Source organism: Geotrypetes seraphini, chromosome 13 (genome assembly GCF_902459505.1).
Source record: "Geotrypetes seraphini chromosome 13, aGeoSer1.1, whole genome shotgun sequence".
Classification (NCBI taxonomy): Eukaryota; Metazoa; Chordata; class Amphibia; order Gymnophiona; family Dermophiidae; genus Geotrypetes; species Geotrypetes seraphini.
This window is the reverse complement of record NC_047096.1, coordinates 1,978,621-2,246,557: the sequence shown is the minus strand read 5'-3', so window position 1 is coordinate 2,246,557 and position 267,937 is coordinate 1,978,621. Positions and strand designations below refer to the sequence as shown.

The 267,937-nt window shown below is 44.3% G+C and overlaps 3 protein-coding genes and 1 long non-coding RNA gene across 10 annotated transcripts; all 4 read right to left on the bottom strand.

Annotated features, from left to right (window-relative positions):
- Positions 1-38,391: 38,391 nt before the first annotated feature.
- On the bottom strand, positions 38,392-39,904 carry LOC117347183. The gene is made up of 2 exons (XR_004536739.1): positions 39,735-39,904; positions 38,392-38,756 (listed from the first exon to the last, which is right to left on the bottom strand). It is a non-coding gene; the product is annotated as an uncharacterized LOC117347183 (long non-coding RNA).
- Positions 39,905-52,487: 12,583 nt separating this feature from the next.
- Positions 52,488-60,637, bottom strand: SNRPE (small nuclear ribonucleoprotein polypeptide E). The gene is made up of 5 exons (XM_033919233.1): positions 60,506-60,637; positions 58,857-58,883; positions 54,645-54,707; positions 53,195-53,273; positions 52,488-52,769 (listed from the first exon to the last, which is right to left on the bottom strand). Exons 1-5 carry the CDS (start codon positions 60,557-60,559, stop codon positions 52,714-52,716), a joined length of 279 nt encoding a protein of 92 aa, XP_033775124.1. The 5' UTR covers positions 60,560-60,637; the 3' UTR covers positions 52,488-52,713.
- Positions 60,638-68,082: 7,445 nt separating this feature from the next.
- ZC3H11A (zinc finger CCCH-type containing 11A) lies at positions 68,083-98,248 on the bottom strand. 2 transcript variants are annotated; one of them, XM_033918183.1, is made up of 18 exons: positions 98,093-98,248; positions 97,155-97,465; positions 96,648-96,823; positions 95,906-96,025; positions 95,599-95,722; positions 92,572-92,757; positions 89,733-89,846; positions 89,476-89,556; positions 87,953-88,042; positions 86,955-87,032; positions 82,214-82,312; positions 81,990-82,055; positions 74,994-75,476; positions 73,449-73,525; positions 72,128-72,455; positions 71,883-72,040; positions 69,921-70,003; positions 68,083-68,769 (listed from the first exon to the last, which is right to left on the bottom strand). In XM_033918183.1, exons 3-18 carry the CDS (start codon positions 96,699-96,701, stop codon positions 68,511-68,513), a joined length of 2,400 nt encoding a protein of 799 aa, XP_033774074.1. In that variant the 5' UTR covers positions 96,702-96,823; positions 97,155-97,465; positions 98,093-98,248; the 3' UTR covers positions 68,083-68,510. The 2 variants fall into 2 exon arrangements, with proteins under 2 accessions (XP_033774074.1, XP_033774076.1); XM_033918185.1 differs by having other exon boundaries at positions 97,155-97,214; positions 98,093-98,242.
- A 6,865-nt stretch (positions 98,249-105,113) lies between these two features.
- ATP2B4 (ATPase plasma membrane Ca2+ transporting 4) lies at positions 105,114-231,111 on the bottom strand. Of its 6 annotated transcripts, none has more exons than XM_033919418.1 (22): positions 230,935-231,111; positions 170,730-171,256; positions 162,208-162,405; positions 154,759-155,016; positions 146,114-146,239; positions 145,731-145,856; positions 142,292-142,327; positions 140,826-140,987; positions 139,872-140,086; positions 134,775-135,017; positions 133,880-134,121; positions 133,559-133,793; positions 133,246-133,425; positions 133,008-133,095; positions 132,655-132,761; positions 132,195-132,386; positions 131,894-132,107; positions 130,813-131,024; positions 120,539-120,646; positions 120,242-120,424; positions 113,658-113,777; positions 105,114-110,798 (listed from the first exon to the last, which is right to left on the bottom strand). In XM_033919418.1, the coding sequence occupies exons 2-22, from the start codon at positions 170,923-170,925 to the stop codon at positions 110,493-110,495; spliced, it is 3,747 nt and encodes a 1,248-aa protein (XP_033775309.1). In that variant the 5' UTR covers positions 170,926-171,256; positions 230,935-231,111; the 3' UTR covers positions 105,114-110,492. The 6 variants fall into 6 exon arrangements, with proteins under 6 accessions (XP_033775309.1, XP_033775307.1, XP_033775304.1 ...); XM_033919417.1 differs by having other exon boundaries at positions 110,625-110,798; positions 113,588-113,777; XM_033919413.1 differs by lacking the exon at positions 113,658-113,777 and having other exon boundaries at positions 110,493-110,798.
- Between the last annotated feature and the right edge of the window lie 36,826 nt (positions 231,112-267,937).

The following is a 267,937-nucleotide window of genomic DNA, read 5'->3' as shown; positions in this document are numbered from 1 at the left end:
TTAGTCAATCTTACACCTGAAGAGGACAAGTAGATGTTGATTAGCAGTGGAGGGAGAGGCGAACCCTGGGGAACTCCACATACAGGACAAGAGCTCTCCAGATTTCACCTGATAACTTCATGAATAACATTTCTAGAAAATCCAAAGAAGTCTAAATAAAAAAAGGAGTATGTCAAGATCAAATGCACTACTTAAGTCAAGTTGCAAGACCAAAACCCCTAGTCCTCTGCTAAATAAGCCATGTATGTAATCCAAGAGAGATGCCAATACTATCTCTGTACTGTAGAAAGCTCTAAAGCCTGATTGACAATCATGTAAAAGGTCGTATTGCTCCAGATAATCTAACAATTGGAAATGAATCAATCCTAACAGCTTTACAAAGTATTGAATTCAATCTATAGGCCTAAAGTTGGATACCTGAGTAGTAGATTCTTTGTTAGTTAGGTGTCATCAACTCATGTTTGATTCCTAGCGACTAGATGAATTACAGATCTGAAAAAGAAATCGGGTTTGTGCTAGTCCCGAAAGGTCCTCCAGTATCATCGCTATGGTTGGTTTCAACTTGTCCAGCCGTCCGATTGCAGGTCGCCCTCTTTGCCTGGTTTCTTCGATCTTCCCAAACATGAGGTACTTCTCCAATGATCTTTCTCTTCTGATGGTCTGATCAAAATAAGACCCTCGTAACTTCATCTTTATGATTTTTAATAATTGGGGTTACTATAATATGACCCTTCTTTACAGGAAAGTTCCCTTGTTCCAACATTATGGAAACCCACTCGAAAAGATCTGTTTGAAATTTCAGCAAAGCTATCCACATTAATGCAAATGAACAAGAATCTAAGAGACAGTAAGAATTCACATACTTAGTAAAGAGCTCCTTAAATAACAACCAATCCGGGTTCCTAAAATAATTCCAAGTCATATTGTCTGGACAGGAATTCTCTGTTTTCACCAGTAAATTGTCCCTACACTCTGTTAACACATGAAGTTCTCAAATTCCGCACCTCAGAACTAAAATAAAGTGTCAAGGAATGAGGAGATGGAGGACTTTTCCTGAGACAACCGCGTACAACTAATCACATCAGTCAAATTGGAAACCAGCTTAAATAATTGCTCAGAATCTATTACATTGGGCCGAATAATAAGTCCATACCATACCACATAGTTTCATCAACAAGGAATCATTGTGTTTCTCCTTCAGCTCATGCATCGTGTCTCTCCAATGCTTCTGAACATCATCCTGCTCGTGTTTATGCCAGACACACTCCAATAGTCTCACAGAACGCTTCAAAGCAAGAAGTTCCCCATCAAACTATTTGTCTGACTTGTGTGGGAATTTCATACGTAATCGCTTTGGGGCTATATCATAAAGCCTCCCGATAGGAATAAAAATCGTAGAAGGGACCGAACAAGAGTTGGAATCGCAGCGTGCCCAAAAAGTACCTCCATCTAAGGGATTATTTGCATAAACTCGATCAGCTGGTAAGCAGTCAACAGTTTTCCTCTGCTGACAATTTAAATGAAATCTATGCATAAAATGATTCAACTAAAGGGTACATCCCATCTGATAGACAAATAGTTGGAAATAAAACATCTATAGCAGATGATGTTAAAACCAAATGGTGGCCTTTCTGATCCGTTGAACAAAAAATGGGAATGACATAATCCAACATGTGGAGAAAGACCAACAAGTCCCTTACCATGGCTTCATCACTCCTCTCCAGGTGTGGGCTAATGTCATGGTGGGTAGGACCAGAGGTCCATTAAGCCCAGCATCTTGGCTCGGACAGCGGCTATTCCAAGAGATAGATGCACTAAAGTCTCTGATTGTCTAACTATTGTTGCTAAACCAATCGAATTTGCTGAACCTATGCACAAAAATGGCTTCCTGAGTGGTTTTCCATGCAGTCGTACATTCTCCAATTCTGGCATGCAAATTAGATCATTAATGTTAAAGTCAGCTATCCGATCAATGGCCTAACCTTGCGTGCCAGAATCGGATTGGTATTAGCGACCTGGAAACCCCGACTGTATTATTGACAGAACTGCCTGGTTTTTTTCTATGATCACAGATGTCAAGCCAATCAAGGCCTTAGGTTCCTCCCTCTGTATCCTGGGATACAGAAGGAGGAGCCTAAGGCTCTGATTGGCTCAGATGCCTAAAGCTCCTCTCCTGGGGGGTCTTTGCAGGGAGGTCATCAGTGCAGAGGGTTTCGCAGCAGCAGGAGGGAGTGGGCATCCCTCCTGATAATTTTTGGGAAAGTGGGGAAGGGGAGGAGTCAGTTCAGGGGTCCTTGCTAGGTGGAGGGGGAGTGATCAGTGCGAGGGGGTTCATGGTGGTAAAAGGGAGTGGGCATCCCTCCTGCCGATTTTTTTATTCCGGTGGTTGTCAGGTGGGGCGGCTCACGTTTTGGGGGTTTTTTGTAATGGGGCAGATATTGTGCAAGTGTAACACAAGTACAATAGCCGTGCCATTAAAAAGAAAAAAAGCTCCATCAGCTGAGTGGCAGGAGGCTGCTTTGGGGCTTCGCCAAACTGGCTCTGCGCATGTGTCAAAGTTGCTCTCACAGAGACCGATCAGACAGGATTACAGCGAACCTCTGTGCAAATCATTTGCTTGCAAACTTGGAACATCGATCGCTGTTCCAGAATCGGCCAACAGCAACTAACCAATTTCTCACAAGAACGACTCAACTACATTACAAACATTCTCAACCAGATCGAACTCTGGATGTTATCTTTTAGACTGAAACTCAATCCCGACAAATCAAAATTCTTCCTAGCCACCCCCAAGGACAAAATCAAGGACACTTCAATTCAACTAAAAGGACAAACTTTCCCCCTCGAGCCCACGCTAAAGATACTGGGAGTCACTCTGGACAAAAATCTATCCTTAGAAAACCACACCGATCTCATGGTCAGGAAAAGCTTCTCCGTACTGTGGAAACTCCGCACCATAAAAAAATACTTTGACGACACCTCTTTTCGCCTACTTGTACAATCCTCCATCCTCAGCATCCTTGACTACTGCAACATCATATACCTCAACGCCACAAAGAAAACCACCATGAGACTAAAAATAATCCAAAATACCGCAGTGCGTCTCATCTTCGGCCTTAAGAAATGGGAACACATCACCCCCTTCTACCACCAACTTCACTGGCTGCCATTTGAATCTAGAGTCCTCTTTAAATTCGCATGCTTTTGCTACAAATCGATAAATGGTTCAGCACCAAGTTACATCAATTCTCACTTTAGCCTCTACAACACAAACAAGAAATCCCGTAGAATTCAGTTGTTTGCCTTCCCGTCTCTAAAACTCTGCCACCTTAAAAGATTCCTAGACAAAACCTTCGCCTTCCAAGCAGCAAAGCTCAACCCATGGCTTGCACAAATGATACTCGAGGCCCCCACTTACCTAGGCTTCAGAAAATCACTCAAAACCTACCTATTCGGCAAACAAGACCCCTAACAACCCCCCCCCCCCCGCTTACATTACTACACGCCCCCCCCACCCACCCCCGCTCTTCTCCTCCCCTTAATTGCTCCCCTCTCCCCTAGCTCCCCTCCGCCAGTCATCCTCTGTTAAGTTCGATTAACACTGCTTATATCCGATAAACTATTTATATCGGATAAATTATCTTTACATGATAAAATGCTGTAAACCCCGCTTTAACATTTGTTTCTATCTGATAAATTGTGTATTGCTGATAAATTGTTTAAAATTGTTCAAACTGTTTGTAAATCTGCGTGTTAACGCAGATACTACTGTAACTGATGTAAACCGCCTAGAACTCTCCGGGTATGGCGGTATATAAGAATAAAATTATTATTATTATTATTATTATTAATGACGTTGCTAAGAAGGTTATGCTGTAATATATCAACTCAGAGCTGGACCCTGTGGCATCATTAGGTTCTTGTCACATAATTGCCATGGGAGACAATGGGTTGAGCAACAGCAGCACCTCTTACCTTTCGGAGCTAATGGGAATAGGAGGGGAATGTTGAGTGGGAAATTGAGAGAGATGGAGGGAGACAATAAGCAGGAAGCTATTTTATATAGGGATGCATGTGTGAATATCAGGTTTGGGGTGTAAGAATAAGGTGATCAGAGGGAGATGTAGTGTGCGAGAGCCAGGGACGTTAGAGCTGAAATCCCACCACCGCTCCTTGTGACTTCAACCCACCATTGCTTCAAACACAAACTTACATTGCGAGCCTTATGGGGTTGGACAGGACATAGACTATTAATCACCTGCTTGGCCATAGGACAGTTGGTCATCATAAGGTCTTGGTCACAGTGGATTTTGGTCGTATGCAGAATGGACACGTCTTCTATTGGTCGTTTGGTTACCTGGAGATTGGTCAAAAGGATTTATTGTCATGCAGAACTTGGGTTTTAAAGATTTATTATTGTTACATAGACTTCAAAGGCTATTTCTTTGGGCTTATTCCAAGTAAATCTCCTTTGTACAAGTTCTTGTTTATAGTAATTGGGTCCATATTTTAAATGTCTTTCAAGTCTTTCAGGAGTGCTGATAAGCCAGACATTGTTGCTTACAATTCTCTATAATTTAACAGGACACAGCTAGTGTGATTTAGCATTTGTGCTTGATGATACGTTAGAAAATGTAATTATAATATCAGATCAAATTATTAATTTATGATTGAATACAAACTTTGTTAAAAGACTACAATTCAGAGTCAAGGAAGAGTCTGGTATTTTGCAAAAAAAGGCAAAACAATGTTCATCTGCAAAAGGTACGAATGCCGCAAACGTTGAAGGCAACATTGCCAAAGCGTGTGCCAAAAAGCCATTGGAGAAGCAAGTGGACCAAAAGAAGCTAAAGGCAGAGTTTCGGAGACTCTCTCACCACATGCCCTTCGTTGGCACAGACAGAATTTTAAAGGATCCGTTTATTTCAGGGACTTTGTGTTATTCAACTCGGGATCTGGAGCTGATCATATACTCATCTTGGGATGAAATGAATTTGATGGGCTGACTTGGTCAACACAATGGATTGGAGATGGAACATTCAAGGTCGTACCCATGTTGTGCCCATTTCTAGAAGAGGAAGTTCAATTAAGTGAAACCCATGACGTATCAATTAGAGAATGACATGGGGACAAGTTTTTCCCCATCCCCGTGGGAACTCATTTTCACGTCCCGTCCCCATGATTTATTTTCCTGTCTCTGCCCCATTCCTGCAAGCTCCGTCCTCATCTGCACAAGCCTCAAATGCTTTAAAACCCTAAGTGGCAACATTCTAGAGCTCAGATTGTGATGTCATAATGCCTCATTCCACCAATGCCTAAGCTCCGTCCTCATCTGCACAAGCCTCAAACTCTTTAAAATCATAAGTATTAGAGGTTTGTGCAGTTAAGACAGAGCCTAAGGAATGGGGCAGGGATGGGGACAAATTTGTCCCCATGTCATTCTCTAGTATCAATCTTATCCTTAAAATATAGAGCTCACTCTGTAGCTGAAGGTGAGTTAGAAGTGGATACTGGATCTGGAGTTATGGTGACAGATCAACTTAATTCAGAATAGTAGGATCTCTTGGTGGCTTGAAACGTCAGTTTCTAGGTGGCTGCCTTTACTTTATACAGCTTTATACAGCTGATGTAATTGTGTTTTAAGAAGGTGGAGATTTGGAGTCGATCATAGGTCACCTCTCCTTCTAAGAGAGGAGAATTTCTGGTCTTTATCTGCCATATTTTCTCTGGGTTTGGATTTCTTCTCAATATTAAGTCAGATATGAAGAGATTTCCTCATGGTGTCAGTTCCAGGCACAAGGTCAACAGGCTGGGTGGAATCTCAGGTGATTGAGATACACAATGTTAATGTGGTTCCAGTTAAAGTAAGAAACCATGTTCATTAAATGTTGTTGGAAAATCAAAGTAGAAGCAACATCTTAGGTTCTTGAACTTCTCAAATCACTTTTCCTGTCTTTGCTGGGTATGGGGTGGGATAATCTGCCGCCTATGTCAAGACCTGTACATCTAGCCCAGAGGAGATTCTGGTGAAGCTGGTAACCAAGGAGGATCTCAGGCACACTCTTGGAATCTTACGGACGACACCAAACTATTTAGTGGAGCTCGGACTAAAGAGGACTGCGAAGAATTGCAAAGGGATTTGAACAAACTAGGGGAATGGGCAACGAGATGGCAGATGAAGTTCAACGTTGAGAAATGTAAAGTATTGCACCTGGGAAGCAGAAACCCGAGCTACAACTATACAATAGAAGGGATTTTAGTGAATGAGAGTACCCAAGAAAGAGACTTGGGGGTAATGGTGGACATGACAATGAAGCCAACGGCACAGTGCGCAGCGGCCACTAAGAAAGCGAATAGAATGCTAGGTATAATCAAGAAGGATATTACAACCAGAACAAAAGAAGTTATCTTGCCATTGTATAGGGCGATGGTGCGCCCGCATCTGGAATACTGCGTCCAATATTGGTCGCCATACCTCAAGAAGGATATGGTATTACTCGAGAGGGTTCAGAGGAGAGCGACACGTCTGATAAAAGGGATGGAAAACTTTTCATACGCTAAGAGATTGGAGAAACTGAGTCTCTTTTCCCTGGAGAAGAGGAGACATAGAGGGGATATGATAGAGACTTATAAGATCATGAGGGGCATAGAGAGAGTAGAGAGGGACAGATTTTTTAAACTTTCAAAAAATAAAAGAACAAGAGGGCATTCGGAAAAGCTGAAAGGGGACAGATTCAAAACAAATGCTAGGAAGTTCTTCTTTACCCAGCGTGTGGTGGACACCTGGAATGCGCTTCCAGAGGACGTAATAGGGCAGAGTACGGTATTGGGGTTTAAGAAAGGATTGGACAATTTCCTGCTGGAAAGGGGGATAGAAGGGTATAAATAGAGGATCACTGCACAGGTCCTGGATCTGTTGGGCCGCCGCGTGAGCGGGCTGCTGGGCACATGGACCTCAGGTCTGACCCAGCAGAGGCATTGCTTATGTTCTTATGTTATGTTCTCTGGAGCCAGGTGAAGAAGATCTCTTCTCTTGGGTACTGTGCTTAAGCCAGACAGTAATCATGTCTTGAGACTTTACTTCAGACAAATTTAGAAGCGTGTGGCGCAGTGACTAAAGCTACAACCTCAGCACCCTAAGGTGGTGGGTTCAAACCCACATGTGACTCTGGGCAAGTCACTTAATCCCCCCATTGCCCTAGGTAGATTGTGACCCTTGCGAGAGCAGTATAGAAAATTGAATAAATATAATACTGTTTCCTGATTTGTCTTGTATGACCCAAGCCTGCTGATGAGATTTCTTGGCTCTAGAATTCATTGCCAGTGAAATCACTTAGCTTAGTAGGGTTTAAAAAAGGTTTGGGTAATTTCCTAAAAGACAAATCCATAGGCCATTATTGAGATGGACTTGAGGAAATCCACTGCTTATTGCTAGGATAATCAGCATAAAATCTGTTTTACTCCTTGGGATCTTGTCAGGTATTTGGGAACTGGGTTGGCCACTATTGGAAACAGAATACTGGGTCCGTCCCAGTATGGCAGCTCTTATGTTCTTATAGGACAATGAAGCCATTGTGACATCACTGCTGAGGTTGGCTCTTAAGGCATTGGTGGAATGAGGCATTATGACATCACAATCTCAGCTCTGGAATGTTGCTACTCTTTGGGTTTCTGTCTGGTACTTGGGACCTGGGTTGGCCACAGTTGGAAACAGGATACTGGGCTTGATGGACCTTCGGTCTTTCCCAGTATGGAAGCTCTTATGTTAGCCAAGTATAGGACTATGAAGCCATTGTGACATCACTGATGAGGTTGGCTCTTAGGCATTGGTGGAATGAGGCATTATGACATCACAATCTCAGCTCTGGAATGTTGCTACTCTTTGGGTTTCTGTCTGGTACTTGGGACCTGGGTTGGCCACTGTTGGAAACAGGATTCTGGGCTTGATGGACCTTCAGTCTGTTCCACTATGGCAAGTCTTATGTGTTCTAATAATGTTGAAATTTCCTTATTGTTTATGATGGCAAATTTTTATTTTCTTTGATCTGAAACCATGACACAGAATGTCTGAAAATTTGCAGGTAGAGATAAACACGGTTTAATCCAGATGCTCCTACGTAGTTAATTATATGCTTGACATTCACAATTAGTAAAGTTGTAAATAAAATGCCTTTTTTTCCTATATCTACTCTCAATAACTATATATTATAAATGAATAATGTGTTGTGCTCAGTCACCTCCACCCATAAGAATAGCCGCTGCTGGGTCAGACCAGTGGTCCATCGTGCCCAGCAGTCCACTCACACGGCGGCCCTCTGGTCAAAGACCAGCGCCCTGACTGAGTCCAGTCTTACCTGCGTACTTTCTGGGTCAGCAGGAACTTGTCTAACTTTGTCTTGAATCCCTGGAGGGTGTTTTCCCCTATGACAGACTCCGGAAGAGCGTTCCGGTTTTCTACCACTCTCTGGGTGATGACCTGTTTTGCCAACAAGGCTGCCTCAGGGGCATTTAACTAGCTGCAATAAGAAAACAGCTTCCACAAGCAATCCTAGTCAGCTAATATGCAAAAAAAAGCTCCCTCAACTGGGTTCATTGTCACTGGCAAGCAGGAAACAAGGCACACAGCCCCAAATGCTTGAAGTAGGAAGTATTCATTCCCAACGTACAGTGACGCCGAGATGGAAGGTCAGGGCAAAATCACAAATCCACCTCATGCAGTCCTTCCGGAATTGGCCTGACACCAGAGGTGTAAAAATGAATCGGGACACATGTCAAAGGTCTTATAGGCCTTGGTAAGGCTCCTTTGGTGGGGGGAGGACTGAAGAGACAGATGGACCAATGCAGAAAGGTTTGTGGTAACACCGAGCATGAATGTGTGAATTCCTGGCTTACCAAAAGCATAATACTGTGCCATATAGAAGGTTAAATGTATTATAATTTTATGCACAGAGAAGCTGCAGCTAATGGGGGAGGGGAGCGTGCTGGAAGCATGTGCAGAAGGATTTGGCGGTAAGTGTGGGTTCTTCTGCCTATGTCCACAAAAAACACAAGTGCTAGCATGCCTCGGCCCTTGTTCTTCTGCACCTAAACACGGGCCTTGCAGAAATGTATGCACAAGCAATTTTTGAAGGGCTATGGTTTTGCTCAGACACACACACGTCTGTAACCTCCTGTCTGCTCTTGAACCTCACAGGAGACAAAACCAGCAGTTAAACTCATAAACTGGCATGAGATCCTCTCTGTGAGCCCTTGTACACAGCCCTGGACCTGGTGAAAAAATTCTCACAGTAAAAGTGTATCAGAATCACCTCTATACCTTTGGGCTTTGCCGTGGAATAGTGCTGCCCGATTCGCGATTCGAATCAATTCACCGATTCACTTCGGGTGAATCGATTCGAATCGATTTGATTTAGTAAAAAATCGAACTCACCGATTCATCTGCTCCCTTGCTAGAGACCCATTTGAGCTTTCCCTCTGCCACCAGAATCCTTCCATCTAATGTAACTTCCAGTTTTGCGAAACCGGAAGTCACACCAGAAGCAAGGACTCCAGTGGCAGAGGGAAAGCCGAGTGGACCTCTGGGAGCAGAATGGCGCCAACAACGTGATTTTTAATTGGATGGCTAGAAGCAGATGCCCGCGCCTCATCTTCCCGCATGCACGCTCATGCTTCCCCCCGGAGCCCGGCAAACGCCCCCAATCCGCCACCTGCATGCATTGTTCTTGCTGCTGCTGCTGCTGCTCAGTGGCATGCGTCTGCTCTTCTGGGTCCTGCCAGCGGCTGGCCTTTCATCGGCCACATGACGGCCAGAGCCCCGCGCACCTGTGAGCACCAAGTGATGTGGTGCCGCACAGGGGTTCCCGAGGAGCGGTGTGAGCGCATTGGGAAGTGCTGCAGTGCGGAGACGCTTCTCACGCGGCTTTTGCAAGGCCCGCATCTTCTGCAGCTCACAGGAAAAGTGTATGACCGCTGTGTGAAGCGCCCAGAGCTCTTGGTAGGTGCCACAATACACGAGTGTTGCCCTCTGCCATCCAAATACTGGGCTTCTGTGTTGGGAGTGAGAGCTGGGGGGAGAGGGGATATGGACTTGGAGTTGGTGGATTGGAGAAGGAGAGATGGGGAGAAGATGGAGGAGGAAAAATGGATGGACTTGGGGGAGGGAGAGAGGAAGTTGGGGGAGAGGGGAGTTAGGGGAGGGAGAGGGGAAATGGAGGGAGGGATAGAAGAAATAATGGATCTAAAAATAGAAGAGGGAGAGAGATGGTGGATAATGGGATTTAGGGAGGGAAGGAACAGAAAGGGAGAGAAGTTGTACACAGGGGGGGGGAGTAGAGATACTGGATAGGAGGGCAGTTGGGAAGAGAAAGGCAGAGCTGGTGGAACCTGGGGTGGTAGGGAAGGAGGGAGATATGCTAGATGAAAGGGTAGTTGAGAAAAGGTGGATCTGGAGATGGAGATGAAAAAAAGGAAAGATGCCAGTCCTCTGGGAGAGGGAAGGGAAACAGAAGGGGAGGTCAGAGATAGAAGATAGCCTGGCAAGTGAGTTATCAGAAGACAACCAGAGCCTGGGACCAACAAGATCTGAATAATGACCAGACAACAAAAGGTAGAAAAATAATTTTATTTTCTATTTTGTGGTTACAATATGTCAGATTTGAAATGTGTATCCTGCCAGAGGTGGTGTTAGATCACGAACGTGAGCTAGGATTTAACAGAGAGGAAAAGTCTTTTTTGTTTATTTTGTTTCCACCACAGCACCAGTGTGGGTAGGAGAGGTGCAAAGGGGGTGAAGAGGCTATAAAATAAACCCACCAGGATGTTTGAAAAAAATACCCATTTGGGCAGGAAAATTGAATCGAATCGAAAAATCGATTCAATAGGCTGAATCGAATCTAAATATTTTTTCCTGAATCGGGCAGCACTACCATGGAATACTCAAAGGTCACACTAGCTTTCTTTTCATGCAATGTCTGGCCAGTTAATATATCCCTCTCTTCATTGCTCGGCATGTAAACCCACTTACAAGGGTCAGTAACTGCATGGTTAGGCTCAGGGTAGCTTTCTGCCCAGCTCCAGAGTGCAATGGATCCACAGCAGGAGTCAGGGCTTGCATGAATTGTCCTTGTAAGGTCCTAGTGCAGGCGTCTCACCCCAGTCCTCAGCATGCCCCCAGCCAGTCAGGTTCTCAGGATATCCACAGTTCATTGGCATGGAAAAACTTGGATGCAATGCCTCCAGTGTGTACAAATCTATCTCATGAAATGCATTGTGGCTGGGTGGCTGCATCCCCAGGACTGTGTTGTGAAAACGCTGGGTCTCCCAGCATTCTCAGTTACAATCTCAGGCTCTTCCGGAACCTATGTGACTTGTCAGCAATACATTAGTGTGCTGGCTGTGTCCAGAGTGTAAGCAAAGGATTCTGGGATATGATATTAAACAAATCTGACCCTAGGGAATGTCTGCAGATAGACTGAATGGCCCGTGCCCACATGTTGCTAACAAAAGACCTTTTACTTAGAATGCCACTAAAAGACTCGTACTTAAGATTAACAAAAAACCTTTTGCATAGTACTGGGGAGTATCCTGCAAAGCCCTGGACTTTCAAAAGATGTGGTAAGGACAGGTGCTAAGTATAACAAAGGAATTCACTCAGAATGGCTCCAGCCACCAGTTCTTCAAGGGTCCCTCCTCCTGTCAATTAAGAGCCATTGTTCCAAACAGATACCAAATAGTGACAGAGAAAGATACTGAAAGATACTATTTTTAGAACAAACTCAAGTCTGTAAAGACAGACTTCAAACCCCCCCCTTCAGCCATTATCAGGACAGTCATATTTTCTCATATACTCACACAGAAGCACCTCTATATCTACTTTATTCCTATAAAAGGTACTGGCTCTTGTCTCATCATCTTACTTCCCACTGCCTCAGGAGCCAAAATAAAACAGAGACTCAGCAGGAGAAAGCACCGAATCCAGTACCAGCACCAGTACCAGTCTTAGGATGGGCAGCTTCTTCAGGCCATCAGTCTGCATTGCACATCTTTTTTTTTCGGAGGGGGGGGTGACTGTTCCTCCTTTTTTCTAGCGCACTAAGAACCAGTGTTGAGATCCTGCAACCAGGAACCTTCATTCAATGATTCAATATTTAAAGAAAATAAATTCCTACCTTATGTTTTTACCCAACCTTCTTTTAATTATATTTTGTAGTTCTTATCCCTTTTTTCCCTATACTCATGTCATGTCATGTTTTTTGTCTCTTTTACATTTATTTTTACGATTATGTATAATTAATGTTTTAATTTTTGTTTTTAAGATTGTAATATTAACTAATTCTATTTATATATATGTATGTTCATCGCTTTGAAAAAAGACAAAGCGATTAATCAAAAAATTTTAATAAACTTGAAACTTAAACTTCATATAACTCTCAGCAATTCTATCCAGGTTATTGGTGTATTTGTATTTCATTGTTTGGAAAAATCCTCCCTCCCGGTGCTCCTCGTCTGGTCTGGGAGGCACCCATCAAGACGTCTTCCAGAACAATCTGTCACGGGCTCAAAATTCAGGTTGCAGAACTTTCTGCTTTGAGGATACAGAAGATCTGAGTGAGGCTGAACCCCCCTTCCCTCCATTTCTGGGATTTGATATAGGATTATACAAGACTACATATAAAAGTATTCGCAAAACAGGAGTCCTTAACTCTCTGCAGCCATTTGTCCATTCCCAGATGTCATTCACTGCTACAAAGGGCTGTCAGGGTGGGATACAGAACATAAAAATCTCTTCTGGGAGTTTCCCACTCCCAGTCTAGTTGCTGAAAAGTACTTTATTCATCTTGTCTGGGATGTATGTTCTTTATAACATGCTAAGAAAAATTCATCTCATTTTTAAGAAGGAATTAATCTGGATGTGTACCATGTGACACAAACGTACCTGAGCCAAGAAAACATTCTGCTAAACCCCACCTCTACAACCAAACCTCAAAATATTCTCAGAGTCCAATCAGGTCAGCATTTGGATGGGGAACTTCTGACCCAGTACTGCCCAATGTCCTAGTATGGAGTTAAGGGCACTCTTCCCTCTGACGACATTGCATGCGGAAGTGTGATGTCATGTGTGTAAGCTTGGAGGCCCTCCATAAGAACATAAGAATAGCCTTCCCTGGTCAGACCAATGGTCCATCAAGCCCACTAGCCTGTTCTCACGGGCCAATCCAGATCACTAGTACCTGGCCAAAACCCAAGGAGTAGCAACATTCCACATAGAATCTCAAAGAGTAGCAAGATTCCGGAACCCTAAATAGTAGAAACATTCCATGCGGATATGGAATCCCCCAAAGAGTAGCAACATTCCATGCTACCAATACAGGGCAAGCAGTGGCTTCCCCCGTGTCTGTCTCAATAACAAGACTATGAACTTTTCTTCCAGGAACTTGTCCAAACCTTTCTTAAAACCAGCTACACTATCCACTCTTACCACATCCTCTGGCAACGCATTCCACAGCTTAACTATTCGTTGAGTGAAAAATTATTTCCTCCTGTTTGTTTTAAAGGTATTTCCCTGTAACTTCATCGAGTGTCCCCTAGTCTTTGTAATATTTGACGGAGTGAAAATTCGATCCATTTGTACCCGTTCTACTCCACTCAGGATTTTGTAGATTTCAATCCTATCTCCCCTCATCTGTCTCTTTTCCAAGCTGAAGAGCCCTAACCATTTTAGTCTTTCCTCATACGAGGAGTTCCATCACTTTTATCGTCTTGGTCGTTCTTCTTTGAACCTTTTCTAGTGTCGCTATATCTTTCTTCAGATAAGGAGACCAGAATTGAATGCAATACTCCAGGTGAGCGAATTAGGTACGGCCCCAAGCTTGAAGCTTTCCAAAATCTGGATAAACTGCTGGGTTTTGGAAATCTGTCAGGCTACCCGGACAGTCCTCTAAAAAGAGAACATGTCCGGGTTTTCTTGGGTATCTGGTAACCCTACTAAACCCTGTCCGTGGCGAGGAGACGAATGTGTGCGAATTGGAGCAAACTCAAAACTGAAAGCACGTTGGCGTCTGTTTCCAATATAAGCTTTCCAATAAAAACAAACAAAAAATAAATTGGAAAGCACAGAAGGCAGGCACCAATGTGTGCTTCACTTTCGGGTTTGCCTGGCACAAGCACTGAGCTTACTGCACAGCTCTAGTGCGTGGGCGCCACGCACGTCGTTCCTCCTTATCTTCCCAATGCTCAGTGCTAATTTTCAGGCTCTTAGTGTTAAGCGTTGGGAGTTATTTTGCTCTGCCGTTCCTGTGATATTTCATGATGCTGCTCCATTAAGCGCTGGCCCGTCAGTGCTCAGAACAACCCTCTTCCATCCGAGTCAGAACCAACCTTGGTATCAGCTACTACCCTTGTTTCTCTCTGTTTTGGTCTGCTATTCAGAAGGGATTCAACCCGGGGAATTGCTCTGGGCCTTAGGTCACGGAGCTCCCACACCTACACCCAAGCTGCTTTAGAGCCCCCTCCAGGACTTTTGACCATGTGGAATGAATTCTCCAAAATCTACCTTACCCCATTTACTATCCAGGGTTGTAACAGTCATGTTATGTCTGCAAAGGCTGCATGAGTAATAGGGTTTGTGTCATTGGTGGGGTGGGCTCAGGGGATTAGCCATTGTCCATCGTGCTCAAAATGTTGATGGTCAAATGTGTCTGTAGAAAGGCCGGTTGTCGGTAAAAAAAAAAAAAAAAATCCCTGGTGCAGCTTCTAAATGTGTCTTTGTGCTGCACTAAATCTGTATCAGAGAAGCGTCTGGCTTCGGTCACTGAATAGCATAAGGTTTGATGAGACAGGAAGCAAGTGAGGTTCCTGGAGCAGCTGCTTGTGTGTTTGGGGGGGAAAGTAGAGACGAGGGCAGAGCTAGTTTGAAAGGAGCACTTTCCTGACCACTATGTTTCCATTGCACCAGAGTTTCTATGTTGCACAATTTGGAACTGCTCCCATAGCCTAAGAGCATAAGAATAGTCTTACTGGGTCACTCCACTAGTCCATTTAGCCCATTAGCCTGTCCTCACGGTGGCCAGTCTAGGTCACAAGTACTTGGCAAAAACCCAAAGAGCAGCAACATTCTAAACAGAATCTCAAAGAGTAGCAAGATTCCAGAATCCCCAGAGTAGCAACATTCCATGAGCAAACAGACTATGGACTTTTTCTCCAGGAACTTGTCCAAACCTTTTTTAAAACCAGCTACATTAACTGGTCTTAGCAATGCATTAGGTCACTTTTTGGGAGCATGCAAATGATCAGACCCATTTCCACAAGGATTTTTACATTTTAGTCCTGTTCCATAAAATATTTTGCCATCAGACATACAGGCAGACTAGCAACTAACTCACTAGTCTTAAGAACATAAGAGTGGTCATACTGGGACAGACTGCAGGTCTATTAAGCCCAGGATCCTGTTTCTAACAGTGGCCAACCCAGGTCACAAGTACCTGGCAAGATTCCAAACAGTAAAACAGATTTTATGCTGCTTATCCTAGGAAAAAGCAGAGGATTTTCCCATGTCCTTCTTAATAATGGCATATGCACTTCTCTTTTGGGAAGTTATTCAAGCATTTTTTAAATCCTGCAAAGCTAACTGCTTTCATCACATTCTCTGGCAATGAATTCCAGAGTTGAATTGTTTTAAATCTTGTACTTAGTCCCCCTAGTCCTAGCACTTTTGGAAAGAGTAAATAAATGATTTGCATCTACCCTTTCCACTCCACTCATATCACCCCTGAGCAGTAGCCGCTTTAGCCTTTCCTCATAGGGAAGTCGTCCCATCCCTTTTATCATTTTCGTTGCCCTTCTCTGTACCTTTTCTAATTCCGCTATATCTTTTTTGAGATATGGTAACCAGAACTGCACATAGTATTTGAGGTGTGGCCATACCATAGAGCGATACAAGGGCATTATAAGATTTTCATCTTTGTTTTCCATTCCTATCCTAATCATTCCTACATTCTATTTGCTTTCTTAACTGCTGCCATACACTGAGCTGAGGATTTTAACGTATCCTCAACCATGCCACCTAGATCCTTTTCCTGGGCAGTGACTCCTAACGTGGAACTCTGCGTCGGTTCCTCTTCCCCACATGCTTCACTTTGCACTTGCTCACATTAAACATCATCTGCCCAGTCTCTCAAGGTCCCCTTGCAATTTTTCACAATCCTCTTGTGATTTCACAGTCAAGGACGGTCTTACTCTTCCCTGTCCCATAACAATAAAACCAGTTTCAATTCAGGTAGTCATCACTATTAAACTTCTTGGTGTTACTTTCGACGGAAAACTCTCGTTCCATGAATAAATAAGCTCTGTAGTTAAGAAATGTTTCTATCGCCTTCGAATGATCAGATCTCTTGTCACCTTATTAGATCAATCTTCATTAAATATTCTTATTCATTCGCTCGTTATTTCATGCTTGGGTTATAGTAATGCACTATACAAAGGAATCACTAAGAAAGAAATAAAACGTCTTCAAATTATTCAAAATACTGCTATTAAAATTATTTCAAAAGAACGAAAATACCATCATAGAAACATAGAGTATAACGGCAGAAAAGGGCCATCGGCCCAACAAGTCTGCCCACTCAAAGAACCCTCTTTTGATCAATGCCCGTCGAATTTCCTATAAAATAATGTTACTGACATACAAGACCATAACTTCCGGCCAACCTCATTTTATTAACAGGCTATTTATCCCCCATCCCCCCATCGTACATTGCGTTCATCCCTTCTTTAAGATACATTAACACTTTTCAGTCACGGCCCCCACCATCGGGAATTCAGCACCAAATTATATAAGAGAAATTACATCCCTTGATAAATTTAAAAGTAACTTGAAGGCCTTTTTTTTTTAAAGACGCATTCGGTGTATGATAGTCCTTCTAAGGACGGTAATGGAAACCTGATCCATGCCATTTTTTAATCATTTTAGCCTATTTTACAACATTCTAGACTCTTGATTTTATTGTTCCCCTTCCTTTTGTTCTGCTCCTTCTCCCCCGCTTTCTCTGCCCTTTTCCATTCTGTATCGATAAGTCAATGTTTGTCAGTGCGTTTGATTGTAGCATTATTTGTCATTTGTTTTTAACGTACGCTCTTTTTATACTTTGTTTTTATATTATGTAAAACCGCTTTGAAATTTGATAAGGCGGTATATCAAATTTTTAAATAAACTCTGATGTTATTCTAAAGTTATGTAGGATTTGCCTTTATAACCACTATGTCTGTATTGTCAAATTTTTATGCATGTTTTTTTTTTTTCTCAAGCCATTGAGGACTTCTCAACTGTGCAGAGTTTTGCCCAGAGTCATTTTTAATATTTAAGATTTTTATTAAGTTTTCAAGATAACAACCGCATAACAATTGCACCCTACTACAAACAGAGCAATACGTATCTCCATAGTAAGAGAGAAAAAGAGCGAAACATACCAGCCTCCAGACAAATTGAACAAAATCCTCAATCTAGCCCACTATTCAGCAAGCTTCCGTCCGTCCGTCCGTCCGTCTCCCCATCCCCCAAAGAACTCCTAGCCAATCACAGCCCCATTCCCTCCTAAAGCAATGTACAGCAAAGAAAATACATTCACCCCACTTGCAAAGTCATCAGTTTTTCAGAAATTAAAGCCCAGGTTCCCATAGAAAGAACAAAATGTCCCCTGCGTTGAGCCACCATCGCCTCCATATGCCCCAACTGTTGTAATCTCAAACACCAGGTCTTCCAAGAACCAGCGATCAAACATTTAGCCACCACTAGGCCCCATCGCAGTATTTTACTTTGCCATTTAACATTGTATAAACCCAATAAACAGCCCAATGAAGTGTTCTCCACCGGAGCTCCCAGCAAGCGAGACAATTCCCCTACCACTAATCTCCAAAACACCAAATCTAGAAAACCCAGCTGGCAACACCAGCACCTGTCCGAAACTACAGGATACATGGTATGTAACCGCTCAGGCGTGTAATACCATTTTCCTGCACCAAGGCAGAGGTGGATGCCCTGGGAGTAAACCAGAGTCATTCTTAGCCTCTGATCCACGAGTTTCTGTATCAGGACCTTCAGGGACCCCTGAGGAAGACAGTTTGGTCAAAATACGGACCGTGTTGGCTCCACAGTCTGCAACGTTTTGGGTCCTAGCTATTTCTTTTTCTGGATTATTGAACTTTTAATAAAGCCTTGAACATCTTCTCCAGTGTTTTTTGTTTTTTATGTGAACTGCTTAGGCTATATATAGTATATAAACTTTTTTTAAAAATAACATAAATGTAATGATCTGATTAGTTATTCTCATCTCTAGATCATTGATAAATATGTTCAAAAGTGGTTCAACCGGCTGCAGGACTTGCTTATCCACTCCTCCTCTTCCTGAGATGGCATTCTCTCATCTTTTCCTTGGTTTGATCTCATTCCGGTTTATCTTATCTGTCACTCACACCCTGTGCAATATTCTCTGTTGTTTGAATGTGTTTCTTGCTTATGTTTGACTTGGTTTTGTTGTAGACCTTTTGGTGGAATTTCTTCAGATAATAAATGCATTCACGACCACTTAAGTACAAAATCTTTCCAACATCCATTAGGTTGGAAGTAATAATAATATAGCAAGTGAATTAATTGACAAATATACAGTCACACTGATGAAACTGCCAAATTTAGCAACAGGATACACATTATGATCAGGGACAGAGATACTGTTTTATGATGCAAAAAGCCCTATAAAGCCACAGAAGGGATCAAGATAAAGGAAGCCAAGCTCATTTCTCAGCAACAGCATCTGAGTCACAACTAATACACCTTTACTATCACCATCATTTCGCCAACAGGAGACTGGTGAGATGGCTTATGTTTACCAGAGCACCTCAGTCCTGCCATATCCTTACAGATGCACTGGATCAAACCAAGGTCCAACAAACCTAGCATCTTGTCTCTGAGTGTGGCCACTCCAGGTCACAAGAGTGGTCTGTTTCTTCCAGGATAACAATTTCTCATAGGCTTTTCTTCCAGAAACCCCTATTGAATCCTGTTATATTAGTTACCCTGACTACATTCTTTAGTAACAGATTCCACTGCTAACAACCCTCCCCAACATTTCTACAATTGTTTTCAGTCTGTTGGGCACCAGATTCCCAGAATGTTCTATTGGTTTCGTTATGTTAAATCTTATGTCCTGCCGAATCCGCGCAGGCGAGTTACAAGCAGCATATCACTACATGGAATCATACATGCTACATAGAATTATACATGTAATGTAAGATAAGGCATCTAAAACCTGGAACAGCCTCCCAATGGCAATCAAAACGGAACCCAGCTATCTCAAATTTCGGAAAAAAACTGAAGACTATTCTCTTCGGAGCAACCCGTTCCATGACAATCAGTAACCTGCACGGACTGAGATTTCAATTTCCGCTAATTTCTCCTCTCTACCTCATTTTTAGAAGACCTTCTACCCTCCCTCTCCTGTCTCCCCTCTCAAATCTGCATTACTCAAATTGAACGTGGCCTTGAACCTACTTAGGCATAGAGCGACTCACAACTTGTAGATTAGATAAAATGGTAAATAACCACTAACGTAGTCATTCCATCGAGTAAACATTGATTACAAAGTCTGAGCCTCCTTAGGCTCTTAACAGGGACTTACTAAAGTGGACATTATCACAGTCTGTGCAGCTTCCAGGCAGTGTTCCTTTAACTCTCTATTAATTTCCTCTCTCGGGGTTTGTTGTTTCTGAACACATAATTACTTTCTTCATACAGGTAGTAGAGCACAACATCCCTATAGGATGTCCCTATGGTCAGAGAGACCCTTCTTGGTCTCTTCATAGGCCGGTTCATACCCCGGAAAGTAGAGGCACTCACAGTCCCTGGTTTTACAGATCCCACTGCTCCCCATTATGGGAAGAGTCCATTTTTGGGTTCCAATGCTTTTCTGTTTTAAGGGATTACAATGTTTGCATTCTATGTTCTTGATTTGCAACTGTCCAGAAGCTCAGTTTATACACAGCATAGGGTGGATTCAAGAAAGAGTGCCAACATTTCAGTGCCAAATTCTATGTCGTCAGTTCCATACAGAATTGCCATTATCGACTACTAGTGTAAGTGCATAGTTCATGCCTATTTTAGGGGTGAACGCCTACGTCATGTCAAAGGCTGGTGTTTGCAGTTAGGCACGGAACTCCATCTCCTTGGCCTGTCCCTGCCCCCAACCCCACCCCCATGTCCATGCCCTCAAGAACTGACGTCAGTTAACACCAATTTAAGAAAATAATTGGCTGCAAATTCCAATTAAGAGCCAATTATTAAGTTGTGCATGAACTGCCCTTATCCTGTAACTTGCAAGTTCCTAGAATCTGCGGCCGCATGTACACATTTGCGAGATGCATCTGTGCAGTTGCCGGGGAATCAAGGTTATGCTGTGGTTAGAGTCCCATCATCACTGCCCAGTCATCCAACACACAGCCATAGCAAAGATGGTTTTTGACATCCAGAGCACGATTAGCCACAAAACAAGAAATACAGCTCACTGTTGCACTAGATCTTTGAACGTCCCGCATCTGGATAAGGCTTGCCAGGGCCTGCAGCATCGCAGCCCCTAATCCAGGGATTTGAACCTATAACCAATCAGAGAACAAGTTCCCTTCACAGCATAAGCAGCACTATTAGCTTGGAGTATTCCCAGTAACTTGAAACCGTGTCATAACTGAAACAAATCAGACGATTGTGCTGCTTCTAAAAATGAAGTTTTAACTCTTCAAGACATCTGCAGCTTTCAGTTCTCATTCACAAGTTGTGAAATTCAGGAAGACTTTGCACCGAGTCCACAGGTGTGCATGGTGATTCTCACCTAGAGCACCCCCAATATTTGAACACACTCATTGACTGTGTCCAAGAAGGACCACCTTGTCTGTGAAATTCACTCCCCGCCATTCAGGCCTAGACACTCCACCATCTCCCACTCACGTCCCTTGTGCAATCATTTTGAACGTAATTCTGGATCTTCCACGTGCTCCAACAGTCTTTCACTCTATTTACAGAACTACACAGTTTGTTCCCAAAGGGCCTCCATTGTGTCTCTAGGCATTGGTGAAATGAGGCATTAAGACATGACAATATCAGCTCTGGGCCAGAGACTGAAACTCTTCATGCTAAGAGGGGAAGTTATCAACATGAGCTGCTATTACAATGAATTAGCTTAACACTAACTCAGTGAGCTCAAACTCCAACCCTTTGCAGGGCCACATTTTGGATTTGTCGGTACTTGGAGGGCCTCAGAAAAAATATTGAATGTCTTATTAAAGAAATGACAGTTTTGCATGAGGTAAAATTCTTTATACTTTATAAATCTTTCCTTTTGGCTAACTCTTAAAATTAATATTGTAATTTATAGCTAAAGAGACATATGATCAAGAAACTGTTTTATTTTGCTTTTGTGATTATGATAAACATACCAAGGGCCTCAAAATAGTACCTGGTGGGCCGCATGTGGCCCCGGGCTGTGAGTTTGAGCCCACTGCACTAACTGGTAACCTAGTTACTAATAACTGGAGTTAACAATAAAATAATGTCTTAAAAGTAGTCCACATTGATAATTTCCCCCTTAAATGAAGAAATGTCTGTAGAAATGGAAATCACTGTTCTATGTAATAAAAGTGAGCCAAGTACAGGACAATCAAACCATTGTGATGTCACTGATAAGGCTGACTCTTATTGGTGGAATGAGGCATTGTGACATAAGAACATAAGAAGTTGTCTCCGCTGAGGCAGACCAGAGGTCCATCTCGCCCAGCGGTCCGCTCCCGCGCCGGCCCATCAGGCCTATTGCCTGAGCAGTGGTCCTGACTATTTCTATAACCTACCTCTACTCCTATCTGTACCCCTCAATCCCTTTGTCCTCTAGGAACCTATCCAAACATCACAACATCAGCTCTGGTTATCAACGTGGGCTACTGTTACCCTGGGTTATTTGACCACAAACAGGTCCCATTTTATGCAAGACCTAGTTACTAATAACTGGGATTAACAGCAAAATAACACATTGAATAGTAGCCCACATTAATATAACATAACATAACTTTATTCTTCTGTACCGCCAACAATCAAACGACTTCTAGGCGGTTTACCCAGAAGAGAAAAACCGGACAATCAGTGAAGTACAAAGTATTGAGAGTAAAAGTACAACATATTACCTAAAGTATAGACAGATTAAGATTTTTGTTCTGAATAAAACTTCAATTAAGAAATGAATTGATCAAATAGGACAGTCTTAATCCCATGTCGAAATGCGCTGTAAGATTGCATAGTTCCGCTAATATAATTGCCCAACCAGGACTGTTGTTTACTTGCTTGAAATGCTAGCATCCGATCCAAAAAAGACCTGTATCTACAGCCAGTGATCCTAGGATAGGTAAATAAATTACAATTCCTGGTTATCCTTGTAGGGTTGTATAGCACGAAATGAGATAAAAGATAGGTAGGGGCCAATCCCCAAACCAGATTAAAACAAATTCAAGAGAACTTCAATATTACTCGTGCTTCTACTGGCAGCATTCGATAGTAAGGACTGACAGACGGCCGTATTCTGCACTATTCTCAGTTTTCTCAATATTTTCTTTGGTACTTCCCTCTAAATAATTTTGTGTTATCCACAAATGTAATCACCTCACTTGTCACTCCTATCTCCCGGTCATATATAGGCAAGACCAGCTGAGCGAAGGGCGGCCTTTGACTGCGACGGAAGAAGTCCAGCGGCGGAGAGGAAACATAGCTACATAGAAACATGATGGCAGATAAAGGCCAAATGGCCCATCCGCAGCATCCACCGTCTCCTCCTCTCCCTATTGGCTAAGGCTCTTAACATTTGCATCTCCTCTTCCTATTGGCTAAGGCTCTTTACACCTGCATTGTGAGGTCATAGAGCTTTATAGTTATAGAAACATGATGGCAGATAAAGGCCAAATGGTCCATCAGCAGCATCTCCTCTCCCTGTTGGCTAGTGGCCAAATGATCCATCTGCAGCATCTCCTCTCCCTATTGGCTAAACCTCTTAACATTTGCATCTCCTCTTCCTAAAGGCTACGGTTCTTTACACCTGCATTGTGAGGTCATAGAGCTTTATGATTATAGATGGCAGATAAAGGCCAAACCATCCACAGTAACCATTATCTCTTCCTCTCTCTCAGAGATCCCAGAAGGGCCCAAAAGTGGTCCTCAACCAGGGCAGCAGTTGACCGTTGGGCCATGCGGCTGTTCTTTTACCGGCTTGTTGGTGCTACGGCTCAATAGTGATGCTTTGGATGCTGAGGATTGCTCCAAGTAGTTGGCAATCTTGATGTCACTGGCTGGACGTCACCTCATCTGTCTTGCTTTGGGACTTTGCGTTTTGTTGTTTTACTTTAATTTGATTTATTTTCTTATAGTTTTTTCTTATCTTTATATTTAATAATTGTTAGACAGGTACTTTAGCTAGATTGTGAGCCTTCAGGACAGATAGGGAAGTTCGAAGTATCTAATTTTATTTTATTGTAACCCGTTCTGGGTTCCTGGGGAGGACGGGCTATAAAAATGAAGAAACCAATATGTTAAAGATAACAGGACACTCCACTGCTGACCCTTTTCAATGTCCCACTATGTCTTTTAGTCAGTTTTACAATCCACAATAGGCCTCTGTCTCGTGTCTCTCATTTCCGGAGTCTTCTCATGAAGCACTTTGTCACACACCTTCTTAAAATTGAAATACACTACATCGATTGGCTACCAATTGATGTTAAAACAAATGTAATAAGTTGGGAAACCCAGGCTTGCTTTTGATGAATCCATGCTGACTTGTTCCCATTGCAACTGGGGGGGGGGGGGGGGGAGGGGAGTCAATATTCAAAGCAATTTAACCTTCCAGAAATGATTCCTGGTTGGTTTTACCATCTGTTTCAGGGCTAACCAGTCCTTTTCAGCAGTACTTAACTGGTTAGCACCACAGGAAATGACTGGTTAACATTTACAATTGAAACCATTTTTTCTTGATGAAAGAGAACAGAGAGATAACAGCAATAACACAATGAAATAAAGTTCCACAAAGGAATCCGCAAACTCCATCATCAACATTTTCAAATACTAAATAATGAACCAATAACCAAGAACCCCAGGGCCCATACCATCCCTCCCAGCAGCAAACCACCTATAACCAATCATCTCAACCAATATCCAAGACCTTGCGTTCTTAAAGGCCCTGGAGAAGAGTCAGGACAATCCCCATCTATACCAGCGCCCTCCCCACTAAACAGAGAAAAGAAGAAAAAGGGGGGGGGGGAATCCCTACATGCCCCTGACCCCTCCCCCATCCAACCATTCAGGATGCGGTGTACAAAAATGTCCCTGATTCGGATTAGCCCGTGGCACCCAAATAGACCAAAACTTCTTCCGCCTTTTATAAGTAAAGGAGGCTTCCCATAGCAGTAGCTTTTCCATTGCCAAAATGACGGGGGGTAGGATGAACCCATTGCTGTATTTCTTTCCTACTATACTGTACATTGGCCACTCAATAACAATGATTTTTAAAGCAGAACCGGCTACTAAAAACCCTAGTGTGGCTTTGTAAAAGGGGATGGACTTTTGACCTTGGAGTAGTTGTTTCTAATTTCCTCATGTTATCATAGTCTCCCCTTTTCAAAGCTTTGCTATTTATAAAGACTTCAATGATAAACGAAGTTCAGAGTGGACTGAAGTTCCTGATATCTTCTTTCTGGCTGGGACACGCAAGCAAAGCCAGACAGTGGCAGTCTCTTGTCCTCTCACATGAATTCATAGCAAGAAACAGAGGTGAGTATCTATGGTGGTAGATGCTGCCAAACTGGTTTGTCTCTTGTGCTTTCCATGCCATAGCTGGAAGTGGACAGTGAAGGATGAGAGAAGGGAGGTCACAGCTGCCACCAGCAGTTGGCAAGGTCGCACTCATGGTGTAAACCCAGATAATAAAGGCTGCTGGAGCAGAGTCTGTTGTAAGTTTTTTGGGTTCAAAATTGTAAAACTCAGAAGACAGCTTAGACCATCCACTGCAGAGGCCACTGAAATGATACAGTGAGTAGGTTTTGAATTCAGAAATCTTGCTCTGGGGAAACGGGGAAAGGTAGAAAAGTTGTTTCGTATGAAAAGAGTGGATTATAACAAGATGCTACTGCACACTTGGTGAGGGAGGAGGGGGCCTGGATTTTGCACTGACCTCCACTACCTAGTGTGTAAAGTAGCCACGGAAAGGGGGGGGAGATGAGGATTTCACAGGGCAGTTCTTTCTGATCAGCAGGACTCCTAAGTTCTCTTGCAGCAAATAAATAAAAAGGCGAAAGCAAGGCTCTGGTCTTTCTGTGCAGCAAACAAAGGCAGATGCTGGAAATAGAAACCTGAAGCTGGTGCTGCCTGGAGCCAGTGAGATAACGTCTGTGGGGAACACAAGACCCATTGTGTGGCTGTCACTAGCCCCATTGTTGGGTGGCAGCAGCCCAGGGGCTATTGTCCTCTGCCTTTGTCCTCCCAGGCTCCCCTTTGTTTGACTTTCCATGCTATCTCATTCCTGCTCCTTTGTCCTCCACCTTCTCTTTTGTCTGCTCCTTTCTTGCTAATTGTTTCTGGGCTCGGCTTTCTGCTTCCCAGCAGAGCTGCGGTTTGAGCCTCCTTCATGGGTTCAGGTCTAAATATTCCTGCTAGGTGAGAACAGCTCTGGCTTTGACCAGCAGTTTTGCATTTCTTACTGTCATGGATTTGTTTTTTCCAGTACAAATGCTTTATGACATTTGCATATTCAAATATGTTCTGTAGTGGACTGGTGGTTGCACTCACTGAGTGCTAGGGCCAGATGATCCCAAACCAGCCTCACATCTAGAATACCACATCACCCAGGTAACTCAAAAGGTCGGTCCAGTCCTGGTTTTGCCCCATTGCATGCAGGAAGTTGTAGTTCTGATCTTCTTGAGAAATTCAGGACTATCATTCCCTGCATGCAATGGGACAAAACCAGGACTTGTGAGGTGGCCTGCTCCCACTCATAGACAACAGAGAAAAGGGCGGTCGCAAGACAAAAGGCACTCAGAGGAAGGGCTATTTTGACAGCTCCTCTCTCTTGAGTTGATGTGCTGATACTCAAGACTGATTCAAAGTGTTGTGCAGTGCCCTTCCACAAGGTGGCCTCCCATTTTGCCCATCCCTTGAACAGGGATTCCTGAATTAAACCTAAACTAGTGTTTGTAATGATATAACATAACATAAATTTGTATTTATATATTGCATAAGCCTCGCATTTTTACGCGGTTTACAAAAGAGGAAAAGCTGACCAGTGTCAGTGAGCTACAATAAGACGCAGGAAGGAGATTAGCAGTAGAGTTACGAAGGAGGTTGACAGAATATATTTACATAGTGGTAGAAAGATTAATGACAAGGGGCTGCCATATAACTTAGCAACAGCGGTCAACTGTAAGGTTCAGAGGTTGGCCATTGAGCTTATAAAGGAGGCTGTGTCATAAGTGACAAGCTAGGTTAGCATTTGAGGTAGCTTCCAAGAGTATCTACCGTGTTTCCCTGAAAATAAGACCTACCCCGGTATGCTGTGCATATCCTCTTCTGTAAATACAGATGCAAAAAATGTGTTCAGTTTGTCGGCGATTGCTTTGTCCTTTAGCACTCCCTTTATTCCATGGTCATCCAATGGTCCCACCGCTTGAAGTTTTTCGCCTCCTTGGCTATTTTTCCTCATAGTCTCTTTTGGCCCCTTTTACCACCTTATGGTACCTGCATTCATGTTGTTTGTGCTTATTCCAGTTTTCGTCCGTTCTTGACCTTTTCCATTCCTTAAATGAAGTTTTCTTGTCTCTGATCGCTTCCTTCACCTCTACAGTGAGCCATGCTGCTTCCATGTTCTTTTTCCTCTTGGATCCCTTGTTGATACGCAGTATATATAGATTTTGCGCCTCGGTGACTGTGTCCTTAAAAGGGACCAAGCTTGCTCTAGCGTTTTTACAGTGCTTATCCTCTCTGGTCTGGGGGCCACCACATGAGCGGACTGCTGGGCACGATGGACCACTGGTCTGACCCAGCAACAGCAATTTTTATGTTCTTAAGCCCTACCCCCAAAATAAACCCTAGTCCCAGGATTCGCCGGCAATTTCTCTTCCCTCCCTCCCATCCCTTGTGCAGCAGAACCCTTGAGCGAGCACCCTTCCCCCCCCATGAGCACCCACCACACGGCGGAATCACCATCCTTCCCTCCCTCCCATCGAAATCCCGCCATGAACCCTACATACCTCTCTAAGCAGCTTCGGGCCGGCAGCACTCTAAACAGGCTGCTTCGGCCTTGTCCACCCATGAATTCACTCTGTCTTCTATTGTCCGGTCGTATGGCCTTTGTAATCTGTTTATGGTTTGGATAATGTAAAGCACCTTGATACTTTGTTAATGGTGGTTTAGGAAATTCCCCAATAACCTAAACATAAAGTTCTGTTTATTAGAAGAATCTGATCTACCACTTTTACTAGCCAACAGGTCAAAGTGATTTATACAGTAATAAAATACTGACAAAATGTCAGAAAAGGAACGCCATTACCTAAAGGAAAGAACCAGGGAAAGGGGAAAAAGTACTAATGAAGATATTTGCAGGGCAGCGACCGATGCCCAGAGAGATGCAATCAAAGATGGCTAAATGTTAGCTCACAATCATTTTTCAGAAGAGCAAAGGCTAAGGGAAGGTCGTTTCACAACCAAGGTGCAAGGTAGAAGAAAGGAAAATGCCTCATCGTGTCCTGGGGTGAATTGAGGGACCCCAGAACCCTGGAGGGAGGATAAGTAGCTTGGGGAATTTGTGCAGAAGGTCTTCTGGGTTAAGCAAAAAAGGTTGAATTAGTGTAAACAAATAAAGAGAGGAGTGATTAGATCGGAGCATTTAGAGACAGATAAGGCGTGCAGCTGTATTTTGAAGTGTTTGGAAGACTGGCATAGATAACAAATTAGGAAGGTGTGTAAAGGGTATGAAGTCCAGAAAAGGGATGAAAAGAAAAGGCAGAGTCAAGAGAGCAAAAGGATGTTACAAGTGTGATTCAGTCCGAAGAACAAAAGGGAAAAGATCACCAGTAATCCATCCTTTGAACTGCTATTTTAATGCCTTCTGCTCTCCTGTTTTTCAAAATCTGCTACTTTTTTTTGTTAACTCTGAATCTGTTTTGTTAACTCAACTTCAATGCCAAAAAATGCAAAGTTATGCACCTGGGCAGCCAGAATCCATGCAAGTCTTATACCCTTAATGGCGAGATCCTAGCAAAAACGGTAGCAGAATGAGACTTGGGGGTAATCGTCAGTGAGGACATGAAGTCTGCCAATCAAGTGGAGCAGGCTTCGTCCAAGGCAAGACAAATCATGGGCTGCATACGAAGGGGTTTCGTCAGTCGTAAGGCGGAAGTCATTATGCCATTGTATAGATCCATGGTGAGGCCCCACCTGGAATACTGTGTGCAATTCTGGAGGCCGCATTATCGCAAGGATGTGCTGAGACTGGAGTCGGTGCAAAGAATGGCCACCCGGATGGTCTCGGGACTCAAGGATCTACCATACGAAAAACGGCTTGACAAATTACAGCTATACTCGCTCGAGGAGCGCAGAGAGAGGGGGGACATGATCGAGACGTTCAAGTATCTTACGGGCCGCATCGAGGCGGAGGAAGATATCTTCTTTTTCAAGGGTCCCACGACAACAAGAGGGCATCCGTTGAAAATCAGGGGCGGGAAACTACGAGGTGACACCAGGAAATTCTTTTTCACTGAAAGAGTGGTTGATCGCTGGAATAGTCTTCCACTACAGGTGATTGAGGCCAGCAGCGTGCCTGATTTTAAGGCCAAATGGGATCGGCACATGGGATCTCTTCACAGGGCAAAGGTAGGGGAGGGACATTAGGTGGGCAGACTGGATGGGCCTTGGGCCCTTATCTGCCGTCTATTTCTATGTTTCTATGATCGCTTTACTTGTTGCCTGTTTTTGCAGATCATTAAATGTTATGGTAAAAAACAGTGATCCCAGCACAGATCCCTAAGACACTACCTGCCCCTTTCCAGGGTGAGTTTTGGGCATCTGGCCCTTAAGTCCCCTTTTATCAGGCTCTAGCTTTAACCACTGCATCACACTCTCCTCCAAACAGGTGATATTATAAGCCTTTGTATCAGTGGGACAAATTCAGCTTAAGGACCCTCAATCAAACCAACAGAAAGAACCCCATAAGAACTGCCACTGCTGGGTCAGACCAGTGGTCCATCCTGCCCAGCAGTCCGCTCACATGGAGGCCCGTAGGTCAAGACCAGTGCTCCAAATGAGTCCAGTCTCACCAGTTTAGCATGAACTTGTCTAACTTTGTCTTGAATCCCTGGAGGGTGTTTTCCCTTATAACAGCCTCCAGAAGAACGTTCCAGTTTTCCATCCCTCTCTGGGTGAAGAAGAACTTCCTTATGTTTGTACAGAATCTATCCCCTTTTAACTTTAGAAAGTGGCCTCTCATTCTCCCTACCGTGGAAAGAGTGAACAACCTGTCTTTCTCTACTAAGTCAGTATTTTGAACGTTTCAATCAAGTCCCCTCTCAATCTCCTCTTTTCAAGGGAGGAGAAGCCCAGTTTCTCTAATCTCTCACTGTACGGCAACTCCTCCAGCCCCTTAACCATTTTAGTTGCTCTTCTCTGGACCCTTTCGAGTAGTACTGTGCCCTTCTTCAGTACTCCAGATGAGGGCACACCATGACCCAGTACGGCGGCATGATAACCTTCTCCGATCTGTTCGTGATCCCCTTCTTTATCATTCCCAGAACGGGGAGATCCGCCTTAGAAGCAGTTATAAATGGACTCCCAGCACTGAAGGGGCTGTTTGAGTGGAATTTATGCTACCGCTCCCTATCAATTGATGACACAGTTCTTTCTGGTCACTCTGTCCCCCCAAAAGCTATAAAAGGATGGCAAAAAAACACTGCACTGATGACTCTTTTCAGAAGAGGGAATGTGAGAAATGTTTATCAAATGACGAGTGATAATGAAGGGGTTGGGGTAAGGAGAGATTAGATGCAGTCTGAGAATGTGTTGCTATTTGTATATTTGCAATGGATGAATTAAAAAAATGTGGAACAGATAATTACTTACTCTTTCATATTAGTACCATATAAATAGGATGGAGTCAGTCCAGAGGAAGGCTACTAAAAGAATCACTGGTCTTTGTCATAAGGCGTATGGGGACGGAGATTTCAATTTGTATACTTTGAACAAAAGGCAGCATAGGGGAGACATGATAGAGATGTTTAAATACCTACATGGCATATATGTGTACGAGGCAAATCTCTTTCAACTGAAAGGAAACTCTGGAACGAGAAGGACATAGGATGAAGGTGAAAGGGGATAGTGAATTTGTGAAACGGTCTCCCAGTGGAGGTGGTGGCGATGATAACTGTATCTGAATTCAAGAAAAGTTTGGGACAAGTACACGGGATCGCTAAGGGGGAGGAAGGGAAAGTCGATGGCATCTGCCTTCATTTTTCTGTTTTCTATGTACCAGGACTAAAGGACACTCCATGGAATTAACAGATTTACAACGCGGAATAAGTTTGGGGTTTTTTTTTCACTCGGTGAACAATTAAGTTCTGGAATTTATTACTGGAGAATGTGGACAAGGGCATCTAGCACAGCTGAGTTTAAAGGGGTTTGAACAAGTCCTAGAGTTAAAACCCGGAAATAATTATTAGCCAGGGAAAGGTGCCTCTTATCCCTGGCAACGAGTTTCAGGGAATGGAGTGAGTGTGTAAAGGACTTTTCTGTTTAAGGCCTTCTTTTATTACGCCATGATAAGAGGTTTCTACCGTGGTCCGGGGCGCTAAATGTTCCGATGGTGCTCCAACGCACAAAAGGAATTCTGTAAGCGCCAGAGTAATGTCGGAGCATTTAGCGCTCTGGTAGATAATGAAGGGAATAGACTTAGTAGATAAAGACAGGCTGGTCACCCTCTCCAAGGTAGGGAGAACAAGAGGGCACTCTATACAGTTGAAAGGGGATAAATTCCATACAAACGTAAGGAAGTTCTTCATCACCCAGAGTGTGGTAGAAAACTGGAACGCTGTTCCGGAGTCTGTTGTAGGGGAAAACACTCTCAAGGGATTCAAGACAAAGTTAGACAAGTTCCTGCTGAACTGGAACGTACGCAGGTAGGGCTAATCTCAGTTGGGGCGCTGGTCTTTGACCTAAGGGCCGCCGCGAGAGCAGACTGCTGGCCACGATGGACCAGTGGTCTGACCCAGCAGCGGCAATTCTTATGTTCTTAAGTCAGGTATAGAACAATCAAGCTATTGTGACATCACTGATGAGGTTGGTTCTTATTGGTGGAAAGAGGCATTATGACATCACAATCTGAGCTCCGGAATGTTGTTACAAGGGGGTGCTGCAAAGTTCTCAGCCCAACCAAGAAGAGAATAACTTAGTAGATAAAGACAGGTTGTTCACCCTCTCCAAGGTGAAGAGAATGAGAGGGCACTCTCTAAAGTTAGAAGGGAAAAGATTCTGTACAAATGTAGGGAAGTTCTTCTTCACCCAGAGGGTGGTAGAAATCTGGAACGCTCTTCTGGAGGCTATTATAGGGGAAAACACCCTCCAGGAATTCAAGACAAGGTTGGATAAGTTCCTACTGGAACAGAACATATGCAAGTAAAGCTAGACTCAAATAAGGCACTGGTCTTTGACCTAAGGGCCGCCGCGTGAGCAAACTGGCGGGCACGATGGACCGCTGGTCTGACCCAGCAGAGGCAAATCTTATGTTTTTATGGGGGGGCGGGTTAAATTTGGAGTTCTGATGTTATTTTTTATTTATGTATATATATACACATATACATACACATTGTAAACTGCTTGAAATTGTGATAACTGGTGCAGTATATTACTTTTCGGGAGCTGATGGTTTCTTCCAGAGATGGGGCAGTGGCCTTGATGTGAATCCTTATGGCACTTTCTCACCTTCACTGGAAAAGTAAGGTCTCCTCATAACAGAACACAGTCAATTTACCTTCCCCCTGCCAACAAAAAAACATACTGCAGGAGATTCAAGAGTTACACTGCTTTCATTAACAGAGAACCATTTGAAACAGAATTGGCGAGTACAGCATCCTTAAGTTTCAGGTTTATTAAAAGCTTGATAGACCCCTCACAACTAAAAACTTTCTAAGTGCTTCACAATAGAATAAAAATAGATCTCATAAAAGGAGTGTGGAGAAGGAATGAAAAGAACTCAGTTTAAAATAGGAAAGAAGACATGTCACCTCCTTTCAACCTGCTGTATCTATTACTGCTGTCTGCTCAGTAAGGTTTTCTTTGTCTCTTTAAAAATAGCTCCCGATCCCATTCCACGCTTCCCAGGAGAAAGTGAAGAAATCTCCCAGGATTCTGGGAGACCAGGTCATGCTTCAAAGCATGAAATGTAGATAGTAGAGATAATCCACAAAGACCTTAAAGCAGACAAAAGAAACCCAGAGACAATAGCGCCATTGTCTTCTAGAGCAAAGACCATATTGGGAGGGACTTTCCATCCGTTCTGTACACACCCACCATTCAGTATAGAAGGAAAGAAAAGAGGCCACCCATTTCCCTGCAGTGAAAGAGCAAAGTCGACCTCAACGCCCTCCAATTGTCTCTTGTTCAGTGAAACAGTGGAGCATTGTTCTGGTTTGAGGAGCTATTGTGTCCTTCAGAATTCCGTACTTCATCTGGAAAAACAAAGGAAAACCAAGGACAAGAGGGGAGTTCTGCTTACTGCAAGTTAAAGGGGTCTAATTTTCTGCAAGACTTAAAAAAAAAAGAAAAGAAATGGATTCTCTGTAGTCCTTCATCAAGTTTCAAGTTTATTCAAAATTTGATTTGACTGCTTATCAAACTTTCCAAGCGATGTACAATTAAAAAGGGAGAAACGAGCAATTTGTTAAACGGACATAGACATAAACAAGGACAGTGCAATGACAGACTCACAAAACAAAAGGAAAGGGGGATGTGGTAAGAGCTGATAGCGTAGATGGTTTTAAGAAAGATTTGGACAAGTTTCTGGAGGAAAAGTCCATAGTCTGTTATTGAGATAAACATGGGAGAAGCCACTGCTTGCCCTGGATCGGTAGCATGGAATATTGCTACTCCTTGGGTTTTGGCCAGGTACTGGTGAGCTGGATTGGCCACCATGAGAACAGGCTACTGGACTTGATGGACCACTGGTCTGATCCAGTAAGGCTATTCTTATGTTCTTATGAACTACAATAATTATATTGCAGCTTAAATCACAGCTTTGGGAGGTTAGTTTTCATGGGCTCTGCTCTTCATTTTACCACTTAAGTACCACAGAGGTAGGAGAGGCAGATTTCTAGAACCGGTCCCACTGGTAAGGCACTGACTTACCTTTCCTCTGTAAAGCTGCCTGAAAGAAGCAGAGAAAATGGTAAAACCAGAGGACATAATTTGAGGTTGAGGAGTGGTAGATTCAGGGGCAATGTTAGGAAATTCTACTTTACGGAGAGGGTGGTGGATGCCTGGAATGCGCTCCCGAGAGAGGTGGTGGAGAGTAAAACTGTGACTGAGTTCAAAGAAGCGTGGGATGAACACAAAGGATCTAGAATCAGAAAATAAGATTAAATATTGAACTAGGCCAGTTACTGGGCAGACTTGTACGGTCTGTGTCTGTGTATGGCCGTTTGGTGGAGGATGGGCAGGGGAGGGCTTCAATGGCTGGGAGGGTGTAGATGGGCTGGAGTAAGTCTTAACAGAGATTTCGGCAGTTGGAACCCAAGCACAGTACCGGGTAAAGCTTTGGATTCTCGCCCAGAAATAGCTAAGAAGAAAAAAATAAAAAAAATTTAAATTGAATCAGGTTGGGCAGACTGGATGGACCATTCGGGGTCTTTATCTGCCATCATCTACTATGTTACTATGTAACGTAAAAGGAAGGATCCAAGAGTAACTGATGGCCCAGGTGAAGTGCCAACTCTGTGCCACCCTGACCCCTAACCCCACCCCAGCTCAATGCAAGGAATGAGAAAAGGCAAAAGGGAGAGTCCCCTCTGGTTATCATCAAACTCAGAACACTGGCCAGGTGGTTGCCCCAAGAAGAAAAAAACATTCCAGCAGTTAAAGGCGAAATTAGGTTCTTACCTGCTAATTTTCTTTCTTTTAGACTCTCCAGACCGGCACAGTTCACTGATGGGTAATAGCTCATCATGACCAGCAGGTGGAGACTGAGACAAAACTTTTGACTGCAATACAAGTAGCTGTGCTTCCTCCTAATATAACCAGTCTGCCGAATAGCCAAGCAGAACTAAGAAATATTAACTATAACAGGTACAACCCTCCTAACAAGAATAACAACTACCATAGAGCAATACTGTTGGAAATTGCATAGAAAAAGCCCCTTCACAAACATCCCCACAGCTCTCCAGCTGAGCCAAAGCCGCTGTTCTTTTAATGTCCCCAAACCTATAAAAATACTAGAACCTGCAGAAAAAAAAATCACACTCTTCACGCGAATCCCGCAAGAACAACAGACAGACAGGGTAAGGACTGTGCCGGTCTGGAGAGTCTAAGAAAGAAAATTAGCAGGTAAGAACCTAATTTTTCCTTCTTTAGCACCTCTCCAGACCGGCACAGTTCACTGATGGGATGTACCAAAGCAGGACCCATCATGCGTGGGACCCCGGAGGGCCGTCACCAGAACATGCTCACCGAACACCACATCCCGACGCACCTGAACATCTACACTATAGTGTTGCACAAAGGAATGCAGAGAAGACCAAACCGCAGCTTTACAGATGTCCACTGGAGGCACAAGAGAAGGCTCAACCCCAGAAGCTGCCTGACCCCGAGTGGAATGAGCCTTGAGAAATTCCGGAACAGGTTTCTTCTGAAGAAGGTATACGGAAGCGATAGTCTCCTTGATCCAGCGTGCAATAATAGCCTTTGACGCGCTGTCCCCATTACGAGGACTCGCTAAGAGGACTAAAAGATGATCTGACTTCCGGAACTCCTGGGTCCGCTGAACATAAGAGCGAAGAACCCAACAGACATCCAACTTGTGCTACTGCCTCTGCTCCGAAGAGCCCTCCCGACTACCCAAGACCGGGAGGACGACGGATTGATTGACATGAAGAGGCAAGACCACCTTCGGCAGAAAGGAAGAATCAGGCCACAGCACGATATGCTCTCTAGAAAACTCCAGGAGAAAGCCTTAGAGGGAACAAGAGAAAGCCTACAACTCAGAAACATGTCTCACAGAAGTAATGGGCACCAGAAAAACGCCTTGAGAGTAAGGTCCTTCAACAAGCAGGAACCCAGGGGCTCAAAGGGAGGGTGCACAAACACAGACAGGACCAAATTGAGATCCCAGGCCAGAACCAAAGGCTGCACTGGATGCCGAAGCAATTTGGCCATCCTCAAAAAGCGAAATGCAGACAAAGCTCTGGGATGGGATACAGGTGAGCCATAGAGTGCGCAAAACGAAAGGGTGACTCCAGCACTTTCCACTGCAGAAGCACAATTTAAAGAATATCCAGATGCACAGGAAAAGAGAGGCTGAGCGGATCCCCCGAAGGGGGTCCACCACACGCAGAGTGGGGGGGGGGGAGAGAATCCTTTGCATCTTCCTCGAAGCGCAATACCAAGGAAACCTGAAGATAAGCTCCTGGAGTTCTTCTCGCTGAAAGATGTGGTCCGTCAAGCTCAATAGTCCATTCTCATGGTGGCCAATCCAGATCACTAATACCTGGCTAAAAACCAAGAAGTAGCAATATTCCATGCTACTGATTTAGGGCAAGCAGTGGCTTCCCCCATGTCTTTCTCAATAACAGACTATGAACTTTTCCTCCAGGAACTTGTACAAACCTTTCTTAAAACCAGTTATGCTATCCGCTCTTACCACAACCTCTGGCAACGTGTTCCAGAGCTTAACTATTCTCCGAGTGAAAAAAAATTTTCTCCTATTGGTTTTAAAAGTATTTCCCTATAACTTCATCGAGTGTCCTCTAGTCTTTGTAATTTTTGACAGAGTGAAAAATCAATCCACTTGTACCCGTTCTACTCCACTCAGGATTTTGTAGACCCTCATCAAGTCCAAAATAAATTACCACAAACTAAAAATTAAACCGAAACAGCGTGAATCCATGCAGGGCAATATCAGAGGAATATAAACAGAAAAGCACTTCTCTTATATTCTGTCAAATACAAAATAGCAGACATAAATTTAAAAAAAACCCAAAACAATGATACACTTCAGTCTCTAAGGGGCCTGTAATAGGCTGAGTGGATTTTGGGGTGAAGCTCCAAACACAGGTTGCAACAGTCTTTCTCTAATCAGGTATCACGGTCTGGTCCCTGCTAGACCCTAGAACAAAGTCCACATATATAGGCTTTCTTACAGCCCTCTGCTTCTCCTCAAACCACAGCCAGGAATTATCCAGCTTCACACACAGGCTGACTTCAGCCTCACACTTAACATCAAGTCTTTAAATAAATAACAGACCTCTCACCTTGCCAGTCTCTCTCACAGACACTTGAGGGACACTGTTTCCCTGGGATCCTCCTCAGCCCACAGCTAGGGAAGATCTCTCCTTCTAGAGACCTTTGGTCTCAGGGTGTCCTGAATGACTCCACTCTAGGTCTTATGAACTCCTTGCTGCCTGAGTCCCATCCCCATGACACAGCAGGGTTGTCCCACCTACACTAAGGTGGCTTATTCTTCCACTCTGTGAGCTAGCACCCCCTACTGTACAGTGGTATAATTGCCTGAATCGGTACATGGAATATTGCTACTCCTTGGGTTTTGGTCAGGCATTAGTGACCTGGATTGGCCACCATGAGAACGGGCTACCGGGCTTGATGGACCGTTGCTCTAACCCAGTAAGGCTCTTCTTATGTTCTTTTACTAGTGTATGCTAAGTGCCCCATTGACTATAGGTATAAAATGGGTCCCTAAATTAACTAGACTATCGTTCCAATCATCTCATATCTGGTTTTCCCTTTCTTCTGCTTCTCTTTTCCCAGTGTTTCTTGTCCAAGTGCCACTTTCTTTTCTCTCCTTCTGTTCTTCTTATGGTTAGAACAGCTGTGAACAAGAAAAAGCAGGCTCAAATCCCTCTGCCTCTCCTGTGATTTCGGGAAGTCGTGAGCTCTCCTGGGCCAGGAAAATATCTGCTATACCTAAATGTAGCTCATCTTCTCTTCTCTGACTGACTTTTACTTTCCGCTTTCATTTTTACATTATATAGATTGGGAATACAAATTGCATTCTTTTTTTATTGGGGAACCACCTGGCCAGCCTTCTGAAGGGCACTCACTTCCTCCCTCCCTAACCACAGCTGAAGTGGGGAGGGGGGGGAGAGGGGCCACTATCTTATCTCTTTCCTCAGCAAACTGGGAGTGGAGGGGAGGAAACAGACAGCTGAAGGTTACCTAGGCTGCCAGATAAGCTTGGGCTGGGCCCAGCCCTCCTTCAGCCCAAAATATAAGGCAGGACGTGATACATATAGAGAGAGAAGATATGGATTAGCTTTCATTGAGAACATGCACTGCAAAATATTAATGAAGAAATAGAATGAGAAATTTAAGGAAGCACTAACCTCCCTTTGTTTAAGCTACAGGACAATTATATTTATGGCTTATTTTCTGTTCAATATCCCACCAATTCAAAAGCAGATCAGGGTAGTTTACAAACAAAAGTAACTATAATAAAAACAGAAAAAAAAGCAATATCAGACATTACAAATATCCAACAACAAAAAGCAGACAGACAAACCGTACAATAAAACCAGGAAAGCACAATAACATGGGTAGCTGTCCCCTACACCAGCCCTCCTAACCCCCACTCTGAAAAAACTGCACAGTTATGGCTGATGTAGGATAATTGGGGGCTTGTGATGCATTTGATGGGATTTAATTTGTATTGTATATAAATTGTATTTATTGTGTAATGGAATAATGATTGTTAGAATTGTAATCTGCTCCAACATCTTGGTTTTCAGCACCCGTATATCACGTATTAAAATTAAATCAATGATTCCGCATTCACAAAGGCATCTCAAGATCAAAATGTTTGTCCCCCACACAATAGGCAGAGCTGGTAACCTTTTTCAATCCATCTGCAGTAAGGCAGCCCTCGGGGCACACCCAGTCCAAGAGCTTTTCAGGATAGTCACAATGAATATGCATAAGATAGATTTGCATACCAATGAGGCTGTGCATGGAAATCTCGCTCCTGCATATCCATTGTAGATATCCGGAAAATCTGGCTGGCTGGATGTGTAGAAAGAAGAATGTCAGCTACAGACATGATGTACCTCTTCAGGGATATTTGCAAGTCATTTTAATCACAATTTTATTTTGCACATAACCTGCCATTTCAGTCCCTGCTGATATATGCAAATGAGGCCCCAAAAATGAGACTCTCTGAACATGGCCCTGCATTGCTCACTGACAACCTCCTTTCACACTCAATCCATGAGCTCACATGTTTTGGAAGCAAGCCTACCATGGCTCAGAGTCTTATCTTTTGATGCCAATGTGCTGTATTTCTCTAGCATTCCTGGAAATGCTTCTGTCACAGTTTCCTTTTTTTCGGGCCTGCAGAGGGAAAGCTAGTGCTGGCTCTTGTTGCTCCAGAGCAGTGGTCTCCAACTCAAACCCTTTGCAGGGCCACATTTTAGATTTGTAGGTACTTGGAGGGCTGCAGAAAAAAAGAGTTAATGTCTTATTAAAGAAATGACAATTTTGCATGAGGTAAAAACTTTTGGCTAAGCCTTAATAATAATATTGTCATTTATAGCTAAACAGACATGGTTTTATTTTACATTTGTGATCATGACAAACACACTGAGGGCCTCAAAATAGTACCTGGTGGGCCGCGACTTTGACACCACTGCTCTAGAGTGAGGGCTTTCTTGGTTGCAGAGAGGAAGAGGGAGTAGTTTTGTCTTTTTTTTTCTTCAAAATGAAGAACCAGAGAGCACAAATAAAACAATGTTGGAAAAAGTAGTCACGACTTGCTCAGCTGGTCATATATTTCTTTGCAGACCAGGTGCCGAGATCAGTAGTGCTTGACTTTAGTTATTACCTAAGATAAGGCACTGCCCAGTACTTGAGGGCTATTGTCTGAGAATCTCAGCCTAGGTAACACTGAGGCCCTTTGTTCTCTGTAAATACAAAGAGAAGCTGAAACACCCAAGTCTTTTTGTCACAGGCTTTTGAAATGATTGTTCTTTTGTTATCTGTAAGGCCTCCTCACAATCCCTTAATTAACTTGATAAATGCCATTTCCTGCCATGATCTTTCAGATGACCTTGAACCATTTCTGCTGACATCTAGAGCATGTTATATGCTTCAATTATGTGCAATTAATAATTCACTATGAAATTGTTCTGGAATCCTGCATGTACTGTCTCTCTTATTGTGGACATCCTGAAAAGAAGATTCGCTAGGGGCCACATCAGCAAGTCTCAGCTCAGTCAAGACACATCCAGTCATTCAGATTTGCATAAGCAATGGAGGCAGTGTATGTAAATCTCTCTCATCCATATACGTTGTGGTGACCTTAAAAAGCAGACTAGTTGGTACAGTGGTGTAGCGAAAGTGGGAGGTGCCCGAGGCAGTGGCGTTCCCCCGCTCCTTCCCCGCCATGCAAACACACCCTTCCCTTCCCCCATACCTCTAACTTCCCGGAATCTCCAACTTGCTGCCCGTGCCGGTCTCGACTCGTCCTCTGACGTCATGTCCAGCTCCCGCAGTGCGTACAAACATCGCTCATGACTATTCATTGTGGATATCCTGAGAATCTGACTGGCTGGTTTGCCTATTGGAAGATGTTTTACTGTCTGTGTTGGAAAGAAAAAAACCCCCCATGTGATTAGGCCAGCCTTAAAAAAAATTTGTAGCAACCCATCTCGCATATAATACTTTCAGGAAAAAATTGTGAGGTCTATACAGTTTAAACTAGGGATTACTTATATCCTGCTTAATCGGGACATGGAACCAACATAGAAACATGATGGCAGATAAAAGCCAAATGGCCCATCCAGTCTGCCCATTCGCAGTAACCATTATCCCTTCCTCTCTCTAAGAGATCCCAAGCCTTCTTGAATTCAGACACAGTCTCTGTCTCCACCACCTCTTCCGGGAGACTGTTCCATGCATCTACCACCCTTTCTGTAAAAAAGTATTTCCTTAGATTACTCCAGAGACTATCACCTCTTAACTTCATCCTATGCCCTCCCATTCCAGAGCTTCCTTTCAAATGAAAGAGACTTGACTCTTGTGCATTTACGCCACGTAGGTATTTAAAAGTATCTCAAGAATCCAAATCGCAATAGCAAAAATATAAATACAATATACAAAAATTTGTTATTAGCCTAGTGGTGGAGATACCCCATGAAAGTACATTTATAATAGGTGGAGAAAAAACCTCAACTTATCAACAATGTACGGACGGCAACCCAATGAGTTCTTAAGCCAGTCCTGTTCTGTATCTTAGGCAAAAAACTCCACACGTTTCAAAATGTAATTTTTCACAACGGGACCACGGCCACCACTGTACTTTCATGGGGTATCTCCACCACTAGGATAATAACAATTTTTCGTATATTGTATATACTCTTCTCCCCCTGCAATCCGCTAAGAAGATCGACTGTCGGCTCCGGGCGGCTTTCCCGCAGAGGAGAGAATCCTGCATTCACCGTGGACCTCATCTGGGGCAGCCTCCTTGGAGCGGCTGGGGCACGGGCAGTGTGTCTGGGAGGGAATGCATGGATGGGAGAACATCTCAGGGGAGGAGACATAAGCATCCTGGGACTGTCGGCCAAGTCTCTTCCCTGAAGAAGCCCTTTCTGGAAACGTCAATCGCTCCTCCTAAACTTACTTGCTCCACTTCATCATGCTTCTATTCCTTTCTCTCCTCTCTTCTACCTTCCAAAGTATTTAGATCAATGCTGTCTTGTTAAAATGTTTATTTTATTTTTATTTTTCCTCTAACTCTACTTTTCACTTCTCTATTACCCTCCAGGTACTTTAGTTAGATTGTGAGCCTTCGGGACAGTAAGGGAATTTTTCAAGTACCTTTCTTATTTCTAATCTTAATGTATATTTTCTGTAAACCGCTTAGAACCTAACGGATGTAGCGGTATATAAGAAATAAATTACATTACATTACATTACATTACATATTGTATTTAAAATTCTTTATCATATCTCCCCGCTCCTGCATTTCCTCCACAGTATACATATTGAGATCTTTAAATCTGTTCACACAAGTACAAAATCAGGTGTTCAAAATGTATCAGCAAAATCAAAAAACACCCAAAGAATTAGCACACAAAAGTACTAACTTTTAACAAAGGAGATGGGCCTCGGAGACCTATGTTCAGGCAGTTGACTGCTGATATTTGTTGCAGGACAATATCTCAATCATCGGCCCAAACTCCCGATAATAATCAATTTAAATATTTGTAAAAAAAAAAATTATAAATAATTTTGATATTTTTGTATTTTTAACATTTTTTAAAAATCTTCATAAATATCCTATTAAATCTGCATAAACATATAATATCTTTGCACAATGCTTATTATTGTAGTCAAAAGATAGCGCCCATGATTCAGAAAGCACTTATCTTTGTAAACGCCGATATATGTAGAGAAACCCAATGGGGCCTCCATTTCACCCTACTAGGCTTCGTCAAGCAGTACCTTAATAATAGAAAGAAAGCAGCAATTTAATGTATAATTGAATATCTTTTTCATTTTGAATTTTAAGCTTAGTGCTAAATAAAGTTACAGAAACTTACGGAACACAACTTTATGCATGATTGAAAATCTTCAAAATGGCGCCACTAACTAAGGACGCCAAGCATATAAATAACCAATGAAATTGGACTACATCATACTTCTTAGTTTGAAAAATAAGGAAGGCAGAACTTTTCCTCAATAGAAAGCAGACCATTCGGGGCCAATTAAAAATCCAATGACATTCCCTGCGTCTCAAAGCTAAGCAACGATCACCTCCTCTTTCATTCTTTGTGACATCTATAACATAGCCTTTTAGGTTGTTAAACGTATGGGAAACATCTAACCAGTGCTGAACTAAAGGCTTTGACAATTGCTCTTTTTATATTGTATTAGATTTATGTTTGGCCAGACGATTCTTCAACGGTCTCGTTGTCATGCCTACGTAAATTTGTGGCATGGGAAAATGATTACATAAACTACACGATCTGTTTTGCAAGTGCTAAAATTATTTAACTTGTAGATCTTTTTCGTGGTAGGATTAGTAAATTCTTGAATCTGCATGGAGAAATCACAAAAAGAGCAGTAGCCACATTTGAAGAACATAAGAATAGCTGCTGCTGGATCAGACCAGTGGTCCATCGTGCCCAGCAGTCCGCTCACACAGCGGCCCCCAGGTCAAAGACCAGTGCCCTAACTGAAACCAGCCCTATCAGTATACGTTCTTGTTCACCAGGAACATGTCTAACTTTGTTTTGAATCCCTGGAGTGTGTTTTCCCCTATAACAGCCTCCGGAAGTGTTCCAGTTGTCTACCACTCTCTGGATGAAGAACTTCCTTACATTTGTACAGAATCTATCCCCTTTCAACTTTAGAGAGTGCCCTCTCATTCTCCCTACCTTGGAGAGGGTGAACAATCTGCCTTTATCTACTAAGTCTATTCCCTTCATTATCTTGAATATTTTGATCATGTCTCCTCCTTTCAAGGGAGAAGAGGCCCAGTTTCTCTAATCTCTCACTGTACAGCAACTCCTCCAGCCCCTTAACCATTTTAGCCGTTCTTCTCTGGCTTTTTTCCAATTGCCTGTTGGCTTAAGAATTCCTTAAGATCTTTTCCCCTGGAGAAGACAAATCTTAAGTTTGTGTGTTGAAAAGAAGGAAGGGATTGCATTATATCCCATCGATTTCTAATAATTCTTGTGATAGCAGCACTTGCAGCCTCTTTTACAAAGCCGCACTAACGGCTCCGAAGCTCATAGAGATTTAAATGATTTGATGATTGAGATATTGACCTGCAACAAATATCAACAGTCAACTGCCTGAACATAGGTCTCTGAAGCTCATCTCCTTTGTTAAAAGTACGAAGCCAAGAATCAGGATCTTAAGAGATTTTTAGGCCCTGCATTATCTTCTGAGTTTCATCTTGCATCTAATTCTAGCCTGCTTCTATGCACTGCAACAGCTACAATTATGATCAATTTTGGATACTTCTGATTTAGTTTGGTCCTTGCATGAATGACAATTTCTAAAATGCTGTTTTACAAGGTTTGCCCAAATAAATACTTCATAGATTGGAGCCAATACAAAAACCAAGACTGATCACAGCAAAAACACTGATACCGTTTAATTGATTTTTTACATGAGCTACAATTATTGGTACCATTTGGCAAAGAATTTAAGATTTGACTGGCTTTAAACTCCTGAGAAAAGCTAAACCTTCTCAACTGGCTGAATTGTTACTATTTTATATCAAACCAAATCTTATGTTCTTCACATAATCCCAGCTAAATATTCCCGATTCCACTAGAAAAAGGTTCAAAAATCTGTCCTGTGCTCCTGAGCTACATTTTTGTGACAGAGAGTACTGATCAATGAAGATCATTCTGAGGAAAGGGATGTTACCAGTGGGTGCCTCAAAGTTCTGTTCTTGGGCCTGTTCTTTTTAACATTTTTATAAACGATAATAAGTCGTCAGTAAGATTTGCCCCTTTGCAGATGATACCAAAATCTGCACTAGAGTAGACACCTAGAATGGTGTGAATAACATGAAGAAAGACCTGGCAAAGCTTGAAGAATGGTCTGAAATTTGGCAGCTAAAATTTAATGCTAAGAAATGCAAGGTCATGCATTTGGGCTGCAAAAATCCAAGGGAACAGTACAGTTTAGGGGATGAAAAACTTATGTGTATAACAGAGGAGCAGGACTTGGGTGTGATTGTATGTGATGATCTTAAGGTGGTCATACAGGTTGAAAAGGTGACGGCGAAAGCTAGAAGGATGCTAGGTTGCAAAGGGAGAGGTATGGCCAGTAAGAAAAAGGAGGTATTGATGACCCTGTATAAGACTCTGGTGAGACCTCATTTAGAATATTGTGTACAATTCTGGAGGTCGCACCTTCAAAAAGATATAAAAAGGACGGAGTCAGTCCAGAAGAAGGCTGCTAAAATGGTTTGTGGTCTTCGTCATAAGGCGTATGGAGACAGACTTAAAGATCTCAATCTGTATACTTTGGAGGAAAGGCGGGAGAGGGGAGATATGATAGAGACGTTTAAATATCTACGTAATATAAATGCGCATGAGTCGAGTCTCTTTCATTTGAATGGAAGCTCAAGAATGAGAGGGCATAGGATAAAGTTAAGAGGTGATAGGCTCAGGAGTAATCTAAGGAAATACTTTTTACAGAAAGGGTGGTAGATGCATGGAACAGTCTCTCAGAAGAGGTGGTGGAGACAGAGACTGTGTCTGAGTTCAAAAGGGCCTGGGATAGGCACATGGGATCTCTCGGAGAGAGAAAGAGATAATGGTTACTGCGGATGGACAGACAGGATGGCTCATTTGGCTTTTATCTAAACTAAACTAAACCTTGGGTTTATATACCGCATCTTCTCCACAACGTGGAGCTCGGCACGGTTTACAGGAATTGGGAAAGAACGGAACTCCAATGAAATTATAGAAATAAGTATGAAGCGAGGTTTAGAGGGCTTAGTGTACCAGAGAGGGAAAGAAAAGTTACATTTTAGAGAATAGCCAAGTTTTCAGATGCTTACGGAATAGTTGAAGGGAGCTCAAGTTACGAAGTGGGGAGGTAAGATTATTCCAGAGCTCCGTGATTCTGAAGGGGAGGGAAGACCCTAGTTTACCAACATGGGATATGCCTTTTAAAGAGGGGAATTTTAGTTTATGGGCGGATCTAGTGGAATTTGGATTTGAGGAATTCCAGGATAATGGAATAAAAGGAGGGAGGATGCCGTGTAGGATCTTGAAGGTTAAGCAGGCACATTTAAAGTGGACCCTGGAGATTACAGGAAGCCAGTGGAGCTTGGACAGGAGTGGTGAGACATGGTCAAATTTACTTTTTGAGAAGATAAGCTTAGCAGCGGTATTCTGGATTAGTTGGAGTCTATGGAGGCTTTTCTTTGTTAAGCTTAAGTAGAAAGACTTGCAATAGTCCAATCTGGAAAGGATGGTAGATTGGACGAGGACGGCGAAGTGGTTTTGATGGAAGCAGGACCTTACTTTCCTCAGCATGTGAAGGCTGAAAAAGCATTTTTTTTAATCAAGGAGTTGAGGTGGTCGTTGAAGGATAGTGAAGAATCAATGGTGATGCCCAGAACTTTGCTACAGAACTCCAACTGTAGTGAAGAGCCTGAGGACAGTGGGATGGAGGTGGGTAGTTGGTCTAATTTAGTGCCGAGCCAAAGTAGTTTCGTTTTGGACTCCTTCAGTTTCATTTGAACAGTGAGGGCCCATATTTCTGTATCATTTGAGCTAACTTCTTAAGGTAAGTGCTAAGATATTAAATAAGTTACTAAAAATACTATTTTTATTAGAATTGTGACTTAATGAAGAGTATGGAGTTGAGCCTTTTGGGTACACAATTAAGTTTCATTTGAAACATTATGCTTCTGAAAGTCATGAAGACATAAATGTGTGTATTGAGACATACCTGGCAGGCATATCTTTTTTTATATGTGTGAATCATTTTTGACTATACCTGTTATCTGTTGTGTTGTGCCTGATATAACTTTTTAATTAATGTTCTAATGTATGAGGCTCTGAAGAAAATTATGTTCCCTCTTAATTCATAAATAAAGTTTATTGAAGCCCATACCTGCTATAGCTAAACATTTGTATAAATATTATGGTTGTGTCTTTTCGGTTTCTGCAAGGGAGCTGATGGGGAAAGAGGGTGAAGTTCCAGCCTTTCTGCTTGTCAAAGCATCTGTGGTATGAGCAGTTCCTGTCATGATGCCCCTGCGTTCCACACAAGGTTGAAGTGAAATTATCTCACTTCCTAAGTGGGGCTATTAATGCCAAGCTACAGATCTCTGATACAGGGGTGGGGGAGCAGAGAGAGAGAGAACACAGATGCTATCAGGAAACTTGTCATGAAGAGTCACTATGACAATTTACCACCTCTACTGAACTGGTATTTCCGCCTGACCCAGGCCAAGAGACTTACCCACCACTGTCTTCTCATTTACTGATTCCAAGTAAAGCTCTTTGAACTGGACTGACAACATGCATATCAGGAGTCAGAGGCTCACTCAGGGCAGAATTCTCTAAAGTCACGATGCATTTAATGATAGCGTGACTAAACCATCGTTAAATGCATGTATTTTACTGCTCGATTTATCAGAACGGCTCACCGTGGTCTTTTCCTTTTTTTCCAGCAGCCTTTGATTGTACGATGCAAAGGTAATATTAGATAATTAATATTAAAATGTAGTATAATGAAGTCATTAATATAAATGAACTCTCTGAGCGATTCTCCAAAAGTAATGCCCCTCTATTTACGTGGAATCGGGGCCAATATTTATCAGCAGGGTCTGAGCTGTCGTAGATTTGCTTTACTGTAAGTGCCCGAGCCCTGTTTCACTAGGGCACTGATAGGAAAACAAAGCAGCTCATCAGACCCACCACCATGAATGGCCCAGATTCCTCATAAATGGAGCCCCCCAAAAAGTCTGGGTCTAGTGCCCCCTTGCCACTGCCCCTCTGCTGATGCCCCCCCCTCAACCCCAAGCAGATCAGCAGGCGGGATGTCCTTTCTCCTTCCACAGGGTTGGGGAGCCTCCCCTAACAGCAAGCTCTCCCCCCCTCGACAACCCACCACCACACCAAGCCTGGTGGTCTAGTGGGCCATCCTCCCCCCCGGTACCTTTTTTAGAAGACCAGTAGAAGGGATGCTCACTCCCTCCTGCTGGCAGGCCTTCCTGTTCCCAGTGTATCCTAGGATGCAGTGGAAGGGGCATACAACCACTAGGGGTATGAGTCTTAGGCTCCTGGGCCAGTCGGAGTTTTAGGCCCCTCCCAGTGCATCCCAGGATGCACCAGGAAGGGGAAGGCCTGCCATTTTGAAGAGGTGAGTTTGCCAGCGGGAGTGAATGAGCATCCCTCCTGCCCGTCTTCTAAAAAAGGTACTGGGGGGGATGGTTCACTAGGCTTGGTGTGATTGGGGAGGGGGGTTGTCGGGGGGAAGCTTGCTGTCAGGGAGATCTCCAGGCATAGAATGGGGGGGGGGTCCCTGACCCTGCAGCAAGAGGGAGTTGGCATCCGTCTTACTAATCTTCCAACCCCCCCCCCCCCAAAAAAAAAAAAAAAAAATCCTGATATCAGGGATGTGGGAACTTCCAGCACTGGGGAAGGGGGCATTTTTTTCCCCAAATAGGCTCAGCTCTTGTGGGTGTGTTGTGCATGCCCAAGAGCTGTGCCCATGAAAAAAGCAGCCCCTGCTCTCTCTGCTTGCTGACTCAAGCAGGGAGATCACAGGCTGCTTTTTTATTTTCTGCAGGCAGGCAGGAGCTGTGCTAATGTTTTGTCCTGGGATGAGTTTCCGAGTGCCTGAAGCCCAGGTAGATAGCTCTCCGCTCCAACTAGTTGATCATCTACTTCTACAAGGAGGACCAAAGTCGCTGCACTGGACACCCCTCACAATGTGCACCCCAAGCGTGTAGGCTGGCATCCTTCATCAGAATCACCCATGTGGAGATGCAAAGCAGCACTTCCCACGATAGAGTCTGCGGCTCTAGCTACTATTGCCCAAGGTAGAGGAATCTTGCAGGGACCAACGGGATAAAGGCACATCCAAGAGAGGGCATAAACGTGCCCTCATCCAGGGGATCATAGACCCCAGCACATGTGTTCTTGTTTTCGTCTGTTTATGAGTCTGTTTTTTACCTTTTACTTAATATTATTTGTATGTTTTTTAAAATGCTTATATATCTTATTGTAAATCGCTTAGTAAATTATGGATAGGCGATTCATCAAATTAATAAAATAATAATAATAAGTAATGCCAAGCTGTTGGTGCTAGCCTGTTCTGAAACTCTATGATCCGACGCATGAGCTTCACTAGACAGAGCACGTATCAGCCAATTGTCCAGGTATGGATGCACTTGTATCCCCTCCTTGCAGAGGTGCGCTGCTACAAAGATCATCACCTTGGTGAAGATGCATGGCACCACGGCCAGCCCAAACAGAAGGGTCAAGAACTGGAAGTGCTGCTCCAGAATGACTAACTTGCTTGACAGGTGAGGAAATGAGTAAAGTCTTTCTGAGCGACCATGGAGAAATTCTATACCCTCTCCTCCCATTCAAGCGATGCAACAGAAGGGATATATGGTAAGGCTAGATGAGTAACTTTCAGCTAAGAAATCACTTTGATCGCTTGTTCAAATCTTCCATTTCACTGTGAAACTCTTTGCTAAAATCAAAAAATATAGTGAATGCTGCTGCTGAGCGTCATCCAACAGAAAGGCATGGATCTTCAATATAGGAAGCGGTTTGTCGAACCTTAGTAACAGTGTGTGACAAATTTCACCTTGTTCGGTGCAGTCAGGCAGTTGTGAGCTACAGCTGAGAGAAGGTGTGTTGTAAATCATGGATCACAACGCATTAACATGAAATTTTGTTTCAAACTGCAAAAAAAATGCTAAAGAAACAAATGAAATGTTGAAGTTATTTATGGTGATGGTGCAGGGACATCATTTGAACCACTTGTAAACCATCTTCATGGACCCTGCACCATCACCATAATAAATAACTAACATTTCATTAGCACTTTTTTTGCAGTTTGAAACAAAATTTGGTTGTGAATTGGTTGAAGACGAGGAGAGATCGGGATTTCCATCAACATCAAAAATCCAAGAGAATGTGAAAGAGTAAGCAAAATGATTCTTGAAGCTTGAAGAATGGTTTGAAATTTGGAAGTTAAAATTTAATGCTAAGAAATGCAAGGTCATGCATTTGGGCTGCAAAAACCCAAGGGAACGGTACAGATTAGGGGGTGAAGAACTTGTGTGCACGACAGAGAAGAGGGACTTGGGTGTGACTCTATATGATGATCTTAAGGTGGCCATACAGGTTGAAAAGGTGACAGACAGTGAAAGCTAGAAGGATGCTAGAGCGTACAGGGAGAGGTATGGCCAGTAGGAAAAAGGAGGTATTGATGCCCCTGTATAAGACTCTAGTGAGACCTCATTTAGAATATTGTGTACAATTCTGGAGGCCGTACCTTCAAAAGGATGGAGTCGGTCCAGAAGGCGGCATATAGGGGGTGATGGTGGACAGGACAATGAAGCTGTCGGCACAGTGCGCAGCGGCCTCTAAGAAGGCAAATAGAATGCTAGGAATTATCAAGAAAGGTATTACAACCAGAACGAAAGAAGTTATCCTGCCGTTGTATCGGGCGATGGTGCGCCCGCATCTGGAGTACTGCGTCCAGTATTGGTCGCCGTACCTTAAGAAGGATATGGCGATACTTGAGAGGGTTCAGAAAAGAGTGACGCGATTAATAAAAGGTATGGAAAACCTCTCATATGCTGAAAGATTAGAGAAACTAGGGCTCTTTTCCCTGGAAAAGAGGAGGCTTAGAATGGATATGATAGAGACTACAAGATCATGAAGGGCATAGAGAAAGTGGAGAGGGACAGATTCTTCAAACTTTCGAAAACTACAAGAACGAGAGGGCATTCAGAAAAATTAAGAAGGGACAGATTCAGAACCAATGATAAGAAGTTCTTCTTCACCCAAAGGGTGGTGGACACCTGGAATGCGCTTCCAGAGGGTGTGATAAGACAGAATACGGTATTGGGGTTTAAGAAGGGATTAGATGATTTCCTGAAGAAAAAGGGGATAGAAGGGTATAGATAGAGGATTACTATACAGGTCCTGGACCTGATGGGCTGCCGCGTGAGCGGACTATTGGGCATGATGGACCTCTGGTCTGACCCAGCAGAGGCACTGCTTATGTTATCTCAATCTGTATACTTTGGAGGAAAGGCGGGAGAGGGGAGATATGATAGAGACATTTAAATATCTACGTGATATAAATGTGCATGAGTTGAGTCTCATTTGAAAGGAAACTCTGCAATGAGAGGGCATAGGATGAAGTTAAGAGGCTCCGGCATAATCTGAGGAAATACTTTTTTACAGAAAAGGTGGTAGATGCATGGAAGTCTCCTGGAAGAAGTGGTGACAGAGACTGTTTGAATTCAAGAAGGCATGGGATAGGCATGCGAGATCTCTTAGAGCAGGGGTCTCAAAGTCCCTCCTTGAGGGCCGCAATCCAGTCGGGTCTTCAGGATTTCCCCAATGAATATGCATGAGATGTTTCAAGTTTCAAGTTTCAAGTTTATTGGGTAGCTTGATTAACCGCCTTAGACAAGGTTTCTAAGCGGTGAACATTTAAAAAAATTACATAGATTAGGTAACAAAACAGTCCATACAATTAATAAATAAACTTAAAAAACTAAAAATTAACAATGTTAACACAAGGTAAGGAGGGATGAAATACAATTTGTAAAGTAAAGAAGAAACATCAAAGGGGAGTACAAAAGGGTAATAAGACATTAAAGGGGAATTAAAATAAGCAAAGTAATAAAATTAAAAATTAGCTTGCAAATGCATCTCTAAAAAGGAAAGTTTTTAATTCGTTTTTAAATTTTAGAAACTCTTTCTCCTCCCGTAAAAACATAGGGAGGGCGTTCCATGTCTGCGGTGCCGTACAGGAGAAGATATATTGTCTATTTGCATGCACTGCTTTCAATGCATATTCATTGGGGAAATCCTGAAAACCTGACTGGATTGCGGCCCTCAAGGAGGGACTTTGAGATCCCTGTCTTAGAGAGGGATAATGGTTACTGCGGATGGGCAGACTGGATGGGCCCATTTGGCTTTATCTGCCATCATATTTCTATGTTTAATCAAACAGGCAATTGAGTATTAGGGAAATTTCTGAGGATTTGTACATCTCTTATAAGGGCTTATTAGAGCATTTAAGAAATGACGTGCGTAAAAAAGCAACCTGAGAAATGGGCAGTTTCATCCTTCATCATGAGAATGCTTTGTACCACACATCACTTCTGATGGATCTGGCACCTTGTGACTTTTGTCTCTTCCCCAAAGTCAAAATGACCATGAAAGGTAAACGTCTTGAATCGATTCAGGACATTGAAGTCACATCAACGTAACTAAACTAAACTTTAGGTTTGTATACCGCACCATCTCCACAAGTGTAGAGCTCGGCACGGTTTACAGGGTTAGGTTGAAAAGGAGCTACAATGAAGGGTTATAGGAAAGGAGCTAGGAAGATAAAGAGGGACAGGGTACCAAAGAGCGGGAGGTAACTAAAGATACTCACGAAAGAGGACTTCCAGAACTGCTTCAGAAAGTGGCAAGAACGATGGGATAAGTGTGTTGGAAGCAAGAAGTATTTTGAGGGGGGATTAAAGGCAATATGTCTTTTACTGTAATCATTTTTTTTATATTTAAACATTCAGCTCTCTCTTTTTTATTTTCAATACAAAGCTCCTTTTATTTCTTGTGTCTTATTTTTTCTTTTATTTCTTCTCACAGCCAACCAGCTGTATCAAGAGAAAGCAGATCCCACAGGCACTCTAAACAGTAGTTGTAGCTGGTACTGGAGGCAAGGCGTACAGTTGAGACTCCTTTAGATTCAGAAAAACCTGGGGAGGGAGGGACTCAACCCTTCTGAGAACAACACCCCCGAGAGGGTCTAAGGACAGGAAAGTTTCACTAAACTGATCCAACAGGCTCAAAACAAATCTCAGCACAGACTGCACAAACAGACCACTCCACCTGCTGGAGACTGAGAAAAGACTGATTGTAAGAGGGACTGCACACCCCACTTGTACTGATGTAAAAAGTCAGTGTCTCAGTCTCCACCTGCTGGCAGAGAAGTGTAAACCCATCCGTTTTTGTGCTGGTCTGGAGGGACAATAAAGAAATTAGGATTTTTCCACATTTCAGTCTTTTGGAAATCTCACTTTCTCAACCCCCTTCTTCCAGTTTATTAGTACCTTGCAGCCAGAAATACTGTTCTTTCTGCACCTGGAGACTACGTGGGAACATCTGCTCCCAAGAGAACAGGTCAACCACTAAAGAAAATCAGGTGCGATAGAGCATATCTGCCAGATCAGCTACTATATATCTCTTCTGTATTCAGCATCAGAAGAACAGCAAGTGATACTTACTCGGAACACTGAACACAAATGATATTCAAAAACAGCCCTGGTGCACACACAAGCCTTCAAACACACCACCTTACATCAAAATTTCATCCCACTTCTCAGGAAAACCTAAGCTGAGATTCAGCGACAATTCACCACATGCCTTACCTGGAGGGGAGTGGGAAATGAAGAGAAGAATGTATTTCAACATACAGGCATGTTTAACAACAAAAAAATTTATTATCAAAAGGGAACATATCAAAAACAGGGTCAAGGTTTTCATGGGTCTATGAGGGAACCAAACAGAAGAATAATTCCAGATTCATTGCTTATTAAATGTCCCACATCGCCATCATCCTTCACTCTCAGCTGGAACCTGCATTCACTGCCATGAATATGAGACACAGGAATGAAAATTCACCACACATCAACAATGATGAGCCTAATAAGAAACACTCTGTAGTAAGGTGATGTTATCTCCTTTCAACATGATCCGGCCTGCAAGAGATGACAGTGAAACCATTAAAAATACAGATGTGCATTGGGCATCTTCACTCCACCTTTACTGATTACATCTGAGGCAGCCCATCGGCCAATCACAACAGCACATGGGCACAGCTGAGCTAATCATACACTGGCTCTGGAGGATCTAAGCCAATCCCACTCAGCCAGCATATTCTTTCATTTGTAAAGGCTTCTGGGTGCACTCATTCTCCCTTTTAAAAGTAGACAGGGCCATACAATTAACCTGTATTCACAATTCTTTTCCATGAGCCACCAGACCACCACAGATAGTTCTTAGGTTCTGGAAGGTGGTGTTCTCATCAAGCCTCTGAGCAGACAGGCCACTGAACCATAGCCAAGTAAGATGCCGAAGCCACGCAGCACACAACCTATAAAACCATTTATTTTAATGGACTTACCCAGCTGCTTCCGATATCTGGTCTTTAGGTGAACTTCCTCTGCGTCATCCAACACCAAATTCATATACTCATCAAATCCCTGAAGAAAATAAAACCACATACAACACATGTAATATAGGAAGCTTTAACTGAGGATTGTTTTATCTGAAATCTGCAGACAGAACTCTGGAATTTTAGCTCGTTGTAAGAGCTAGACTTGGCCACCAACAGTCACTTAGCAAAATACCCCAGAGGGATGATTGCCCTCTCTCAGGACCCCAATCTTTTGTAGCTTCCTTTACATATTCAAAGTCTCCAATATAGCCTCATAACATGGCTGCAGGACTGTTAAGAGCATGAAGGTCACCTCTGGAATCCCACCTATCTCAAGGTTCCACAACCCTGGGGGAGTAGCCTAGTGACTAAGGAATCCCAGTTCAAATCCCACTGCTGCCCCTGCAGTGCCTCTTGTAAAAACTTAGGTGTGAGCTACATCCAAAACAAGTCTAGGCTCTTCCCTCATTTCTGATTGCTTTGCTGGACATTCAAGGTATTTTAGAAGTCACGCCACTACTGTTTTTCCCCGAAAATAAGCCCTAATCATAGGCAGTCACGCTTCCCCCCGCCCCGCTCACCCTCCATCCTTCCCTCCCAAGAGAACCCCACCGACCGCAACCATAAATACCTTCCAGCAGAGTAGCGTTGGGCCAGCAGCACTCTAAACAGGCTGCTTCTCGGCCTTCTTGCTGGGGCCTTCTGTGTGCCGCATTACTGATGACACCATCAGTGACGTGGCAGAAGGAATTCCTCGAGAAGGCCACGAAGTAGCCCGTGAGTGCTGCTGGCCCAACGCTCCTCTGCCAGAAGGTATTTATGGTCGCGTTCAGCGAGGTTCACTTGGGAGGGAAGGATGGAGGGCCAACGGGGATTCGGCTGCATGTCGGGGGTGGCGGTGGGTGCTCAAGGGTTCTGCTGCACAAGGGATGGGAGAGAGGGGAATCTGGGCAAGGGTCCTGCTGCACGAGGGATAGGAAAGAGGGAAGGATGGAAGCTGGGCAAGAGTTATGCTGCATGAGAGATAGGAAGGATGGAAGCTGGGCAAGGATTCTGCTTCACAGGGGGATGGGAGGGATGGAAGGATAGAAAGATGCTGCAGAGGGAAGGCACAAGAGGATGGGTGAGAGGAGAGGAAAGATGTTGCACATGTGGGGGAGAGAAAGGAAAGAGGAGAATTGGGGTGAAGGGGAGATCATGTACATGAAAAAAATAAGCCCTACCCGAAAATAAGACCCAGTGCCTTTTTTGGGCCCCCAAATGAATATAAGACACTGTCTTATTTGGGGGGAAACACAGTACAAAGAGTGGCTGCAGGATGTTATATTAAGGAAAGTAAGGAGAACAGAAAAATAACATAGCAAATATTCAGAAAATGAATCACTAACTATGTTTGAGCCTGTCCAAGAATACTTACGATAATGCAGCCTTCTATCCGCATGTTCACCTGCTCATAGAGCCACACCTGAATCCGGGACCTCTGCAAAAGAGAAGTATGCAGGAGATTCACCATCCACAGCGACTCTACTAGATTCTCAGCTGGCTATGTCATATTTATATGCTGCATGTTTTCTATTGTACAAATAATTTAACATTCAAAACAGGTGGTGGTCACTAGTGACAATGTATTATTCTGCATCTGATTCTTTGCTATATCTTTTATTAATATTTAAAAATAATTCTTCTACAAGATCTTTTGAGATTAGATAGCCGTCTCCTTCAGATTCAGTCAAATGATGGAAGGAATTAGAGTGCTATGGCTGAATGGCATATCTGTGAGGCCTTTTGGGGATTACCTCACTGCAGCTTTTCACATCAGGCCACCAAAGGTCAAACAATGTTTTCTATACTGTCCTGTGGACTGCAAACTGGCAAACAGACAGGAAAAAGAGCATTGGGCAAAATTCTGTATAGGACGCTGTCGCAGCAGCCACCTAAGAAACAGCCGAGAATCGCACACTGGCATCCTATGCAGAATTACATTTGCCCTAATGGACAAATGCCCACCCCTTCCCTGATCCTCTAACTGGCGCCAGGCACCAGTTAGATAATTGCGCCTGATCCCTTGCCATCAGCTGATCATGGCAAGGGAATCAACTGCCACAATCAGCTGAGCAGCTACAGCAGGGAAACTCCCCTCTGCAACATCAGCCAGCAGGAGGGATGCCCACTCCTTCCTCCCCCATGGGAGGGACCTTAGGTATCTGGCCAATCGGAGTCTTAGGCCACTGCATCCCAGGATGCACTAGGAAGGAAGCCTAAGACTCTGATAGGCTTAGGTGCTTAAGGACCCTCCTATGGGAGGGGCTTTAGGAATTGGAGCCAATCAGGGCCTTAGGCCCATCAGTGCATCCCAGAATGCACCAGGAAGGGAAAAGGCCCACCATTTTGGAGCGGCTGGCCTAGTGGTCAGAGAGTGCATGTATCCCTCCGGTTGGTGTCTTTGGGAAAGGTATGGGGGATGCTGTTTGTTGTTTTCTTTAGGGGGGTCTACAGATGTGGGGGAAGTCTGGAGAGGCGTTGGGAAGTTCAATGGGGGTGGTGGCAGGAGAGAGCAGGCATCCCTCCTGCTGGCTGACATTGCAGGAGATGGGGGGTGTCTCTGCTGCGGCTCAGCTGATCACGACAGGGAGCTTTCCTTGCCATGATCAGCTCAGCGGCTGCTTCTATTTGAAATGTATGGCATCTGTTATGGCCCTAGGGAAGCACCTAGAACTGCTTAAACTCGCTCAAGCCCGATCCAGGCGAACTTAAGTGTCCCAACGTGTCCCCCTTTCAGTGTAGGAACCTGCCTTGGGTTTTTTTCTTTTTAAAGAAAACATGTGTCCCGATTGGCAGGATGCTGTTTACAGAATCTGCCCCTTAATGGTCAATTGTTCACTAGTGAAGCGTCCCAAGGGTCTATTCCTAGACCTGTGTGTTTAACATAATTCAGGTAATCAATTTATGGACGACACAAAATTACTCACAACTATTAAAATGGTTGAGAACTGTAAGGATTGAAGAAGGATCTTGTGAAACTATTAGGACCCACATATAATTAATTTAAACTGCTTCAATTGTCCTTAACATGCCCTTGATAGAAACACAGAAAGCCTCAACTGTGTACACCTTGACACCGATACTGGCAATGACTACAGTTTAGAGAGTCCCTTTTTTAAAATTTATTTATTCAATTTTCTATACCAAAATCTACAATAGAGTAGACATGCCAGATGGTGTGAATAACATGAAGAAAGACCTAGCGAAGCTTGAAGAATGGTCTGAAATTTGGCAGCTGAAATGTAATGCTAAGAAATGCAAGGTCATGAATTTGGTCTGCAAAAACCCAAAGGAACAGTACAGCTTAGGGGGTGCAGAACTTTTGTGCATGACAGAAGAGCAGGACTTGGGTGCGACTGAATATGATGATCTTAAATGGCCAAACAGGTTGAAAAGGTGACGGTGAAAGCTAGAAGGATGCTAGGGTGCATAGAAAGAGACATGGCCAATAGGAAAAATGAGGTATTGATGCCCCTGTAAAAGACCTCATTTAGAATATTGTGTACAATTCTTGAGACCACACCTTCAAAAAGATATGAAAAGGATAGAATTGGTCCAGATAAAGGCTACTAAAATAGTGCATGGTCTTCATCATAAGACATATAAAGACAGACTTAAAAGATCTCAATATATATACTTTTTACAGGAAAAGCGGGAGAGGGGAGATATGATTGAGACATTTAAATACCAATGTGGCGTAAATGCACACGAGTCAAGTCTCTTTCAGTTGAAAGGAAGCTCTGGAATGAGATGGCATAGGATGAAGTTAAGAGGTGATAGGCTCCGAAGTAATCTAAGGAAATACTTTTTTTACAGAAAGGGTGGTAGATGCGTGGAACTGTCTCCAGGAAGAAGTGGTGTAAACAGAGACTGTGTCTGAATTCAAGAAGGCGTGGGATCTCTCAGAAAGAAAGAGATAATGGTTACTACGGAGAGGCAGACTTTATCTTCAATCATGTTTCTATGTTAATACTTCTGGTGACACAAGCAGCAAAACTTAACCACTCCATCTCCAACCTGTTGACGGCAACGGGCGACTTCAAAACTTTTCGAAAAGAAATCAAAACCCTACTTTTCAAAAAATGTATCTAGATATCTTAACCCAACCCTTCCCCCTCCTCCTAGATAAATTCTCCCCCAAAACCTCCACTTAAATAATCTCTTCCTCCCCAAAACACCAACCAAGTATTCTGATCCCTGAAATGTAACGTAATCTTATTTGTACTCTAACTGTAATCTATTTGTTATATCACACAGTAACGTACAGTCAATTTAATATCCAATTTGCAAGTTCTTCGGGAATTAATCCAGCTACCTCTCCTCCCTTGTAACCAAAAAAAACCCAAAACTGTTGTAACTTCACTGGAAATGTTCCGTAAGCTCTTTTGTAATCCGCCTTGAACTGCAAGGTATAGGCAGAATAGAAGTCCCTAATGTAATGTACTATACCCCACACCATAAACTCTGTATTAACTTGATATTAATACTGAAATATAATATAAACAAAGAAGTCCCCCTATCCTAAGGCTTGAAATTCCTTTCTGTCTTTTTCTTCTCAAGTTCTAGTCTCTTCCATTCTCTCTTCCACTCCAACTGCAATTTTGTCTCCCTTCCCACCTCTCCTTCATGGTTTGAGTCACTCTGTTTGCCTCTCTATCAACCCCCCCACCCCCACTTGTAGGTCCAGCACCGGATCCTTCCTTCCCACCCTCCTTTCTGGTCCAAATCCATCCCCCCTCCTATGCCCTTCACCCTGCAGGTCCAGCATCCATGTCTCTTCCTCTCTCCCTCAAGTCTGCTTTCCCTCTCTTAGCACAGGTCTAGCCCCCTTTACTTGCCTGCAGCTCTCCCAAAGCATCAGTGGCAGACACAAACCTCCCTCCCTCCAGCCCCTGCAACAGCAGTGGCAGCCGGTCCTGACATCACCCATCCCTCCCCTCCCGCCTCCAAAGCAGCAGCTGGTCCTGCCCCTCCACCCCCCAATAGTACAGCTACAGAGACAGTGCTATAAAGAGGCGGCTTCCAACCAGCCCCTGCAGGGCCTTTCCTCTGCCTTGATGGAAGTGATGCGGCAGAGAAAAGGCCCTGCTGTGGCTGGCTAGAAGCAGCCTCTGCTCACTGGCTGCTCCTACTGCTTCGAGTGAGGGAGGGTTGTCAGGACTGGCTCTGCTGCTTCGGGGGCTGGAAGTGAGGGAGTGTTGTCAACACTGGCTGTCACTGCTGCTTTGGGGGCCAAAGGGAGAAAAGGAGATTTGTGGTTGCTGTTGCTGCTTCGGGGGCTGGAGGGAGGGGTTGTTGGGTCAGGAGCACATTAATTTGGAGGTTGTCGGGTGAGGAGCACAGAACACAATTTTTTTTTTTTTGCTATTTTGTTGAGAGCTTGCTGGTTAGTTGAACACCGGTTAACTGGGGTTCCACCGTATGTCACAGCAATCAAGCTAAGAATGCGTAAGGAAATGACCGAAGCAGAATTCCCAGTGGCTACTAAGTGACTGGGTTTGGCTGTACTTTAGTACCCTTACGCAATGCCCTAACTTCAAACACATTATGCACCAACTTGTAAAAGTCCTTGAAAAAGTTAACTTACATTCTGTAGATATCTGAAGATGAGGTTCTGTGGAGAAGGAGTTAAAGAAAACAAAGCAGGCAGCAAGAGCGATACATTACATACGGCGCCATTTATCATAAATATTCATAACAGGGAACAAATAGGGTATCTAGGCTTCAAAACCAAATTCAAGAACTGGAATAGGTACAACAATTACACTTTGCTGCTTTTCCTCACTCCCTCCACCTGGATTTCCCACTTGCAATCTAGTAGCCAGAGCAATGTAGCGCCAGCAAAAAGTTATCTAATGCCCCAGGTCATGCTTTGTGCCATGTAGTCACTCTCCACAGTCCAGCATCTCTTCTTCCCTCTGCCCTCTTGTGCAGGGTGCCCATCATCTCTCTTGCTTTCACCCTTCCTCTACCCTGGTGTTCAGTACCCCATGGGCTAAACCCTTCCCTTGGGTGAAAGCAAGGGCTGATGCCCCCAATGAGATTCAGTGTAGCCAGCGCCAGACCCCGAGCCCCACTAAAGTTTTCTGTTGCAGAAGGGACAGGGTGCGGAGGTTCTGCGCAACTGAGCGTAGCTGCTACTCTTTGGGTTTTTGCCAGGTACTTGTGACTTGAATTGGCCTCCGTGAAGACGGGCTACTGGGCTGGATGGACCATTGGTTTGACCAAGCGAGTCTGCTTTTATGCTTTTCCCATTGCCTGCACCATTGCTGCTGCCCCTCAATCCAGAACCCTACTCCCCAGCCAACTGATTAACCGTTCCACTTAACTGTATCCATGACATCAGAACATAAGAATAGCCTTACTGGGTCAGACCAATGGTCCATCAAGCCCAGTAGCCCATTCTCACGGTGGCCAATCCAGGTCCCTAGTACCTGGTCAAAACCTAAGGAGTAGCAACATTCCATACAGAATCCCAAAGAATAGCAAGATTCCATGCAGAATCCCCAAGGAGTAGCAACAATCCATGCGGAATCCCCAAGGAGTAGCAACACTCCATGCGGAATCCCCAGAGTACCAACATTCCATGCGGAATCCCCAAGGAGTAGCAACATTCCATGCGGAATCCCCAAGGAGTAGCAACACTCCATGCGGAATCCCCAGAGTACCAACATTCCATGCGGAATCCCCAAGGAGTAGCAACATTCCATGCGGAATCCCCAGAGTACCAACATTCCATGCGGAATCCCCAAGGAGTAGCAACATTCCATGCGGAATCCCCAAGGAGTAGCAACATTCCATGAGGAATCCCCAGAGTACCAACATTCCATGCGGAATCCCCAAGGAGTAGCAACATTCCATGCGGAATCCCCAGAGTAGCAACATTCCATGCGGAATCCCGAAGGAGTAGCAACATTCCATGCTACTGATCCAGGGCAAGCAGCGGCCTCCCCCATGTCCCTCTCAATAACAGACTAAGAACTTTTCCTCCAGGAACTTGTCCAAACCTTTCTTAAAACCAGCTACGCTATCAGGTCTTATCAACTCTTCTCCGAGTGAAAACAAGCTTTCCTGCTATTGTAAGCTCTTTGGAGCAGGGACTCTCTCCCTGCTGACTCTGGCGGGCCTATAGAAAGCAGCAGAGGCCTAGTGGTTGGGCCGGGCCTGGAGCCCGAGGCCCAAGTGAAACGCGGACCCCTCGCAACGGAACCGCCTCCGCCGAGGCGCAAAGGATACGATGGGCTGCACCATCACCTTCTGCACCTTCTGCCCCTGACCGCGGTACGCCATGTTCGCCCGACGAGAGAAGAAGAGAAGCGGAAAGGCCGCGCGGCGCGCACCGGAAGCAGTAGGGCGGGGGCGCCTGCGCTCTGCGACCGCCGGGCGGGGCTCCACTGCGCAGGCGCGCCAGGCCCTCGGCTGGGCTCTGCGACCGAAGCGGAAGTGAACGCGGAACAGCGCCCCCAGCGACGACAAAGTTAGGCACAAGAGGCTGGAGCTCGCTCTCCCCCTCCCCCACTGTTCCTGCCAAGAAATGCCACGAAACAAGCAAAGGGTACAAGAGCAGCCCAGATTGCCATGTAGGCAGCTGCCTGGGTCACCGCCCCTTCAGAAATCGAGTGCTGCACATGAGTACACTTTTCCCCAACTGAGTGTCTGCTAAGACATGAGCATTCGAGCCCAGGATGCCATTTGGGCTCCCAAAAGCTAGTCTAGGCAAAGTCCCTCCTGGAGGGCTGCAATCCAGTCGGGTTTTCAGGATTTCCCCAATGAATATGCATGAGATCTCTTGGTATGCTAATAGATCTCATGCATATTCATTGCAGCCCTCCAGGAAGGACTTTGACACCCCTGGTCTAGACTGTGTTGTTACTCCAATTCAAATCTCATCTTGTGTGTGGTGGTGATTTTCTTTATTTAATAGTGCTGTAGTGGTTCAAACCCTGGGCAAGTCTTAGGGCTAGATTCACTAAGCTCACCGATTGTGTCCCGAGCAGTTTGCGAGCGTTCCCAACCCCATTCACTAACCGATCCAATCCGCCCATACAATCGAGGGGAAATGGCATGGAAGTAGGAACATTGATTGGGCTTGCCGATGCAAAATGAAGCGACTGCTGAGGACCAATCGCTGCCAACTGCCCCGAAATCCCAGGATCAAAATAAAACATTTTTGGAATGTCTTAAAACACATCTCCCTTGTGGTTTTAACCCGCAGGTTTAAAGCAGGGCTGCGCAAAAAATTGAAATGATTCCTGAAGTCCACCCGTGGGGCCAGTAAGTACAGCCACCCCTCCCTCCCCCTTTTGACCTCAAGCTTGTGCGGAGAGGAAGCGCATGCGCGGATCGCATCTACAGGCAAAGAGGATGGTTTGCGCATGGATCAGATCACACAATTTACATGACGACTCAGTAGTGAATCGGTCGCCCAACAAGACTCGGCCACAAATCACCCAACAACAATGAGTTTAGTGAATCTAGGCCTTAATCCTCCACTGTCCCAAGTACATTAGATTGTGAGGCCACCAGAACAGGTAGGCAAAACGCTTCAAGTAGCTGAGTGTAAACCACTTAGGCTATAGATTTTAGGGAATGAAAATCTGGACCCATGGTCCCGCCCTCCCTCAACTTGTTCGCTTATCAGGAGGGCATCCACACATGCGCTGGTGTGCCACAATGACATGCACATGGGAGTGACATCACCACATTGCATCCATGCTGTACTGTATACTTAGTTGCCATTGACTTGTGTTCGAGTCCTATCAACTTGATAAATTACAGATCTAAAAAGGTAATATGAAGAAACAAAACAAAAACATAAAGGAAAAAACATTATACCTTTTTATTGGACTAACAATGTTACATCTAAAAAGAAATTGGTTTTGTGCTTGTCCAGTAAGGTCCTCCAGCAAACAGGATGCTGGGAATTATTTAAAAAAAGGATGGTTAACAAGACTAAGAATGTTATAATGCCCCTTTATCGCTCCATGGTGTGACCTCATCTGGAGTATTGCGTTCAATTCTGGTCTCCTTATCTCAAGAAAGATATAGCGGTGGTAGAAAAGGTTCAAAGAAGAGCAGCCAAGATGGTAAAGGGGATGGAACTCCTCTCGTAAGAGGAAAAACTAAAAAGGTTAGGGCTCTTCAGCTTGGAAAAGAGACGGCCGAGGGGAGATATGACTGAAGTCTACAAAATCCTGAGCGGAGTAGAACAGGTACAAGTGGATCGATTTTTCGCTCCGTCAAAAATTATAAAGACTAGGGGACACTCGATGAAGTTATAGGAAAATGCCTTTAGAACCAATTGGAGGAAATTTTTTTTTCACTCAGAGAATAATTGAGCTATGGAACGCGTTGCCATAGGATATGGTTTTGGGAAGGCTTGGACAAGTTCCTGGAGGAAAAGTCCATGGTCTGTTGTTGAGAAAAACACAGGGCCTGTAACAGTGGCATGGAATGTTGCTACACCTTGGGTTTTGGCTGAAGCTGGTGACCTGGATTGGCCACCGTGGGAGCGGGCATTGGTCTGATCCAGTGAGGCTATTCTTATGTTCTTACCTGAATAAACTCATATAAACCATTCTGAGCGCTCCTGGAAGAACGGTATAAAAAAACTGAACAAATCAATTTTTTTTTTTAAAAAGGGCTCTCTAAAGTGTAGTCAGTGGCAGGGTATACACAGTTGAGGCTCCTCTAAACATAGAAAATTTGGGGAGGTGGGGGAAATGGGGGAAAGGACTCTACTCTTTTGAGCATAGTACCCCCTGCGGTTAGTAGGATCCCCAAGAGGGTCCCTCCATGCTCTATCCGGACAGCAAAAGGAAGCAGAAAAATTCCCTAATCAGATCCAACAGGCCCAAACAAACCTCAGCATGGACTGCCCAATCTTACCACTCCACCTGCTGGAGACTGAGAACCACTTGTACTGTAGCTAAAAGTCAGTGTCTCAGTCTTCACCTGCTGGCAGAGGAGTGTAAACCCATCCATTTCTGTTCCAGTCTGGAGGAACGCTAAAGAAAGAGGAAAATTGTTGGGCAGAGAGAGAGGAATGAGGTAGATATACATGGAGAAGAATGAGGGAGAAATATTGGATATGGTGGTGGAGAAGGAACAGAGGGACAGATTGAAGGGGATGCAAGGGGAAGGAATGTTGGACATAGTGATAGAGGAAGAGGTGTGGCATGGTGCTGGAGAGGGGTAAAAGGAGAAATGTGGGGCTGGTGGGCAATGGTGAAAAATGCTGCACATAATCCAGGGGATGAGAGGAGAAATGTTGGATGTGGGACTGATGAATCCTGGATCTCTTTCCCCACTCTCTATACACAGGGGGAGGTGATCATAGATTGGTGAGATGATGAACATAAGAATAGCCCAGTAGCCCGTTCTCATGGTGGCCAATCCAGGTCACCAGTACCTGGCCAAAACCCAAGCAGTAGCAACATTCCATGCTACTGATTCAGGGCAAGCAGTGGCTTCCCCCATGTCTTTCTCAATAACAGACTATGGACTTTTCCTCCAGGAACTTGTCCAAACCTTTCTTAAAACCTAGCTACGCTATCCGCTCTTATCACATCTTCTGTCAACGCGTTCCAGAACTTAACTATTCTGAGTGAAAAATTTCCTCCTATTGGTTTTAAAAGTATTTCCCTGTAACTTCATCGAATGTCCCCCCTAGTCTTTGTAATTTTTGACTGAGTGAAAAATGTATCCACTTGTACCCGTTCTACTCCACTCAGGATTTTGTAGACTCTAATCATATCTCCCCTCAACCATCTCTTTTCCAAGCTGAAGAGCCCTAATTGTTTTAATCTTTCCTCATACCGGAGGAGTCCGAGGGAGATAGGCACAGGGGAAATACTAGAAAGGAGACATAAGAGAAGGGAGATGCTGAACATGGGGAAGATGGATGGTGAGCATGGAGCAAGAAATGTCAAATGGTCAGGAGGCCCTGGCAAGTGAGTAAAGAGAAGACATAACACAGAACCACTATGGCAGATAAAGGTCAAATGGCCCATCTAGTCTGCCCACCTGCAGTAATCATTATCTCTTTCTCTCTCTGAGAGATCCCACGTACCTATCCCAGGCTCTTTTGAATTCAGACACAGTCTCTCTGTGTCCACCACCTCTTCTGGGAGACTGTCCCATGCATCTACCACCAGAAAACAGACCAGTGCCTGAGACCAACATGATTTGAAAAATAAAATGATGAGACAACAAAAGGTAGAAAAAAGTAATTTTATTTTCTATTTTGTGATTAGAATATACAGTATCAGACTTGAAATATGTATCCTGCTAGAGCTGGTGTGAGACATACCGTATTTTCGCTCCATAAGATGCACTTTTTCCAAAAAGGGGGTGGAAAAGAGGCGCATCTTATGGAGTGAATACACCTGCCCCGGTACCTTTTTTTTAACTTGCAGTGGTCTAGCGTGGTCTCCTGCTGGATGACTGCCTTTCTTGTTGCGCCGCTCTGCAATGAGAAAGGCAGCCGTCCAGCAGGAGACCCCACTGGACCACCACCAGTTTAAAAAAGGTACCGGGGGGGGGGGGGGGGAGCTGCGGGCTGCTTTGGGCTTCCCAGCAGCAGACCACCAGACGCACCTACATGTAGAGGAGGAAAAACCAAGAAAAAATCATTCTGAACCAAATTATTTTTTCTTGGTTTTTCCTCCTCTACACGTAGATGTGTCTTATAGACCGAAAAATATGGTAACTGGGGACTGCAAAGCTCAGGCTGTGCTTCTTTAGTTTCAAGCTGGTTTAGAGCTCTCTCTGACCAGGGAGCAGTTGCCCTAGTTGCACTCCCCTAATACTATTCCTATTATGTGTGACTGCGGTATTGTTAGCATGACCATTCTGTAATAATTTGGTTTATTCAGTTTTCTCAATAGTAGACGGGATATTTGTGAAGGGGAGGGAGAAAGGTGGATCCTTGCTCTATATTATTTGTTTATAAAATGACAATTATACAGAATATTGTTTCTTTTTCTACTTTTAATAAAATAAGTTCAATATAAAATCACAACTATTTGATGCTTCTGTGGATATCATACTGTTTGCGGGGACCAAGCTCATGGGGATGGGGCGAGACGGGGAAGGGACCGAACTCACAGGAATAGGGCAAAATTTTTTCCCCGTGTCATTCTCTGAGAGAGCATCCCTCGTGCCAGTCTTCTAAAAAAGGTACCGGAGGGGGGATGGAACAGCCCACTAGACCACCAACCTCAGTGCGATGGGGAGCTTGCTACCGGTGTGTGCCGGGGGAGGGGAGGTCAGAGTGTGGGTAGCCCACTAGACTACCAGGCTAGTGTGGCGGGGAGCTGTTGAGGGGGGGGTGTCTTTATTTTATTTTTTTAATAAACACAGCTCGTGTGTGTGCGCAGTGCATACACAACAGAAGAGCCCATAAAAAAAGAAAAGCAGCCTCTGCTCCCTGGTTCAAGCAGGGAGAACAAGGGATGCTTTTTTTTTTTTTTTGACAGGCAGGCAGGAAGAACTGTGCTAACGATTTTTCTTCTGAGCACAGCTCCTCCTCCCCCTTTACCAGTGATTTTCCGCACATATAGCATGCTATTATGTTGAGAATCACCAGTAAAACAAAAATTGCTCCCACCATATTTTTTTACTATGGTGTTGGAGCTCAGAGCATCTGGCCCTGAGAACAGACTGATCAGCTTACTTATACCACCAATACAATTCAGTTTGTTCTCTGTCTCCACCTGCTGGCAGAGGAACGTAAACCCCTCCGTCTATACCAGTCTGGAGGGACGCTAAAGAATTGTCTATTGCTTATGTTTGACTTATTCTTGTTGTACACCACCATGAGTGAACGCCTTCAAAAAGGTAGTAAATAAATCCTAATAAATCAAACTGATCCCGTGCCTTTTGAGTAGAAAGTAGCTCCCATTATTTGATTAATCTTGATTAACCTAGTCAATAATGGCATGAAAGGACCTAATGCATTCTTCAGCTTACAATACCCAGGTCCCAAACATTTTTTTGTCAGCTGCCTCTTGTGTACTTTACCCCCAGCCTTTCTGTCACCCTAGACCTCTTCATGTCATCACCAATAATCAAACAATTGCCATCTGAAAATGCAGCCTTCCAGGTCCATTACCTTCTGGATAGCTTCCTGCTGCCAACTCTACGAGTCCATCATAGCAGCCCACAACACAGCTCCATCGTGACTGCCTTTCTGCTATAGCTTGTAGATACTACTATTTTTTTAAAGTTTACCTGATAGACCCAGCTGGAATAAGTGAGGAGTCAATCTGAAACCTTAAGACACACTTCAATAATTATGTTCTGCAGCATCATCCCACTTTTAAAACGAGAGGAGGAAATATTTTTTTTCACTCGGAGAATAGTTAAGCTCCGGAATGCGATGCCGGAGGATGTGGTTAAGAGCAGTTAACATTGCTGGGTTTAAAGAATGTTTGGACAAGTTCCTGGAGGAAAAATCCATAGTCTGCTATTGCGACAAGACATGGGGAAAGCAACTGCTTGCATGGTATTTTGCTATTGCCAGGTTCTTGTGACCTGGATTGGCCACCGTGAAGATGGGATACTGGGTTAGATGGAACAATCTAATTTTAAATGTTTCAAAAAAAGACCTATTTATTTCAAGAATTTGTTACTAATAGTTTTTAATTTGTATCACCATAATTACTTATTTGAACCGCTGTGAACTTCATGGAGGTATTGGCAGTATACAAATAAAAATTGTATTGGTCTAACCCTCAATGGCTATTCTTATGATTTAGTTGTAGATATGTTCTTGTAAGCAAATAAGCTAAAGCAGAAGTCATATTAAAAATCCAAGTATCTTTTCTATACAAGCTTTATTTAAAACAAATAGGTTCTTCATTTTAATGTCAAATAGGTCAAACGATTTTTAACATGTATAGTTCAGACAGTGTTTTCATAAAGCAATGCTTTAAATACAAACAAAACTTGAGAGGAAAGAAATTAAAAGCTATTTACAAACACAAGTTGTGGATGTAGTAACTCACAACCAATGGAACAGTTACATAAACATGGCAAAGACAGAGAACATCTTCCCCAAAATATTTCATAAAGTGGATTCAGGGGCTCTAAATAGTCATAATCCGGAGAGTTTCAAGACCACCAGGGTTAATTTCAATAAAAAAAAGTCTCCAATCTGAATTATATTAACCAGTCCTAGCCTGACAGAGCAGTGGCTAGCAGGTCTCCCGGCCTTTTCATGTTTCTAGAACTAATTATCTTGATTATAGAATGTGTTTTCCTACCCCAGAACCAGGGTCTTCTAAAAGGGGTAATGTCACAAGCACTGTATTTCTCAAAAATATTCTCAATGCATTGTGAGGGAAGTAAAAAAAAGTGGCAAATAAGAGACATCTTGAAATACATTCTGGGAATGCCCTTCCACACAGGCCCAAGTCAGCCTCAGTGGTCAAACTCTGGGAGGGCCAGGGGAATGGTTACCTGCCCCTTCCTCAGCTCCCAGCTGGCACTGCAAACTTCACTTTGGTTCTTCATGGTGCTCCTCCAACTGCTCTGGATAATAATTTTAAACTGCAAGCGAGAAGGAAATCTTTCTACCAAGCTCCTGAGTGAGACAAATCATCAAAAAGAAGGGGGCCAACACTCAGAAATGGACATATGCTAAGGACTTAGGACTATGAGCTGCATAAGATGGAAAGGGTCTCTCTCTAGGTTCAGGTACTGGAGGCGCTCTCTTCACTGTTCTCTCACCGTAGGTTTATGTCCCCAAAATCCAGAGGAGACAATCTGTCAACTAGCAGCAGCAAGTACTTTGGTCCAAGATTTGCCTGTCCTTTAAGACTTTTTTTTTTTTTTTGCAAATGATACCTAGACAAGAGAGCATCACGAAACCCAAGAACCCCATTTATTAAAATGTCTAGCCCAAACAAAACACCATTTAAACTGGATGTTGACATCATGGCAGAGAATCCTGGTATGTCCGGGCAAGATTTTTTTTTTTTTTTTTTTGTAAGGATCTTGGTATAAATGGCTGCAATTGTTGAGGATTCTGCACTAAGGCGGTTTTTCTCTTCTGTTCTAAGTAAGCAGAAATGCTTTCCCTAGAGGTGCCGACAATGAATCAGAACATCAGCAGCATTCTCTGGTCCAGTAGGGAGACTGAAAATAAATCCTGCTGTCAAAACAACCAACAATTGGCTGAATTTTCTCTAATAAAATGCATTCTCCTTGGTTATATCTGAGAAGAACAGTCTACTGTCTAGCTATCAATCATTTCTGAGAGCTCCAGCAGAAGGTCATCTTCATCTTTGCCTGGGTCCAGATCAATCTCTGCTTCTAGTTTTCCCCCCGAGATTTCCCACATAAGTTTCTCAAAGTCATCCTCCACAGATAAGGGTGTTTTACTGCCAGAAGCAGAGCTGAGCCTGCGCGTTTTTATTGACGATTGCATCAACGTTGGATTATCCATCTCTGTTCGTGGTGTGGAAGCAGCCAGGCTTGACATGGTTGACTCAGAGCTGCAAAAGAAAAGGAATCACCTTGGACAATGCATGGCTTATCTTGCTTTAAAAAGGAGGCAATCAAGTGCTCGACCAATAAAACAATATTCAGACTCTGATAGGTTAGAAAGTGGGCAACAGCATGGAAACCAAAGGAAGCAGGAAAACTGAAGGGATGGAGTCTGCAAACACCTCTCCCTCGTAGCTACAGACCTGTAAAAGTGAGTTTAAAAGAAGCAATATCGAGATTTTCAAGAACTCTATTTTTGGAGCCCTAAATTGAAAAGTCAATGAAATAGGATTTCACCCATTTCCTTGGTCCCCCTTCCCATCCTCTGTACCCTTTAAGTGCTTCTCTCTCTCCCTCCAATCCTCTTTCCCCACAGGTACTTCTCTCTCTCCTTCCAACCTGTTCTTCTGCTGTTTCTGTCTCTCCCCTCCCATCCAGCACTACCCTACTTCCATGCTCTTTTCTACAGCACTCAGCTTTCCATTATGCTTCTCCCTCCCTCCGATGCTGCTTCCCCTCACAATCTCTTTAGCTCCCAACTCCCCCACCTACCTCCTTCCCTGGCTGCGGTAATTCAATCTTCGGGCAGCTGGCAGCAGCATAGAGGTGAGCCTGCAACTGCTGGCCTGTCCTGGAAGTCACCGCTCTGCAGCCGCTTCCTGTTCCTGCATAGGTGGGACCTGCAGAAAGGTGGCAGCAGGCTCACCACCTTTGCTGCTGCTGTCGGCTACCCATAGATTCAATGCTGCAGCCAGGCCTGGGAAGGAGGGAGAGTCAGGAGAGCTGGCTAAACCCAGACAGACTCCCCCATTTAAAAAAAAACCCCACACATCCAGTCAGTCTTCTAACAAAAAGGACATGTTTGGACATATGTAACCTTCCAGAAATCAAACAGAGTCAGGCAGGAGAGAAAACCTTAAAGGCAGACATTGGTATGCAATACAGATGTCCTTTGCACAGAAAATACAAAAGCATGGAATTACTACCAATACACAGGACTTAAGAGCTGGCCCTACATGTCACATGCTTCAAAACAGATCCCTAACACTCTGAAACAGAGGAGACAATGTATCATTTACTGTTTCCCAATATCCGCAGCTGGCATTCTCGATGGTAAAGATTGCAAGTATCAAGAATGATTTTTCAGTTTAGACATTACCTTTCTTTTGACATCTCCGATACAGGTACAGCAAGTGGTCTTTCCTCTACCAAAGCAGTGATTGATCTTTCCTCGACTGCAGCCTGGCAAAGAAAAGCAGCATCAGGGCAGGAGTCCAGTACAGTGCCAATTCAGAAAATGGGATTATTGGGAATGTCTGGAAGTGGTTTAAAGGCTTTTTGCAAAATAGGTCATATCAGTCTATTTTATTGGGAAATATTCATCCATCAGGATTGCCGCAGGGATCTCCATTATCGCCCACCCTCTTTAACATAGATCTGATCTCTCTGGCCAATTTATTGCAAGACTTGAAAGTCACATTTTTTATCTATGCGGATGATATCACTATAGTTTTGCCAACGTTAGCCTTTTCAGATGGCTTAAAAGATCAGATGGCTGCTCTCTTGGCGAGGTAGAACAATCTAAACTTAAGCTTAATTCAGAAAAACTACATTTTTCCTTGCAAGTCCAAACGATAGCATTACAGACAAAAAACTTCAAATTAACAATCAGAATTTTGATTTAGCCCCTCAATTAAGATCTTAGGGGTGACATTAGATCGCTATTTAACGTTAGAAGATCATACCGATCGGATGATAAAAAAGTGCTTTGCAATCCTCTGGAAACTTTGAACTATAAAAAAGTATTTTGACTTTGTTTCCTTTAGATTATTAGTTCAATCTCTAATTCTATCTGCTCTTGACTATAGTAACATCATCTATTTAGCCTCTTATAAGAAAACTTTAAATCGCATTCAAGTAATACAGAACACGGCTGTGCGCCTGATCTTTGATTTGAGGTTTTTTTTAACACCAACTACATTGGTTGCCATTCGAAGCACAAATTCTCTTTAAATTTGGCTGTACTTGCTTTAAAGCTCTTTTTGGTCTGGCTCCAAGATACCTATCCTCCCAATTCAAAATATATAAGTCAAATAAAAATACTCGTAACGTAAAAGTTTGTCGTTACATAAGATTTTTAGATAAGACCTTCACTTTCCAGTTAGGAAAGATGAATATCTGGTTAAGTTCTTTGATTCCTCAAACTCAATCGTATCATGCCTTTAGAAAGTTGTTGAAAACCTATTTGTCTGATAAGTTTGTATCATGTTTATTTTCTTAACCTGTTTACATGTATGCTTCACTGATTGTACAGTTCTTCTTGATTGTTAACTGCCCGGAACTAATGGTTTGGCGGAATACAAGAATACAATTTATTCTTCTTCTTATTCATCTTAAGGAGTGAGTGTGTTTCAGTATTAAGCTTGTAGTTCCAACCAAACTCAATATAGCTCAAAGACTCCATAAACCCACAATCCGCATGGTTTCTGTGCTCTCAGGAGCTCAGTGGTACTATCACTTTGTCTGACCATAAAAGAATATTACCCATTCAGCAAGCAGTTTTAGAAGGATGAAACATAAAGGGTCATGGTTTTGATATACGAAAGCAGTTTACATATATTATATGCAGGTACTTTGTCCCGAGTGAGCTCATATCTACGTTTTTGTATATGGGACTGGCCCAGGGTCATAAGGAGCCACAGCGGGAATCATTAGACCACTCCTTCACCTAAGTGAATTCAGCTGGAACATAAGTAAAAAGGAATGATTTGGGGGAGGGAGGGAGGAAGGAAAGAACATGTATACTTTTCCTTCTAAGATCGCTGCTTAAGCTTTCAACCTGTGGCTTCCAAAGCAGGTGTAAACATGCATGTTATGACCGCTGAGCAAAACCAAAGTTCATAGAGTTGAAAATTCTGCATAACGCATTTCCCCCTTCTATTCCTTTTAAGGCTCCTTTCTGAAGAAAACCTCTGAGATCACTACAGGGATTTTTCTTACTGAAGTGGTATGAATCAAAAAGAAGGTTCTATTAGTTGTTTGGGAAATTTTCTCGTTTTTAATTTCAAACTGAAACGTAGAACTTAAAGAGCTGAGGAAGATTCTGTTTCACTTTCCTTACCAAGGCGACCTTTTTCGCTGGACATTCAAGCTGGACAGCTCCGAGGTCAGAACTCAGTGGCTTCACTGTAGCCACAGCAGAGGGCTGACTTTTCGGTGCCTTGCGTTTGGATGGTCCTTTTGCAGAAGAGCTGGGCTTCACATTTCCTTTGGGCTTTCCTGGAAGAAAGATGAGTCACTTCCATAACTTCCCCGATACACATTCACCAGGATAGCTCCCATTTCAGAGCAGAACTTGACCCTCACCTTTTCCTTTCCTTTCTGATGGCTGAACTGCAGTCGCTGCAGCTAGTGTGCAATCCCTAGCTTTGGCTGCTGGCAATGATCTTGTAGGCACTGCTTCATCTGGTTTCTCTGCTGTTGTTTCGGCAGACTGCTTTTTCACCGTGACAATCATATTCTCTTCTGCTGCTTCCTTCTCTGGGGCTGGCAATAACGGTGGTGACACAATCACACTTTCCTTCTGCAGCCAATCCCCTTCCAGCTGTTTTCGCTGTCGCTTTTCTCGCATGATCTCCTCAAAGCTCTTCACCTGCACATCAGGATTTGAGGACGTCATGCTCACATCTAAATGCTAGTGAATAAAAACACAAGCACCTTAATTAATTTGATACATCCACAGAACAAAACTTCCTCCTTCCTTAAAGATTTTCAACCCAACTAAGTCTTACTACATCGGCATGAATAAAAGCAAAAAAAAAAAAAATGACCAGATTGATGGGGGCAGCAAAGCCAAGACTCAGGGCAAGGATGGGTCTTGCTCTGCAAGAGGTTAACAGAGTGGGTACACTAAGTCTCATGAGTTGTGTGTGTATTGGGGTAGAGAGAGATAACTGGCAAGCACAATTTCACCATCAACACAGTACTGTCCCTGCAGCTACCACAGGAAACCTTCCCCATGTCATTCTTTAAGGAGAGAGGGAAGAATCAGAGTCTAAGTGGGCCCAGCCACTGACCCTGAAGCCTTGCATTGAAGATGCTGGTGTAGAAGGACTGAGGTTGAGACAGACACTAAAGAATGACACAGGATGGTTTCCAGTGGAGACGGGGATGGTGACACTATAGAGTGACAGTGACAGAATTTGTCACCGTCCCTGCAGCTACCATTGGAAACCATCCCCATGTCATTCTTTAAGTCAGAATCTAAGTGGGCCCAGCCACTGATCCTCAAGCCTTGCATTGAAGATGCTGGTGTAGAAGGACTGAGGTTGAGACAGACACTAAAGAATGACACGGGATGGTTTCCGTGGTTATGCACAGAGACAGGGGTGGTGACCAATTCTGTCAACGTGTCATTTACTACGGATCCATAGAGGTTTCTGGACAGTCTGGCCACTGTACACCCCTCATCCCCTTCTACTACTACTTTTAATAATTTCTGTAGCATTGAAAAGCATATTCAATGCTGTACGTGTAAGACAGTCCCTGCTCCAAAGAGCTTACAATCGAATTTGAACAGAGAATGTCTAACTGATAAATCACTGACTATTCAAAAGGGACTTTCCTAAGAATCCAAGAGAAGTCCAAAGTGCTGCTTGAGGGCTCGATTCCCCTACTCTGAACTCACCTCTGTGCTATTATCTCCAATGGAAGGCTGGAAAATGCATGTATCCTCAGCAACTGGCTGCTTCTCTTCATTTACAACTACAAGTCAAACACACCACATTTACTTGACCACAGCATGGGAGGAATCATGAAACAGACTTTGGCAGTCTGGTTCAACAGAGAAGGAAATAACATCAATTGATCATACATAATTGGGCCCACTGGAGGCAGTGCCACATTTTTCTGTCTTTTTACTTCACATGTATTACATAGCTCCCATTTCCCATTCCTTATGGAGGTCAGAGCTCTGGAAGCCATTTCAAACATAACAGCAGCAATACTGGGTCAGACCAATGGTTTACTGCAGCCTAGCATTGTTTCCACACTGACCAATCCAGGTCACAAGTACCTGGCAAAAACCCAAATGGTAGAAACATTCCATGCTACTGATTTTGGGGAAAGCAGTGGCTTCCCACTCATGTCTCAACAGCAGACTATGGACTTTTCCTCCAGAAATTTGTTCAAACCTTTTTCAAACGAAGATGTGGATCCTAAAAAGGTTCTTTAAAAACAGACAGAAAGAATCTTGGGCTTTAAGATCCAGATATTCCCCGATGTTTCTCGGGATATGCAAAAGCGAATACGTCAGTTTTTGCTTCTGAAACTAGGAGTTAATCTTATTGGTGGAACTTTTTATTTACGATATCCATGCAAATGTATAGTGAGATATCAATCATTTAAATAACACTTCTTCCTCAGGGGCCCAAGATGTTCAAATCTGGTGTACCAAGAACCATATGGAGTGTAACGATAGCACATAAAAATCGTAGAAAACAGGCAGCAGAGGCTCTTGTAGTTAACACTTCACAGTTTCAAACACTCCATATGGTTCTTGGTACACCGGATTTGAACATCTTGGACTCCCGAGGAAGAAGTGTTATTCGAAACACGGACTGTATCGGGTGTCGGTTTCTAACCAGTGTGAACCATTCTTGGGGAAGCAATATTTCACTGTCTTCAATAAAAGTTCCTGAATCTCTGCAATCCATCTTGGCCAAGGGATATAAACCAGGCCTCATTCTGAAGCCCTGAAAACATGGGCTATGAATCTGGGATATTCAAGAACCTGCAATTTCTGGTCTCCTCCCCACATTTGGCTACACCAACTAAACCAGTGGTCTTCATTAATTTTAAGCTGGGGCCACTTTGGTCAGCAGTGTCATGGCTCTCCTTCCGCTAATTAGAAGCCAATGACATCCATCCCCAAAGCCCACCTTCAGACTTCATTGGGATGTCCCTCAATGGTTGTGAGCATGTCCAAATGCACTCTTTTTTGTCTGTTGAGAAATGCTTTGTCCTTCAAGCATGCACCCCTCCCCATCTACTTCTCCCTTTCTGTCCTGAGCCTGGGTGGAAAGGCAGAGAAGCAGGAACCCCCCCCCTCCAAAGACAAAGAGAGTCCCCAAAGAGGTCTCTGGGCCTTGAAGAACACTGAACTAACTACCTTGTGTGTAACAGTAAAACATCATGGTCTGGGCACGTATAGTCTTGTATAGCATTTACGTACATGCTGGCTTTGAAACGCGAAGTAACCTTTTCCAGCCTGTGGAAGCTGGGTCCTCTTGTGATGCGTCATTGCTGGAACTCTCTTGGCTCTGTTGAAGCCGCAGAGCTTTATCTCGCTTTATCTCTTCCAGGGTCTTCACCCACACTCCCTTCATGGCCTCAGCTTTCCCAGCTGCGTTCTCTGGTTGGACTTTACAGGCACCTGCCTTCCTGACCATCACTTTGGCCACCGATTTTGAGGACTTCTCACTCCTTGCATTCCGCTGCTCTTCCTCCAGCTGCCTTTGCTTCTTTTCTGCCAAAACTTCGGAAAAAGTTTTAATGCGAACAGAAGGGGGTTTAGTGGCCACATTAGACTCCTCTGCTTGCACAGCTGCCTCATTCATAGGCTGGCCTTCTTGCTCTCGCTTCTGGCCAGCTTTCTCCAAACGAATCTCTTCCAGAGTCTTGATATGAATTTTTTCTGCTAGCTTCGTGGTTTTGTCTGTCAGCACAAAGAGGGGAGAACTGGCTTTACAAGACATCATTCAGACAAACTTTATGTTTTCTAAACAGTTTGGCAGAAAGAGGAAGAACAAACTTAATCCCAGCTCTATCCCAAATGTTTTAAAAACAAAGAATCACATTAACTCGGGGATAAATTTATATTGATTTGGAAAGCCTTAATAAATAATTCTTCTATTTCAGGAAAATTACTTCTATAGCACTACCAGATGCACATAGCGCTGTACCCGCTCAAACTCAGGGGAGGGAAGTTTCGTGGAGACGCCAGGAAATACTTCTTCACGGAAAGAGTGATTGAGCATTGGAACAAGCTTCCAGTGCAGGTGATTGAGGCACGCAGCATCTCAGACTTCAAGAAAAAATGGGATACCTATGTGGGATCCCTACGAGGGTCATGCCAAGGGATAGGGTCACTAGGGTATAGACTTGAAAGAGCGGGTCAGTAGAGTGGAAGTATAATTACAATCATACTCAAGGGGGTCATTAGACTTAATAGGGAGGGTCAATAGGGTGGGCAGACTCGATGGGCTGTAGCCCTTATCTGCCGTCATCTTTCTATGTTCCTACATCAGTTTCCCTTTTTTAAATATTTATAATTCACTTTAAAACATTTTAGAAAAGGGGAACTAACTTGTATATGCACTACAATATATTCTGACCAATGAAGATTACAGCAGACTATGCAAAGTATATTGATGCCTATGTCAACAGCTGCTTCTGATGGTCAAAAAACATTTTTTCTGAAAAAATTCTTATCTAGAACTTATGTGCATTAATAAATTATAAGGAGTTTGTGTTTAATAGAAAATGACACGGGGAAAAAATTTGTCCCCATCACCGCCCCATCCCTGTGACCACCGCCCCCGTGACTACTGTCCCCATAGCACCCATACAAGCCTCAGTACTGCAATATTTAGCTTATTCCTTCCTTATAAATCAAAGTTCTGGCTGTTGAACTACAGAAAAAGATGTTCAGCTGGCAGGGCTTTGTTTATAAATTTTTATCAACAACTAATATACTACTTTATCCTAAAGCAAAAAAATAAATAAATAAATATAATTTTTTTCTACCTTTGTTGTCTGGTTTCTGCTTTCCTCATTCATTTCCCTCCATCTACTGTCTGCCTTCTCTGTCTCTTCCATATGCTCTGTTACTGTGCCTCTCCCTTCCTTCTCTCCCTTCACCCCCAATTGATCTGGCACCCATCTTCTTCCCTCTGCTCCCCCCATAGTCTGGAATCTCTCTCTTCCCCATTTCTCTTCAGCTTCAGTAACTCCGCACCCCACCTTCCCCAGCTCCCTTCAACGTCTGTTCCTCTCTACCCCACCTTCCCCAGTTCCCTTCAGCATCTGTTCCTTTCCACCCCACCTTTCCCAGTTCCCTTAAGCGTCTGTTCCTTTCCACCCCACCTTCCCCAGTTCCCTTCAGCGTCTGTTCCTCTCCACCCCACATTCCCCAGTTCCCTTCAGCGTCTGTTCCTCTCCACCCCACATTCCTCAGTTCCCTTCAGCGTCTGTTCCTCTCCACCCCACCTTCCCCAGTTCCCTTCAGCGTCTGTTCCTCTCCACCCCACCTTCCCCAGTTCCCTTCAGCGTCTGTTCCTCTCCAACCCACCTTCCCCAGTTTCCTTCAGCTTCTGTTCCTCTCCACCCCACCTTCCCCAGTTCCCTTCAGCATCTGTTCCTCTCCTCCCCATCTTCCCCAGTTCCCTTCAGCGTCTGTTCCTCTCTACCCCACCTTCCCCAGTTCCCTTCAGCGTCTGTTCCTCTCTACCCCACCTTCCCCAGTTCCCTTCAGCGTCTGTTCCTCTCTACCCCACCTTCCCCAGTTCCCTTCAGCGTCTGTTCCTTCTACCCCACCTTTCTCAGTTCCCTTCAGCGTCTGTTCCTCTCCAACCCACTTTCCCCAGTTCCCTTCAGCATCTGTTCCTCTCCACCCCACCTTCCCCAGTTCCCTTCAGCGTCTGTTACTTTCCACCCCACCTTCCTCAGTTCCCTTCAGCGTCTGTTCCTCTCCTCCCCATCTTCCCCAGTTCCATTCAGCTTCTGTTCCTCTCCACCCCACCTTCCCCAGTTCCCTTCAGCGTCTGTTCCTTTCCATCCCACCTTCCTCAGTTCCCTTCAGCGTCTGTTCCTTTCCACCCCACCTTCCCCAGTTCCGTTCAGCGTCTGTTCTTCTCTACTCCAACTTCCCCAGTTTCCTTCAGTGTCTGTTCTTCTACACCCCACCTTTCCTCCCTTTCTCCCTCCCTGCCCCTTACCATTGTGGCAGGCAATTTCTAAATGTGTTTCCTACCAGCAGCCGGAGTGTTGAAATCGCATGTGGTTGCAGGAAAGGTCGTCACTGATGCAACTTCCAGTTGTGTCAGAGATGACTTATGGCAGCCACACGTCTGTCTATCCTTATTTTGTATGTCCCCCTTATTTGAAAATGATTTATTGTACATCGCTTTGTAATCTTTGAAAAAAGCGATTTTATCAAATATGAAATAAACTTGAAACTTGAAGAACTATATACACTAACATTTAGGCTCTGATTTTGCAAAACTAAGTAGAGCATATGAAAAATCACAGCTTTAGGTTTCTTGCTAAAAAGCTACCCTTTTTTCTGACTAAACAGTGTTCCAATCAGCTCATTACTAAAAGAAAAGAAAACACATTAAAAAAATATATAGATTGCATACATAACTTTATTTGCAAAAGCTTAAAAACTGAAAAAAAAAACCCCAGATACAGACTTTAGCATGGCTTCTACTTCATTGCAAATGGAGGTGTGCAGCTGCACAATGCTGACCTCATTGTGAGATCATCAAGGTGCACCTGCAAGGTAGAATGCCACAATTAAAATATGTGCTGTGATTTGAACCCATGACCTCTGGAAAATGAGCACAGGGCTTTTACCCGGTGAGCCACAGCTGTCATGGGGTGCCTTTCTGTCATGGGGTGCCTATCATGAGAGCTTAGTGATCATAGCCATGTGAAGGTAAAAATAGCTGACAAGATCATTGCTTAGCAGATCACTAAGCTATCATATCAGATGGGAGGAAGAAAGACATTAGTGGAAGCTGCTGTGGCTCAATGGGTAAAAGCCCTGTTTCTATTTTCCAGAGGTCATAGGTTCAAATCCCAGCACATATTTTAATTGTGGCATTCTACCTTGCAGGTGCACCTTGATGATCTCACAATGAAGTCAGCATTGTGCAGCTGCACACCTTCATTTGCAATGAAGTAGAAGCCATGCTAAAGTCTGTATCTGGGGTTTTTTTTCAGTTTTTAAGCTTTTGCAAATGAAGTTATGTATGCAATCTGTATATTTTTTTTCTTTTAGTAATGAGCTGATTGGAACACTGTTTAGTCAGAAAAAAGGGTAGCTTTATAGCTTTAGGTTTCTTGCTATAAAGCACTGTTTAGTCAGAAACAAAGTGTAGCTTTATAGCAAGAAACCTAAAGCTGTGATTTTTTTTCATATGCTCTGCTTCAGTTAATGGATATTTTCCTCCAATTAGCAAATAATATTGCTGTTTTGTCCACAAAAATAGAAGGTTTTGCAAGCAATATATCTGTTTTGAAGTGCCCTGTTTATATGGTGCCTTAGTAAATGTATTTTGAACTTAATCAAGCAAAACTAAAAACCCAGAGAGCTATTTAGCAGATCGCATTAAGGACGTCCAAACTGTGCCTAAGTTCCATCCATAGAACTCAGGTCTATCTGAAGCCCAAACTATGCTCAAAAGTACATCTGGTTTGCACTCATCTACAATGTAGGCATGAGATGGACGCCCTAGGTTGCTCAGCGTTTTGCAAATGAATTGAAGGGTGCCCATATTTAAGCCTCGCCCAAACCACGCCTATTCCATTAAGCGTTTTTCCAATGGGCGTACATGAAATTGTGAAGGCGCCTACAAAGTGACGTTAACATCCTTTGGATGGCATGTGCCAATTATCGCTTGTTAAGACCCTTAAATGGCTCATTAACCACTTAGTTTGGACACCTAAGTCCCGCTTAGCGCTAGGTGGAACTTAAGCGCCCTTTATAGAATCAGGGCCTTAGTGTCTGGCTTTACACAAATATTTTGTACTAACATGGGACAACATACTGCATGCAAGTGCACAAGGCTCTGCCCTAGTGGCAGAGCACAAAACGCTGTAATGACACCTTTAATAATTGCATTGACTATGGTAGTATTTTATGTTTCATGATTTTATTATCATTTTTTGGGTTCTGTGCTATTTTATGTTTGTATGTTGAATTTATTATGTATGTTTTTTTTGTACTCCGCTTTGGAAAAAGCAGATTCTAAGCAAATGAACAAAAATGGTTGTGGTAGTGAGTGGGATAAGGGGTTCATTTACTATAAAAGGTTAGTGCAGCTATGGCTCGTTCTCCAGGAGGATGCCCTCTTAGCGCATCTACCCAGTTCCCCTTTTGGGGAGTGTTGCACCACTTGTGAACAGCTGAGAGGACGCACTTTTGTATTATGTGAGCACTGCATCTGCTAATATTTCATTTCTGCTCCCTGGTGGTTGATTCCTTCTGTTATCCTTCCTGGACAGTTTGTTCTGTTATTGCCTATTCTTTGTGATGTGGATTCTGTTTTCCTGTTTTGATGTTGGTTGCATTATCAATAAAAATTATTTTTAAAAAACCCCCAAACTAAACTTTGTTGCCCAATGTAAAATGCTTTGATTGAGTAAACAACACAGAAAAAGCGGTATTATCAAGTCCCACACCTCCCTCTCAATTCTTTCATACCCCCCACCAGAAAAAAAGGTTGTGGGTTCTTAGATGCTGGCACTAGAGACAAATAGACATGAAATGCCTACTACAGCTGACTACGGGGGAGGTGCTGAAAAGTTCTCAACCCAACCAATTTCCTAAATTCTGAGTGTTATTTTGCAAAGTGCCAATTTGCAGAATCGTAATGCTATGTTTTTTGACATTGTTTCAGATCATTGATTGAACCACGTCAATGAAAAGTGTGGAGCTCCGAGCTATCATGAAGTTCCTATTCCTGCAGAAGAAAACTTCAAAGGAAATCCAAGAATGTAGGATGCAAATATTGAGTGACAAATGCCCATCATACTCCACAGTGAAAATGTGGTGTGCAAACTTTCAGCGTGGAGATTTTGAGACTGAAGATGCAAGAAGGTCTGGGAGGCCTCAGATGGTGTCAGCTCCTGAAATTGTTGACCATGTCCATAACCTGATTTCGGTAGATCAGCAAATATCAGCTAGAACAAGTGCTGAGACACTACAGATATCCAGGAAAAGTGTTGGGTGTATAATCCATGAGCAGCTGGGTATGCAGAAGCTGTCAGCCAAGTGGTGCGCAAATGTTTGAATGCTGACAAGAAACGATATCAAGTAGACAAATTGATTTTGTAGCATTTTCAACGAGCTGGTGCCAACGTTTTGGAATGACTAATTACTGTTGATGAAACACAGTTACATCACTATGATTCTGAGACAGTCCATGCAATGGCAGCACTCAGGTTATCAAGGCCAATAAACTTGAAGACCCAAAAGTCAGCAGGAAAGGCCATGACCACAGTGTTTTGGGATCGGAAAGGTGTTAAAATGACTATCCTCCAAGGGGCCAAACAGTTAATGCAGAATACTGCTGTAACTTGCTGTGCCAATTAAAGAGGGAATCTGCGGAGAGGAGTTCTCTTTTTCCATGACAACGCACCTGCTCACAAGGCTGCCAAGACGATGGATGGTCTCCAGTTTCCTCAATTCCTCATTTTGTGTTGCATAGACCATCCAGAGAAACTAGAAACTTCTACTTATTTGCTTAACCAAAAATTAGACCTTCTTAGATAGGACCCTAGCTTTCAAGCTGGTAGGCAACAATCTTTAGGTAAATGTATTCAGCAAGCTAGGTTATCTTATTGCAGTTTTCAGAAATTAATTAAGATCACTTTGTTCGATAAGTTTATTACTTAGTGAGAACATAAGAACATAAGAACTGCCATCTCCGGATCAGACCTTTTATTATTGAAATTCTATTTTATAAATATTTGTATTTTTACTGTATTATTGATTTTCGCTGATTGTCCAGCTCTTTTTAGTGTAAATCGCCTAGAACTTTTGGTTATGGTGGTATAAAAGAATAAAGTTATTATTATCCTACTCACCAGATCTTGCTCCATCTGACTATTTTCTGTTTTCAAACTTTAAAAAGAGTTTGAAAGAGCAACGATTTGAGTGACTGCAGCAATGGAACATTATTTCAGTGACCAGACATCAGACATTTTTGGAAGGGTTGCAGAAACTTCAGACCCAATGTGCCTTGTGTGTTAAACTTATGGGTGAATATGTGGAACAACATACAAGTTTCATGGCTGAGAACTTTTCATACTGATGCAATTGAGCAGCTAATATCCAAAAAGGGAGCGGAATTTTAGGCATTCTAGGGTGGTAGACAGAGTTAGATCTGTGTGTCTGTTGCTTTTTTTCTAGTGAAATGGGAGTCTGAACAGATGCACTTACCCATCTCATCGCTGCACTGCTCTGCTGGCAGTTCCAGCCTCTCTTTTACAGACTTGGAAACGTGAACTGCAAAAAAGGAATACAAACTATGAAAGGGAAAATGCTTATATCCAGGGACACTGAGTACTAGTGACTACTGGCTGAGTTACGCAGAGCTGGCAATGCCACACTGAAAGTTAGAGCCCTAGCTAAGAAAAGAGACTACCTAGACAGGTATCCTGTACCTGGCTTTGGGAATCTGCTGCCCTGTTTCTCCGGGGACTCCATCTTCCTGCCCAGCCGCTCAGCCAGGCTTCGCTTCAGAACAGGACCAAACCTGCCACCTGTGGGGTAGAGAAATGGTACAAGACAATTTAATTTAAAAAGGCATTTCTATCCCACTTTCCACAAATAAATTCAATGCCGGTTACAATAAAGTAAGGCCAAATTGCCAAAGGAGGTCTCGCTTCTGCTATTTTTTTTTTTAATGCGTAAATAAACATGAGTCGGTTGATGCGGTGTATCTAGATTGTCAGAATGCTTTTGACTAAGCCCCTCATGAGAGGCTCCTGTAGAAATTAAGAAGCCACAGGAAGCCACAAGCAGCAAAATACAATTTTAAATTCTGCTTGTGTTTTTAATGTTACTATGTTTATTACATATTTTATATGATGTAGTTTTAGGTGGACTATAAGTTTTTTAAATGAATGAATGAATGTTCTGTGGTGGCCTGGAAACTGGTTAAAAAGACAAAAAGCAGAAAGTAAATTAAATTACCAAGTTTCTCAATGAAGAAAGGTGAATAGTGGGATCGGTGCTTTATTAACAAATTTATAAAATGATCTGGAAATGGGAGTAAGTGATCAAATTTGCAGATGAGACAAAATTATTCAATGATGGAAAATCATGCAGATTGTGAGAAACTGCAGCATCTGGGCAGATGAAATTTAATGCGGAGAAGTGCAAAATGATATAACTATATTTTGGGTTATTCTTCCCTAGTTGCATTATGCTAGGTTTCTCATCAGATGTTACCACACAGAAAAATGGTGTCTGTCTCACTAAACAATACATTGAATTCTTCTGCTCAATGTGTGAAGTGACCATAAAATGAAATTACAAAAGAGACAGAAAATAAGACAATATGTGATTCACTGAGCTAAAAAGTACCAAGATGGTCACTGCTAGCGTTTTGGCGCCAAAAAACAGGTAAAAGTCTTGGGGGACTTCCAAAATGCCGACAGCCTCCCTCCAATTTGTGGAAGTGCAGCCACCAACTTGGTGTCATTGGGACTTTTTGGAGGGTGGGTTGACGCAAGACTCTGAGGGCTGCTGGTGTCTAGGGTTGTTAAACCGCTTTCTGTAACCTTGGAAGGATCACTGGGTGGAGGAACTCGGGTTGTACTGGTGAGAACGGCGAGAGGGACCAAAAATTACCTCTACTCCCTCCTGGGGATCGGCACGGCCTGTTCTCTGGCAGAGACAAGGCGGCGATCCATCACACTGGCCATGAGATCATCTAGGCCCTTATCAAAAACCATCTGCCCCTTAAAGGGCAGTCTGCTTAATGTTGCCTTAAATGCCGAGTTGCCCGCCCACTGCCTGATCCAGAGCATTCTGCAAGCAGAGACCACATACTCCAATACCTTGCTAATGACCCCGTAAAGGTTATATAAAGGTGTCTGGCAGTAATTCACCCCTTCTAACATCAGCTGGGGGCAGATGTCCTCCTTCACAGAGGGTTCTGTCTTGATCTAGTGCGACAGGCCCATGCAGCAAATGAAGCAGGTACCACCACTTTAATTCCCAGAGCTAGAGTTTCAAATTGTCTTTTCAAAACCATGTCTACCTTGCAATCTTGCACATCTTTCAGCATTAACTCCTCTCTCACTTGGGAGAGCCATGCGTTTGGTGACCTGAGCCATTGCAGAGTCTACCTTTGGCTGATTAAACAGCTACTAGAACTCTTGTACCATCAGGTAGAGTCTGGACATGGCTTTTGCAATCCTTAAGGAGCCTTCTGGGGTCTCCCACCGTTCCATAGCTAGGGATATAATGTACGGATTCGCTGGAAAAAAGGAGGTCTGAGCACTGGAGCTGCTCATTACTGTACAATGGGAAGTGGAGGGCTGAACCTCCAGCTTCAGCTTTATAAAAGCATCCACTATAAAATAGTGGACAGAGAGACTTGAATAGCCAGTGGATCAAATGGTCATGCCCCTGGTCAAGTGCCAGAGCAGCATCTTGGCTACTGGACCCAAACAGGGAACTGGATTCTTCCAGGACTGTCTCCGAGACCCAAGATAAAAGGGGCATGGCATCTGATTATAGAATGACACGGGGAAAAAAATTTGTCCCTGTCACCGACCCCACCCTGTCCCTGCGACCACATTCCCTGCAGCATCCATACAAGCCTCAGTACTGCAATATTTAGCTTATTCCTTCCTTATAAATCAAAGTTCTGGCTGCTGAACCAGAGAAAGATGTTCAGCTGGCAGGGCTTTGTTTATAAATTTTTATCAACACAACTAATATACTACTTTATCCTAAAGGAAAAGAAAATAAATATAAATCTTTTTTTCTACTTTTGTTGTCTGGTTTCTGCTTTCCTCATCTTCTCATTCAATTCCTTCCATCCACTGTCTGTCTTCTCTCTGTGTCTTCCATTTGCTCCAATACTGTGCCTCTCCCTTCACCCCCTCCCCAATTGGTCTGGCACCCATCTTCTCCCCACTCTCTGTTTCCCATTTCCCTTCAACGTCTTTTCCCCACTCTCTGTTCCCCATTTCCCTTCAGCGTCTTCTCCCTACTCTCTCTCTCCCATTTCCCTTCAGCATCTTCTCCCCACTCTCTGTTCCTCATTTCCCTTCAGTGTCTGTTCCTCTCCACCTCCCTTAAGCATCTGCTCCTTTCCATCACCACCCTTCCCTCTCGCCACCTCATCACCCGTCGGCACCCCTCGCACGGTCCGAGCATCACCCTCCCTCCCCCTTACCTTCGCAGCACGTTTTAAGTTTAGAGTAACTTGTTCAAGCTGCCAGAGCCTGCGTGCAGTCATGTGTGTCTATGGGCAGATGCTTCTCCTCTGATGCAACTTCCGGTTGCGTCAGAAGAGAAGCTTCCGCCCATAGATGTACGCAGGCTCCGGCAGCTTGAATAAGGTACTCTAAACTTAAAACGTGCCGTGAAGGTAAGGGGGAGGGAGAGAGATAGATAGATTCAGCCGGTAGGTAGGAAGGAGGGAGGTGACTGCGCGCGTTCCCTCCCTTAACTGCGGGAAAAAGGCCATTCACTACTCCATGGGGCAGTGGATGGCCTTTTCTCCATACCCACAGTGAACATTTCACCCCTCCCACCTTTTCGGCGGGTTACCCGTGGGTTAACAGCCACCATGTCATTCTCTACATCTGATCTTCAATTCTGCCAATCTGGCTCCAAGTGGTTGCTGGAGTTGGGGGCTGGCTTGCTTATCTAAGAAGAAATCACAGGAAACGAAGGCGCTCCCTGGACTAATGGCAATGCACTTGCAGGCTGCGCCGCATGTCCTGGCCCCGATATTAATGCTCTCCACCTGAGATTTACAAATTCTGGGGAGAAGCCTTGTGCAGGGGAGATAAACTAATCCTGCAGAACCTCTGACTGGGTATTTGTGGGTTTCACGGACTCCAACATGTCTGCACTTTGTGTCTTTGTGAAATTTAGGCTACAGCCCGAACTTTCTACCCCTTTCCCAGACTCACAGCAGTTCCTCAGCCCTGGAGGACATGGATGGGCCTAAGCCCGAGGTTCCCGCCCCTCCTTTGAAAATGCTGCAGCACTCAGTACATGGATGCTCCTCCACCGGACATCCAGCGCAAACTTCACATGAAATGGTGTTAACACACCCTGAAGAGTCCATCCTCTAAATGTCATAAAAATCAAAAAAGGCCAGAAAAATGGTGCCATATTAAAAATGCTGAAATAGAGGTTTTGAAGGTGAAGGACTTGAAGCCTGACCTCAGAAACCCTCAAAGTACCTGCCTGTCAGCTTTCCCTGCAGCTGGAAGAGATGAAAAGGACTTTCTGCCTCAGAAACGTCAAATGATGACTCCAAACCAGGAAATCTTCAGGCTGCCAGTTGGACTAACTCTGTCCGAGACCTCTACCCCCAAGGAACCTCGAAGCACAACTGGAGGGGGGAAGAGGAGGCAAAATACACAGCTGGCTTTGGAGCCCACACCTTGCATTCAAACCACTGAAAAATTCAGAAGGTGAACTAGCCCCGAGCCCTAAAGTAGCATACAGCAGGCTTGCTCCACAGGTCCACCCGAAGGTTTGCCCTGCGAGCTGCAGTCTGGCTCTGTGGAACCTGCATCCTTTACCAGGAGAATCCCCAAATATGGGGCCTCAGAAAAAAACAAAGTTATGAAAATAAGAAAAACTATGCAGAGCAGATCAGAAACTCCTCTGCACAGTTCACCTGCAGAAGGAAAAACGGGACACTCCACTGGCAACGTGGGCAGTGCTGAAAGTTGTGAGTAACACGTCTGCAAAACCTCGATTGCAGGAACGGACTCTTGAGAAGATGTAACAGAATTTTGTTTTAGGAAATTATCCTAAAACATCTTGACTTGGGTGTGTCGATGTTCCAACATTTTTGTTTGTTTAAAGATTTAAACTTCCTGCTCGCAGTAGACTTTTGAATCTTTAAGATTTTATTCCCACTCTCAGCTGTTGGACTGGCCATGGATTCTTGGGGAGGGGGGGGGGGGATTTGAGGGGAACTGATTATATTGTTGAAAATGTTATTTCCTGAATGGCACTACTGTTTGTATTTGCTTATTGTGATTAGTTATCAAACTTTCAGATGCTATTTAAAAACGTGGCTTTTTCTGAAGTATCTGGACACAAGTCTGTCTATACATTTTAAATTTATGATTGCTGTGTTTTCCATATTATCCCTCTTAAGTTATTTCAATAAATTAGGCCAAGTGAGAAATATTTTACCAGAAGGATTCTCCACGCTGGGAGCTCTGCGTTGTCCAAGCCTTTCTGCCAGACTCAGACCAATATAGGGCTCATCTCCTTGAGAAGCAAAGGGAGTACAAAGACAAAACACAATGAGAGAATAGATAATCCACCAGAAAATCAAAGAAATCCATCTCCTTTGAATATCTTGCCATTCTAGTGCACCACAGACAGCTTCAGTTACTGGCTTCCCTCAGAAGTTCTAAGAACCCAGCGTTTATCTCAAGAACCTTTCCAAACAAATCATCTAGCTTCCTTCTGTAGGAAAGCTTTCCTACTGCTTCAACCAGAGATGAAATGAAAGCACTTGCAGAAACTCCCCACCCATCCCTTTGCTTCAGCTGAAACCTTAGTGCTCAAAGAGCAGCAGTTCAGGGAGAGAAGAAATGTTCACTCTTGATTCTAAAGACTTGAACTAGGCCCTAGTGCAGGGGTCAGCAACCTGCAGCTCTTCTGCCATATGGTTGTGGCTGTCCAGGTCTCAACCCTTTAATCTCCCTCCCAAACCCACAATTCGTACCCCCAGGCCTACCGAGGTACCTGGTGGTCCAGCGGGGATCTTCATGGCAGGAGCACAGCCCTCTCGCTCCTGCTTCCTCATGGCTGCCTTCTAAAATGGCTGCTGTGACCTCTCATGGCAGCTCAAGGTACTACAGGAAATGCTGTGAGCAGCAGCCAATTTAGAAGGCAGCCGTGTGGAGGCAGGAGAGAGAGTGTAGCCCTTCTGTCACGAAGACCCCCACTGGGCCACCAGGTACCTCGGGGGGTGGGGGGAAGTTGGAGGGAAGAAAGAGGGGAGAAGCTAGACCTTAGGGAGGGAAGAGAGAGTAAGAGACCTGGAATATCTCAAACTCCCTTGTGGCTCTTTGCTTTAAAATGGTTGCCGACACCTGTCTAGTGCATTCCATTATCAGTTCTATAGAGCACCACACTTATCTGACTGTACAGACACTTCTGACACACTCACAGAGGGTTACCTGTCTTTGTACATAATGTAACTGTCCTGATCACGGTCCGAAGGTTCTCTTTCTCTGTTCCTGGATGGCTCTGCACTGGGACTGAATAAGCTGAGTTACCACCATGACACAGAGAAAACAGAAAAGAACGCATTAGCTACAAAGACAAAACAGGCTTGCTCGATTTATTTATTTTTCGATAGTGCATCTAAGTATGAGCCCAGAACGGGTTTCAGTTTTAAATACACAATAATTGGCATACATATAAGACTTAGCAGTTACAAGTTTACATATTTCGAAGGGTTAACAGTTTGACAATTGTTCTGCAACATCTCTCATTATTAGTAAATTCTTGTGAATACAATATCATGGTTGAGAGTTTCTTGTGGACAACATTGTTTTGTGAACTATTTGTTAGCAGGCAGGTTCTGGCGGTTCCCGCAATGAATGGCGTACGGTTCACAGGGCAGGACATATGGAGTGCCTGGTTCACTTTGGTCTATGGCAGTGGTGCCCAAATGGTTGATCGCGATCGACAAGTAGATCGCAAAAGGCAACACGAGTCGATCATGTTGCCTTTGCGATCTTTTTCTCCCTGCTGCTTCTCCAAATCAGGCCTGGCATGTACAAGCGCCGGACTTACAAAACTTAACCTCCGATGTCAATTCTGACATTGGAGAGGAAGTTCTGGGCCAGCCAATCGCTGCCTGGATGGCCTGGAACTTCCTCCCCGATGTTAGAATTGATGTCGGAAATGAAGTCTTGTGGGCCAGGCCTGGCTTGGGGAAGCAGCAGGGAGAAATCGCGTAGGTGGCTTGGGGGTGGGGGTAGGGAAAGAATCGGGGAAGTGGAGAAATAAAGAGGGGGCCAACGGGAGAGAGAAAGGCAGGCAGAAAGAAAGTGGGGGGGCCCAGGGGGAGAGAGAAAGAAAGGGGGGGCAGGGGGAGAGAGAAAGAAAGAAATATTGGCTTTACAGAAGAAGGAAGTGCACCCAGAGACTCATGAAATCACCAGACAAAAAGGTAGGAGAAATGATTTTATTTTCAATTTAGTGATCAAAATGTGTCCGTTTTAAGAATTGATATTTTCTGTCGATATTTTGCACTATGGCCCCCTTTTACTAAACCGCAATAGTGGGTTTTAGCGCAGGGAGCCTATGAGCATCGAGAGCAGCGTAGGGCATTCAGCACAGCTTCCTGTGCTAAAAACTGCTATCGCGGTTTAGTAAAAAGGGAGGGGGTATATTTGTCTATTTTTGTGTAGTTGTTACTGAGGTGACATTGCATATTTTAAAGTCATCTGCCCTGACCTCTGATAAAACCCCCAAATATAAATGATAATTAACATTTTCTCTGCATACAGTATGCTTTGTGTTTTTAAAAATTTTACTGTTGGTCGATCATTTTGTCTTGGTCATTTTAAAAGTAGTTCACAAGCCAAAAAAGTGTGGGCACCCCTGGTCTATGGGATTTTTCAGGGGCTGGGAGAAGATACTTTGCTTAGTACTATTTAGGAGGTAAAAATAAACCTGAATAAGAACTCACCACTTTGCCTACTTCCTCTCTCCTTCAACTTCTTTGATTTAATTTCTTCAAGGGTTTTTATTCCAAAATTCAGACCTTCACCTGAAAGGTAGGAGATGAACTAGTACAGTACATGCGTATTATCACTGCCTAGATCTTGCTAGTGACAGACGAGGATCAATTTCTGCTCCTGAGGTCTGAGGCTATTCTCCTGTATCACAAAGAGCCAGGATTTTCTCGGTTGCCTACTGAAACAGATGGAGAGAACTTAGCATTACCTTTCTTTGGTGTGGTGGTCTTCCTCGTGGAAATTATACGCAGGCCATTGTGAGTGTCTGAGGACAATTGCTGAACGGTCAGTTTTGATTCATCCCCTTCCTCAGAATACTGATCTGCAAAGGAAAAGCAAATGAACTCATTCAAGAGCTGGGCTGCCTGAACCACCTCTTACCAGAACAGAAAAAACCACAAGGCCTGATCTTTTGCTTTAAATATCAGCATTTTTATTCCATTTAACACCATAACAAGTTTAAAACAGAAAACAATTTAAGAGAAAAAAATACCATCATTAATAATACTATACCTAGAAAAAAAAGAAGCCATTAATAGAGAGACTGAATAAAAAAAACTTCAGGTACATAAACTCATGTATCTGAACCTAACCAACCTTGAGCTTGGTTTTGCCAGAGACAAATAATAAAGTTAATAAAATTAATCTAAATACATTCTAAATTGCCATATTTGACAACTTTCTTACTTTTGAACAACACCTTCTTCTAAGTTTCCACAAATATTTAGATTTAGAATCTGAATTAATCCAATTGTTCAAGCAATGATTTTGTTGCATATTGACTACTGTAAGGTGAAATTAGACTTATCTGCTAATTTTCTATCTTAGCACTCTAGACCGGCACAGACAAATGGGTTGTGCATCTTCCTGACTTAATAGGTTGTGCCAAGCAGAAATCAGTATCAAACCAGTAAAAAGAAACCTCTCTGTGTTCCCGGTCCACTTCCCACGCTCCTGCCCTGTACAGATTGTTCACAGGAAATGGCTCGAGAAACTACGGGAGCTCAGGGCAGCCATTTCCTGTGAGCGATCTGCACGGGGCAGGAGCGTGGGAAGAGCGCTCCTGCCTGAAAACTTGCTAGACCACCAGGTAAGGTTTAAGGGGGTCTTTCAGGGCTTAAAATAGCCAGGGGAAGCAGGAGTTAGGGGCAGAACATAAGCAGTGCCTCAGCCGGGTCAGACCATAGGTCCATCCTGCCCGGCAGTCCGCTCCCGCGGCGGCCCAAACAGGTCACGACCTGTCTGAATCACCAGAAGGGGCTCCCTTGCCATCTTGGTTTCTCATTGAAGTCCTATCTTCCCATCGTAGTCCTAACCCTCCGGTCTTGCACATGCACGACCTGTTGGGTTTCTATACTTATTACCTGGTTAGCTTTCTATACTTGTGTTACATCCCAGCTCCTCCCTCAGTATCCCACGATCCCTTTATCCCTCAGGAATCCGTCCAATCCCTGTACCGTACTCTGCCTGATCACTTCCTCCGGTAGCGCATTTCAAGTGTCCACGACCCTTTGGGTGAAAAAAAACTTCCTTGCATTTGTTTTGAACATATCTCCCTTCAGTTTCTCCGAATGCCCCCTCGTACTTGTTGTCCCCTTCAGTCTGAAGAATCTGTCCCTATCCACCCTCTCTATGCCCCTCATGATCTTGAAGGTCTCTATCATATCTCCCCTGAGCCTCCTTTTTTCCAGAGAGAAGAGCCCCAGCCTATCCAACCTCTCGGCGTATGGGCAGTGTTCCAGCCCTTTTACCAGTTTCGTTGCTCTCCTTTGGACTCTCTCAAGTACCGCCATGTCCTTCTTGAGGTGTGGCGACCAATACTGAACGCAGTATTCCAGATGTGGACGCACCATCGCTCGATACAATGGCATGATGACTTCCCGCGTCCTGGTTGTTATGCCCCTCTTTATGATGCCCAGCATCCTGTTGGCTTTTTTCGAGGCTGCTGCGCACTGTGCAGATGGCTTCAGTGACGCATCCACCAGCACACCCAAGTCTCTCTCAAGTCTGCTGTCTCCCAACAATGCCCCCCCCCCCCCAATTTGTAGTTGAACAACGGGTTCTTTTTCCCTATATGCATGACCTTGCATTTTTCCACGTTAAAGCGCATTTGCCATTTGTTTGCCCAGTCTTCCAGCTTGTCCAGGTCCCTTTGCAGGTCCTCACACTCCTCCCTGGACCTAACTCTACCGCACAGTTTGGTATCGTCTGCAAATTTTATAACCTCGCACTTTGCCTCCTTTTCCAGGTCATTGATAAATATGTTGAAGAGTAATGGCCCCAGCACCGATCCCTGTGGCACACCGCTCGTGACTCCCCGCCAGTCAGAATATTGGCCCTTCACTCCGACCCTCTGCAGTCTACCCGACAACCAGTGCTTGATCCATCTGTGCACATCCCCTCCCACCCCGTGGTTCCACAGCTTCCTAAGCAGCCTTTCATGTGGCACCTTGTCGAAAGCCTTTTGAAAATCGAGGTAAATGATGTCTATGGGTTCCCCATTGTCCACCCGACTGCTTATTCCCTCAAAGAAGTACAGAAGGTTCGTTAGGCACGACCTTCCCTTACAGAATCCGTGCTGGCTTGTTCTCAGTAGGCCATACCTCTCGATGTGCTCGCAAATGCCGTCCTTGATCATAGCTTCCACCGTTTTTTTAATATTCGCTGGCCGGCTCTGCCCCTAACCCACGTGAATATGGAGGGGGAAGTGTATAATGGATTGTATTAAAGAGGCCAGTGTGGCCATGGGTGCAAGGAGAGATCCTTGAGGAATTCCACATCAGACAGGGCAGAGCACAATTCTGGGTTTTTCTTTCTCTACCTATCAGCTGATGGGTGAAACACCTGCAAGTTCTGGACTGATCCGATGACAATAAGGAACTTAAATTTTCATGTAAAATGTAATAAATGAGACCTATAATCACATGGTATCAATGTCACCATCACATGTAATGAAATCACTCCAAAACTAACCACAGTTCTATACTTTGAACTCTAGGCATCCATGATAAAATAATTGTCTCTTAAGAGCCAATAAAGTAGCTTACCATCATCATCCTCATCATCATCAGCTGCATTGATTACCACAGGAGGGTGCGTGGGGCTTGGGACATTCTCGGAGCTTTCCACCTTTATCACCCCACGCAGCTGTGGTGAGGAACTGACCGGTACTGCCAATTTATTCTGGGTTGCTTTCACTTCCTCTTCTACTGGCTCCGACCTGAGGATCACAGCTGCAGGACCATTCACAACACGTTAGAACCCACACAGGAAAACGTTCCCTAATTAACAGTGCCAAAACTACAAGTTTGGGATATGATTCATGGAGAACTGAGAAGGGACACAAATCAAACCACTGCAAGGACAAATCAATAGCACAAATATAACATATACATAAAATGAGGCAGACATAAAAATCCTTTTTTAAAAAATATATACTGGACCCCAACACGGTCTGTGTTACGGCTAAAATAGACTTCTTCAGGGATGTATGAAAGAAGCCCAGTAGATGGCTCCGGATTACAACTAATCAAATCAAAAGGATTACTCTTGATATTCTGCACTTTGCAGCGTTTTCTTCAACTTTGATACAGCGGTTTTTTTAGATAGCGTGTCAGGCAGCAGGCTTCATACTATATACAACGAGAGTACACTTCTACCTCCTAATCCGCAGTTTCAGCATCTGCGGATTCAGTTATTTGCGATTTTTTTTAGATCCATTTTCATTTTTCGGGCTATTTTTAAGCTCTCTTACACCCCCCCCTTAAGCCTTACCTGGTGGTCTAGCGGGTTTTTTGGGCAGGAGCGATCTTCCTACGCTCCTGCCCCGTGCAGATCACTCATAGTAAATGGCTGCCGTGAGCTCCCGTAGTCTCTCGAGATGATGGGAGCTCACGGCGTAGGAATATCACTCCTGCCCCGAAAACCCGCTAGACCACCAGGTAAGGTTTAAGGGATGCCGGGAGGTGGGTCAGAGCCGGCCCGCATATTATTTGTGGTTTTATAATATTCACGGCCCAGCTCTGCCCCTAACCCCCGTGGATATGGAGGGAGAAGTGTAATCTTTTTGGTTCGATTAGTTGTAATCCGGCGCCATCTACTGGGCTTCTTTCATACACCCCTGAAAAAGGCTATTTTAGCTGAAACACTGTTGATTTATGATGTTTCAATAAATTGATTGTCCTTACAGTGTTTTGTGTCCCTTCTGCAATCCCCTTTTTTGGCTCTATATTTTGCACATGGAGTTGTGATATTTTCCTTTGTATTGTGTGATATACAATTCATGGAGAACATTTTAAGGACCATGCCAACATGATTTTGACATATGCATTATAGCCCTTCAGTAATGGTTTTGATTTTTTGAGTCATTTTAACAATAATTTAAATTTTTTAAAGTTATTTTTGGAATCCCTTTGCATTTTTCTCTTTTGTAGTAAGATTTTAGGTCCTTGTTCTTGTGAGAACGACAATTTACGGCCTCTTTTACAAAGCCGTGCTAGCGGCTGCGCTAACGGCTCCGAAGCCCATAGAAATTTAAAGGGCTGTTGCTGTGCGGCTTTGTAAAAGCGGCCGTTAAGTCTCGACTAGTCTTTTAGACAGAGGATATGTGTTTTTCTGTTCATCATATTTACTACTTTGATATGTTTTTTAAATTTAGCAAGACATAAATATGCAAATAAGGTATGTTTTTATTTTATTCCAGCCTTTATTTCTTGTTTTCATATCCAGTACATGCTTCCACCATTCTTTCCTCTAATTCACTCTTTGTTCCGCATGATACTCGAGAGGGTTCAGAGGAGAGTGACACAACTGATAAAGGGTATGGAAAACCTTTCATAGGCCAAAAGATTAGAGAAACTGGGGCTCTTTTCCCTGGAGAAGCGGAGGCTTAGAGGGGACATGACAGAAACTTACAAGATCATGAAGGGCATAGAGAAAATGGAGAGGGACAGATTTTTTAAAGTTTCGAAAACTACAAAAACGAGAGGGCATTCGGAAAAATTAAGAGGGGACAAATTCAGAACCAATGCTAGGAAGTTCTTGTTCACCCAAAAGGTGGTGGACACCGGGAATGCGCTTCCAGAGGGTGTGATACGACAGAATACTCTACTGGGTTTCAAGAAGGGATTGGATGATTTTCTTAAGGAAAAGGGGATTGAAGGGTATAGATAGAGGATTGGATGATTTCCTGAAGGAGAAGGGGATTGAAGGGTACAGATAGATGATTACTACGCAGGTCCTGGACCTGATGGGCCGCCGCGTGAGCGGACTGCTGGGCGTGATGGGCCTCTGGTCTAACCCAGCAGAGGCACTGCTTATGTTCTTATACACATGCTTCCACCACTTTCCTCTAATTCACTCTTTGTTCCGCATGATACACATGCTTCCACCATTTTTTTCCACTCCGTGAAGATCATATCCACAATGCACTTTTTTTTTTTTAACCTCTGCAGGCTACTTTCTCACATTATTCAGAGCAACGTATTATGCACTATTACATTATATCATTACAATCCATATTGTATACTTTCTCACTTCTCCTGGTCTCTTTCTCACATTGTGTAATGTTAATACACCCACGTATATTTTCATCTCACCTCTTTGACCTAAATATTACTACAATATACTTTATTGTAAAACACAACCTATTGTATTTGACTTTTTAAGAACTCCTAATGAAGGCAAAAGCTGCTGAAACACAGACAGTGTTGGATCCTGGTTTTATCTACCAACATCTGGATTTTTATTTTTTGAATCTAATAAATATTTTATTGTGGATCCCTGGTCTCATCTGGATACTTTGTGGCTGTCTCCACTTTTCGTGCTTTTGGTTGTATTTTTTTATGGTTTGCCATCCCTGTATCCTTTTGCTTAGGGAGAGGAGATAGTGGATGCTGTGGATGGGTAAACTGGATGGGCCATTTGGCCTTTATCTGCCATCATTTCTAAAGTCAGTAAGAAAGGTGAGATGTCAAGTGTACAAAAAACAAAAACCAAAGAGAGGGCACTGAGGGTTACTGAGGAAACTGAATGAATTCTTTGTAGGCTCCCTCTTGAATAAAAAGAAGTCTCACATTTGCTAGGTGGTAGGAAGACTCCATCAACATAACGTCCCCTGGTGTGGTGGAAGGCACAGTTTGCCTTCTGACATCCAGAGAGCTGGTTTTCCCAGTAGCACGGAATCTCGCTGCGTTTTTTCTGTAAATAGTAAAATACAGAAGATGTGAATCTACATATTCATCACATATCAAGTTCAATACCATGGCTAAAAACAGGCAGAATAGCACAGACTTATGCTCTGAGACCTGCAGAGCTTCGGCAGTAACCGTCTGCTCCAGCTAGTGCCATAAACACAGCACATTCAAGAACACCTCCACGTACATCAATCTTCATGTGCCGGAACTTGCAGACCTGCCGGAAACAGCGCCCTTCTTCCCATAGACTACAAACTGTTTCATTTCCCAAGGCTGCTTCACAGTGACGGAATGGGCAGCTGTCACCCTACAACAGAAAGAATCAAAAGTAGAACACAAGTGCACTTCTCCCTCCATATTCGCGGTTTCAGCATTCATGGTTTCAATTATTTGCGGTTTTTAGCTTGCTGGCTCCTCCCCCCTCAAATTATGTCAGCTTGCATAGAAAAATTGCCCATTCCAAGCGTTTACAGAGAAAATTGCCGATTCCCAGCACTTTCTTCACCGTGTTTTGCCTCTCCTTCAGGAATAGGCCAGGTCTCCCACCATGTTATTTGCGGTTTCGCTATATTCACAATGGTTTTTAATAGAAAACAGCGAACAACATGAAAAAGTTATTTGCGTTTTTTCTGTATTTGCGGTTCTGTTAATCCCCTATCACAGTGAATACGAAGGGAGAAGTGTGTTTGTTTAGCACTCAGATCCCATATTCTTTTCTCTCAGGCAAAAAATACACAGCCATTTTCCAACTGTGTCACCTCCTCTTCCACAATGTAACCAGAGCCTAGAAACGGCTGCTCTTTCTGTCTCAGTTGGTGGTTATGTTGCTTTCCCTTCCTCCAGAGCCCAAATTCCTTCTATTTTTATAGCTACTGAAACATTTGGAAGCCTAGAAGTTCCATAAGAGGAGCAGCAGAAGCTTCACACACCTTCGTGCAGGTGGAGTAAAAATAGAAATAGCAGTCATCTCCTTGGTTGGACATATTGGCTGGACCCGTATTAGGCTGCTCTCTTCTAAGCTGAGACGCCGGCTCCTCTTCACTGAAAAGACCCAGATCACACACTCTTCAAGAGTTAGGTGGAGCTAGATCTTTTCTGCTGTAATCTTCAAGGGAAACAAGAAGGATAAAGAATCAGGAGTTAAAATGAAGAAGGCAGCTCTCTAACTCAATGAGCAGTGCATGATTGCCCTTTTCCATTAGGCTTCATCTGTCAATCATTTTGCAAAACTTGAAAATGAAACATTCAGAAGGTGACCACTTACTTCTTAGAACCAAGATATGTCTGATGGAAGACTACCACAAAGCCTGCAAACCTTACTCGGAAAACTGCTTCTCTCATCTTGGAAATACATTGTTCTAGCTATGACTGAAAAATAATAAAAGACAACGCTGTAGTGCAGAATGGTATAGCAGTGTCTCTCTGGATTCGCTTACCTTTAGGGTCTGTATAGAAAAGCCAGTCTTCAATCTGTTTCAGTCCATTTCTCCTGTAGACTGAAGGAACCATCAATTCCTGAGTTAATAACCAAGGGGGTTCCTTGCAGAAAACATCTCACCACCACATGCCCTTCTAAAATGAACGAAGGTGTGGATGTGCTCGGAAGCTGAATTAGTCAGTTCTCCAGTTCATTTCTGGATAACCATGAAGCTGCATAAAATAAGTTCCATCTTCCAGAGACAGACTAACTTTTTTTTTTTTGTTAAATATGCAAGATTCCAATTTCTGGTCTTCGAGATTTCTTCACCTATTAAGATAAAAACAAAAGCTCCCCCTTTCTTTATTATTGGCACAAAGTACAGAACCGTTATGCATGGCGAAAGGCACATAGTAATTTGTTTTGGATGCCGTCCTCCCCATAAAGCCATAGAAAGAAGAAAGGCAAGTTTGCCAGTTTTCATTCAAATTATGACTATTTCTAAGCCATGTCCCTCAATCAAAAGGCTTTCTGTCTTTATCTGTTTTGAAGCCCTTTATTCTAATTTGTCTTAGCTCACCTTGTTGTGACCCGCCTAGAACTTTTGGGGGATGGGGGTCTATAAGAATAAAATTATTATAATAAGAGTGGAGGAGAGGAAAAAGCCCCCTGAAGGAAGTGGGCAAGTGCCAATTGCAGGCTGGGCCTGGACTAAATGAGCCCCTTCCCTTCTTTAAAACCCACCTTCCTCTCATCGCTTTCGATTGTAAGCTCTCTGGAGCAGGGACTCTTTTCTTACTCTATAGAAAGGGAGGAGTTATGGGGGGGAGGGGAGGGGAGGGGAGGGGGCGGCAGAGCTCGACATGTCAGAGCGCTGCGAGACAGGCCGAGGCCTAGACCTAGACCGACCTCCCCTCCCCCCCTCTCCTCCCGGGGCTCCGGGGACGTCCGACCTACCTTCGCAACGGATGGCTCGGCTCTGCCGGGACCGGCCCCGCATTCGCCGCTCCCCGGGCTTCCGCCGCCTCAGACGCACCGTCCCTCGCTCGGCTTCTGGCCGCCCTACCGGAAGCAGGAAGTCGCGTCACCGGAAGTTGCGTCCGAGGCGGCGCGACGCCGGAAGAAGAAGGCCGAAACCAAAGCAGCCGGACCGGAGGAGAATTGTCGTCAACGGCACCAGCCCCGCCATTGAGTCGTTCTTTTCCTCGTGGTTGATGACCCGCTCTATAACACAAACGGCTCCTTGTACGAAGGCGCGTTAGGCCCTTAAGGCGTGGACTAGCGCGCGCGCCCTGGCCGCTTCCGGTAGTTTTTGAGCTAGCGCACCTTCGTAAAAGGAGCCCTAAGTTTTAGTTTTCTTTATAAAACCTTTTATGATCTATTCAATGGAACTAAAGCACTGTTTCTTTTTTTGTTTGTTTTATAACTGATGCTCGTAAAAAGCTTCAAAAGTGGGCCGAAAAAATTCAGTTTAGCCTTCGGTGGCTCATGTAATAACGAAGCTCTCCTTGTAAAAGTTTGTCTTTTATTTTGTGACATGACTTTGTTCTCAAATACAGTGGTACCTTGGATTACGAGCATAATCCGTTCCAGGAGCATGCTCGTAATCCAAAATGCTGGTTTATCAAAGCGAGTTTCCCCATAGGAAATAATGGAAACTCACTTTGATACGTTCCCCCCTTCTCCCCTCCCCGAGAACTGGCATTGCTCCCCTCAAAGGCCCCCCCCCCCCCCCCGCTTCTTACCCTCATCTGGGCACCCCGAAAATCAGCCTCCTCGTCTGCTGGGCCTTGAGCATCTGAGCATGCTCAAGGCCCAGCAGACAAGGAGGCCGATCTTCAGGGTGCCCAGATGAGGGTAAGAAGCGGCAGGGGGGTGCTGGATCGTGGCGGGGAGGAGGGTGCCGGATTGCTGGGAGGGGGGTGGGGCGCTCATAAATCAAGCCATGCTCAGTTTCAGAGGCACTGATTTTGCAAATGTTTTGCTCGTCTTGCAAAACATTCGCAAACCGGTGCACTCGTAAACCGAGGTACCACTGTATACGATTTCAACTTATAAGATAATCTCATTACTTTATTTTGAAAAAAAAAAAACAACAACTTTAAATTGAAATTATGTCAAAAATTGAGTATTTTTAGCCAGCTTTAAAAAAAAAAAAAAAAGAATATTCTGGAAACATTTTCAAACTAACTCTGTTAGAAAGAGCATGTTTCAGACCCTCTGAAAAAGTTGCTTTGTTTTTCAACGCAAGCCATGGTCATGGATTGGTATCATAGAACTATAGTATGGGTCTCATAATCAAAACTTAAACATGTCTAAAAATCCACTCAAGTTGGCAGTTGGACAACCTAAAGAACAGATCGTCCAAGTGCCGATAAACCAATTTTTTGGAAGTGTTGCGGGACTTTCTAGGCCTCTGAACCCCCCCGCTATGCGCCCAAAGCTAAAATGGGTGTATCTGGAGGAGTTGTGTGGGTGGGAAGGGGGCCAACCTAGACTTAGTCATCCTGCAGGGATAATCAAATGTTTTACTAGACATCCTGAACAAAACTTAAACGTTGTGAGTTAGATGATGTAAAAACAGGTATAAGTGTCAAAAAGTTATTCAAACTACCGCAGAGACAAAATAAAGACCCCCATACACTCCCCCAGTTTTCACCAACTCCCTCATACCCCCTTCAAAGATCAGAATAAAAACATACATACCTGTCTCCAGAACATCAGCACCTGGTATAGGAAAGCCTAATAGAGCTGCACAGAGGTGTCTTAAATAGCCTGGAGGATGGGTTAGTGAACCATAGAGAGGAGGATCCAGGCCCATAACCCACTCTAATCACTACATTTATGGTGGAACATGTGCACCCCCCAACCCTACTCTGCCATATAGGTGCCACCTGCAGCCATAAGGGCTATTGGCATTGTATAGTGGGTATGGGGGGGGCTCACCATAACCTATAAGGGAGTTCTGGTGAGATGTTATCTGGCACCCTTTTTGTGAAGTTCACAACAGTGCCCTCTAAGGTGCCCCACTGTTCTTTTGCCATGTCTGGGTGGCCAATCTGTTACAAGATTGGCCCCTCCCAAAAACGCACCTACCGGAACCGGGGAAGGACCCTCAAAGGGGTCATTGGGCCAACCGGGCAGAGGAGGGTCCATCGGAGGAGTCACAACCTCCCCAACAGGCACCCCGAAAGGACTGCATGCGATGAAAGAAGTGCTCCCTGGCAGGGAAGGAGGCTACTTAAGATGCAGTTATTTGTAGATGCCTTTCTCTAGCCAATAATTTTCCTCTCTGGCAGAGTTGATGAATTATTCATGATCTTTACTATGCAAACTAAAGTATCATTTTTTAGACACGATTTCTGAAGATTGTATGTTTATTTTATCATGTTTTTGTTTAAAAATGATGTATGTAAATTATGTAAACCGTTTAGTTTTAAACGGTATAGAAATTTTTAAAATAAATTATGTCTCAGTCTCCACCTGCTAGCAGAGGAGCGTAAATGCATTCTTTCTGTGCCAATTTGGAGGCCCTTATAACTTATAAGAACATAAGAATAGCCATATTGGGTAAAACCAGTGATCTAGCACAGTATCCTGTTTCCACAGTGGCTAATCCATGTCACAAGTATCTGGCAGAAACCCAAAGAGTAGCAACAGTCTATGCTACCGATCTCAGGGTACCAACTAGACAACAGGGTTTTTTGGGGGGATAACAATCTTCTTTTAGCGCATGTTTGAATTTTGTTAAAGGACTTATAGATTAGTCTGTTTATATTAAACATATGAATCATTACCTGATTCAACAAATAACACTCATCCCTATAATTAATACTGAGGTAGAAGTATCATAGATATGCATAATTCTCAGTAAAGAGACTTCTTATAACCTAGATGTTATTTCAAGTCTTCATTCTGAATGCATGTGATGTAATCATCTACTTCAAACCTCCTTCCTACCCTAAAGTCTTTATTATTAATTTTAATTTTATTAATTTGTTAGTTAAAATGAAATAGGAGAAAATGAAAAATATATATAACTAGCTAAGGGAGTACAATTTTTCATTAATTATGTGTAATTCTAAAATTATTTAGTAGAAAAGCAAAAACACTTATCTTGATGGCTTCTCAGCCTAAGCCAACATTGGGGGACCATGAACTACCCCATGAACTGTCTGTTTAATATAAACATACTATTCTATAAGTCCTTTAACAAAATTCAAGCATGCGCTAAAAGAAGATTGTTGAATAAGTATCCCCCAAAAAACCCATGTTGTCTAGTTGGTATACATTTAAATGTGGGTTGGATATTCTATAAATTGATCCGTGTATGTAAACCGATCTCAGGGTAAGCATTGACTTCCTGTATGTCTGTCTCAATAACAGACTATGAACTTTTCCTCCAGGAACTTGTTCAAGCTTTTTAAAAACCAGCTACGTTAACTGCTAGTAACATCCTCTGGTAATACATTCCAGAGTTTAACTACCATGTTTCTCTGAAAATAAGACCCACCCCGAAAAAAAGCCCTAGCATGATTTTTGTGGTAGGTCCTACTATAAGCCCTACCCAAAAAATATGCTCTAGTTGGATCGACTCCCGAAGCCCCTCCCAAATGTCCCTGACACTCCCTGATTCGCTGGCGGCAGCACTTTCTCCCCCCCCCCCACATGCAGCATCTTTCTTCCCCTCTCACCCATCCCTTTGTGCAACATCTTTCCATCCCGCACAGAACCCCGCCAACCCTCCCATGTGGCCGACATACCTCCGTTCCAAATAGCAGCGGTGGCAGCACTGAACAGGCTGCGTTGCGGCCTTCTCCACCGGGGCCTTCCTTGTGCTGTTGAATCACTGAACAGGGGGGATGGGAGAAAGAGATGGAAAGATGCTGCACAGGAGGATGGGCTGGTAGGGTCGTCAGGGTTCTGCTGTGCGAGGGGATGGGAGGGAGAGATGGAAAGCAGTGCTGCCTGGTAAGATTTGCCTCTTTGTGAATGATACCAAAATTTGCAATAGGATAGACACCCCTGATGGTGTGGAGAACATGAGGAAGGTCCTAGCAAAGCTTGAGGAATGGTCTAGAATTTGGCAGCTAAGATTTAATGCTAAAAAATGCAAGGTCATGCATTTGGGCTGCAAAAACCCGAGGGAATGGTACAGTTTAGGGTAAAGAATTTTTGCGCATAAAAGAGGAGCAGGACTTGGGTGCGATCATATGTGATGACCTTAAGGTAACCAAACAGGTAAAAAAAGGTGACTCAAAAAGCTACAGTGAATAGAGAGAGGAATGGCCAGTAGGGAAAAGGAAGTCCTGATGCCCCTGTATGACTATAGCGAGACCAGTGGCTTAGTAAGGGGGGGGGGGGGAGGCGGTCTACCCCAGGAACCCGCACCTATTCTCCTCTCTGTCCCAACCCCTCCACTGCGCATGTACCACCAGCAGTATCACAACCCTGCTGCCCACCATTGGTGTTGGCTCTCTTTGCCATCACTTCTGGGTCCTGCAACTAGGAAGTGACATAAGAGGGAGAGCCAAATCAACTGACTAAGGAAAATTGAGAGATGCCTAATGGGTCAATTCAAAAATACAAAGTAGTTGAGGACAAAACTAATATCAAGTGAATTGTTTAATGCCAGACCTAAAACACCCAAAGCATTACTTTTTAAGTGTTTTCATACCCTTGCTGGGGTGGTGTTTTCATCATTGGTCTTGGCAAAATGACAAATGCAAAAAGATTTTTAAAAATATGCTCTACATAAATTATAAAGTGCTGTAAAGGAAAGGCACGTTTGTGAAGCTGCTCGCAGTGGCAGGGGAGGGGCGTCACTCACCCTCATTTAGAATATTTTGTACAATTCTGGAGACCACACTTTCAAAATGATATAAACAGGATGGAGACAGTCCAGAGGAAGGCTACGAAAATGGTGCGTGCTCTTCGTCAGAAGGTGTAAGGGGACAGATTTAAAGGTGGGAGTGGGGAAATAGGACATTTATGGATGGGTAACTAAATGGCCTTTATCTGCCTCCATTTTGCTCTGCAAGATCAATTGCCAGCATCTGAATTGCATGAATGCTACAGTGTGGTCCATGTGTCTTTGATAAGTGGAGGCTTTGTGAACAATTCCAGGCCTTCAAACTGATGTTCCTGATATCAGATGATAAAAAAAAGAATTGGTGAGGCTACAGCTGCTTTATGGGATGGTGAACCTTCCCGGCTGGGAATCTGTTACTCAGAGGCCAGTAGCGTTTTCAGTCACCAGGCAACTGTCTTCCCACATGAATGTCCTTAAGGGAAACCATCTCTTCCTCATCACTGGAGAGTTCTGGTGACATCCCACCACCATGGGGGGAGGGGGCAGGTGGTAGATAAGCATAACAGGGTCTGATAACTACATCTGTAGGTTTTGATATTAAGCTGCAAGCTAGCTTTAGTTAAAGCATAGAGAATGACATGGGGACAAATTTTCCCCCATCCCCGCGGGAACTCATATTCTCGTCCCATTCCTGTGAGCTCTACCTTAACCGCACAAGCCTCGGACATTTCAAGTTTAATAAAATTTTGATTAATTGCTTAATCTTGATTCTAAGCATTGTACATAATAAAAATACAGTGTTGGGGAAACAAAACAATGTATGACAAAAACAAAGTCCTACGGGACTATTAACAAACTTGACAAAACTAAAAGCAGAAGGAAAAAGGAAAAGAACTACAAGTTATTTGACAGAAAGCGAGACATTTAGGGAAAAAACAGGGGGGGGGGGGGTAAAGTTAAAAAGCTACAATAAAATAATAGATTAAAATTGACTGGATAACTAATTTTCAAATGCGTCTTTAAAAAGAAAACTCTTCAATTTACTTTTGAATTTTTCCAAATTATGTTCTTCCCTCAAGTAAATAGGAAGAGAATTCCAGGCTTGAGGAGCCGTAACAGAAAAAATAAATTGTCGCCTTGTATTAATAATTTTGAGAGGGAATTGTTAGCAAATGCTGTTCATTGGATCTCAAAATTCTATTGGAAGTATATGGAATTAATAATTTATAGATGAAAGCAGGAGTTTTATAGAGTAATGATTTGAATGATCATGGAAGGTTAATTTATGATCGAAAATAATCCCTAGGATCTTAATATTACTTGCTAGCTGTAAGGGAGAACCCTTAATAGAGATGGGAAAGTTAAGTTAAGTTTTATGATTTTAAAGTGTTTGAGGCTTATGCAGGTGAGGACAGAGCTTGCAGGAATGGGGCAGGGACAGGAAAATAACTCACCGGGATTTGTCCCCAAGTCATTCTCTAATAAAGCACTGAAGAAATAGGGAGGGTTTGGTTTGGGAAGCACTGCTCAGCTCAGCCAAACAAAGGGTCAACAAACAAGGAAGTTCTTTATTCTTATTCTCTTCTCCAGAATTTCCTACTCACAGATATTCTTGTAATGGTACAAAACCAGCAATGCACTCCCTCTCTCTCGATCCCCTGCTGTCACTTCAGGGCTCACTCAAACCACTGCTTCTCATCACAGCTGCTGCTCTTGGACCTTCAGTTTTTATGACCCTGGTCACAGGAACATTTGATGATCTAGGCAAGGCCTCTTTCCTTGAGCAGTTGCGACATTTAGATGAAAAGGGTTACTTTATAGCTTACACTTCATACCCTGTATGTTTCCTAAGTAAGTGTGTGTTAAAAAAATATTAGGACCTTCATGTTTTGTTATGGTTTTGGTTTTGTTTTTTTTAAAACATCCATGATGACCTGATGAAATGGGAATAGGTACCGTAATTGGATGTGGGAGCAGGTATAAGACGGCACCATTGGGTTTTGACTTGCACAGTCTGGGCCATTGGTGCATTTCTTTCACCACTCAGACCACCCAGGAGGAACATACTAACACCCCAGCAGTTGGTTCCTGAGGCCCCCAGAACTCCTTAAGATAATTGACGACCAGAAATGTCCACATAAACACACCAAAGACATCACAGTTACAAAGTGGGCAGGTTGTCTTTTTATTATTTTCCCAATGCACACTGTGCACGGTTCTGTTTACCAGAAAAAAAAACTCCAAAAAAAAAACCTATTACCAGTTAAAAACATTCTTGGTTTGTTTAAAAAAAATTAAGAGGAATCTTGTCTTGGATTTTCCAGCTTTTGGATCAGAGCTTAATGTATGTTTTGAGTTTCAAATTTTCCAAAGAAGCTAGATATAGACAATTCACTCCAATTCTTGTTCTGCTCAACTGTTTCTAAGAACCGTAAAAAGTACATGCAACACATCGTACAGGGACTAAAGAATCTGGAAAAGCCAAGCTACACATCAGCTATATTGAAAGCCAGACAAGAGGAGAGGCAAACACGCTGGGGTTACAGAGCGCTGCGGAAGCGCCAGCTTTAAATATCATGCATACCATAGAATTAATAGTCTTTTATACAAAAATACCAGTGCTTATTGTACTAATTACTGAAAAAAAGGAAACTCAAAAGTCATACCACCTCCGCCCGCTCTTCTAGATAGGGTAAATTTATACATACGTACATATAGATGTATAAATTTAAGGGAAAAAAATGAAAACTAAAAACTGTTTTAATCATGGGCTTGCTAAGATGCCAGTCATGTCAGTTTTGCAGGGTCAAAAGCCTCCATATCTTACCATGCTATTTTGGTCCAGGCCTAGCCCTGCATCACTGTGGCTCATTCCCCAGGAAAATGCACAGGGGCTACCACCATATTCTAATCCTGCGGAAGGAAAGTTAAATCCCCTGTCCTCCCAGTCTCTCTGCCAGAATGGAAGAATTATAGGCCAAGGTAAACACCACAACAGGATGTGCTTTGGAGGTAGGGAGGACAGAGGATAAAAATTAACCCAGGATGCTTTCATGGCATGGATCACTCCACTGTCTTTTTGGAACCTGATCAAAAGCATTGCTCCTGAATAATGTCAGAAGACAAATCATTTTCTCTATTAGACTTGGTGCCAGAGTCTACGCTCCCCCTCCCCAACAGCTACCAGCACCCCATGTTCCTCATTGGCCAAATATGTCAAGGCTTAGCACTGGTGTATTGTAGACTCTCTGTGCACACTGGTGTCTAAAGCCCAGGGATTTGGATTTCATAACTCCATCTGTCCTAACTACAAGGCTGAAGCCCACAGCCAACAGCATGAATTACAACTGCTGCCTAGCTCTAGGGCACTGCAAGTCAGTACAGATACCATTTGATATCATAACTGCTGTTTTGTGCAAGTTCAAATGCTTTTCTTCCCACCCCCAGGCCAGTTGAGACTTACAGTATAATTTATTTTACTGCTGTTCCAGACAAATTATCCCATTCTACTATAACCACACCCTCGTCAGTAAGGGAAACTGGTGTTTATCCCAGACCCTTTCTGAATTCCATTTTCTATGTCTGAGCTACTTCCTCCAACCATCTTTCTGTTTTGTTCCAGCCAAAGAGTGGTAGATGCAGTGAATGGACTCAAAGGAAACTGGTGGAGAGAAACACAGTAGTGAAATTCAGAACCAGCATGGGATACCACGAGCCCTTAATAGCGATAGGATGGAAACAAAAGCATTGGGATCCCACATATAGAACAGTTGTTCAGCCCAAAGCAACAGTAAATGATTAGATAATGTGCTTCCAAAGAGACACTGGGGGAGAGGGATAACCTGAACTGTACAGCTATTACAAGCCATTCCACTCTTTATCTGCTATTATCCACTATAATACTGTAATGTTTCCTGAACTAACCCACTCCTGGACATGCTGACACAAGTCACTACAACAAATTCTGGATGGGTACATGGTAACCATCCATCAGGGCTCCAATCCTGAATGTCTTGCATGGTGTAAGCCATTCAGTGGGTCTGAACCCAAGTAATTTAAGCAGGATAACAGCTAAAAAAAATATGGCTTGGCAGATTTGATTGGCAGCTGGTCAAGGTAGGTGGGCATTTTAGGAATTCTCTTTATATGGCTGTAAGTGACAAAGCTCTTCTATTTTGTGATGTATTCTGCTAATTTATTTTGGATCACTCTTCTATCCATTAGCCTCCAAAGTTTAGCTGATTCACAGCTAATCATCTAAATGAACGTATCTGAGGGGAAAACCAAATCCCTCGGCAAGAGTAATTAATGCAGAATGAATGGAACCTTCTCATCAGTTTCCCTACTGACAAATGTAGTGTTCACCTCTCATGATAACAGAATAATTCTGTGTTTGTTTTAACAAGCCACAAAGCCTGGGAATTGTACATATAGTATTTTTCTTATATGCTACCTCTCCTACAGCCTCCTCTCCAGGAAAAGTTATGCCCATGAATAAAATTCAGTTTAGTTTTTTATCATTAAAATGATTTTTCTGAAAATTATTGCAATTTTTTTTTTTTTTTAATATGAAATCCCAGTGCAAAAACACCAAAATCATCAGATAGGCAGACCCCCACTACACACAGGAAGTGTGATGCAATGTCTTTGGTACCAGTGGACACAGGAAATGATGCAGTCTTTGGTACCAATCTGCCAATTTCTTAAAAAATAAAATACAAACCTAAAAAATCCAAACAAAATTGTACTGTTAAGAACTGGATTTTAAGAGATTTTTTTTGAATGTTTAAAAAAAATCTTGACATTCCAAGGCAAGTTAATGCACATCACATATGACTCAAGTTCCTGGCTGGCATGGCAAGTTTTCCATTCAATTAACAGTATAGTTTTCCCCTACTAAAGGCATAGTAGAGCGAAAACCAAGCATCTGACGGCCTATCCCACTTTAAAAATAAGTTTTTCTAAAGCACCAGGATTTTCCTCAATAACTTAAGCCCATAATCATCTACTGCCAGTTTATCGTTGAAACTAAATAGAAAAAATACTTTACATAAAAAATTTATGCACATAAAAGCTTATACTTTAAGCAACCAGCCATATCAACATAATTTATATAAAAAACATTTCTGTGAAATCCAACTAACTTTTTAAGTACAAAGATGGCTGCTCTGAGAAAGGAAGTAATAGATTAGTCTGTCGGTGATTGGTCAAATTCCAATCTGTCAACTAAACTGTTGGCCATGTGACCACTGAAATAAGTTCATTTCCTGTCACATGACTTAGGTATTTTTCCTTTAAACAAAATACAATATGGCTGACTAAAAATATCAACTTCTGAGCTAAAGAAAACTATATTGTTGCATAATATTTATATAATTATGTTCCTCCTATTATGGCAACTAGAACACAAGAAATCAGTCAGGCAAAAATGTGTCTCAGTAACCTGCCAGGAGTGACCTAATCACACAGGTCTGAGGGAATTTAAAAAACTATTGAAAGCAACAGATTTGATGCTCATCCCTTCCCAAGCCCCTAACGTATTCACTACAGACTGTCCAATTCCTCTTTTATGGTAGGTAGGCGTCCGTGGACTTTAGTTACATCTCAGCCTTTCCATTAAAACTGCAAGGCAGACATTTGCCATCACTGGAATGTTAGCAGGTTGGACAGTGTAACAGTTCTTTAACCTCTTAACAGCATCATCAATTTCAAACAGTAAAACAGTTTTCAGCGTGCAACAAGTTGGAACAAGAATCCTTCTGTTCTGTGGGTCTTGCTGTCTAGGAAATAGCTATGACAGTACCTCCCTCCCCCACCCTGGATGGGGTAGGAAAAGAGAGGGAGGGGGCTGGCTAGCATGGACAGTGTGATGGGAGGGGAGGGGGCACTGCAGCTGCAAGCCCAGAATCTCACTCAGCACCCGATATGACCCGTGTTGGTGGGGAATGAAAGGCAGCAGCTCTTTTAAGCTGGTAAAGAATAGGTAGCTTCTGAGATACCAAGAGATTTTTCTCTGGCTAGGATTGGCTCTTATTTTAACACCAGTTCAAAAGGCTTCTCCGTGTCTTACAAGACTGGCAGGAATGGAAATCTCAAGAAGCACTGGAATGACAGCATCCTGCTGTTTATGGCACAGCAGTCAGCTGGTGGACAGTCACAGCTGCGGTCTCAACTGATGCAGACAAGCGCATCTTCTGTTATAGGTCAGCAGATCATCAAGTTAAGGTCACTCAGGTTATTCCTATACAGCCTCCAACTCAAGCAACAGGGCAACTGTATTCAGGAAAGAAGGGCATATTCAAGTGGAAGACAGGCCAGGCCTCCCACTTCTGTGACCGTGTGGGACTTGGCCTTCAGTTGTGACTACTTAGAAATCAGAACTAGCAGGTAAGTGGTGCAAAGCCAAAATAGACTTGGCATTAAAGAAGGGACTTCTATCCTCTTCCCTGTACCAGTTGTAATCTCTGGTGCTGCAGGCAGTGTTTCTGAAATGCACCAGGGCTTCATCAAGGAACCTGGGGGTACAGCATTTCTTTTAGTTCATTATTAAATGGAGAGTTCTCAGCTGTCGGTGTAAAAGAGAAGGAGAGGCAGAAATGCTGGACTGGTAGAGTGAAAAGAGCCCTCCAAGAGAGAAGCTGCCTGTGAAGAAGAGCCAGGAGGCTGTGTGCACAGTTTCTCTCTTCCGGGGGTGGGGGTGGGGGGGGTGACTGGCCTTTCGCCATCTCTTAGGAAGGGAACCAGAGGAGGGTATTTAAACACAGCAGTCGAGAAAAAGCCTCCCACACACTTTCAGAAGTAATATACAGCCCAGCTCCAAGAGCCCCATTGGGTTCCTCCACTTAAAACAGACATGAAATGGACCCAACTGAAACAAGATTTGGAAGTCGTAATCCAGAACAAAGTATAGTTAGACTAGAATTAGTGCCAGGAAGCCAGTGACAGCACTCTTGAGACATAAATAATCCAGTGATCTCTTAAGAACTGCCACTGTGTCTTCTCCCCCTCCCACCCCCCACCGCCAGCAAGACCTCTTAAATGAGAGCTGCATACTTGCCCCCACCCTACCCAACAAAGAATAAAACCTAGAACCTGAAGTGTTACCCATGGCAGAGACTCCGCATTAAGTTTGTTACGTTTAAGACTTCTGAGCTCTCAGCGACTCATACATTAGGAATGGGGGTTAGTTGTGGAAGACTGATCTCACTAGCCATATATGCAGACCATGTTCCCTGTGGCTTGCAATTTTTTTTCTGCCCGGAGGACCAATCCCCCCACCCCCACCCCACTGTGGCTCTTGTGCACTAGGGCTATAGTCCCTCAATAATCCAACTCTATTTTATTGACTGAAATGGCAAATTTGAAAAGGAGAAATATAGTGTGGGAACCTCTTTGGGGGGGGGGGGGGATATGAGAACAGTTTCCCTTTGCTGGGTTCAGGACACATACCCTGTGCGACTTCCACAGTTGGTCTTGCACATGCTGCTGCTGAAGGGGAGGGGGAGGGGGTCATAGATTGAATTAGGAGAGGTGAAATGTCAAAATTCAAACAGATGTCTCCAAGCTGTGCAAGGGGCTCTCTGACGGAAAGGCAGTAATTGTCACTGGTTCACTGTCCACAGCATTATTATTCCGGTTAGGCAACGCCATTTTGCGAAAGCCGTCAGCGTGCTTGTTGAGACTGTCACTTTCATCACCATTGTCTTCGTCACCGTCCATGAGTGGGATTCGAGGTTCATCCTCCTCCAGGAGGAACTCCGGGTGAGTCATGAAGTTATGGATGGAGCTCTGGGATTCTGGCGTCTTCAGGCCCTCGAACAGAGAGCTACGGAACGCATTTACCACCTTGATCTGTCCGCGGGAGGGAGAGAAAAAGAAGAGGAGGACTGTGAGAGCCAGGTTGCGGGAGCTCACGAGACTGCAGGAGAACAAGAGGCCAGCCATTAAGAGAAAGAATGAAAGAAGGCAGTGCATCAAAATGAGGTAGGGCCCCAAAGAGGCCTGTTGAAGTGGAATCAAACTGAAAACAAGACCAAAGAAGGCAACAACATTCCCAAACAGTGGCTTGAAATGGGTGGAAATAAAAATGGCATTAGTCCCTTTCTGTTCAAACAAAAATAAGAAAATAACTGGAAAATACGATGCCCCCCCCCCCAAAAACAAAACACACACATTCACAAAACAACCGGTCCAGAAGAGACAAGGAGGAGGCAGGTTGGCTGCAGTGACAACGATGTAAAATCCTGATTTCTGGGTGGGAGCAGACGAAGCTAGTGGCTGGACTACGCGTCTTCGTCTCTACCTGACCTCCAGCCGCTCGTTCCCAAGATCACTGTATGTGCTGGAACCACATACACACACCATCTATTTCTTGCAGCCAATCACAGCTCAACTTGTCACTTTTGGGTCCGCATGCAACATTGGTTCCGATGCCAACTTTCAAATGGCAAAACATCTAAAATTCCTTAAGAAGAGAAAAAGTAACAAGAAAAAAAAGGTGATAAGTAAAGAGAGAGGCGTGAGAGGAACTGCAGAGGAAAAGAGAGAGGGACCAGAAGAAAAGGAGGAGCTCGAACTAGGCTGACCTAGAACCTGTTTATGAGGCCGGTCTGCAGGCATTGGCACATAGCCCAGAAGAGGACATTTCCCAAACAGAGCTGCATTTCTTAGGCTACAAAACATGTCTGGATTTCACCTGGATATTATTTCCTCCAGTTCAAACTTATGAAATGCAAAAACTAGAAAATCCATGGGAAGAAAGATGAGGAGAGATCTTAACGCATCCTGATGGGAAACGCACCCCCTTCTGAGTACTTTTAGAACAAACAAGGAGACAGGATTTGCTGAAATAGCATTTACACAGAGCTGTGGCCTGGAAAACAAGCAGATAACCTTTCACTCACGCATCATTAGGATCTTTGGTTTCAGCGTATTCCACATGGCCACTTTCTCAGATCCACCACCTGTCACCTCTCTCCTGTTATACGCCCATGCAACCAGCCACTCAGCACCCCCTCAGGTCTTTCCCTTGGATTCCTCCCACCTTGCCCAAACCGTCATAGCTCAGCCTCAGAGGGTACAAGCGTTACCGTGTATGCCAGTCAAACATGTGACAAAGAGAAAGCACAGCACACACAAGGCAACCACTCACCCAGAGCTGTTTTGAAGGAGCGTGGTGAAGCATAGTTGTAACACAGAAAACATCAGAAGGATTATGAAAGACAAAGACTTAAGTACTGCTGGGGATTCGGTCCAATAATCTATCTCTGGCTTCCTCATAGCACCAAATTCCTGATTCCAGATATGTGAATCTGATCTCATTAGCCATACATGGAGCTCACAAGCCCTGGTGCAGGGCTGTGCCAGGTCACAGGGAATAAAATTGGCTTTGTTCCAGATCCCACCTTGCAAACCTCCAGCTGTTACCATGTGAGCCCTTCTCAAGAGCCAGCGTTTTTAAAGGGTTAACAGAGAAAAGTGGAAAGGTTAAGAGAGAGCTCTTGTTATTTTTATAGAAAGAAGGCATATAGCTTTAGAAGGTGCTAGAAAGAAGTTAGCTGTGCAGAAACTGGAACAAAGTGAGAATGAAGAAAGGTGTGAGGTGTGACTGTGTTGTCATGCTAGCGCAGGCCATTTGTGGCAGTGTGCTTGTTCAGGACAAGCAAGTCCTTACGGCCATCCAGCAAACATCTATCTACCTTTCCCCAGTCGTGTGCCTCAGATGTCGGGCAGCTGTGACTATTTCCAGCCCTTGTGGAAGTGGTAACAGGAAGTCACGTGCATGACACAACAGTACTCTGGCAAGGCCAGGACCGATGCTCTTTCCTGACAATTTCTCTTCTTCAATGCTTTTAGTTATGTTGTAATTTTAAGCTAGGGGTTTCAGCAGGTTATTTTTTTGTAATCTCTCTCTTTTAATGTACTTGTGTATACTGCTGTAAATCACCTCTGGGTTGTATTTGGTAAAGGCGATTCAAATCATTAAATTCAAGTAAATGCTATTTATTCCTGCTCACCTCCTGGCTCAGCCAGTGCTTCATTCTTCTCTAACAGTGCCAGCTGTCTCAGGAAAGAGCCTCCATACCACAGAAACAGCCCTTCCGCTTGCCACATGCTATTCAGGAGACCCCCCTCCCCCCGGCATCAGCTCTAGCAGTGTATGGGGCCCAGACCCGGTTCTACAGCCAGAGACGTCAGTGCAGGTTTGGGTACTACTCCTCTTCCAAACCTTTAAGTCAGAGGTGGGAGTTCAGAGCTCGAAACCTGAAACCTTCCAAGTTAATATTTACATGTGAACTTTTGCTCAGAGAGCCTTCCTTCGTTTTTTTCATCTACAATTCCCGTTTTGTGTTTTTAAGTGCCAGCCTGGATCCTGTAGAGAAAGCAAAACAGATGGATCTCCCTTCCCCCAAATTAAGAGGCAGCAAAAGAGAAGAGAGACAGCTCCCAAGTATTACAAGAGACTGCAACATGTTAAAAATGAATGTCTGCAAACTGTGTATGGGTGTATCTACATATACACACATGCACAGAGCATTATTTTAAAGTTAAAACAATTCAAAGTACAAGAGAGAGAAAAGAGATGGTGGTTAGATCGTCGTACGTGCCAGGAGCATGCATTAGAATAGACTGTCACTCACTGCCCGCAGGAGGAGAAGTAGCAGCAGCAGCAGAGGAGGTGGGAGTGGAACTGGCGGAGGAAAGAGCTACATGGCTTGGGCTAGAAACATGTTTTACATCATGGTGTTGGCTAATGATGGAAGGTTGCCGCCTGAGGGCCCCTTGCAAAGAGGAGGTGCCGCCCGTCTGGAATGTATAAACTACGTCCATCTGTAAAGAATCAGAGAGTAAGACAGCTTCGCAACAGCCACAGGGAGAGGAAAATCAGATATCACCACAGTCAAGGGGAGGCAGGGAAGGAAAGAGAGAGACAACTTTGGACTCCCAAGCGAGAGCGCGGGAGGGAGGCAGGGAAGGAAAGAGAGAGACAACTTTGGACTCCCAGGCGAGATAGAGGGAGGGAGGCAGGGAAGGAAAGAGAGAGACAACTTTGGACTCCAAGGAGAGAGGGAGGCAGGGAAGAAAAGAGAGACAACTTTGGACTTCAAGGCGCAAGGGAGGGAGGCAGGGAAGGAAAGAGAGAGACAACTTTGGACTCCAAGGAGAGAGGGAGGCAGGGAAGAAAAGAGAGACAACTTTGGACTCCAAGGCGAGTGGGAGGGAGGCAGAGAAGGAAAGAGAGAGACAACTTTGGACTCCAAGGAGAGAGGGAGGCAGGGAAGAAAAGAGAGACAACTTTGGACTTCAAGGCGCAAGGGAAGGAGGCAGGGAAGGAAAGAGATAGTTTTGTAGCACACTCATGAGGGGGGTGGAGGAAAAAAGAGAAAGATACAGCTTTGCATCACAATCTCAGGAAGAGGGAAGAGCGACACAAGCAGCTATGGAATGATAAAGAAAATGACAGATTATAGCACAGTCAAAGGGAGAGATGGAAAGCATTTTACACCATACAGGCAGTCCCTGAGTTACAGGCACCCGACTTAAGTACGACTCTGACTTAAGAACGCGGTAGTCGCTTCATTTGATCTCACTGAGCAGAATTTTCAATGGTATAGGGAGAAATTAAGTTCTTACCTGCTAATTTTCTTTCCTTTAGTCCCTCCAGACTGGCACAAAAATGGATGGTTTATGTTCCTTTGCCAGCAGATGGAGACTGAGACAAAGACTTTTGGCTACAGTACAAGTGGGCTGTGCAGTTCCTATTACAATCAGTCTTAATGAATAGTCAAACAGAAAAACAACTCCCCATTTACAAGAAGACCAAGGGAAAACACTGTTGGAGACTGATTAGAACCAGAACCTTTCAGAAACGCCCCACAGTTCGCCAGCCAAATCAAATGCCGCTGCTCTTTAAAATCCTCAAACAACCAAATCACGTAGAAAAACTCATACACTTTGAGAAAATACTGAACAAAATGACAGGGAAGAGTTTGTGCCGGTCTAGAGGGACTAAAAGAAAGAAAATGAGCAGGTAAGGACCTAATTTCTCCTTCTTTAGCGTCCCTCCAGACCAGCACAGAAACTGATGGGATGTACCAAAGCAGTATCCATCATGGGTGGGACTCCCGAAGGGCTGCCACAAGAACATGCTCACAGAACACTGCGTCCCGACGTGCCCAAATGGCCACACGTTAGTGTCGAACAAAGGAATGCACGAAAAAGACAAACCATAGCTTTACAGATATCCACCAGAGGTACAAGAGAAGATTCAGCCCAAGAAGTTGCTTGACCCCAAATGGAATGAGCTTTGAGAAATTCCAAAACAGGCTTCTTTTGGAGAAGGTATGCCAAAGCGATAGCCCCCTTGATCCAATGCACAATGGTAGCGTTGGAAGCACCGTCCCCCTTACGAGGACCCACTAAGAGGACAAAAAAAACAATCTGACTTATGGAACTCCTGGGTCCGCTGAATATAAGAGCGAAGGACCCTACGGAACATCCAACTTATGCAACTGCCTCTGCTCCAAGGTGCCCTCCCGACTACCCAAGACCGGGAGGACCACGGATTGGTTGACATGAAATGGTGAGACCACCTTTGGAAGAAAGAAGGGAAGCGAGACCTACACTAAAAGGCCTGCGGTTCTGAAACACATCTCGTGGAAGTAATGGCCATCAAAAAGTAAGGTCCTTCAACATGCAGGCGTCAAGAGGCTCAAACGAAGGACAAATGAGCATGAAAAGAGCTAGATTGAAATCCCAGGCAGAAACCAAAGGCCAAACTGGTGGCCGGAGCAATTTCGCAGCTCTCAAGAACCAAATCACATCCAGAGAGGAGGCCAAATGCGAAAGGAAGACAAAGTGGCAATCTGAACCTGAAGGAAGGATCAGGCAAGGACACGCTCCAGGCCATCCTGCAGAAACTCCAGGATGTGAGGCAAAGCAGCACGAAGTGGAACCACGCCATGCGCAGAACATCACTCTTAAAAAAGATGCCAAACACGGACATAAGCCCGAGAGGTGGAAAGTCTCTGAGAACCTAAGAGAACGGAGATCACCTTATCCGAATATCCCTTCTTCCTTAGACAAGTCCTTTCAAGAACCAAGTCGTAAAACAAAAGGAACCCGGATCTAACATTGGAACGTGCCCCTGCATCTGAAGATCGGGCGAGAGGGGCAGCAGAAGAGGATATGCCATTAGCAGACAAACCAGATCCACATACTATGGGTGTCTGGGCCTGTCTGGAGCCACAAGAATCATGCAGCTTGCGTGCCGGGCAATCTGAAAAACTCTGCCCACCAGAGGCCATGGAGGAAACACATAGCATGTTGTCTGTCAGCCAAGCCTGCACCAGAGCATCCAAGTCCTTTGGCATGGTAATCCCTGCACCGACTGAAGAACCTCAGGGCTTTGGCATTGACACTCATGGCCATGAGATCCATGATTGGTTGACCTCAGGCCTGAACAATCAACTCGAAGGCTTCCAGGCCAAGATACCACTCGCCGAGATCCATCACTCGACTGAGAAAATCCACCTGGACATTGTCCATCCCGTCAATGTGGGAAACTAAGATGTCCCAAAGATGAGCCTCCACTCATTCCATGAGCAGAGAGGTCTTCAGCACCACCAGATGACTCTTGGTGCCTCCCTGACGATTGACATAGGCCACCGCTGTGGCATTGTCTGAGCAAACTTGAACTGATTTGCCCTCCAGCAAGGACTGGAATGCCACCAATGCTAGCTGGTTTCCAGAACATTGATCAACCAGGGCACCTCCACCGGTGACCAGTAGCCCTGAGCCGAGCGACCGAGACATTGAGCTCCCCAACTGAGTAGACTGGCATCCGTGAGAAGCACTATCCACTGGGGCTGATCGAGACTCACTCCCTGAACAAGATTGGAAATCTGGAGCCACCAGCTTAGGCTGCAATGAACTAATCCCCGAAGCGGTACCGGAGAGTCCAGATCATGAAACTTTGGCGACAACCGTCAAAGAAGCGCATACAGAAGAGGACACAGATGAGCCCGAGCCCACCGGACCACTTCCAAGGAGGCCGCCATGGACCCCAAAATCTGCAGAAAGTCTTGCGCAAGTGGACATCAGCAATTCATCAGAGAGTGAATCTGCATCTGCAATTTGCACATCCTGGCCTTTGGAAAAAAAAACTCCCCAAACTAGTGCCAAAAAGAATACCAAGATACTCCAAGCGTTGAGATGGAATCAACTGGCTTTTGGACAGGTTAACCACCCAGCCTAGCGACTGCAGAAACTCCATAACCTGAGCCGTGTCCCGGAAACTCTCCTGCAATGACTTTGCTTGAATTAACCAATTGTCCAGATAGGGGTGTATCAGAATGCCCTCTTTGTACAGGGCTGCTGCCATCACAACCATAATCTTGGTGACAGTGTGTGGCGCCTTAGCTGGCCCAAAGGAAAGAGCACAAAACAGATAATGCTCTCCCCAAATCGCAAAATGAAGGAATCGTTGATGGGAGGCCAGAATAGAAACATGCAGATATGCCTCTGTCAGATAGAGAGAAGTCAGAAATTCCCCTGGTTTTACAGCTAGAATTACAGACTTCGGGGTTTCCATACGAAAAGACGGAACCTGGAGCGCTGTTGATACCTTTGAGATCCAGAATGGGCTGAAAAGACTCCTTTTTCTTGGGCACCACGAAGTAAATGGAGTACCTGCCAGTGCGAATTTTCTGAGGAGGCACTGGGACTATTGCTTTGAGGTCCAGCAACTTGAGCAATATCAGTTGAAAAGCCTTCATCTTCCAAGTTGCCTGACAAGGAGAGGAATCGATCTGGCAAAGGTTGGGAAAACTCCAGAGAATAACTCCTAAGAACCACTGATTTGTTATGATTTCGGCCCACCCCCTGTAAAACTCCCGCAACCGGGCTGTGACTGGAACTGGGGGAAGGACCCACAATGAGTCACTGGGCCAGATGGGTGGCGGAGGAGTCGCGGATGTGGAAAATCCTCCCCAAGATCCAAGTCCTCATATGGAGGAAATGAATCGGCCCGAAAAGAATCCTCATCCCAATACACCTGCGGCCATTTGGACAATGGCTGTGGGGCCTGGATAGAGCCGCCATAGCTGGAGACTGAACAGGGGCAGTTGTGGAAGGGAAAAACCCCCGGATGACCCCTGGAACTGAAGCAGGACCCCCAGCCGTCTGTAAATAAGTCTTGCACATGGCTAACATAAAATCAGGGCTCAACAACCCTGGAGGCAATCTAGAAATTGTAGCAGGAGCAGAAGACACATTTAAGACCTGTTCCTGTCTCTCTAAGACAGGAGGAAGGTCATCTGAGGCAGTGAGTAAAATGGACACGCTTCCCACCAAAACCAAGGGAAGGGCCATCGCTAAACTGTCAACTGAAGTAATATGCGGCATTGAAGCCAAACTCGACCCCACCACTACAGAAAAACTGCTAGCAGCCCCAGCTGCAGCGACAAGGGAATCCTTCCCGCTGGTCCGCAACACTGAATCTACCAGGCCACCTGCAGATGAGGAAAGGGAGCCGGACACACCAACACCCAAAGCCAGGTCTCCCTCGAGGCAGCTGGAAAATTTTGTGCACCCACCAGCTACAGCCACCACTCGGCCTCCACATAAAACATACTTGAGCTTCTTTTTTGAAGCGCTCATACTGAATGTGTCAAAAACAGAGGTCTCAGGACAACTTTAAGCGCCTTTTTTTTCTTGTGTCCTTTTTTTTTTTTTTTTTTTTTTTAACACCTCACCAGCTGTATCAAGAGATCGGACCCCACAGGCACTCTAAACAGTAGTCTGTGCTGAACAGGTGGCCAGGTGTACAGTTGAGGCTCCTCTAAAGTCAGAAAACCTGGGGAGGTGAAGGAAATGGGGGGATGGACTTGACCCTTCCCAAGTGTAGCACCCCTAAGGTCGGTAGGAACCCCGAGAGGGTCCCTCAAGCTCAAAACAAACCTCAGCACAGACTGCACAATCTTATCACTCCACCCGCTGGAGACTGAGAAAAGACTGATTGCAATAGGGACTGCACAGCCCACTTGTATAGTAGCCAAAAGTCAGTGTCTCAATCTTCATCTGCTGGCAGAGGAGCGTAAACCCATCCGTTTCTGTGCTGGTCTGGAGGGACGCTAAAGAAACTCCTACACTTCTCCTTCAGCAGGTTCAGGAATGATGCATGGCCACATTAAGAACGGTGTGTAGTTGTGGCTGCTGTACCTTAGAGGGAACCCAGGTAGGGAGAGTGTCAGCTGGGAGCAGAATCTTAAAATCTACAATTTCTGAGTTGCATACAAATCTGACTTAAGAACAGCTTTAAAAACGTAACTCGTTCTTAACCCAGGGACTGCCTGCATTATAAAAGAGGGAAGAAAGGGGAAAGTTCGTCATTCATGGGAAGGAGAGGAAGGGGAATAAAGGCAAGGAGGAGGAGGGGAGAGGAGAATAAGACAATAATCCCCAGTACAGCACACAGAGGAGTGAACAGGTTCAACACATTTTTCCCTCAGTTCTATGGTTAGTTACAAAAGTTACTGAGCATCAGTAAATCGTCAGATACAGGGCCCAGAAGCAGATGGCTCTAGTTCCTGAAGCAGTGTGAGTTTAGGGTCTCTCTCAAAGCCTCACAAACAAAAGCGTTTTGTGGTTAAAAGATCTGGAAAGTATGATGCAGCCTGAAAATAGAGAGAGAGAGGAAGGAGAGAAAAAGGTGGCCTTCTCTATCAGCCTGCACAAGCAGGTTCATTGACTGTTAACACTACAGCAGTGATAGCACAGAAAGGTCCCTCTGTACGCTGCAGGATGTTTCCGTATCCTCATGGCAGACAACCCTTAGACCAAGACATCAGAGACTGGTCATGTGTGAAGCATAAGGCCCACAAACCCTGGGCTGCGCTGCATGCCAGGCACTTTCAGCTCATCTGACCCTGGCTACCAATACTTGCCACACATACCAGGCCTTGGCTTCCATCTTGTAGGAGGGATTAACACGGTTGAACACTGCTTGATTCTTTCATTCCCTGATAAATTCTTTGAATCAGCATTAGGGTTAACGTAGTAACAGTAAACAATGTAAGAGAGAGCAAGTCTTCCCCTTGCACTGGATTCATATTCTGGATACGCAGTTTTGCTTAACTAATCAGCACGCAGGAGCTGCTTCTAAATGCTTGGGAAGGCTCTAACATGTCCTTTCTGCTGCTAGGAATCTAAGCAGGCACATATCGGCCAGCACTGGTTCCTCTCCTTCTACTGAAAAGACCAGCTCTGCTCTCATATCAGCGGCCCAAACATACCTGAGTCTGTATTCGGTTCAGACCCCGGAACCAGAGAATCTGTCCTCGCCGAAGTTCCATCTCGGCATGATCAATCTCATCCAGATCTTCAGGTAACTCTTCCTCTGGGATGTCCTCCTTTGTGATGCCATGACCTGCCTCTTTCAAGAACTTTAGGCGGCTGGTGGGAACGGAGCAGATCAACTATGGGGGAAAATATTGAATTGTTAGTCACTGCTCATAAGCAGTTTGGTTCGCCCTCTCTTTTTACCCAGTGGGTCATATACTCCTCATGGCCTGTGCCAGGGAGAAACTCACCTGTCCCCACAGTAGCTCTCCCACACCAATAAATATACACCAGAACCACTGGGAGAGGGCAAGACCTGAGCAACTGAAGGGTTTCCCGCCAAACTCCACAATAAGAATCTGTAACAGAGACAAGAAGAGAAAGCTCAGAGCAGAGAAAGGAGGCCTCAAACCTCACTCGTGCCTTCAGATCACAATGGTACTCGGGTGGGTTAGGGAAAATGCTTGAAGTACCTGCATGGAGAGCGCTTTGAGTGTGGTTGCAAAACCACAAAAGAGGCAGTTGTCTTTATCATGTTCTTATCGGCACTAAACATCGTCAAAGGACGATGCAGATGTTTTATTTAAGAGACTGAAGTTTTAACTACCAACTAAAAAAACAGCAGATTGGCAAATACTGGGAGCTGTATTTTTGAACATCCCTTTCTCCCCTGCTTCACACATATTTGAACTGGATTTGGATTTCAGATTTAAGTCCTCATCTTTCCAAATCCAAGCTCAAGGCAAGTTACAAGCGGGTAAGCTGGGCCTTTCCTCGCTCTGCTTGCATGATAAGATTAAAGCACCTCCCCTGACTTTTGAGATCTTTACAGAGTGAACTGACAATGAACATTCGTGCAGTCTAGCGAGCCCTTTTTTCTGTGATACCACCATGATTATGGAGCATCTGGCTGTTTGATCTACAATCAGAATCACATTTGGTGCTGTTGAGAGACTGGTGGATTCAATGGCAAAAGTCACATCCCTTCCATGGAGCAATGGATACCTTTGTGGTACCAGGGGTTAAACAAAATGGAGAAATTCAATTTTATCTGCTAGTTTTCTTTCTTTGAGTCCCTCCAGACTAGTCCAAATGAATGACTATTCCTTCCCCTACCAGCAGATGGAGACTGAGAACCACTGACTCAATGATAATCCTAAAAGTATCTTCCTGTCCAGCCTCTACATCACATGTATAAAACACAAAGCCAGTGGGCCGAATTCAGCCCGCCTGGCTGTTTTATGCGGCCCGCTGTGACTGTGCACCTTACACTACATCAGGGGTGTCCAACTCACGGGCCGCAAGCAATGTGGCGTTTTGCTCATTGCTGCCCTTCCCCCCCCCCAGGTGTTTACCTTCTGGCTGGCTCTCTCCTCCTCACTGCTGCAGTCGTTTCTCTGCACAAAGCCAAAGGCGGTGGCACCTCTGATGTTGCAATGTCAGAGAGAAGGCTTCCAGCTTAGCCGTGGGACACACATAGGAGCCGCCGCCCGTGGATTTGTGCACAAAATCAGTGCGGCAGTGAGGAGGGAGCCAGCCAGAAGATAAACACCTGCCAGAGAGAGGCACTTACTTGAGGCATAGAATGGAGGGAGGGAGAGGAGGAGCATGTTAGGACTCGAGAAGGAGGGAGCACAAACTCTGGACAAATGATGGCAGAAGTAGGGAGGGGGCATGAACTTGGGACATAGAATGAAGGGAAGGAGGGAGGGAAGCATAAGCCATAGGATGGAAGAATGGAGGGAGGGAACAGAAAGGGAGAATTGGGTGTCTGAGAGAGGGAAAGGGAGAATTGGGTGTCTGAGAGAGGGAAAGAGATGGTGCACACGGGGAGATGAAAAAAGAGGAGGGAGAGAGAATTATTGGACATGGTGGTGGGAGAGGAGTGAGGTAGAGATGCATGGGGAAGAGAAATGTCAGACCACTGAAATGGGAAAGAGAGAGATATGCCAGACCACGGAATGGAATGGAAGGAGGGGAGAGAGAGAGAGAGATGTCAGTCTGCAGAAAGTTCTTGATTTGTAACTAACTTCTCCACTCTTTCCTCAGCAAGGAATACCTTCTCCTGTTTAGTTAATAAGAGCTCCCAAATACTCTATTGTCTATGATGGGACCAGTTCACTCTTGGATGACAACCCACCCCAGCCTCCCACAAACTAAAACATCTTGACTTGTGGCTTCCTTATTTTCTCGACACAACTTTACTCTGATCAGCCAATCACCCTAACAGGATTATCAGTCCCATCCTGCACAAGGTGGCCTCCACTAAAACCATCACCGTGCTCTTATTTTTTCTGTAACTGCTCCAATGACTTGGAATTCTCTTCCCCTATATCTAAGAATGGAACAAGATTTGCAGAAATTTAAAAGCAAGTTGCTAAATGGGGAGGGAAGGGAGGGGGGTAGGAAAAGGGAGATGAAATTAATTAAAGAAAATCTTAAAAGTAAGGGTTTAATAATAAATAAAAGAATAAATATTAAACATGTGTGGATATCTGATCAAAAATATATTTATAGAATTTTACTTCAAATATTACTTATTAATTTAAATGGCTCTTAAAATTTATTCTCTTAATGTCAATGGTCTTAACCATCCAATCAAACGAAAGAAAATACTAGATTTTCTTCATAAGCAAAAAGCTGATATTTATTTCATACAAGAGACACACTTGTCAGGTATTGAATCTAATAAACTAAAAGAAGGTTGGGTGTCCAAATGTTTTTTTGCACCGGCTGTTGGAAAAAAAGCAGGAGTAGCTATTCTCATAAATAAAAAATGTATAGCAGATTTTAAGTTAATAAAATTTGATCCATTAGGAAGATGGGTACATATTAAAATGGATCTGAGGAATACAACCCTGGACTTATTTAATTTATATGCTCCTAATTCAAATCAAATGGAGTTTTTCAAAAATATTCAGCAGATATTACTACCACTGGCTGCTAATAATTTAATAGTAGCTGGAGATTTCAATGCTGTAATGGATCCTATTCTGGATAAAAAACCAAGTAAAATTATGAAATCATTAGGATTAGATAATTTGATACAAACTTGTGATTTAGTAGATATATGGCGTATCCTTCATTTTAATGATCAAGAATATTCTTTCTGTTCTCAGGTCCATAAATCCTTTTCAAGAATTGATTATATATTCATTTCTAATAACATAGCACAAAAAGTGATGAAAGCAATTATTGATCCTATTATTATATCAGATCATGCTGGTGTGTGGATTGATCTGCAGAATGATATATCAGTTTATTCTAAACCAATTTGGAGATTTGATAATGCTTTACTTGCAGACATAAAATTTATAGAAAATATTAAAGAAAAAATGCATGAATTCTTTCAATTCAATAATTCGGATAACATAAACATTGAAATTTTATGGGACGCTTATAAAGCAACAATGAGAGGGAATATCATATCATATTCTGCATATATGAAAAAACAACTTAAAAAACAATTTATACAATTGGAACAAGAAATTAAATTATTAGAACAAAAATTAATTATTAAATGGGAACATGATACATTGCAGAAATTATTAAAAACAAAAGTTAAATATAATGAGATTTCTTCTCAATTTGTAAGGAAAGATATGTTCTGTCGGCAAGTACAGTATTATGGAAATTCAAATAAAAATGGAAGATTATTAGCAAATTTTATTAAAGCAAAAAAAAGAAAATCTAAGATTATTGCAATTAAGGATAAACGGGGCAATACACACACTAGTAATGAAGATATTATAAAACAGTTTCTTGATTTTTATAAGGATTTATATACTTCTGATACTTATGAAAATAAAGAACAAGATGGTATAGAATTTTTAAAGGCATTTATTGGACCAAATATTCCGGATCATATAAAAGGAAGTTTAGAAGAACATATATCTTTAAAAGAAGTAGAATCAGCATTGAAAGCTCTTAGAGTTGGATCCGCTCCAGGTGGAGATGGATATACTGTTGAATTTTACAAAACATTTCAAAATATTTTATTACCTTATCTATTAAATTTATATCAATATCAAATAAATAATGGAAATATATCAGGAACTATGGCTGATTCTGTTATAATTGTCTTACCAAAACCAAACAGGGATCCGACATTGATAACAAATTATAGGCCTATATCTTTGATGAATGTAGATGCTAAATTAATTGCTAAAGTGCTAGCTATAAGATTAGCAAAAGCTCTTCCTTTTATTATTGATATACACCAAACAGGATTTGTTGCTAAAAGACACTCTTCACATAACACTAGATTAGCATTTCATTCTCTAAATTTAGCAAAAAATTTGAATGATCCAGCTTTTCTAATATCATTAGATGCAGAAAAAGCATTTGATAGAGTAGAATGGAAGTTTATGTATCAAGCTCTAGAATGGTTTGGTATAGGACCTGGTTTTATTAAAATGATTCAAACATTATATAGCTCCCCTGGAGCAAGATTAAATATAAACAATAACTTATCTGATAAATTTAACTTGCTAAGGGGAGTTAGACAAGGTTGTCCTTTATCTCCCTTACTTTTTGATATCGTTCTAGAACCCTTATTAATTGCAATAAATCAAACTAAGGGAATAAAGGGAATCACATTTTCTAATTGGGAATTTAAATTATCTGCATATGCAGATGATATATTATTATATTTAAGAGAACCAGAAGACACCATTCCACATCTACTTAATTTAATAGAAAAGTTTGGAAAGTTTTCTGGATATAAAATCAATTGGGAAAAATCTGAAGTTCTTCCAATTAATATCCATTGCACCAAAGGATTATTTGATTCATATTCATTTAAATGGAAAGAGGAAGGACTAAAATATTTAGGTATTCTTATAAAAAATACAATTGATGACACAGTTAAAGAGAATGAAAAACTTTTATTAAAGAAAATAACAGAAATGTGCGAGCAATGGAATCCTTTACATCTTTCTTGGTGGGGAAGAATCCAAACAATTAAAATGATGATTTTACCTGTGGTTTGTTATCAAATGAGTATGATTCCAATATTTTTTCAGGGGTCATTTTATAAAAAATTAAACAGTATACTAACAAAATTTGTTTGGTTTGGGAAAAGACCAAGAATCGCTTTAGCATCATTACAAAAAACAATTAAGGAAGGAGGGGTAAATTTTCCAAATTTCTATAGGTACCATCAAGCCTATATTTTAAGACAGGGAATGTATTGGATCCTCCCAGATCTCATGGAAAATGTACCCGACTGGTTATATTTAGAATGGCGCCTCATGTTCCCTTTACATCCAGAACATTTCATTAGTATAACAATACCTAGGAGATATAAAGATCATAGAATTCTAATAGATACATGGAAAACATTAAGATTTATAAGCAATTTATCAACAGATCCATTGGCTAAATCTTTAAATCAATCTATTTGGGTAAACTCCAGGATCAAAATTGGTGGATTTAAAATAGTATGGAAACAATGGATAAAAGCAGGTATACGTACTTTAAAAGATGTAATAGTAAATGGATCACTGCTTAGTTTTTCACAATTGCAACAAAAATTTGGATTAGAAAAAACACAATATTTTAAATGGATGCAATTGAAGCAGGCCATTCAGGAAGGGTTCCCTGAATGGAAGAATCTTAACACTCAATATAGTTTACCAATCCTTTGTTTTCAAGCGGATTTTCTAGGACACCAAGCCGCAAAATGGTATAAGAAAATAAACGAATTTTTAAACAAAAAAAAGAGATCAGGACTTAGGGATATTTGGAGTATTGAGATAGGACAGATAATTTTTCCATCTCAATGGCAAAAATTTTGGTCCTGGAGAATACATACTACAAGATCAGCATCTATGAGTCAAACATGGTTGTTTTTATTACATAGAGTTTTATGGATCCCTACGAGATTACAAAAATTAGATAGTAATAGATCTAATAGATGCTGGCATTGTAGGATAGAAGTGGGGACATTGGACCATTTACTATTCTTTTGTCCCTGCATTAATTCCTTTTGGAAATTAATTTGGCCCCAAATTAATAATTTATTAGAAAATCATGTTGGACTATCATATGATACAATATTATTTGGAACAGCAATGAGAACACAAAGTCCGATTTCAGCTAATAATAATAAACTTTTATTAATTTTAACAGGGGTCGCCATACAGCAAATTACTCAGAACTGGAAGGATTACACTAAATTGAATTACACTTTTTGGTGGAATTCAATTTGTCATATATATAAAATGGAAAAAGTATTGGCATTACAACAAGGTTATATTAAAAAATTTAATAAAATATGGGGACCATTGACAAATTATTCTACTGATCAGATATCATAACACATGTATAGAACATATAGAAGGGGTAGGGAGGGAAAACTATTGTAATATTAATATGATATAAAATTCTGATAAAGGGTTTATTTAATTCACATTGTAAGAACATTTAATAATAATTTCAAGTGTTTTTTCATAATTGAATGTATTACATGTATTTCACTTGATGTAAGAATTTAAAAAAGAATAAAAAATATTTATTAAAAATAAAAAAAGAATCATGTACATTTAATTTCTTAAAATGTTTAATGTCCTTTTATTTTTTACTCTTTGTACAACGCTTTGTACCTTTGGATAAGTGTTTAATCAAAAAACATGAATAAACTTGAAACTTGAATAAACTTGATCACCTTGGAGAATGTCTTTGGAGCTGTGGCTAACCTGAACGGGCGTGCACATAACTGAAAATGTTGGCCTAGAATTGCAAAATGAAGATAACACTCAGTGGAGGCGAGTAAACAGTGGAGTGCCACAGGGGTCTGTACTGGAACTGGTGCTACTTAACTTATTTACAAATGATCTGGAAATTGGAACGACAAATGAGGTGATTAAATTTGCAGATGAGACTAAACTGTTCAAAGTTGTTAAACGCATGCCGATTGTGAAAAATTGCAGGCGGACCTTAGGAAATTGGAAAACTGGGCGTCCAAGTGGCAGATGAAATTTAATGTGGACAAATGCAAAGAGATGCAAAAAATAACCTGAATCACAGTTACCGGATGCTAGGGTCCACCTTGGGGGTTAGCGCCCAAGAAAAGGATCCGGGTATCATCGTAGACAATACAATGAAACCTTCCAACCAATGTGTGGTGGCGGCCAAAAAAGCAAACGATGCTAGGAATTATTTTAAAAAGGGATGGTTAACAAGAATAAGAATGTTATAATGCCCCTGTATCGCTCCATGTTGTGACCTCATCTAGAGTATTGCGTTCAATTCTGGTCTCCTTATCTCAAGAAAGATATAGTGGTGCTAGAAAAGGTTTGAAGAAGAGCGACCAAGATGGTAAAGGGGATGGAACTCCTCTCAAATGAGGAAAGACTAAAGAGTTTAGGGTTCTTCAGCTTGGAAAAGAGACAGCTGAGGAGAGATAGGATTGAAGTCTACAAAATCCTGAGCGGAGTAGAACGGGTACAAGTGGATCGATTTGTCACTCCGTCAAAAATTGCAAAGACTAGGGGACACTCGAAGTTACATGGAAATAGTTTTAAACCAATAGGAGGAAATTTTTTTTCGCTCAGAAAATAGTTAAGCTCTGGAATGCAATTGCCAGAGGTTGTGGTAAGAACTGATAGCATAGGTGGTTTTAAGAAAGGTTTGGAGGAAAAGTCCATAGTCTGTTATTGAGAAAGACATGGGGGAAGCCACTGCTTGCCCTGAATCGGTAGCATGGAATATTGCTACTCTTTGGGTTTTGGCCAGGTATTAGTGATCTGGATTGACCACCGTGAGAACGGGCTACTGGGCTTGATGGACCATTGGTCTAACCCAGTAAGGCTATTCTTATTCCTCCAGAATAATATGCAGATAAGCTTATGTCAGGTCCAGCAATTTAAGAAACTCTTCCTGGTGGACCATTACTAATCACTGATCTCAAGGTTTCTTTATGGAATCTTGGAATTTGTAGAAATACGTTAATGTACTTGAGGTCCAATATGGGACAGAACATGCCTTTTATCTTGGTCATTACAAAGTAAATTGAGTACCTGTCTGTTTCCTGTTCTCCTGGAGGAAGGAATGCACTGTTTTCTGTACCAAATAAACTACCAATGCCTTTTGTAGAGTTTGGAAAAGGAAAACTTAGAAACTGTCAGTGAGGGGATGAGAAAATAGGACACAACCTTCAAATATAACTTAAAAGATTCACTAATCTGAAGTCATTTGGGGCCACCTCTAGTAAAACTGCCACCCAAAGTACTGGCCCTCAAAACTTAATTGCATCTCCTGGACATCTCAGCTTTCAGTTTTAGCCTCATGTCCACTCCTGCAGGCACCTCAAAAAGGGCTGACCCTTGGGCAAGAACCTGCTCTGCTAGGAACTGCTCATGCTTCCCTGGGTGATATACCTCCTGGCTTTCCTAAAGTGACTTCTAGCTGACTGGAAGTGATTTACTTCCTTGGAGTGACCTTTTGGGGCATCTGAGATTTGCCCAAACTAACAACTTGTTGAGCTCCTCCCAAAATAATTTTCCTTTAAAGAGAAGCTTGTAACGCAGGCCTTCAAAGTCACATCTGTTGACCAGCTTCTTTGCCACAGAAAACTGCACAGCCAGTAATAGGGCCATCCTCTTAGCTGAAGTTCTAATGAGTGAAAAGGCTACATCCATCTTGAGCAGTTGCCTAATCATCCACCACAGAACTCTGAGGCAACTGTTCTGTTCACTGGAAACAAGTTTAAGCAACATAATCCCCACAGATCGAGCACCACCACTTCAAAGGCCTGCTTGATAAGCGCTTCTAAGAAGGTCCCATGGATCTTTTAGGGTTGCTCCCCCTTCCATCAGATTAATCATCTTCTTAAGTCACCACTGACACCCTACTTTCAAAAGATGCAAACTTTTTTGCTACCTTGAGCCTCATATCTGGGGTGTCCCATTCTACTGTTATTTCTTTGATACTGGGCAAGCCCTGGTCAGCTTCTTAATCCTTTCCAGAAACCAATTTTTGTGTTGTTGCTTCCTGCTGACCAATCATCTGACATCTTTGGCACTGAGCGGATCTGAGTGATCAAGGAAGGCAACACATCTTCAACTGTGGCATCCTCCATTAGAAGCACTGCCTCCTCCTCCTTCTCCTGCAAGCCCTCCTAGAATTTTGTCCAGAACTCTGAAGGATCTTTTTCTGGGCCCAAAGAATCCACTGATGCCAGAGTCAATCTAACTCATCCAGGTCCCCCAAGGAGGTCTTGGACTTATTGACCACCAATGGGCTGTCCAAGAACAGAAGAGATTCAGCATTTCCTATACTCCTCTCACCCCCATATCCTTCCTCAGGTAGAAGACAGCCCAGTGCTTGAAGAGGACAACCTCAGGGCTAAAGTCTTGTACTGCTAACAGAGCCGTTCACAGACAACAGTAGTAAGGGGGGGATGGTTGCGAGGGTGGTCGGTCCACTCCGGGCGTGATCTTCCTCTCCGCCCCCCCCCCCTTTGCACTCCTACCCCTACCCCGTGTCCGTGCCCCTTCCCCATACCTTTCTAACTTTGGCATGAGGAGCGATGACATCAGAGAAAGCAAGCGCCAAATCCGACGCAGGCGGCAGTGGGGTGGGTGGGCAGGGGACCTCTAGCTGCCGGCAGCCTGCAGCTGCCACAGCCTACAGCCGCCGACAGCTGTCTCGGGGGAGAGAGGGGAAAAAAAAAAAAGATTTGCATGCATGCGCACTCCTACCTGCGGTGCCCTACAGCTCACGGAAAACAGGCGCATGCGTGGTTTAGGGTTTTATTATATTAGATTATAATATTTTCATCTTTGTTTTCCATTCCTTTCCTGATAATTCAATATGCGAACTGTTTCACGATACTACTCGTAAATCCATTTTCTCAGTTACTGCCCCCTCTTTGTGGAATGCCCTCCCATTAGATGTTCGATTAGAGAACTCGCTTGAAAAATTTAAGACCAAGCTCAAAACTTTTCTCTTTAAAGATGCCTTTCTAGTCCGTAAATTGTTTCTGTTACTGAAACTGTTAATAAAATCTAAAGAAAGAATCCGTTTCAGGCAGCGTCTGAATGTTATCTTACAACCCCCTTTCTGGTATTGGATTTTACTTATTCTATGTTCTTATTTCTAGTCTATTGTTTTATTTCATATGATTGTATGACTCTTCTGTAAAGAAATGTATTGTAAACCTCTTTGTGATGAAATAAAAGTGAAATGAAAATTATACCAGCTTTAAATAAACCAAATGTTCCACTTGGTTTATTTAAAACTGTTTTAACGTTTTAGTCGGTTGAATAAACGTAAACCAAAAGCCAGCAGAATACACAATACACTGCCGAATGTTTGGTTTCTGAACCAGCGACCTTTGCATGAGGAAAAGAGGGGTCTGCTGTGAACCAGAGAAGACCTACGGGGTAATTATCCCACCGATCTTCCCGATCTTTCTGTGATTTGAGGAAAGTGCCGTAACAAGGCGGAGAGTCAGTAGGAAAAGTGTGTATGTGTGTGTGTGTGGGGGGGGGGGGGGGGCAAGATGAGTAGGAGCGATTACCTGAGAGGCGAAGGTGCCAAGGACAACGGTGCAGAAGATTGGGTTCCTGAAGATGCTTTCAAAGACATTTCTCTCTCCGTGGATCTTCCGGGCATTGATCTCATTAAACAGTTGCATCATAACAAAGGTGTTGAAAACGATAGTATAGTGTTCGGAAGGTGGAGAATGGAGGGGGCTGTTCCGCCCACTGTCGATATCAAAAAATTTTTCACCTGCCACACAGCGAGTTAAAACCATGTAAAAGAAAGTGGAGTCATTGTCCTGAAACATCGCCAGAGTCAGGTCACACAACAGCAGCATAGATTTATACAAATATCATTGTTTGTTATAACAAGAGGACAACAGAAGAGTCGGTGTGGCAGAGGATGTGGCAGTAGCAAGGGTAAGAGGCGCTAATGAAAAGAGAGGAGGGAGTGCGCAGAGCAAGGTGGCAGTAGATGAGGACAGTTGGGAGGGCACAGAGCGGGATGGCAGTGGACCAGAAGAGGTGGGAGGGCGCAGAGTGGGATGGCGGTAGACAAGGAGAGGTAGGAGGGTGCAGAGTGGGGTGGCAGTGGATGAGGACAGTTGGGAGGGCGCAGAGCGGGATGGCAGTGGACCAGAAGAGGTGGGAGGGCGCAGAGTGGGGTGGCGGTAGACAAGGAGAGGTAGGAGGGTGCAGAGTGGGGTGGCAGTGGATGAGGACAGTTGGGAGGGCGCAGAGCGGGATGCCAGTGGACCAGAAGAGGTGGGAGGGCGCAGAGTGGGGTGGCGGTAGACGAGGAGAGGTAGGAGGGTGCAGAGTGGGGTGGCAGTGGATGAAGACAGTTGGGAGGGCGCAGAGCGGGATGGCAGTGGACCAGAAGAGGTGGGAGGGCGCAGAGTGGGGTGGCGGTAGACGAGGAGAGGTAGGAGGGTGCAGAGTGGGGTGGCAGTGGAGTAGAAGAGGTGGGAGGGCGCAGAGCAGGGTGGCGGTAGACGAGAAGTGGGAGGACAGAGGACGAGAACAGGCGAGAGGGTGGTAGCAGAGACAGAAGAGACTTCAGTGACCAAAGAACACTGGAAAAGGCAGGTAGTGGTGTGAATGGATGATGGGACTGACCTGCAAAGAGCAGAGTGAAGATGATGGTCAGTTGGTAAACCGCATGCCCTAGGATGTTTTTCATCATGGTACGTGAGATGAGAGGTTTGTTTCGTCCATAGGGCCTGCGCAGAAGCAATGAGTCAGTGGGTGGTTCTGTCGCCAGCGCCAGGGACGCAAAGGTGTCCATGATGAGATTCACCCAGAGCATCTGCACAGCCTTCAGTGGAGAGTCCTGGCAAAGAAGCGAGAAAGGTTGAAAAAAAGGCCAGTCCTCAGGGCCTGGTGAGCCAAGGGGGGCAGCAGGGAGAGGGTGGAGTACCTGAGTGATGCAGGCCCCAGTGAATGCTACGATCACAGCCACCACATTGACCGTCAACTGGAACTGCAGGAACTTAGAGATGCTGTCGTACACGTTACGTCCCCACATCACAGCTTTCACGATGCTGGTGAAGTTATCATCGGTCAGGATAATATCCGATGCCTCCTTGGCCACATCTGTACCAGCAATGCCCTGCAGAAGATCAGACATGTTGTAACAGCAGCCACACCGGCTCCCTCGGCCCAACCCTTTTCATGATTTGCATCTATAATTCCTTGGTTTTTTTTCCTTTTCCTTCCCATTCTCCTCGCGCTGGTTTTTATTGTAAAATTTGGGCTACTGGGCTGTTTTTTTGTGGTTTGTGTTAAAACCTTTGCTCCCTGGGGTAAAGGTATGTGACAGACCAGTTTGGTCTCCCCCTCCAAGGACTTTGGGCCCTCAGTCCAGGGATGATTCGTACCATAGCAAATCCCACATCAGCTTTTTTCAATGCTGGGCCATCGTTGGTTCCATCTCCGGTCACAGCCACTACCTGACGCTGTTCTGTAACTGTGCTGTCAATGATCCCTGAAACACAGAGGGCGAGAGTTACTGTGAAGCGGTGAAAAAATGCCCCAAACCCGCTCTGCACAAGCTTCTGCTCAGGGGCCTTACAGGCTGTGAAAAGGAGCAAGTGCTCTACCTAGCGCTGAAAGGTGTACGGTCCCTGCTCGGAAGAGCTTACAATCTAACTTGGACAGACAGACATCACATGGGTTGGGGATGCAGAACCCCAAGGTGAGAGGAGTTAGGAGTCAAAAGCACTCTCCTTACCTTTTACCAGCGTATGCTTATCTGTGGGGGATGAGCGAGCAAGAACGCGAAGCCTGGGCCAAATCTTATCCAACTGCTCCTGTTCCACCTGCAGCGCAATCCAGGAAGAAAGAAAAGAGAGAGAAGTCAGGAGGAGGAGGAGGAGGAGGGGAAGAGTGCAGCCAGCACAGAAGAGAGGATAAGGGGCAAGAGAGAAGAGAGGAGAGGGAGATGGGAGGAAGGTGTTGGGCGTCCCTACCTCTCCCTTTTCGTTCCGGATCAAACGATTGAACTCCTTCCCTTCCAGGCACAAAAAGTCCTCTCCTGGCTGCATAATGCCACATTTTGTGGCAATGGCCCGGGCTGTGTTAATATTATCGCCTGTTACCATACGAACGGTAATGCCGGCACGCTGACACTTCTGGATGGCTTCGGGCACCTGCAGAGACCGAGAGGGGCATGTGAAAGAAAGGAGGAGGAGGAGGAGCACTTGAGTGAGAGCAAACTTGCCCTGCTGGAATATCGTGGGGTGTACGGTCACTAAGCTCTGGGAGTGAATCAGAGGACTTTACCTCGGGTCGCACAGGATCTTCGATCCCCACCACAGCCATGCAGGTCAGGTCCGAGAGAATCTCGTTTTCGCTGTCCCAATCCGGCTCTGCACCAGACGGGAAGTCTCGGTACGCCAGGCAGATGGTCCGGAGTCCCTCACAAGCCATCGGCTCTATCACTTTCTTCACCATCTCGTCCCGGTCCTTGACTTTAAAGGCACGGGCCTCTCCATTTTTATCTATGATCTTTGTACACCTAAAGGAAGAAGAATCGAGACATCACTTACACCAGTGGAGAGGGAGAGCGCAGAATGGAGGAAAAGAGGTCAGGAAGTTGCGTACTTCCGTAAGATGATCTCTGAAGCTCCTTTGCTGTACATGCGGAAGCTCCCATCCGTGTTTCTCAGCACGGTGCTCATAGATTTGCGGCTAGAATTGAATGTGTACACTTTGTAGAATTTTTCCTCGGGAACCTCACTGCGCACAGCCTGGTAATCCTGTTTCAAGTCCAGAACAAAGCCCAGCAGCGCACACTCTGTCTTGTTCCCCACCTGCCTTGGGAGACCGCCTTCCTTCTCTGGGGGCTGAGAAGAAGAGACACACATGAGTGAAAAGGACCTGCTCTGCCCTGGCTCAGGCACATTACTAATTTGACATCTTCCAGCTCCAAATTAGCAGGCAGAGTCTCGGGGTCAGCAGAACAGATAATTCTGTACAGAAGGGGGTTAACATTTGACCGAGATACCGATACGTACTTGTGAATGTAAATGATAAGAACACAGCCACATCCCTTCAATACTCAACAACTGTATAAGTAACCTTAGAATATAACTTGCACACGTTCCTATGGCATTCAGGTGTGAGCATCGGCACCACTTCTATGGCTAGCATTGCACGCTCACGCCTGAAAGCATCGACCTACATATACTAGTAATCTACAAAGCAAATGCTTTCTTTCCTCTATAAAACAGGCTTTGTGTAGGTTTTCCTTTACGTTATTGACCTGCACTAAGCAAAAGGAGAAGGCAGCAGCCTCAACCCCCACCCCCCCCTGCATCCCTCAGAGGATCAGCAGTTAGGAGGTGGCAGCCCCCTCCCAAGAACACCAGTCACCAAAGAAGCAGCCCCCCCACACAGAATCTCAGCCCCCTCCTGCTCCCAAGAGTATCAGACGTCCGAGCAGCAGTTCCCCTCCAAACCCAGCGAGAGCAGCAGCAGGAAAAGGGGAGGAGCTCACCAGGATCTTGGACGTGTAGGCAGAGTTGATGCTGACGCCGTTTACAATCAGCTCCAAAGTTTTAGGCAAGATAGCTTCCGGGTCTGGGATCTGGCGGTAATGGGTGTCTCCCACATAGGCTTGCACCACCGTCATGCGATTCATGGTTAGCGTGCCCGTCTTGTCCGAGCAGATGGCCGTGGCATTGCCCATTGTTTCACAGGCATCTAGGTGTCTCACCAGATTATTATCCTTCATCATTTTCTGTTCAAGAGATCATCCAAAAAATGAAAATTAATATCTCCTAACAGTTGACTATCTGGAAGAATCACAATGACCAAAGTACAAAAATCACATTAGGTAGCAGGGAAAATAGTGTCCCAAAGTCAGAAGAGGCCGTAACATTTAACCAACAGCCCCTTTCATATCCATCTCTCCCCTATGGCAGAAGCAGGTTGCAGAGGAGCAAGTGATGGGGGTACATATGCATGCTCAGATTCAGATCAATTAATCGGCATGATTATTTCAGTTACGTTGAAAAGGACAGGTACGAGATCCTTTATCTGAAATTCCGAAAACTGAAGGTATTGCTCCAGGAGTTTGGAACATGTTTGTGTTTGAAATGTTTAATATTTGCCTTATTTTGAAATGAAAAGGTTTGGTGGTAATTTTATGGTCTTTTTCCGACTTAACATTGCTATTCCAAAATCTGAAAAGTTCCAAACACTGAAATATGCTGATGCCAAGGATTTCCGATATAAGGAACTTGTACCTGTAATACCTTTCCTAGTATATAGAAAGGATTACAAAAAAAGAAGTCACAGAATGAGTGCACATGGAGGCCAATCAGCAGAACTATTTTGGTCAGGTCACATTTCTGGCCTGATGGCTGGACACATCATGTCCTGCTGCTGTAGCCACTGTTCACCCCCAGGATTACACAGAGTTTTCCTGCTTATTCTTTATGAGATATCCTTGTATTTTGCATCGTGCATTAGGAAATATGTTTCTGTACTGCATTATTTGCAGGGTCTGATTTCTCAGGTTTCCAGTTCAGTTTCTCTGTTATTTTGCTCCTGGTTTCTGGTCAATTATTCTGTATTTGGCGAGGGCCGGTGTGTGCGATTGAGGACAAGCTATTCTGCTAATGCAGTGTCCGGCACACTAAAACTTAGTGCCGTGGCTGAAGGGCATCCCGAAATGTTCAATGATGTCACATGCGTGTGTGACATTATCACGTCGATGTCCACACATGCGCAGAACCTGCTATTACTACGCTGGTGGTGGTGGGGGGTGCTGGAGGAGAAAAGTTGCGGAGAGATGCCGGCGCTGGCTGACTGACTACAGGCCGTGCCTCTCGCCACGTTCTGTACGCAGTCAGCCAGCACCACCCAGAATCTGTGCCATAGCACACAGTTTGTGTTAGGGTATACTGACGATGTAGGGATCTGTAGCAATCCAGCTCTCCCAAGATGAGGCGTCTCGGTGCTCTCGGGCTTGTTGCAGTATTTGGATCGTCTGGTTTTCATAGGTAGGGTTGTCACTGTTTGGGTGTTGGGAAGGTTTCAAGCTGAATGTGTTGACTGTGTTTTTCTTACGGTTTTGTTACTTCATCACTGCCTGATAACGGAGGGAATTTTGTCACCATCAAAATTCCTAATTCTACTCTGTATCTCTTACACTGAACCACACGATCCCCGTTTCCATAACACGCTTGGGTGTTTGGCAGATTTTTGGACGCTGATCACATGACGCACAAGTATGGGGAATCCGGCTTTACAGCCAGAATTCAATTCATAGGCCACCTTCACCGGTGAAGTCCTGGCTTTTCTTGGCACCTTCCGCTTAACCCATTTCCATGTCAATCTGTGAAAAAGCAACCCACTGTATATCTAACCTATAAACCTCAGCCAGTATTATCATAGTCATTCATAGTCATTCAGTTGCCTGAGTCTCGCCGCGTCTGGGCAGGTAGAACCGACATTTCAGCCGTCACGCTGCAGCTTTTGTTTTTCTTCATGTTCTAAGCAATGGAAGTAAAACCCGGCTGTCCTTTTTCTGGAGCCATATGGTGACTCTAGTTCTAGCTAACCAGACGAAGTGAGACCTGGACAGATGCCGCATTCACGACTCCAGCCACGGATCTCTAAGAGAATATATCAAGTTGATGAATCGCTTATTTAGTTTTACTAAGCGAGGTACAAAATTGATAAAAATAGAAACACATATTTAGATATACAATTTAAAATAATGGGTTAGAAAAATAGACTTACAGACCGACTAATACACAAGGTAAGAGGGAAAAGAACTACAATTCAGTGTTTTAAAGTACAGAGGAGAACCATATATGGAAAGAACAATAGGAAGGGAAAAGTGCAATCAAAGAAGAAAACTAATATAAAGTTTGAACATAATTTGAAGATTAACAGAAAACTCTTTAAATTACTTTTAAAACGGCTCAAGTCATTTTCCTCTCTTAAATGCGTTCCAAAGCTGCGGAGCCATCACTGAAAACATATCATGTTGTCGCGTTCCAATAACTTTCAAAGAGGGGACCACTATAAGCTTTGATTACGATAAGACTCCCTGAGAGTTTATGGGTTAGATATACAGTGGGTTTGTTTGGGGGGTTTTAACCTATTGATTTGATAGGAACCTCTGTCCTCATATATTATTGTATAATGCAATGGTTCCCAACCCTGTCCTGGAGGACCACCAGCCAGTCGGGTTTTGGGGATAGCCCTAATGACTATGCATGAGAGAGATTTGCATAAAATGGGAGGTTACAGGCATGCAAATCTGTCCCATGCATATTCATAGGGCTGTCCAGAAAACCTGACTGGCTGGTGATCCTCCAGGACAGGGTTGGGAACCACTGGTATAGTGTATTAATACATTTTCAGCTTAAATAACCAGCTAAATCATCAACTTCTCTTAGAAGCAACACCCTAATATATTAAAGCTGAACTGCACACATGTGTTGTAACAACTTTCTGGAAAACCTTACATTTTATAAAAATTCTGAAGTCATTTCTGTGATCAGCATCCAAAAAGCTACAAGACAGAACCAACGTCACATGGCTCTGGTCTGAAATCCAATGGTAGATTAGGATAGGAAGTCGACGTCTGTTTTTGGAAGAAAAGCCTGAAAAATTTGTCAAACAGAAATAAGAGTCTCTAACATGACTTTCTTTTTGGAAAGACAACTTTTTCCTTTTGGACTTAAATGTAGTCAAATCAAAGTGGTTGAAGTTAAAAACAATAGGTTAAAAAATAAAAACCAAGAACAGACATGGGGGAATACTTTTAGAAGTTTTCCGAACCCGAGGTGCTGGTCTCAAGATCCTACTGTAAGTGGTAGCTGGTTCCAGCATTTTGCTATTTGATCTGCATGCACAAACAAAGGACTTCTCACAATTTTTATACACCGATACAAAATCCCCCAAATAAACTGAAAGAACAAACCAAGTGGGATAAGTGGAAAACCAGGATTCCTTCACAATCTTTATTGCAGTGTTGGAGATATCAAAGAAGTCTTTTGGCACGGCTGTTTTGGTGGGTCAGCCTTCATCAGAAGTCTAATGAACCACAGAAATAGATAAAATGAAATACAAGGGTGGTTTGAAAAGTTTGGTAAAAAAAAGAAGCAATTAAATATATATTTTTAAAAACCAGTTACATTTCTCAATGTCTCCATCAAGGGCTGTACACTTGGTCCAGTGAGTGTCCAGTTTTTCCATCCCATCAGAAAAATAGGTTCTCTCAAATTTAAAAAAATATTTGTTTAACTTGCCTTTTTACTGAATTTTTCAAATCACCCTTGTATACAGTATGAGCAAATATGATAAATCAATAAAAACATATAAAATCATAGTAACATAGTAAATGACGGCAGATAAAGACCTGAACGGTCCATCCAGTTTGCCCAGAGCAACTAAGATGGTTAAGAGGTTGGAGGAGCTGCCGTACGGTGACAGATTAGAGAAACTGGGCCTCTTCTCCCTTGAAAAAGAGGAGACAGAGGGGACATGATCGAAACATTCAAGATACTGAAAGGGATAGACTTAGTAGATAAGGACAGGTTGTTCACCCTCTCCAAGGTAGGGAGAACAAGAGGGCACTCTCTAAAGTTGAAAGGGGATAGATTCCGTACAAACATAAGGAAGTTCTTCTTCACCCAGAGAGTGGTGGAAAACTGGAACGCTCTCCTGGAGGCTATCGTAGGGGAAAACAATCTCCAGGGATTCAAGACAAAGTTAGACAAGTTCCTACTGAACAAGGTCGTACGCTAGTAAGGCTAGTCTCAGTTAGGGCGCTGGTCTTTGACCAAGAGGGCCGCCGCGTGAGCGGACTGCTGGGCGTGACGGACCACTGGTCTGACCCAACAGCGGCATCTCTTATGTTCTTATACTCATTTTAAAAATCCATGATTAGATTAACTTGTCTCTTCTTTGATATTTCTGGTATTGTCCTAGGTTCCAAACGCTGAAGTTGCCGTCCCAGCTCACTCCAGCCTATCCAACCATCCCTACCGTAAAGTCTGGCCAGGTACATTCTCCTGTTCCATATTAGTGGAGTTCCCATTGATGCCCATCCTACACCAAATCACCATATATGAGACACGGACCATGCAGGTCTGTCCAATACTGGCCTTAGTTCTTTAATTTACATCCTTCATTTTCCAACTAGAGATCCTCTACTTTTATCCCACACTTTTTTGAATTCCATAGCCATTTTCCTCTCCACCACTTCCCTCGGGAGGGCATTCCAGGCGTCTACCACCCTCCGTAAATCAATATAACCACTGACCGAATAAATTAACATCTAAAAATGCATTAGATTTCTAATGAAGACTAAGCAGCCGAAACACGGCTGCCTGAAGAGTCCATTTTGACACTCCAATAAAGACGTGAGAGAATCTTGGATTTCCACTTATCACCTGTGTTTTCTTCTTGCTGTTGCATATCCGTGCGTGATCTCCTGTTCTTCTGGTAAATATAAACTGAAAACATGTTAAAACCAAAGATACACTTTTTTGGAGGGAGGGGGGAAAGGGGTTTAGAAACATTTATCTTTCCTTCTGCTTCTGCTCCCCTTTCCTGTCACCAGGCAACTTACCTTCACAGAGTACGCCAGGGAGATGGTGACTGCCAGGGGGAGCCCTTCAGGCACTGCCACCACCAGCACTGTCACCCCAATGATGAAAAACTTGACAAAGTACTGGATGTAGATTGGGGTACACTCTGCCAGCCATGGCCGACCCTGAACACCAAATGTGTCAATTACAAAGTACAAAACCAGGATGATGACGGTGATGGCAGACATGATCAGCCCTGGAGAAGAAGTGAAACGTTATTACAATCAGTGTGACACCCTCAGTACACCAGGCTTTGGCACCCTCCATCGTCCACGTCCCGACTGCAGCTCTTCTAGGATCTGGCTTTGTAAAACTGCTTTCTCACTGTTTCCATGGGGAAAGAAAGCTTCATAAATCAATGTCCTTAACATGGCACTGAAAGGGCTGCTAGGAATAAGCAGTCTTCTAACCCCCCCCCCAAATAAAAACCCCAATCAGAATCGCAATCACCTCCGGCACTGCTGTCAGCTAAAGCACAGATGTCTGCCATTTTCCCACTCTCTCCCCTCACCCTTACCATCGTACTCCCCCCCTCCTCTTCACCATTTCCCTTAATTCACCTCTTTCAAGTTTGTCTCTTAGCCCTTCTGTCCTCAACAGTCTCCCAACCTTCCTACTTCCTCCAAATCGGCACTAACATATCCCCTTCCCCGTCACCTTGCTGTCTGACGCTGCTGTTGCCACCACTGGAACAAGTGGTCCACTTTCATCTGCATGACGTGGGAACTCCACAGTGGGTCTTTTCACTGCACAGTTCCAACTTCAGTTGGGTGGAATTAGGCAGACAGAGCACTTGTTTCAGCGATGTTGGCAAACCCAAGTCACAGAAGCTCAGGCAGGAGGGTGGAATTTCTAGGAGCCCTGGTGACCTGATGTGTGGGATTTATCAAGCCCTCATCGCATCTTGATGAATCATTTCTCCTCAGACTACTGACCTGCTTTGCCTATTTGAACGGCCAAACGGGTAAGCTTCCCCTGCAGCACCGACTTCTCCTTCTTGGGAACCTTGACGACCTTTTTCTCCTTCTCCTCGTTCTCTCCTCCTTCCTCGCTCTTCAATGGCTGGATCTCCAGAGCCACACCATCCTGAGTCTTTGCTGGATGCCGGAGGACAAAATGAGCAATGGTCAAAGAAAGGGACAGCAGCCCATGACCCCTCCAAAGAGAAGACAGGGTACCTTGGAGGTGCCATATTGTATCTGTTCTAAGCCCATGTCCTTGGCAAGAGACAATAAGAAGTGGCGGCGACTGGCCAGAGGCTGTAGAAATTTCCCCAAACCTTGTTTGACTGACAGGAACCAGAAAGCAGAGAGCCGCCACTTGCAGGCCCTAGTCAGGACCCCTGTCACATCAACCATTCAAAGGGAATGTTCCCTCAAACTAGCACCATCAGGACAGATGGATGACATGCTGTTATCTCCCCCGCCACCAGGTGGCACTCGGGCTGGGGCAGAAAATGCCAGCTGCCTTCTTTGAAGGGGTCGTTACAGCAGTCAGAGACTGATCCCTCTGGATTTAAGCAGTCTAAGGCAATACTACAGCTTAAAGATGAACACACACAAACCCAAGCACAAAAGAATACAGAGACCAAGACAATAAAATAAGAAAGACACGCTTAAAAGGAAAATATCATTGTTATTCCTCAACTAGTTTGATTTCAGACAACCTCAGAAGCAGCAGAATTCTCTAGAGAGATTTAAAGTAATTATTTCTAAGAAACATTTCCTATGACTCAGGAAATAATTCTGAAAATAACATTTGTTTGCTGAAATGGATCTTCAGCATCAGACTCACAAACACAGGAAGGGAAGAGAAAATGTCATATTGGAATTTGGGGAACTGTGAAGAAGGGGGGAAGAGGCAAAGGGACATAGAGGTGCAGCAAATGACTCCTGGACACAGCCTAAAAATAACCGGTGGAAAAAGGACAGTTCAGAGCAGACAAAAGGAAGGAAGACAGATTTACACCGACTCAAGGCTATGAAAAAGAAAGAGGGTGTAACTGGGCAACCAGCCCACCCAGCTAACGGGGCGTCTACGACCACCATTTTCCAAGTGTCTCCATTACGAGTGTTTTGCGTTCTGCCCATTAAAAGCAGTAATATTTTGTACCTGCCTGTTGCACATGCTGACAGGCAGGTCGGAGAGAATGAGCGAAACAGAGCAACAGGAAGTTTAGGTGACCTGCTCGGAGTCACAGCTGGGCTCAAACCCTCCCAGTCCTTTTGGAAGGAGCCACAGGAGGCCTTGCACCCCCCGGGTGGGTGGGATGGCGTTACACCCTCTTCAACACACCAAGGCAACATTCCTGGCATAGTGAGAGGAGCACAGACTCATGGGAGTGAGGAGGAGGAGGCGATGTTTAGCTCTGTGGTTAGTGCGTGTGCCATGAGCTGGTTACCTTTCTTGCGATTTTCAGGGGGTCCTGGTTTTTTACCTGTTCAAACAAAAAGAGAAGGATGCAGCTCTGATCACATGATCTGAAACCTGGACGGCAGGCTACAACGTACCGGACCGGACACCGCCGCCAGCAACTGAATGCAGGGGGAGGGGGCCAATCTGCAGCTCAAATGAAATGTTTCCACATACAAAAGCATGAAATTCATAAAACCAGAGCAGGTAAGTCAGGACCCAGAGCGCCTTCACTGGCATGACACCGCCCCAATGTGGCAGGAGAAATCTACCCCTCAGGGACACATGTCAAATGGCTGCAGAAGCATAAACTTCTCTGCTTCCTTAATTGGCTTATATCATCACTGCTTTAACCAGCCTATTACAACTTGCAAATCATCACACAGTCAGTCACCTGTTCACGATTCCAAGATGATTTTCTCCTGACACTGGCTCCTACTGCTGCAGATGTCCGCTCCCAAAACAGTGAAGACACAGCTTCCTGTGGCACCTTTCACAAAGGGAGCCATGCTGGCCACATTATCCCCTGCACCTGCTACCCTTCTCATGGCTTCTTCTCTAAGGCCAGGCAGGACCCTTGGGGTAGAGAATGACACAGGGACAAATTTTTCCCCATCCCTGCAGGAACTCATTTTCCCGTTCCTGCCCCATTCACGCAAGCTCCGTCCTCATCTGCACAAGCCTCAAACACTTTAAACTCCTAAGTGGCAACATCCTAGAGCTCAGATTGTGATGTCATAATGCCTCAGCTCCGTCCTCATCTGCACAAGCCTCAAACACTTTAAACTCCTAAGTGGCAACATCCTAGAGCTCAGATTGTGATGTCATAATGCCTAAGCTCCGTCCTCATCTGCATAAGCCTCAAACACTTTAAACTCCTAAGTGGCAACATTCTAGAGCTCAGATTGTGATGTCATAATGCCTCATTCCACCAATGCCTAAGCTCCGTCCTCATCTGCACAAGCCTCAAACGCTTCAAAATCATAAGTGTTTGAGGCCTGTGCGGTTAAGGCAGAGCTTACAGGAATGGGGCAGAGACAGGGACAGGGACAGCGACAAAACTCATGGGGACAGGGAAATTGAGTTCCTGTAGAGACAGGGACAAATTTGTCCCCATGTCATTCTCTGCCTTGGGGGTCATATTCAGCTGTTGACACTGAGGCCCGGACTCTTCAAATGGCACCGTTATCGGCAGCCGCCTTAACAGCGGCGGCCAATTGTGTCAATCACGTGATGGCGCTCTTTAGCGAATTGCACGTCTGACAAAGGTAGGCACCGGAAATGTAGGCCAGCGTTTTCAAAGCCTGTATTTCCAGCACCTTTGACATGAATCATGTCTCTGGAGACGCCCAACGCCACTTCCGGCATTCACCATGCCTACAACGGCGTGAAGGCGCCTCCAGAGGTGCCATTCCATCGCTGGTTTTAAAGATGTGAGTAGGTGCCTTGTAATTTCACTTAAGTTCAGTTTTAAAGGGCGTTTTCGACTTAAGTTGGGTGCCCAAGTTAAGGCATCGTTTATAGAGTCTGGGCCTTGGTGTTTTGCTGTCACTGGCTTTAGGCCTGGAAATTCATGTCTGGGCTCCAGCTCTGGATTTCTGGCTTTGAGGAGCTGGGTAAGTGCGATTTAAAGACAGAACTGACATTTATGTGCTCCTATTTATATTATGACCCTGGCACTTAATAGGCAAGTGCCGACTCTGCCCCCAGATCATCCCCAAAATAGCCAGTTTTGAGTTAAGTGTTAACCAGTCATTTTTAGTGGCATTAACTGGTTAAGTGCCACTAAAAATGACCGGTTAGACCCAAACATGTGATTTAATTGGCCAGTTGTTTCTGACCAATTAAATCACTTTGAATACTGATCCCCTCCCCCCTTTGTAAAAAAACCCCCCCCCCAAAAAAAACCCAAAAAGGCCCTAATTGAAGTGGGAACGGAAGCAAACAAGATGCTAGAAGGCATTTTTTCATTCTCTCCTTTTGGAAATGGCAATTGCCCATTTCGGGACTCCAGGAGTGCAACAATGAAGCAATGTAATAAAAATAAAAATAGCCCCCCTCCCCCTCCCTGATATTTAAACTCTGCAATTGGCACTACTTTACAAAGTAAATTGAGGCATTTAAACTTGTACCCAGAAACCAGGGGGTTAACCCGACAGGACTCACTGCAGGTTCCTGATAAGACAAATAAGACAAAACAGCTAAATATTGAATAAATGCTACCCAGATAGCTTCCAGTTTGCCCCCGAACCACCCTGGGGCAGTCAGTAGATTTTTCAGCAGCACTACCTTGGTAATACTGGGCAAATCGGTGGCTGCCTGGGTAGGAGCCATGGAAGAGTGACCCAAAGGTTTCATTTTTCTACAGATTTTCAGGTCTAGGACATGACCTGTGTCTTGTAGCAGCTGGAGCCAGGCCAAAAGAAGGGTTACATCATCTCAGAATTGGTCTGGGAGGAGGCTCTCGCCCATAGATCAGCACTCACTCAGCAGAAAGGGTTGTCACTCTCAGAGCTGCACTCACTCACAAGATGGGGAGAGCTGTCAGTCAAGAGCAAGGGTGCTCCAGGCCTTGGGACACACCCAGCCAGTCAATCCACCTCCATTGTATGCTCATCCTGAAAACTGGAATGGCTGGATGTGTCCCGAGGACTGGGTTCAGGACCCCTGCTCTGGAGGCAGCCTAGTGGGGTGCGGCTAGGGCTGTCACTTCTAGACAACTCGGTACCACAAGAGCTGGAGGCAGAGTTTGGGGGTGGGGGAGGGGGCAGGGGAAAAATGAGGTACATTGTGTGAGGGATAAGAGAAAATGAGGTGCACTGTGTGTGTGAGGGGGTGCATGGAAGGAATGAGGTGCATTACAGATCCTTGTGTGGGGGAACAGTACAGGGTGTACCAGGATAGGTTTTCTGGGCTGCAAGACTGGGGTGGGGTGGGGGGGGGAGGAATGAGATGACACTATGATCTTACCTGGTCTGTACAGAGTACAATATACCAGCGAGAGATACAGACAGCACATCACTGCTAAATATTCCTCCAGAGTTACAGTGTCCATGTTATCAGACTGCTAAGGTTAAAAATAGATTTGATTCCTCTCAGTTCTGGGACAGGCAATCACTGAAGAATCGAAGTGTCTGGAGCAAAACTAGCACTGACTCCAGGGTCCCATTAGTCTAGGCTGCAGGAAATGACTTGGCCGCAGCCCTAACAGGGAGAGTTAGACAGAAAAGTGCTATTAAACTCGCTAAAGGAATTAATTCTTACATGATCCATCCAAAGCTGGAAATGCACAGCGCTGAGCTGTGACCTCTTCTCCCACTGCCATCACCTTGGGGATTTCTGCTCTTACTCTGAGACGTAAACAGATTTTCTGAGGACATCCACACTCCCCTTTCCTACTGCCGCTCAGGCCCAGAGAGCGCACTCACCTTTCTTGGCTTTCTTCTCCTCCTCGCCATCACCAGCCCCGAGCAAGGTGAAGATGATGCCAGTCTGTGAGTTGATGCCCACAGCAGTGACGACCATGCGTCCCGAGCCCTCCATGACATGAGTACCTGGCAGCAGAGGGCAGGGAAAGAGGAGAGAACAAGAGCAATTCGGGTGAAAAAAAAATACAACACCTCAAAGATCTATGCAGGTCATCCCTGTGAAAAATAAGTTTCTGCACTTGAGTTTCACAGGCATGATTGGGGGCTGAGGATCTCAGGACTTCTGGGGTCTAGATACCAGCAGAGGCAACTGTGTTCACCTCAGTATCAGGGAGGGGAGCGACACAGCCCGATCGACCAGGGAGGGTTCAGCTCCGGAGTACCTGACAGTAGCATGGGGTCTTTGTCCATGGATTTTTTCACTTGATCTGATTCTCCAGTCAGGGAGCTCTCATCAATCTTCAGGTCATTGCCCTGAATTAGGATGCCATCCGCTGGCAAGAGATCACCTACAACAGATGTGGAAAACTTAGTCAAGCTGCTCGCTGGGAAGGGGGATTTTCCACAGACAAAGGGATAAATCAGACATGCAAGTAGGTGATATCATCCGACAAAGCCAAAATGGAAACGTAGAGCTCAGAAACCAAGGGGGGTTTCCTGAATCTACGCAGGAGTCCCCTCAGTCTATGAGCAAGCTCAGCAGACAGGTGTGAATGAAGAGTATTTCTGAAGGACACACGCAATGAAATTATATGGGAATACTTTTAAGGAGAAATTTTTTTTTCACCTAAAGAATAGTTAAGCACTGGAACTCATTGCCAGAGGGTAGTTTAGCTGGGTTTGGACAAGTTCCTGGAGGAAAAGTCTGCTGTTGAGATAGACATGGGGGAAGCCACTGCTTACCTTGGATCAGTAGCATGGAATGTAGCTACTATTTAGGCTTTGACCCGATTGGCCACTGTTGGAAACAGGAGACTGGGCTAGATGGACCATTGGTCTGACCCGCTATGACTGGCTGATGGAACTTACTCTTAGGAAAGAAAAGGGGGGACTGAAGGGGTCATTACCAGGACCAGTTCTGTCCAATAGCCTTGCAAGCAATATCATTCGTGGAGAGCAAAGACTCATGAGGGAGAAGCCAGAAGGAGAAATGATCTCTAAAGAACAGCAGAGGATGCATTTGGGGTGCAGGAATCCAAGTGAAAATGGAGCTGGGAATCCTGGGATACATCGAGATGCCTCACCTACAGAACAAAGAGCAGGCGGTTTACTTGAATCACCTAATATACCGCTCTTATTTATTTATTTATTTAATTTTCTCTACCGTTCTCCCACGGGAGCTCAGAACTGTTTACATGAATTTAATTCAGGTACTCAAGCATTTTCCCCTGTCTGTCCCGCTGGGCTCACAATCTATCTAATGTACCTGGGGCAATGGGGGGATTAAGTGACTTGCCAGGATCACAAGGAGCAGCATGGGTTTCAACCCACAATCTTAGGGAACATTTTTTTAAGGGCAGTAGAAGCCTGAAATGTTCTCCCAGAGAAGATGGTAGGATGTGATGTTCAAGTTCAAGTTCAAGTTTATTTAGCTCTTGATGAATCGCCTATTCCGAATGTACATAATATAATAAAGCAATTTTAAACATAATAACATCAGATTCCAGTAATAACTAACATGAAAACAAGGAAAGGAGGTAAAGTTACAATAAGGGCACAGAAAAAAGGGAAAAACAAAAGGTTGGGTAAATAATTTCAAGGCACACTTTGTGGATGTTAATTAAAACAAAATAGATAATTTTAGAATTTTTAAAGGTCATAAGCATCCTTAAACAAATAAGTTTTTAAGAAATTTTTAAAAGCTGAAATATCTTGTTCTGTTCTAATGTACTGAGGAAGGGAGTTCCACCATTGTGGACCTGCGACAGTAAAAATGTCTGCTCTTCTCGTTCCGATGATTTTTAAAGAAGGAACAGATAGTAAATTTAATTCGGATGAACGTAAAGATCGTTGGGGTATGTAACTTGGAATGGGCAAAACTTACAATCCTAAGCACCATACTGGGCAGAAAAGATGGACCAGTTCAGTCTTTACCTGCCAGCATTTACGATGTTACTCTAGAAGCAGAGAACAAACATCCAAGTTAAGGCCAAGGTTCATCAAGCCCAGTATCCTGTCACAAGTACCTGGCAGATCCCAAAAAGCAGATCTATTTCTCACAGCTCATTTCCAGGGATGCTAATAGTTTTGCATGGACCTTTCCTCCTGGAACTTGCCCAATTTGCTTTGGAATCCTGCTATTTTGGTCATACATTCCCTGGCAAAATATCCCATAGCTTAATTATGCACAGCCTAAAAACAAAACAAAACAAAAAAGTCAAACATTTTCTGCAATTGTTTCAATCTGCTTGCCACTGGAATCAGATTACAAACATAAACTGTGATAAGAGGTGGTATTGACTAATTAAATCTAATTATTTATTAAAAAATTGACATTCCGCAGAAGCTTACAACAGTTCTCTGAGGTTAACAATTAAAACATATATTCAATAAAAACAAAAGAAAGGAACTCCATAACGTATAGGAAAGACTTTTGCAATCATACAAGAGAGGAAAAAAGGGGCATGTCTTCTAAAAAAACAAACAAACCAAAAACGCTCCATAAGAACTACATTGATATCTTCTTAGTGGTTATCAGGAGCCTATGAAAAATATATTTATTACAGCATTGGTCTTCTTGTAGAGACTTTAAGAAAAAAAGGGAAACAGCTTAGTCAGATGTTACTAAGGGCCATAAGACTAGTTGTACCTTGGTTGAACTTGGTTTACCTAGCTTGAACTAGACCTGTGGTTCAAGATGTGGATGAAGACGTGTTTGCAATTAGACTTAAATTAGATGTGACAGCTCCTCTTTAATGTAAAGATACTGAATCAATATTCTTCAAAAGGATCCCACCTTACTCTCAAAGATTTCCTCCGTTCCTGATACAGCCACTCAGAAGACATCAATACACGAGTTAATGTCTACAGACACTTGAAGGTAAAAGGATTCAATGGTAGCGAGATTAAGGGTTATCCAAACGTTTCTCCCAAAACGCAGAAGTTCATGGAAAGATTATTAAGCCGAGACATAGAGCTCTTCGTATGTCTTTTTTAAAAATAAAATTCCCAGGAGATGTTTAGTGAATTCCAAAGGCGGGTTTGCGCTTTCTTTGATCCTCCTTTTTATCTACCTTACTCTATCCTGTCTCTCATCTCCCATTTTCTTGTGGAGGAGGAGGTCGCTCAGATTGTCCAAGTTCTTCCTCTTTTCCGATCTTGTACCCACACAGTTTCACATTACACATTAATTGCAGTCACTTCTTAAATTCTATTTCTAATAATTTTAATAAAACAATTAATGAAAGAAAACAGTTAGATCTGAATGCTTGCAATCCATTTTGAGCTGTTAGGATAAAGGTAGCATACTCTTATTAAAATTAATGGATTCCCTTTAAGAGGCAGATGGTAACAATGGATCCTAGAAGAAAAGGAACAGAAACGGCAGTTCTCATGCCTGGAAAGGCGTCTAGTTGAGCACTAGTTATCTTTAAATGGTGATCAACAGCCAAGGTATTAAGAAGTCACTAAGTTGTCTAATCCTACAAAGATTTCAAGAGAAAAGAGACTTTGGTGAAGCAGGAAAATACTGAACAGGGAGAGGTGAGTAGGAGGCTACAAAGGAGGCTGTTAAGAACGTAAGCTGGTTGTTTTTTTTTTAAATTAAATTGGTCTTTTTAATCCTACTTTTATTTCTTCAGTAAAGGAAAAGGTTAATGCAGAAGGAATCTCAGACAGAGGGAAGCTGGAAGTACTGGACAGAGGTTATCAGTGGGATATAAGTGAAAGTGGGATTGTGAGACAAAGGAAAAAGGGAAAAAAGTCTGGAGGAAACAAAGCCAGAAATGTTTTGTGGAAGAGGGGGAAAAGGAAGCTCTTTGTGCTTCAGGCATGGTGAGGAATTCTTCCGGAGATATCCATCAAAACATCCCCCCCTTACAAAACCGGATACATTTTTTAGCGCTGGCCGGCACGCTGAATGGTGAGCAATGGAGCAGCATGCACCAGCCGATACTAAAAAGTGCTAGCGTGGGGGGGGGGGGGGAATAGCTAATGTTCATTACAAATTCTGTAGTTAAAAGATTTTCTTCCGAAATAGTTTTCTGTACAATCTGCTTCGGGGTCTCTTGTCAACTGGTTGGAGGCTACGCCAAAGTCTACTTAATTGTCTACTTTCTCTGCCAATAACATCACTTTCCTTTTCGTCTTGCCCCCTTGGCGTTCTTGGGCTTCCTCTTCTAGATTTATTGATATGCTGTTTTTCTTTTCTCTACGTAAGCATTTTGTGGAGGAACTGCTAACGCCCGACTACCTTTGATAAATCTTTGGTTCTATGGGATTGCATAAGGGTAGATAATCTTCAAAACCCAAACACAGTGGTGCGCTCTCTGTTTAAATTGGACAGACGTGAGCATTATAAGGTTGTATTGGCTGAAGGTAAAGGATAAGATCCGGAACAAGCTACAGGTGAATGTCTTTATGTGCTTACGGAAGTTGGCCCCTAAACACCTGGTCCAGAGCATCTTGCCGCGTGAGTCGATCGACTACTCCGCTCAATTGAGCAATGGGATCTGTCTGTATCATCTGTGCGGAGTTAAGGCTTTCCTCTTCCAGAAACAGTGTCTTTCACTGCATTGGCCCCTGAGAGTGGAATAACCTTCCAGGATACATTCGCCAGCAGCAAAATGTTCAGAACTGCTGAAAAGAGATCTGTGAAGTGAAATGAAATATAGGATCTGAGTTTGGCTGGGGGAGAAGGAGTGATGACTCTTGAGTGCTGGTCACGGAGGCGTTCGATGGTCTGGTTTGTTTAATGTCGTCTGTTATCGAGGCAGTTTTTGCCTTAAATGATATTCGCTGTTGATGTTATATGTAATTTGTTATAGTGTGTCCTTGAAGTATTTTGTATGATAAATGTAAATGTTTTATTTTGTATGTTAATATGTAACTTTTTGCATTCTTTCGCACTGGTGGGATGCCCTAAGAAATGATCCTTCTGGAAAAGGCTTGAGCTTCTGAAAACATCTCTAGAAGAACTACCCTTTTTCTCAATAAGGTTCGGGGTTTTTGAATGTTTTCTTGGCAGTCTCTTCAGTCTTTCATGTCAAACCCAAACTTCCTGCAGATAAAGGTCATGTGGCTGATCCAGGCGGTCACATTTTTAGAGGGAGGAGTTTGTCTGCTGGATTCAAACGCTCCATTGGCTATATTGGAAATTGTTTATTTAGGATTCATTTCTATTATCATAATGTTAGTGAAATATTTCTATTATCTATGATGACAGATTATGTAACCCTACTCTAATGATATTGCAAGCAGAGAATTTTGTTTACTAAAAAAAATATTTATTTAGGCTGTTGATGTGATCCAAATCTAATCTGCTGAAAATCAGTCACAGTTTTTGCAAATAAAGCTGTCTATAAATGTCACCATGAAATGAAATGGGTCGCTTGGACTTTCTGCACACCCCTGTTCACAGTTCGGGAGAGGCCTGGGAGTCCATGTATTGAAGGACCACAAGACCATCTCCTGCCCTGGGACCTGCATCTACTGAATGTAAACGGAACCTTCTTAACCATTTTGTGGGTTAAACTTTGGATTTGTGAGATCTTCCGGGAACCTGAACCTTCTTCTGACCAATCCAGCAGCTTTTGATTTGAGCGCCCTCACCTGGAGTACTGCGTACAACACTGGTACATGAAGAAGGACATGGTACTACTTGAAAGGGTCCAGAGAAGAGCGACGAAGATGGTTAAGGGGTTGGAGGAGCTGCCGTACAGCGAAAGATTAGAGAAACTGGGCCTCTTCTCCCTCGAACAGAGGAGATTGAGAGGGGACATGATCGAAACATTCAAGGTACTGAAGGGAATAGACTTAGTAGATAAAGACAGGTTGTTCACCCTCTCCAAGGTAGGAAGAACGAGAAGGCACCCTCTAAAGTTGAAAGGGGATAGATTCCGTACAAACGTAAGGAAGTTCTTCTGAAATCTGTCATAGGGGAAAACACCCTCCAGGGATTCAAGACAAAGTTAGACAAGTTCCTGCTGAACCGGAATGTACGCAGGTAGGGCTGGTCTCAGTTAGGGCATTGGTCTTTGACCTAGGGGCCGCTGCGTCAGCGGACTGCTGGGCAGATGGACCACTGGTCTGACCCAGCAGCGGCAATTCTTGTGTGTTGAGAGCAGTTTCTACATATCCTGGGAAATGTGTGGCTTGTTTTACATGACCTGGGTTTATTTTGACTTAGAATTCAAACTGTCCTACTGCACCTTCATCACATTTGGATTCAATTAAAAAAAAAAATAAAAAAATATTACCATCTGTGGGTTACTGTGTTGTTTGGTGTTCTCCCCCATTATTTACCTAAAACAAGGGGCTTTAGTCCCTTTTTTCATTGGTCTCTCCTGCCACCCTTTCTTGGATTCTCTGGTTGGACTGCAATTTCAGCATGTCTGGGAACCTTTCCGGCCTACGTTGACTCCAATGGGGCGGAGTTGGATGTTGAACTGCCGATGGCTACAGTTTCCTGATGTTCTTCTTTTCCTTGGTGTAGATAGGGACCCGGTGGGTTGCTTTGTTGATTGTTGAGTGTTATTCTAAATGAGCATGCCTGTGCAAATTGTATCCTTGCATTGTTTTCTGTTGATTTCTCAATAAAAATTGCTTTCCATAAAAAAATATTACCCAATTTGTTGTTGAAGGCTGTAGTTGTCAGCATGAATTTCAGTTGAACATAAGAGTTGCTATACTGGGACAGACCGAAGGTCCATCAAGCCCAGTATCCTGTTTCCAGCAGTGGCCAACCCAGGTCCCAAGTACCAGGCAGAAATCCAAAGAGTAGTAACATTCCAGAGCTGAGATTGTGATGTCATAATGCCTCATTCCACCAATGCCTAAGAGTCAAACTCATCAGTGTTGTCACAATGGCTTGGTTGCCCTATGGTCCCAAGCACCTAGCTAGATCCCAAGTAATAAAACCAATTTGGATTTATTCTGTTTCTATATATTGTTTCTGTTTTATGTTTGTAGTGTGTTAAGATCAGGCTTTTGTGTATTTTCTTTTTTAGTTGCAGGATAGGTGAGACAAACTCCAATAGATGAAATGAATACTTAGAAAACCAGAACCTGAAGAATTTGATTCGTCCCTTGCTAAGTCGAATCAAGGCAGAATATCTTGAACCGACCTGGTTAGATCTATGGTGAGAAGCGAGTACAGAGCTGCCTCTATGCAAGTACCCACGATGGCCGCTAAACCTCCAGGATTGCTTGCATTGCTTCCTCTCCATGTCAGCATTTTGGCAGGTCTATGAAAACATTCCAGCACTTCAAAGCACTCTCTCATAACCCTCTTTCTTTCTTTTTAAATATAAAGAGACCTAAGCCCTCTGATGAGAGCCCTAAGAGGGGGCAGTAGAGGAGTGGTTTGTCTCTGAAATCCCTCCTGGGGTTAAATGTGTCTTATGTGTACAGAACATCTACTTTATACGCTGTTACAGCCCCTCGTCCCTCTACAATGAAAGCTTGTGTGTCGAGAAGGGCCTGTGCTGTGCATGGAGACACTATGCAAGCTCCCTCCCTCCCTCCTTCAAGGTCTGTGCTGAGCTCACTTTGAAGGCAATTTTATAAAGTATTTTCTGTTTGCAAAGCCTGTTTTACAAGCAGAAGGGGTATTTATTAAAAGTAGGCATGTGGAAAGCGCAAGTCTAGTTTTACAAGATGTATTTGTAGGGGGGAGGAGTAGTTTGAAAGAATGGAGGTTGTGTTGCAATCTATGACCATACTTTATAGGACTTGTGGGTGTTGGAACAGGCTGGGCGCATAGGCACCTCGGTGGACTTTAGAAATTATTACGTTCATCCCTTTGGGTTGTGAATGCAGCTTCTACATAAAGAGGTCACTGCTTTCTGTGTTTCTGGTATCCAGAACTCAACTCTTGGGCACGACTGCGCTCTACACGGATGATCCCTGCGCTGTTTCGGGTTCTAGCCCACCCCCCACCCCCTTTTAAAGAAATAGAACAATACAATTAACATTCTAGCAAAACACCCTCTTTTCTATCCAGAAGCATTCATTCGTTGACGTTGACTGCTGTTTCTTATTCCCTTCTGCTGGAGATGCCTAAACACGTAAAGAAACCCAGCTGCTTTTTATCACCCTCTGTTACTGATTCTGAAGTCTAAAGCGGTGGCTCCCAACCCTGTCCTGGAGGACCCCCAGGCCAGTTGGGTTTTCAGGATAGCCCTAATGAATATGCATGAGAGAGATCAGCATATAATGGAGGTGTCAGGCATGCAATTCTGCTCCATGCACATTCATTAGGGCTACCCTGAAAACCCGACTGGCCTGGTGGTCTAGAGGACCCTTATTTGGAACATTTTGCCTCAGGATCCAAACAGCAGCAGCTTTTCCGCTGGGCGTCCAAGAAGACCATCCTCCAGCCAAACGCCCACTTCTTAAAGCCCTGAGGCAAAAAAATAATAATTTTTTTTTTTTAGAAAAGAATGAACAAGAAAATAATCGTTTTATTATTTTAGAGAGGAGACGGATTCAAGAGTAAGGAAAAGAATTTCACTCAGATGGGCTTGGGAACTTATGGCTTTTTCTGAGCTCTCTGACCCTCTGTTGACGCCATCAGATAGCACCGATTCATTCGCTAGACAAGTATGGTTAGGCACGAGGGAGGGATCAGTGTTGTGGCTGCCCAGTGGCATCAACGGGAACCCAGAGAGAACAGACAGATGTTATGTACAGCTGCAAAGATACCAAAAATAGCCAGAGACTAAAACGTTTGAAGACACTCAAAAGGCACCTGATTTCACTTGTCACCCAGGACCTTCCTTTTACTGAATCATAATGCAAGTTTTGACCTTTCTATTGCTAGCGGCCTTTCATCCTGCCCCATTTCTTCCTCATGCCCCCATATCCTCACCGTATTTGATCTGTGCAATGTCCCCCACCACCAGCTCGGCCACGGGGATCTGGATAACTTGTCCCTTCCGAATGACTGTGAACTTCTGCTCCTGCTCTATACGAGACTGGAGGCCTCGGAACTGCTTCTCTTTGCTCCAGTCATTGAAAGCTGTGACTAGTACCACGATGATGACAGAGAACAGGATGGCAGCCCCCTCAATCCAACCTGCTTGGGCTTCCCCTTCATCCTCCACGCCAGAAGACACATCACCACACACTGAAAAGAAAGCAGGATCACCTGATAAGAAAAGCAGTAACGGCTCCTCACAACACAACTCTACACTAGCCGATCTTGGGGTCTGCTTAAAATGCTCTCCTACAAGAGCAAATGTTAAACAACCAACACAGAGGGAGGGGGAGTTAAGGGGCTGCTGCAGGGAGGGGTGCCCCGGAAATTTCCACTAGTTAACTTTGATTACATTTGGTTTTGGCATCCACTCCCCTCTAGAGGGCTTCAACATATCTGTCAGAAAAGGAGAAAATAGGACTTACCTGATCATTTTCTTTCCATTAGTCCATTCAGACCAGTAGGATCGTCTTGTCCATCCAGCTGCCTTATATAGGTCCTACTCAACCACAGCCCTTCAGTATTTACATCGATAAGCACGGATCCACATGCTACTTCTGCCTAACTCACCTATTCTCACATAACCTCATAATTCTCTTAATGACTTTTTTTTTTTTTTTTTGAGAAATTGAGATCAAAATCACAGCTGGACTTATCTGCCACCCCACAAAGGGCACCCTAAAGCAAGACAGCATCAAACATCAAGATCACCCCTGGAATACGGAAAGAAAATTATCAGGTAACGGAAAGAAAATTATCAGGTAAGACCTAATTTCTCCTTCCATAGCGCTCTTCCCACTATTCCAGACCAGTGGGATGTTCAAAAGCAGACCTTAGTGAGGCAGGGTCTTTGGAGCTGCTGCCGCAAAACCTCAGCCCCAAAACTCGAATCAGAATGTGCTTTCACATTCACTCAATAGTATTTGGCAAAGGAATGAACAGACGACCAGGCAGCCTGCCTTGCTAGGGATAACAGGACTGACTCAGCCCAAGACAACACCACATGTCTCGTAGAACTGGGCTGGAGGTTGTTTCCCCAACAGCAAATACACCGAACTGACAGCCTCCTTCAACCGTCACACAATCATCAGCTTCAAAGAAGAACATCAGCGCTTCTGTCTCCTCCAAAGAACAACCGATCTGACCTCCGGAATTCATTTGTGATCTCCAGATACCTAGTAAGAGCTCAATGCACTTCCAAGAGATGCAGGCTATTGAACTGGGCGCCACAATCTTCTCTCTGACCAGAGGGGAGCTCAACTGACTAACTGAGATGGAAAGCTGACACCACCTTAAATGATGACACTGCCCTTAAGAGATACCCCTGCTTCAGAAAAGCGCAAGGAAGAGATCCTGGCACGACAAAGTCTGAACAAGCTCTGAGACTCTCCTGGCAGAGGCAATTGCCACTTAGAAGACTGTCTTCAACATTAGATCCTTGAAAGCTGACTGCTGTAATAGCTCAAAAGATGGTCGCTACATTGCCCAAAGTACCAAATTAAGGATCTATTCCGGACATAAGAGATGAAGAGGTGGCTGAAACTGACCCATTCCTCTCAAAAATCTGACCACATCCGAGTGCATCACCAAGGACAAATTTTGTTTCCATCCTTGGAAACAAGCTAATGCTGCCAACTGAACCTTCAGCAACCTGAGCGTCAGACCCATACCTTGACCACTCTGGAGATATGCTAGAATGTGAGCAATCGAGGCAGAGAAAGGACAGACCTGCACACCAAGCCTCAAAGGTGCGCCACATACTCATGTATGCAGCTGGAGTTGAACACTTCCTAGCCTATAAGAGAATCATAATTACTGAATTTTCTTAGCCCTTGTGCCTTAACTTGGACCCCTCAAGGGCCATGCCATAAGGGAGATGGATCCTCCATCAACACAGGCCCTTGTTGGAGCAACCCCTAGCTGGGAGGAAGGGACAATGGAAACCCGTCCAATAGTTGAATCAGATCTGCATACCAGGACCTGTGAAGCCAATCTAGAGCAACAAGGATGACCGGCCTGGAGTGAGATGCCATTCTTATGAGAACACAGCCCACCATCAGCCACAGCAGGAACATGTGAAGGAGCACATTGGTTGGCCAAGGTAAAAGAAAGGCATTGAGGCTCAGATTGGTCGAGTCCCTTCACCGACTGAAGGCGTTGAGCCTGGTCGCCATTAAGTTGACTCGAGAATGACCCCAGCAATGCACAATCAGCTGAAAGGCCTCCTCCGACAGCACCCTTTCTCCCAGGTCCAGAGCACTGCAACTGAGAAAGTCCACCTGTACATTCAAAGTTCCAGCCACTATGCTATGTCCATCACAACTGTATAATCACTTATGTAATGTCTTGACCTATACGTATTGTGAATATACTCTTGTAACCCGTTCTGGGCTCAATAAATGAATGAATAAATAAATAAATAAATAAATAAATAAAAGAGTTGCCAACAGGCATAGCAGATGCTTCTCTGCCCAGCTCATGAGAAGAGTCGCCTTTCTCGCCAGGCGTCGGCTGCACATCCCCCCTTGTTTGTTGACATAAGCCACCACCTTGGTACTGTCTGACAATACTCTGACCAGGGACCTCTCCAGAAAGGGGGAAAACTCCTTCAGGGCTAAATGAATCACTCTGAGTACCAGACACCCTGGGCTAAGTGAGACAGGTAGCGAGCTCCCCCAACCAGAGAGGCTGGCGTCCATTGTCACCACTTGCCAGCATTGCAATGGAAAAAGAACACCTTTGGACGGTTATGCAGAGGAAAGCCACCACTTCATGCTCCTTCTAGCCTATCAATCGGACACTGTACTCTTGAGAAACCGGAGACCGATGGCTGCAGAGAGACCTCTGAAGAAGACACATGTGGAACAGCACCCACAGTACCGCCTCCATCACAGAAGTCATTGATCCCAGTAGCTAGACATAATCCCACACTATGGGCCAAGCAATCTGTAGAAGTGCACAGGATTGCAATAGCAATATCTCCCACCTGCGATCGGACAGAAATATCCTCTCCTGATCCGTGTCAAATAAGACCCCTAGATATTCCATCCTCTAAGAGGAAACCAGCCTGCTTTTGTCTAAATTGATCACCCAGCCCAGGGACTGAAGGAGCTGAACTACATGCTCTGTCGCCGACCAGCTGTCCTGGAAGGACAATGTCTGAATTAGCCAGTTGTCCAGGTAGGGATGAACCTGGATTCCTTGGCGGCGGAGGAAGGCCGCCACCACCACAATCATCTTGCAGAACATCTGTGGTGCAGTGGTTAGCCCAAAGGGCATGGCCCTGAACTGAAAGTGTTGCCCTAGAACTGTGAACTAGATACTGCTCATAGGAAGGTCAAATAAGAATATGAAAGTAAGCCTTCTTGAGGTCCAGTGCTGTGAGAAACTCTTCCGGACAGACCAACGGAATTACTGAGCACAAGGTCTCCATGTGAAACCTTGATACAGCGAGTGAGTCCGCTTGAGGTCCTTGTTCTATGGGATTCCAAGAAGAGAGGAGCGACTGGGCGGAAGAGCTCTAGCTTGTATTCTTCTCCGAGACTGTCAAATACCCACTGATTGGAAATTACGGAGGCTCTAGGTAGATTTATGGGTCTAACAAAGTTACGTGCATATCTCGTTGCTAGGATACACCATAAACATCTTTCCGGATTCAGCAATCTTTGCCTACTTATACGAAAAGACCAAGACTTTATGAAAAAGTTTTATTATAAATATAAAAATATAATTCATAAGCCAGCAGTAAATAATAACAACTAATTATTATTCACACAATATCCGAATACATATATGAAACTCAGTACATAATTATCACACGGCACTTGCTAGATAAATGAGTAACTAATTCTTACACACTAAGTAATTCCTTATAATAATAATTCCTGATTAGCAGCAGTCTATTACAGTTTATCACCCAGAGTAATTAACAACTCCTTTCCTATCACCAATTAGAGATCTACCTAGCCCAGCTGATAAGGAAATATGATTCCTAGCTCACCATTCTGCAAATCAAGCCCCAGGGAGAGAGAATCAGTCCTTTCTTGGCGTGGCACGATGTAGAATTTCTTCCGGTCAGGATTTCTTCTGTTATTTACTGAAGTGAGCTGTAAACGTCTGTCAGCAATAGTTCCTTAGGATATGAACACCAAGTCCGGATAAAAGTCCTGTTCCTTGAGAAAAGGAGACTGCGAGGGGATATGATCGAGACTTTCAAAATACTGAAAGGAATCAACAAAATAGAGCAGGAAAAAAAATTATTTACAATGTCCAATGTGACACGGACAAGAGGACATGGACTGAAGCTAAGGGGGGACAAGTCCAGGACAAATATCAGGAAGTTCTTCTTCACGCAACGAGTGATGGACACCTGGAATGCTCTCCCAGAGGAGGTTATTGTGGAATCCACCATTCTAGGATTTAAAAGCAAACTAGATGCACATCTCCTTATGAGAGGCATAGAGGGATATGGGTGACTAAAATTACGCCAGGTGTACACCTGGCTGGGCCTCCGCATGTGCGGATCGCCGGACTTGATGGACCGAAGGTCTGATCCGGAGATGGCAGTTCTTATGTTCTCTCCCTGTAAGAGAGCTAATCACCAGAGGTAACTTCTCAGGTCTTAATTATTATAGAAGGTGCAGAGAATCCAATGTTAAGATGCAAGCTTTCTTACACCTCAGCATAGAATAGAAATTAATTTGGCACCTTCTCCTTTGTTCTCATCAGATGACCTCTCGGAACCAGTCCAGAAACAGAACTTGGATGAATAGCCTTTCTGTTTAACGTCTCATATAGGCCTTGGGAAGAGGCGCCTTCATAGATAAGAGCAGCATAGAAGCAGATGACTCCCACAGCTTCACATAGGCTGAACATGTAGGCATAGTCAGATGTCCTTGACTAGAGAAACACACAGTTCTGGTGAACATACCCAGAATGCATCTGACAGGCAGCAAATATTATTTCTTCTTTTTCTCTTCTTGCATGGTTCATGCTGGAAAGATTTCTTGCAGACAATGGTTCATGCTTTATGACGTCAGTGAGACTAACCTCCAAGTGTGAGGAAGGAATCACCCCCTACAAGGCCCATTCCTCTAGAAAAAAACTGAAGGACGAGAGGAATGGGCTTGCCTCATCTCATTGCGAACTGTGGGAAGGAGCCGTGGGTTTTCCCAATTGACTTCCAGCCCAAAAGGAAAACTGTCTGTTAGTTGTACAGGTTTGCTACCTGAACTGCTGCCGCCCAGGCCGATATCTTCTACTGTTGCAAAGTCTGTATCAGGCAGAACTACAGGCTACCCAGGAGGAGCCCTTCGGCCTATCCTCCAGAAAACACTGGGGCTTAGTCTCTCCTAACTCTTTCACTAAATTAGTAAGATCTTCCCCAAAAAGGCAATGTCCCTTAAAAGGGAACTAAACGAGCCGGGACTAGGAAGCAGCATCCCCGGCCCAGTTCCGCAACCAGAGCCGACTGCGGGCCACCACCAAGAGACATTCCTCGACAAAAGACCCCTTATGTCATATACCCCATTTGTCACATAGGCTTGGCCTGCTTTCATTTAGATCAAAAAACGGGAATCTTGCACCTGAGCTTGCTGAAGCCACACCAAGGAAGCCTTCGCCACAAAGGAGCAACATATGGAAGGCTGAAGCCCCAGCAAAGTCACCTCAAAGGCCTGCTTAAGGGCATGGTCTATCTTCCTTCAGGGCGATACCTCCTTCTACTGGAAGGATCGTCTAGGACATCCACTCTGGGGACCTGGAACTTTGCCTTTTCTTCTGGCACAGGTTGGTACAGCCAAGCCACAGCCCGTCCTGCTTTCCACTCTGCAGCAATTCAATCCTGTATATCGAGATGCATGGGGATCGTTTTGGGGGGGACCCCCATAGGCCCATCATCCTGGAGGCTTTGTGCCACTCCATTGCAGATGCTGAGGGATCCTCAATGCACAGTGTAACAAGCACGTCTGAAATAAGGGAACTCAGTTCATCTCAGCAAAGAAGGCGCAAGACCTTAGGGTTATCCCCTTCTCAGCGGGAAGCTCTCCCTCTTCCAGAGGCTCCTAAGCCAAGGATCTCACAGAGCACATTGAAGCATTCTCTGGAGGTAGAGACGCTTCCCTGTCCCCAGGCTTGGATCAAGGAAACTAGCAGGAGACAAGCTATGAACAGGACTAGAATTAGGTATAAGGTTGAGAACCTAATGCTTATAAGGAAAAAGAGAAAAGACAAGAAAAAACATAAAATCATCATAAATGTTACCCTAATTATGGGTCCCACGGATCCTAAACGTACTCCCCGGTGTCAAATTCTCACACTTAGACACACAGATGTGAAATAGCTTCACTCACAGGGCTGTGATACAGGGCAGCAGGTTCACCGGTGCCTGTGGACTCCCACGGAGCAACGCACAACAGAGGCGGTTTCACAACATGGCAACTAAATATCGCAGGAGCTTATTTTGCATGAAATCTTCTTAGAGAATGTAACGTAAACCCAGGTCAGTAAGCTCAAATATAGGCACAAACTTTACGACAGGTCTATGGCTCACATAAATGACCATGCTGAATGCAAGGTACCTGCGTAAATGCCCCCCCCCCCCCAAAGGTTACACATGCTGCCAAACAGAACAGCAATTAGGCACAATGCTGTCCTTTATGTGGGTGAGCGTACACTTACCCGCGTAGAGACGGTGTTCTACTAATTTATAAATGACTGGCAGGTGAATATGTAAGTGGCCTCTGGGGTGAACTGCATTTTCGGCATGAAAGACAGACAGTGTTATTAGAACTCAATAAACAAAGACACAAGGTCATACAGGCATGGCAGATGACCTCAGACCTCTTCAAGTCCAGAGCTTAAAGTGGCTCCTCTATTCCTGACTCTCATACTGGGAGAAGGCTACTGCTGGCTCTGAGCTCTCCTGCACGGCTAGACTGCCAGGAAGCATCAGGGAACAGGGAACAGATATTAGGCAACAGGACCCCTTCGTAGAGAGAGCAGAGAACAAAGTGGGGTCATACTGGCTGAACTTACTCACTGCCTAGGTGCAGCTCCTAAGTGCTCTCATAGCCAATCTCCTCTCCTTCCCTCCTGCACCTCTGGGGACGTTCAAGAGCACCTGATTCAATTATTTTGTGAGTTAGCCTCTGGCCCCTCTTTTCTGTGTTTATCGTGAGCAGATAACGTGAACACCGATCCCCACCCCTACTCTAGGGCACCAAAACCCTCCCACACAGCCATGGCGATACTCTACCCAAAAGAAAGCCACACGGGTATTAAGCATGCCATCCTGGTGATTCCAGGCCCTTCTCTTGAACCTCTTGTAGGCCCAACACTTACCCTCATTGTTGCCCCCAGGTGGATGATAGAAAGAGAGGCCCAACGAGATTATGGCTGCAATTTCTAGAATGATTAATGTCACGTCCTGCAGAGCCTCCCAGACTAACTGCAAAAACGTCTTGGCCTTTTTGGGTGGAATGAAGTTTTGGCCAAAGACTTGTCTTCGTTTCTCTAAGTCTGCAGGATTTCCGGACAAACCTGGAGGAAGAGAGAATAAAACTCAAGTAAGAGTTAGCAGAAGCAAACTGCACTGATGTCAGAGGTTCTCATCGGCTCAAGGCTGCAGCTGTCACCTCTTTACCCAGCCCCAGTGGCAGGTATGACCCCTTTGACCTTGCCTAAGAAAGCTCATAGTACATCACTCTCATTCCCCAAACCTGTGCAGTGTTCCCTTGATCAAACCTGAGGCAATTAGCACCGTTTATCATTTCCATATTGCTATTAAACATATCCAGACATTAAGAGAGAATCCCTGCTCAATCAAGCTTACAATCTATCAAGAAATGATTAAAACATGGCTAACAAACAAGTGAATGAGAGGTTAAGAGTTAAAAGCCACTTCAACAAGGCAGGACCAGAGACGAAGCACAACCTACCGACTCAGGCAATCTATTGCAGGCGTTTGATGTAGCAAGGAAGGAAGGAAGGAGTGGAGTCTGGAGTTAGCAGTGGAGGAGAATGGGGCAGATAAGAGGAAGGGGAAGGGGTATAAGGAGAGAGAGAGAGACTGACTGAGGAGCTTCAGAATGAACATACTGTATGTAGGTCAGTAGGAGAAGTTTGAACTGCATGTGAGCCTCACCTGAAGGCCGTATCTCCAACAAGATATGGGCAGAGAATTCGCAGGAGCCAGTAAGGAAGCCGCCAGCGACAAATCGCGCTCCTGCTAATGCCGCTCAGCAGCTGAAGAAACTCGATCTGCGGCAGCCGGTTAGCAGCAGAGAAGGAGTTCGGAAAGCTTGCTCCTGCCCGCTGCACTTCCACCAGAAATCGGCAGAGGTATGATAATAGGGCAGGGAGGAGGGAGGCAGCCTGAAAAATTCTGGGAGGGGGCGTTGGCTCGAATATAAACCGGGCCCAAAAATCCCAGTTTATATTCAAGTATATACGGTATTTCTATAATGTTACTAGGCATCCGAACAATTAAGAGACAGATTCTAGTCTCCGAGCGTACAGTCGATTCAAGAAAGATTAGACAAACAAGGGATTAAGGAGTTTCATTTATTCTGGAAAAAGTTTAAACAAATATGAATTCTGAACAGGTAGAAAAGGAGTTAAGAGTTTAAAATGGCCTCGAAAAAGTGGGCTTTGAGCTAAGATTTGAAGAGGGCCAGAGAGAGAGCGCAAGACATACGGACTCAGGGAATGGAAGGTGTGCGCAATACCACCCCAGGAAGATGAAATGGACAGAGGAGACAAATCTTGCTGCTTCTTGTGTGGCCCACATAATCCAGGGTTTTGACTTTTCTTCCCATTTGTCCCCCCCTAGCTCAAAGGGTGTCACACGTCACTAACAGCAAAGACTGAAATTAATAAAAGGTCTCGCAATATTGTTTTCTTACACAGAAATAAAAGGGGCACGACAGGGGCCTCCATCTGCCACAGGAGGAGAAACCTCTGTGTCAGTGACCCGACATCAGGAGATTACAAGGTCTCCAGTGCTCCAGGCCCACAAGAGACCACATGCGAAGGAAGAGGAGGCGGCCAGGTGAGTCTCATCACACAGAGATGGAGAAGGGACCAATGAACATTCAGTTTCCATTTCACTTGAGACTAGAAGGGCTGATGGCACCTCATTTTCCCTGTGTCATGCATGAGGAATACCCAAGAGAAGAAGGAACAGAAGGGGATCTCTCTCTCTCCCTCCCCCCTGCACTTTGACTCTTTCCATCACTCATGAAGAAAACAGAGAATTCTTCTAGACTGGATTTTCCTCTGTGGCTTCATGTACCTTCCTGTCAGAACACTTCTCTAGTTAATATTAATGGCAAACAGAAGCTCGATCTATCTCAGGTCTTCAGACCCATCAACCATGAGCTTACAGATCAGGTTTCTAGCCTTGCCAAACCACAGCAGACAAGCCCTCTAAGTCCTCTAACCCCTTATTCTTAACCATCAGCAGAAGCAACAGTCTCCCTCCGAATCCAATCAGGGCCTACTTAGCCATCAGGCAAACCAAGTGATCACCTAAGTCAACAGCTTCTGTGGGCTAGAAAGACCTGCTGCAGTTTAAAGGACCCTCACCACAGTTATGTCCATCTAAGCGAGTTCACCAAATTGTTTTGATATGGGTGATGCCAAGAGAATCATGAATGAGAAATTTGTGTGTGTTGGCGGGAGAGGATGATAAGAGACATGAAAAAATTTGGGGATATGAGCCCAAAAGTGGAGATTTGCCTAGAACACCTAATACTGGCTCAGAGTCCACTTAATCCCTGGCTCTAGGCCAGCTCTAAGTCCCTCCGTAGGCAGGGAATAGAGCTGCTCTCAAAATATAAGCAGATCATTTTAAACCGCAGAAATCCTATCGGGCAGCACTCCAGAGAAAGCACACTTCTACCCACCATCTTCCACTGCTCAAATCAGGAAAGAAAGGCCCAACCACTCCCCGACATCACCTTAATCTTCTCCCAGTAGAAGGGAAGAAAAGCAGATTTTTCACAGAAACCGGCATGTAAAGCCATGAATTGCCCACGAAGGACGTTTGTAAGTCAGCAACCACCTCCACTTCAGTTTAGTATATACACTGGATGCAGTAATGCAGAAGAAAACTGGGAAAACCCTGCAGCAAACCAGCAAAGAAAGGCAGAGGAACATGATGCAGTTAGTGGGGGGCACCTGAGCCCTGAACAGCCATCACCCGTGCTTCTGCAGCCCCTGAACAAGAAAAGTCTGCCCCCTCAGTCCTAGCCCTGGCAGGCCACCGAATTAGGCAGTTGACGGCGTACAAAAGGCACCCTGCAGGTACCTGCTCCAGGCTGGCTTTCAGCTTCCTGCCAACTCCCACCCTCTTCACTTCATCCAGATACCTCCTTTCTGCAAGCCCATGCTATCCTCCCCCTCCCAGGGAGAGGGGGCTGCTTATGCTGGAGGGCAGCTGGGCAGTGAGAGGGTGTGTTAGGCTGGCTGTACACCTGCTTCCATGGTGTTCCCAGTGGCACCCTTCATCTAGCACCTCAGGCAACAACCCTACTAGTCCCTTCTTGAAGCCAACCCTTCCCTTCAACAGTATCCACCTTAAGAAGTTACCCCCCCCCCATCACCGATAAATCAATGTCTGCTTTAAGACATCCTGTTGAAAGCTGGTATTTTGCAGAGGACTTATAGGAACATAAGGAAACCACACCACGGTTCACGGAGTCCAGGGTGTAGCCAAAGGTAGGCCGTGGCCTGTCAGATCCGGAGTCAATGGCAGTGACAAAGGCAAATAACAGAAGAACTGGAGGCAGTTCCGATACCGATGCTGGCTAGTGCCCATCATGCTAAATCAGTTCCGTCAATGCCTCTGATTGAACCCCGCATCCTTCCAGTTGGCAATTCCCTTTCTTATAGGCTCATATCAAGGCTTGAGCTGTGGCTTCCCTACATCGACCTGGCTAATGATGTTTCATAAACTTTTAAATCCTGTTACATCAGTCGCCTTGGCTCAGTCCTTCCTCTTCTTTACCTTTTCCCAGCCAAGGAGTATCCCAAACTGAACTGGCGACGCAGACCTCAATGCACGAGAGCCAGAAAGAGGGAGAGAGAGAGAGGACAATGGGGATACATGCAAGAGACAGGGCAATAGGGGTGCATGAGAGATGGAAATAGTGGGGAGGGGGAAGAGAAGACAGAGGAGCTGTACAGAGAAGCAGAGAGGGAAACGTGGATGAAAGTCAAAAACAAAGGGCCAGAGAAAAGAGGAAGGAGATGCAAGGAAATGTCGAGCATTTGGGCAGAAGGTTTTTATTAAGGGAAAGTATTTTAAAATATTTTAAAAATTAGAATTTTTTCTGAAAAGCTGAAACCAATTAAGCTAAAAACAGCAGAAATCGGGAGAGAGCGGTAGTGGTGGGGGTGGGGGTGTGAGCATAATGTGTTTATAGTGCGTGTGGGTGGATGTGACTCCATGGTGGGGGTAGCGTAACATGCCGTGAGTAGGTTTACACCACCGTGTGTGTATGTGCGTCATGTGCTGTGTATGTGTGTGTTGTCTTGTTCGCAAACCCCCTCTCTCTCCGTTTCTGTCCTGTGCAGCAGACAGGGGGGGGGGGGGAAGGTAAGATCCATCTCCTGCAGCCCAGAAGCACCTCCCGAATCCTGTGGGGGCAGGTGAGAAGCGTCACCTTAGGATAAGACCCAACACCTGTCACAGGGTGGGCACAGAGCAGAATAAGACGGCTGCAGAGAAAGCAGAAGTGTCTTCAGAGCGAAGCACTATGAAGTGCCAGTGCCTGCAACTCAGTCACACGCTAATTAAAGGTGTGAAAATTATTCTTTTCCTGACGGAGAGATCACACTGACATCAGCGTAAAGCCCAACACTCACTTTCTCCTGCATTTTTAAGCTGCGCAAGGCTTTCTGGGAAGAGGCTGTTTTAAAAATGTACATGCATTAAACTGCTCTTCCCTGGATTACAGAGCTGGGGGTGCACAGAGACTGCAGCTGGCGATGGAACGGGTAACGATAGTAATTCTTATTTTTATCCCAGTTGGTCCAGAGGAAGGCTACTGAAATGGTGTGTGGTCTTTGTGATAAGGCATATGGGGACAGACTTAAAGATTTTAATCTGTATAGTTTGGAGGAAAGGCGGGAGAGGGGAGATATGATATAGGTTTAAGTACCTATATGATGTAAATGCGCATGAGTCGAGTCTTTCATTTGAAAGGAAGCTCTGGAATGAGAGGTGACAGGCTCAGGAGTAATCTAAGGAAATACTTTTCTACAGAAAGAGTGGTAGATGCATGGAACAGTCTCCCGGAAGAGGTTGTGGAGACAGAGACTGTGTCTGAATTCAAGAGGGCCTGGGATAAGCATGTGGGATCTCTTAGGGAGAGCAGGATAGTGGATGCTACGAATTGGCAGACTGAATAAGCCAATAGGCCTTTATCTGCCGTCATGTTTCTATCAGTTCACAAACAAGTTCAAATGCACAAAACTCAACTCACAAGCATTGTAACTACATCCACATTAGAAATCACCATTTCTCAGTGCCCACCTGTGATCAGACATGTGTAATCAACATCCTAGCTTACTTTTTAAAGGGATACAAAATATTGGGGGGGGGGGGGGAAATGGAGGTTTGCAGCACCATCCAATTAAAAATACTCACCAAACCCCTCACCCCTACCAGTATTGTCATGTATCAAGAAATTAAGATGATCAGGAAATGGAGCAGTTATTACAGCGAATCTCCGAAGACTTGAAGAGCTGAGCAACAGATGATCAGACATTCTGTGCCAGGTACATCCAGGTCCCAATGTCAGCCGCTGTGTCCTAAGAGATACCTCTCTCGCTATGCACTACCTAGAACAGTCTTTTTCAATTCAAAGCCCAGGAGCCAATGGCGGCCTCCATTGTCTGTTTTTTTTCTTCTGCTACTCTGCCTCTCTACCCAGGCTCAGGACAGACAGGGACAGGACGGGGGGAAGCTGCATTCTTGAAGGACTAAGCATTTCACAACCTTGAGGATCCCCCCAGTGAAATTTGAAGGTGGACTGGTGAGGATGGATGTCATCAACGCACACTGGTCAGCCCCGCATGTCTCTCCTTTAATTCATTAGAATCCAGAGTGGCTCCAGCTTACAAGTTAACAAAGATCACAAGAGCTTAGTAGCTACTCCAGGTGGAATTCAGTGTCAAAAAATTTGAAAATTCTGCAGTTTCTTTGTAGCGTTTTCTGTACAATTCCCCCATCCTAAAGGCCTGAAATTCTTCCAGCCTCCTCAGTTCCCTCTTTCACTCCAACTGCAGTTCTGCCTCCCTCTAAATCCCACCCTGCATCCCTTCCTCTCTCTCTTCCCCCCTTTCTGGTCTTGGTCACTCTACCATCCCCCCATCCTCATGTCCAGATCCAGCAGCCATGTCCCCTCACCCACCAGCACCTTTCTTGCTCACACTTTGAATCCTTTCCCCACTCCCCATGGTCTGCCATCTCTTTCCCCCTCTCTCCAATGGGCAAGCATCTCTTCCTGCTCTCTCTCCCCTCCCCCCTCTTTCTGGTCTGGGTCACTGTCTCTTCCCCTCCCCCCACTTGTGGGTCCAGCATCCATGTCCCCTCCCCTGTGGATCCAGCATATCTCCAACTCGCGGACCCTCCCAAAGCAGTAGTGGCAGCTGGCCAGCAGAGGCAGCACAGTGAATAGGCTTCTAGGTCTTTCCTCTGCCACATCATCCATGTACAGGAAGTGACATCACAGGCAACGTGACAGAAGGCAGGCTCTGGTGGGCCATCTGTAAGCAGCCTGTTCATAATGCTGCCTCTACCGGCCAGCCAGCCCTGCTGCTTTGGGAGGGCCCACAAGTAAGATTGCATTGGATTGGCCTGATTACATTTGATATCCTGTTTGCACTAGTGCATTAAGCAGTTTACAATGCTACAATATAAAATCTTATTAATAATAATAATTTATTTTTATATACTGCCATACCTGGAAGTTCTAGGCGGTTCACAACAATCAAATCATCTAAGATTCGGCAAAGTTAAATACAAACAATATAGGAAAAAATATAGGAAACAGTTTTAAAATGAGATAAAAGATATTAAATTAAAGAATAAGATACATTAATAATCCAGCCTATTGAATAATTGGTGTTTTATCTGTTTTCTAAAATCGAGATAAGAGGACGCTTCTAACACAATTTTGGCAAGCCATGTGTTCAGTTTGGCCGCCTGAAAAGAAAAGGTTCTCAATGACAGGATTTTATTGAGGAATATGCAAACAAGTTAGCCGAAGGTGTGGGAAAGAGAACGACATGTGGAAACCATTAAAATATTTCGATTGATCCTCTTGCTCAGCAGGTACAAGCGACATGGATAGGAGAGGTGCTGGATCCAGTCAGAGAGGCCAGACATGCAAGGGAAAGGGGGCTTTTTGTGTCAGAAGCAGGGCTGTGGGAGACGGGAGGTCTGTACAGTGTGGGGAATTCTGCACAAATTCTGTGCTACGCAGTTGCACAGAATTCCACTAGGAATAAATAGCTGTAAAAGCCACATCTTTACGCTCTACTGGCAGATCTAAGGTGCGCAAAGACGACGACGACATAACCCTCTCCAAAGGTTTTAAATGTTCACACTCAAAGTGCTGGACTACTTTTAGGAAGTTGAATTGTGGATTATACAGAGTTAACTGCTCAGGAAAATGTCCAGAATAGTATTCAGATTGGGGGGGGGGGAGGGGGGTTCAGGGTTTTTCTAAACTTTGGCCATCGTGGCTGAAATAAATCTGTATATTCAAACTGGGATCCAGAAAGCTGGCAGTGAGCATACAGATACAGTGTTGTAGCCATGGGTAGAGCTGGGTCCAGGCCCACCCAAAATTGGTATTTCATGGGTGTGGCTGGTAGGGATCAAAGACCTCCTCCTGCCTTAAGCCCAGGCTGCCAGCAGCAGTATCCTCTCAGCATGCAAGGAGGCCACTGGCAGGGCAGCCCAGATTGCAAGTATTTTGACCAGGAGGAGATCTTCAGCTGGAGGGGCTCTGGCAGTTCTGAGGAGTGCTGTGAGGTGAGGGTGTGGAGATGAACCTTTCATGCAATTCACCCTAAATGAGATCTCTAACTACACCACTGGACTGTTGGCATTGTCCGATAAGTCTGGGGTCTCCCTCTGCTCTGCCCCTGGCATTATCTGGATAAGAAGACCCCAGTCAGGGACACTTGTCCAGGTAGCAGGGGCTGCTCAGATATATGGCCGACTTTTTCTGATTAAATCTTCTGAACTTGACACTTGATCAGTGGTGTAGCAAAGGCAGGAGGCGCCCTCCTCTCCTTCCCCACTGTACCCATTTAAATCTTCTCAGGCCTGCTGCTTGCGCTGGCGTTCCCTCTGATGCCTCTTCCTGGCCCTGCAACCCAGAAGTGATTTCAGAGGGGAGCAGGCCGCAGACGTTGCTGGCAAAGATGTATGTGGAGTGGGGGTAGGGGGTGGAGAGATGCCGTCGACCCTGCCAAGAGGGCACCCAGGACGGTCTACCACTACGCCACTGCTTTTTATTTACAACTTACAGTAACTTTTTTACAATTGCGTGTTCTCCTATCACTCCTTTGAGGAGATTCCCCTCACCTCCCTTTTGGCCACTGACATACAGTCCCTGAGCTCCCAGCACCAGACAGTTCCCCAAGAAGCTTTTACTGACATCTTTACAAATCATTATTTTTTCAGGAGTTCTTTCCAGTGCAAACCTCAAAGCAGCGCCCGCTCTGGCCTTCAATCCGTGGTTCACATCCCAGGCTCTGGGTAACTTCCTCCCAATCTAACAGGACTTAAAACAAGCAGGCCCAGAACCTATGGGGGAGTGCCAGCGATAGGCAACAACTCTTACCTTCCACAGGAGATGTCTTCAGCCTCCGACAGATGTTCTGTACCCCTCCATAAAGCTCATTTATCCGTGACACAGCCTCGCTGCTCCGCAGTTCCATGAGGACACGCAAATCCGCCAGGCTGCAGCCAAAATCCCCCTCATGGTTACCCTCCCCAACAGAGTTCATGGTGTGAGGGTCAGTGGAGTTGTTTGTCATTTTGGGAAAAAAAAAAGTGTCTCAAAAAGAAGGAGAAAAACAGAAGAAGATAGGGAACAAAACCAAACTATGGATAAAGTAGTTCCGTTTTTCTTGGTTTGTCGAGTCACGGGGTGTGGAGAGCAGCCTCAGTCAGCAGCGACAGGATTTTCCCAGGGAAGCCTCTTGGTGCAGGCACCCTCCCGCCATATGGGGAGACAGACATCAAACAAGCCCAGCTCCAGGTATAATCAGGACGTCCATGTTACCCTGGTGACCAGCAGCACAGCACACGCCTCCCGCGTGAGGACCGGGGTTCCCTGGACACGCAGCACGCAGAGCCCGGCCACAGCTGGAAAACAAGGAAGCAAGAGGCAGCAGTTAGAGATAGAAAAGTGCAGACAGACATTATACACCACTTGGCTACTGAATGCATTTGAAAAGCAGAGAGGAATGTGAAGGATTTCATATTGAGCAGCTTTCTGTCCTCACATGGCCCTGCCCAGTTCTGAGAAAAGCATGCCCTCCCTGAAAAGTAGCGCTGGGCACATTTGGCATGGTTTACATCTCAGCTGACTGGCAGCTCCTGTGAGACATCCATTGTTGCGAGACACCTACACAGATGCATCGCAGATGGTTACAAAGCCAGAGCTCTGTCTGTCTGTCACAGATGGAGGACGTGCACCCCGTCGCAGCTTCTGCAGCCTAGGTGCAAGGAACGCCATATGTGGAACATAAGAGAAATGCAAAAAAACTACAGCCTGTGTCTGGCGATATCAACCCAAGTTATTAAACATAAGTCTGTAACAACAAATAACTCCGAGTGCATGTGACATTTTAGCATTCAGCATGAGACGCACATCCACAGCTCCTAGAAGCCAACAGAGAACACGCCATAGTGCAAAGGGCAAGAGCAACACTGTCAGAGATTACAGCAGTGGCACGGTCAGGGGGAAGGACACCAGCGCTTCTCCTCCTGTCCACTGTATCTCTAAGCTCTTGCCATCATGAGCGGCAGCTTCAACCTGTTGCTCACGCTGGCCTCGGCATATCCCACAACTAGGAAGTGATGTCAGAGGAAGAGCTGACTCTGGCTCATGCTAGAGAACCTAAATAAGTATGGGATAAACCAAGGTTCAAATCCCCCTGTGACTCCTTGCGATTTCGAGCAAGTCACTTCACCTCAGGTACCAAGAGATTGTTAGCCCCCACCCCCCACCAACTGGAAAATAGTTCAACTCTTACTGAAAAGACCAGAATGAAATCCAGACACAAATAGCGTAATTCAAAGAGGAAAGTGTCTTTTTAGGCATAAAGAGAAAGGGGTGGGCCCTGGGGAGATTCGCCTCTCGGCATCAGCAACCAGGGAGCCTGGAGCGACGGAGGTGGGTGTGTTTGGATTTTTCTGCCTCTAGGTCGGCTCAGAGGACTGTTAAGGAATCCATGATCAGCCATGAATCACTAGAATCTGTCATGAGGGGGGGGGGGGCTGGAACAGAGTGGACCCCTGAAAAAGCAGCTTTGGATCAACAGCTCGTTTTGCAAGGCGGAATTATAGAAAGACTCCCTAAAACAAACTTTTATAGCAGAAGCAGCTACCTCACAACTAGAGACCGAAACTGCAACCACTCTGTGCTGTAGGAGGCAGCGATACAAAAGTGAGTAGCGTGCCCCAAAGAGTCTGCAATTCGGAGCCTTGTGGGCAGAGAATCACTGGGATGCCAAAGACCGCCCGCATCCAGACAGACCTACGTTAATGGGAACACACATAAGAACATAAGAAATGCCTCCGCTGGGTCAGACCTGAGGTCCATCGCGCCCAGCAGTCCGCTCACGCGGTGGCCCATTAGGTCCAGGACCTGTGCAGTAATCTTTTATCTATACCCCTCTATCCCCTTTTCCAGCAGGAAATTGTCCAATCCTTTCTTAAACCCCAGTACCGTTCGCTGCCCTATAACGTCCTCTGGAAGCGCATTCCAGGTGTCCACCACACGTTGGGTAAAGAAGAACTTCCTAGCATTCGTTTTGAATCTGTCCCCTTTCAACTTTTCCGAATGCCCTCTTGTTTTTTTATGTTCTGAAAGTTTGAAGAATCTGTCCCTCTCTACTCTCTCTATGCCCTTCATGATCTTGTAAGTCTCTATCATATCCCCTCTAAGTCTTCTCTTCTCCAGGGAAAAGAGACCCAGTTTCTCCAATCTCTCAGCATATGAAAGGCCTTCCATCCCCTTTATCAGTCGTGTCGCTCTCCTCTGAACTCTCTCGAGTAACACCATATCCTTCAGATAGTGCTAAAGGAATTACCAAAGTTTCAAGTTTTATTCAAATTTGATTTGTTCGCTTACTAACTGAATTACATAAAAAGTCATACAACTAATAAATTCATAGTAACTTAACATAGCAAATGACGGCAGATAAAGACCTGAACGGTCCAGCCAGTTAGACCTGATACATGATTAAATTAATTTGTCTCTTCTTTTGATAGACTGTAAAGTCCACCTGGCATCGAACAATACAAGCGCACAAACTAACTGGTACATAAGGATAGCAGGGGTAAGAACATAAGAATTGCCGCTGGGTCAGACCAGTGGTCCATCATGGCCAGCAGCCCGCTCACGCGACGGCCCTCTGGTCAAAGATCAGTGGCCTAACTGAGACCAGCCCCACCTGAGCAGAACAACAATCTGTTTTAGAAAAGAGAGAGGTACGATATATGGCGAACACAATATGGAAGGGAAAGTATAAAGAAGAAAGCAGAATGATCTTTTAGGAGGGAGTAGAGGTTGAAGGCATCTTGAAACAGAAAGCTTTTATTGATTCATTCAATTTCCTATACTGTTCTCCCAAGGAAGCTCAGAATGGTTTACATGTACAGGTACTCAAGCATTTTTGGTACTCAAACCTCTTAAATTTTTCTCCTCTCTTAAGTATGCTGGCATAGCGTTCCAGAGCCGAGGCGCGTTCACGGAGAAGATATCTAGCCTTCATGTTCAGTTTTTGATCCATGGATTGGAGTGTACGTGTGGTAGTCTATGGAACGAGTAATTTATCTATGAATTGTAGTTCTTTTGAGGATTGGGTAAACGTGTATTTTCATGACTCTTCCATCTTGAACATTTCCAATATTTATAAAAGCTTACCAATTTGGGAAACAGTTGCAGTCAATCAACAGGAAAACCAAGCAAAGGAAAAGGTCTAGTATGCAATGACTAACTGGAAGAAAGAAGATAGGCTGTGAGAGAAAGAACTGAATGACAGACAGACAGACTGACATTAGCAGAAGTCAAAGACTTAAAAGCAGTATCAGAATGTAGAACTTTACACAATCCGCAACAGAAGCTCAGGAGGAAGAACTCTTGACCAGACCAGGAATTGGAGGAACAGGTTTCAAAATTGGGTTTTTGTTATTTAAAGCAATCAACAGCAACTTTGGTTTAAGGGCAATACCTCTGCTTGGTACAATATATCAAGGAGACATCCACAAAGATCCTTCCTCTTCTCACTTGTGTTCATAATTTATACTTGACTCTGCTTTATAAAAAACCAGTCAAATGAACAATGGGTCATGGGAGACTTGTGAACTCTCTTTCTAGTGGGCAGCTATCAACAGCATTAAAAAGAGCCGTGGTGTTTCCTCTGCTAAAGAACAACCTTGACCAAGGTAAGCCTGAAAGTACTAGAACAGCCTTCATTCAGTTCATCGACTAGCTAGATCTGTCAATCGGGGTTCAAACTAGAGGTCTGCACGGGAATGGGGATTACGGGAATCCCACGGGACTCCCATGGGGACCGCCCTCTGACCCACGGGACTCCCACGGAGATGTAAGGCTTTGGAAGCAGGATTCGTCCATATAATATAATGGACACATCAGACTTAGTAAAAGATGGGGTTTATAAGTTAATTACCTGAACAGAAAACAAAAAAAGGGTTCCACCAAAGAGATTCCACATGGAAAACAACAGCGCAAACACAAGAATTACTTCTGACAGGATCATCAATTCCACAGTTTCTTTACATGAATGATCAGATCTCTGGAAAAAATCCTGGAACCATCATCAATGAATATTTTAATTCATTCGCTTATCTCAAAAATAGATTATTGTAACTCTTTATATCAGGGAATCTGTCAGAAAGACATTAGGCTAAGCGAATTAATTAAAATATTCATTGATGATGGTTCCAGGATTTTTTCCAGAGATCTGATCATTCATGTAAAGTCTTCCATGACCCATTGTTCATTTTGCTCTGCCCAAAGTGGAGGTGCAGAAACTGAGAATATTGTATTTATTATTTTTAGAGAAGGAACCCAGAGCAGATGTTGTCCAGAGGATCTATTAAATTCATAAGGTAGAAGATTTTTGTCGAGGAAAGCCGGTTCTTTAGTTCTGAGGGTTTTGAATATTAAGAGGGCAATCTTATAAGTTATCCTCTGTTGGACTGGAAGCCAAAAATCTTCTACCTTATGAATTTAATAGATCCTCTGGACAACATCTGCTCTGGGTTCCTTCTCTAAAAATAATAAATACAATATTCTCAGTTTCTGCACCTCCACTTTGGGCAGAGCAAAATTTAGAGAAATTTAAAGGAGCTTTAAAGGCTTCCTATTCACTGATGCTTTTGACTAATGATCCCCTTCGTCCTTTTGTTCTTCTCCCATATACGTTCTCTTTCCTGTATTTATTTTACTTCTCCCGCCTCTCCTGCTCGTTCTTAGTTCATTTATTTTGTGTTTGTCTGAGTAAAATTGGTCTTGTGGCCCATTCTAGGATCAGGTAATTGGATGAAGACCTTCTAGGTTTTGTCAAGGCCCCCCAAAGAGCTCCTCATTGAGACTAGGTGGGACTAGAGAATGACACGGGGACAAAATTTTCCCCGTCCCCGCCCCATTCCTGCAAGCTCTGCACAAGTCTCAAACACTTTAAAATCATAAGGCAGAGCTTACAGGAATGGGGAAGGGACAATGACAAACCTGTCCCCATGTCATTCTCTAGGTGAGACTACCTATAAATCCTGATGGAGACCTCATTTTGATGTCAAAGTAAGCAGCAAAATAACATCACTTCAGTTCTGACTGGGCAGCCTGGTTATGCTGTGGAGGTTGCAGCAGGCTATTTACTATGCTGAACCAGTGCTTGGTTGACCTGAGAGAATTGGGTTTTGGCTTCTATTAAGGCTTGGTGCATTTTATACAGTTCAGCGTGTCCTCATCTAGGCAAGATGTATGACATCCTCTTTCAAGTATTTAATCCTTTGCTGTTAAGCATATGAAGCTCTGAAGAGAATCAAAGTGAGTATTTTTGATATGGTTTTCTCTAGGGCCACAGCCAAGTGTATATCCCAAATATCAAGCTGCTCAGACACTGCAGTTATCTTTCATCCATAAGGGGACGTCCAAGGCCTAAATTCTCAGCAGTAAGATTTAATCATGCAAAATTGCTTAATCTCCCAAAGGGCAAGTGGGGTCTGGATGGAGGAAGGCAGAAACAACTATGGCACTGATGGAAGATTCAAGATGCTGCCCCCAGTGGATCCCCAAGACACTGCCATTTTGAGCCAATCAGGGCCTTAGGCCCCTCCTACTACATCCCAAGATGCACTGGGAGGGGGAAGGCCCATCATTCTCAGCACGCAGCCCTATAGGCAGGAGGGAGTGGGCATTCCTCCTGCCGATTTGTCTTTGGAAGGTACAGGGGTCTGGGGATGTGGGGGTCCAGAAATGTGGGGCTCCACAGTTCAGCTGATCCTAGCATGGGTAATCCCTATCAGCTGAGCCGGAAGGAATCTCCAAAACCAGCTCAGCTGATAGGGATTGCACACATAGTCACTGCAAAAAACAAGACCTGCCTTAAGCAATACTTAAGAGCGTGGACTTTTTAACGCACTTTTTTCCCCTATTAGTAAATTTAAGGCAGCTCCCAGTCATCTTTGCCTACGAGTGTCCAAACCTCTGCACACACTTTGCACGATGCAGTCTGATAGCAGCTCGAATGAGATGGGGCGGGGGGGGGGGGGGGGAGGTCTCTCTTGTTAGATGCTAGATGAAGTGACTCGGCCAGGATAACTGGTTGGTGCCACAGCCCATATCCATGGAAGTATTGTAGTCTAGCATTGTTATGGGAGACTATTGTGATACTGTGTTGTATGCGGAATTTCTACAGAGTTGCACAAGCTTGTGTGTACATATGGGGGCTGAAGAGGGCCTAAGTGGCTTGAGAGACTTGGTTCTAATTATTCTTTCCTCATCTGGAATGATATCAACATTCTTTCATTGTTCTAATGTGCCAATTAAATATCCTTAACAAAAAAGTGTAAATATTGTCATCAGAGAGCGGGCTTCCGGTTCATACGCAGGACACGCGTAGGACCTCTGCCCACGGCTTTGTGCACTGCAGCACAGAGGAAGAGGAAGCTGGCCCGAAGACAACGCCACATCAATCGTACCAAGGATCGGCGGCTGAAGAGCACTGTCTGGGGCCCGATGCACATGCCAGCCCAGTGGACAGGCAGTTGAAGAACACTGCTCTATATTATGTATGTTTAACCTGTATGTATAGTTATGTTCAACTTGTAACCCCTTCTGAGCTCGTTGGGGAGAATGGGATGGAAAGAGCGCTAAGAACAGCCCTACTGGGACAGACTGAAGGTCCATCAAGCCCAGGATCCTGTTTCCAACAGTGGCCAATCCAGGACCCAAAAAACATTTCACGATACTAATACCAGGGCAAGCAGTGGCTTCCCCCATCTTTTCTTCTGTTCAACTGTATGGACAAGAAACTTTGGATAGAGTCCTTGGTTTTATAGTGGACGCTAATCTTTCTTTTGAAAAACTAGTTAATCAGTTATAGGAAAAAACTTGGAACTATCCACCACTACTTCTCCGAGTCTCATTTCATAGTGTCAGTACAAGCTTTGGAGTTGTCACAGATTTGGCTAACTTGTTTTACTTGCATTTCATTTAAGCTGCAATTTTTGCAAAATACAGCAATACAATTGGCTTTTGAAAAGACCAAGACATGAACATGAGATGCCATATTATACGAGATCCAGAAGAATTACAATAGAACACTGGATCAGTGAAGATTTGATGAGTAACTCTTTAATGGGATGGAATATTGATTTGCTTCCGAGTACCATCGTTCGAGATCTGAAAAATCTGATGAATAACATTTTTGGAGTATTTACTGACTGAAGTGGTTAGAACTACAGCCTCAGCACCCTGAGGGTGTGGGTTCAAATCCAAGGTTGCAGCCCCTTGTGACCCTGGGCAAGTCACTTAGGCCCAGATTCACTAAAGGTAGCGATTCAATCGCTGTTGGCCGATTACTGGCCAATTTTGAAAAAGTGATTGATTCACTACTTTTTTGGCATGCCAATGATTTGCACAGAGGTGCAAATCATTGGCATGCAAACTCCCTGACTCAATCACTCAGGGAGCGATTGATTTGGAGCAGCCCTGACAGTAGTGACAGGAGAAGCAGCCTCCTGTGACAGGGCTAAGCCTAAAGAAGTCCCTGATTGACTCAGGCGCCTCAGGCCCCTCCCAAGGGAGGAGCCCGGGGCACCTGAGCCAATCATGGACTTAGGCCCCTCAAGGTGCATCACATGATGCACTGGGGCAGAGCCTAAGGCCAGCATTGCATTGCAGGCTGGGAGGAGGAGAGGAGCAGGAGGACTTTGCAGTTCCTCCTGCTCCAGAAGACTGACTAGAGGCCTACGGAGCAGGAGGGACTGAGCACCCTTCCTGCTCCCAATGTTTACAGGTACAGGGGAGGAGGCCAGGGCCGTGGTCGGGGCGTTCGCCCGCGTCGGCATGATGGCAGAAGGGGGTTGGCATCCCTCCTGCCATATTTTGGATCACGGGGTTCGGGGGAGCGCCAATGGCAGGAAGGAGTCAGCATCCCTTTTGCCATTTGTGGGTCGCATGGGGGGGGATGGCAGCGTTTTTTTGACAGGTCTGCCTGTCTTATTATTATTTTTTTATGGGGCAGAAATTTTGTGTGTGTGACACACGCAAAGTATCCATGCCATGGAAAAAATTAATACACTATCCGCTCTTACCACAACCTCTGACAATGCATTCCAGAGCTTGACTATTCTCCAAGGATAACAACGGTATATAAAAAACATAAGAACATAAGCAATGCCTCTGCTGGGTCAGACCTGAGGTCCATCGTGCCCAGCAGTCCGCTCACGTGGCGGCCCAACAGGTCCAGGACCTGTGCAGTAATCCTCTATCTATACCCCTCTATCCCCTTTTCCAGCAGGAAATTGTCCAATCCTTTCTTAAACTCTGCCCTATTACGTCCTCTGGAAGCGCATTCCAGTGTCCACCACACGTTGGGTAAAGAAGAACTTCCTAGCATTTGTTTTGAATCTGTCATATTAAATTAGATTAACCACTGATAGGCTGTCAGCATAGGAAAAGTGCTAGTGTTTTATCAAATGCTCAAACACTGAACACGGTAAAGCCACGCAACACACCTTGAGCTGCTACTGAAAAGGTGCGAGCAAAATCCAATCAACAATCTACAAATCATTTGTTATTCTGCTGACATATCATTATTTTTGTTGTCTGTGCAGATTTCTGATATATCATCTTAGTCCTACTGTATTTCTGGGATTCCATTTGCCATCTCTAAGTCTGTGTCATTGATTGCATTTCTGAATGGATTGATGCCACAAGATTTCAAGTTTTAAGTCAAATTATACCTCCAGAACACAGCCTTGAGTGAATCGCTCCATAAATAAATCCAAATAAATGGAAATTTTAAAAAAACAACCACCCACCCACAAGAAAGCATCACTAGAGGGCTTCTAGAAAACTGTGTGGCCACATTCACATACAGACTCCTGCGTTGACAAGATTGCATGCAAGGGAAAGAGAATGGGGACTTGTATGCTGCCTTTTTGTGGCTTTGGCATTCAAAGCGGTGGGAACTGGAGGTCACAAGGAGCAGCACCGGGATTTGATCTCACAACCTCTGGGTGCGGAGGCAGCAGCTCAACCAGTGAGCCACAGCCCTTCCTACAGCAGGTACAGCATATGCTAATGTTTTATAAAATACACGTCACATTCACACTGTCCTTGCCGCAGGAAGACAATGTGCGCATCACTAGAGGTAGCTCTGAGCATCTATTTTATAAAGGCAGCCCACAAGCCTGTGCCAAAAGCCTCCCTGCAATCTGATGCACAAAGTGAGTCCCACTCTGCTGCATGTGGAGGAGCTTATGCCTTCTATCAGACTTTTTTGCTGCTCTCCTTGCCTGTCGACCAGCACTGACAGGACTCCCCAAACCCGCCACCACTCTGGAGCTTCCCCTGATGCTCAGCTGAGCCAGCAGGGGAAGTCCCAAACAGCTGAGCGGCATAGGAAGCCCCAAAGCTGCCAATTGGCAGCTTTGAGGCGTCCTGCCAGCTCAGCTGAACAGCCAGCAGAGATAGCAGCAAAAGAAAAAAAAAAATTGTCCCCTTCCCTCCCGACCCTCCTACCTTTAAATTGAAGATAGGCAGGAGAGATGCCCATTCCCTTCTACCACCAGGGGACCGACAGTCCCCTCCCATCGAGCACCCCACCAAATAAAACTACCTGATCTAGTGGGCTGCCGCCGTTTCCCTCCCATCACCCCCCATTCTCCTGTACCTTTAAGATGAAAACGTTCAGCAAGAGGGATGCCCACTTCTGCCTGCTGGTAGGCTCGCCTATTCAAAATGGCAGGCCTTCCCCTTCCTGGTGCATCCTGGCTCAGGTGCATAAGGACCCTACTAGGCTGAGCCAATCAGGGCCTTAGGCCCCTCCAAATGCATCCCAGGATGCACCATGCACAGACCTAAGATCCTGATTGGCTCTGTTGCCTAAGGCCCCTCCCAGGGAAGGGGCCTTTGGCGCATGAGACAATCAGGGCCTTAGGCCTCTCTCTCCCAGTGAATTCCAGGATGTACCAGAAGGGGAAAATCCGCCATTTTGAAGAGCTGCTGGTAAATTACAACCCCCAATTCTTCATGAAAGGGGAGTCATTCCCTTTAGTGCATCACAAGGTGAGCTCATCAGAATACTAATGAGCTCCTTGTAATGCATTTGCATAGGGTTCTCAGTGGCTGCTACAGACAGCCCTTTTGTGAATCAGGAGAGAAGCTTTCCATGACAGTGACTGCTTTAACGAGTCTTCCTGCCATGGAAAGGCTTTGTGCACCTGGGCCTTAATCCCTTCAACTGCCCCAGGTACCACAAGACTGTAAGCCTGCCGGAAGAGATAGGGAAAATACTTAAGTACCTGATTACTATTCAATAAACTGTAAACCTCTTTGAGTGATCTCTTCATGAAAAGGCAGTTAATAAATCCCCCAAAATAAATAAACGTGCAAATTAGTTACACTTGAGCACTTACAGGAAACCGATACTTAAGTGCAAATCCTGCCTTTGCTCTCTGTTCCGCACCCCTGTGAACTCCCTTTCATCTGCTGCAGAAAAGTAGCTTCTGTGTTTTCAGGTCATTTTAAAATCCCCTCCTGAACACATAAAAAGCAGTTCAACAGGTTCAAGTTGCTTATAACATTATCCCCAACAGTGTCTAGCAAAAGCAGGCATGCCAGCTTGAACGTAAATCCCTGCAGAAAAGTTAAAGGACGGTCATTGCTCAATTGTTTTTAAAAATATTACAAGGATTTATATGCACAGGGTCCTAATGATCTCAAAGAGAGAGAGAGTCAACTTCTTTAGGGATTTGGGAATTCCAAAAATAGACAAGAGAAATCTGCAGATTCTTAATCACCCAAGGACACAACAAAAGCAGGTAGGGAGAGCTTGCAAAACATGGCTCATGCAACCCTCTGCATGTAAATGCATTCATGTTTATTGGGGGGGGGGGTTGTTTTCTTTGTGTCTGTGATCAAAAGAAGAGAGGGGGGGAGAAGGTGAACTTTCTTAATCACGATATTACAGTGAATCAGTACATATCAATGGGAGAAGCAGTTTCAACAGCTGAAGTATACACACATTTTCTGGAGGGGTTTCATTTAAATCCTCCCCCCTCCCCATGTAAACCGCTTTAATATTCTGTGTGCTAAGCAATATACCAAATAAATTAGATCAAAGCACAGAGTTCAGGAAGCCCAGGGCCACCTGCTGCTAGACCTAACGCTACCAAGTCACCGTTCCCCCACCCTCCTGGTCTCTTGCCTTCTCCATTCCCGTAATCTGAAGACTCTCTTTCTTCCAAACCAATCCCCAGACTTCTCGGAGTTCCTAGTTCGATTATTTCTTCTGTATTTGAGGTATTCTGCTAGTCTTTGGTATCTCTGTCGGGATATAGAGCAGGCTGGCTTCTTCCAGCAGAAGTATATTGGTACTGCAGGGGCTGCCTTTTGGACATTAGTGCTGTTTTCAGGATAGGTTTGGAATGGATGTTTTGTGGGGTTTGGTCACTGGACTCTCTATAGGTCCCCTCTATTTTGGGAGCCCATCTTCATTTTTCTGCCTGGGACCCATTCTGTCCCAACTACACCAGGTGCAGAAACTTCACTGTCTCCAGATCTCCCTCTCCCCTTCCCCTGCCAGTGGTCCACCCCCTACTGCCTTCCCATTGGCTGAATCCTACTGCAGTCTTTTGTGACTAGACCTGGCTTCCAGTGCTCCACCCTACTCTCTCATTGGCTGAATTCTACCTACAGTCTCTGTGACTAGAGCCGCCTTCTACTGCTCCGCCCCCATTGCGCTCCCATCTGCATGCCTTCTGCAGTGTCTCTCAAACTTTTATAGCTCTGGCACACTAAATAGAGGAAAGGTTTTTTCGCGGCACATTATAATTGAAACTACAGAATTGAAAAACTAACAAAAAATTAAATTTGGGAGTTATTTATTTAAAGTTCTTTTGGCTTTAAGCTACGTATGGGTAATTGTAACAGCGGTGAAACTAAAGTAGATAGAATAGAATTGCTAATCAATGTGTTGAATGTGCTTGTTTTTGAATGCAAATCAACTCAAAATGTGGCTTGATAGTCAACAAGCAAATACACATTTCATCAACCCCATCTGGAGTCGTTCTCTTCTTTTTTTTTTTTTCTGTCAGAGCTGAAAATCCAAGTTGGCAAAGATAAGAAGACCCAAAAAGGTTACAAAGTCTTGAGTCTCAAGTTAGGATAATTACTGCATAAAAAATAAAAATAAAATAACTTGCCATTAGAACCTAACGGATGTAGCGGTATATAAGAAATACATTACATTACATTACATTAATTTTCAAGGACCAATCACATCAAAGAATGATGCTTGTCTGGGCGGTTGTATCCTTACGCACACAGACGCTCATAACATTGACAAACTCTTGCGTTCATGACATACATGTCATCTATTCTAATGCATACTTATGAAGGGAATTTTTTAAATTAAAGTAAGTTTTAAGTTTTTTTAAGTTTAAGTTTTATTAGGATTTTATATACCGCCTATCAAGGTTATCTAAGCGGTTTTTACAATCAGGTACTCAAGCATTTTCCCTCTCTGTCCCGGTGGGCTCACAATCTATCTAACGTACCTGGGACTATGGAGGATTAAGTGACTTGCCCAGGGTCACAAGGAGCAGCGTGGGGTTTGAACCCACAACCCCAGGGTGCTGAGGCTTCAACCACTGCGCCACACACTCCTCACAAGTAAGATTCTGGAATCTCTTTGGGGCACCCCACTGTGCCTTGGCACACAGTTTGAGAGACACTGTTCTACACTGTCCTTCTGGAATAGATTACAACCCAGTACATATACCAGTAACTAGATCCCAATTATTCATGGTTCTCTATGTAACATCTCGGTGCTTGCCCTTAGCATGGGAATAACACTCCAGAACTAGAGCCTGAGGTGACACGAGCAGAGCTTTCTAGATGTTGCTGCTTATCTTTTTATACCCAAGTACTTTGTCCCCCCACCCCCGTCGATCCTAGTTTATAGCATTTTTCAGTAGGATAGCCAGTCTGCTGTGGAAAACACTTTTCCCCCCTTCTTTGATAGGTGGACACCATCTCTGCTCAACATTTGAAAAATCATCTCACGATCCAGGAAGCCCAAATGGTCTTAACACTTCATCCACAGAACCACACATTCATCTCCAGGATAGAAGCGTCTCTGTTTTAGCCTTTATCCTTGATTAAAAGGTTTAGGAGACTACCACCTGGGTACCTTTCTACTTCACCATCTCTCCCAGAGCCACTAAGTCACTTTTGAGACCTTCAGAAGGGATCATTCATGCCAACAACAACAAATAGCATATGCTCCCCTTTTTTCACTTGTCCATCTGAAGTGAAAGTGGCATTAGAGTTGATTTTCCTGGTTTCAGTAACCTTTGTCCACCTGCTAGCTCACAATCCAAGTTTCTTCAACCCCTCTACTGAAGGCTTCCATTTTAGATGACTCAAGTAATCTTTCTCGTCATGGATGCTTCTCAGAATCACTACCTCCTCTCTCTGAACCAGTTCCTCGCTGTGGACCATTACATCCGTTTGGACAGAGTTAGAAATAGTGAGGGATAAGTGCTTTGATGAAGAAATGTCTTCATTTCTTTTAACAGATATCAAAGCTCCTGTGGTTTCCTCTGCTGTTCTACGGTTAACTTCTTGAAGGGGAAAAACCAACCCTCCACACTCTGATTCTCTGTACGTCATCTTGTTCACCTGTTACTGGACTATGAAACAGTTTCTCTTATCTTTTCATACTATCTATCTCCGAGGTGCACAGTCTAGTGCGTTCTCTCCCTAGAATTACTTCAAAGATCAATTTTATTTAATTACTTTTACTTATTACTTGTCTCCATCAAAAAAAACCCAGAGCGATTCACATTTTAAATACAGTAAGATATTACTAATCAAAGCCCTGTGAAGTTAAGTGTTCTCTTTGCACAAATAACCAAAACTGACATTTCCCTTCTATCTATTTAATTCTATCTAATCAACTCAAATTGTCAAGACAATCTATTTAGCGAGATTGAACAGTCAGGCAGGTGGAACAAACATCTCAGAAGAACAGGACTTCAAAACCTTATTTGCTAGGGACGTGGTTTCATTTGAAAAAAATGTGGAAAATATCAAGGACATTTTAACCTGAAATGACAGGGGGAAAGCCCTGAAATTTTGCTTCTCCCCATAAAATCCCCCTTCTACAATGACACTGGAAACTAAAGTGAAAATTACCTCTCCACACCCTTCTGAACTTACAGTTGCCGAGAGGATAAGGCCTGCATTAAACTGACCACAAGAGCTGCTCAGAAAGATAAAGGGAGCTGGGGGTGATAGAGAGAGACCGCTGTGTCACCTCCACAGAGAGAAGCTGGCGCTGTATTTCTCAGAGAAGATTCGACTATTATGAGCAAAATTACCTCAGGTGCTTCGAATGGAGGGTCGAAAAGTGCCAACAGAGGATGTGAAGGCTCCAATACCCTTACACTCAGGCCCTTTCTGGTGGCTGTGGGCACAGTAAGTCAGCAGTTATTCTATGTGTAATAAATGCTTGACTGGAAGAGGGACAGTTTGAAACAGGGCCTAGAGTAGCCAGTTCACCTGCAAATTATCATCTAATATCAAACTTTCCAACACTGGGGAAAGCAAAACAAGAACATGAAAGACCTTGCCGAGTCAGACCAAGGTTCATCAGCCCAGTGTCCTGAGTCACAAGTACACAGCACATCCCATTTTCACAGGAATAAAACAATGGTTTTCCCAGGTCTACCTGGCAAATAGTTTATTACCCTTCCCTCTAGGAATGTGTCTAAGCCCGATTTACACTCACAGAGGATCTATGGTGAGAAGGGGCAACATATTCCAAACCTTATCTAGTTATTACATGAGCTTGATATTAAATCATTAGCACAGACTTGCAGCAAGGCGGATTACAGTAAAATCATAACAAATAAAGGGAAAAAAGCCAGGTAAACAGAAGGTAAACAGAGGGGTTATAGAGAGAGAAATGAGCGGAGGATCATGGTTGCAACGGAAAGAAAGGAGGAGTGGAGAGAGGTTGGAGCAACAGCGGGGGTGGGGGGGGTGAGGGGGGAAGGAGGTCATAGGGCAGAGAGAGGTTTGTGGGGTGGGATTGCTGGGAAAGCCGAGGAACCCAATATTATTTGGCATCTACATTTGAGAATTGTTTTGCTCTATCTTCTGTCATCTACAAATATGACTGGTTGTTTTTGGTTTTTAATTCATCCGGATGTCATGGGGGGTTTTCCCACATTTCTTGCGACTTTCCTACAATTACCCAAAGGCCATCTGAAAGAGCTAGGATTTTACCGCTTTCTTAAAATTCAGAAGATTTACAGATTTATTCAGTTCGATATATTGCAAACTTATAATGCACATGGTTTACGAGTTTAAATAAAGTTTCAAGTTTTATTTTAATTTGATGAATCGCTTAACTTAATTTTTACTAAGCGAGTTACAGCATAAAAAGATAACATTTATTTGAACATAATGTTTTTGTTTAAAAAAAATTATTTTTAAAACAGTAGTTAGAACCGACAGACATACAGACCAACCGAAACACTAGGCAAAAAAAGGGCAAAACTACAATTCAGTTCTTTCCAGGGTATAGAAAAGAACCATAAACGAGGGAAAAAACATTAGCAGGAGGAAGGTAAAGATGTAAAGGGTGAAACAGAATCTTTTAAATTAGATTTATAAATTAAAAGCGTCTTTAAAAAGAAAGCTTTTTAAATTATTTTTAAAATGGCTCAGGTTGTTTTCCTCTCTCAAAGTTGTGGTGCTATTACCGAAAACATATCTTGTCGACGAGTTCCAATAATTTTCAGGGAAGGAACAACTAAGAGTTTTAGGTTGGTGGACCGAAGGGAACGCGACATACTATATGGAATAAGTGCATTATTGATAAATTGGGGTTCATTGGTATCAAGGGTTTTGAATACTAATAATAGAATTTTGAAAGTAATGCGGTGATTAATGGGAAGCCAGTGAGATTTGATTAGAAACGGAGTAACGTGATCATATTTTTTACCATTATGAATAAGTTTAACGGCAGTGTTTTGGATAATTTGTAATCGTTTCTTTTCCTTTTGTGTAATATTTATTAATAATGAGTTACAATAATCAAGTTTGGCAATAATCAAAGAGTGAATTAGAATATTTAAAGATTTTGGTTCTAGGAACTTAGAGATCGACCAAATCATACGTAATCTAAAAAAAAGAATGATTTTACGATATTACTTATATGCTCATGGTATGAAAATTTGTTATCGATGATGACACCAAGAATTTTTAAGGATGATACAAGCTCTAGGTGAGTGTTATCAAGGGTAAAGGGGACACTCAAATTTATTCCCCGTTTCCATGTGAATAGTAGAGCTTTTGTTTTTTGTATGTTTAGGGCTAACATGTGGGAACTAAGCCATTGCTTAACCTTTTCTAAGTCACATATTGGAAAAGAATTCCATATACTAGATAGCAAAGTTCCCACCCAAATACACAAAACCCCAATGTATTATTAAAAAAACACAAACTAAACAACCAAGTGCAAGGGTGAACCTGGAAATAAATGTGCCCTAAGCTGTTTCCAAAAACAGGCGGCAGAGCATTCTAAAGAACTGGGGCTTGAGGAAAAAAATTATTTATTAGGAACAGCAAGTAAGTTTTGAGTACCAGATCTTAAAGCCCTACCTGGCACGTAAGGTGTCACCAACTTACACAATGGTAGCAAAAACTCCAGACCGCATCACTTTATAAACTAAAATCAAGATCTTAAACTGTATCTTAAAATGGATATACCAACTCCACCCAAAAGTGAATGTTAGCAGGCTGGGGGGGAGGGGGGTGAATTCAAAAAGGGGTTAAGGGAGGGTTAGAGTATAAGGACCTTATTGGTCTTGATGAGACTTAATGTACTGTATACCAATATGAATTGTAGAGAAAAAAATGCGATTGATAATCCTGGATGTGTCTGCCCAAAAACAACAGGTTTGAGTTGCAAATGAGTTCTCTATCTGGAAGGAAATAGCATGGTATGTGCCAAAAGGTTCCTCGCCCGTCAGTCACATTATTAAATCTGTAACTAGCACCACTAGGTCATTTGTCGTTGTCATGGTGAATTATACACAAGTTTTATACAGATGACTTACACTTACTGCTGCTGTATAAGAAAGATTCAGTTGCCACAGTAACTACGGTGGGTGATGATGCTGGAAAAACACACGGCTGGATGAATGTTAATAGATTAGTTTTGAACTTGAGGAAGACAGAAGTGGTTTGGATGAGTCATAGGAAACCACTCAGTGTTTTATGAGTTGACAGCTAGAGAAAACACATCAGATGGACAACCAAAGAAGATAATTTTGCTGTTATACTGGATTCTGAAATGACTTCTAAGCTCCAAGTGAAGAGTGCAATATAACCCCAAGATGATTTTCAGACAATAGCATCAACTTGGGTACGTCAAGGGTTAGACTACTGTAATGTCATGTACCATTAAAGCCATGGCAGTTGATATAGAGCAGTGGTCTCAAACTCGTGGTCCGCCAGGTACTATTTTGAGGCCTTCGGTATGTTTATCATAATCACAAAAGTAAAATAAAGCAGTTTCTAGATTATATGTCTCTTTAGCTATAAATTACAATGTTATTATTAAAACTTAGCCAAAAGGAAAGGTTTATAAACTAGAAAAAGTTTAACCTCAGGCAAAATTGTCATTTCTTTAATAAGACATAAACTATTTTTTCTGAGACCCTCCAAGGACCGACAAATCCAAAATGTGGCCCTGCAAAGGATTTGAGTTTGAGACCACTGATATAGAGAGTTGCTGGCAGTCTGGTAATAGGCACGAGGTGATATGAAATTAATCAATCCCGGATTAGTAGCATTACCCTGGTTATACCAGTTCCTTTACATTTTAAAGCTGTTTAGGATGAAGATCCAGAGTAATTTTCTGAGATTATTAGACCATATACCTTGTAAGAGCTCTTCAGTCACCCAAAATGTCTTTCAGGAAGTGCATTTAACTGTGAGAGACCGTGCTTTTTTCCGCAGTAAGATCAAGTCTATGGATATTCACTATTACAGAAAAAGCTGAAGGCGCACTCAGGTTATTTGTACGTCAGATGCCATTCTGTACTTTGATTCTAACACACACAGAATAGCAGTGATATTTTCAATCACCTGCTCTACCTCTCTTCATAAGGGAGGTGTTCCATTCCCTTGATCATTTTGTCACCCTTCTTTGAACCTGTCCTTCTTTCTCAACATCCTTTTTGAGATGGGGGTAACCAGAACTATACCCAATACCCAAGATGTGTTTTGAGGCATTCTTGACCCTTATCTATAGGGGTTAAGGGAGGGTCAAAGTATAAGGACCTTACTGGTTTTGGTGAGACTTGCTGCATACCAACATGACTTGTAGAGATCAAAATGCTATTGATAATCCTGTCTGCCGATAGAAACAAGTTCAAGATCAATTTATTTGAAATACCACAAATATGGGAAAAATATGCTCAGCTTTTAAGAGTGGTCGAATTTGGAACAACAATGAAGCAATCTAACTGCAGTGTTTTGGACTAATTGTAACCAGTGCAACTGGTATTTCGGTGACGGGTCAAAAGTGCGCGAGGACAAAGGCGTGCCGACAACCGAGCACGGACAACTGAGCGCAGGGCTTAATCGCGCCGTAGAAAACCCGTATTTTAAAGGGCTCTGACGGGGGGAACCCCCCCCCACTCTACTTAATAGGGATCGCGCTGCCTCACACTGCCATGTTGGGGGGGTGAGCAATCGAGCTTGGACATTACAAGAGAATACGAATAAGAATATGAAGAGAACTTTGTTGAGGAAATTTGACAGAGAGCATAAAAAGAAGATACCACCTTGGAAATACAGGAATGAAAACAAGTATTGTCTAATACAACGCCTAAGATTTTGGTTGTTGATGAAAATTTTAGGGGAGCTCCCTTCATAGTGAAATAGTGGTGAATTTCTTGAAGAAAAGAACAGCACTGTGGTTTTTTCAGAGTTAACTGAGTTTATTGAATGTGAGCCAATCTGCAATTATGTCCAATTTTGCAGAGATGGATGAGTAAGTTGATTGCAAATGAGTCTCGATTGGGAAAATGAGCTGTATGTTGTCTGCATAAATGAAAAATGTGAATCCTAGGGACTGTAAAACAAGAGTGAGAGGTGCAAGAAATATATTGAAAAGTATTAGGCCTAAAATGGAGCCCTGCGGAACACCTGATTGAAGTAATCGGGAACTAGAGAAAGTATTAGAGTGGTGGACAGAGTATGTACGATCAGTCAAGTATGACTGAAACTATTGGAGGGCAGAACCTTTGACATTTATTTCTTCTAAGCGATGAAGAAGTATGTTGTGATCCACCAAATCAAAAGCTGCAGATACATCAAGAGGAAACAGAACTGCGTCAGAATTGCTATCCAGTATCCGCCTCATGTGGTTTAGTATTCCCAAGAGTATATGTTCTGTAGATGTAGGCGAAAGCCTGTCTGGCAGGGGTGTAGTACGTTTGTATTTGTGAGGAAATCTGATTGAATAGCAACTGCTTTCTCAATGATCTTGGAAACAAATGGCAAGTTTTAAATTGGTCACAATGTTGGGGTCGGAACTTTGGTTCTTCAGAAGATACCCTTCCCCAAACAACGCGTTAGAAGAAGTTCCATGTTGGAAAAAATGCATCACCAGCAGACTGTCTTTGGTTATTATCTTCTCTCAAGTCAACCTTAGGCTTTAGCAAAATTTAAATCTGCCAGAAGTGACCTTAAATAAAAAAAACAATTGTTAAGGATCACACACCATGCCATGTGGAAACGGGCAGCAAAATAATGTCCGTGTATGCCAGACCCATTCTGCCATCAGTACTTATCCTAACTTACTAGAAAGTTCTAACTCCTAAAGAAAAGTATTTGGCTGTTGATCCCAAGTATAGGCAGAATGCCAACCAGAAACCCTACCAGTGGAGAAATTCAGTGCAGTGTCCACTATCACTCCTTTGGTCTGGCAGAACACAGTCTAGAAGACCTGAATGGCAGAGATCCCACTTGATACTGACACACTGCGGCTCTGGCCATGGCCAAACCTTTCAGATATACAGGTGTAGAAGTCAGTACAGATGCACAGGTGTGAAGAATGTGTGCAGGTGGGAGGGGCTCCAGCACACATTAAGGATTGAACTCGGAGCATTGTCATTGCAAAATAATCAGGTTAGAAGTGCAGCCGACTCCTTATCTGAGGAACAGAAAGCCAAAGAAAAACAGAGCCTGTCACAGACAATAACAATTGAATCTAAAGTCTCATCTCACGCCACTCCTAAGACCAGGAGCTCTGCAAACTGCACACAAAAGAAATCCTTAACTCACTGAGACAGCCCAAGGCAGAAAGGCACCAGTAGAGGAGAACACTTCATTATTTGCTACTATTTATTATTTTTACAGTCCTCCCTGATCTGAAGGGCAGATGCAAGAACTTTCTCCTTCTCCACTCTGGGCCTGCAAAACATAGAATACAGATAGCAAAGTACAGCAATGTGTTAACTGAAAATCCTTCCTATTGCAGAGACCTCACTGGATCTATGGAGACATTTACCTGTACATGTATTTCACGTGGAATGCAATCTGGTGAGGGGAGCTCCCCTAAGGATGATATAATGACCCATTTCCAAGGCTGGAGAGCTCAAGAGATTGAAGGGGGCTATGCTCTCTGGTGCTTCTTGGAGGAAAAGATGGACCTTTCTTCCCAGTGAGATACTCGCCTCTGACCAGCTGGAAGAACCTGAGAAGGGATTTGGTTGGAAGTTGGAACAATGTTCAAAAGAGGGCGACTGCTCAAGAAGGCATTGCTGAGACTTTGTCTTTGGAAGGAAGGCAGGATGTCCAAAGGTTGCCTAGTGCTGAGGACGGAGACAACCCCTGGGGAAAGTAAGCAGGCCAAGGTGTGAGTATGGAGGGGAGAGTGTGGCACAGTGCTTAAAGCTACAGCCTCAGCACCCTGGGGTTGTGGGTTCAAACCCGTGCTGCTCCTTGTGACCCTGGCCAAGTCACTTAATCCCCCCATTGCCCCAGTTACATTAAATAGATTGTGAGGACAGACAGGGAAAAAATGTTCGAGTACCTGAATAAACTCATGTAAACCGTTCTGAACTCTCCTCGGAAAACGGTATACAAAATTGAATAAATAAATAAAGGTCTCTCTCAAGTTAGATCTGAAGTGGATTTTGTGCATTTTTTTCTCTACTTTGACTATATTTTCTCTAAACATTGAAATTTTGGAGTGAACATCATTTTTCTTTACATAAGAAATGCTCTACTCGGACAGACCAAAAGGTCCATCAAGCCCAGTATCCTGTTTTTAACAATGGTCAATCCAGGTCCCAAGAAGTAAAACAGATTTAATTCTGCTTATCCTAGGAATAAGAAGTGGATTTCCCCAAGTCCATCTCAAGAAAGGCTTACAGACTTTTGTTTTAGGAGATAACCCAAACCTTTTTCAAACCCAACTAAGATAACTGCTTTCGCTACATTCTCATAGAAACATAGAAAGATGACGGCAGAAAAGGGCCAAGGCCCATCAAGTCTGTCCACTCTATAGACCCTCCCCTTAAGATTAGCCAATGTTTTGCCCTGACCCACGTAGTGATCCCACATGGGCGTCCCATTTATTCTTAAAATCTGGCACGCTGCTGGCCTCGATTACCTGCACTGGAAGCTTGTTCCATTGATCAATCACTCGCTCCGTGAAGAAATACTTCCTGGTGTCGCCGTGAAATTTCCCGCCCTTGAGTTTGAGCGGGTGCCCCCTTGTGGTTGAGGGGCCTCTGAGAAGGAAAATGTTATCTTCCACTTCTATACGTCCAGTGACGTATTTAAACGTCTCAATCATGTCTCCCCTCTCCCTGCGTTCCTCGAGAGTGTAGAGCTGCAAATTCTCCGGCATAGAATTACAGAGTTCAATTACACGTTAAGTGAAGAAATAATTTCTCTGCTTGGTTTTAATTCTACTACTTAGATTCATTGCATGCTTCATAGTCCTAGTATTTTTGGAAAGAGTAAACAAGTGATTCACATCTGCCCTTGCCCACTCGACTCAGTATTTTATAGACCTCTGAGCTGTTTCTAGGGCTCCGGCCGCTTTAGCCTTTCCTCATAGGGAACTGGTCCCATCCCCTTTTCTAATTCTGCTACATCTTTTTTAAGATTCGGCGACCAGAATTGCACACAGTATTCGAGGTGCGACAATACCATAGAGCGATACAAAGGCATGATAACATTTTCATCTTTGCCTCCTTTACTTTTTAACATTTATAGGACTACTTTAAAGAACCTTAATTTAGCTGCTGCTGAAGCAATTTTTACATATGCGGATGGTATTTTTATTCTATTAGAAGTAGATCCAAAACTGAGCAACTTTGATCTAAATATAAATTCTCATATTTCCAGACAAAACTATTATGGTTTGGACCAAAAATTGAAGTTACCTCTCTCTCTAACTTTGAATTCTGGAGAATCTTTGAAATTGAATTTTCGTGTAGAGTTATGGGAATAATATTGGACTCTTCTTTATCATTTCAATGTCAAGTTAATCACCTTTCAAAGAAATGTTTTTTCAGCTTACGAATGGTTAAGGAAAGTTAGACATCTGCTTCACCAGCAACATTTTGCGGTACTGGTGCAAGCTATTATCCTAACTCAATTAGATTACTGCAATTCAATTTATATAGGCCTGAGTAACGGGAATGTACAATGGTTAAAACTAATCCAAAATACGGCAGCAAAGCTAATATTTGGAAAGAGAAAATTTGATCATGTGTCTGTCTCCTCCTTTTGAGAAATCTTCACTGGCTCCTTGTCTATCTTAAAGTACAGTTTAAATGCGCTTCTATGGTTTTTTTAAATCATACATGGGTTATTTACATCTTTGATTCTTCTATCTTTCAATAATCAGATCTGATTCAAGAAACTCTCAGAAATTTAAACTGTCCTTTCCATCTTTAAAAGAAATAAAATCTATTGGTAATATTACTTGATCTTTCTCATATACAGTCAAACCTCGGTTTGCGAGTAACGTGGTTTGCAAGTGTTTTGCAAAACGAGCAAAACATTCTTGCAAATCGTGACTCGCAAACCAAGCGTTGACTCGATTTACGAGCACACCCCCTGAGAACCGGCATCGCTCCCCTCCACCACCCCCTCGCTTGCAAATGCCCCCCCCACCCGCCCAAACAGAAACCTTACATCATCAGGCACTGGCATGCAGCCCACAGGACGTGCCGGTGAACGAAGATCCTTCCTGTTGCCTGGGCCTTGAGAATCTTGCTACTCTTTGGGAATTCTGCATGGAATGCTGCTACTCTTTGGGGATTCTGCATGGAATACTGCTACTCTTTGGGGATTCTGCATGGAATACTGCTACTCTTTGGGGATTCTGCATGGAATGCTGCTACTCTTTAGGGTTCTAGAATCCTTTCTTACTCTTTGTGATTCTGGAATGTTGCTACTCATTGGGTTCTGGCCAGGTACTGGTGACCTGGATTGGCCATTGTGAGGACAGGCTACTTAGGGCTTAATGGACCATTGGTATGACCCAATAAGCTATTCTTATGTTCTTTCATTTAACATGCAATAGACGGTCCCAGCTCAGAAGAGCTTTCAATCTAAATTAGACAGATAGGACATATAGAGTTGGGGAATTTCTTGAAGAGAGAACAGGATGGACATATGTAATTTTATGGTGAGTGGGAGTTAGAAGTTGAAAGCAACCTCGCAAAAGTGTTCCTTTAGCTTGGATTTGATACTGCCAGAGACGGAGGTTGACGTATCAACTCAGGAAGTCTGTTCCAGGCATACGGCACAGTGAGATAGAAGGGACGGAGTCTGGCAGTGGAGGGGATGGGTACAGAAAGGAGAGACTCCCCTGATGAACGGAGTTCACCGGGAGGGGGGTGGAGGGAACATAGAGGGAGAGAAGAGAGACCCAATGGTCTTTATCCAATGCCATATTCTGTGTTTCTATGTTACACTCAAGGTCAGAATACAGGCCCCTAAATGACATTCACACATTTCCACATTACCCAACCACAGATTCCTGTGCGTGTCCATCACAAAGAGCCCAGCCCACAAGTTCCCTTTCCCCACACAAAAGGAAGCTGAATATAAAAATGGAAATAGGATCCCTTAACAACCATCCATCTCACCAACCTATATCTAATTAATGCACAAAGCCTCTGGCTACCCAGAGGAAGGAGCAAAAAGCCAACTCTGCTCCATTCAAACCATAAAGCCAGGGCAACATTAATCTTGTGCGCTAAGAAGGGACTGGGGAGATGGTACGAGCACTCATTCATCAGCCTACAGAAAGCTTTTCTTCTCGATCACAGACGGCACTTGCAGTGGGGGGAGGAAGAGGAACCCTCACCATTAAAACCCAGTCACCGGGACACCACAAAATACAGTTCAACTGGGAAATCTCAGAACTGACAAAAAACCTCACTCCTCCCAAATTGCTCACATGGGGAACGATAAAACAGAGAAGGATGTTAGGAGTTAGGAGGTAAAAGCAGTCTCAGGAAAGTGGGGTTTAAGCTCTCCCCCCCTTCCTGTCAGTTTCTTCTTCTAATCAATTCATCTCACCACCCTCAATTTGTGACTTTAACTCCTTAAATGAGGGTCGATTCACAAGTCACGGCAGCCATCCTTCCTCTCTCAAAAATGCGCCAACACTGGAAATCCACTGGAAGCAACCCCCCCCCCCCCCCCCGATGCTCCTGTGAAACATCCCTGAGAGACGACCCCCCTCAACACCAACATACAGTTCTGCCACTCTACCGCAGTCCTTTCCTGAAGCACCCTAAGACCCCCCACCCATACACAACTCTACCAACGTACCTCTCGCCCAGCCTGAAGCACCCTCTACTGAGACCCCCCCCCCACAACACCAACATACAGTTCTGCCACTCTACCGCAGTCCTTTCCTGAAGCACCCTAAGACCCCCCATCCATACACAGCTCTACCAACGTACCTCTCGCCCAGCCTGAAGCACCCTCTACTGAGACCCCCCCCACAACACCAACATACAGTTCTGCCACTCTACCGCAGTCCTTTCCTGAAGCACCCTAAGACCCCCCCATCCATACACAGCTCTACCAACGTACCTCTTGCCCAGCCTGAAGCACCCTCTACTGAGACCCCCCCCACAACACCAACATACAGTTCTGCCACTCTACCGCAGTCCTTTCCTGAAGCACCCTAAGACCCCCCATCCATACACAGCTCTACCAACGTACCTCTCGCCCAGCCTGAAGCACCCTCTACTGAGACCCCCCCCACAACACCAACATACAGTTCTGCCACTCTACCGCAGTCCTTTCCTGAAGCACCCTAAGACCCCCCACCCATACACAACTCTACCAATGTACCTCTCGCCCAGCCTAAAGCACCCTCTGCTGAGACACCCCCCCCCCCAACACCAACATACAGTTCTGCCACTGTACCTCACTCCTTGCCTGAAGCACCTCCTGTTATTCCAGTACTAACACCTCCCCTGACTGCTCTGACCAGTGCACTCAACTCCTGCCCTGCTATTTCAGTCTCAAGACCTCCACATACAGCTCTGGCCAATGCCCCTCATTCTGTCCTGCAGTGCCCCCTACTGTTCTAAGACTGGATACTCCCCTCATCACACACAGCTTCGCCAATGCCCCTCACTCCCCTCCTATTCCAGTAGTGAGGCTCCCCTACACCCCACAACTAGCTCTGCCAATACACCTCATTTCTGCCTTGTAGCACCCCTGCTATTCCAAGACAGACTCCTGCACACATAGATCTGCCAGCGTACCCCAGTCCGAGTCTGCAGCACCCTTGTTTTACTGTCGCTGCAGAGCGAGAAGCAATAGTCGAGCGTGCCTGTACATGGAAAGACAGAAAAGGAGAAGGGGAGATTGATGAGCAAGGCAGAAACTCCAGCAATGCTGCAGACAAACCTGCCCAGAATATTAAAACGGACAGAGTTAAACACTTGCACAGAGCTCACATCTCAGGAAAAAAAACGCATGCACACTCGTACACAGACTCATAGCACCAACCAGACTCCTTCCTGGGGGGGGGGGGGGGGGGAGGACAAGATACGTCCACACGCAGCACCAAAACTGGCTGAACTGGGTCAGGTCCTTAATAGTAACAAAACACGACCCAGACTAGTGCAGATGGCAAATGCCCCTCATTCCTCCCCCTCCAAACAACAATTCCTACTAAGTCTACTCAGCTGAGAATCAGCCTCTGAGCTGATCACACAACCACTGCTCCCTACTTGCTTATGTCTCCCACTCTTCCTCCAGAACCTCTGGAGCACAAGGCTTGCACACGATTACCCTGTGCAAGGTCACACCTAGGAATTCAAGGTCACGTGGGCCCGACTGCAAATTCACCTAGAGTGAATAGAAAGGGGTACACGATGGACCCAGCAACAGCAATGTGATGGAGGCTTGCACAGACAGACCTAAATCTAGCAAGGTGAACACAACATAAGAACGGCCATACTGGGTCAGACCAATGGTCCATCTAGCCCACTGCTTATTTCTGTTTTACTCGTCTGGAATCCTGCCAGGCACTTATGACCTGGATTGGCTACTATTGGAAACAAGATACTGGACTTTATGGACCTTCAGTCTGTCCCAGTATGGCAACTCTTGGAGGTGGTGGAGACAGAAACTGTATCTGAGTTCAAGAAAGCTTGGGACAAGCATATAAGATCTCTAAGGAAGAGGAAGGCGGACTGGACAGGCCATATTGGTCTTTTTCTGCTGCATCACATGCCATCCTCGAGAACCGACGGCACAGCTAGTCAGTGGACTGGACCAAAGACGCCGAGTCCTCTAATCCGTTCCTGCAGACTTTAGACATCATGACCCAGAAGCACTGAAAGAAAGACTTCCACATACCTGATCTAGAACACTTTCAAGCTCCTCCCAATGTCCAGAGACCTGCCACACTGCAGCCACAGTGACCTCTGATGGCAGGTCCTCTCCCCGACAGGCTGGGGGTTGCCATAGAAACCCACAAGCTCCAACACGACCAGGATATTTACCTTCCTTTGGGAATCCTGCTTTGAATTTTCCTTTGGTCACTTTGCACTTATCTTGTACGGAAGGGAAAAGCAAATTATACTGTGGGTGGGGGGTCAGAATAACTCTTAGGTATCATGGGTATAGCGTCATATGCAAATCAGCAGGGCCAGCCAGGTTCTGCAAGTGCCACTGCTGATCTGTGCTCACCACTGCCCACCTTCCAGCCCCCATCTCCCAGCCCAGGCAAGGGAAGAGGCATGGCGGCTTAGAAGGCATATCTGAGTCACTGCAACAGCCAACACAGAACCTGGTTGTGTCTGTGTGCTTCCCCTAAAGTGTAGCCATGGAGCATGGCACCAAGACGTGTCTCCTGACATAACAGCAGCCATACTGGGTCCATCTAGCCCAGTATCCTGTTTCCAGAGTGGTCAAGTACCCGACAGAATCCCAAATGGCAGCAACATTCCAAGCTACCGATCCAAGACAAATAGTGGCTTCCCCTGCGTCTGTCTCAATAGCAGACTATGGACTTTTCCTCCAGGAACTTGTCTAAAACTTTTTTAAACTCAGCTATCCTAACTGCTGTTACCACAAGTTCCAGAGTACAAGAACATTTCCACCTATTTGTTTTTAAAGTAATCCTATGTAATTTCATTGAGTGTGTGCCCTGGTTTTTGTACTTTCGATTTCACTCTTACCCATCCTTCAACCTCCCCAGGTTATGTGTTTTGTCTGTCAGTCTGCTGCAGTGCACCAGTAAGGGGAGAGTGTGGCACAGTGGTTAAAGCTACAGCCTCAGCATCCATGTGACCCTGGGCAAGTCACTTAATCTCCCCATTACCCCAGGTACATTAGATAGATTGTGAGAACCACCAGGACAAACAGGGAAAAATGCTTCAGTACCTGAAAAATCTCATGAAAACCATTCTGAGCTCCCTTGGGAAAACTGAACAAATAATCAGAAGCCCCCTCTCCCCCACTAAAGGCAGCTAGAGTCAGAAGGCTGTCACAGAAGCCAAAGTCTGCCCCCCCCCCCCCCTACCGCAGATGGTTTGGTCCTAAACAGAGAAAAGCTGGACCAAGAAAGAAGACCTAGTACGTATACCACAGAGCAGTCACCGGCATCACCTGCTCTGAGTGGCCCAAGTCATCACTCAAGGCAGGCCCAACACTAGAACCCAAAGCTGCGTCTTCTGGGCAGGGGAAGTTAAGAGAGACAAAGATGAAGCAGTCCAGCACTAAATCCGCCAGCAGTCCTGTGGGACGGAGGGGCTGAGGCTGGCCTGAGGGCAGGACATGGGTGTGCCTAGGAAGTCAATGAGGAAGGGTTCAGGCAGGGGACAAGTACAGGCAACTTGAAAGTCCCTCAACACTAGTGTGGCTGAGGAAGAAGAGCTGACAGCGAGGGAAATTGGGAGAGGAGATGACAGAAAGAGTAGGGGAAACGACATCTGTAGTTCTCTTCCATGCCTGATGTGACTAAGACTTCTGAGGAAATTAGGAACCAACATCCCATTGTGGATTTAAGAACTGGTTAAAAAGATGGAAGACAGTGGGTTAAATGGTCAATAGTGGGGACCGCTGCTTTTTAACATATTTATCTGGGAATAACTAATTTGCTGATGACACAAAGTTGTTCAATTGCAAGAGGACCTTGTGAGACTGGGAGAATGGGCGTCAAAATGGCAGATGACGTTTAATGTGAGCAAGTGCAAAGTGATGCATGTGGGAAAGAGGAACCCAACGATAGCTATGTGATGCTGGGTTCTGTGTTAGGAGTCACTGCCCAGGAAAAGGATTTAGGTGTCATTGTTGAGGATATGTTGAAACTCTCAGCTTAATGTCCGGCGGCTGCTAAGAAAGCAAACAGAATGTTAGGAATGATCAGGAAAAGAAAGAGGAAAATGTTAGAATGCCCTTGTATGGCTGCACCTCAAATCCTGTGTGTAGTTCTGGTCGCTGTATCTCAAAAAAAGATATAGAGGAATTAGAAAAGGTACAGAGAAGGGCAACAAAAATGATAAAAGGGATTGGACAACTTCCCTAGGAGGAGAGGCAAAAGTGGATGGCTCAGGGGCGATATGTGGAGTGAATTGCTTTCCAAAAATACTAGGATTAGGGGGCATGTGATGAAGCTACTAAGAAATAAATTTAAAACAAACCAGAGAAAATAGTTCTTCACTCAACATGTAATTAAACTCTGGAATTCATTGCCAGAGAATGTGGTGAAACCAATTAGCTCAGCAGGGTTTAAAAAAGGTTTTGGATCACTTCCTTAAAGAAAAGGCCATAAGCCATTATTAAAATGAACTTGGGGAAATCCTAGGATAAGCAGCACAAAATCTGTTTGACTCTAGGGATCTTGTGATCTGGGTTGGCCACTGTTAAAAACAGGATCCTGGGCTTGATGGACCTTCGGTCTGTCCCCGTATGGAGTATTTGTGGGATGTGAGCTATAAATCTCCCTCTCAAAAACTGCTCCTCCTCAACAGCTCTGTTACAACCACTCAAATCCACTACAGCACAGAGTCCCCAGACTCAGCAGAAACCCACAGAGGTAATACCACCTCCATCACAACCACACAACACTTTCCTAATTAAAAGCACATCGCCAGAGCTGCTACAGAGCTGATCAGTTCTAGGACTAGTATTTGGATCATAACATCGCCCACTGCTCAAGAAGATCTTTGTGGATGACAAATGCTGCCTCCACTCGCTCTTCCAGAGGGACTGGGCTCTAATGCCTCACCTCGGGTTTGGAAAACTAGGATTCAACATGGTAACCAATGCTTGTTGCAGGTTTCCGGGTCTCGCTGCGTCTTTTGTCAGGTAGAAACCGATGTTTCGGCCACCATGCTGTGGCTTTCTTCAGGGTATGCTCTGAAGCCTGCAGTTTGACTTTGTAAATAGTGGGTTCCCTGACCTGCAACAAGCACAATGCCAGCTGCGGAAACCCTGAGAGCACCTGGTAGCTGACAGCCACTTCCAGAGTGAAGGCAAGACTTCAGCTGAGCTTTAGATTACAAAGCATTTTCCTCCTTGGATATCTCAGCCATACAAGGCTAGCAACAGGTTGACCTTCCAACAAAATACGGAGTGAGTAGCTTAAGGGAATGTCAGAGCACAGAGAAAACGGGGAAGGGGGGGGGCTCCACAGAACACGGCTGCATTTGGAGCACAGACATTGCTCCCATGTTCAACCACACTATCCCTGGTGACACTGTCAGCCCCTCCACCCAAGGCAAGAAGTCCCACATGCTACTCCAGGCCAGACACCAGCCAAAAAGCCTCAGATCTCTAAACTAACAGAATAAAAAAAATGCTTCACTCCAGTTTTCTACCTCGAGGACTTCATGAATTCCTCCACCCCTTCCTTCTATCCATATGGGCGACATCTTGGAGTGCTTTAATGTGATACAAACTAGAGAATGACACTGGGACAAATTTGGCCCCATCCCTGCAGGAACTCAATTCCCCCGTCCCGTTCCCGCGAGTTCTGTCGCTGTCCCTGCCCCATTCCTGTAAGCTCTGCCTTATGATTTTAAAGTGTTTGAGGCTTGTGAAGATGAGGACGGACAGGAAAAGAACTCGCGGGGGACAGGATGGGAAAATGAATTCCCACGGGGACGAAGAAAAATTTGTCCCCATGTCATTCTCTAATACAAACTATGCAGGACACTGGTCACAAGTCATACTTTTGCACTGTGAGCTGAGAAAGTGGACACAGTGAGTAATTGTGCACAGAAATGCATTTGAACAATAATCCGAAGAGGAACCCTGCAAGCTGAAATACAGGCGAAGGGATCATAAGAGCCAGATAACAGCACTCCCCCCACCCCACCCCACCCCCACTTGTCATGCCGTCACACGTTCCAGCCAGCCATATTAGTTCTAAGAGCACTCAACATGCAGAAGACACCCTTACAGCCACTCATCCAGCTGCTGCCGAGGGTTTGGGGGGGATGGGCAACACACTCAGGCGCTACACGGCATCCCAGCTCCGAGTTCAATTCACTACTGCACACACACAGGGATGGGACTTGATACACCACTTTTTCAGTGTGATTGGGTCAATGAAGGGTTAAGCGACTTGCCCAGTCACAAGGAGCTGAAGTGGGAATTAAACTCGCAACCTCAGGGTGCTGAGACAGCTGCCCTAGCCACTAGGCCAAGCCTCCACTCCAAAGGCACAAACTTTACATGGTGTCCTGGCCCCATGCTCTATACACTAATGCAGACACACAGATATGCCATGTGGTCTTTATCTGCCTTCATTTTTCTGTCTTTCAGGGATCCAATGGACTGATCCCAAGCTTTCTTGAATTGAGTTATATTTTTCATCTCCATCACCTCCAGCGGAAGGCTGATCCACACATTCACCACCCTTTCATCACACACACACACACACACACACAAGCATTACATGATGTCCCGGCTCCAACTCCCATGCAACACATCAGCACACAAGATTCAAAGCTGGGACTCCATGCAACGCTTCTGCCTGACTGCAATGCACTGATGCTGTCTTTGTGTATTAGAAAACAATCCTTCCAGACCGCAGAAGGTTCCTTCCAGAAAGCGCCCCACCCAGAACTGCTCAGCCTTTTTTCCTTTTCACTTGAAGGGCTGCCCAGAAAAGACACGTCAGTGTCTCCATGTGACACTGGCTGAACCGGGTGAAGAAGTCGGACAGACCGGCCTCCTCGGTAGTCGGCCATACGACTTAGCTGCATGTCTGAAATGAAACCGAAAAGTGCTCATTACTGTGCCGTTTCTGTCAGAGAGGAGGAGGAGAGGGAATCTCACATTTTCCTATGATGCGCTGTGTACGCGCCCCTTAGAGGGAGCCCTCTCATTCAGAAAAGCAGAGATGCAAAGGCAGCCAAAGAGAATATGGGATGTGTTCCCAGTCTGAGGTACCCCGCTGTCAGCTGTGTAAATCCGTCCCAGGGTCCAATTAAGGCACAGCAGTAACTCTGCAGAGTTCTGTCACCCCTGAAGAAAGAGAGCTTTAAAATCCACCCAGCGCATCAGTGCGTCTGTAAGCAGCTTATTAACATGAAACAGTCTTCTGCACAAGTGAACGCCCCACACCCGCACTCCCACCTCCTGCCAGTGACTGCACATAAGAGACAGATCTCATCTCGAAAGCATGACTTGTCTTACAGCAAAGGGCAGTACCAGTGGCATCAGTGAGCTCCATGGCTTTGTATATCACACATTATGAAATTAATACCACTTAACAATAAAATCTTAAGTCTCTAGACTAGGAATGGTGTATCAGGTTTAATAAAGTAAAGAGAGTTAAAATAGCCAGTCATAAAAAGGTTTGGACAAATTCCTGGAGGAAAAGGCCATAAACCATTAAGGCAAACAGGAGGAAAGCCACTGCTTATCTCTGGGGTCAGTAACATGGCATCTTGTGACCTGGACCGTGGGCTAGATGGACCCTGGGTTCTTACAGGCTTCATTGTCAGGAGAGGAAGAAACTGGGCAGGACAGTGACCACCCTAAGTCAGGGTTGACAGTAGGCTTCTAACTCAGGTCTAGGGAAGAGGTTTCCAAGCAGTTCACTCTTCTTTCTTCCCTGAACAGGGTGTGAACTTACACAGTTATCACAGCTTACTTTAACCCCCACCCTCTAAAGAAAGGTGCTTGTCTCTGTATGAAGGACAAGGACCCACCTCAACCCTTCCCCTCCCAAGTTCCCACACATTATCCCCTTCTTCCCTAGGACCACCATCTGTCAGTACAGGGTGCAGAGTCTCACACATGAAACATCCCTATGAATACAGTGAAATAGCAGCTGGTATAGGAAAGGAAGTATATTTTTCTGTTTTACATTCTAGAAACACTTGTAATTGCTCTATGGTGCAAGTTCCTTATAGGTACAATGTGCAGAAGATACAGCAGAACTAGAAAAAGTTCAGAGAAAGATGATGAAAATGATAAAGGTTTCTCTATGTAGAAAGGTTAAATTGGTTAAGGTCCATGAGCTCAAAGGAGAGACATAAGAACATAGGCAAAGCCTTTACTGGGTCAGACCAATGGTCCATCAAGCCCAGTAGCCTGTTCTCACGGTGGCCAATCCAGTTCCCTAGTACCTGGCCAAAACCTAAGGAGTAGCAATACTCCATGCTACCGATCCAGGGCAAGCAGTGGCTTCCCCCAAGTCTTTCTCAATAACAGACTATGGACTTTTCCTCCAGGACCTTGTCCAAACCTTTCTTAAAACCAACTACGCTAACTGCTCTTACCACAATCTCTGGGGCAATGCGTTCCAGAGCTTAACTATTCTCCGAGTGAAAAAAATTTTTCTCCTATTGGTTTTAAAAGTATTTCCCTGTAATTTCATCAAGTGTCCCCTAGTCTTTGTAATTTTTGACTGAGTGAAAAATCGATCCACTTGTACCCATTCTACTCCACTCAGGATTTTGTAGACTTCAGTCATATCTCCCGTTATCCGTCTCTTTTCCAAGCTGAAGAGCCCTAACCGTTTTAGTCTTTCCTCATACGAGAGGAGTTCCATCCCCTTTACCATCTTGGTTGCTCTTCTTTGAACCTTTTCTAGCGCCACTATATCTTTCTTGAGATAAAGAGACCAGAACTGAACACAATACTCCAGGTTAGGTTGCACCATGGAGCAATACAGGGGCATACATTCTTAGTATTGTTGACCATCCCTTTTTTAATAATTCCCAGTATCCTGTTTGCTTTTTTGGCTGTCGCCACACATTGGGTGGAAAGTCTCATCAGCCGATTTCTACCTCCGCTAAGAACAGAGAGCAAAGCAGGCCTTTAACTCTTCAGGGAATTCCCTACAAATGCACAAGTCCTCTCCTGCACATAATTCCGAAAAGGCAGGACCTACTCACATGGCTCTGCATCCCCAAACCCCATACCGAAATGGAGGAGAAAGGCCATACATCTGACCACTTCGCTGCATTCTCCTCTACGTTCCTGGGCCTGACTGCCTGTATGAACTATGCAGGACACCTGACAGATGTGGGATTCAAATAAGCGGAGGGGGGAAAACGTGTCCCAGCGTGCAGCTGCTCCATACCTGCTCCTGCCATTCAGGGGACAGAGTGCGAGCTGGGGGTGGGGAAGAGAGGAGAATTGAGACAGGACAAAGAACAAGCCAAAATTTGGTGACAGAGCTGCCAGATACTTGTGACCTGGACTGGCCATCACCAAGAGACAGGATGCTGAGTTCAAAGGACTTTGGCCCATACCAACGTAGCATATCTTAAGGTCTTATGGGTCCTGGTGGGAGACAGAGGGAGACACATAGGGAAGGAAGGATGCAAGCTGGGGCAGATAACAGGGGAGATGGGAAAGAACTAGGGGAAATGGAGAAAGTAAGATGGAGGTGTCCATCTGGTGAGGAGGCAGAGAAGACTGGAGGTTGAATTGGTGGGGGATCATGGGAGGGGGGAAGTTTAAAGTTAGAAAGAGAGTGAGTCGGACAAGGTGTAACCTGGAGAGCTAGACTGCTGCAGAGGGTCACATCGTACGAAAAGGGAATTCCAAGTTGCAGAATTTTACTTTTTGGGGGCAGAATTCTCAGTACTTTCTCTATGGGAAAAAGTGCTGTTGTTTTCTATCTACTGGACATAGGAATCTGGGCAGGGGGTCTTCATACACACCTTGGCTGCTCCCCATGAAATCATCAAATTATGTTCTCAATATTAGTACAGGGGTCTCTGCAGGGCTTGTGAGCATGCATTGTATCACTGGCCCCGCTTGCCATAGACAGTGGAAGAGGTAGCCAAAGGTATGCCAATGGCACCTCTGAAGTCTACTATTGAATCCAAGCCCACTTCCTCCTAGGGAACCCAGCATGGAAGATCTCCTCTTACTTTCCAGTACCATCAACACCAGCCTCAAGCTCCCTGTGGTCCTTCTGTACAACAGCCTGCCAGACACACACAACCATCCATGTAGTCCAGTAAGTCATCTAGCACTGCGCTTACAGGCCGCCTGACAGATCTAGCAGCTAATTAGCTGAAACAACGTGAAGCAACAGCAAATTAAGGATTTTCTGTGATGTCTTGAAGGTCAATACTGCCAATTCCAGACTTTGTTCCTTTCATCTAGCTGCCCTCTATGCCTTGAATAAATTACCCGAGTTTGTCTGCCAAACCCCTTCTCTTGTTTAAAAACAGACTGAAAACCCACCTTTTTGATATAGCCTTCAATCCATAACCCTACCCTCCTCTGCCCACCAACCTAGCTAGCAGATTAACCGTTCCCCTTAATTGTATCCATGACATCCTGTTTGTCTGTGTGTACGCCTGGTAGCCCCAAATTTAGAACTGCCTCCTGACCCGCTTACATCAGACCTCCTCCTATCTTCAATTTTGGAAGCTGCTAAAAATGCATCCGTTTTCATTATAGTCTTCCTATGATTCATAATGTCTACATTGCGAACCTTATTAATCTTCGGTAAGCCGCAACAATTCCCAGTTGACATTTGCGGGGTATAAGAACCAATATGGTAGGGTTTAGCCTCTATAAGACTACAGGCTGTAAGCGACCCAACCACATCACACCAGTTTTGGAAACACTTCACTGGCTACCAATACAATACAGGGCTACATTTAGAACTCTGTGATTCTCAAGGCCCAGAGTACTTGAAGAAGAGATCTCCCTCTACGCATTTGCAAGGTCACAGAGTCCTCCCCAAGGAGTATCCCTAACCATTTCTTCTCCAAAGAACATCATATGACGCGATACCCGCCAGCGAGCTTTCTCCAAAGAAATCTTTACAGTTCTTCAAATACAAAAATAAAAATTACGATATAGTGCTCAGTCAATTAACCACATCTACACCGGCATCAGTGTCTCAAGCTGGTGTTATACCCAACATCAAAGCATCCACCTACTAGCTACACTATATAATGATTACCAAAAGTTCATAAAAATCAAAATCACACTTATCTTATTCTTCGTCAGGTGACTGGAAAATCCTTAGTTAGCACATATTATCACACCCAAGTCCTGCTCTTCTTTCATGCACCAAAATATTTTAGTCTCTAACCTTTACCGTTCCTTCAGGTTTCTGTGCTCAAATGCATGACCCAGATTTTTTTTTTTTTCCATTTAGCATTAAATCTTAGCTGCCAGATTCTAGACCATTCCTCAAGCTTCTCCATCTGCCTCATGTTCTCCACACCATCATGGGTGTCTACCCTATTGCAGATTTTGGTATCATCCACAAAGAGACAACCCTTCAGCAATATTGCTTCCAAAAATGTTTTAAATAATCAGCCCAATAACCAAACTTTGCAGCACACCCGTTAACATCCCTCTCTCCTCAGAGTTAGCTCCATTTATCAGTACCCTCAGTTTTTCATTCAACCAGTTCCTAATCCAATCACTTTAAGGCCCATACCGAAAGTACAGACTGCCCGAGTCGTTACGTCAGGCTCCATCTCTAACAGTATTCAAATCCAAGCACTTTTTCAAGGCTGCTTTCAACTGCCACTCACTGATCATCCTGCAAGAAACTCCCCAACTCCCATATGTCCTGTCTGTTCAAATTAGATTGTAAGCTCATCTAAGCAGAGACCGTCTTATTAAATATCAAAGGTATAGCACTGTGTACGCCTTTCAGCACTATAGAAATGATAAGCAGTAGTAGTCATTTATTTGTCTATGTAAAGCCATGTCAAAAGCTTTGCTCAAATTTAAATACACTACATCTAGCACTATCCTTTCATCTAACTCTCCGGTCATCCAGTCAAAAAATGAGTCAGATTTTTCCGAGACCTGCCTTTAGTGAAACCATGTTGCCTCAGGTCCTGCAAACCTCACTATTCTCCGTTTTAGAAACGTTTCGATTCATTTACTCTCCAGAAGTCAGACTAACTGCAGCAGATTGTTTAGGCAAAAAAAAATTCCTTAGGCAGGTCTAGATATTGTCCAGAAACACAGACGTCATGGATGGAACATGGCCATATGGAGTCTGTACAGGAAGGATAAAGATGGCAGTCAGTTAAAGCAACACACCATCTCCTCATCAGGATACAGACCTAGGTCCTTAGGTGGAAGCCTTCAGAGAGCTTTTGGGTTAGACCCTTCCCCCCCCTGCACCATTCTAGCAGTCCTCCAGCACTTGCACTCTGTCCACATCCTTCTAGAGTTGTGGCTTCCAGGACAGGACATAATTAGGGCTTCCATTCTTAGGTGTTTCTAAATTATAAAGTTAGGAGGTTATTTTCCAGTTTATTTGGGTTTTTTGAATGTACAAAACATTGGTTTTAAATGTCAAGGTTCTATTGCTGGGGACTTTTTCTGATGGAATCAAATATGTGTCACTTAGGGGTCCTTTTACTTATGGTGCACTAAAACCGTTAGCGCGCCTTAGTAAATAGACCCCTTAGTGACAAAGAAAACATAGCAAAACCAGGTAGAGGACACAAGAAGGAGGAGTGAGACAGTCCTAGTGGAAGTTTAATATTTTGTCAGTTAAAACCTAAAATGAGAAGTGCTAGATAACCTCAAGATGAGTCTCCCTGATGGTTCGTACAATGCCATAATCTCCGCCTTTCCCTACTACGGTAGTTTTAACCCCTCTGGCTTTGGCTGCCACCCTTCTGCTCCGTGGCTATCAGTGGCTCACCTGCAATATAATGAGTCGCTCTGCACCCCCCAAATGTACAATTTGACTTTTTAAAAATTTAGATGTTTAATAAGTTTTCAAACAATAATACAGGTCACATAAACCCACACAATAAAGCACAAAACAACCTTGCATCAATGAACAGTATTTTCTTATAAAAACTTATCCGCCGAGCAGTCCCCCACTCCCGTCTTTCACCGTCTACTTGCTCAGGTGTGTCTACTTTCAACCTCTTACTGTCCTCCAAAAAAAGAAGCAATTATCAGTCCCAAAGATCCTGAACAGGACTACACTCTGGGCCCGTATTTGAGATACTCCAATACTCACATCTTCTGACATCTGTCAACCAGTTCACCATCTTCTAAATGTGACCTGCTGGATCAGAGCAAAGGTCCATTTAAGTGTCAAGCCATGCTCGGGTTTATTTATGAACCTTCTACATAGGACAGTATCAAAACGTTTCTTGAAATCCATGACGTCCAAACCAAATCAAAGAAAACTAAAGTACATTTGTCTGAATTTGTCTGAATAAATAAATTTTATATACAATTATTATTATCATAAACAGCACTTACGTTCAGTCAATAACACTACAAAATATATTTTCTCCCCTCCCTTCCACTACATCTGAATTTATTTATCTAAAAATGTATTGTCCGCAGCATCCAACAATTCTGCACAATTTTGTAATTATCAGACTAAAAACATATAAAATTTAATGAAGAAAAACACTTGATACTCAGTTTTTGGAACTCAATATGGGGATCATCACTTCCATTGTCCCACGATGTGGTCATCTGTGGGACATTGTTAAAAGCAGACTCCTTATCATTATGACAGGGTTTGCCATGCAAACGATCACCAAGAATTGGAACAACTGGGATAGGCTTAATTTTTCCTTTTGGTGGGAAACTTTGGGCTCCTTTTACAAAGGTGCGCTAGGGCCTTCACACGCGGAATAGTGCACGCTAAATTGCCCTACGCGCTAGCCGCTACCGCCTCCTTTTGAGCAGGCGGTAGATTTTCGGCTAACGCGCTAATCCAGTGCGTGCGATAGAAACGCTAGCGCCCCTTCGTAAAAGGAGCCCTTTATGTCTATGTTATCGTTATGAAAAAATGAATTCAGAAATATTGGGTCATAATAAACTATTCAAAACAACATGGGGTCCATTAACGAATTTTGTTAACTCTGATTAGTTGTAAAATGCCTTTATTTCCTATTTGATTTGCACACATACATCCAGGGAGGGTGGGAGGGATGGAGGGGGGAAATATATATTGTATTATTCCTTGATTGGATGTAGTGGAAGGGAGGGGAGAAAATATATTTTGTAGTGCTGTTTATGATAATAATAATTGTATGTAAAATTCAATGCACATTTTACTTGAATTGAAAATCAATAAAATAATTTTTTTTTAAAACCCTCTTCTCAAACATCATTTTTACCAGTTTCCTAAACTGCAAAACACTAGATGCCATTTATATCTCAATGGGCAATGCATTCCACAATATCATGCCTTGTACGATCAACATGGCATGACAAAAACCTGAGAATCTTACAAAATTCGTGGCAGGAACCTCGAGAAACATCTTATTCTAGGACTATAATGACCGCAACGGCTGACAGGAATGCACCACCGGGCTCTTACCCTTCAAAAGTCTAAACATCAAACACAAAGTTTTAAACTTAACACACGAGCCAATTGGTAGCCAATGCAGAGTCCACAAAATAGGGGCAATAAGATCGAACTCAGAAGCTCGTACAATCATTTGTGCTGCAGCATTTTTAGCTATTTGTAACGCCTGAAGTACCTACTTAGGTATAACGAATTGCAGTAATCAAACAGAAGAGTCAGCATGGCAGTAACGACTGTACAAAAATTATCTACAGAAAGATAATCCCCCAATCTACGCAATAAGCGAAGCTTGAAAAATGCACTGGATGCAACTGACTTTACCTGCGGCTTAAAAGATAAAATATTTACACTGATGAGAAACAGGGATTACAGCATTATCCAGTACTATCTCGGATGGAAACATGTCCAATTGCTTCTCACAACCAACACACAAGACTTTCCTACATTCAGTTTTACCTGATTCTGACACATTCAATCTTCAATTACCTAAAAACAATTTTCAAGAAACAAGATGCTCCATTAGTTCTTCTTTAAGAAGATTCTTGGATAATTTTCCCAGCCTACAATTTCCAACATCCTGCCTCCTATTCTCCAGTCCTGAAGAACTAGTCCATCAACAAAAATTTGTTGAGCAGATCCTTCAGCAGACTTGCTAGAACCTCTTTGAGCTACCTTAGGATCTTAGGTGTATTCTTTCTAGGCCCACAGCTTTCTCCACTTCCAGTTTTCCTCGTCCATAAATTCATGGCATCTTCCCTACAGTCAAGTCTTGCTCTCTTTGAAAAACTGCTTTTAGATTACTTCTCTTCTTCCACCCTGTCCTGACATTTCAAACATCTTCACCAGGCCTTATATTGCTCAAGAACCCCTCCCCCTTTCAATCTTCACTTGAGTAAAGCCTAATGAGAGGCATCCAGGTCCAGGAGCTCTCTATCTAAACTAGTTCTACCAACAAGATAACCTGATGCACATCCAGAAAGCTAAAATATTCCACCAGTACCCCTTTCCCTTCCACCAAGTGAATGTCTTTCATCATGTTCTGTCCTGTTCCTCTACCCGATGGGAAACAGTGGTCTACAGACCTTTACAAGTCAATCCTGGAGTACCCTTTGCCAATCAGGTTTTCAGGATATCTGCAATGAATAGGCATGAAAGAGATTTGTACACAATGTTTGCAAATTAATCTTATGCCTATTCATCGCAGATATCCTGAAAATTTGACTGGCAAGAGGGTACTCCAGGACTGACTTGGGAAACACTGGGTAGACCACCTCACTATAGATTTTCAGTATTGCATGGAGTACCTTGTCCGTTCCCCAGGCCTTCTTCCTATCAATCACTAATTTATAGGGTTTTTAAATTATTATTTCTTTGGCTTTTCTGCTATCTATACTCTTCCTGTACAGCAGAGGTTCACAAATTGTGAAGGTACTTCAGTCACTGACACAGCAACATAAACTGAGCACACCTGGGGATACTGATTTCGGCAGCTGAAGCACACCACCAACTCCTCGCTCCTCAGGCATCATGGACATCGACCTCTTTGACTAAACTAAAGCAAAGTCAGGCCCCTCCAAAGTAGCACAAGGTAGTCAAGGGGAGGGAAGAGATGTTGGATTGGAGGCACTGTGTGTGTGTTGGGGGGGTCTGAGAGAAAAGAGGGTATGCCAAATTGAGAGTGGGGTAAGAGGGAGAGACTCAAGATGCTGGACGACACCAAACTATTTAGTGGGGCTAGGACTATAGAGGAATGTGAAGATTTACAAAGGGACCTGAACAGACTGGGCGACGAGATGGCAGATGAAGTTCAATGTAGAGAAATGCAAAGTCTTGCACGTAGGAAACAGAAACCCGAGATACAACTACATGGTGGGAGGGCTGTTACTGAATGAGAATACCCAAGAAAGGGACTTGGGAGTAATAATCGACAAGACAATGAAGCTGTCGGCACAGTACACAGCGGCCACTAAGAAAGTGAATAGAATGCTAGGTAGAATCAAGAAGGGTATTACAACCAGAATGAAAGAAGTTATCCTGCCGTTGTATCAGGCGATGGTGCGCCCGCATCTGGAGTACTGCGTCCAATATTGGTAGCCGTATCTAAAGAAGGATATGGCGATACTCGAGAGGGTCCAGAAGACAGCGACACGTTTGATAAAGGGTATGGAAAACCTTTCAGGCGCTGAAAGACTGGAGAAACTGGGGCTCTTTTCCCTGGAGAAGCGGAGGCTTAGAGGGGACATGATAAGAGACTTACAAGATCATGAAGGGCATAGAGAAAGTGGAGAGGGACAGATTCTTCAAACTTTCAAAAACTACAAGAATGAGAGGGCATACGGAAAAATTAAGAGGAGACAGATTCAGAACCAACGCTAGGAAGTTCTTCTTCACCCAACGGGTGGTGGACACCTGGAATGCGCTTCCAGAGGGTGTGATAGGACAAGGTACAGCATTGGAGTTCAAGAAGGGATTGGACAATTTTCTGAAGGAAAAGGGGATAGGAGGGTATAGATAGAGGGTTACTATACAGGTCCTGGACCTGGTGGGCCCCCGTGTGAGCGAACTGCTGGGCATGATGGACCTCTGGTCTGACCCAGCAGAGGCACTTCTTATGTTCTTATGACTAAGGGGGATGGGACTTAGGCAGGGGGATTCTTCTGTGTATGAAAAAGTATTTCAGGAGTTCCACCATTATTTAAAAAAAAAAAAAAAAGTCTGGGTATCACCACTGTATAGATTATGGCTCCCAACGGCTATATTCATAGAAACATGATGGCAGATAAAGGCCAAATGGCCCATCCAGTCTGCCCATCCGCAGTAACCATTATCTCTTCCTCTCTCTAAGAGATCCCACGTGACTATCCCAGGCTTTCTTGAATTCCATCCATGATGCTCACTGGAAGGACCTTGTGTGACAAACCGGTATCGATATCTGCCTCTATTGTAAGCACTGGGAATCTAGATTTTTTTTTTTTGCTAAACCAGGGGGGAGGGGGGAGGCACGGGGACTCAAATAGCCTGTCTCTCATCACCAGTCCTGGTCTTTCACCCTAGCCTTGCCTCACACAAGAAGAGACAGCCAGAGGTCTACGGCAGAATGACTGAGGAGCACCTCCTTCAGTTGCCCGGGGTGTGGGGGCTGGGAGAGGGCACCTTCCTCATCTCCCCCATGATAAGACTGGGAGGAGTTCCTTGGCTGCAGGCCTCACAGCTGAAGAGCCAGGTGTCTTTTGCTACAGGCTCCAAAAGGTGAAAAGGAGGAAGAGGGGAACAAATGAAACACAAAAAAACACAAAAATGGGCAAAGCAAGGCCAAGGTCTGGCTCTAAAATGAAAGGAAAATGGGTCTTAAAGATGAGAAGGACCCGATTATGGCCTAACCAGGGCTTCAAGGAAATTGGGGGGGGGAGGGGGGAGGACGAACAGAGTGAAGAGACTGGACCTCTCGCTGAGGTCTATTTTTCCAGCTCCCCCCTCCCCGATAACACCATTCCCCACCCCTCTGTCTCTCCTTCTCTATCCATCATCCCCTTTTCCAGTATTGATCCCTAATGTTGCTCCCCCCCTCCCTAATAAAGAGCATAAATTGAGTTTCAAGTTTATTAGGATTTTATATACCGCCTATCAAGGTTATCTAAGCGGTTTTACAATCAGGTAGTCAAGCATTTTCCCTGGGCTCACAATCTATCTAACGTACCTGGTGCTATGGAGGATTAAGTGACTTGGCCCAGGGTCACAAGAAGCAGTGCGGGATTTGAACCCACAACCCCAGGGTGCTGCGGCTTTAGCTTCAACCACCACGCCACACACTCCTCAAATTCCACCCAAGCATCCACTGCAGTACTTGGGGAGGGGGGGTGCAGGGAAGGTTACTCCTGTTGCTTCTGATGTATGCCCCCTCCCCCCAAGGAGCCCTTTTCAATATTATACTTGGGGGCTCTTCACTTGAACTTTCAATGCTGCACGACACAAAGTCAGAGCACGATTCATTTTATAAAGTAAAAATGAACAATGTCAAATGTGCAAATGCCTTTTCCCGTCAGCCCCATTTTCTTTTTAACATGGTTTGCACCCCCCTCCCCAAGCCTAGCTGTAAGCATCTGCTCCTCTCCTTGCCAGCCCACTCCCCTCCTTTCTAGCCGGGTCTCACAAGCACCTCACATGGGCCATCTTGCCATCATTTCAAACCAAGTGGCTTCCTTCTGTCCCCCTCGAGCACTAAAAGTGAGGCATTTCCTAACGCCCAGATCTGTGGCAAGAAAGCAAGCCACAGGGTGAGGGGCATTGCCCCAAAGGCTGAAAGGAAAAGCGGTACTTTTTTCTTTAAAATTTACCTGCCCTTAAATGCATATATTTAAATGCTATGCCTTCTGCACGGCATGAAAACCAAACAAAAGCCATAAAGAGTGAACCTCCCTCCTGGTTAGCACAGAGGCACACAGCGCACAGATGTAATTAACATTAGCAGCTCCCACGCAGCTCTCTCCTCCCACACACCTCTCTGGCAGCACTCCACTTTACAGGGACTGACGCCAAGAGGTGGGAGAGTCACTACAGCAGCATTGGCGTGGGGGGGGGGGGGCAGAGAAAGAAATCGGTGCAGCAGGACGCTAGACACCACTGCCCCGACCACTAACTTCACACACGGCATGTGTGAGGGAGCAGAGCAATGTCCTCCTTGACCCTCTGACCCAGTGTCCCAGCACAGCAAAGGGGACTTTCTGCCCTCTGACCCAGTACTAACCAGCATGGCGTTAGGGGCCCACAGTTCTCTTCAAGCCTCTACTGGCCCAGCTCCTTTCCCTGTTCTCAATGTAGGACATGAGCTTCACTTTCCATATTTAGAAAGGTTTCTGGGATGTATGAAATAGTCAGGCAAGAAGTATCTGAAGGATTTCTTGTTACAAAGCTTGTAAATAAATGCAGAGGGAGCGTCGCACATAGGCCAGGAAGGGAGAGAGAGCAATGCGAGAGCGGCTGCCAGGGCGGGGTGGGAGCTCGCTTCCAAAGTGACAGATGGGGAGAAACACAAGACAGTAGTCACTGAGTTCAAGGGCCCTCACCCTACACCACCCTCACCAGTGAAACCAGCTGAAGGAAAGCTGAAAGACCAGCAGTGCTGGAAAAGCTTCCTGAGCCCAACCCGGGAGCTCCCTGCTGAACTCCTGGGCCCCAGAGAGGCTGAAGGAGTTTCCCAGATAGGGGACCTCCCAGGATCTGAGTCACGGGGGAGGAGAGGGGAGCTCGGAGCTTAAATGCAGGAAACTCCCAGCTGCTCTGCCGCTGGAATGTCTGCCCTTTGCCAAGAGCAGGAAAACTGTGGCACTGCGGCAACTCACACCCCTTGCGGAATCTCCTTTCTCCCCTTGATATTAACAGACTCATTCAAGCCCCTTCCCCTCCCAGCTACGCTAATACCGAAGACACCCCCATACATACACACAGTCACCCACACAGACAGACAGCTCTGCCAGTGCACCTCATCCACTATGAGCAGACAGACACTGAACCCCACATTCTAGGGTTCCAGGGTTAAGCACGCTGACCTGTGCTCGGATTTCAAGATGCTTCTGGAAACAATAGAAACACTTGTCCAGACACTGCTCAATTCCACCCTCTCCCCCTGCTTCCCATCCCCCCACCCCCAACAGAGGGATTTTACGACACTTCCTAGGTACACAGGTATAGTCTTGCATTAAAAACAGACGGCAGCAGCCACACCCATTCACAGCTGACGAGAGAGAGAGAAGGAGTAATGGAAGGTGAACGATTAAAAAAAAAAAAGGCTCATTATTCATGCCTGAGGAAAGAGAATGCACGAAGCACAGGCAAAATGTGCAAGACCATGAATGAGACAGCAATGGGGAAGAGACGGCAGAGAGCTGAATGAAGCTAGGGGAAGGCGACCAGAGATTCCTCATTCCCGATGAGTGAACTGACTCTCCTTTCTTCCTCTCTCCAGGGGATCTTCACTTAATAAAGCTCACAAAAATAGCTCAAGGTCCACCTTAGTAGGTTACAGACCGGTCTCCCAGAGTCAGAGGTCACCAGCCCCTTTGCCAAAGCTTTTCACAAGCAGCCATGTACAGAAAACGAGCCGGCACAAATCAAAACTCTCTTGGCTTGCTAAAACGGAGCCTCAGAGATCAACGTGCCGATTAATGAGAGGCAGGAAGGGGGCAGCAGAAGATGCTGTGAAAGAGACAGACAGTCACCCCAGTGTAGAGTGCAGCAAATCTGATACCGTCAGGGACAGAAGGCACGGTCCGACTCCTACCTTTGCCAAACTTAGCAGCCGGTAGAATTCAGTCTCATCAGGGCTCACACTGTACGAGCTAAACAGAGCCCAAACACCGGAGGAATGGGGAAGTGGTAAGAGCCATAGCAAAAGCATCCCAGCATCTCCTTAGAGCGAAGCAGTCCCTCCCATTTCCAAGCTCGGTCTGATGGATCCTCTGCCCACGCTACTCTCCTCCCCCTGGCTTACCTAACTGGGGGAGGTTTCCACTCTCTGGAAACAGGCCATTAGCTGTCCATTCTGAAAAAAAGAAAGAAGCAGCTATTTCCTGACCCCTCGGTTTCTCGTTAGAAGCCTCTGTCCAACCTTTCTTGTCTATCCAAGGTAATTGAGAAAATAATCTTCCTTGACTTCACCTCCATCAATCAGATTTTCAGGGCTGGCTACAGTACCGAGATGGTGCTGGGGTTGGGTTGGGTTGCCTTTGATCTCGTGGAGCTCTGTGTCTGGAGACACATGTTCACTAGTCCATTCGTTTATTTCCTTTCTCCAAGATCGGATGTTTACAGATTCCAGATCTTAGTTTTGGCTACCCAAAGTCCTTCATTCTGGTACCCCCTTTATTTATCTTCTACAACTGTCATCTTATCCTGTGCTCACTTAGAATTAAGGGGTTGGGACTTGTAGACCACTTTTTTGTAGTTCTACAACCACACTCAGTGGTTGACGTAGAGCAGGAGCGTCAAAGTCCCTCCTCGAGGGCCGCAATCCAGTCGGGTTTTCAGGATTTCCCCAATGAATATGCATGAGATCTATGTGCATGAACTGCTTTCAATGCATATTCATTGGGAAATCCTGAAAACCCGACTGGATTGTGGCCCTCGAGGAGGGACTTTGACACCCCTGACGTACAGGTACTTCAAGCACTTCCCCTCTCTGTCCTGGTGGGATCACAGTGGAGGATTAAGTGACTTGCTCAGGGTCACAGGGAGCAGTGCAGGGTTTGAACCCACAACCTCAGGGTGCTGAGGTTCTAGTCCTAACCACTACGCCACACTCTCCTCCAATACAATATCAGAAGTCCCGTGTTTCCCCAAAACTAAGCCCTAGCATACTTTTCATCCAGGATCCCATCACAATTTTTATAGATAAATAACAAGTTTTCAAGTTTTATTTAAAATTTGATTATATAGCTTATCAAACTTTCTAACAGGTATTAAATCATCCATTTATTTTTTTTAAAAAATCAGTGTAATTTGGGGTTATTTGAACTAAAAAACCTTTTCTAATAATAATTAGAAATATTCCTAGGGGAACTTGTTTGAGTTTATTTGCCACTCGCGCAAAAAAAAAAATATTAGTAATTTCTGTTATGTGTATTTCTCTTCTTTTGCGATACCTGAGTTTCAATAGATGCTTCTAAAAATTAAACTAAAATCAATGCAAAACCAAAAATTAACAATTAAAAACTAAAAGTCAATGCAGAGTATTAAATAAAACAAAACCTTGCCCAAGGTAGCCTGAAACCCCAGCACCATTCAGGCAGCTGCCGATACATTTCCAAAAGCTACAGCCAGGGACCAAACATGATCCTTAAGCCCCTAGTTCTGTCATAAGAATAGCCTTACTGGGTCAGACCAATGGTCCATCAAGCCCAGTAGCCTATTCTCACGGTGGCCAATCCAGGTCCCTAGTACCTAGCCAAAACCCAAGGAGTAGCAACATTCCATGTGGAATCCCCAAGGAGTAGCAACATTCCATGCGGAATCCCCAAGGAGTAGCAACATTCCATGCTACCGATCCAGGGCAAGCAGTAGCTTCCTCCATGTCTTTCTCAAAAACAGACTATGGACTTTTCCTCCAGGAACTTGTCCAAACCTTTCTTAAAACCATCTACACTATCTGCTCTTCACATCCTCTGGCAACGCATTCCAGAGCTTAACTATTCTCTGAATGAAAAAATATTTCCTTATAACTTCATCGAGTGTCCCCTAGTCTTTGTAATTTTTGACGGAGTGAAAAATCGATCCACTTGTACCCTTTCTACTCCACTCAGGATTTTGTAGACTTCAGTCATATCTCCCCTCAGCCGTCTCTTTTCCAAGCTTAAGATACCTAACCTTTTTAGCCTTTCCTCATACGAGAGGAGTTGCATCCATTTTACCATTTTGGTTGCTCTTCTTTGAACCTTTTCTAGTGCCACTGTATCTTTCTTGAGATAAGGAGACCAGAATCGAACGCAATACTCCAGGTGAGGTCGCACCATGGAGTGATACAGGGGCATTACAACATCCCTTTTTTTAATAATTCCCAGAATCCTGTATGGAGATTTGGGGCTAGATTCATTAAACTGACCTATGCGATCCAATCCATGGGCAATCCGTGGCTGAGTCCTCCCAGGTGACCGATTCACTACGCCTCCTCATGCAAATTAATGCGACCGGAGCCACGCCCCATAGCGACGCCATGGATTGCTGCAGAGCGATCCAGACGCATGCGCAGACCACCCTCTTTGATGCAGATGTGATCCGCGCATGTGCTTGCTCTCCCGCACAAGCTCGAGATAAATACACAAGGGGGAGGGGTGGCTGTTCTCGCTGGACTTCAGTAATAAATTCACGTTTAGCCTATATACTGCTGGACTACATATCATTTTAAACACGACAGATGCAGCCAAAATGGAACAGAACTTGTGCAGCCCAAAACCGTGGGTTAAAACCATGGGCTTGCACTGCGCTGTTGTCTTATTTTGTTTATCCTGCACAATAGAGATGCGTTTTATTTGCATGTGCAGATCGGATCGGGTCGGGGTCGGAGAAGGCTCGCAAAGCTTAGTGGATCGAGCCTTTTGATAGTTATCCCACAATCCTGTGAACATGACAATTGCTTTGGACGTATGAGTGATGTTGAATGTGTAATGAGGACATTGAGCTATTTGAACACTGCCTACCCTCCCTGCAGGTACGATTGGGCTGGTTGCAGTAACATCCGGTTAGGTCTCCTAGTAAAAGGCAATTAGCACAGCAGAATCTGAACCTGTAGCTCAGTGCTCCATCGCCTCCCTATAGGGGAACCAGAAGCAGGTCCTGGAGGGTTATGGAGTAAGAAAGGTGGCTGGATTGCCCAGTCCTGCCATTGTGGATCAGGGGGGGCCAATGAGATCTCATCTTTTACTCATGAACTTTCAGACTTTGCAGGAGCCCAGGGTTCAAATCCCGCTTCTACCACTGAGGCTTCTGGTAGCCTCAGAGAAGTCACTTCATCTGCAACTGACCTAGATTCACTAAACTTACCGATCTGGATCGGTGTTGGGCGATTCTTGGCAAAGTTTTGCCGAGCGACCGATTCACCACAGATTCTACACGCAAATGATCTGATCAGACGCACGCCCTATAGCGATCCCACTGATCAAAACGCATGCGCAGAGTATCCTTGCTGTTTATTGACGCAATTTACACATGCGCTAGCTCTTCGCCCTTATTACGTAGTTTATTCCCGCACGTCATTGACGGCAAAGCACAAGCGAACTCAAAAGAAAGGGGGAGGGGTGGCTGCAGTTTACTTTTGCTGGCCCTACAAGTTGGACATTTTTAAAAAGGAATGATTTCTGACCGATGCAGTGAATTATTTTGTGCAGCCAGATTATTGAACAGAACACACTTTAAACCCACAGGCTGGCAATGCACTTTTTACAGCCTATTTAAAAAAGGAATTCTTACACTTAGTTTTAATTTTGATGGTTGTTTTATATGGGGTTGTAACCTCGATACTGATATTTCTGGGCAGGAGAGTCGGCAAGGATAGTAAGCGACTATGGGCAAACCCAATCAGTGTTTCTTCTTCTGCTTAGTGAATTGATGGCTTCCTACTTATGCGTGACATTTCCCCTCATTTGCATGGGTGGATCGGATCGGAGATTGATCGGGAAGCTGGAATCGGGGAACAATCGCAAAACCAGGAAAACTGATTTTGCGATTGTCGGGACAGGATCGGAAGGCTTAGTAAATCTAGGCCTAAGTTCACCATGAGCCTGGAAATGGCAAAGTGTGTAACTGAAATGCAAATCCTCTGGGCTTCCATGTCAATCAGATCCAGGAGCTAACTCCAGGACTTCCATGTCCATGTCAATCAGATCCAGGACTCTAACAGTCTTCGGTCAGAATTATTCCTAGACTGAAGTTGGGAGAGGGGATATAAAATGTAAAATGGAGACCAGACGTCTCCCCCGCCTTGCTCCTAAGGAGAGCAAAATCTCAACTCTCTGCATGACACTGGCTTGACCTACGGTAACACTTCAGATGGTTCCAAAATTGTCCCAACTGCAAGACAGTACATCCCTCCTGCTCTCTGCATTTCTTTGTTTGATGTAAATGTCTAAGAAGGTAAACAAATGAAAGGAATTATATTAGCAAGCACCATGGTCTGCAACTTATTTGCATCAGCATTTACTTTCTAAAAGTATTAATAAATAAATTGGGATGCCAGATTATGGAAAATGCAGCATGGAGTGAGAACACAAGAAACGCCGGCTGTTAACAGATCCACTTGTACACTGGGCGAAGAGCAAAAAACACCCGTCACCCCAGGCAGACTGGAACAGAACCTGGCCCACAGGCCATCTCGGCAGTGGTAACAGTTAAAACCCCTGTGCAGTGCGACTGGGGCTCTCGATCCAAACCGAGTCTGTCCCTGGGAACGAGGCAGCTTCGTTCCATTTATAAACATTTCCATGCAATAAGCAGGGCTAATTAAAGACAGGAGAGAGAGAAGAGCAATACGAAAGCAGCTTCCACGCAGCCAAATTAGACCCTAGCAGAGTTCTGCTCGAAGCCCACTCATCAGATTAACGACCAGTTTGAAGGAAAAATGCACATGCCGGGCCTGCTCTTAAAGCAGAAAGTGGGGCACTGTCACTACTCTCCACACACTCCTTCCCTTAAAAACCCTCTGCAGTCCATGCCTACCTCCCCCCTGACAGCCCCCTCCCTCCCAATCAGAGAGAAACTTCCCTGCTCTCTAGTTCTCCAATAGGAGAAGCCTGAACATAAGAACTGCCGCTGCTGGGTCAGACCAGTGGTCCATCCTGCCCAGCAGTCCGCTCATGCGGCGGCCCCCAGGTCAAAGACCAGAGGTCTAAATGAGTTCAGCCTCTCCTGTGTACGTCCCAGTTTAGCAGGAACTTATCCAGCCTAGGTTTGAAACCCTGGAGGGTGTTTTCCCCGGAAGAGTGTTCCAGTTTTCTACCACTCTCTGGGTGAAGAAGAACTTCCTTACGTTTGTACGGAATCTAACCCCTTTCAACTTTAGAGAGTGCCCTCTCGTTCTCCCTACCTTGGAGAGGGTGAACAACCTGTCCTTATCTACTAAGTCTATCCTCTTCAGTACCTTGAATGTTTCGATCATGTCCCCTCTCAGCCTCCTCTTTTCAAGGGAGAAGAAGCCCAATGTCACTGTTCCTGGAGCTTACCCAGGACCACATGCCCAAAGGAACACGCAATTCCTAACTGCAATGTACACACTCATATCACCCCCACATCCCAGCTCGTGCATACGAGTCGATCACAAGGGCCACTGTGCACCTGGTTTTGGAGTGCTCACAAGTGCACAGGCTACAACACAAAGCAGAGTTTTCGGGACTCCCTCACTTGCATGCAGTCTCTCTGATGGACCCATCCGACCCTCATCCTACAGGGAGAAGCCCCATCCCCACCAGTTACATAGGGCCTGTGCCGCTTACCACCAGCCTCATCGAAGTAAAGCAGAAACCGCGACCTCCCACTCTCCATCTCATCCGTTTCGCATGTCCCTGGTAGTCTAGAGGTCAAGGAGGGATGGCTCTTACATGAAGGAGCTCACAGAAATGTCCACTACTGGCCCCCACCGTTCACTTTGCTTGTGATGACCACGATCCCCTCTCAGCACCTGCAACACGCTAGCAGTCCGTAGAGATAAGTCATCTCTCATGCGTAAATAGCTCAGTTGTGTCATTCTGCTCGATAAGAAATCAGGGGATGAAATTCAGTTAACAACTGCAGTGCCAAGAGCTTGTTCACACTTTTGCACAGAGAGGTGAAAAACCCAGAAACATTTTCCCATTTATAAATTGGACATCGCTTTATGATCAAGAACATAAGACTTAGAGGGGACATGATCATGAAGGGCATGGAGAAAGTGGAGAGGGACAGATTCTTCAAACGCTCGAAAACTAAAAGAAGAAGAGGGCATTCGGAAAAATTGAGAGGGGACAGATTCAGAACCAATGCTAGGAAGTTCTTCTTCACCCAAAGGGTGGTAGACACCTGGAATGCGCTTCCAGAGGGTGTGATAGGACAGAGTACGGTTTTGGGGTTCAAGAAGGGATTAGATGATTTCCTGAAGGAAAAGGGGATAGAAGGGTATAGATAGAGGATTACTATACAGGTCCTGGACCTGATGGGCCGCCGCGTGAGCGGACTGCTGGGCACGATGGACCTCTGGTCTGACCCAGCCGAGGCACTGCTTATGTTCTTAACTGCCATACTGGGACAGGCCAAAGGTCCATCCAGCCCAGTATCCTGTTTCCAACAGTGGCCAACCTGGCAAGATCCCAAGGACTACAACTGATTTTATGCTGCTTATCTTAGGAATAAGCAGTGCATTCCCCCAAGAATGGCCTAAGGACTTCTCTTTTAGAAAATTATCCAAGCCTTTTTTAAATCCCGTTAACCGATTTCACCCCTTTGTCCAGCAATGAATTCCAGAGAAGAAATATTTTCTCCAGTTTGTTTTAAATCTACTACTTAGTGGCTTCATCGCATGCCCTCTAGTCCTAGTATTTTTGGAAAGAGCCAACAAGCGGATCCCAGAGGTCAGACACAGCAAAACTGAAACCCAACAGAGCGTAAACCTATGACTAACGGTTGCCTGTTTCATTGTCATGACTAGTCTGATTTAAACCAATTTTGAATGTCATTTTGTAACCCGGTCTGAGCGTCTGGGAGAATGGGATAGAAATCAAAATAAATAAAAAAAAATATTCTAGGCTACTAAAATAATTCAGCTATATTAATAATATTAATCACTTTATTTTTATACACAACAATACCACAAACAGTTCAGAGTGGTTTACAGACTGTATACAGACAGCGATATTACAAAAAACTTTCTAAATTACATTAGCATGGGAAGATTAATCAAATTTTTCCCAGAAGTGTTTTAGAAGTACATCAAAGCAGAAGTGGAGTCAGATAAATTTATCAAAGAGATACATTAATTTAACTTATTTTAAAATCAGAATAAATAATTTTTTAAATCAGCTAAGACAGGACTTGGGTCGAGTTATGGAACGGCATCAACACCCTCAGTGCGTTAACTGGACATATGCCCACAAGGGATAACCCACCCCCCCTTTAATTCCATTAGGAACAGAGAGGGATCCCAGCAAGTTCAGCGAGAGGCAAGGGAGGATCAGATACTTAGCAAAAACTCTCAATCTATAATCCAAATTTGTGACCTGAAGTAACTCTCTCTACACCAAAGCTAATGATAGCTTCTGACTCCAGATGTGCTGGGCCAAAGGACTGCCGAACTCCTGAGGTGGCTGCACGCACGCATCTCTCCCATAGAGCAATGATGGAAATGAGGATCTCTTGTCAGTCACTAACCACAGCTAACACACCACCTTCAAACTCTAGAAGCAGCACACATGGGGCCCGTGGCTGCCCCCATCCCAAACCCATCCTAAATGCTTCAACTTTTTTCTTGAATACTATCAAGCCACAGAATTAATTTGCCAACAGCAGAAAAAGCCCCACAAAGCGGAGCATCCACAGATAATCCTCCCCTAGCCCATAATCCCTACTAGAACCGAGACTCCATCTCTAATGCTTTCCCTCCCTTCCAACGTGTTAATGCACAAAATCATCTCTTAGAACAGACTTAGGGATTTAGATTTTACAACTCTTCACTCATCTCTCCAAATCCAAATGCAGCTCCCTCTCCCCCCCCATTCATACCTTGTTCCTGCTCCCCCCCCCCCACACATATACCCCATCCATGATCCCATTACTTACATGGAGACACTGAAACCCCTTTCCAGACACTCCCAGACTTTACTGGACAGAAAAGGCAGCCAAGGAGGAAATATTATTCAGTAAACCACCATCATAATAGCAGAGATGAAATTGTCCCACAAGTGGCAAGTCTGAGGTCCCATTCCATATAAGCCCCCTCCCCCAGATGCTGCTTGCATACACTTATTTCCTTCCTCCCTTGCACCCTGGAAGAGATGAGGCAGAAATAGTGACCATACAGGAAAGCAAGTGTCAAAGCCTGAGGGGCCGGGAGCATAAGAAGGTGATGAAAGGAAAGAATCTCTGTAAGGCCTATGAAAGGAATGGCCGGGGCTGAAGGACCACTACAGGAATGTACCCCTCCCTCTCCATGAAGATCCCAAGCCCCACACACAACTACAAGAGGAATCAGTGCCTTTAACACAATCTCAGAGCAGCAGAAAAGGACCCGAGTGAACAGCTCTCTGCAAATTCTGTCCCATCCCTGAGCAGAAAACTGGTAAAAGCAGCAGTGCTCCAGGGCAGGTTCTGCTGGGCTTTGGCCAACGGAGATCCCGAGGAAGTGTGAAATAAGCAAGAGCTTACAGAGCACACATCACATGGTCCTGTCGCACTGTGTACCATGATTCATGTTCATTAAGCTTAATATTTAGAGAGCGTTGGCAGAGTACGAACTTGTCACCTAATTCCAGGGGCCCTACATCAATCACCCAGCACAGAAAGGTTAAGTGCTTCCTCAAGGTCATCTGCCCATGCTACAGGCTCCTACCCCTGAAGTTTGGCCCTGGGAGCTCTGCCCTGACATGAGTGCTGCTTTTGCTTCAATTCAAAAAATTTATAATTTTTTAAAAAAGTTTATTGGGAGCCTCCAAATTCCCAGATTCTAAAGTGTTCATGACCTGAAGTCAAGTCAGGCAGGTTGCTGCCCAAGTCCTCAGCGGCACGAGGGGACCCAACCAGTGGCCTCTGCTTCTTCACGCCGTCAAACACCCGTCCACACTGGGTACACTTGCTCACAGGTTGTTGCTGGTACGGCTGTGTTTAGTATATTGACACCATATAGAGAACATGAACTGTCTAGTCTCAATCCGGTCCCCGGAACACACCCAGCCAGCCAGGTTTTCAGGATATCCAGAGTGAGAATAAATCTGCACATACCACCTCTGCTACATGCACATTCATTACGGGCTCCCTCCAAGCCGGACTGGTTAAGTAGGCTGCAAGGACTGGATTGAGAATCACTGGATAGTACAGGCTTGTCCAAGTTCAGTCCTTGAGGGCTACAAACAGGCCAGATTTTCAGGATTTCCCCAATGAATATGCCCATTACATCCATGATAGAAGAGCGGGACTTGGGTGTGATTATATGTGATGATGTTAAGGTGGCAAAACGGGGTGAAAAGGTGATGGCGAAAGCTCAAAGGATGCTAGGTTGCATCGGGAGAGGTATGGCCAGTACATAAGAACATAAGACTTGCCGCTGCTGGGTCAGACCAATGGTCCATCGTGCCCAGCAGTCCGCTCCCGCGGTGGCTCTGAGCTCAAAGACCATTGCCCTAACAGACTAGCCTTACCTGCATACGTTCCGATTCAGCAGGAACTTGTCCAACCTTCTCTTGAATCCCTGGAGGGTGTTTTCCCCTATAACAACCTCCGGAAGAGCATTCCAATTTTCCACTACTCTCTGGATGAAGAAGACGTTCCTTAAGTTTGTACATAATATATCCCCTTTCAACTTTAGAGTGCCCTCTCGTTCTCTCTACCTTGCAGAGGGTGAACAACCTGTCTCTATCTACTAAGTGTATCCCCTTCATTATAAGAAAAAGGAGGTATTGATGCCCCTGTATAAGACTTTACTGAGACTTCATTTAGAATATTGTGTACAATTCTGAAGGCCGCACCTTCAAAAAGATATAAAAAGGATGGAGTCAGTCCAGAGGAAGGCTACTAAAATGGTGCATGGTCTACGTCATAAGGCATATGGGGACAGACTTAAAGATCTCAAAATGTATACTTTGAAGGAAAGGCGGGAAAGGGAGATATGATACAGACGTTTAAATAACTACGTGGCATAAATGCGTACAAGTCGAGTTTCTTTCATTTGAAAGGAAGCTCTGGAATGAGAGAGCATAGGATGAAGTTGAGAAATGATAGGCTCCGGAGTAATCTGAGGAAATACTTTTTTACAGAAAGGGTGGTAGATGCATGGAATAGTCTCCCGGAAGAGGTGGTGGAGACAGATACTGTATCTGAATTCAAGAAGGCGTGGGATCTCTTAGAGAGAGGAAGGGATAATGGTTACTGTAGATGGGCCATTTGGCCTTTGTCTGCCATCATGTTTCTATTGTATATAGATCTCCTTCAAGCATATATGTTAGGGATATCCTGAAAACCTGGTCTATCTGAAAGCCTCAAGGACTGAACTTAGACAAGTCTGTGGTAATGCAATGGGCAAAGATTCAGGCTATTATTGACGTATGAAGTTAGACTGTGAGGCCGCCAGGGTCAGGGAGAGACAACCTGAATCTGGCCATGTCTCGCCCTGAGCTACTAGTTCAGCAGTCTCTCAACTCAATCCTCAGCGCACAGCAATCTCGTCTGCTTTTCAAGATATCCCTAATGAATATGCATGAGATTAATTTGCATCCACTGCATGCAAATCTATCTCATGCATATTCAGTATGGATGTGCTGAAAATCTGACTGGCTTGGAGTGTCCAGAGATCCCTGTACTACAGTGTTTATGCAAAATTACATAACTGTTGCCAACGGGCCAGACCGAAGGTCCATCAAGCCCAGAATCCTGTTTCCAACAGTGGCCAACCTAGGTCCCAAGCACTTGGCAGATCCCCAAAGAGTAGCAACATTCCAGAGCTGAGATTGTGATGTCATAATGCCTCATTCCACCAATGCCTAAGAGCCAGCCTCATCAAGTGATGTCACAATGGCTCGAGTGTCCTAGACGGCTCACATAAGAAGTGCCATAATGGGATAGAGCGAAGGTCCATCAAGCCTAGTAGCCTGTTTCCAGCAGTGGCCAACCCAGGTCCCAAGTACCTGGCAAGATCCCAAGGAGTAAAACAGATTAAATGCTGCTTATCCTAGGAATAAGCAGTGGATTTCCCCAAATCCATTTAAATAACAGTATGGACTTTTGCATAAGGCAAATGCTAAATCCAGATCTTTGTGCCTTTCCTTATTTCCAATCTACGAGACTAGTGAGACAGATTTCTCATACATAAATCAGAAGAGGTGGAGAATATTGAGACAAGCTTTCCAGGGTGTCAGCTCCCTCAAATGATCCTCACTGTCCCGGAGCAACTGTCAGGAGGTAAGAGCCGCAGGTGGGAATCCCTTCACCGTCATGGGAAGAGCCAGCGTGATGACGTACAAGATTCCCAGTTCACTGGCTAATGACAGCGAAACTCCAAAGCTACGATATGCAAAACAGCCATCATTCTGTCACCTCCTGTCCTAGAAGCGCGGTGCAAGAGGACGCGAGCCACGTGACCTAATCATCCAACAGCTGATTTATTTCACATCTGGCGATGCCTCTTCCCACACTTCGTATCCCATCCAACAGAAAGAGGTCAACGTTGGCTCCTTCCGCTTAAACTGTTTGTTTGCAGCCAACCACTCATTTTCAGCAAAAGTTAACCAGTGTGGCGCTAAGAAGACATTTTCAGTAGTAACTCAACTGGTCAAGTCCTGACTCTGTCCTCAGAATGCCCCCAAAACTGCCAGTTTAAAGCACCGGCCAAGGTAACCAGATATCAGTCCCATCTTCACGTAGTGGCCTGTAGGCCGTTAAGTACGGAATATAAACCCTGACATTCAGTGCCAGAGCCTGGACTTGACCTGGCACTGAATTTCCGGGCAAAATGCCGACTCCAAATATTTCAGCTTCCCAAATCTTTACGTTCCCATTACAGGTTACTACAAACTGCATTATATCATTTCATGTCTCACTGTACTTTAAGCAGCCTAAACATTTACTCCGTTTTCCCTACCCAACTCTATCCCATCACCCGGGAGTCAAGGTGGACACCAAAAATGAGGGTGGGCTAACTGATTCACTAACACAAACCCCTATTCCCTCCCTCCAACCCAAAGAAGAATTACTTCTAAAATTGGAGCAAACCTGTGATCTTATGGTTCCCTCCAAAAGGCAAACGTGATAACAATTCCTCCTCCTCCCCCTTGAACAGTTTTCCCACTTTCCCTGAACCCAAGACCTCTGATCAGTAGGAAACTTTGTAGCTCAGATCCCGATTAAAGTATCCCAGATTAACAAAAGAAAAACCTCTTCCTACAAATTGCATTAAAGAAAGAAATCAAAAAAGGGTTTGGAATGAGTATGGAATCTGCTTCATACTAGGAAAATTGCCTTCCCAACGTCCAATTAACTCTTCCATCTTTGCACCTCATGTCCATCACCTCAGGAACACTGACAACAAGTCTGTGTGATGAGCCAGGTTTAATTTCTTATGAGAGGTGATATGACTTCCGTGGCTTTCGATAGGTTTACACAACATGGGGTGCAGCTCAGAAAAATATTTTTCCGATAGTCCGTCATTATCACCATTCTCCGTGCGGCCAAGGTCTCCCTAGTCCTTTAATCACCTGACCTGGAGCATGGCTGCGTCACAGAACCCGACTCCAGAACACCACACAATTAAGCCCCATCTCCCAGAATACGTCCCCCGACATTACCAGAGCTAGGGGCACCCCCTAAGAATTCTCGATACAATCTCTCTTTCCAAACAAGAGAACCCAACATTCAATGCCTCAGGACTAAGAATCTAAGAATAGCCCAATGGCCCGTTCTCACATTGGCCAATCCAGGTCCCTAGTACCTGGCCAAAACCCAAAGAGCAGAACCCTAAAGAGTAGCAACATTCCATGCGGAATCCCCAAAGAGTAGCAACATTCCATGCGGAATCCCCAAAGAGTAGCAACATTCCATGCAAGCAGTGGCTTCCCCATGTCTTTCTCAATAAGAAACGATGGACTTTTCCTCCGGGAAACTGGCCAAACCTTTCTTAAAACCAGCTACGCTATCCGTTTTTCTGTCATGCTACGAGTGGTTGCTTCAGTCCCTTCTAGTGCAGTGTATCCAGTCTTCTTACAGCAATTGGACACACACTCATTTTCACACCTAACATTATTTATCGTTTATTAAAACCTGCTATACCGCCTGACTTGCAAAGATCACAGCAGCTTACACGATATAATGACTCATAAAAGCAGAAAAACGCCGTATTGCCAAAAAAGACAGACCTAGTTCATTCATCTCAAGGTATCAGCTAGTTTAATAGTAAAAAAGCACACGTATACCCATCAACAAGTTCCTCCCTCCTTCGCATCAGGAGAGCCAAAGCAGATGCTGACATCTGGTACCTCACCTGCTTTGGAACTGCAGACTGCGGTGCTGGGCTCACACTGGTACCAGGCACGCCCTCCTTTGCAGACAAGTGGTCGAAAATTCCAAGACATCCCCTGAAGAGATGAGAACAAACCCTAGGATGGGAGGTGAAACCCAGCGTTCAGCATTCCCATTTTTCGGAAAAGCAATGTGATCAGAAACAGATGGCCACTGAAGCAGTGCCTGAGAAACAGCGTCAGAACGGACAAATTCCAGCTCTGCAGTAATCAATATGCAATCATACTTGCAAATTCTTTATGTGTGAATTAGATGGTGCATGAGCTTTGCCAAGCATCCCTGCACCCTTTGTTTACAGCGGGATGGATGGGAAATGAAGCCTGGTCCTAAGTCCTTTGAGGGTCAAACCATCCCTTGGCATAGAAAAACCTTGTCAGGGCTAACGCTTAGGCCACAGCAGTATTAATGAGTGATTCATGGGATCTGTTTTAGTGATTGCTATGGCTTGGAAGTGCTCAGCAAATGCAAGTTCAGTACACCTGATGCTTGTAAGAAACCTCAAAAAGGCATTGCAATAAAAGACCCCATTAAAGTCGGTCCTCATGGCATGGGGAAAGGCTGAGTGCATCAGAAAGCCACCACTGCAGCCTGGAAAAGAGAGTTTCAAGAAAGTCAGAGCAGACTGGGCAGGGGATTCAGTGTCTGAAGTCAAGGGCAAGAGAAGGTCAGAGCAGATTGAAATTGTGGAGGGGAGGGGGGCAGCAGATGGTTTGCCATCTAACCTGGTAGCTCTCACACTGCAATCCTAACTGTCCAGCCCACGGCTGCCCCTGGTGGTAGGGGCAAGTCAAGCAGCCAGTTAAGGGCTGATTTTCCCCTATCCATTTCAGCTCCCCCCCCCCCCCCCCCCCCCATATTGGGGAAAAGTTGGCTGCCATGTGGGCACATGAAGCCACCCTCAGAAGGGCTCTTAATGGGCCAGCAAAGTTCCTGGGAGGGGGCAGGGCTCAGCTGGCCTCCCCCGCCCTGCTGCCAAGACCCCCGGCCACTTACCCAGGCGAGGAGAGCTGCGGCGGGAGCCGATCGGGGCCGTGCTCGGTGCTCACTGCAGGTCCCCGGCGGGGAGAGAGCGGCGCGCGGTCCGGGACTGCAGGCAGCGCGCGCGCGCCACCAGCTGCAGAAAGTGCCAGTCACGCGGACTGCAGAGGCGGGCGGGGCCCGGCCGGAGGCCCGCCCCCGCCCTTAAGGAAGCCCGGGGGCCGCCCCGCCTTAAGGGGGAACTGCGGCGGGGAGGGGGAGCGGCCCCCCCCACCCCCGATGCACCGATTCAGCCAAAGAGCTGCAGTCGTGCATGCGGAGATCTCGCTGCAGTACTGCAGCAGAAGGGGGAGCCCGGCAAAAACGCCTCTGCAAACCCCCCCCCCCCCATCTGTCTTGATTGGTTAGATAGCGAGGCAGTGACTCTGTACAGCGCCGCGTACCTCCGCCAGCGCTCGAGAATAATTACTAGTAGTAGTAGTAGTAGACCCATTCATCACTGATGCTAGAAAGACAAAGAACACTCCAGGAATGTTCAAAGGAGCTGGCAGTAAGACCCGGACTGGGATTTCGCTTCTGAGCAGGAGTGAGAAATACTAGACTAGGACATAATGTCAACAAAAGCAAGCAATTTTCCAAGAATTGTGACAGGCATCGGTAGCAATGCTGCTACTCTTTGGGGTTCCAGAATGTAGCTTCTCTTTGGGGTTCCGGAATCTTGCTATCTTTGAGATTCTGCATGCCATGCTGCTACTCTTTGGGGTTCCGGAATCTTGCTATCTTTGAGATTCTGCATGCCATGCTGCTACTCTTTGAGGTTCCAGAATGTAGCTACTCTTTGGGGTTCCGAAATCTTGCTATCTTTGAGATTCTGCATGCCATGCTGCTACTCTTTGGGGTTCCGGAATCTTGCTATCTTTGAGATTCTGCATGCCATGCTGCTACTCTTTGAGGTTCCAGAATGTAGGTACTCTTTGGGGTTCCGAAATCTTGCTATCTTTGAGATTCTGCATGCCATGCTGCTACTCTTTGAGGTTCCAGAATGTAGCTACTCTTTGGGGTTCCGAAATCTTGCTATCTTTGAGATTCTGCATGCCATGCTGCTACTCTTTGGGGTTCCGGAATCTTGCTATCTTTGAGATTCTGCATGCAATGCTGCTACTCTTTGGGGTTCCAGAATCTTGCTATCTTTGAGATTCTGCATGCAATTCTGTTACTCTTTGGGGTTCCGGAATCTTGCTATCTTTGAGATTCTGCATGCCATTCTGCTACTCTTTGGGGTTCCAGAATGTAGGTACTCTTTGGGGTTCCGGAATCTTGCTATCTTTAAGATTCTGCATGCAATGCTGCTACTCTTTGAGGTTCCAGAATGTAGCTTCTCTTTGGGGTTCCGGAATCTTGCTATCTTTGAGATTCTGCATGCAATGCTGCTACTCTTTGGGGTTCCGGAATCTTGCTATCTTTGAGATTCTGCATGCCATGCTGCTACTCTTTGAGGTTCCAGAATGTAGCTACTCTTTGGGGTTCCGAAATCTTGCTATCTTTGAGATTCTGCATGCCATGCTGCTACTCTTTGGGGTTCCGGAATCTTGCTATCTTTGAGATTCTGCATGCCATGCTGCTACTCTTTGGGGTTCCAGAATGTAGGTACTCTTTGGGTTCCGAAATCTTGCTATCTTTGAGATTCTGCATGTGATGATGCTACTCTTTGGGGTTTTGGAATCTTGCTATCTTTGAGATTTTGCATGCAATGCTGCCACTCTTTGAGGTTCCAGAATGTAGCTACTCTTTGGGGTTCCGGAATCTTGCTATCTTTGAGATTCTGCATGCCATGCTGCTACTCTTTGGGGTTCCAGAATGTAGGTACTCTTTGGGTTCCGAAATCTTGCTATCTTTGAGATTCTGCATGTGATGATGCTACTCTTTGGGGTTTTGGAATCTTGCTATCTTTGAGATTTTGCATGCAATGCTGCCACTCTTTGAGGTTCCAGAATGTAGCTACTCTTTGGGGTTCCGGAATCTTGCTATCTTTGAGATTCTGCATGCCATGCTGCTATTCTTTGGGGTTCCAGAATGTAGGTACTCTTTGGGTTCCGAAATCTTGCTATCTTTGAGATTCTGCATGTGATGATGCTACTCTTTGGGGTTTTGGAATCTTGCTATCTTTGAGATTTTGCATGCAATGCTGCCACTCTTTGAGGTTCCAGAATGTAGCTACTCTTTGGGGTTCCGGAATCTTGCTATCTTTGAGATTTTGCATGCAATGCTGCCACTCTTTGAGGTTCCAGAATGTAGCTACTCTTTGGGGTTCCAGAATCTTGCTATCTTTGAGATTCTGCATGCAATGCTGCTACTCTTTGAGGTTCCATAATGTAGCTACTCTTTGGGGTTCCAGGATTTTGCTATTCTTTGAGATTCTACATGGAATCTTGATACTCTATGTCAGGGGTAGGGAACTCTGGTCCTCGAGAGCCGTATTCCAGTCGGATTTTCAGGATTTCCCCAATGAATATGCATGAGATCTATTTGCATGCACTGCTTTCAGTGCATATTCATTGGGGAAATCCTGAAAATCCGTCTGGAATATGGCTCTGGAGGACTGAGTTCCCTACCCCTGCTCTATGTGGTTCTAGAATCCTTTGTTACTCTTTGGGATTCTGGAATTTGCTACTCTTTGGGTTTTGGCCAGGTACTAGGGACCTGGTTTGCCCACCATCAAAATGGGCTACTGGACTTGATGGACCATTGGACTGACCCAGTAAAGCTATTCTTATGTTCTTATGGCATCACAATGCTACAAAGATATGAGGAGTTATTTTTTATTCGTCCTCCCATTTCTTCAGTGGTTAAGAAATAAACGTCTCTGTAGATTAGAGCAGATTCATCCTATCCATGTCATTCTCATCCCCAAGCACTGAGGATGCTCAAACCTTCATGATGGTCCTTCTAGATTATGCCACACTGCTAAAAGGAGCTTCAATTACTTCAACTTATATAAAATACTGCAATTAAAACTCAGTAAAAACTAGGACTCTACATTGATTAAATGTTTTAATCACATAAACCATCCCCCTTACATTTCCTCCTGGACAGTGCAATATATAGACAGCAGATGCAAATGATCAAAACTAGCATTTCAATTACTAAACTAAAAATAAAATGATTGATTTTATCTCTGTTGTCTGGTGATTTCACCTTTCTAATCAGCTCATTCCATATCTCTGGTTTTTCTTTCCTGTCTCACTATTTCCTTTTTTCCTTCTTCACTTCATGTCCTATATGCATCTTTCACATTCAACTTTCTTCCATTTTTCTTCCTCCTTTAGTCTATCTAGTTTCTTTCCCTTCCATTCATAGGCACCATCTCCTCCCTTTCCCTCTGTCCCTCCCTCTCCATAGAAACATAGAAGCATGATAGTAGATAAAGGCCAAATGGCCCATCTGCAGCATCTACTATCTCTTCCTTTCCCTATAGGCTAAGGCTCTTTACATTTGCATTGTGGGGTCTGACCAATTATGGATTAAGAATTGGGGTCTGAGCTGGGACCGCTGCTTTGTAACATATTCATCAAAGATCAAGAGGTGGGAATAGCTAGTGAGATCATTAAATCTGATGATGACACAAAGTTCTTCAAAGTTGTTGAATCACAAGAGGATTAGGAAAATTGCAAGAGGACCTTGGTAGACTGGGCATCAAAATGGTAGATGACATTTAATGTGAGCAAGTGCAAAGTGATGCATGTGGGAGAGAGGAACCCAAACTATACCTATGTGATGCTGGGTTCGGTGTTAGGAGTCTCTGCCCAGGAAAAGGATCCAGGTGTCATTGTTGAGGATACGTTGAAACCCTCAGCTCAAAGTGCAACAGCAGCTAAGAAAGCAAATAGAATGTTAGGAATGGAAAACAAAGAGGAAAATGTTAGAATGAACTTGTATGGCCGCACCTCAAATACTGGGTGCAATTCTTGTCACTGCATTTCAAAAAAAACATATAGCGGAATTACAAAAAGGTACAGAGAAAGGTGACTAAAATAATAAAAGGGATGGGATGACTTCCCTATGAGGAAAGGCTAAAGCGGAGAAGAGTGGAGTGGAAAGGGTAGATCTGAATCGCTTGTTTTTCGCTTTCCAAAAGTACTGACTAGGGGATATGTGATGAAGCTACTAAGTAGTAGATTTAAAACAAACCAGAGAAAATATTTCTTCACTCAATGTGTAATTAAACTCTGGAAGTCACTGCCAGAGAATTTATTGAAAGCAGTTAGCTTAGCAGGGTTAAAAAAAGGTTTGAATAATTTCCTGAAACAAAAGTCCATAAGCCTTTATTAAGATGGGGAAATCCACTGCTTATTTCTAAGATAAGCAGCATAAAATCTCCGTAGGATCTTGCCAGGTACTTGTCACCTTGATTGGCCACTGTTGGAAATTGAGCATGAAATGTCATCAAACTCCTTCTATCCTTATATACAACTTTCTATATAGGGCTGGTAGGTGGTGAACTGTTGATTGCCGTATTTAGGATGTTAGGGCCAGATTCTCAAAACTTTAATGCAGTCCTAAACTGGTTTCCAATGGTTTAGCCTGCATGATTCTCAAAAGGGCCTGTCTCGGTCTTTAGCGAGCTTTCTAGCAATCTCCAGCACTGCCATGCAAATGGGCTGTTCAACACTGAAATGAGTACTCCGGTGGATTCTTCAAAATCGCAAAGCCATCCTTCAAGAGCGGCGTCGGCATTTGGTGACAAAAATCAGCGACTTGTCTGGGGGTGCTGGTACAGTGACAGCAATGTTAAAAAGTGCATCTTGTGGTGTGTGTTCCGACTGCATTATAGCCCCCTTTGGCAGCATGAGAGATGCTGTCTCTCCCGCCACCAACCGACACTCTCCCCCCCCACCCCAGCAGTGGGAGAGATGCCCAATCTCTCCCGCCCAATTGACACTCCACCCAACTACCTTCGGTAGCGGGAAAGTTGCCCACGCTCTCCTGCCGCCATGCAACCCCCTCCCCGTGCCTAAGACAACCACCCCTTAACTTATTTTCAGATGGCTGGCCTGAGGGATGCCTATTCCCTCTGGCCAGCTGGCCCGCCTCTTCAAAATGGGTGGGGCTTTATGCATCTGGGCCAACCAGAGCCTTAGGCCCCTCCTATGGGTGAGTCTTTATGTTTCCTGGCCAATCAGAGCTTTAGGCCCCTCCCCAGATGCATCCGGGGAGGGGACCTAAGGCTCTGATTGGTCCAGACGCATAAGGCCCCACTCATAGGAGAGGCCTTAAACATCTGGGCCAATCAGAGCCTCAGGCCTTTCCCCGGTGCATCCCAGGATGCACCTGGGAGGGGAAGGCCCACCATTTTGAAGAGGTGGTCCAGCTGGCCAGAGGGAGTAGGCATCCCTCTGGCTAGCTATCTGAAAATAAGGTAAGGGGAGGTCATTGGAGGCACAGGGAGGGGGTTGTGTGGTGGCAGGAGAATGTAGGCAACTCTCCTACTGTCGAGGGGAGTTGGGGGGATGTCGGTTGGGCAGAAAAGATTGGGCATCTCTCCCGCTGCCGAGAGGAGTTGGGGGTGTGTGGTTTGGCAGCAGAAGACATTGGTTATCTCTCTCACTGTTGAGAAGAGTCGGGGGGGGGGGTGCAGCATGAGACATTGGGCATCTCTCCCATCGCTGAGAGGAGTTGGGGGGGTGTTTGGCAGCGGGGAGACATTAGGTATCTCTCTCGCTGCTGAGAGGAGGGGGGAGGGGGGGCAGCATGAGACATTGGGCATCTCTCCCGCTGTTGTGGGTTTTTTCTCATTTATTCTGTGCATGTGCCCATCACAGTAACCAAATTTAGCGAGACTTTGCTACTCTCATTTGCATGAGTATTTTTTGGAGAATGACTCACTTTTTTACAGTCACTACTATAACGGCGACAATTAGCAGCCCGTCGGTTTATTAGCGTTGTTGGGTTTTTTTTAAATCTAGCCCTCAGTGTTTAGTCATGAAGAAGTGCAACCTGCTCAGTGCTAGATTGAACTTTGCTTACCTTGCTGGGCAAACCAGATATGACCGTTCAGCTCTTTTACCTGCCGTTATATACTGTGTAGGACACAGGACAGATATGCAGATAAAACCCCCCAGCAAAAGTCACGCTGCCCTCTGCTGAAAGTAATCATCTTCTTGAGACTTTCCAGGTTGATCTCAATGTTTCTTTTACGTTAATAGGGTGGGGTCTTCATGTCTGATGCTTTGTATGGCCAATTTAAGGTATAATGTTGCAGGGTCAGGTTTTCTAGTTTTTAGTGCTTTGAAATGGGTGTTTGATAGCTCTATTATAGGTTTCCAGAGAGAGGAAAGAACAAAGTCTTGGCTGGAGGAGTTTAGGGTTTCATGTACAAATGTACCTGGCAGCCTGAAATTAACATGACGTGTGGGCGCATCTGTTCCTTTCTTGAGAGGTGGCACAGATTTCCCATAGACCTGGGTACAGAGCAGATATTGTGCCCAGGCTGCCAGGTGAACATGAACCCACTCCAACTTGCTGGTGCCAAACTCTCATCAAACTGCACCATCCACAGGAGACTTAGGGGTCATTTTCTGAGGAGCCCACCTAGATCTATAGAAGGCTGAAAGACAGTGTGGAAATGCCAGTGTTTTAATCATTTATGAGTGTATGTGAACACATCTGCACGTAATGAAGTGTTTTCCAGCTGTGCTGTTCTGGATGCGATGGCTCATAATTTGCAGGTGGGCATTTGCATGAGTGGAGTGTGGGTAGGGAGTGGGTGAGGTGGGTACTTATGCACAGAGATGATCAAATCTTAGAATCATTAACAAAGGCATTGACATCGTGCATCTGACCTGTCACACTAGAATTTTGCAAATGAAACAGGTGCCTACGTTTCTTTGTAGATTGAACTCATCCCTTGGGGTCTAAACATGTTTCTGTTTAGCGAAGTACCTCTTAGGAGGCAGCTCTATAACTGGGAGCCTCCATTTATTTATTAAATTCATTTTCTATCCCCTTGTCCCCAAAAAGCTCAGAACGGGTTACAATTTCCGTACAAGTTTACGATACAAGTTTTTATCGTAACTTGATACCTACTAGGGTCTAATATTAATAGACGTGGAGGGGCATCATCAAAAAATACGTCTAAGTCCATTTTGGGCCTAAGTTGCTAGTCCTCCAAAGTCGGCCACGAGAAAAGTCCATTCTCGAAAAATACGTCTAAAATATTTCTTTTTTTCGAGAATCGTCTACTTCTCCATCCAGCCCGCTAAGTCGTCTATTTTTATACCATATTCTCGTCCAAAAATTTGTCCAAGTCAAAAACACTCAGAACAAAACCTTTTGGACATGGGTGGGGTCAGCAAAGTAATGGAATTGGACACCCAGAGCAGAGGGGCACCTTACAGGGAACTGCTGCGAACTTCACAAAAACATCTCACCACAACTCCCTTATAGGTCATGGTGAGCCCCCCCATGTCTACCACCCCAATAGCCTCGTATGGCTGGAGGTGGCATCTTAATAGCAGTACAATAGGGTTTTGGGGGGTGCGCATGTTTCGAGTGGCTTATTGGCCTGGGTCCTCTATGGACCCCCAGTCTGCTTAAGCCACCTCTGTGCAGCTCTGCTAGGCTTTCCTAAGCCAGGTGCTGATGTTCCAGAGGCAGGTATGTACGTTTTTATTCTGATTTATATGGTGGGGGGGGGTCGGTGATCATCTTAGTTCTTAGACATCCAAATAAAATAGGCAGTGCGTCTATTTTAGTGTTTTCAATGCAAGACTCGGGGGACAATTTACCTTGCTTTATAAAGTCCTGCGTGCTATTGTCTTGCGCTATACCAGGGATCTCAAAGTCCCTCCTCAAGGGCAAATGGATCTCATGCATATTCATTGGGGAAATCCTGAAAAGCAGACTGGATTGTGGCCCTCGAGGAGGGACTTTGACACCCCTGCGCTATAATGACTTGTGTGGTATTATCTTGCGTTCCTCGTTAGAATAAGCATATTGGAGACTATAGTCATAAGGGTAAGTGGTGCCTCTCTCCCACCCCCCTTGTGCGTGCCCGCCCCTTCCCAGTACCTTTTTAACTTCAGCACTAGCATAGGTCCCAGAAGTGACATCAGAGAGAGCGCCGAAGCCGACGTGGGCAGTAAGTTGATGGCTGCTCACGCCAAAGTTAAAAAGAAGCAGGGGAAAGAGGAGCGGAGAGGAGGAGGGTTGCCGGCACCCCAAGGAAGATGGCCCCCGGGGTAGGCCTCCTCCCTCCTCCCTTACTATAGTACTGATTTATTGTTCTATTTCAATAAAACAGACAACATGAAATGTCTTTTTAGCAAAGTATCATAGCTGAGTGTGAAAACATAAAAGTTAAGAAGATAAGAACGTAAAAGTTGCCATATAGGGACAGACTGAAGGTCCATCAAGCACAGTATCCTGTTTCCAACAGTGGCCAAGATCCCAAAAGAGCTAAACAAATTTTATGTTGCTTATCCTAGGAATAAGCACTGGATTTCCTTAAATCCATCTTAATAATGGCTTCTGGACTTTCATTTTAGGAAGTTGAGCCAAACCTTTTTTTTTTTTTTAAACCCTGCTAAGCTATCTGCTTTCACCACATTCTTCAGCAATGAATTTGAGTTGAATTACTCATTGAGTGAAAAAATATTTTCTCCAGTTTCCCCCTCTTCTATCAAGCTGCGCTAGAGGTTTTTAGCACGGGCCAGTGAGATAAGTGCGTTGACGCTCATAGGAATTCTATGAGCTTCAAGGATTTACCAAGCAGGCTCATACTAAAAGCCTTTAGTGCGGCTTGATCAAATGGGCCCTTTGTTTTAAATCTACTACTTAGTAGCTTCATCGCATGCCCCTTAGTCGTAGTATTTTTGGAAAGAGTGACCAAGCGATTCACATCTACCCTTTCCACTCCACTCATTATTTTATAGACCTCTATCATAACCCTAACCCCTGAGCCGTCTCTTCAAGCTGAAGAGCCCTAGCTGCTTTAGCCTTTCCTCATAGGGAAGTTGTCCCAAACCTTTTATCATTTTTGTCACCCTTCTCTGTACCTTTTCTAATTCCTCTCTATCTTTTTTGCGATACGGCGACTGGAACTGCACACAGTATTCACAGTGCGGCCGTACCATAGAGCGATACAAGGGCATGATAATATTTTCATCCTTGTTTTCCATTCCTTTCCTGACAATTCCTAACATTCTATTTGCTTTCTGAGCCACCCCTGCACAGAATCTATCATTATATAGAAGGGTGTTGGGAAAAAGAAGTGGATTCTCGCTGATTTTCTTAATGCCCACTGGAGACATTGAGACTAGACTTCTGGTAATCACCTAGTCCTTGGCTTAGGGTTACCATATGGCTTCAGAAAAAGGAGGCTGGATTGGGATATCTGGGTTTTACTTCCATTGAAAGCAATGGAAGTAAAACCTGGATGTCTCAATCCATCCTTCTTTTTCTGGAGCCATATGGTAACCCTACCTTGGCTGCACCTTTATTCCAGCTTTTCTTTTAGCAATATTCTAGGTTTCTGTATGTAATGCTAGATTTATGCACCTCAGAAGGTTTGGATATAAGATGGAAAACACCATGGTGAACCAAAATGTCCCTGTGGCCATGGAACTGCTTGTTCCTTTAGAGCCCACCTGTCCTGTATCCACAAGGATCATCTAGGATTATATGAGAAAGATTGATCTGCTTGGAGGCATGAGTCAGTTGGAGTGTGTTGTAATGCTCTGATGCAGTGTTCTTAAACCTGTCCTGGGGGACCCCCCAGTCTGTCAGGTTTTCAATCTATCCCTAATGAATATGCATGAGGCAGATTTGCATGCCAGGCACCTGTATTATAAGCAAATTTGCCTTATGCTATTCATTAAGGATAGCTTGAAAACCCAACTGGCTCATAAGAGAAGCGTGAGATAAGGATATCACAGAAGGTCATATGAGTCTAAAAATGGAACTCTGCAGAAGAAGCTCAGCTTCAAATGACAGAGTTTGATATCCAACTGATCATCCCGCTGAAGAAACAGGATGCAAAGACTAAATACTGGATCAAGACAGGTCTAGAGAAAATCTCCAGATGGTTCCAAACAATGGACTATTAAGTAACAAGGATAAAATGGAACAACTTCTAATTGGGGAGGAAATAGTCCGAGATACCAACTGACTCTGAACGGCAATATCATGAAATCATCTACGTAAGGGGTGAGGAACTGAGGAGTATGGCCAAACCTAGACATGATGTTACAGATCGAACGCATCGTGAAACATGCTTATGGCGAACTCTACTGGGTTAGAGGATTTAATCCCTACCTCACCCATCAAGCAATGTCCAATCCTGGCACTCCCACTCTTTAGACTACTGCAATGCAATCCTGCTGGGCAGATTCAAAGGGTACAAAACACAGCAACAAGATTTCTGCTAGGAAAATTGAAGCTACTGAAATTTTCGGTTGGAAACAGAGCAGCGCCAGAAGAGTGGAATAAACTCCCATCTTACATTAGGCAACAGGGAAGGATAAGTGAATTTAAAAAGTTGTTGAGATGTCACCTGTTTTGCCTGAGTTTTGTAATGATTCTGGAACCATCTTGTAATTCTATTGCTGATGCTTGTAATGAAAAAGATGAGTTGGCAATTCTACAGTTATTCTGATTTTATGGATGTCGATCATGTCATGTGAAATGGTTATGTTATAGAAGCTATTTATAAAGGCGGATTATAAATAAATAAATATATAAACACTGTCTCCTGATTGAAAGCAGGGTGAAATTCAAGATCTTGTTGCTGACATACAAAATTGTTCATCTCTTGAAACTGCAATATCTAGTGGCCAGACTACATTACCATACACCAGCATGCGCCCTGCGCTCCTTCCAAGAATACCTGTTGGAAATACCCTCCTTCAGAGACATCAAATACAAAAGCGTTAGGACAAGAATGTTCTCAGTGATAACTCCAAGGTGGTGGAACTCCCTTCCGAAGGAATTAAAGCGAGAAATGGACACCGGAAAGTTCAAGAAAGGGATAAAAACCATCCTCTTCAAAGACTACTTTACCTAATAAAGCAACACAGAGGAGATAGCTGGCTGGTCCTCACTAGGAACACAACATTGAACAGGATTTAGTATGAACATAGTACACGATACTAGTATTATATGTGGGATGATTGATTATGGTATAAATGTGTCTGCATTGAAAATGCTAACTCTGTATTGTAACACCTTTACAGAAGCTCAAGAGAACCACTTTGAATGGACGCTTTCAAGAAACAATGTTGCATCGTATCTGGTAGAGTTTTGTGGGATCAGTGCTCTAGTATCCCTCTTTCTCTCTGCTTCACATATCATTTCTCATTTTGATCTGTTGTGGTTAAGTGCTGTCAAGTTAGCCGTGACCCTGGGCGTAATTGCCCTGAACTGTGTTCGGTTCTCATTCAGTTGGCTCATCGTTAATAGAGTAGCATCCGTAGCTCTTATTATTGTATCGATCTTGTCTTCCTCTTTTGCACCGAAGTCTCTCTTTAATGATTTTTCTCTTCACAGGATGTGCCCAAAGTATGAAAGTCAGAATCTTGTCATTTGAGCTTCCAAGGAAAGCTTAGGTTTGATCTCTTCTAATATTGATTGATTTGTTTCTCAATTAATCCATAGTATAATCAGTATTCTTTCCAGCACCGTCATTTGAAGGCATTGATTTTCTTCTTATCTTACTGTATTAATACTACTAATTTTTTTCTGTAGAGGGATGACATATGCAACAGTCCCTACAGTCTAAAATCTGTTTGACTCTTTGGGATCTTGCCAGGTTATCGTGACCTGGGCTGGCCACTGTTGGGCTTGATGGACCTGCAGTCTGTCCCAGTGTGGCAGCTCTTACTCTCAGAGCCTTCAATCTATTCAAGAGAGACAAACAGGACAAGTAAGGGATTAGGGAATTTCACAGAAACAGAGAAAGCCCATGTAATCCAACCAGTCTGCCCATCCATGCCACCTACTGTCCCTTCCTCTCCCGTATCCTACGTACTTGTCCCAAGCTTCCTTGAATTCATGTACGTTAAGCATTTGCAGAGCTGATGACTCTTGTCTCTGCTGGTTCCCTGCCCCAGAACAGGATCTTGACAATGTGTCACAGCAATTCCCTTCCTGGCTGCCCTTGGCACACTGCATCTACATTTCCAAGTTTATTTTGCACTTGATATATCGCAATGGGAGAACATCTATTCGGTTTGCATAAAATTAAAAGATAGAACTACAATATCAGAACCTCTTATTAAATTAAAGAAACCCCAAGAGGTAACTCTTGAGGCAATTTGGGATCTCGTAGTGGATCTAGCAAAATCTGTTAAGCCCCAATTGTTTCAGTTGGAGAGTAAGGTACATTCCCAAGAATGTAAATGTGTGATATTGCATCAAATACAAAAATATGTATTCTTTGAACCTAGTCAACTCATAGCCTTCTTGTCAATGGCTCCCCTGAAAAAAGGAGGAGAGATATGAGTACTCTTTGATTATATGACCTTCTAGATCAGCCTATACAATCCTTAATCTTATAGATTGCTATTTTGTAATTTCTTATATTTTTCGCCGATTCTACATCTTGGATTAGATGAGGACTTAAGTTAAAGTTAAGCTATATATGTATGTATATGTATATGTTTATGGATATTTGTGTTATGATAACAGATAATCATCCGTTTTGTTCTGTATTATATTGTGATCCGCATTATATTTTATTTTTTGCCTAATTTTACCTTTCTGTACAAGTTTATACTTGATATATTAATTGAAAAATGATAAATAAATAAATAAAAAAAAGAACTACAATATCAGTAGTAAAAGAAAGAAAAATAGTATGACGCAGGACCTACTACTACTGGAACAGTGGTCATCGACTTGGCAGCTCAGCTTCAATGCTAAAAAGTGTAAAGTAATGCACCTGGGTAAGAGAAATCCATGCAGAACTTACACACTAAATGGTGAGACCTTGGCTAGGACCACGGCGGAACGTGATTTAGGGGTGATCATTAGCGATGGCATGAAGGCTGCCAATCAAGTGGTTTTGTCAGCAGGAGACCTGAAGTGATAGTGCCGCTGTACAGATCCATGGTGAGACCTCATTTGGAGTATTGTGTTCAATTCTGGAGACCACACTACCGGAAAGATGTGCTGCGAATGGCCACCAAGATGGTCTCAGGGCTCAGGGATCTCACGTATGAAGAAAGGCTAAATAAATTGCAGCTGTACTCACTTGAGGAACGAAGAGAGAGGGGAGACATGATTGAGACGTTTAAGTATGTTACGGGCCGTATCGAGGTAGAAGATGATATCTTCTGTCCTATAGGGCCCTCGACCACCAGAGGGCATCCAGGGGAGGGAAGTTTCATGGTGATTCCAGGAAGTACTTCTTCACAGAAAGGGTGGTCGATCATTGGAACAGTCTACCTCTGCAGGTGATTGAGGCCAATAGCATGTCAGATTTTAAGAGAAAATGGGATCTCTAGGGGAGTAAAGTCAGGGGGGTGGGTCATTGGAGTGGGCAGACTTCATGGGCTATAGCCCTTTTCTACCGTCATATTCTATGTTTCTATGGTATAAGAATTAAAAGCTGATTGTGTGCTTATTGCTTCAGGTCAGGTCTGATGTGTCTCCTGCATCCTATATAGTTCATTGGTCCTTTGCATCTGTAAACAGAAAAGTTTTGAAGAATGTTTTAAAGCGTTCAAGATTTTGTAATTTGGAAGAGCGTTCCAAAGTTGACGATCAGTGACTGCAAAGGAACGATCTCTAGTGGATGAATATACGATTTGCCTGATTGATGGAATCACTAAAAGGTTTTGCTGTAAAGTAATTATCCAGGTATGGTGGTGATTGATTATAGCATGTTTTAAACCCCCAAATATGATTTTATATGTTAAGTGATATTTTATCGGTAACCCGTCTGCCAATTTCAACAACGGTATAACATGGTCAACTTTCTTTTTTCCTGTTATTCATTTTATTACAGTATTTTGTGCAAGTTGGAGGCAACGCAGATCTTTTTGTCTAGCTCCGTAGTATAATGAACTGCAGTAATCCAATGTACTGATTACTAGAGAATATTAATAGCCGAAGGGAGTAGGAGATGAGATATAGAGCAAATAAGGCAAAGTTGATCATAACTACGTAAATTTTGAGTCAAAAGTGACTCCGAGAATCTTTAGTGTTGTCGAGAGTTGAATGGGAACTTTTGATAGTATTAACGGAGATGTTGTGAATAGTAAAGCTTTAGATTTTGGAGGGTTTAATGAAAGGTGGTTTGTAAAAAGCCATGAGGAGATCTGTCCTGCCACTGCATCACACATCTTTTCATTGATAGCTCAAGGTAGTATGACTATTTATCACTTCTATGGCACTGAAAGGCATACAAAGTGCTGTACATTTTGACTTTTAATAGATGGTCCCTGCTCGGAAGAGGTTACAATCCAAATTGGACAGATAGGGTTAGGAATGCAGAACCCAAGGTGAGAGGAGTTGGGAGCTGAAAGCAGTCTCGAAGAGGTGGGCTTTTAACTGGGCCTTAAACACTGCCAGAGACTGAACCCACCATTGGGATTCGAGCATAGAGCACAGCCAGGTAAAAGGGACAGAGGCTGGAGTTGGCAGAGGAAGAGAAGGGCACAGATAGGAGGGACTTCCCAGGGGGATCAGGGGCAACTGAGTGTGTGCATTTGTAGGTCAGTAAGAGGGAGTTTGAATTGAACTGAAGTGACTTTAGGAGAGGGATAGCGTGAGGCTAGCGGCTCTCCCGGAATAGGAGTCGTCCAGCCAAATTCTGATAGAGGTGGAGGGTGGCACCACTGGCATTCTTCATGGCTATGCAATGTTGGCATGTGTCTAGCTCTTTCTGGTTAAGGGCTATATCCATCACTTAGCTGCTAATCCTTTCTCTGCTCCTTTCTCTGTTCCTAGTACTCGCGCTGCGTCCCTTCCCCGTACCTCTGTAACGTTTCTGGTGCGAGCAGCAACCCCCAAGCTGCTGTCATGCCAGCGTCAGCTTTTCCTCTGATGTCACTTCCTGGACACGTGCCTAGAAAGTGACGTCAGAGGAAGAGCCAACGCTAGCACAACCGTAGCTTGGGAGTTGCTGCTCGTTACAGAGGTACGGGGGAAGGAAAACGGCATATGCATGGCAGGAAGGGGGCGGGGATGGAGTTTGTGGGGGAAGGGCACCATGACCCTGGGCACCTCTCACCTTCACTGTGCCACTGCCTGGGGCGATGGAGGGTTAGGGCCCCTCCTATCGCTACCCCCCTATTTGTTCTCTTTTCGTAGAATATTGTAGTTCTTCCCCTTTTTCCACTTGTTCCCGTTCGTCGTCGTCTGAGTTTTCTGTTCCTCTAACCTCGTTTTATCCGTTGGAAGCAGAAGCCTGATTGAGTGATGGAGGACATTTTAAATCCCCTTGAAACTTGAGATGACTTGCCCAGGATCAAAGGCTGCTTCACGAACCACCAGGTTACTCCTTTCATTGGTCCAATTTCATTGAACACAACCCCAGATTACTAACCTCAAAGCTGGTTATTTGGTGGCACTTATGCACTTAAATTTTATTAAAACTTGACAGAGGAATCAGTGGTTTACAATTAAAAAATGATTCACCCTAATAGAAAAGACATGGCATGCGTCCAAGACTCCATCAACCTGAAAACCAAACAGAATCATGTTGTCCAGAATTGCTAGAGCTCGCCTCCCCCCAACCCCAACCCGATGAACCCCAAATGCTTGTCTAAAAAAGTATCTTAAACTCGCTTCTGCTCTTACTCCCCGCTTTTTTACAAAACCCTAGCGTGGTTTTAAGCGCCAGCCGTGGTGGTAGCAGCTCCATCACTCATAGAGCATTGGAGCTGTTACCGGCATGGCCAGCGCTAAAAATCACGCTACGGTTTTGTAAAAAGGGGGGTTAGTTCTTTTGGACTTTTCAGAAGTGTTGGAGCCAGTCAAATTCCTATTTACCTTGTGCCAAAATCAGTGAAATCAATCTAAAATTCTGCAAAGATCTTAAAATAGCCCCAAACAAGTGACTGAAGCCGGCAGGAGCTGTTTCTGGCTGGTGAAATGGCTTTGAATTTTGGCTCCATAGATCCTACAGAGAAAAGGCTCTCCCTGGTACACAGGGGCAGCAGAACAGCTCTTTTTGCTGGAAAGGCCAAACAACCCAATCTCCAGCCCACGTTTTCTAATTGCTGATGCTGTGTTGGGTAAAATATTGGCTTAGCTGTGGCTCCAGTGGTTCACCCCTTTCTGCTGTGGGACAATCACTTCTCCTAGGACAAGCAGGATGAGTCAGCCACATATGGGTGTTGTCCCAACAGCTCCCAATTTGCGGATAAGCTCTCCAATAGCTCAGAGAGATTTTTTTTTTTCTCTCTGAGCACGTGCCTTGCCCAGGCCCCACTGGGCATGCCCGAGCCCTACCCATTTCCCCCTGCTTCCCCCTAATCCCCAGTCTTTAGTTTCCGCCCGTTCCCATCGGTCAGATTTTCTACAGCTCTCCATTACAACTTTCTACTCATCACCTTGAAGATGCCTGAATCATCTAAAGAAACGACTGGGATGCAGGAGAAGGATGAATGCACTGGATCACATAACTGAAGGCTTGATCAGACCTTTACATCAAGAAATTTCACAGAGAATCAAAGAGTTTGGAGCTTCCCACACATGTACATTGCACTGCAAGGAATAATAGAAACCAAGAACTTCCTCCCAACCACAGGAACACCACATGCATCAGTGTAGGCTGAGCTGAACCAGGCCCCCAAATGTGTTTCTATACAAATGTTTTAACTGCTAAAGAATTCCTAAAAGAACTCAGGCAATTAAATCAAAGTCCCCGGCAATACAGGTACACAACAGGCAACAGGCCATGGAAACTTCCTTCAGACACACACACACACACACACACACACGCACTACACACACACATATGAACACACGGACTACATTCACTATACACACACGCACTGCCCCACCAAAGGACACACACACTGCCTCACCACAGGACACACTGCCTCACCACAGACACACACAAATGCACGCACCACATTCACTACACACACTGCCCCATTGCAGGATACACAAACATGCACACACCAGACACAGAACATTTGGAGCACAGTGTTGTGATGTGAGCCTGCCAATGCTGACTTGTCGTGTGGGAGCTGCTTGTGGTGTCCTGGGCCATCTCTCTCAGGCTGGGACTTCTGCGACCCATAGCCCTCTCCCTGCTGTCTGTGCTGCACAACCTGTCCTACCACTAGGGGAACCCGGGCACCAGGATTTGGGATGAAGCAGGGGACAGCAAAGCAGTTAGGAAAGTTGGTTGGGTGGAGCAGAGAGAACTGAGTCAGGCAGGGCAAGGAGTGTCTTGTGGCTGCCCATCACATCACTCCCTCCTGTGCCTTATGTTTTGAATCGAAAATTACCACTGGGACAAACTCAGACTGCAGAATCCAGATAACAGTATATTCACCCTTTGCCCTGTGTAATAGAAGGTTCAAGGTTTATTAACATTTGATTTATCGCTAAATCTGATTACAAAGCGATGTACAAAATAAAACATAAAATATCGAGATACAAAATTAAAACTCAATAACATAAGTTTGAGACAGGACAGACTTGAGGTGGAGGGAGAGAAAGGGAAAAGATTACATCTGTCTTAGTTAAGAAAACAAATAGGGCAAAAAACATAAGGGAAGGGTTAGATTAAAGGTTAAAATGCTAAGAAAAGCTTAAATAATACTAGGAATTAAAAGCGTCTTTAAAAAGGTGTGTTATAAAAGATTTTTTTAAAAGAATGTAAATCTCTTTCGATTGTAATATATTGTGGGAGAGAATTCCACCATTGTGGGCCCAGGACAGAAAACACGTCTGCTCTTCTTGTTCCTATTGTTTTCAGGGAGGGGATGACTAATAAATTTTGGGAGGATGATCTTAAAGAGCGAATGGGATTGTAAGGAATTAACATTCTTGATATAAACTGAGGCTCATTATAAAGTAAAGTTTTAAATATAAGCAGCAATACCTGGTATAAAATACGAGCCAATGAGCATCGATAAATAGGGGCGTAACGTGATCAAATTTCTTTGCATTGTAAATCAATTTAATAGCAGTATTTTGTATAATTTGAAGACGTCGTTTTTCTTTTTGAGGGATGTTAATTAATAAAGAATTACAGTAATCGATCTTTGTTATAACTAAAGAATGGATGAGAATGTTACGAGATTTAGGTTCCAAGAATTTAGTGATCGATCTTATTAGTTGCAGTTTATAGAAACAGGATTTGACTATGTTATTGATATGTTCATGGAAAATCAGTTTATCATCGATTATAACTCCCAAAATTTTTAGATTGTGAACAATCTCTATGGAATTATTGTTTAGGATAAATGGGGATTTGAGAGTTAAGTTGTTTTTCCAATTAAAGATCATAATTTTTGTTTTCTTAATATTTAGTGCCAATTTATTCATATTTAGCCAATTATGTACTAGATCTAGTTTTTTATTTATAGACAATATGTCTTCCTGGTTTTCAGGATCAAAAGGGAACATTAATTGGATATCATCAGCGTAAAAAAAGGAGGTAAAACCAATTGATTGACAAAGACTCAGCAATGGGGAGAGAAAAATGTTAAATAAAAGTGGAGATAAAATAGATCCTTGAGGGATGCCGAAGGATGTGGAATAAGGATTGGAATATTCATTATTAAACTTAACTGAAGAGATTCGATTGGAAAGGTATGAAGTGAACCAGTCAAGGACTTGATCGCAAATGCCTATCGATTCAAGTCGACTGAGTAAAAGATCATGATCAACTGTATCGAATGCGGCAGATATATCCAATGAAAATAGTAATCAAGAAAATATTGGATGTTATTTGTTAAGCCGATCAAGGAATATTCTGTATTATGATATTTACGGAAGCCTGTTTGATTAGGGTGCAGAACATTTGTTGTTTCAATAGAGAGGTTTGTCTGAGGTGGAAGCGTTAGACAGCCACATTATCACCTGTATCACCACCATTTTGTGGACGGTGCCACCCACCCCTCTCTCCCCTGCCTCTTCGGCGTCACCCTGGTCCTCTATTTGTCCCATGGTGTGAGCTGATGCTCCTCGCTGAAAGGAAGGTCACTGGTGTGGGCACACAGGAACCAGACCCTGGTGAATGCTGAACCTCTTTGTTTCCTCTATGGAACAGTTTGGAGAACAAAGTGCAAAAGGGTCTCCCTGTTACCCTTGCTGCACTGGGACTGGGACACTGGTCAGAGGCAGCTCCAAGCTACGCTAACTGCTGCCCATCAGGAAGAAGACTGAAGTTGACAGCTGTACCCTTAATGTCCCCTCCTCTCTCCCTCCGAAGCCTGGATTCAGACACACAAAACACTGACTTCCTGGGCTAAAGAGCCAGATTCTGCTTGCTTTAGGATCAGCCTCTGCGATCTCCCTATCTCTCATAGCCTACATAAATTTGGCCCTTCTCCCTTTGTCCTCTTCCCACACGATGTAGAAGGGTGAGTTGTATGACAGTGCCCAAAAGCTAGTCCTGCTACTGGTGAGAGAGGGAACCAGAGGGACAGGGAAGGAGGGAGAGGAAAAGAGGGGCTGCTGCAACTGGGTGGGGTGGAGAATGGAATGTGCAGGGAGATTACAGATGTGTCGGGCCCAATATTCAAAAAGTTGAAACTTGTGTCCTATTTTCAGCTGAAAAGTCATCATTTCTTTCCAAAGGACTGGACCTGACTACCCCCAGAGATCAGATCCCTCGACCGTACATGTAATATAAGAATTGTGTATTTGAACTAGGAGAAATACATTCTATCGTGACTGTGTATTATATATGTTAACCTGTAACTCATTCTGAGCTCGTTGGGAGAAAAAAGGAATCAAATAAATACATTTACAAACTTCAAAGTTATACTTCCAGAGTAAGGCCTGTCACTCAAAAAGACTGAATGGCACAACTTATTTGATCCTGCCGATTGTAAAAATCTGGGGAATCTATTTTGATTTCCACATTAACTCTCTAGTTAGGAAATCTTATTTCTTACTCTGGAAACTAAGAACAATTAAGTCGTATTTCGACTTTTTCTCATTTAGATTGCTGATTCAATCTCTTCTTCTCAGCACATTGGATTATTGCCATGTGCTCACGTCCTTGCCGACTCTCCTGCTCTCTGCCACCCTGAAATCCCAGGATCAAAATAAAACCTTTTTGGAATGTCTTAAAACACATCTCCCTTGTGCAAAAAGCGCAATGTGAGCCTGTGGTTTTAACCTGCGGGTGTAAAGCGGGGCTGCACAAGGCGTGTTCTGTTCCATTCTAGCTGCACAAAAAAAGCGAAATGATTCCTGAAGTCCACTCGTGGGGCCAGTGAGTGCAGCCACCCCTCCCCCTTTCGTTTGGACCTCAAGCTTGTGCGGAGAGCAAGCGCATGCGTGGATCACATCTACAGGCAAAGAGGATGGTCTGCGCATGCGTCTGGATTGCTCTGCAGCGATCTGTGGGGTTACTAAGGGGCGTGCGTCCGATGACTTCATTTGCATGAGGTCTCTGTAGTGAATCAGTCGCCCGGCAAGATTTGGCCATGGATCGCCCAACAACGGTGAGTTTAGTGAATCTAGGCCTTTATTGAAACCACATAGAACTGAGAGGTACTGCAGTATAAAAATAAGATTTATTATTATTAATTTAAAAAAACAATTAAAACCCCATTTAAAAATTAATTCGCTGGTAGGCGTCTACACCATGGTATCTCCCAGCAAGTAGGTGTGGTTAGGGGTGGATTTGAAGTGGGTTCAGGATGGAGTTTAGAAACATAGAAAATGGCGGCAGAAAAGGGCTATAGCCCACCAAGTCTGCCCATTCCAAGTATCCGCCCCCCTGAATTCACTCCCTTAAAGATCCCACGTGAGTATCCCATTTTCTCTTAAAATCCGTCACGCTGTTGGCCTCAATCACCTGCAGTGGGAGTCTGTTCCAATGATCCACCACTCTTTCGGTGAAGAAGTACTTTCTGGAGTCGCTATGAAACTTCCCTCCCCTGATTTTCAGCGGATGCCCTCTGGTGGTCGAGGGTCCCATGAGACAGAAGATATCGTCTTCAGACTCGATACGTCCTGTGATGTACGTTTCAATCATGTACGTTTCAATCATGTCTCCCCTCTCTCTTCGTTCCTCAAGTGAGTACAGCCGCAATTTTTTTAGTCTTTCTTCATACGTGAGATCCTTGAGCCCCAAGACCATCCTGGTGGCCATTCGCTGAACCGACTCGATCCTCAGCATGTCCTTACAGTAGTGTGGCCTCCAGAACTGAACACAGTACTCCAAGTGAGGCCTCACCATGGATCTGTATAACGGCATCATGACTTCTGGTCTCCTGCTGACAAAACTTCTACGGATACAACCCATCATTTGTCTTGGCCTGGAGGAAGCCTTCTCCACTTGATTGGCAGCCTTCATGTCATCACTAATGATCACCCCTAGATCACGTTCTGCTGTGGTCCTAACCAAGGTCTCACCATTTAGTACATAAGTTCTGCGCGGGTTTCTCTTACCCAGGTGCATTACCTTGCATTTTTTAGCATTGAAGCCTCAAATAAGTGCTGCCAAGTTGTTTGGGCGTGGTTTGACTTTAGCCATGAAAACCGTGACCTAAATGGCAGCATTAGGTGCAATTTTATAAACTGCGCCTAGTGGATGATTGACAGTCATATCGAACAGCGCCTATGAGTTAGGTCCTTTTATAGAGTCAGAGCCTTTGTGCTCCTGAATTTAAGAGTTTTAGCGTCAGCCAAACGTTGTGTCTTCAAGAGCCTGATGCTAGCGTTCAAATCCTTGCACGATATGGCGCCAGCCTAAGCTTCCTCCGTATGGTCCCTCTGCTCGCAGGACGAAATACACCTCAAAATCCCTCCTGGTCATGTCCTTCAACTGCAAACCAGAAAGCGACGGTCCGACTCCCACTTCATACCGAACCACTGGAATCGATTGTCCCCGCGGATCAGATCCCTCGAAGGACTTCTCAGCTTTAGAAAAGCAAGAAAAACAGACCTCTTCACCTAAAGCCCAGAACCAGCATGTATCACATAAGGATAACTTGTATTATTCACGGTAACTTTCTGTGAAGATTAGGATATAATTTGTAGTAAAAACCTTGTACCATAAAGATACTAATATTAGAAACTTGTACGGAAATTGTGTATATTAAACCTATAACCCCTTCTGAGCTCTTTGGGGAGAGAAAGCGAAATCAATCAATCCAATTTTAAGTACTTTATGCTCTCAGCCCCAGTAAATTTTCAAAGATGCCAGTCTATGGCCGTATGTGTCAAAATTAGCTAGTGGGACCTGGGTTGGCCAAAGTTGGAAACAGGATACTGGGCTTGATGGTCTGTCTTTATGTTCTTATGTCCCTGCTTCCTGTCTAAACTAAACTAAACCTTAGCTTATATACCGCATCTTCTCTGTAGAGACAGAGTTTGGCATGGTTTACAAGTTTTAAAGAAAGGAAAATATAATGAGAATTAGAGACTATAGCGAGAGCAGTCATACAGGTGTGATGGTTCCAATGGGTGAGGTGGCCAGTGCTGCTCTTGACCATTCTAAGGCACTAGAGGGTTGGGGAGCCACGAGGGGCTGCGGTGGGATTTGAGCCAGGGCTCAGTCTGCTGCCGTAACCATTCTGCTAGAACTCCAGCTGATATAGGGGAAAAGAGGCATTTGCCACAGTTGACAGTGGCCTAAGAACATAAGAATTGTCATAGGGACAGACCAAAGGTCCATCAAGTCCAATATCCTGTTTCCACCAGTGGCCAACCCAGGTCCTAAGTACCTAGCTAGATCCCAAGTAATAAAACAGATTTTATAGCTTCTTATCCTAGGAATAAGTGGTGGATTTCCCCCATATCCATCTTAATAATGTCTTATGGAATTTTCTGCTAGGAAATTATCCAAACCTTTTTAAAACCCTGCTAAGCTGTTTTCACCACATTCTCTGGCAACAAATTCCAGAGTTTAACTACACATTGTGTGAAGAAATATTTGAAATCTACTACTCAGTAGCTTCATCGCATGCCCCCTGGTCCTAGTATTTTGGGAAAGAGTGAACAAGCGATTCACTCCACTATCCTATCACCCCTGAGCTATCTCTTCTCCACTTTAGCCTTTCCTCATAGGGAAGTCGTCCCAAACCTTTTATCATTTTTGTTACCCTTCTCTGTACCTGGCAGAAACTCTAAGATGACTGTGGTATCTGTCCTTTTGCAGTTCACTTTCTCTGCCTAACAGCATGGGGCACTGATTTGTTCTCTCTCTGTTGTATGTACCTGTGTTCCAGCTAAATATAGAGAAGAAAAAGGAGCAGAAACGATACACAAAGCTGCCTAATGCACTAACTGTGTGGAAATACTGACGTGGGAAGAGGAATTCTGTTCAGTACAATGCCGTGCAGATTAGAGACTCCTGCGGCAGGCTGTGCAGAGCACATTGTGTGGGGTAAGAGGCTCCCCAGAGCCAAGAATGAGGAACGAGGCAGGTGAAAGAGCAGATGAGTCCTCTGGGATGGGATCTTGCATCTACTCCCCCCCAAGGATAAACCTTTGCTGGAGTTGTGAGGTCCTTCAGGGAACGAGTCGTTCTTATTCTTGGAGCAATCAGGAGAAACCGCTTAGACTGTGTCCTGGGACTGGGAGATCTGCCACCTCCACAAATGTTTATCAATCCATCCTGGCCTTACTTCTGTTCATGATTCAGTGGTGTAGCCAACTAGAAAGCCTGGACTGGCCACTGAAACGGAACGGAGCCTGTCCTGGCAGTGCTGAATTCAGCTGGTATCTGACATAGGGAAGAGGAATGGGAGAAAATGAATGACTATGAGATGTCCCAGGCCAAGCTCTCCTTCTTTGCATTGAATTTTAGTTGCCAGATATTAGACCATTCCTCTAACTTTTGCAGATCCTTTTTCATGTTTTCCACTCCCTCCTCGGTGTCTACTCTGTCACAAATCTTGGTATCATCCACAAAGAGGCAATCCTTTCCTTCTAACCCTTCAGCAATGTCACTCACAAACATATTGAACAGGTTCGGCCCCAGCACCGAACCCTGAGGGACTCCACTACTCACCTTTCCTCCCTCCGAGCGAATTCCATTAACCAACACCCTCTGGCGTCTGTCCGTCAATCAGTTTCTAATCCAGTTCACCACTTTGGGTCCTAACTTTAGCCCATCAAGTTTATTCAAGAGCCTCCTATGAAGAAGCGTGTTGAAGGCTTTGCTAAATTACATGTAACATATGCTTTCGATCCTATTCTCTGGTAACCCAATCAAAAAATTCAATCAGATTCATTTGGCACGATTTACCTTTAGTAAAACCATTTTGCCTCGATTAGATTCTAGGAATTTCACTATCCTTTCAGCAACACTTCCATTATTTTTCCAGTAACCGAAGTGAGATTTAGTGGCCTATAGTCTCCCGCTTCATCTCTGCAACCACTTTCATGAATAGGGATCACATCTGCTCTTCTCCAATCCCCAGGAACAAATCTTTCCAGAACTTTCTGAGCTCCCTCAATATCCTGGGATGGATCCCGTCCGGTCCCATCGCTTTGTTCACCTTAAATTTTTCAAGTTGTTTTACATTTTTAGCCATTTGCTAGTCGTATCTCTCTCTCTTGGCTTCTTTCTGTTCTCTTCTTGAGTTTTTAAAAATATTTCATGAAGGCCAACTTTTTTGCCTTTATTTTCTCCACCACTAGTTTAAAGAACCATATCGGTTTCCTTTTTTTCTTTTTCTCACATAAAGGTCAGTAGCCTTTTTTTTTTTTTTCCTAAAGTCTATATGTTTGAAATCTAGGACTTTGAGTTTTATGTGGCAGCCCTCCACTGTAGCTCTTACCAAGTGAAGGGGGAGGGAAAAATCCTTTACAAAAGAGCTTGAAAACCAAGATGTTCACTTTCTAGTTTACAATGGTTATTATCATCAATGCATTGTAGATTGAGCTGCCCTGAAGTCAATGAAAAAAGCATCTGTCTATTTGCTGAGCAGTATCTGTTTACGCCAGAAGAGAGATGGGGTGCAAGGAACTAGGTTTGAGGCCTAACGAGCAATAAGGAAATATCATCAATATTTTACAGCAGAGGAAGGAGGGGGGTCTGCAAATGAGGAGATAACTTCAAAGCCAAATGACACTAATGTTTCAGAGCTGGCACAATCTCTGCTAATATCACGGAGCGTTTAGATATACAACTTCATCTGTGGAAAGAGTCGAAAAAGAAACTTAATTTACCTGGAGGGAGGGGGACGTCAAGGCTCTCCCCTTCCCCTTAGCAGCCAGACCCAGAAAAAGCACCAGACAGTGCAGGAGGAGAGGCCACTGGGACTTTAGGGGAGTGCTGGAGGGGGCCTGCTCTCCCTTACTTTAATCACATTTAAGAGTCGGTTAGGGGCCCAGACCACTGCCAGTCTGCCCCTGCCCGTATGCATGCATGCTTAGGGTATCCCACTTCCTTGTGCGTGAGGATCTGCGTGCTACTGAGTCGGGTTATTTATTGAAGAATTTCTAGACTGCGCTAGCTCAAGTACCAGGGCAGGGTAAACTCACTATACTCGTACATAATAAAATCAACATAAAACAAATCAAATGCCAGCATTCATTCAAAAGCAGCTTTAAACAAAAAGACTTTAAGACGCTTTCAGAATTGCAAATAACTCTTTCCATTACATGCTACTCATTGCTGATCAATATTCCTCTAACCAAACATGTCAGAAGAAGGGAACATCCAATATAAATTTGTCTGCAGCTCATAATGGATGAGGAGGGCAATAAATTCATAATGTGCTGCCCTACAGGTTAAGGAAGAGCTTTGTAAAAGCTTTGAACTGGACATGCCACTTGACTGGTAAGCAACATAACCCTCACCGAACTGGAGTGATAGGGTCACCGTGAGAAGAGCAAACGCAAGCAAAGAAGAAGGACCGGTGTTCCTCAGACAAAATCGAGATACGAAAGCATAAAGCGGAGCACAAGTCTCTGGATGTCCGGGAAATATTGGTTATTCAAATGATCAGATTAAAAACCAGATCAAAGCCCTGAGCAAGGCTGAGTGTTCGCCGAAACATGGACTTCTGTGAGCTTGTACCTAAATGTGTGTCTAATGTGACAATAAAAATATTGGGAGTCACATTTGACAATGGTTGAACACACGAATTTAGTGGTAAAAAAGTGTTTCCTGACATTACGGAAATTAAAGACCATCAAAAAATACTTCGACCCATTATCATTTAGATTACTAGTGCAATCACTAGTACTTTCTACACTGGATTATTGCAATATCATTTATATGGGTATACCAAAAAAAAAAAAAAAAAAGTGAGGAAACTTAGAATTGTTCAGAACACAGCAGTACGTTTGATATTTGGATTGAAAAAAAGTGACCACGTCAGCCCCTACTACAGACTGCCAGTCAAGGCACAAATAATATTTTAGTAATCGGGTAGTCGTGATCTTTTTCATGTAACCTTGTTTTTGTAATTTTGTCCGTTGGGCTTGCAAGGAAGACTTTTGTTTTTTCTGTGTTTGGTTTCAGTCTGACGTTGATTGTCCAATGTTCTATTTCAGTCATAATATGAGAAATGTGTTCTGAGGTGGGATTAAAATGGAAATGTCATCTGCATATAGGTAGTGGATTAGGTTTAGCTTTTGTAGTAAGTGTCCTAGGGATGATATGTAAATGTTGAATAGTGTAGGTGATAGTGGTGATCCCTGTGGTACTCCCCAGGGGTTTTTCCAGGAGTTTGAGTATGTCCCATCACTAATCACACGGTGTGATCTCTTTGTTAAGAAACCCTGTACCCAGTTTCTTACTCTTCCCGTAAGTCCGATTGCATTTAGGCAGTGTAGCATTATTTTGTGATCAACAAGATCAAAAGCACTGCTGAAGTCTAGTTGTACATCAGAGCACTTTTTCCTTTGCTGATTAAGGATTGAGGCTAGTTTGTTGGCTGTTCTATCCACATTATGGTATTTTCCTGGGTATTGCATGCATTTTCATTTTATTATATGAGTATTTTAAAAATGGAAATAGACTATCTTCTGTGATGTCAGTGAATTAAGAAGTATCCCTGGGTCAGCTTTATTGTTTAACATTTATGTAACATTGTTAGGACATGGAATGCTGCAGTTATTTGGGTTTTTGCCAGGTACTATTGACTTGGACTGGCCTCCATGAAGACGGGATACTGGGCAAGATGGACCATTGGTCTTAGGTTCTTATCTATGCAGATGATATACAAGTCTTGATTCCTATGCAGACAGGGATTGATTTCGCAGTTGAAAAATTGACAAATTGGGTGGAAAAGATTGAAAATTGGGTGATTGAGAACAAATTAATCTTGAATTTGCAAAAAACAGACGTTACGTTGATTGGAAACTTTCAGAGACTACTACAAGTCCAGGAAGTGAAATTGCATGATGTGAAACTTCTGATTCTGGCACATATGAGATCGTTGAGGGTTCAACTGGACTTTCGTCTTACCGGCAATCCGTTTATTGGGTAAAGCGAGGATGAAGGATCACGTTACACCACTATATGTAAAATACCATTGGTTAGAATAAAATTGAAGATTCTGACGTTAGCACACAAAGCTCTGTTTGAACTTCAACCTCCATATCTTTCTTCCATGGTGATGTTCGATGCCTCACGGTGATTACTGTATATACTCGAATATAAACTGGGATTTTTGGCCCCAAAAATTGGCCCCCAAATGGGGATTCCAATATATATTCAGGCCAATGCCCAACTGCCCCCCTCCCTGTCCTGCCCTTTCTGCCCTGTCCAGCGTATCTCTGCCACTGGAATCCTTGGTGGTCCAGAGGTATAGTGGGCAGGAGTGAGCTTTCCACGTTTCTGCCCCACTGCTAACCTGGTCAGTTGTGCCGTGCCATAAGTTCCAGCTTCAGCCGCTGAGTGGTACTAAGCAGGAGCGTGCTTTGGCGCTACTGCTCGGCACTAAGTGGCTTCCTGAATGGCGAGAATTATTAAGGGAGCTTTTTTTCAATTGTTGACCCCTTCAGTTAGAGGCTGCAAAATGAAAAAACACCACGAACACCTTCTCTCTCACCAAGCAGTCCTATGGGGCAAAGATCTAGACCAACTGCTTTCGCCCACTACATACGGGGAATTCAGGAAACGCCTAAAAACATACCTGATCCAGAAATACCTAAACAATTGACCCGCTCTCCCTCTCCCTCCCCCCTCCCTATTCCACCTGAACTCACAGCACTGTTATAAATATAATCTGTTATCTTCATCTTATCGTAACTTTACGTTGCTATTTATCCCCAACAGGTCCTATCGGACATTACCTACTAAAATGTACATATTACATTTTCACTCAGCAAATTGTATTTCTATACTATTGCCTCCTGAGGTCTCTGATCTCTGTATTTTCTCTGAATATCTACTTATTGTATTTCGCTGAATGTCCAGCACTCTTGATTGTAAACCGCCTAGAAGTCGCAAGATTGTGGCGGTATAGAAGAATAAAGTTATTATTATTATTATTATTATTCACGAGTAAAACCAATGCTGTCTGATTCTGACTTTCGAGCTGGAGTAGAGGGTCTTGTGATATCTAAGATAGATTTTTGCAATGCAATGTTGTTAGGCATTGCTAAATGTAGGGTACGGCCTTACAAATAATTCCGAGGTTGATTGCAGGGGTGTCACGCTATGAACATTGGTTTACCAGGGTCATATCACATTAAATATAAAATCTTGACCATCATGTACCAAGTGGTTTATGGAAGTGCCATGGTATTTGGCACAAATTTTGAAGAAATCTATTGCAACCTGATCTTTACGCAGCAAGTCGTGGACACCTGGAATGCTCTCCCAGAAGAGGTAATTGCGGAATCCACCGTTCTAGGATTTAAGGGTAAGCTAGATGTACATCTCCTTATGAGAGGCATAGAGTGATATGGGGACTAAAACTATGCCAGGGTACCTCCGCGTGTGCGGATCGCTGGACTTGATGGACCCAGGGTCTGATCCGGAGATGGCACTTCTTATGTTCTTATGTTCATACAGCAACGAGATTAAGCATGGAATCAGTGAGAGAAGTGCATTAGATGAAAACATGGTCCGCGGCTATTTCTGTAGCCCAGTGTATCGCAAACTGTGTGCACAGCACACTAGTGTGCCTCCTGAGATTTCAGGTGTGCCATGGCACAATGGGGAGGAGGAGAGGCGCTAGTGAAAGGCACATCCTGTAGGCAACTAGCCGGCACTAGTGCCTCTCTTTCTCTCCGTCCCTCTTCCATGCTGGCACCCCCCCACTGGCGTCTCGGGGCCCGTCTGAAGGGCCTTCACGCATGCGCAGCCGTTGATGTGATGACATCACACATGCACGTGACATCATCACGGTGACACTTCTGGGTGCCTCGAGCTGCAGCCGCTACCTTTAATGTGCCGCAGCTCGAGAAATTTTTGCGGGACGCTGCTAAAGCCAGTACAAGTTCTTTGAGGATGTTTAACAATAAGATGTCATTTTAAAAATCTGTTTTTGTTAAAGCTTTTTATTGCAGTAGCATGAATAACTTGAACAGCAGTAGCTTTTTCGGGGGTTTTGACATGTCTTTTATGATTGAGATTTATTTATTCAGTTCCCAGGGGAGCTCAGAACGGTTTACATGAATTTATTCAGGTACTCAAGCAGTTTTCCCTGTCTGTCCCGGCGAGCTCACAATATATCTAATGTACCTGGGGCAATGGGGAATTACATTGGCCCAGGGTTACAAGGAGCAGCATGGGATTTGAACCCACAACCTCAGGGTGCTGAGGCTTTAACCACTGCACCACTCTAGAAATCAAAATGTAGTAAAAGTGAGCCAAGTCTAGGACAATCGAGACATTGTGACATCAGTGATGAGGTTGGCTCTTATTGGTGGAATGAGGCATTGTGATGTCACAATACCAGCTCTGCTTATCAGAGGCTGAAACTTCACACTATGTATTCAATTTTCTGTACTGTTCTCCCAAGGGAGCTCAGAATGAGTTACATGAATTTATTCAGGTACTCAAGCATTTTCCTGTCTGTCCTGGCAGGCTCACAATCTAATGTACCTGGGGGCAATGGGGGGATTAAGTAACTTGCTCAAGGTCACAAGGAGCAGAGTGAGTTTGAACCCACAACCTTAGGGTACTGGGGTTGCTAACAGTTTGTAATGGATATGATGTACTGTACATTTGCTGAGTAATATTTAAGTTTGTGAAATATTTGATGTGTTTGTTTTTACTTGTAATCTGGTTTAAGTGGAATATTGTATTTTTATAGTGTTGGTTATTTTGTTTAAGTTTTTTGATGTTAGCTGCCGAGAATGGTAGATCACAAAGCATACGTATCTTCTAAATAAATAACGGGTCCTTTTATTAAGCTGTGATTTTTAAAAAATGGCCTTAGCACACGCTCACAAGGAAAAAAGACAGGCGCCAAATCAATCAATCAATTCATATCCAAGTTCTTTGACTCTGGAGGAAGTTCACCTTCATTTCCTGAGCTGCAGAGTGATGCCTCTGTGACAGTGGGTTGGAGGACAGGATGTGATGGTGCACAATGATATGTCCTGCTGCCCCATTGTCCTGTTTTAATAGTGCAGCGTGATAGTGTTCCAGCATCCTGCACTGTTGTTTCGGGACCAAATCACTGGACAATTCATTTAAGCTTCTGGCGGCCCCCTGCAGCCCTGTTCAGCATGAGATGTGGGAGCCGGGGGTGAGGATTTTGGAGTCTCCAGGCCTTATAGGAGAACCTCACTGTTCCGGGCCTCTCACTTTGGAGCAACTGCAATGCCAGCACCCGGTTCCCATCTGTTTTCGTGTGGCTGCAGAGACCTTGTCTGTCGCATGTTTGCCCGCAGTATGCAAACAATAATCTGTCAGCAGCTGCTGGTTTCCATGGTAGCTGATACCACCAGTGCTGCAGAAAAAGGGTAAGATGCTTGTTCAAGGCCTGACAACAGAGGAGGCTAAAGAGCCGTGTAGGGAGCTTGAACCAAGGGGTCCCCTCTCCCTGTACCCAACACTAGCACAGACTGAGGGAGCCCCTACTGCTACTCATTTCTATAGCACTACATCAAAACATAGAAGAGACGGTACCTGCTCCAAAGAGCTTACAATCTAGTTAAGACAGATCAACTGGACAAGAAGCTGCATCAGTACATAGGGCTCAGGTGAGGGAATCACAGAGGGAATGATAAGACAGATATTAGTGCTTAGCAGATGGGTTGGAGTTTGCAATTGAAGCAGCTTCAACAAAGTCTGGATTTGAATATTGCCAGAGACGAATCCGGAGTCAGGATTCCGGAATGTTATTGCCTTTTGAGGTTCTGGAATGTTGCTATTATTTGGAATTCACAAAGAGTAGCAACATTCATTTCACAGGTACAATACATAGAGCTACTGACCTTTATATAAGGAAAATAAATAAAAATAAGAGAAAAAGGAAACCGATATGGTTCTCCAAATTAGTGGCGGAAAAAATAAAGGCAAAAGAGTTGGCATTTGTGAAATATAAAAAAAAAAACAACTCAAGAAGAGACCAGAAAGGAATATCAGATGAAACTGAAAGTCGCCAAGAGAGAGATATGTCTGGCAAAAGCACAAGCAGAAGAGCAAATGGCTAGAAATATAAAAAAAGGGAGACAAAATTTTTTTCCAGGTATATTGGTGAAAGGAGGAAGACAAAAAATGGAATTACGAGACTGAAAGAAGGTATGAACCACTATGTAGAGAACGATGAGGAAAAAGCAAATGTGTTCACAGAAGAAAAACCTGGAAAAGGACCACGTTAGCAAAGTTACACCTGAGAATGGAATAGATACTGCACCATTCACGGAAGAAAGTGTTTATGAACAACTGGAAAAAAAATTGAAGGTGGACAAAGCGATGGGAGTGGACGGGATCCATCCCAGGATACTGAGGGAGCTCCGAGAGGTTCTGGTGGGTCCTCTTAAAGATTTGTTCAATAAATCTTTAGAGACTGGAGAGGTTCTGCAGGACTAGAGAAGAGCAGAAAAGTGGTCGCAGAGATAAAGTGGGAAACTACAGGCCGGTAAGCCTCACTTCAGTGATTGGAAAAATAATAGAAACGTTGCTGAAGGAAAGGATAGTGAAATTCTTAGAATCTAATGGGTTACAAGATCTTTTACCAAAGGTAAATTGTGCCAAATGAATCTGATTGAATTCTTTGACTGGGTGACCAGAGAATTGGATCAATTTACTTAGATTTCAGCAAGTTACCACCATATCTCTGGTGTTTAGGCTTTATGGTTGAAATCAATACTTGCTCTAAATTATGGGGGGGGGGGGGGGGAGAGGGGGTGTTTTCAGTGTTATACTAGTACTCTGTAAAGGAAGGTGGATTCTACCATAGTTGTGCTATTATAGAATTATCTCCAAATAGCAGAAAGAGTTTGAAAAGTAAGATTTGAAGATGCTAACATTGAATTACTGTTTTAGCCTGATGCTGAAACAGAACCTGCAAGTGATAAGAAGTAGTTACAACAGAATGTTTACTGTCTCCTGCTTTCTTATTTCCTGATTGCTACAGAAGGACAGAAGGGGTAAGTCATATATTACTCTGATGGTAGTGTAGTCAATGGGGTCTGCAAAATCACTGCTCAGCTCATCCAATTTCTTGCATTGAAGAATTGAGCATAAATTGGAGGAGCCTTGGTTACACCTTTATGAGTAGATTGACAACAGCTTGCTGGCAGATCCTGTCAAGCCAGTGACCAAGAAAAAACAATCACATTTACTACTGAGCAAGACTATGCCCACTTTGCTCTTGCCCTTTGTTCATCATGGTGCAGCAGCCACATTCTAGATTCTGGCACACCTGGAGCCAGTTATGATGTGGAAACACCTCCCTCACATACCCTTCTGGCAGCAAATTCTCAAGACAGTGAACTGTCTGGCCCTGCCAATGCTTTCAGGACAGACATTAGGATCTGAAAGCAGCTCTCATTCCATTCATCATCTACCCAGAGAAAAGGGACACTTTGGGCAGCATCCTACACTAGCATGAGTATGTGTCAGCAAGTGTGCATGTCAGAATGTGTATGGGAGGAGAGAGATGGAGAATGACACTTCTCACAGCAGAAGTATTGTATCATCAGCTGACTTTTTTCCTCTTTCTGGGATCAATCATTATAGTCTGTTTCTATGACAATTCTAAAACATTTATCAGGAGTCATTGTTAAAGAGTTTGAACTTAAAATAAATGCAGTTGCAAATTCTTGCATTCCTCTGTGATGTTTTTCTTACAAGGCTCCTGTAATGCAGGAAAGGACTTCAGTTTGTGCCCTTGAGGGAGGAAACACAGTGTGAGAACGCACAGTTAGATGGACGGGGGAGAGTGTAGGACCCCTGAGAGATGCTTTTAGCATTTTCTCTCTTATACTGAGACCCTCTGGCTTAATGTTGATGTCTGTGCCTTTCTGGATGTGCTGGAGTGACATTAGTGTGGGAGCCAGGGCATTAAGTGGGAAGAACCGAATGTAAGAGCTCTTGTGCGATCTGTACTCCTCCTAATAAGGGAGAATTTGCTTTCTACAGGACTGGAATTAGATTGCTAAGCAACATCCAGGAGCATTTTATCTACAAATGACCCTCTGCTGTATGCATGAGATCATTTGCCGTGTTTGTCCAGCACATCTCTGCTCACCAGAACTGTCTTGTGCTTCTCGCAGTTCAGCTTCTCTTTCTGTACCCATCAGACATGGCTCCAGCCCAATTCCACTCCCTGGATCCTTGCATTTGCCTGTCTCTGTAATTATGGTTTCTGCCCCGGTCCCTTCAGTTCTGTTGGAATCCAATGATAAATCAGTTTGTACTTCTGTAAGGGAGAGGGCATGAGAGAGATCTTAACCAGTAAAGGAGACAGAAATGATGGTCGTGATGGTTGGGGGAAGACTGAGTGAGCCTAATTTTGCCTATTAAGTACTGAGAGTTGTGCACTTTCCTGATATTTGGCCAATAGACTGGCTGCTCCCATGGACCGAGTCCAGGTATCCCGCCTCCCAGGAGAGGGAAATCTTTCCCCATTCCTACAGAGGGTCTCAGTTTTAGGATCTGGGTACTTCCTATGGAATGTGGAAAGCTCTGCATCAGGGATTTTATGACTGGAAATAAACCTGCTAATCAAATCAGAAGAAGTGGAGGAGAGATGGGGACGTTTAAAAAAAGATTCAATGAGACCAAGATAAACAAAAAGTGCACAGATAACACTTGTATTATGTTGTATATTTCAAATATAAAACTGGGAGGTCATTTCAAAACTGCAATATGAAACATACAAATGCTTTCTCTCAAAAACTCTCTAGCTTCTTCCATGTAAAATTTTGGCTGTTTTATTTGAGAAAGAGCCAAACTTTTACATCCAGGAAATGGGAGTGGTTTTAAGCAGAGCAAGCTTAGGGGAAAATTCAACAGCTGAACCTAGAAGTGATCCGTTTAAGTGGCTGATGGGTAAATAGCTGGTCAACCTTTATCAACAAAGATGTCTGCTGAAATTACTGTAACTTCAGTTCTGTGGTTAAAGCTGGATGCAGGTTGTTCCAGTGACCACCGACTTCTGCACACCTGAGGGGGAATTTCTGCTGTGTTTACGCTAGAAAAGAAGAGGAGGAAAGAGAATGAGAAAAGGAACAGATAAAGTATTTTCTAAGAGAGCCAGCCTCCTGCCTCTGAAAATGGCGTGAGGATTGATTTATAAAGTACCTTTAGGTGTTATTTTGAATGATAAATCTGCTGGGAATTGAATTCAAACCCCATATGAGGGAGCCTGGTCTGTTTTTTATGGTCTCTTTTATTGCACTTTTCATGTTGAATTTGAAGGCTATTGGATTTCTTTGTGTTTGTTCTATGTAATTGTAAAATTCTTGTGTACCATAACCTGGGTAGAAAGGTGTTTTATGGTTCCTGCAGTACCAGACATCTCTGTCTGGCGCTGGAAACGCTTAAGAGGAGGGAAGGCTAATTTGACCTTTGATCTCCTTGGAGAAGCTTGGGCTGGTGCTTCCACTCTTATGGCCCATCTGTAATAGCACTGGAAGGGAAGTGTTGCGGTTTGTGAGCCCTAAAACCCTGTGTCTCAGTCACTATATTACATCTGGAACACCTGCACCCACTTAGGATTTTCATGCCATTTTGTGGTTCTGGGTCCAGTGTTTCTAGAAGAGTTCAATGGAAATTGTATCGGGGGAGGGGGGGGAAGAGTTTTAGGGATGCTACGGTGGATGCAGGATGATGATGGGGAAGTGGGGGATGTGCATGGGTGGCATTTTCTGGAGGAGGGGGATGTTGGTTCCTCTTACTTTTGCTCAGGTCAAACTGAATGTATTCAATATAAAAAGCTTTTCTCCTCCCCCTGCCTCTGATTACTCTTCCTCCCTCGCATACCTCTTTCCCTCTTGGATATCCTTATCAGAATTCTCTCAGCACTATTCCACGTAGTCTCTCTTCCTTCCTCTTTCCCTTTTGTCCATTCCTTTCTTAATTTTCTCCCTTTGATGTCCTTTCCTCTTCTTTTTAATCTCTGTCCCTGGGTCTTTTGACCTGCCACCATTTTCACAACCAGTGGTAGACGAGGAAAAGTGAGATGAAATCCAAGCCTCTCAGGTAGAGAGGGAGATTTCCATTTCAGAGGACCATCTCCCACCCAAAATCAGGAAACTCTTACGGACCTTCTCTGCTTAGACATCGCCAATATTTCCTGATGGTGCAAGATTTGAAACTGTTAACCATCAGAATGCTGACAAAGAAACATTATAGAGGGGGTAGAGTTTGGAAATGTGTGTATGGGGGGGGCACAGCCGCATGTAGTCTTCTTTTCCCAGCTTCATCTCCAGTGCAGTTATTTATTTATGTAAAAAATATATATATATATATATATATTCCACTTATACCAAAGCGCGTTACAAAAAGAAATCCATAACATAAGCTAAAAACAGCAAAATAAATAAATAAATAAAAATAAAACACAAGAAAACAAAATAATATTTATTTATTTAATTCATTTTCTACTCCATCCTCCCCAAAGAGCTCAGGACAGATTACAGGTTAAATTTGTCATAGTTACAGTGCAAGATTTTTCAATACAACATGACACATATCGAGGATCTTGGATCAATATACATTTCTTTGTCATCTATCGTTCATGGGCAGGGGAGTTAGATGAATAGGTATGTGTTTATTGCTTTCCTAAAGTTGACGAGTCCTTCAAGGGATCTGATCTCTGGGGCCAGTTGATTCCAGTGGCTCAGTATGAAGTGGGAGTAGGAACGTCGTTTGGCGGTTTACAATTGAAGGGCACGAACAAGGGGTGTTTTGAGACACATTTCATCCTGGGAGCAGAGGGACCTGTTAAGCATGTATGGAGGAAGCTTGATCATCGCATAGCCCGGTGCCATGTCGCACAAGGATTTGAACACTAGCGTCAGACCCTTGAAGACATGTTTGGCAATGGGCAGCCAGTGAGCTGATGATAGAGCCTGGGAGACAAGGTCACGGGCATGGAGGTTTTGTAGAAGTCTGATTGCTGTGTTTTGTACATGCTGGAGCCATTGTATATTCTTCGCCATGAGACTGTTGAATAGTGCCTTGCTGTAGTCCATGCAGGAGAGGACTAAGGCATAGAGAAGCTGGGTGAAGTTGGACTCGGAGAAGTAGTTCCTTATTTTTCGGAGTTGACACAGGTAGTAAAATGAGGAAGATACCAAATGAGTGATGGGTTTGAAAGCGATAGGTTTGGGTCAAGGAGTATTCCTAGGCTGAGTGATTGCTCTTTTGCAGTTATGGTTGTTGAGTCCCAGTGTAGAGAGGGACAGATGTAATTGCAGTGTTCTTTGCGGATCCAAAGGAGGCATTTAGTTGTAATTTCTTGACGGGCAGTTGAGGAGTTTTGTGATCTGGGCATCACGGGTTTGT

Coding starts and splice junctions, on each gene's coding strand:
- ATP2B4 (XM_033919418.1), bottom strand. CDS start 170,925: ATGACAAACAACTCCACTGACCCTCACACCATGAACTCTGTTGGGGAG. Junction 145,857..146,113: donor AGACCCCATGCTACTGTCAG/GTACTCCGGAGC, acceptor CTCTGCTGCCAG/GTACTCATGTCATGGAGGGC. Junction 120,647..130,812: donor TTGGCACCTTCGCCTCTCAG/GTAATCGCTCCT, acceptor TCTCTGTTACAG/ATTCTTATTGTGGAGTTTGG.
- ZC3H11A (XM_033918183.1), bottom strand. CDS start 96,701: ATGTCCAACCAAGGAGATGACTGCTATTTCTATTTTTACTCCACCTGC. Junction 95,723..95,905: donor TCCGGCACATGAAGATTGAT/GTACGTGGAGGT, acceptor TACTATTTACAG/AAAAAACGCAGCGAGATTCC. Junction 70,004..71,882: donor CAGCGAAAAAGGTCGCCTTG/GTAAGGAAAGTG, acceptor TTTCTTTGCCAG/GCTGCAGTCGAGGAAAGATC.
- SNRPE (XM_033919233.1), bottom strand. CDS start 60,559: ATGGCGTACCGCGGTCAGGGGCAGAAGGTGCAGAAGGTGATGGTGCAG. Junction 58,884..60,505: donor AGGTGATGGTGCAGCCCATC/GTATCCTTTGCG, acceptor CCTTCTCCACAG/AACCTCATCTTCAGATATCT. Junction 54,708..58,856: donor TCTTCAGATATCTACAGAAT/GTAAGTTAACTT, acceptor TCTCTTTTGCAG/AGGTCCCGGATTCAGGTGTG.